Source organism: Mixophyes fleayi, chromosome 1 (assembly GCF_038048845.1).
Source record: "Mixophyes fleayi isolate aMixFle1 chromosome 1, aMixFle1.hap1, whole genome shotgun sequence".
NCBI classification, from domain to species: domain Eukaryota; kingdom Metazoa; phylum Chordata; class Amphibia; order Anura; family Limnodynastidae; genus Mixophyes; species Mixophyes fleayi.
In genome coordinates this window covers 363,885,423-364,126,302 of record NC_134402.1, presented here as the reverse complement: position 1 = coordinate 364,126,302, position 240,880 = coordinate 363,885,423, and the positions used below count along the sequence as shown (strand labels likewise).

The following is a 240,880-nucleotide window of genomic DNA, read 5'->3' as shown; positions in this document are numbered from 1 at the left end:
CTGATGAGGTGATGACCGGGATGTAGGAAATAAATAATGACACAGGCGCATCAGCACGTCCACTTACTGTGTATTGTTAGGCTTTTAAATATGATTACTGTTACTTGAAGAGTCACTGTTATTTTGTTATTTTATAGATTTATTGCACTTGTGTTGCGAAATAGTATATGTGTTATTTACTTTAGCTGTGTTTTATGTGTTTCCCGTTTGTGCAGTACAATGTTGACACCCCCTCCCCCATCTCAGCTACATAGTAATAGCTTTTGCTTTGTAGCATTTGGTTACTATAGGATATATGTACTTAAAATGCTCCTATGCAATAAATATTAACATCTAAAACCCCAAGAACAGAATGTGAACACATGTATTCATTATATAGAATAAAGTAATTGTACTACAAAAATTTCCAGGGACAATACTTTTAAACCTGATACTGTCTATGGAAAAAGTGCTGTTGGTGTCATTGCAAACTGCTTCTCTTTTTTTTTTCTCCGGTCCCCATTTTTGCTGAGAGCAGCAATCCTGTTGCAGCCTCAGAGCTCTGCTACTCAGCGCCAATACCCCCACGCAGGCCACAGTGTTTTACAGAGGAAGTTTTGCAGGTTTTCTGGCACTTGTGACTGGTCATCTACAGCTATTTTTGGAACTATGAAACTATGTTTCACAACAACCGGAGAACCACTGTTGCAGTTCCAGATCAGCTGGAGAACCAAAGGTTGCCCAAGAAGTGTTGTATACAAAACAGGCATTGCCGTATGATGTAGTTGCACAATAGCAGGAGACACAGATTGCCTCTATTCTATAAAATGCTTCTTGGGGGTAGATTTACTAAATGGCATGTTTGAAAAAGTGGAGATGTTGCCTATAACAACCAATAACATTCTACCTGTTATTTTGTAAAAGTACTAAATAAATGCTAACTAGAATCCAGAAGATTTTTCAACTTTTTTTAATATATATTTTTTACACAAGGTGGTGGGGAAAGTGTTTAATTTATTAAAAAATAAATATATTTAACTGTCCAGTTTTGGTTAGCCTGTGCCCATTAGAGCCACAGTTGACCGTTCTTAGCTGACAGGAGTGGAACCCAGTGTGGTTTTCTACTGTAGCCCATCCACATCAAGGTTGAATGTGCTGTGCTTTCAAAGATTGTCTCCTGCACACCACTGTTGTAGCGCATGGTTATTTGAGTTACTGTCGCTTTCTTGTCTTGCTTGAACCAGTTTAGGCATTCTTCCCTGACCTCTCAACAAGTTTTTTTGGCCACATAATTGCCACTAATTGAATGTTTTTGGTTTTACGCACCATTCTATGTCTGTGAAATTCCCAGGAGATCAGCCGTTTCTGAAATACTCAGCATCCCACCTGTCACCAACAATTATTCCGCAGTCAAAGCCACTTGGATCACATTTCTTCCCCATTCTGTGGGTAAATGTATCAAGCTGAGAGTTTTTCGGCAGGTTTGAAAAACCAATCAGATTCTAGCTATCATTTATTTAGAACATTCTACAAAATGACAGCTAGAATCTGATGGGTTGCTATAGTCAACATCTCCACTTTTCAAACCCGCTGGAAAATTCTCAGCTGGATACATTTACCCCCTGGTGTTCAAACTGAACACTATGACCCTGTCTGCATGTTTTTATGCACTAAGCTGGTGTCACGATTGGCTGACTAGATATTTGCATTAACAAGCAGCTATACCTAATAAAATGACCACTAACTATATATATATATATATATATATATATATATATATATATACACAGTGTATATAAAAGTCTACACACCCTTATTGGAATTGCAGGTGTTTGTAGTGTAAAGTCCTACCCCCTCCTGGCCAGCTTATCCATCACCTCCTCTTCCTTCGCCTGTCATCTCCATTTTCCTCCAGCTAGTCTACTTTCTCTCACCATCCCTCCCTATTGAATGTAAGTGCTCTCAGGCAGGGTCCTATCTACCTTTTGTCATTCTGTCATGTATTTTGCTGCACTCCGTGTGAGTCCCCATAGCATTACTCACACTCATCTGTGCAACTTATGTGTATTACCTCATATGTTTGTTACTTGCTTCTGTATACGGTCCTACGGAGCCTTATAAATAAATAATAATAATTGAGTCTGAAATAAAGATAAAGCATGTCAGACCATTTTCTACCTTTAATGTGACCTTTCAAGCAATAAAATTTAAGTGAAAAACAAAATAGACATTTTTAGGAAATGGAATTGAAAACAAGAACAACTACAAAACCCTTTGCATGAGTGTGCACACCATTTCATAGCGGGACGGTAAGCTGTGTTTAGAGTTTAACCAATCACATTCAAATCATGTTCATAGGTAATTGACATATAACAATGAAACTGATTGTGATTAACTCCAAATAATGGTGCTTAGTTCCTGTGGGATTTACTCAATGTTTTCCTTGGTTGCATCCTACTGGGATAGCCATGGTCTGCAAGGAGCTTTCAAAACATCTATGGTAACTCATTGTTATGAGATCCCAGTCAGGGGACAGGTATAAAATAATTTCAAAGGCATTACATGTACTATTGAACACTGTGAGGACTATCATCAATAAGTGGATAAAATGTGGCAGAACAGGGACATTGCCAAGATCAGGGAGTAAATGGAAAAAAAAAGTAAGTGAACTTGAGCTTTTTCGGCGACTTTGCAGGGGAAATTTAAAGCGGCAATAGCTTTAAAGGCAACTTCCCTTTAAAGCTATTGCCGCTTTAAATTTCCCCTACAAAGTAGCTGAATATCGGCGACTTGCAAAAAGCGAAAGTTAATCCATTTACCCTCCAAAGTTAATGACAGGACAAGGAGAAAACTCATCATGGAGGCTGCCAAGAGGCCTATGGCAACATTAACAGAGCTGCAGGAATTTCTGTCAGGAGCAACAATCTGTAGTATTCTGCACATATCTGGGCTATATGGTAGGGGGGCAAGATGGAAGTCATTTCTCACAAAAAAATGACACCACACATCTAAATTTTTCAAAAATAATATAATCCCCCCAAACCATGTGTAAAGTTTCTTATTGTCTGACGAGACCAAATTTGAACCTTTTGGCCTTCATTTTAAAAGATATGTTTGGTGCAAAAACAACACAGTTCATCAACCAAAGAACATTCTTACAACTGTGAAGTATGGTGGGGGCAGCTATTCAGTCACCAGTGTGCATTCATACAGCACTAGTAGTGTTCTGTCACCAGAGTGCGCACTGGCACAGAAGGTGGTTTGTCACCAGAAAAATATCACTATAGAGTAGTAAAGAAACGACAGATATGTTAACAACAGCTGATGTGTGTATAATTAAATGCGTTCAATGAGTACCCTGAGATTGATCAATTTTGATAGCAGCCAATTAACCTACTAGTATATTTTTGGATTAAGGGAGGAAACCGATGCAAACACAGGGAGAACATACAAACTGCAGACAGATAAGGTCATGGTCGGGAATTGAACTCATGACCCCAGTGCTGTGAGACAGAAGTATTAACCACTAAGCCACCGTGCTGTCCCATGTCATTGTCTTGGGGAGTACCGTCTAAAATATCCATAAATAATAATAAGATATTTTTCTCTATTATCATTACATATGGATAAAACATGTAGTCCACATTAGATATTTCTTACTTTGTGTTTCTGTGCGAATATTCACAAACCCTTTTCTAGTCACTATAGAATACACAGCAATGGAGGCATTTTGCCACCAGGGTGCACACCAGAACAGTGCAGTCACAAGGGAGCACACTTGCAGTGTATACAGCACTGGGGGTGTTCAGTCGCCGATGTGTCCAGTGTCAATGCACTCAACACTGGAGGTGGTCTGCCACTAATGCAAACCAGCATAATGTACACAACACTAGAAGTATTTGACTACTAGTATACACAACTGACAACTTTATGGTATACTCAGTTCTGTTGGTGTTGTGCCATGAACACTTGCCTAAATTTTGATGGTAGGTTGTAAATCTAGGCAATACTGTATCAATAGAGCACTACATTTTAAGTACTCCTCTAAAATAAATATTAGCTTCTAAAGCATTCAGAATAAGAATAGACTGCAAGAAATACATCTAACATGCAGAGAAATAAGAATTATATTGTGGAATTTGTACTGAAAAACAAGGACATTTCCAGGTACAAACCTTTAAAACTCTGCACTGTACCTGGAAAGTAGGGACAGTTGGTGTACACAGCAATGAGGATAGAATGCCATCATTATAGAGAAACAATTTTAGCGAGTCTAGTAATTACCAAGTATCTCCTTCCCTGGCTGCACTTTAATGTGCAGGTGAATAATCTCACAGGCAGGGGGCAGCAGAGCAGGAAAGATAACACATGGCAGGAGTAGAAATCAGGATGATTCTGCCTTTATTACATGACCCAATTTCTCATTATCCGCCCCCACAGCTTAGATGTCTGTAGAATTACATGAACCACGTCTAAAGTGCATGTAACAAGTCCCTATGTTTCATTAATAACTAACACACCACAGCATCCAGTAATTGTGTGTGAGGTCGTTTAACCATTTATGTACACGAGCATAAATAATATGTATAACACTTGTATGACACACACCATGTACCTAGGAGGTAACAGATGAGTGACAGTGCGTTTATTTACGGCGTACACCCTAGGGCTGGCAGTGAGTTGGTTAACAAATAACCCAATGGGCTAAAAATAGCGTAGCTGTTAACACAGACTTCAGAATGTCACTAAACGGGGAGGAGCTTCTGGCCTCACGTGGTGTCCAAAAATGTAATAACACAAGAAGCACGCACTTCCCTATTCCAAACGACCAGAGCAATCAAACCCGCAACCATGGATTATTAGTGACTAAGCAGCCAACGCGTTATCTGAGCTCGGCTTTTTCTGTCTCTGGAGACTGCTCTCGCGCTGGAGGTTCCATTTTTTTTTCTCTTTTTCTTTATCAGAAAACTCTCCCTGAGGAAGGACGGGGGCCGCGAGGGGTCAGAAAAGTGTAAGTTGAGTTGTGCGCGGAGCAGTGACAGAAGTGAGAAGCACCGCACGCGACCAAGAGCCGGAGAGAGCACCGGGCAATCCCCAGCCCTGCCCCGTCCCCACACACACACCCACCCACACAGGTGTCCCCCGCCCCGCACACACTCTGACAGCTCCTCTCCTGCCCCGCACTCATACTGACAGGAGTTCTCCCTCGCCCGGACTGTGAGCAGCCGGCGTCCCCGCCCTCCCACCTCAGCCCACACTGACAGGAGTTTGTCACCCTCTGCTCCTCTCACGCCCGGACTATCGGACTCCTCCTACCATAGGACACTTCACCGCCAGGACATCCCAGCAGGTAAGAGCTGCCTCTCTCTCTCTGCCCGGTCCCGTGTAAGTGCCCCACACGGGGGCTGCCAGGTGACTGATGTGATACAGTCACCCGTGGGCTGTGTACAGGCGGACTGCTCTCTACAGACACTTTCAGCCACGCAGTCCCCAGCATGTGTGTCTTATAGGGTGATGCTGCTCGCTCCAGACTTCTGCTCTTGGATTCCAGCTCCATTCGCCCTACTCATCTCACTGCATCATATTGTGAGGGTGGTTCATAGTCATGGGATTGGAAGTGAGACATTTACCAATTATAGACTGCATGAGTCACTCAGGTGCCATCTATTCCATGCTGCAAGCCTCGCATTTCATGTGCTGGCTGTCACATCGGGGATCTCGCCGAGTGCTGGCTGTGTGTGGCTGCTGTATGGTATGTAAGACGTACAGACTTGTGCCTTGTTGGCATAGGGTATTTGCAGATTTTAGAAATCCTCTCTTTTTTTGTCTCTGACAGCAATCTCATAGTTAACTCTGAAGCCATACTTAAATCATGCTTATAAGGTGGAATTATTTCCATTAGTCAGGTCACTTTTTTAGTACGGGTACATTTTATAAGAGAGGTGTTCTTGCTGGTGGAGCATGGTCACTTTGTGTAAAGAAAACGAGTCCAAGGGTTGCTTACATATTTATCAAAGGAAGGTCGCTTACATAGTTCTTAAATGAGTTCTTTAGGAGATTATGAATCCCTGTTGAGTAGGCTGCAAGGAAGAAAAGCATAATTCGGTTCCAAAAAGCAGACAAGAAATGTGAATATATTGTGTGAACGTAGCTAAGATTTTCAGAGTTATTGTATGTATAATCCATTTATTTTACTCTTTCACTGCTCATTTAAAAAGGGCACACCTCTTTCAACACCCCATGCAAATCCATGTGCCATGTAACCCTCAATGTGAGTTTCATATTTTAAATATAAATGTAATCCAGCTTCTCTTTTGAAACTGTTTGGCGCTTCAAAGTGTATGAACTATCAGATTATCAACAACATTTATTTATATAGCATTAGCATATTCTGTAGCACTTTACAATTGAATTTATGATCTGTCAGAATGTGTTAATCGCCTGTACTCTTGGATGTTTTTGGCTATCAACATACCGTTGAGGTACATTCTGAAGTCCTTGTTAAACTTTTGTGTTGGCTCCTTTTAATCTCCTCCAACCCCAAAAGCATAATTGCTGAGAAAATGGGTCAATGTTTTTATAAATGTACCATATATAGAAATTTTACCAAGGAAATCACCTTTCAGCCAATGTCTTACTATTAGTTGAGTCTTTGATATTAACCATAACTTATATACTGCACTTAAGCTTTCTGGAATCCCCTTTCACATCTAAACACACACTTGGCCTCTCACATACAATTCCATAAGAAATCAAGTTTGTTGCATCTTCTATAATTTTAGATGGCTGACACAGTAGGGGAATCAGTGTTTCCAGTGGTTAGCTATGCGGGCAGGTCCACCAGATGGGAAGGAGCGTACCCCTCTCACTACGGTTCCACCAGCAGCTCGGAGTAGACATAGAAAACATTTTGGAGAGTTTATCTGATGTATAGCATCATCTGTAATTTGTAGACTTCCCTTAATTTGAGTGAAAATAGAGCTAGTGCCAATCCCCTCCTTTACTTCCTCCTAATGTGACTCATCTGAAGGGGGGCCCAGGTCCCTCTCCCAGTCCCGTACATGACTGCTCTGGTAATCAAAGGTAATCTCAATCAACCAATTGTAGATGGAAGAGATCATACCCTTGGAGAGCTGGGATTGCAGGCATAGCCATTCAAAAAAGGTGCAGACCTGTAGGGTATGCACTGAGGGATGGGCCACGCTGTTATTATTTTTAATGTCTCATTACCTGTTTAGATTCTTGTTTCCATGCAATTATCGTTTCAAAATGGACGTTTGAGACAGGTGTTTTTGGTGGTTTGGTGTTTTTTTTTAAAGCATTTGTAAATGCCTATTGTTAAAGATGCAGCTTTAAATATTGAGCCATTTGGCAGTGTCTGAAATAGAAAGCCAGTGGAGATGTTCGTGAAAATGCAAATTGTCAATGTGTGAATGTAAGTTGAATAGTTATTTCACTTAGTAACAGAAATCACACTTGTAGATGTGTTAATTTGAATTGGTGACTGGAAATAAGAGATTATTTAACTATATTTATGTTACACAAGCTGACATTTGACATCCTCTTGTTAATGTTACATTTATTGTCCGTTCCTACTTTTTGAAAGCAACCAAACTATACCCCTATTAAGTGACAACTGCAAACATGTTCATTCATTTTTAACTCCTAGCTAAAATGTGTTCATGAAATACATACAAAATAATATATAAACTCGACAGCCCACTCCACCTACACATTTCCTGCTAATTTACACCACTTTTAGGGGTTACTTCCAATAGAGCTAAATATCTTTCCTAGCGCCAGATTTCTATGATTAGCTTCTAATGTCTACCAGTTGATTATAATAATTAATTAATATAAAATGGTGGTAATATTCATAAAAAGATTGTATGTATCCATATAAATGGCAAACTTTTTCACTCCTGTGAATTACAAGGTCTTCAGTGGTGTACTTTATGACAGGAGTAAATCCAAACAGAATGGTCAAGATCTGATCCTTGGCATCACCATGTTGTGCTGCAGGGGGGACTGATTTGAAGTATGAGGACATAGGCAGTGGCGGATCAGGGGGGCACTCTTCAAACCTCTGAATTCGCCTTAGAGTTACCATTAAAGAGAAGGAGGGGGTGACGCCTACCAGGGCTAACCAATCAGAAGGAGGGAGGGCTCGTGACTATGCTAAATCACCCCCCCCCCCAAAAAAAAACCAAAAAAAAAAAAACAAACAAACAAACCTTGGTCTGCCCTTGGACAGAGTTAAAGTTGGTTATGTGGTGGTATGTCATAAATGAGCACTAAATCACAATGCACCAATAAAGCTGTCCTTTATTTGTGTGCTACATATAAAAGCAGGCAATCCTTTGACTACTACTTGCAACACAACATGGTTTGTCCAGGTGCAGATGTGCACTATGCATCTGGGTTTGTTTTAAACTCTTAATGAGTCTTTATGTGTGTGAGTGTGTGTAGTGTGTACATATGTGTGTAATATATAATATTTAATTTAATGTTTATTATTTCACATTCATGTTTGTTGAAATCAAACTCATTTTAAAATGATTGATTATGAAAGTTGTCTTTATTTAGTGCATACATTGTTTTGACGTTGTTTCTGCTTCCTGTGCTGCAAGTTTGTTGCAAGTATCAGCCCCGTTTGTACATAACTTGCATTTTAAATGTCTTTTTACCAGGAAAAGCAGAAGTACATAGTCCTACATTACTCATTTCTTTATTTTTCTTTATTTCCTGCATCATTAATAAAGCATTTAGTAATGAAATGCTTTAAAATCCAACATTACACTATTTTCTTTACTGACTGTGCTTCCGGTTCACTGGCAGCGAGATGGCAAGGTTCACTGTATGCTCACTGCAAGAGGAAATGTGTGTACACCCTATAATATCAGTAATATCCGCATCATTTCAGAGATTACACCATTTCTCTCCCCTCATTTGAACAATGGATGGATACTTAAATTACACTAGGCTATAGACTTTTTGTATTTTTTATAATTTATTTATATATATATATATATATATATATATATATATTTAGTAAAATACTGTTGCATGAATTGACTTATAAAAGGTGGGGAGGGGGCATTTATTCTGTTGCTGTTGTGTGAAGTGAAATTGTTTGTATTTGTTGCCCATTTTTATGGAGCGTTATTGCTGTGTGGTATTTACTACATTTAGTTTTATCTATTGATCAGTGTTAATCCACTCCTTCCATTTACTGTGTGTAATATATTTTTATTGCTAACTCTTAACCTGCACACTGTGACTTGTTTTTTTTTCGGTTACGTGTGCTGATATCCTTTCATTATTAATTATACTGATGGCTTTTAAATGATTTTACCTAATTTCTCTGTCACTGAGAAGTCTTTGAGTCTAATGAAGTAGGCAATTTACAACCAGGAACTTTACTGACGTGGTGAAAACAGAACATTATTTCAGTGAAATGCCGTAAATCTTAGAACTTAGGCTGACCTCTCTCTGCCATACTGAATGTGTAGGTAAGACCCTGCAGCTGCTATAGGAAAGGCTCAGGCCAGAAATAAGAGAACATGAACTGAGGTGTGGCTGTACTGAATTCATAACTTATTTCCTGGTATGTGTGTGTTAAGAAATTGCCTAGAAGTTAAAAGCAGAGCAAGCCTGCAGACAGATATGTGGATATTTGTATGTGTTTTGTACTGTAAAAATGCATGCAATGTACTACATTTAGCCAGCTCCTCTTTAATTTTGTATTTAGGTTGAAATGCCTCTCAATATTATAATTTCTATAAGTTTTGGTCCATGATTGCCTATGGCAGCCACATTGTACTTACAGAGTAGAGTTACTCTGATTATGTAGAAGTCTCAATACAGCATGGGACAAAACAATGTAGAATTCAGGAGCCAACAGGATATTTTAATGAACCAGTGAAGCTTCATTAAATGTATTGATCACTTAACATGTGGGGTTTCAAGTAGCCACTTGATCAGAAATAAATCTGTTACGTCAACTCTGTGGCAGTATATGCATAATAACAAAAAAAGCTTCTTCTTTTTTTCCCAATAGACCACCTTTTTCAGATATAATCGCAGTTGTCCCATGTAAAATAAAGCTAAACTTGTAGGCTATTATAAAATAGCTTTTAGCTGTCAAAAAGGGGGCGGGGGACTAAATCCTCCCCCCCCCCCTCCCCCACCCCTAAATTGCCCCCGGTAAAATTATATTCTAGATCCGCCCCTGATCATACATATGGTTTAGCTTGTTTTTACAAATCTATTTTGCACGGTGGCTTAGTGGTTAGCACTGCTGCCTTATAGCTTGCGTTCCATTCCTGACCATGGCCATATCTGTGTGGCATTTGTATGTTCTCCCCTTCTTTGCGTGGGCTTCGTCCCACACTCCAAAAAGTGGGGGATATAGACTGTAAGCTCCAACGAGGCAGGAACTGAAGTGAGTGACAAATATTATCTGTACAGTGCTGCGAAGTTAGTGATGATTTGTTTACCCCAGCTTTAGAGTGCTTAGTCTTCTGCAGTATTTGTATTTTCATCTGTTCCTCCGTGTTTCATTAAAATGTGATGTCCGTTCACTCCTTAGTGTGTACATTTTTTCCCCCATATGTTCAAAAGATTTCCCACGAGGTTACAGTGTTGGATTATCCTGTTTGCATCTTTGACACCATTTAGCATCATGATTGGGTTACATATAAGTGCCCTTTGTCTAATAAGACCCAGATAGGGGAGTGTGCAATTTGGGAGAACCTTTCTTTTATTAAGGTCCTGATAATGTATTTCCACCTGCAACCTTGCAACTATCCTTTATGCAATGCCTCCCATCCTGTATTAGTCAGGCAGTGTTCCCAGGTTGAAAGACTGGATGGTGTTAAAGGGATAAGTGCATGATTGTTGCAGCATATATCCTCTTGGGTGCCTGCTTCACTGTAATTCTCAAGTCCTATCAACCCATTTCTCCAGTCCTCCAGAGCTGGAAGAACCAATACAGTGATTCCAGATTCCAATGGCAACATTAAAAGAGAATTATTTGTGGGTGCTTCTTCTTAGTTACCAATATACTATTCCCCAATGTCCCCATGCTTCTCTTTTGGGGAATTTAAAAATTGACCATGACAGTGTCAGGACATTAAACCTTGAGATCAGAGATATTGGGGCAGCCGTTCTGCTGACTTCCTTTGATAACTCAGCTTTACTCTTTAAATTTTTTCCTGGCTCTGGTGCCTGGGGAATACAGAAAGAATTGTAAATTGAATAACTAGATGACATTCTCATTTTAATCTCATTTTAATCTTACAATGGCGACTGCAGCTCCCTTCTTCAGTAACCCTGTAAATGTACTAATTTGTACAATATATTTAGAGCTACACTTCTAAGAATGCACCTTATGCATGAAAATTACAAAAACATGCTATAACGTTTTTATTTCAGTTAGCTAGTTACATGGAATACATTTTGCTAAAGTGTAAAATCTGCAGGCCATTAAAGGGTTAAATTGATTCAACTAGCCTCAATGATGTACTTTATTCATATTTAACAAAAATGTTTCCTTTTAATAAGTTTTAGAACTGGTAATTGAAGTGTGGGGTTTTTTTTCTGAATTTTTTTTAAGACTTGTATCTACATGATAAATATTAATAAATATGTACAAATGTTTTTGGTTTATAGAGATGTATTTATGATTCCCTTATGAGGTGATCTTAAGGCTTGACTTCTTTTTGATCTAAAACTTGTTTTACTAAAGCTACTCTTCCTATGATGACATGTGGTATACAACATAGTGGATGATTTTGCTTAATTATTGAGTAAAATAGTAGTCTTTAGTCCCCTGGGTCAATTTCCTCCCATACATATTGAGAATGCATGCCTAGCTGTCACTGCAAATCAAGTTATTTCTCTTTGGTATGCTCCTAAACAGGTTTGACTGCTCACTGAAGTTTAATGAACCTCTTTGTTTCCCATAAAAAATTGGCACAGTATCAACAGTAACATATGATTGGTATGTGTTTGGGCCCATATAACACTCCCACAATCTCAATCAAAATATTTTCTGCATTAGCTTAAAGCCTTAAATTTTCTTGGTTTTTCCAGCATTTGCTTTTTAATAAGGATTCCTCGCTATGATTATTTGCTGCTACTAAACACAATGTTAAAAACAAACTATGCAAATAGGTCTGATTGTCATTGCTGTGTATGCATGTATATTACTGCTGCCATTAGTATCTTTTTTTTTTTTTTTTTTTTTTTGTCCATTCTGTAAATATTTTACTGTTCAAATGTGGTAATAACCTCTCATTAAGAAAAAGCATCTATACCTTTGTATTTGGGCCATATAAGTATATAACATCTTGTTTCAAAGTACAGGCATGAGAACTGGTTTCTGGATAAGATATCAAGAAAGGAAAATATGTTTAATTATTGCTGCATTTTGGTCATTTTGTTACATACACAAGATGCCTTGTTTTTCTGCCTATATTTATTATGAAGAGCTCTGAAGAATGGAATGCCAGGGACACTTCAATGAAAGATAGGAAGGGATTTTTTAGGTCTCTTATACATGGTTACTGATGATGTGTGAAGTACATAGCCACCTTAGTGTGTTTTTGAGGTCCATTGTCCAAACACTCCATGTAATAGAACCTATGCTTGTACATATATTTGGTAACTCTTTAATCAAGAAATCATATATTTTGTGCAGTTTTTTTTTTTCTCCTCTAACCTCTCCATATAATGCGCTTAAATGATTTATTACAATATGTTGCCAAAAATTCCTCTTTTAACCTGGAAAATTGAAAGAAATACACTAGGTTTACAATAAGTATAGGGTAATTCGTCCAGAACTAAAAACAAGTTTTGGGGGGAATTGCGGGAGATGTTGAGTGTTACTTCCAGCACTGCCACAATCCTCCTTTAAGCTCATATTCGGAACAAGGTATCTAAAAAAAATAAATAATAAAAAACAAACAAACCAGTCTGAGGCATCACAGAACCAGTTTGTTTAGAGGATCCAAGGCACAAGTGCGTGACTGTTATTTGAGAGCACCCGTAACTACACCAAAAACTTGTTTTTTATTTTTGTTTAATGAAACTATGAAACCATTACTAATGAAACCTACTTATTAAAATAAATGGGGGGGGGAGGGAGTTAATTGTTTTTGCAGGTGAAGACCACCCATGGATGTGAAATTAACTTTCAATGCTCCCCCTCCCCAGTTTACTTGATTATCCTAAAGATATTCCTAGTAAATTGATTAGTCATTTGTCAAAAGCCGCACAGAATCTCTACTCTCTATCCACAGCCATGTGCGTCACATTCACAGCATTTAACCCTTCCCCAACTGATTCTGCAACCCTTGTAATAAAATAGTTGCACTATCTGAAGCTGCTGGCCATCATCATCATCATCTATTTATATGGCGCCAACATATTCCGTAGCGCTTTTCAATTGGGGACAAACACAGTAAACTAATAAACAAACTGGGTAAAACAGACAGAGGTGAGAAGGCCCTAGTCGCAAGCTTGCAATCTATGAGACAATGGGAGTTTGATACATGAGGCAGTCTACACTTTGCATTTCGGTCCAGCCAGACTGCAAAGGTACTAGTGATTCATAAGCTAAATGATCCTGTCCCATAACAATGTTGGTCAGGGGTAGTTGTGTGAAATTGTGTAACGGGTGGTAATAGGGTAATCTAGTTGGGTTAAGAGGGTGTTTGAGGAATATTATAAGCTTGTCTGAAGAGGTGGGTTTTCAAAGAACGATTGAAAGTTTGTAGACCAGAGGCAGTATGGTGGCGAAGTGGTTAGCACTTCTGTCTCACAGCGCTGGGGTCATGAGTTAAATACCCGACCATGGCCTTATCTGTGTGGAGCTTGTATGTTCTCCCTGTGTTTGCATGGGTTTCCTCCCACACTCCAAAAATATACTAGTAGGTTAATTGGCTGCTATCAAAAATTGACCCTAGTCTCTGTCTGTGTGTGTGTGTATGTTAGGGGATTTAGACTGTAAGCTCCAATAGGGCAGGGACTGATGTGAATGAGTTCTCTGTACAGCGCTGCGGAATCAGTGGCGCTATATAAATAACTGATGATGAAAGTCTTATTGTGCGAGGGAGTGAATTTCATAGAGTTGGTGCAGCCCGAAACAGTCCTGTAACCGGAAATGGGAGGATGTAATGCGGGTGGATGAGAGACACAGAATGGAGTTGCCGAGTTGGGAGATATTTTGAGACAAGAGGGGAGATTTATGTTGGCGCAGCTTTGTTGATTGCCTTGTAGATTAGTAAAAGTATTTTATATTGGATTCTGTAGAAAATGGGCAGCCAGTGTAGAGACCTACAGAGTGATTCAGCAGAGGAATAACTATTTTCAAGGAAAATCAATCTTGCTGCTGCGTGCAAAATGGATTGTAGGGGTTTGAGCCTGTTTAGGGGAAGACCAGTAAGGAGGGAATTGCAATAGTCAATGCGGGAGATGATGAATGCATGAATTAATGTTTTTGCAGTGTAAGAGATGTGCTTACTCTGGAAATGTTTTTTTAGATGTACGTAACATGATTTAGATAGTCAATGTGGGAAACAAAGGATAGTTCTGAGTCAAAGATCACACCTAGGCAGCGAGCTTGAGAGGTTGGGTTTAAGGTCATGTTATCAACAGAGATCAAAATGTCAGGTATGCTCTTGTGGGTGGGAATATTAACTCTGTTTTAGAAAGATTGAGTTTGAGTTGGCGAGAGGACATCCAAGATGAAATTGCAGAAAGACAATCAGTTACACTGGACAACGCAGATGTCGAGAAATCAGAAGAGGATAGATAAATTTGGGTATCATCCACATAGAGATGATACTGAAATCCAAAGGAGCTTTATTAGATTTTCAAGAGAAGCAGTATAGATGGAGAACAGCAGAAGACCTAGCACTGAGCCTTGCGGTACTCCAACTGATAAAGGAAGCGGACAGGGGTGGCCCCAGAGAAATTAAGAGCGATTAGAAAGGTAGGATGAGAACCAGGATAGAACCGTGTCTTGAAGACCTAGGGATTGCAGCGTTTGTATGAGAAGAGAGTGGTCAACAGTGTCAAATGCAGCCGAGAGATCCAGGAGAATTAGGAGAGAGTAATGGCGTTTAGTTTTAGCAGTGATCAGATAATTGACAACCTTAGTCAACGGAGTCTCTGTGGAGTGTTGAGAGTGAAAGCCAGACTGAAGAGGATCCAACAGGTTGTTTGCGGAAAGAAAGCTTGAGGCGAGTTTAGGCAATTCTCTAGAAGCTTGGAGGGGCACGGGAGCTGAGGGATGGGACGGTAATTTGAGAGAGAGTTTGGGTCGGAATTTTTTTTTTCCAGAATAGGAGTAATCCGTGCGTTCTTGTATAGTGATGGAAAGATGCCAGTAGAGAGCGAGAGATTACATATTTTAGTTAGAGGTGAAATGAGCACAGGAGACAGGGATCTATCAATGAGGGAATGGGATCAAGAGGACAGGAGGTAGAGTAGGAAGATGAGAAGAGTAGAAATTTCCTCTTCATTTGTGGGGTCAAATGAAGAGAGGGTGGTGGGAAGGAATTGAGCTGGTTGCTTGTCGAGGAAGAGGATACCATTTCTAGTCTGATCTTATCAATCTTGTCCTTGAAGTAGGAAGCAAGATCCTGAGCACTGGTAGTAGATGGAGGGTTCGGGGTGGGAGGATTGAGAATAGATTTAAATGTGTTAAAAAGGTGTTTGGGGTTAGAAGCCTAGAAGGGCGTTATGGTTAAGGACTTGGAATGCGGATTCAGAGTCTAAAAGATCATTAGAATCCATCCCGTATACGGGTGGGATGCTATTCGGTCCAGAATTAGACTCTTGGATTTTACAGGCTTCAGGGGGCAAGAAGACGTCCTTGCCTGTAAATACTCCAAGACCTAGGGCTAGGCCTAGGTTTAGTTCTTTCAGACAGCCTTTTTACGGGGGCGGGTCTGGCAGACGCCAGACTACCAATCCAGGGGCCGTGGAATCCAGGAGACAGTCCCGTAGAGGAAGGTCATCCTTTGCCCCTGCGGTGCGGAGAGCTTCTTCCGCCAAGCTGCCGGATAGACCAGCAGCATGACTACCACCCGCCTCTGGTTACAGAGGGTGGGGTGGGAGGACGGCTGATTGGGTTTGCCCAGCAGTAGACAAAGTCCTCGGTAGACGAGTAGGTCCAGGATATCGTGATAAAATTCATGGGGCCAGCTCATCTCAAGTTTTGGTTACCTCGCTGGCTTCTGTCAAATCAGAAAGAGCTCAGGGCTGTTGATTTTGCTTCGTTTAAACGAAGCTATACAGGCTTAGAATTTCCAGTGAGGGAAAAGGTTTTAGTCACACCCATTCGGGGTGCTAAGGCCAGACGGGTCGTTCAGTCTATGACCGAATTTCTGGAGTATGAAAGGGTCACAGAGAATCCCTTGTCTAAGAATGAGTTTCTTGAGACTAGTGAGGGACTTAGTACGCAGCAGAATGTTGTCTCCACAGGACAAGTTGAGGTCCTAGATGGAGTGGAGAGGCAGGATCCTGTCAGACAAGAGGCTGTCAGTAGCCAGGTCTTTGAAGCTGCTGGGAAAGATGGTGACATCTTTCGCGACCTTACCCTGTGCAGGGTTCCACCCCATAAGAGCATTCCCGTGTTCGAGGTACCAGTGGAGGAGGGAAGTCCTCAGCTGGTGGTTGCTGGACAAAAACCGAACAAAACACAGGAAGGTCCCAGAGTTCTGCGCAAGTACAAGGGATCCACTGGTAGTGGACGTCCTAGTAAGACCTTGGGGCTGCAGGTAAAACCTGCCCCACAGGGTCCCGTGGAGAGTCAGTCCGGGGGATTGTCCAGTCTTTCTGGTACTGCCAGTATGGCTGTGAAGAGATCTGCTGACCCTGGGACAGTTCTTGCGTCAGAGGCTGAACCAGCTGAATTTAATGGCAGAGCCTTAGAATCCAGACTGTGTAGAGCTAGAGGTTTGTCGGGGGGTGTAATAGGCACTCTCCTGAATGCCAGGAAGCCAGTTTCAGCTAGAATTTACCACCCTATCTGGCATATATATATATATATATATATATAAAGTGGTGTAAGAAGAAGTCTTACAATTCTAAGACCTTTGGTCTGGCTAGATTTCTCGCCTTCTTACAGTGTGGTTTAGAGGCGGGGCTTAAACTTGGAACCTTAAAGGTTCAAGTATCTGCTTTGTCAGTGTATTTCCACAGACTGGCGGAGCTTCCAGATGTTAAGACTTTTCTACAGGGAGTGCTTCACATCCAGCCGCCCTACGTGTATCCTGCGGAGCCTTGGGATCTTAATCTGGTCCTTAGCATGTTGCAGGAGCCTCCCTTTGAACCTCTACTCTCAGCAGAGTGGCGGTTCTTGACATGGAAGACAGTCTTCCTGCTTGCTATTGACTCGACCAGAAGGGTCTCAGAGCTGGGAGCTTTATCCTGCAAAGAACCTTATCTGGTTTTTCATGAGGATAGAGCAGTTTTAAGGACTGTTCCGTCTTTTCTCCCTAAGGTGGTCTCAGGTTTCCATATTAATCAGGATATAGTTGTTCCAGTGTTCAAAGAGGAGCCTCAGACTCCTGGAACAAAGACAAATAAATATTTGCACGTAGTGAGGGCATTACGTCTATATGTTAAGAGATCTGCAAAGATACGTAAGACAGATTCTCTATTTGTAGTATTTGACTTTTCCCAACGGGGATGGCCAGCATCTAAGCAAACTATTGCCAGATGGCTTACCCTGACTATCAGGGAGGCTTATGTCCGTATTAATCTCCCTGTGCCGAAGCGTATTGTTGCCCATTCTCCCCGGTCGGTTGGGGCATCTTGGGCGGCTCGTAATGGAGCCACGGCGGACCAGCTGTGCAGGGCAGCCACCTGGTCCTCAGTCCATACCTTTACAAAATTCTACCAATTTAATATATTTGCGTCTGGGGACGCCTCCTTTGGCCGTAGTGTTCTACGTGCAAGGAGATCAGAGCGGTCCCACCCTTCAGAGGGATTGCTTTAGTAAGTCCCCATGGTTAAGCAGGGTCCCCCAGATGGATGTGTGAGAAAACGGGATTTATACTTGCGATAAATCTTTTTCTCTGAGTCCATCTGGGGGACACTGCGGTCCCCCCCCCCCATCTTTTCGTTGTTTTGTCTCCACTCCCCCCTCTGTTGAGTGGTGTGTCTTGGTTGATTGGCCTACCGTCCTAGGGCTTTGGTAATCAAACTGAGGTATGTGGGGAATTGGCGGGGGTGATATGCTGTCAGCTCAAAAAAGTTAACTCTTTGGGTGCCAGACTCCTCCTCCTGACTCAACCCCCATAGTTAAGGAGTGTCCCCCAGATGGACTCGGAGAAAGAAATTTATCGTAAGTAAAAATCCCGTTTTCTGGTATGAGGAGGCTTGGCAGAGTTAGACAGTAGAGGTTAGAGCAGTGGGTGTGAGCGTGTAGCTGATAAAGTGATAATCTGAGAGGGGAAGGGTGTGTTAAGGAAAAATATACATATCTGTTCAATGGTGAGGTGGTATTGCTCACTTTTTCTGCATATTTTTTTTTTTAATTTTTTTTTAATGCTTTATACATTTTATAATTCTCTTTAACGATTGATTTGTCTGAAATGTTTTCCTCAATAAACAAATAAATGTACCATCTGCACACAATAGAAGCGGCTGTTTTATGGGCTGAACCACTGTCTTGTACCTCAGTAACTTGAGAGTATGCATGCTCATGAATGTTGGTCCAGTGTCCAATGCCTACCTCCACTGTGAATATGCAAGAGGTACACTGTAACCAGTTACCAAACATTAGCCTCTTGATCTACATTATGCTATGTAGCACTTTGCTCTGGCAGGGTATAAACAAACTGAATTGGCAAACATGTAGTAATGTAATCGCGTGTTCACTGGCAACATCTGGTTCTAGTGCTGTATCCAGGAACCATTTGATTGGGGTTTCAGGCCTTCAATTGCTAGCCAGTGTTCCATGTGACATTTACAGTATTGAAGAGTCAATCAGGTTGCCATGGAGACTCTGCTTGAGGGACCTGCCCTATTAGCCATGGATTGTGTCTCTAGCAATACATTATTATTAGAAATTAACAATGATGTCAAGGGGTAAGGGAGACATGAGTCAAGTCCCTCCTGCACCACTGCTGCCCATTAAAACTACCTCATCCCACCCTTTATGACATTACCTCAGTTGGTATGGGTGTCGCATAGGATACATATTATCTCATTATCCAGAAAATATTTTCTTCCCTGATGTTTGTCTGCCCCCAGCCCTATCTCCACTTACCTCCACCCTGAAGATATTTGGCATACCATCGGTGGGCACTGTAACTATGCGTTTTACATGCATTTTACAAACATTAAAAAATGCTTGCAAACATGTATGACACTAGAAATCACTACATTACCCACTAGCATTTGCACTTGAGTTTGGGAGAATTTGCATTCGGGCACCATTGCCTGCTCTATTTACCTGCTTTTACCGGTCAATGGACTGTCTGTAGGCGTGAAGGGGCGCATGAAAATTATAAGTGCTAACTATCACATACCTCACAACAGTCCTGATTTTGGCGGGACATCATAATTTGTGGGCTGCAAAAGGGGTGGGGCTCAACAGGAAAGTGGGTGGAGTTTTAAATAAATCTTTTCATGTTTGGGTGATTTAGGGGCTTCTAAATGTTGGGAGGTGGGCTGACAAATTTTAGCCAAGGAATCAAGACTCAACTCAACAGCCTATTGGGAACATTTTAAAGGAAAAAAATGCAGATGACCCAGCCCAAGGTAGGCCTACTATGGCAACCCCCACTTTTTGCTAGTTTGTGCTGCTATTACGGTCTGATTGGACTATTGAGAGGAATAGGTTAAAACAGTACATAGTGAGCTGTACATGTATTTTGTAGCCAAGAGGTAATAATGCAGGGTGAATGTTTCTTATAAGCTATAAAGCTGTGGCTTATCGCATAAACTGTTTTCTCTAGTAACAATGTTTTATGTACATTCTATCACCTGCATACAGTGAGGCAGACATGTTGTGAGGTTAACCACTATTTAAAAGTTTGGAAGGCCATCAATTCAAAAGGAACCAATTTTTATTTGTTTCATATCCTTATTAATTTACCTTTGTGTCTATGGGTGATTACATGTTACTTGTTTTAGAGTATTAAATTCCTATCTAATGTACCCCATTATTTTTTGTTAGTACATTATTAACTTCTATTTGAATGCACAGTGTGTACATATACACTGGGGTTAAAATTCTGCAACAAAATGTGAAAATGAAAACCTTTCCCTTTTTTTTTTTTTTTTTTTTTTTTTTTTTTTCTTTCGTGCCATATGCGTTTCTGCCTGTGTATGGCTAGAATGAGCTCTTCCTGTTTTGTCAAATGAATGTTTAAAAAAAAAAAATGCAGATTTTTATCTTGTGATAGAAGCACTTTTTTTTTTTCTTTTTGCCATTTTTAGCAATTTACAGTTAAACTCAGATTTTGATACTGTTTTGTTTTCAATTATGATGATGTTGGCAACATGCGCATTTAATAACTCTGGAAACTCCATTATGTAGATCACGGTTGAAATTTCCTTCTTATAAGCATGTTCAAACTAACAGGGTTTCCTTATTCTTAATGGGGAATTGCTCATTTTAAATTGTTCCCACTTGATGAGATTGGCCATAATTTGCTGGCCCTTCCCCCACAGGTTCATGATCACCCGGCACCCCACTAACTTTTAGCACTAAGTTTGACCCTAAAGTACCTCTTACTGCTTAAATATGCCTCACGCCTTCTATAGACGCTCACAGCTCAGTTACACTTTACGGTCAAGGAAGTGTAAACATAGTTCATGTTTTGCATAATCTGCTTGGTGGTTTCATTTTGTGAGTGTTTCTAAGTACCGTTCCAGTATCATAGGGGAAATACAATGTGCAGGAAGATTATATATAGAACTTTATATGACATTTTCACTCAGCTACTCCTCTGTCTTGTAGTATGCACTGAAAAAAAGTTTATTGTCCAAAATTCTAAACTAGTTTCAGTAGGTGAGTGGGAGCAGCACTCTGCCTGCGTCAACTTATTGGTCTGTATGCTCACTTAGAAAAGGAGGCACTGTACAACCAACGGAAGACCACCTGACAAATCTGTTTCATTGTGCAGTTCCCGGGGCTCCACTAAACAGAAGGAGCAGGTCAGTAAAAATGTAACTAGGAACCGGAAATGAATCATAAACAAACCAAACAAAAAAAAAAAAAAAAATCTATATGATTCTGAAGTGTATTCAGATTCTACATGGGGTTAACAAACTGGTGGTAAATGTCTAATAAACAAGTACTCCTATTTTGAAGACTCGCATCTTAACAGACTAGTTGATATAAACCACAAAAACAGCCTTAAACATTACCACAGAGCTGTCTCTATAACTCTCAGTCTCAAATAAAAATGTTCATTGTGGGATTCGTAGAGCTGATATGCATGTTACAAGCATTTGATAAAACAACCATTTGAACACCATATTATAACCTGGTGGAACTGGCAAACAATCTGGGTCATAATTTTGATTTTTTTTTTTTTTTCCAATCAGAGGTCCAAACTATCTTTCAAATCACTGTCCCATCTCTCGGCTCCCATGCCCCTCCAAAACTCTTGAGAGAATTGCCTACACTCTCCTCACACACTTCATTTCTGCAAACCACCTATTGGATCCTTTTTAGACATGTTTTCGCACTCAACACTCCACAGACACTGCTTTGACTAAGGTTGTCAATTAGTTGATCACAGCTAAAAACAAAGGGCATTACATTTATTCTCCTGGATCTCTGCTGCATTCAACACTGTTGACCACTCTTTCTTCTCATAGAAACCCTACAAACCCTAGGTCTTCAAGACACTGTCCTATCCTGGTTCTCATTTTACCTTTCTAGTCGCTCTTTCAGTGTTAATTTCTCTGGATCCACCTCTGCTCCGCTTCCTTTATCAGTAGGAGTCCCACAATGCTCAGTACTAGGTCATCCTCTCTGGTTCTTTAACTATACCACTTCTCTTCGAAAACTAATAAGCTCCTTTGGATTTCCGTATGCTCTTTGCGGATGGTAACCAAATTTATGTGTTCCTTCCTGATTTCTTGCCATCTGTGTTGTCCTGCGTTACTGACTGTTTTCTGGTACTTCATTTTGGTTGTTCTCTCGCCAACTCAAACTCAATCTCTCAAAAACAGAGCTTATAATATTCCCACCCACCAACAGAAGTTGGCTACCTAACATTTCTATTTCTGCTGACGTGACCATAAATCCCACTCTGCAAGCTCGCTGCCAAACTCTTCTTTGTTCCCTACATTGACGCTATCTAAATCATGTTGCATAGATCTAAAACACATTTCGAGAATACGTACATATCTTGCACAAGACGCTGCAAAAACTTTCATTCAAGCACTCATCTCCCGCATTGGCTATTGCAATTCCTTCCTTACTGGTATTCCCTTTTAACAGACTCGAACCCTTACAATCTATTTTACATGCAGTGACCAGACTGATCTTTCCTTGCAAATTGTTCTTCCTCTGCTGAACCACTCTGTTTCTACATTGTCTTGTCTGTTTTTTACAGAATCCAATATAAAATTCTTCTACTAACCTTCAAGGCCATCATCAAAACTGCACCAACATACATCTCCTCACTTGTCTCAAAATATTTTCAAACACTACACCTCCGTTCTGCGCAAGATCTGCCTCTCTCATCCACTCTCATTACATCCTACCATTCTGTTTACAGGACTTTTTTTGCACTGCACTCACTCAGTGGAACTCCCTCCCTTGCACAATAAGACTTTCCTCTGGTCTACAAACCTTCAAGTGTTCTCTGAAAGCCACCTCTTCAGGCAAGCTTACAATTCCTCAACCACTCTCTTAACCTCACTAGGTTACAGTATTACCACCCTTTACACAGTTCACACAAGACAACAACCCTCTGACCCCAGACCAACATTGCTGTGTGACTGTATCACAGAGCATATAAATCACTTTTTACATTTGCATTGTTGCTGGACCAATTTGTAATATGTAGATTTAACCTCCGGTATCAGAGTTCCACTGACCTATAGATTGTGAGCAGAGCCCTCTTACCTCTTTGTAAAGAGCTACAGAATTTGCTGCACTATAAAAAATTGATGATAACTAGTGGAGGAATCTTATGGGCTGTTGAATTGCCTTAATTTTGTTTTCAGCAAAGAAATTCGTCCACAAGTAAAGTCTGCAATACCTACATTGCCTGTTCCCAACTGTTAAACATGGTATTGGATCAGCCATATTGCTGAAATCACTGGGTCCAATTACTTTAATGCACAGTAGAATTACCAGTGCCTAGGTATATTGTATGGTGAGCAATTTCTATTTGTTCTCAAAATAACTTCTGCTTTTATATAGTGCAAAAAATGTTAATATATAATATTTTAAACTTTCATTCAAGTATTAAATGTTAATGATCAGCTGTAGTTAAATAGAAAATCATCCACATCATTGTAAGCAGGAGATGTTATGAGAATGTGTGATCTATCCATTCAATTCACTTGTACTTAATGAATATTTGTCACAAAGTGCCTCAGTAATGACACTTGCTTTTAGCAAATTGATGGGCTGCATACTAGTTCTGCCTTCAAAATGGATACTTCCTGTTAGGAACCCCTCCAGCCGGCACAACACAACCCGGAATCTACTCTGCCAGTCAGGTGTTCACTGGAGCCCCTGATGGTGGGGACAGACTGGGCCGCAGACTGACAGAGGGTCGTGAAGTGTGTACCGGCTGGGGAGAACCCAAGCAAGTGGAGTAAGGTCCACGCAGAGGTCAAGGGCCGGCAGCAGACAGCGGTATCAGTAAACAAGCTGAAGTCAGGGGGTCACAGGCAGATAGCAGAAACGGTAAACAGGCCAAGGATCAGGGTCACAGGATACACAAGCGGAGTCAGTTCAAAGCCAAAGGTCATACACGGTAAATCAGAAGTGGTCTCAGGAACAAGCAGGTCAGCAGACTGGAGCACAGAAGCTATAACCGGCAATGAGGTAGCAGATCTAATTGCCTTAAATACTAACCCCAACCAATCAGAGCCTAGCTCTGCCAGAATACTGCAAATATTTAATTAGCCCACAGGCTATCTATGTGCGCATGCGCCCAGCAGTTCCCCTTGCTGGGACGTGGCGCTCTAACACACAGCTTCCCGACGCCTAGGCAACGGCCGGGCCGAGCCCCCGGAAGTGACGTCCCGGTCGCCATAGCACGGCCGGGATGGAGGTAGGGGAGTCGCGGCGGCTGGGCACCGCCGCGGCTTGTAACACTTCCATAGTTTGAAGGGGACAAGTCCATGTTAAACAGGCTACTTGGAGATGTTGGGTCAACATCTCAGAGGACATTTACCAGAGTGTTATTTTCACTTATAGCAGAATTGAGAAAGTAAGGGTCCAAGATATGACTTTATATGGATGGCATTTTTGTGGTGGGGCCTTCAGAACACATTGTCAGTTGTGAGCCTACTTAAGTAATACAGTTCTGGATCCGCATGGCTGGATTGTGAACAAGGTGACATCCTCTTATCCCATCACAACTGATTGAGTTCTTGGGAGACCAGATAGACACCATACAGAACACAATATTGTTATCACAGGAAATTGTTTCAAGATCCAATCCCTAACATGCCAGCTACATACTCATAGGCAAGTCTCAATAAAGAAAGGTCTGCTATTAGAGGACGTGTTCTCATTTACCACAGTCCTGTGGACAAGAAAACTACAGTTAGAGCACAGAAGAAAAGGGGCTTACAGAAATGGTTCAGGGAAGTCTGTCTTTAGCCTGCTAAAACCCACCAGACATTTGCTCAGGTTATGGCTATAGCTGTGTCCACATTTAAAAAACTTTCGATCAATTTGTTATCGCTAACTATTTTATAAACGACTGAAGTTCCAGTCAGTCTGCCAATTCATGTGTAGATACTATACACGATTTACCTTCAGATCTGTGCTCTTCATCTGGTCCAAGAACAGTGCAGTCGGTCATTCCTGTCACACTGATTTAAGACTTGGTACACACACACAAAAATTTGACTTTGAATTTGCCTTGGAATGAACAGACATATTTGTCTACCTACCGCACTCTATCTAGACTTAACACAGTGACATGTTCTACTCTCTCTCTCTGGGCAGACAGTCATTTAAGTGCATACACACTGCAGGATCGGAAGGTGGTTGGAACGAAACTTTAAGTTCTGCTCAACAATCAAATTAAATGACGATTGGTACTTTGGAATGACTCTTGTTCGTAAAATTATACACACTAATGCGATCTCCAGCCAAACGGCCGTTTATCGGGTGTTTGGGCTTAGGCTGGGTACACATTACAATGTTACAGCCATAGTTAAGAACAAAAGTAATGTCGCTTTGTGAGCCAAAGTGGATGATTCTAACAGATGCCAGTCTCACAGGTTGGGGAGCTTAACTTGGCTTGCAATACTTGACCTTGAAGGTATCGCAAAGTTAGACAAGTCTTCATGTAAACACTTTGGAAATGAGCGCAGGATGGAAAGCAGTTCAGCACTTTCATTCTCATCTGAAAGGGAAGTATTGCATAATTTTTGTCTGACAAACAGAACAGTGGTAGCCTTTAAATCAGCATGGAGGCAAGATTGTGTCTTTAGCAGTAAAAATCTGAATGTGGTTTCAGCATTCTATGTAGCAAGAGAACAGAGCGTAGTAGCAGACTAACTCTGGCGGAAGCAGATTTACCCAGGAGAGTGCTCCTCCCATCAGAGGTTTTATTCTACTGGTGAGAAGGTACAGATTTCCTCAAGAAGAAATTCAAAGGTTGCCAAGTGTTTCAGTCAATCAGGGATCCAAAAGCAGAAGGGATAGATTCTCTGATTATTCCATGGACATTCCAGCTGGGGAATTTCTTCCCTATGTTTCTACTGATCACTCGCACATTAAGAAATGTCCAAAAGGAAAAAGCCGTAATTATAGCAAATGCTCAGAGAAAAGCCATGGCCTCTGCCTCTTAGGTCAGATTTTACAAGGCCCAATTTTACATCCAAATCTAGGGAGGCTAGCTTTGGTGGCATGGAGATTGAACAGAGTCTGCTTAGAACAAAGGGAGTGTCCGAACAGGTCAGCAATACCTTTTTTATTACAGGCAATGAAGAAAAATTCTTAAACTTCTTTCAAATCCTATAATGGGTATTTGATCGCCTGGTGCAGTGTTAGGTTGAATCCAGTAGGTGTTACTATTCCACAGTTCCTTGACTTCCTCCAGGATGACTTCAGCAAAGGCCTTGCAGCATCTACTCTTAAGGTACCAGATTCCGCATTAGGAATATTCTTAGAGTCTGGTTCACTAAAGTAAAGCAAAAAAAGGCGTAACTTTGCACCTTGGGAAAACCATGTTGCATTGGAGGGGGAGGTAAACTGGGGACTGATTTATAGTTGGGGTAGGGCATGTCCTATATCAACTTTAAATTTCAGTGTAAAAGTAAAGCTATCAAGTATTTGTTTACTACATGAAAAAACAGCCAGTACTTTCCTTACGTGCAAAATAATGAAGTACTTTGCACCCCTTGCATTGTAACATGGTTTATCCAGGAGCAAAGTTACTATTATATTTTTTTTATTTTTTTTTTACTTTCCTTTCATTAATGAATCGGGCTGTTAGACACCAAGTTGGCCCTGCAAGATCCGGCTATTCGATTCTTCAAGGCAGTGAAGAGGATTTGCCCAGCCTTCTGGCCTTTTGTGGCTGCATGGTATCTTAATTTAGTGCTAAATGCACTGATGTCTGACCCACTTGATGTTCTGCAAAATGACTACTTGAAATGAATGACCCAAAGCTGTTTTTTTGAGCCTTTTCTCAAAATGTACTTGGAGGAAGTAGTTTTGAAGAGCTGATCCAGAATTCCTAATAAAGTATTGTCTAGTTTCACATTAATTAGGAAGTAGTTCTGCTGCCTTCTTTTTATCTACAGCCAAAAGAAGAGCGTGCAAATAAACTACAAAATTACGGGATCTGGTAGGAGCAATCTCCATAGATCAGTCTAGGACAGAAGCATCCATGACAGAATAATCTCTTTTGCTTACAGCTGGGCCCAGAAGAGGGTATGTTTCATCTAAACAAACCATCTTCAATTGTATCAGATAACTTATTAAACAGGCCTACAAGAGTAATGGTTTCAAGGTACCAGAGATCCTCAGTACCCACTCAAGTTGTGCTGTGGCAATATCTCGGGCAAGCTAGGCTCAGGTTTCGGCAGCACAGCTTTGTAAGGCAGCTAGATGGTGTGAATGAATCTATTCGTACTGCCACTAGTCATCTGGGTATCCACCTCTGATACTTAGTTTGGAAGAGATGTTCAGATTCCAAATATATGTTTAATTTGCAGCAGATCTTCCTGAAGTTATGTGGCCCTCCCTATTGTATAACTTTGGCACATCCCATAGTTATAGCTGCCAAGGAGAAAAGAATGGATTATTACCAATAATTCCTTTTTCTTGGAGAAACTACATGGCAGCCTAATTTCCCACCGATACTTCTAATGTGTTTGTTTTGCAGAAGCATTCTTTGGAAGTAACTTGGACTCATGGAAAGAGGAGGAGATACATTATATACCATGCAAGGTGTGTGTTTTGCTAACTGTATCTACCTAGTCTGGAAAAAGAAGCTAACCATAGTCATGGCTGCCATGGAGTCTCTGGAAGAAAAATAATTATCTGTAGTTATAATCTATTCTGATTTATTCCTAGTTACCATTTTTCAGTGCTGTGAACTATCTTAATTGCATGTAGTAGAAACTTGAAATTGCATGAAAATATTGGTGTTTAGTTTTCCCATGTATGTTTCACAATGAAATGTCTGTTGTCAAATTGATAATATTTAAATATTCTTCGTTGAGTATCATGCAGTCAAGTTGTTCTTATGCCACAGTATCCTTCTTTTTTTTTTTTTCTTAAGCGTCTCGGTTGTTTGAATATTGTGACTTGTAATCTAGAATGTTGTACCTGTTCAGTTTAATGTTCCTTTGGAATCTGTCACTCCCCATTTTTTTTTTTTTTATGATACTGCAGATACTACTTATAGTTGTGAAACATTCCATTTGCTATTAAAATTGTGCATGACCTTGTCACTGTTGAACCTATGCAATAATGAAGTGAGAATGCATAAATCGTTTAACAATATGTGTAGCTGAATTCAAATCAATTTAAAATTTAAGTGGCCAAATTTATACTTAAACTTGTGTTATTATTTATGAGCCTTTTATGAAGTGTGTTCTATTGAGCATTATTTACTAATATATGAACATAGTGAAAGCCTTTACATAGTAAAGCCTGACTTGACTTAGAGATTCTAAGTTGGTGTTTTAGCACTTGACAAACCACTAATTCCAGCAAAGGACATAAATAGTATTCGCTGTCACTGTACAGTAAAGATGCAGATACCCATGGCATGACATATGCCAGACTCTTTAAAATGCAATTTAACTTGACACTGACTCAATAAAAGTAGAATTACCAGAAGTATAGTATTACAATCCTGCAATGCCTTAGAAAGAAACTGTCCACCTACACTTCCCTAATGAGGCTCTACAGTTAGCCAGTCCTCTCTGTTCTTCACATGAGTCCGTACATTAGATAAACAAGTAAGTGCTATGGTCCAGGTAGTGATTCATCGTTATAAAATTTTATTTACAAAAGCTATCGGAAGTGACTTGGTTGTTGCCTTTGGCTTAACAAGTCTGTTGTTTGATGGTTTTAGATATTTTCATGAAAGTGGAAGTGGCGTGACATAACTAAGTGCTATGACTGGTACATGGCATAATGTCGATGGTATGAGAGGAAATGTGTATTGTGTGTCTTAAATAATTATGTGTAGCCATATTGGTGCAGGGTGGTTATCCGTACAATGTTTGGGTGTTAGTGGTGTGTGAGGAGTTTTGGTCTGGACTATATACAGAGTTTAGGTTAATGCATAAGGGGTGGTATTGTAGATTGCAGGAGATCATTGTGTGTGTTCTAATGTAGATCATATTGTACATACTGTAATGTCTGATGTTCAATCATAAAAGTGAACCTGTCATCGAGTTAATTAATTTTGTAGGCTGAAATATGAAGCTTAATATTCTTTTAAGTACCAATACTTCATTAATATTAGTCAGATGGTGGCTCACTAATGTCACTAAATCCTGGCAAATTCATTGGCTGCCTGATGGTTCATCCCACAAAATGGCTACCTCCGCTTTGTGTGGGTGAAGAGATTACTTTTTAATGTACAGAGCCACTGACCGTGTACAGCATGGTGTGAAGTGTTTTGTGCAAGCGTGTTGCGGTTTACCAACGGTGTGCAAAATGCTATATCTAGTGTTTCCCTAACTATTATTGCTGAATAAGCTACTATTCCATAATGTACTTTTTTGGCCGAATCTGCAAGCTTGTAAATTACATATTTTATGTGGCTTAAATTGTTTTCAGTATTTAAGGTCTCACTCGGCAATCATCAAAAATCAACGAAGATATTACGGTAGTAACGGTATTAATGCGCAGCCACGTTGTTCTAAAGAACAGCTAATTGAATCTACCCCTAAGTGTAGAAATATTCAAAGTAGAAAGTACAACATCGTTCTCAATAAGAGTACTTTAAACACATGTAATAGAACACCATCTCCTACGAGGCCTTATTTAAAAAAAGAAAAACCTGTGCCTATAATGGGCATTCCAAAGACAACACCTCACAAAAACTGGCATTCTACTATCGCCAACATGGCCTGCTTCCTCAGGAAGGCATATCAAAATTATTACTATGTATAAGATGTGTTCATTTAAAATGCCCATATATAAAACTAAAGCAAAATTTTAGATCACACAATGACATTACGTATATGTCTGTGGGAATTATTTCCTTCAATTCTTTATATTTGTATTAATTCATCTTTACATACCCCCTTCAATCTAAGTTTGAATGTGTGGATTCATGTGTTTTTCATTTAAAGGAAGAAAACAATTCTTCTAATTTTTTTTTTTTCATTATGTACCTCTAGGACCTCTGAAAATGTTGCAGACTACCAAATTTTCCAGCCTTTATTAAATTGCTATTGACATTGGTCACATGAGATGCAAAGGTCATGGATTCTTTTTTGATGTTTTTTTTCCAACATTGTTTTATGGCACTCTAGCAACTAAAAAGATAAATATCATTTGCTGTATTGCAGTTTGTTTTGTTTTTTTTTGTGTTGTGCCATCTGAATCCCTAAAATGCCTACTTTACCATAATGGTCACAATCTCCCTTAGATAAGTTCCAATTTTTTACACCTTTTCGTGAACATAGAAAGCTTAGTTATTTATAAGGGGTTAACCCATTACATAATTGTGGGGAATAAAGCCTAAATCATAACTGCAGTGTAAATCAGGTATGTCAATTGAATCCATTGATAAGTTGAGCTACTAAAGTGTAAATGTGTATTTGGTGGCTCTGCACATCCCAGTGTTAGAAGATGGCAGTGTCACCTGTAGCAGATTCAAAGGGCCCCTGCTGTGAGCTATATCCTGACACAAGTTTGTTTTTTGGACACCTGAATAGACTCTCTGGGGCTGGTCACAACTTGACATCCTTGCAGATACAGGCAGCATTTGAAGGCCTATACAGGTATATAGAAATATGAGCTTCAAAGGAAAATGTCTTTATCGTTCATATTTTGGGAAATCTGGGTGGCACTCCATACTGAGGAGCAGAAATCAGACCAGGGTTGTGAATGACAGATATTGGTGGTATCCGGGAACAGCTATAATCGCATATCTTTGGGAAAGGTATGTCACATTGTCATAATTCCATCATTTGGTATTTAAATGTGTGGGAGATTATGACCGGTTTATTGAAGGGGGAGTTATGTCTCTGGAATATATCTGTGAACAATTACCCAAAGGTCAAAACTTTGGGAATATTTGTGAGCAAACTATAGTGACACCCAGGGGACATCACTGTCCCCCTGTTAGCATTAACACTGCCCCTGTGAAGACCGTCCCATGTTGGGAAGAGGGCAAATTGTCAGTTTTTTGGGGATCAATCTAATTGAAGGACTGTCCATCTTTTCTGCCTTCCCCGAGGCATACAGATTATTATATGTAAGTGATACTCTGTACTTTCATCCCATTTTTTTTTTTCTTTAACTGTTTGCAATTTTTTATTTGGATGCCAAGTCTTTATCTACTTGTTTATTATTCTCTGTAAGCATTGTACCTTTTTGTATATTAAATCCAACCATTTAATAGTTCGGTCCTTATTGCTCTAAATGATTTCATTGCCTGCTTAGAAGAGACAGATTGCTTGGCTGGATTAACTCTTTAAACAGTAATTCTTTCACACACTGGTTTCTAGATACCAGAGCACAGAGTGGGCTCAATTGGGTGATTAAGTCATAGGTTTGCTACGGGCCTTATACGTAGCTGGTGGCATTTGCTGAGAGGTGTGGAGTGTGTGTCTGTGTTGGGTAAAGGAACCAGCAAAATTTGTAGCCTGACCGAGAGGTCAGTGTGAGGTTTAGGCTGGAATCCCGTGTGTTCCCTTACAGTAAGCTTCCAGGTCACAAATGCGCAGAGGGCTGTTTGTGACAGATAAAAGGGGTTCAGGAGTGGATTCCTGACAAAATAGAGGCAATATATTTTATGACTTTTGTAATATATGATAAGATATTAAATCAGGGAGAGGCTAGAGGGGCTTATCCCTGACGCCCCTAAATATTATCCAGCACTTTACAGAGCACGTTTTAATTATCGCATTATCATCATTAGTACCTGCTCCTATGAAGCTTACAATCTATATTGCCTTCCAATATAGATCCATGCACTACAGTCAGTTTTAGTCAGAAACCCGTTTACCTACCAGTATGTCTTTGGAGTATGGAAGGAAACTGTAGGAAAACCAGGCAAACCTAAAAAGAAAATACACCATACATATAGTACTCTGGTTGGAATTGAACCCATGCTCCCAACACTGTAATACAAGAATACTAACCACCGTGCTGCACTTCAAGACAGATGGCAGTTTGTGAATTTTGTGCACAGACCATAAGCCGTACTTGCTTATTCTTCTGGAATGAATTTCGGGCAATCCCGAATCCCCCCTGACTCCCAGAAGAGTAGATGACCCTACTGGATCCCACCTCTCCCCTTGTAAAAAGGATGGGGCCTTGATTGTGCTCTTCACATCATCAGGTATTGCTGGGTGGTTGAGTCCACTCTTTGGGGTTTAAATGGAAAGTTAGTAGTGACAGACGAGCTGTACTTTATTTCATTTATGCTGAGCTATAATTTGATTTAACAAAAATCATTTAGGAAAAAATAACTTTAAATTTGTTTTCCCTTTCAACTCCTGTACTAAATTCCCTCCATACCATGATATATATTATACTTTTTGGCACTACTGAGTTTTTTCTTTGTAGCGGAGGAGATTCAAACAGCAGCTCTAAATGCTTTTATATAAGCACTGTTATTTGGAATGGAGGGGGTTTAGTACAGTAGTTATGTACACGGGAAACCTTATTTGTATCATTAAGACCATATAATAGAAAGGAGCACACTGCAAGTTCTAGTACAAATGAGCTACCATCCGTGTAAAACAAAAATCTGACTGTATATATTCTGTCATATGCTGGTCCATTCACCTACAAAGCATGTTCATATTTACCTGTTTTGCAAGCACTTTGACTGGACTCTCTTTAGGTTTATGAATGAATGTGCATGGAAGCCATATGCACATCTAAAGCCCCACCCCCCTTCACCTCTAACATGAACTTGTGCACTGCTCCATTAATCATTGTTGCATGTATAAAAGTGGTCTTAAACAGAACACAGATGTATTGTCTCAGTGATACGTTTAGATAGGAAAATGTAGGACAAGTCCATTAAATAAGGTGCAGTCATAAAGAAATGTTGCAGACCCAGGGACATTACCTTTGAGGGACTTGCGGCTCATACCTAATACACTAGATTCCAACTGCTCTGAGCAGAAACTTGCTTTTTTTTTTTTTTAATCTTGGTGCTGCAACATTTCTGTGTATCTGATGTAAATGTTACAACTATGTTCTTGCACGCCTAAGACGTCAGCATTTCAACACTTTGTCCCAGGGGGGACGTTTTTTTTAACAAATACCATTGACCTGTCTAATGGTAAAACTGCAACAGCGAACAAAACAAAATCATTTTCCCCATATGTAATCATAAATTACCAAATTCACAGATGTGGTCTTTTGCTGGACTTTGCATGTTAATTCATCTTTAATACCCACCCAAAAAAATAAAAACCAATGTTTAAAGCCCTGCAACCACAAACTGGTATCATTGTAGTGCTCTCGCCACATGAATCCTCCAGTACTTGAATGTCATGACTTTTCCCTGTTTCCATTATTCTCAAGACCTTTGCGGTCAGGAGCAGTGGTGGCTTTTGAGGGGGGCGGGGGGAGGCACTGCCTGTTCTATTTACTTACAATAGCGGTTTTGTCATACTGTGTATGCTACTTTACTGTCGTAATTATATACGGATTTCCTCATACCATGTACGCTAAGTATTTTTTTTTCCATTCTACCATGCTATCCAATCCTATACCATAGTGGTTCAAAGTGAGGGCGGCCATTTCTAAGAAGATGGGACAGCACTGTTTTAGCAGCTCTGCTGTTTGATATATTAAGAAAACCAGAAGAGCATTCTTCCCAAATTTCCACCTCCTATTATTGATATTAATCATCTTAACCAGGTGACTGTTTGTAAAGTAATTTGTAATTTGAGTGACTGGTGTCAATTGATGCATGTGTCATTGTGGTGCTGTCCACATTCTTGAGGCTTTTAGCCTGGAAAGGCAGAATTTTATCAGCTTCTCAGAAATAGTCCTGCAGTGATCAAAGTGCTAGTAGCTGTGCCTCTTTACAACATTTACATTCTAGAAATCCACTTTAGCATTTCTCCTGCATTGAAAGACTGACATAGTAGTCAAATGGTACAGTTAACAATCCCATATCTTCAATTGTTTGACCAACTCTGAAAATGGATTAAATTTAAGGATCCAAAGTTACCAATTCTAAATAATCTTAAGCTTAGTAATTACTGAAATTAAAATAAATACAGAAAATTTGTTTTTTTTTAGTCTAATTCCTCTGTAATTTTAAAATTTAAACCAGTTAAGTGGTACATACGGTACTACTGCTAGTCCAAAAGTTTTCCAAGTATCTCTTGAAATGGCGCCATAGGAAATTCATAGCTGTGTGCCCTTCTGAGGTCTACAGAACATTAATCGTGGCCTCTTAGAACAGCTTGTACACCCACATTGCTTTTGTGTGGGAACATCCTGACCATCTGTGTAGAGTTTGTATGTACTCCCTGTGTTTGCGTGGGTTTCCTCCCACACTTCAATAACATACTAGTAGGTTAATTGGCTGCTATTAAAATTGTCCTTAGTCTCTCTCTGTCTGTGTAACTCTTCGGTCCCTCAAGTAGTACCTGTCCCGTTACCCGCATTTCATTTATCTGGAAACTGCCATGTTCCAGCATCAGACTAGCTTCATTCATTCATTCATTCAGCTATATTCAGATCTGTGCAGGTGCAACCCTATTGCACTTCAGGACCTCCTCCCCTCTTTTTCATTGGCTAAGCACTTCTGGAGCACTATTTAAACCTCCTGGATTCACCTGTTCTTCAAGCTCACTTCCTGTAGCCTGTGGTTCTGGTTCCTGTCCTCCTTGTGGATCTCTGCTACTCCAGCCTGTCTCAGTCTCCTGCTATATTGAAGTATTGCTGCTCCAGTACCACTATACAATCTTTGATTTACTTTATTGTGACAGCTCCAGTTCTCTGACTGCTACCACTGTGAACCGCAACTGCCTTGGTGACTCATTGCCTGTTCTCCCCAGTTACCTCTGCTTCCCGTGTGCTCAGCATAACTCTAGTGCTGTACTTAAGCTGTTCCAGTATCTCCACCTATCACCATTGGATACACCATTGTGACAGCCTCCGCTTTTCCTTGTTGTACCACAGGACATCTATTCTCCTTGTGCCTTATTAATCTCTACCCATGTTACTTGGCTCCTCCACACCTTTCTGCTGTTCACCCTCTCACAGGACAGTGACCTGCAGGTTTGGTTCTGCTAAGTCCATACGTCCTTGCGGGGGTTCCTGGTGAAAACCACCTGCCTGTTAGACTCCGAGCCTGTGGGTGGGGTAAGCCATGTCCAGCAGAGCCTAAGGATCAATTTCCTATAAGCCAACCGTGACAGTCTGTGTGTTAGAGAATTTAGACTGGAAGCTCCAATGGGGGGCAGGGACTGATGTGGGTGAGTTCTCTGTAAAGCATTGCAGAATTAGTGGCGCTATATAAATAGATGATGATTGTAAACAGCTTTCTGGCATCAGAAGAAAGCTATTTGACTCCATTCAGTAGTTTTATTTGGGGCAGATTCTTGGCTGTAACATACACTATATGGACAAAAGTATTTGGCCACACCTGTTAATTATTGTGTTGAGGTGTTTCAGTCAGACTCGTTGCCAGAGGTGTATAATTTCAAGCACCTAGCTATGCAGTCTCCATTTGCAAACATTTGTGATACAGAATGAGTCGGTGACTTCAAGCTCGGTACTGGGATAGGATGCCACCTTTGCAATAAGATTGTTCGTCAAATTTCATCCCTGCTGGATGTTCCACGGTCAACTGCAAGTGATATTAGAAAGTGGAAGCGTTTAGGAACAACAGAAACTCTGCCACGAAGTGAAAGACAGCGTAAAATCACAGAGCGGGGTCAACGACTGCTATGATGCCTTTTGCGAAAAAGTCTTCAATGCTCTGCTGATTCCATAGTTGAAGAGTTCCAAACTTCCACTGGCATTAATGTAACCACAAAAACTTATTAGCGAGAGCTTAACGGAATGGGTTTCCATGGCCAAGCAGCTACATGCAAGCCTCACATCACCAAGACCAATGCCAAGCATCAGATGGAGTGGTGTAAGGCACACCGACATTGGACTGTGGAGCAGTGGAAATGTGTTCTGTGGAGTGACGAATCGTGCTTCTCTGTTTGGCAGTCAGATAGGCGAGACTGGGTTTGGCGGATGCCGGGAGAACGTTGCCTGCCATGCCACATGTGAAGTTTGGTGGTGGAGGGATAATGGTATAGGGCTGTTTTTCAGGGTTTGGGAACTTGGAAGGGAAGGGCGAACTTGATGCTTCAGCATACCAAGTTATTTTGGACAATGCTATGCTTACAACTTTGTGGCAACAGTTTGGGGAAGGCCCTTTTCTATTCCAACATATACTAGTTTGTCATGTAATCCTAAATATTCCTGCTACCTCTTCTGTTCAGTGCAGCACCATGGTATTTTGTCTCCTAGGATATATGTAGTTATTGTATTGAAATATAAAAATTAAAATTTATTTTATTGTGCTGTGCTTTCTTATTTGCCCCAAACACATAGGTGTCTACAATGATCGATTAACAGTCTAAGAAATGTGCCATAATAAAGTTTAGGATACAGCACAACTGTATCTACATCTGCAGTTTTAGGACAACCATAAACTTGAGAGAATGTTTCCACCAGCCAGGATGTCTCAGAGCTTGCTATTCTTATTCATACATTCAAATTTGTTTGGATTGGGCAAACAAATATTTACTCCTCTTCAGTAGGAAAGAGTGCTCACTGGTCCTGCAGGAGTCCCAACAATCTATGCCTATGATCAGAGGTTTATTTCTTCTACTACCTTACAACTTGGTATTGAGTTAGGTAAGCTATATTCCTTTATGTTCAGGGTATGTACTCCACACCCCAAGTAGCCTTTTACGCTCTCCATATCACAGTGCTGTGCAGTGAACCTTCATCCTCTGGATGTATAAGTACTCAGTTCTTGGTCATTAATCCAGAAAGTGCTGTCAATGGACAACAAACATCTGTTACAATGGTAAAATTACCTGTTATAATATTGCTATTTCACATATTTATTCTATCTCATCAAGCAACTGTTAAAACAGACATCTTAAAAGGAGAAGGATATGCAGGTTAATAATTAATACTTTGAGAATTAGATACATTTGCTTATAATAGGCCAAACTTCCCATCGGGATCCAATTTGAGTTGTTAAAGGTGAAGAAAAGAGAAATGTGAATCAGAATTTGCTCTCCCTGTACGTAATTAGAATATTGTCACTGACATTTCTTCTGCCGATCAGGCTGTCTCTATCTACAATCGCACCATTACCACTGCCCTTGACTCTGTTATCCAACTGTTGCTATCAGCCTTCATCGGTCCCCACCTTAGTCATGGCACTCCAAACTTGCCCCCTATCTTCAAAAGTGCTTGGCTACCGTGGAACCTCTCCTCACTTTCTGTTCCCGACTTTGCTATCCACTTCAGCTCAAAATTCGAGTCTATACATCTCAAACTTTCCCTGTCCTTAATAACTCTCCCTTCCTCCTTCAAACATGCTCTTGTCTCCCCCATGCTCCAGAAAGCCCTCCATTGACCCTGACGATCTCTAAGTACAACCCCATCTCCCTCCTTCCTTTTGCCTCCAAACTTCTTGAGCCGATTGTTTATAACCGCTTCACCTATTCTCTCCTGTCACTCTATCCCTCCTTGACCTGCTTCCCCAACATCACAGAAAACAGCCCTCAAAGTCACCAAGGACCTTCTCTCTGCTAAATCTAAGGGACACTTCTCTCTTCTTGACCTTTCTGCAGCCTTGGATACCATTGACACTCCATCCTTTTACCAAGGCCTAAAGATTGGAGAGTTTGCAAAACTGTCGTTCCCTGGTTTTCCTCTTGCCTCACCAACCACTTTTTTTTTTTTTTCCCGGTCTCCACAGACTCCACCTTTCCCTCTCTTAACTAACCAGTCAGCATTTCCCAAGCATCTGTCCTTGGACCCCTGCTTTTCACCCTCTATACCTCCTCCCTTGGTGACCTCATCAGCTTGTTTGGCCTCCAGTACACTGATGACACCCAAATCTATCTGTCATCTTCCCTTCCCTCATGTGTCTCATCTCTTGGCCATCCCATCTTGGATGTCTCAACCCTTTCTGAAACTCCCAGTATTTCTGACCGAATATCATCATCTAACCCATCAACCCCCCCTGACCCTTACTGGGCTCCATTTTATCCCCACATTCATCCTTCACTCCTCACATTCAGTCCCTCTCCATCACCTGCTGAGTCTACCTCTAGAACATATCCAAAGCCTTTTATCTCCATAACAGCTACCAAAACGTATTAACTTCCTTGTACTCTTGCCTTGATAAATGTAACAATCTCCTTGCTGGCCTAGCTAAATCCCGTCTTGCCCCTCTTCAGACTATCCTCAATACTTCTGCCTGCCTTAGTTTTCTGTTCCGCTGCTCTCTCTGCCAGTCACTACAGTGGCTCTTCGTGTCCTACAGATCTAAATTTTAAACTCCTCGCCCTCGCCTAAAATGCCCTTAATCAATCCTTCACCACCATAACACCCCCCCCCCCCCAAAAACACACATCACCAACCTCCTCTCACAATCCTACTCACTCCACTCTACCAATGACCCACCTCATTTACCACATGGATGACCTCATCCAAATCCCACCTCCTAGGGCTTTGTCAGGGCTCCTATGTGGAACAATCTCCCTTACCAGATTAGCCTGTACTCTCCAAGGCTTTATGCATGCCCTTTTTTAAAACTCATTTATTAATTCAAGACTTTCAGCACTACTCAACTCTTTCACCTCTGCTACCATCTCCCACTTGTTGCCATCCTATTTGTGTCTTCTTCCCTTTTAAGATGTAAGCTCCATCGCGAGCAAGGCTCTTGTTTTCTCATGGTCTCCCTCTACTATTGCATCACCGTCTGTTCCTCTATGCCTGCTTCCCTAGCCCTGTTTTCTTTTGCCCAGGCCTACCTCACATTAGACATTACCATTATTTTTCACTCACTGTCTCATAAATAACTTGATCTGTTAGTAGATATATGGTCTTTGTATAATGTTTTGTTTAATAACGTTTTATGGATCGTTACTGCCTGTAGTATACTACTGAAAATTTCATGTACATCGCTGTAGAATTTCTGTGGTGCCTTTTTATAAATAAAAGATAAGAACAATGGGCCTGATTCATTAAGGGAAGTTAAGCAAACGTAAGTGTAACCCCCTGTCAGTGTGTGAAGTGTGGGGTGCAAAGGTTACATAGTTTCTTTGTAAGTAGTGGGGCACAGGTGATGTCACTTTGTGGTGCAGTGCAATAAAGTCACAATTTAGGCGTCGGACCATCTTTCACTAACTGATCTCTTTATTTACACTCCTCTTCCTCCAGCACGATAATCATAATGGTTGCAGCAATAAAGAAACATATATAGCTCCTTACTCTCTCCAGCACAGTTATTAATGAGCAATATGAATGTGGTTACAAGTATCTCTCCTTACTCCTCCTGCACACATCTTACACTGCTTACTGTATCACAGTACATACCAGGTTCTCCTGGTCATAGTAGTTCCACAACTACTCACAGTTCAGCCTCTCTGTTTCCAGTATACACAGGCAGGAATCACAGTGTAGCTTTCAGCTTTGCAAGCAGGAGTAGAATCCCTTGGGCTATAACACTCTTCTCTAGTGTTCTCTCTGCCCCTCTCTGGGTTTTCCACAACTGCCTCTCTTTGCTACAACCCTCTCTCCAGGGGTCTCTGCTATGGGGACTCTCTCCCTATTCAGGGCACACATTCCTTGCCCTTGCATTCACCGTGCTCGCACTCCCAGGCAATGCCGGGGGACCTGGGAGGTCCCCAGCTTCTCACATCACCGCTCCCCTCTCTCTGTCTCCTCCTTATCTTCCCCCCCCCCCTTTTTTACAGCCACTCCTCCTTCTCACTCAGTTTCTAGCAGACTGGACTGGGTTGTCCCCATACCAAGCAGTCTTAATCACTGCTCCTTCCACAAACACCTAACTCGCAACTAGGGGGCGTTGCATAAGTAAGGCAAAACCATGTTGCATTGGAGGGGGAGGTAAATTTAAAATGTGATGGCAGATTTATAGTTGAGGTAGTGCATGTCCTAGATCAACTTTAAATTTCAGTGTACAAATAAGCTATAAAGTATTTTGTGTGCTACGTGGAAAAACAGCCACTAAACTAATTTGCACCCCTTGCAGTGGAACATGGTTTGTCCAGAAAACTTGAGTAAGAAAACTTACTCAATTTTTTTGCTTAAGTTTCCTTAATGAATCCGGCCCAATATGTGGAATGGAAATGTTGCCCCATCCACAGTCCCTTAAAACCCCAACATTTGCTACCATGTGGGTCTCCTGATATCTGTGTTTTTTAATATGGTTACTAGTGAATGGTTTATCATTCACATATCATTATTTACTCTTAACATTCACACCCTTATGTTCCATGAACAAATTATAAAATTGACCTGGAATTAGATGTTATGGATTGACTTATATATATTTTTGCAATAGCAAGAAGCAAGCAGTTACATTACATTCTCATAGTAAACTCTCTTATAAAAAAAAAAAAAAAAACAACAAGGCTGTTGTATAACAAACAAATTAACTGTAATGTGAAGTGGGGAAGGAATAGGGAAGGAATTTCTGGTGGAGAAAAGGGGACTAACTTATTATAAAAGCCTGTTGGTCCATATATCCTTACAAAGTGCATCTGATTGCAAACTTAAAAAAGTTTTCAGTAATGCGTGTTTCAGTGTTCTTGGACATGACATGGCTGCTTTATGTACTAAATATCCACACATTTAATACTATTGTTTCTAGGAACCATGAGTCCCTTATTTAATAAAGTATCTCTATATCCTTAGCCTTATGAAAGCATTTTTGCTTCCCCTCTCCCCCCCCCCCTCCTTAAGCATGGACTGTTCGAGTTGAAACAGGTTAGGCGGCGTGAGTTCTGATTCTGTTAAGTATTAGCAAAATGACCTGTCTATATGTATTCATAAGACTTTGAGGTGCAAGAATATTTGTGCTTGTTATGTGAATGATTATCATTCTATTTAATTACTTTTGACTTCCTACAACATTGTCTTAAGCACAAACACTTGTAATAGCTATTGAGGAGTATTATCAGGAAACAATATACAGTAGACAACTTCAACACCTAAAAGGAAAATAAAAAATATATGGCTGCCTCCAGTCAACCAAGAGGGCTATTAGGATGTTTCTTTTTGTGAAGAAGCTTGGTCTCTAAATATGATCGTTCGAGCCATGCTTATGCATAGTCTCTTGACTAAATTTAGGAATCCTACACGAAGGCCAGCATTTCATCCCACAAATCCACCATCACCATCACCAATTTCTCATTAATACCGTCCTCAAGGTGGTTTATTTTGTGTTTTTTGTTTTGTTTTTTTTTAAAGCATAGGGACTAGTGCAACTTGAGCTACTGTCTGGAGATTTCCCATCCTTTCCCATACATTATTAGGAATAGAAGCATTCCCAAAAAAGTACACCACATTTAGATAACAATTTTCACTTCTTTTCATCTGCTGTCTTCTATGTTAACACGTCGTTCAGATGGTTTATCCATGTAAAAAAAGTAAAGTAGATAGCACCTGAATGGTGAAGTATGTATAAAAGTGCTCAGCACACTTGAGTGATTGTCTATGTACCAATTATGATACAAATAATTGAGCTTATTGGATTCCTAGTGGTGTTTAAATCCTAGACATCTGGATTTCTCCATAGGGTATATCTCGGCAACTAATACAGAGGAAAAAAAAACCAGCACACTGCTATAGCCTGCAAAGGAGCTGCCAATTTTACTTGTAAATAAAAATGCAGAGGTCTCAGTTGCACACATTTACAAATGTATGTTTAAGCCACCTGCCACTCCACAGCGCTTTTGCTAATAGGGTCGTCCTAACTCTAAACAGTGAGTACCTGAGAGCTAACTTACCAAGAGGTACCCCAGAAGCCTCCATATGGCAATATAGCACCAGCATTCCCCCTCAGCTGCTGAGACCAACATGCCACTCAGACAAACAATACAGCAACTACACAGATGACTGCACTTAAATGTAGATAAAAAAACATCATACTGTAACACTGCAAATCATTTTTACTGAACAGCTATATAGATGAGTGACTTTTTTTAAACTCTTAAGAATGGGGTCAGGTAAGTTGGGGCTTGGCAATAGGCAGCAGATTTTAATGTTTTGCCACATATATTTATATTAAGGGCAGAACTCTGGGCCATTCAAGGACATCTCCTTTCCTTTTTTTTTTTTTTTTTTTGCAACAATAAATGCCATAAGCAAACAAAAGAAATACACATCAAATGTAACTAAACCGAGAATTAAATGATTTGCAAATTAACATTGTTGGATAACAAGTCCCCACATTTTTTGGGGGAGTTAAACGGTAGATGAGAGGGGAGGGGGAAAGTTCCCAGAGTAGGGGTTACTGATGGTCCAGAAGATGATTCTAGTAATTGTCCAACTTAATGTAAGAGATAGAAGTTGCAGGAGTGTTGATGAGAGCTCTTGGATATAATGGTCCGTACAAAAGATCGGACCATTCCTGAGTAGAGGATTTTTGAGACCGCAAATTTATGGCATTTATTATTGAGGTAGCCAGACTCTTTTCCATGGAGGCTAGTTGCCAGATTTTACTAATGACCAATTGTAATGGGGAAACATCACGGCTTTTCCAAATGGGAAGCTATTAAGCATCTGTCTGCATTAATAATATGAACTTCCAGTTTGTTGTTCTGTCAGCCAAGATACGCTTGGAGGTCCTGGAAGAGGAGCCATGGGTTCTTGGCTAATAGCATGATGAAGATGGTGCTTAGGAGATTTGCAATCCCTTCCCAATAAACTCCTATGAAAGACAGAAACTCCAAATGTGGAGAAAAGTTCCTACACTCCCACCGACCCTTCAACACTGAGGGGAGGTGGAGCCATTTATTTTATGTAACCTTGTGGGGACCAGGTACCTGTAATGTACAATGTATGTATTGTCCTTGATAAGTATAGAGAGAGGATTTAGAGACTTTGTTTTATGGTGACCCATGTTCCAGTCACAGCAGAACAATATCCATTATTATTTCTTCTCTCAGTACATACATTCATATTAATCTGCTTGAAAGCAGAGGAAACTGTAAAGTTCTCTGTTGGCAAAGGTTGCGATTAAAAATCTGAGTAAGTTTGTAGAACAAATCTCAAATGTGTTTAAAATTTGCTTCATATACATTGTTTAAGTTCCATTTCGAGAGTGATGGCTATATGAGCAGATGGTCACACTTGCTGTATATTTATTACAATTTAAATAAAATGCATGTGTAGCTCGTTGAAGCTATTTTTGTGATTTCCAGTAGATGGTGTTGTCTATTGACGAGTGGCTGGCTTTTGTAAGGCGTCATTACATTATTGCAATCGCTGCTTTCAGTCGGTGGAGATGGGGATTGGTAATGGGAAATTGTTGCAATTTACCAAACACACAGGTTTTTTTTGGATGAACAAAGAGAGACCAGGGGCCTGATTCATTAAGGATCTTAACTTGAGAAACTTCTTCTTTCAGTCTCCTGGACAAAACCATGTTACAATGCAAGGGGTGCAAATTAGTATTATGTTTTGCACATAAGTTAAATACTGACTGTTTTTTCATGTAGCACACAAATATCAACTTTAAAATTTCAGTGTACAAATAAGCTAACAAGTAAGAAGTTTCTCAAGTTAAGATCCTTAATGAAACGGGCCCCAGGTTAGGTAGTCTAACCTAACCTTTTCCTTCTTTGTCTCCACTTACCAATGCTTTCAAAGATCTGAAAATTGAATTGATTTACTATATGGCAATGTTCAATACAATGTTTATCTATTGATACCAACATTAACATTGGATCTTAAGGATATCCAAAATATGGAGATTATAGGTAGACACAAATAGTATACATTCCAATGTAATGTTTTAATCTCTGAGAAAATAAATACTATCCCTTTAATTTGGACAAAATCCCATTGGCAAGTTTTGCTAACTATTGCTTGTGGTAACATCTGCTACTAAAGTACTTTGCATACATAGATTGTATTCTCTCACAGGCACTATTATTAGAGAACTCCTTCCCCTCCTAGCAAACTATGATGTTAAGATTTATTTATGTGAGGAGGGGATAAACATTACTTTTGCAATAGTATGCATGTTACTGTAGTATCCAGAAAGTAGTCGTATAGTTTCACTGTATGTAATTGTAGGTTTAATTTCTGGTACATATTGAGTCAATAAGGGATTTTAAGTCTCCCGTCCCTCATGCAGGCATTACGATAAGAGGGGGTGACATCAGAGCCCATAGCGGTTCCCTATGGATGCATGTAAAATTTTGTTTTTGAAATAAACTATTGTAGTGCAGAACAATACTCGCGTCAAAAAAGGCCACATTTCTCAAAAGAAACTTATTTTTTGTGGCTTTTAATACTATTCTTTTGAGGTATAGACTAATAAACATCAAATGATACCAAGTAGCTTGTGTTCTGTGGTAGTGACACAATTGCCAATTTATACAGAAAGATGAGATATGTCCCTAACATAAGATTAGCAATGGACACTAGGAGCAAGGACCCTTGCCAAAAAGTTTGCCAGCTGGGAAAAACATAGAATCTGTGCCAGACATGATCAGATGACCAGTAGGATGGCATAGTCCTTGTGTATTTTAGGCAAAATACCAAATAATTGGGTGGTGAGGTTTAACACCTGTATGTAATGATAGTAAAGGTTCTACAGCAGCTTCAATAATGCAGAAGACGTCATGTGATCTAATTAGATAATTGCTCATTAGAAACTGATAGATATATATTTATATCTATATAGAGAGAGACATATAGATATCTCGATCTCTCGTTAATATCAGACAATCGTGAGCAGCATCGAACCACTATGGTTCCATCTTTTGTTGGCTAGTTTTCACAGGGTCTCAATAATATGTGTGCTTGTAGCAAGTCTCTGGTATCCAAATAAAGGTCTCTTAAGCATGTAAATCTTGACTATTCGCCAATACCCTTACCTACCTAATGGAACCAATGGGGATCCTTCACTGGGAGCATGGTTTTCATTAGGATCAATAACTTGTGTCTGCTTGCATTCTCTTAATTTTATAGAGCAAATCATTGGCTGCCATCAATATTACAAAATCAGCCTTGCTCACATTCCAAATTCTTCCTCCTGTTACATGTGGAGAATACAGCCAGCAGCCTCTTGAGCAGCTTAGTGGATGGATGCCCATGGTTCTACCTAGGAATAATAAAGTTTCATGTCCAAAAAATAAATAAATAAAAAAAATAAAAATACCTAGCTGGTAAGATCATTAGACTAAATGATTGGTTGATTAAGTACTAGCCACAGTTTACAATCCCACCATTAATATTTTATGTATGTTTTGCCAATAGTACTCCCAAGCTGCTGCCTGGAAATGGTGCTCAACTGTTAACCCTTGGCCCATGATTTTTAAGATGAGCTGATTTTAAGCCATTTACAAAAGCAGTCTACTTTTCAAAGTGATGGGTAATTACACCAAAGAGAATATATGTATTAACCCCCTGTTAGATAAGTTTCCAGATCCCATAAATATTAAAAATAGTGCCTTATTATACCCTTGATCAAATGCATCCCAAAATGCTAAATTAGCAGTATAAAGTACAATATATAATGTATGTTAGTCCTCTTATCTATGCTCCTACCTCATAAGTTACAATTGTTGTTTATCACACAAGCCACAATTTTTTTGTGTTGCATGCGATACGTTCTTTTATATATTGTTACTTTATATCACGTACGATTTGTTGTGCTCCATAACTCACTAATAAATATTTCACAGCATCCCAGAAGATCAGGATTTTAAAGCATACTGTTCCACGCAGGCCAAACCATGAAAAATGTTGCAAAACCAAAATTATTTTCAGGATAGCAAGTGCAATTAATGTTGTTGAAAGGGTAGCTGAGGCTTAGAAGCGGTTAGTGTAACGGAAGTAAAGGTGTACTGCCCGCACTGGTAACTGTTTTGGAGATATCATTGGAACTTATTAAAGTATAATGTAATACATTGAAACATGAAGTAAAACAAGTAACTTGGGATCTAATCTTTGTTTCATGCTGCAAAATCTTCTTCTAATAAATGATACCTGTATGTTTTTTGTTTTTTTACATAGTTATTTTGCTGTCTGTTAAATTGGTGAATCCTGTGTGGAGTGATCATAATCTATTTGTAATCAGATTTTATCATGTGACATTATATTTCTACCTTGATAAGTAAGCAATAGAGTATCCTCCCTGCATATCAATAAATACAGATATGCTGAGGCATAAAGCTCTTGCAGAATATCCTTTGCTCATTTTTGTTTTACTGAACCTTTATAGAAAAAGTACAGTATTTCATCATTAATTATACAGTACTCTATTCAAATACCTTTAAAACACAACATTATACAAACTAGTCCTCAGAGTAACAAACTAGTTTTCTTAAAGCATTCAGATAACTACCTCCTTGGATGTAGAAGTCACTGCAAAAACCAGCCCTTGTCGCCTCCCCTTGTCTTGTTCATAAGGGAGCCAAAATAGTCCTCCCCTTTTATGCTAATGATAGACGGCAAACTCCCTTCCTGGTGACTCTGAATTCTTGCCCTGAGGAACTGCTGGTAAGAAATTGCTTATCTGTATTTCTCATTTAAAGTGCTAATGGAGAATAACTTTTAGTTAATTTATAACAAATGAATTACTGTAACAAATTCCTGTAACCATCTATACCGTTTTGGTTTCTGTAAGATGTTTCACTTCTTCCTTCTGTGACTGTTCACATTTCCTGTCTACATTTACTTATGATTCTTTATCTCCGTCACTGAGGGTGGGTGTGGAGGATCTATACACATGAAAGTGGTGGAATACTATCTGATCTGTCATCATGGAGGTAACATTGTATTTAGTATCTTACCTTCTAGAAGTAGAGCTGTACAGTACAAGCAATTTATGTATCATTGATAGATTTTTACCTAGAACACTATTTCTTCTTTCTAGTATACAGTATGTTGATTTCACTACAATAATCTAAGAATGATTATAAACTGCCAAAGTTTTTTCCAAAATTCATTGCTCAGACACACGATCAATAGCCCATTGCAGTGGGTTAGTTGGAAATGAGTGATCGCCCGTTTCATATGGGTTTCCAAAATTATCTGTTCCTGTGGATTAGTAGAAACTGGAGTCATGGCCAAAAGTTTTGAGAATGACACAAGTAGTATTTTTCACAAAGTCTGCTGTCTCAGTTTTTATGATGGCAATTTGCATATACTCCAGAATGTCATGAAGAATGATCAGATGAATTGCAATTAATTTCTTTGCCATGACCATGAACTTTATCCCAAAGACAGCATTTCCACTGCATTTCAACCCTACCACAAAAGGACCATGTGATATCAGGTCAGTGATTCTCTTGTTAACACAGGTGAGAGTGTTGATGAGGACAAGGATGGTGATCACTCTGTCATGCAGATTCTGTTGGAACAGACTGGAAGCTTTAATAGGAGGAAATCATTGTTCTTCCTCTGTTAACCATGGTTATCTGCAAGGAAACACATGCAGTCATCATTGCTTTGCACAGAAAGGGCTTTAAAGGCAAAGATATTGCTGCTAGGAAGATTGCATCTAAATCAACCATTTATCAGATCATCAAGAACTTTAAGAAGAGAGGATCAATGGTTGTGAAGAAGGCTTCAGGGTGCCCAAGAACGTCCAACAAGGGTCAGGACTGTCTCCTAAGTTTGATTCAGCTGCTGAATCCAGACACCACCAATGCAGAGCTTGCTCAGGAATGGCAACAGGCAGGTGTGCGTGCATGTGAACGCACAGTGAGGCAAATATTTTTGGAGGATGGCCTGGTGTCAAGAAGGCCAGCAAAGAAGCCACTTCTTTTTAGGAAAATATCAGGCACAGACTGACCTTCTGCAAAAGGTACAAGAATTGGACTGCTAAGGACTGGGGTAAAGTCATTTTCTTTGATGAATCCCCTTTCAGATTATTTGGGGCATCTGGAAAAAACGCTTGTCTGGAGTGAGCGCTACCATCAGTCCCGTGTCAGGCCAACAGTAAAGCATCCTGAGACCATTCATGTGTGGGGTTGCTTCTCAGCCAACTGAGTGGACTCCCTCACAATTTTGCCTAAGAACACAGCCATGAATAAATAATGTTACCAAACATCCTCTAAAAGCAATTTATTCCAACCATCCAAGAACAGTTTGGTGAAGAACAATGCCTTTTCCAGCATGATGGAGCACCTTGACATAAGACAAAGTGATAACTAAATGGCTCGGGGATCAAAACATCGAAATTTTGGGCAAGAAACTCCCCAGACCTTAATCCTATTGAGACCTTATGGTCAATCCTCAAGAGGCAGGTGGACAAACAAAAACCCACGTATTCTGACAAACTTCAAGCATTAGTTAGGCAACAATGGGCGGCCAACAGTCAGTATATGGCCCAGAAGTTGATTGACAACATGCCAGGGCAAATTGCAGAGGTCTTCAAAAAGAAGGGTCAACATTGCAAATATTGACTCATTGCATAAATTGAATGTAATTGTCAATAAAAGCCTTTGACACTTATGAAATGCTTGTAATTTTACTTCAGTATACCATAGCAACATCTGACAAAAAGGTCTAAAAACACTGGAGCAACAAACTTTGTGAAAACCAATACTTGTCATTCTCAGAACTTTTAGCCGTGACTGTAGTTGGTCAGTAATGTCATTGCTCTATTTCTTTTTTTTTTTTTTTTTTTTTTTTTACCCCTGGAATATATTTCTCTTACTGCCATTTAATTTATGTAGATTCAGACCTTGTGCACAGAGGCAGTCATGTTAAGCAATTAATGCACATTCTTTAAGCCTATTAAACACACATAACAGTCCAAAAAATTGTGTAAGCAAGTGGACTTTGCTCTGCATTAATAGCTATGTTGGTAAAATACAGTGAAGTTCTGTGGTAGTGCTCACTAATTACACAATACACTATGCTGCAGGAAAGCCTTGAGACGTGTTAATGAACATGCTTCTACTTCGAACGCTCTAGTTAAAAAGTATACGAAAACTCTTATGTTGTTGCTTTATCAGAGTTTATTTTCAAGACCCGTGTGTACAAGCCCTTTCGTGTGGAGACCAAGTTAATTTAACAAGCCAGTCTAGATTATTGTTATATATGTTTGACTGACTGGTCAAGCTAGGTGAGGTTTTTCTGCAGTCAGCATAAACTAGGCAAATGTAATAAAAATTTCTGTGCAAAGCAGGTGTGACAATGACACAAGGTGCTGTCATCTAAAGGGCTTTATCCTTTTGGAGATGGTCATTTGCTATTTTTAACATTTTAAATGTAACATTTAATTACATCTAATTATTGTTTTTAGTGACTGTTAAATGACTAAAACCAATAATATTAGAGTAGTGTCACATGGGCAGGTGAGAATGTTGCACTCGTCCAGTGTTCTCACAGCTCAAGCATCCTATATGGCCGGGAAGTTGCGTTTTCCTTTTACTTTAGTGTGTCGCTAATGGACCTTAAATATACATGCTGCTTTAGCTGGAATTCCTGTATCTGTTCAGTTTCTGTGCTCACATTCGTATGCCAGGGTGTTAAAATTTTAACCCTACGTTTCTCTCCATCTCAAACATAAGTCTTCCCTGTGTTGGGTAATAGGTGGAAAATACCCTCGGAATGTTTTATTTTACATTATTGAACCATAGTATAATTTTATGTTGGACAGTGTTTTCATTGTCCATGCCTATAGTCTGGTGCGCATAATCCATGAACTGCAGTATTGTTTGACGGCCAACTATTGTACGTTCTCCCTGTGTTTGCATGGGTGTCCACCCACACTCCAGAAACAAATACTGGTGGCAGGTGAATCTCTTCCTGACTAAAATAACCCTAGTGTGTCTGTGTGGTAGTGAATATAGCAGTGGTTCTCAGACTGGGTGCCACGACGAGGACCGATGGTAAACAAGTTGTTGGACTACTAAGTAAATATTTTGGCTAAGGGGTACCTTGAATAAAAAGTTTGGAGACCCTAAGGGTGCCTCGTAAGAAAAAGTTTTTGGGATCCATTGGTTATATAGAATATAAGGTATAGTGAACGATCAAATATTCTCTCTAAAGCGCTGCATAATATGTTGGCAGTTGTTGTTTATATATGTTAATAAATAAACTATCCATTTTTATAATACTTTATATAACTTGTATAACAAGCATGCATGTCATTTCATCTAAGCCTAATGCTGTGGAATTATCAAGTGGGACACTTAAGCCCAAAACAGTCTATTGCGCCATAACCAGAATAACTGTCAGTTGCCTCATGATTAGCAATCCTCCTCAGAACATGCTTCTAGAGTTAGCTGCATCATAACCAATCTTCTAAAACCTGAAATATCATGAAATGCATACCTCGCAACTGTCCCCATTTTAGCTGGACATCCTGATTTGTGGACTAAAAAGGGGTGGGGCTTAACCAAAAGTAGGCAGAGGGGTTTTTTTTTTTTTTGGTTTTTTTTTTTTTAAAGGAAAAATTGCACATTCATGGGTGGAGTTTAGGCAGAACGGGGTCCGGGCTTATCTTATCCCAGTTTCGTCCTTTTAAGGGGCAATTCAATTGGGGCATGCAGTATTGCCATTATTACAGTAATCTTAAGGCGGATTTTTGCTCACAGAGCTGCGAGCAAGAGTCAGTGTTGAAATTATCATAGTAGCGGTCGCGGCCCTAAATGTTGGGAGGTATGAAATTGCTATAATCCATGTTATATTAAGACCAGTATGCTATAGCTTAATCAGCAGCAGCTATTTATATAACGCTACTAATTCGGCAGCACTGTACAGAGAACTCATTTAAATCAGTCCTTGCCACAGAGGAGCTTACAGTCTAAATTCCCTAACATAAACACACACATATTGCATGAGACTAGGGTCGATTTAATAGTAGCCAATTAACCTATTATGGGTTTGTTTGTTTGTTTTTTGGGGGGGGGGGGGGGGGGTGGGAGGAAACCGAAGTACCTGGAGGAAAACCTACTATACACGGGGAGAACATACAAACTCCTCACAGATAAGGCCCTGGTTGGGAATTGAGTTCATGACCCCAGTGCTGTGAGGTAGAAGTGCTAACCACTAAGTCACTGTGCTGCACTACCACATACAGAAAAGTTTTTGCTAACATGCATCTGCCCTTAGTTAAAATCCAGAAGGGTATAGAGTGTGGAGAGGGGGAAGTAGGAAGTCCAATCACAAACTGAAATGGAGGGAGGGGAGGAGGACATCATTGTAAAATAGTAAAAGTATATGTATAATTTTTTGGGTACCCTCCCAGTCATGTCACGCAGGTATATTTTGGCCTATTATGCAACTACAACTTTTTGGTCTCCAAAATATAACTCCCTTCTGGTCTGTATTACCATTAAGGAAATAACCTCTATTTTTTACAATGGCCATGTTACTGTTTTTTGTATCTACGCACTTCAGTCCGCCACACAATGTGCTGAAGCTCTCTTGTGTAGGATGCATTTATGTCTTATGAAAGAGAACCATAACAATCACCAAAGCAATTTTAATAAAGTTCTAAAGTTTTACAGCCATTGGCAAATTTCCTAACTTCACTCTTAGGGACCTATTTAATTATGCACAAAGCACTTTGCGTTACCGCAACATCGCGGATAGGGTTGCGAAGGGAAATCCACCATGTAGCGGTTGGGTAAGAACAAAATATACAGCCACACGTAGCTGTAATGTTGTGGCTTAATTTAATATGCCCCTATTAAAATATTTTCCTCGGTGGTAGTACAGCTTTACTAACGTTCCCCTCTCCCCCTATATAAAGCTTGGGGGCTGCTACATACGGCTGTATTTCCTGTGGCCCTTATGGTTCTGTAATACAGAACAGGCAAATCAATAAAGCTATCTATATTTTAACTGGTAGAAGGGGTGTGGTTTGTAAGCGGAAGGACCAATCACAAGCCATGACCGCTCAGGTGCTCGTCTGGAGCACAAACTGAAAATGAGAAAACTGCTGCATGTAGCAGCCTCAAGGGGCTCGAACTAGTGGTGCTTTAAGGGCTATTTTACTTATGCTCTGAAAGTTGCTTACACTTTTAGAATTTGGGGAACATAATTTGTGCTAGTGGAAACATCTGTTGAAAACTTTTTCGGTGAGGGTGATTCTTGGCTTTTGACATAGTTGCAAGCTATCTGTTGTGTTTGGCAACTCTAAAACGCTAAAAAAAACCTTAGGGGTAGATTTACTAAACTGGGTTTGAAAAAGTGGAGATGTTGCCTATAGCAACCAATCAGGTTCTAGCAATCACTTTGTAGTAATCATTTATTAAGTATATTCTACAATCTGGTTACTATAGGCAACATCTTTTTCAAACCATAGTTTAGTATATATACCCCCTAGTGTTGCTTGATAAAAATGACATTTACAGTAGCCCTAGTTTCGACTGGTATCATCATCATCATCATTTATTTATATAGCGCCACTGATTCCGCAGAGCTGTACAGAGAACTCACATCAGTCCCTGCCCCATTGGGGCTTAGTCTAAATTCCCTAACACTAACACACACACACACACACAAGGGTCAATTTTTTTTTTTTGGTAGCAGCCAATTTAACCTACTAGTATGTTTTTGGAGTGTGGGAGGAAACCTGAGCACCTGGAGGAAACCCACGCAAACACGGGGAGAACATACAAACTCCACACAGATAAGGCCATGATCGGGAATTGAACTCATGACCCCAGCGCTGTGAGGCAGACGTGCTAACCACTTAGCCACATGATTAGTGTTTTGCATATTCCATATAGTGCACTATTATTTTCCTTTGTATATTTTATTAAATGGTTACTTCAACTCACTGCTTTTTAACTCTGTTTATGCTTTATTTCCCTTTCTTACAGATCATGTCTATCTGATCACCAAGTGAAGACTGGAAGGATGTCCTTTGTTTTACTTTGAAAACCTGAGCATGATTTGTGCCACAAACATTACAGGTGTGTGACCACTTTACCTATGTGCTCTTTAAGCAAGACTGGACAAATGCCAGAAGCCAGGTAGCCATTCCCTTTAAAAAAAAAAAAAAAAAAAAAGAAAAGAAAAATTGCTTCTGATGCATGCAATGTTTATACTTTTTTTTTTAATCTGCCTGATTTATTGATTTTGCTGTAACTGACTTTACTATATGTTCTAGCTTTATTACAGCTGATATTTGAGCCAGACTCTAAAGACTATGCACTAATGATACGTAGCCATTTTATGTGTTTAACAGGATTCTACATATAGATCATTCTACCAGTTGAGACCATATTCACCTCTTTTATTTGTAGTGCATTATTTTGAATATTGCTTATTTTGTTCTCATTGAGTGAGAGGGTAACTAACACTTGCCCCCATAGTGTTTCTTCCATTTCAGGCTGACTGTCCTATTACTATGCAGCAATAGAGTGGGGCACCAATGTATTAAGGCAAAAACATCAATGTCTATCTACTAAAGAGTGGTGAAAGTTAAGAGTGCTTATCACTCCGCCTTACTAAGTAAGCTGTTAATCGTCAGATGAAAGAATATTTTTTTTATTTTTTTTTATTGAAATTTTAATGATTTTTTTTTTTAAATGAGGCAGTGGGTTGTGCCTCTGTTTTATGTACTTTGTTACATTGCTGTGCAGTAAACTACCTCAGCACTGTTGAATAGCAATAGTGGTTATTACCACTTGTTGTAAGAGGACACCCAAAACTGGTAGTGGATCCCTGACATTGTATGGGGAAAAATGTCAGTTCCCACAAGGTCATGGCCAGGTGCAGTTGGGCGTTTTTATTTCCAACTCTCACTCCACAGGAGAAATAGGAATTAGAGATCACTGATCTGTATGGAGCAATAGAGTGGCCGTGTATACTAGTGTGTTACAGGAATAGATGTTAAAACAGGGACCTGGTGAAGTATAACCGTGTAACGTTACTCTGGTATTCCATAGAGCTCAGTGATCACTATGCAAGCATCTAACTCTTCTCCTGTTCTCCTGTAATAGAGAGGAGCCAGAGCAACAGCCATGTGTACATGGCCTCCTTTCTTTTCTCAGTAAGAATACACCATGGAGGTCCTAATTATAGTAATCTGATTACGTGTTTAATGAAACTGCCTTTTAATTGTTTGTAGGCGCTATGAAATTCCGGTTATGAGGAAAGCCTATTGGTCAATCCTGTTGTAGAGATTCTGTCTAGCTTTCATCCTCTTATTTCATAGAAGACTTGGACCATAGATAAAATGTCTTTATTTTATTTTTGGATTTAGGTAACCAATTGAATTTTATAGGGGACATTATCTGACACTTGGCAACATACATCTGGTGCTTAACTTTTATGACATATCTCAAAACATTAAAGCGCTAACACACATATTTGAACACTTGCAGGCCACATATTTTCTATCTGATTGTATTAGATCATTGTAACACTACCAGATGTGCGACAAACTTGACCACACACAACAGGGCCAAATGGCATAATGTAGATCACAGCACTTATCCTCTCTGGAATGCAGTGGCTGCAGATAATGTTTCTATTCAAGGGTGAAACTTAAAGGTCATCGAGCAACCTGATTTTTCAATCATAAACTTTGTATGGGAAATTTAAATCCAGATAGCCTAAAGATGATTTGAGAAAGTCAGAAGGCAGAGGTACTTGGATTTTTATTTTTTTTCAGCATGTTGTGCATTTTAATGCACCGAAATGGTAAAAAAGAACTGCTTGTGCCAATATCCTCCAACCCCCAACCCACCACCCCTCAACCCGCCCCCAGAAGTAATCCGTCCAAATTTTTGTGTTTTCGAAGCGGGTATTACATTTTGAATATGAGGGGAAAATGCTAAGCTAAAAACAGCCATAATTGTATGTCTTTTTTTTTCTGTCTTTTGAGGAAATTTCAAAAAATGTGAATATATCCAGTGTTCTGTTATTAGATGTTGCAGAAGGGAGTATTATCTATTCAACTTAAGAGTATTTACATTTACCAAAGTCTTCCATTATGTGGTCTAGCGTTAGCAAAGCAAAACTGAGGCTCTCAAAAATAGAAAGAGGAGTTAAAGCATGAGACTTAAAATACATTATGTCGTTACTGGATAGAAGGTTTTAACAATTGCATATATCCTTTGGTTCCACACTTTGTCAGAATGGGAAGTCATTGCCCCTTTTCCAAAAACAAGTGTGGTAACAAAATACTATGTGCTAATATAGTCCAACATGATTTCTGTTTTCAGGTGCAGGTCTGCAAGCCAGACATACATTCCATGTAGCATGATCCAAATCAGGGGCTGAAAGGATTAGTGAGGTTACAATCCCATCCAAGATGCGGAAGGGGCTACTCAAGGATCCAGACATAGAAGATCTCTTCTGCAAGGAGGATCCAGAGACTGTATTTGTAGATCTGCATGAAATCGGACATGGCAGCTTCGGAGCAGTTTACTTTGTAAGAAATATTGCTGGACCGTAACTATTTTTATTGTGAAATTTAGCTAAACTTGACTTGTCATCTCTACATAAGCTTACCAGAGATATATTTTGTATTGTCCTTCTTAGGTGTGTGTGTGTGTGTGTGTGTGTGTGTGTGTGTGTGTGTGTTTTGGGTTTTTGTAATTTTTTTTTTGTTATGTTATGCAAATGGCACTGGCATTACAGTGAATGAAAGTAAAGTAATGCATTACACAGCTTAAGAAAGGTCCACTTTGTTATACCCTGATAATCACCTTTTAGTGGATACACCCCAGCATAAACATTCACTCAATTTCATTGTAGTAATCTAAACCACTATAAAATATAGATATTTACTACATTTGTCTGCTTATTTGGGGAAAAAGCATAGAAAGATACGAAAAGATAAACCCATTGGCTATGAATCTCACATGAAATGTTGTACATTAACATTGTCTCAATCTGTTTAGGCCACAAACTCTACTACTAATGAAGTGGTGGCTGTTAAGAAAATGTCTTACAGTGGGAAACAAACGAACGAGGTAAGATCATGTCATCGCTGTTATTCACATCAAGTGGCCGTGGTGATAACAATGACTGGGGAAACTTTGTGTTTAAACAGAAATGGCAGGACATAATCAAGGAAGTGAAGTTTCTACAGCAGCTGAAACACCCGAACACAATAGAGTACAAGGGTTGCTACTTAAAAGAACATACAGCATGGGTAAGTAGAACAATATCGCTCCATCTTCTGCTGCCAGTTTGCATAAATAACCCCCCCCCCCCCTCCCCTCCCTTAAAAGAATTGTAATTTTTTCCAATCACTGGGGACCTGGGTAGGGCTGTTAGATGTTCAATGGGATATAATTTTAGTTTAGCAAGAGGTAGAAGCGTGATGGAAATTAAAGTGATAATTTGTTTTGTTGGTCTGTCTATTTTTCCTATATTTTTACAGTGCTGATATTGCACATAGCATTGCACACACAAAAAAATTCCATTTGTGTTCCAATTTAGTTTATACTCCATGTCAGTAATAATAATTTTTTATGATATTATTACTTGACCATGCTTTCCTCAAATATTTTAAGTCCAACTGTATAGTAAAGCGAATCATTTATGCAATGTGAATCTCTACCTGATCTTTTCCAGCAACATGCCCCTCATGCTGCCTCGCTGTCATAAGTGAGTCACCCGATCAGTACTATACAAGCTATGGGGATGATTTAGAGTTTGTGCTCTTCTTTGCCCAGGTGCAGAATTTGCAGATACAGAAGAGGTGCAAATACAAACATTTATTTGCATGCAGGACAAATTCTGGGAAACTCTTTCATTACTCCTGCAATTTAGACTTTGCTATTCTGCACCCCTCTCACAACTATATAAATCAGGCTGTGCATATGTCATCCCTCAAACAGCACAAAATGTTTTGGGGAGTTTCCCCCAAGTGCAAAGTTTACACCCAGTTGCTGGATTTGCTCACAACTGTAAGTTAACTCCTACATCTTTTTGGCAGAGGAGATGCTGAATTCGGCTCGCATGATTAATTTTACGAGAAGGCATATTAAAAGACAGGTTAACATCATATCCCTTCTACAAACCTACAGCGTTGGCCCACAGTCCTACCTAGTAGCATTCATGCAGAAATAGACTCATGTCACAAAGCGTTATCTGTGTCAGTCCACAATTGTACTCTTTTGTAGATGGCCCTTATAGATAGATATAGACTATATCTTTCTCTGTGATCAACAGTCCTTGTTTCTAACCATTCAAAAATCTTAAGAAGCGTTGGTGTTGGTTATTTAAATGTAATGTAACACAAGTAGCATCTGTCTTTTAGTCGTCATTGGGTTATGTCCCATTTATTACTGAGCACTTTCATGCAATACTCTCTGCTTTCTCACAGCTGGTCATGGAATATTGCCTGGGATCTGCATCAGATCTGCTAGAGGGTAAGCGGAAGATTATATGGTCACTCACTACAAAAAAGGAACACTGTAGATGTACCTAGAGGATGATGACACCATTTAAGTCTATTTAAATGAACATATTTCTAGATCAGTGTTTCACAACTCCAGTCCTCATGCACCCCCGGCAGCTCATGTTTTGAGGATTTCTGTTGGTGGAAACAGGTGGGATAATTACAGACCCAGCCAAGTAGACTAAGTCACTTGTGCATGACTAACGAAATCCGGAAAACATGAGCTGTTGGGGGTGAGGACTAGAGTTGGGAAACACTGTTCTAGATTATTGTGCAAAATATGGATGGTTACCAAGTTATACATATATCTAGTATCAGATCCCATTATGTATATTGCCAACATTTTGTTAATGACTTGATTTACTTTTTCCATAGGTAACCCTCTATATGCTATACAGTGGATATTATAGCAGTAATGACATGATGCTCATAGAAATGTACAGAGCATGTTTTTCTTCCTAGGTTAAGGCACTCTGTTATTATGATTAAGCAGCCACATGTATTATAGAAATAGTGATGTGTCCTCTATAGACTTTATCAAGTCAGTGATACTTTGTGGCCATTGTGTAAAAGTTAAAGCTTGACATATGCTTGTGTTGGATAATAGCCCATTTGGACATATGGGTACTATTGTGTTCAGAGTCCTCTGTAAGTGTAATATTTTGCACCAATCACACCTTTCTCACATAATTTAATGATCCTACAGCTAAAGAGGCAGCATGCATAGGTCACACTGGTGTTAAAAAGTACCTAAAAAGAATGTGTTATAGTTTATTAGCAACATTTATTGTACAATATAGATAGAAAATCCACTGTATGACTAGACTGGTCTTTTCAAGCATCTTATTCTGCTCTTACAAACTTATAATTTGTGAGCCAAATATTAGTTAACACAGCTATTTATTGAACACTTTATTCCACAAAACAGATATATGAATATAGATTTTCATCTCTTATTTCCTTTGCACTATATAAGCTGCATCCTTCAGAGGGGTGAAGGATGTACTGATATGGTGGTGGAGTATTTTGAACATTTAAATAGTACTAGGGATAGTTTTTATTTTCGTTCCAAATTGTCTTCAGTAGGTTTAATGTGTTGCCATGTTTCGATATGAAGCTAGATTGTCTCCACTCTCTGTAGTTTACATAGTTATGGATTCTGTATGTAGATATACAAACACACACCTAACTGGAAATATACAAATATGTACTGAATGATCTAAATATTTCATGTATGTGATAGAAATGAGATTCTAGCAAAGTAAAAAATAAAATACTTTTTTAACCTGGCATGAAAAAGGATGTTTATGGACTAATTGGTTTTGCTTTGTCTTTTCTTGTACAGTTCACAAAAAGCCACTTCAGGAAGTGGAAATAGCTGCCATTACTCACGGTGCCTTGCAGGGGCTGGCCTATCTGCATTCTCACAATATGATTCACAGGTAAGCATCTAGCAGATGTTGTACAGGCACAGATGTATTTGTGTAAAGCATTCTACCCCATAGATGGATCTTTCTGTACATGGAATGGGGAACAGTGATAAAACCATACTTTTACACCATGTTGTAATATAGCATTTATAAAAGAGCAGTATCTTGACTGCAGAAAACACCTTCCAAAACTTGTGAGCGATTAATTAACTTACATAGAGCTGGCAGTGTTTTTAAGATTACATATCCATATAGCTTATTTACATTCTTGGCCTAATGTAAAAGAGACTTGGTCATTTCTATTAGCCATTCTAGCTGTCACATGATTGAAATCCTGCCTTTGTATTGGGCTCTTCCACTACATAGGGATTAGAATGCAGGAGCCCCGCTACCTTCCAAGCTCTGAGTAGACAATGTATGGAAGAGCGTGGGCCAGATTCTGTTCATCCATATAGAATTAAGACTTGCAAAGGACTCCATTAACAGTAAAGGAAACCACAGTACATCTATGAATGTGGACAATTGGTGACTGCAAGAGTTCATAGTGTTTGTGTGTGTGTGTGTGTGTGTGTGTGTGTGTGTGTGTTTATTTGTATAAAAAAAAATTGTGTGATAGTAAATGCCTCCTCAGTTTTTTGTTTTGTGTTTTACCATCTTTGTCACAAAAAAGTATTTTAGAATTAATATTCAACCTGACCTGCTGTATTTCTTCAGATATCCTTGCACATAAAGAAACAGAGGGTTGTATGGTGGTGCTAGTCTTAATATATATCTACTCCGGTTGCTGTGCTGCATAGACCTTTATCCTTGGTGCTCATACACGTTTGCTTTCTTTTCACCCTTCGTGCATCTGCTCTGAAGTGCTTTCACTATTTGGTCAATACAGCTCAATCGGCACTGCAAATAGAGTTCATTGAACCCTATGATAAAAGTGCTGACCATACATACACCCATCATGCATTCACAGTGAATTCTGAATGGACATGGACACACAACTATAGGACATACTGCATAAATGTCCGTTCAGTGTGAGCACACATATCGTGCAGCCAATTGTGCTTTCTGCTCTTTCCACCTTTAATAGCTGGCCTGCTACTTGTGGCCACTGCCAATTACTACAGAAATGGCCTACTTGAGAACATAAGAGAACATCCGTTTCATTTGCTCATATGAGAATCTCTACTAATTTTAGATGTGAAATATCTGGAATTGGTAGTAAACCCAATCATTTGCACTTTTTAATAGAAAAGGTAGCTAAAATGCAATTATTTTTGTATTATTACTTGTAACTTATTGTTGCCTTCTAAAGAAGATGTGTAACAGACAAAGTTGCTTATTCATGCATCCTTAACCGTTCTACAATGCATTGTGTGTCTGTTGAGGTATGAAATCCGACCTGTCCATGCATTTGATGTTGTGACAGTAATTGAATAATCTATGGTGTTCAGCTTTCACGCTGCTCTCATTTCCACTAGCTCTGAACTTTTCACAGTGATGGCTGTAGGTGTCACACATAGAGACAATTGGCACAATGTTTTATTAAGACTGCAAAATATAGCCAGTTAGATATGTATTGGAGTGAGACATGACTACATCTCCCTCTAGTGGAAGCATTATTGCAATATTAAGGGCACATTCCATATCATAATTGTTCTCCCTATTCTATTAATTGTGTTATATGTATGTGTAATATATTATATAATTCTACATACACTTATAAATTGTACAAATCTATATTAATATACTAGTGTGTGTATGTTTATTGGGCCCCTGATAAATGTAAAAGGAACTGAAAATGATTACAAAGATGTTATGTAATGTATTTTTTTTTTCTTTTGGACTTTTTGGGCATTTTTTGTATTTTGATATTTCTTAAAATTCTTTTGTACTCTAATTTTGTGTGTGTCTGATTAGTTCTCAGATTTTTAGCATTTGACTTTAGTTTAATTAGTGTGTATAATGGGCTCTCTAAGCGTTTACAGGTGTTGTATGGTAAGGTGTTGACTTATTAGAAAAAAAACTACACCAGTGTACTTGTTGAAAAGATGAAGTGTGTGAATGTGGCAAGAATTTGGATAATGCGTTAAAAATGTAAAAAAAAAAAAAAAAAAAAAAAAAAAAAAACGTCAACTGATATCTGGTGCCTTGTTACTCTGAGTTTGTACTTGACTTTCTGATTCAAATCTACAGAACTCCATAGTTCTGGTTTCAGAATGCCATGCCTAGAATCCACCAAAAGCACCTGTCTCTCCCACTTTGCACTGCCTCCCTATTCCCTTCTGTACGAGAATGCTTCTGCTTAGTGGCAACCTTTTACTTTTTGTTTCTTTCCAGTCGTATTTGGATCTCTTGCCTATTTTATGTTTTCTTTTTTCTTTTTGTTTTTCTTTTTTACGTTTTAATCGGTGAATTGCTTAATTTTCAATAATCACAAATTCATTGTTGACTAAATATATTCATAACAAAACTATAGGAAGTATTCACACATTAAAACAACCTGTATTATGTTTTGGTCAAGCTTTTGTTAATCTTTTTGTCCTCTTTTTATATAAGTTTCTCTTGATGGGTTTTTTTTTGTTGTTTTATTTTAGGGATATAAAAGCTGGAAATATTCTGCTTACTGAGCCTGGTCAGGTAAAATTAGCGGACTTTGGTTCTGCATCTATAACGTCGCCTGCCAACTCCTTCGTGGGAACCCCATACTGGTAAATATAATGTATTTGCCTGCTGAAAGATGATGAAAATATTAATATAATTAGCGTTGATCAATTTACTTTTTCTTTGTACTTGTAAAACTTTGGTGCAGATAACTTTGTAGCACTCCAATACATTTAGGGATTACACACATGGGCGTTATACATGTGGCTGTATGCATGAGAATATTGGCTCATTTATCTATATGCCAGCTTATATGTAGTCGTTGGCCTTAGGATCAAAAATGTGTTAAAATACTCAACTTCTGAAGCAAATCATTTTTCACATTGGGCTCCTGCACATGTGGTAGAAAATGCTGTTGTAGCAGATATTTTGGGCTTTCAAATAGGTGAATTCCTTACACAGAAAGCTTATTTTACTTTAAAAAAATAGACTAAAACCCATAAGCACATTGTGCGAACTTTTACAGTTTTTGGGCCTGATAAACCAAGAGATACAAAGTGAATGCGATTTTTGCATTTATTTTTTTCATTTGGATGGAAACTGCACGCAGGTATTTTTCTATTCAAGTTCAAGCGGATCTGAAGTGAAGAAACATTTCTAGTTGAATATGGGTGTAAGTACACTCTGCCTTTGCAGCACTTGTATGCAGACAGACACACCACACTGCAGGATACGCACAATGCACATGTCTAAAGTTCCATCAAAAGAAACGATTATTTTAAAAAAGAAAAAAAAAAAAAAAAATGAAAGACATTAACAACTGTTAATAATAGCCATTAATAAAAATACTTAAACACATGCCAGAATGCATGTCCTGGCATGCATCATTATCATCATCACCATTTATTTATATAGCGCCACTGATTCCGCAGCGCTGTACAGAGAACTCACATCAGTCCCTGCCCCATTGGAGCTTAGTCTAAATTCCCTAACATACAGACAGAGAGAGACTAGGGTCCATTTTAATAGCAGCCAATTAACCTACCAGTATGTTTTTGGAGTGTCCCGGAATAGACCCACGCAAACACGGGGAGAACATACAAACTCCACACAGATAAGGCCATGGTCGGCAATTGAACTGGCAAACACAGTGCTGTAAGGCAGAAGTGCTAACCACTGAGCACTGTGATGACGCAACTGTCATCACTACAAGTCAGCACTTACACCTGACATGTAGCTGTTGCGAGTGATATTGCTAAAAATCACGGACCTCAGAGATGGCCAAAGCTTGAATTGGACAGATGTGCATGCGCTCAACTGTAGCACGCCCTTACTGTACGTTGACTGCGTCCATTCGCCTTCTCCCTTATCCGTTTCGCTTTTGAAATCTTAGGCCTTAGGTCTGAAGTGTTCTTTGCGTTCGAAGATGAATTGCATTCACTGCCATATAGTCAGTTTCTGAGCATGCACAGAGCAATCTTCTGCAACGCACGCCATATATAGGCGTTTACATTCCTTAATAAATCCCACCACCCTTTGTGTCTATTTTCAGCTGAAAGAAAAACAATATTTGCCTTTTATTTGTGGACCATCAATTTTGTAGTAAACTGACATTTTATGCTAATCAAAAACATCCATTCGCTACACAATGCCGTAATAGTATTTCTGAAGCCATCTTCATTGTGGACACATTGCAGGCTCGTATTTCAAGCTGCTTGTACACTGCTAGATTTTCTGCTGGATCTCCAAATTTTCCATATATGTGGTGGATTTGACCTATCAACTGGAGCTACCAAAGTTGCAAGGATCTTCCTTTATCTGGTCGTCCAGGGGCGCAATATGTTTATTGATCTCGGTCATAAGCTGACGATCTTTCATCTTGTCCATTCATTTGCAATCCAGTTGGATCAAAATATGATCGGATGAGATGGTAGTTCCCCTGGCCATACACTTTAACATAAGAGCCTAATTTAATTTAGACTTTGTTTGTTTGTTTTCTGCAGTCACACCTTTCTTCCATTCCTATGCATTTATGTAATATGATTATGCAATTCTAATATGGTATTACTGGCTACATTACATGTTAATTCTGTTCATTTTAATAGTTTTGTATTTTTTTTTTATTTTTTAAATGTTATCGTTCTGCATACACTTAAAGACTGGATTTTTTAAAAATTATTTTAAATATTGTAGTGGTTGTGTTTCAGGCTCCGAATTATACTCTCCTTTCAAGCTCATCCAGCCTTCCTGTCTTTTGCATGTACCTAATTAACAGACCCTGCCCACTTGTCACATCAATCCTTTGGAAGTTGTTCTATAATGACCATTGAAGGGAAAACAAACATAGACACATAAATCACCTTGTACAATGGATAAATGTCCCAACATGATGGAGCTGCAGTTGTTATCTGTGTAGCTTTCCTCAGTATAAATTGCTAGTCACTTATCTGCAATACAGTATTTAGCTATATTTTCTTAAACTGTTCAATGCCACATGAATGTGTTTATGCTTTCAGGATGGCTCCAGAAGTTATTTTAGCAATGGACGAGGGGCAATATGAAGGGATGGTTGATATTTGGTCCCTTGGTATCACTTGCATTGAATTAGGTGAGTAACATAAATATGCAGCCGGCGCTGCGGAATCTGTGGCGCTTTATAAATAAATAAACAATGATGAATATTTGATGATATATGTAGTTGTAGCTTTTTGTACATGCATACTTCTTCCAAAATCTGTTGGTGTCACAGTGTGCCATTTATTGGAGGCTTTATGCTTTTTTATTTATATCTAGTAACTTTTTTTGGGGGGTTTTCTTTTTTTTTTTTTTTTTTTTCTTCTAATTTTTTTTCTCTTTTATTAAATAAAGCTGCTAGAGTCTCCTATGCTATGAGCTTTGTATGTCAAGTATATGCACTATAGTTTATGTTCCCTTCTCCTCCTTCTTATATTTGAGTATTGCGTAAAGAAGGTAAAAGTCCTTCACTATGTTACCTGTAAACGCACTCATGGTTTTACATTATTATGGGCATAGGGAAAGCTTTCAGGAATTACTTCCCTAGAATGACCTAGGAGATTAAAATAATTGGATTAGGCTGTATGACGACACTACAGATCTCTTTTTTTTTTTTTATTTACACGCAACACCTTACAGGTTCTACATGTTTCTGACGTTCCTTTTATTTCCTTTCTCTCCCATGACCCTTTTTATTGTCTTGGGTTTTGTTTTTTGTTTGTTTTTTCTTGTTTCTTCCCTTGCAGCTGAAAGGAAGCCTCCACTATTCAATATGAACGCAATGAGTGCCTTATATCACATAGCCCAGAATGAGTCTCCTACACTACAGTCTAATGAATGGTAAGTGTAGCCTTCAATATTCTATAGAAAAAAAAATAAAAATATATATATATATATATATATATGTGCGCAGCGCCTTTCCTGGATGATTTAATTGTGTTCTCATCTTCAGGACGGACTCATTCAGGGGATTTGTGGACTACTGTTTGCAGAAAATACCTCAGGAACGTCCTACGTCAGAAGAGCTGCTGCAGGTAATGCGCCTACTCTTCAGACTTAATCTGAGTGCAAACCTCTTTCATGCTGCATTACCACCAATAACTAACCTGTTGGTTCCCCGCCACCAGGGCTGCTACATGCAGATTTGTTTTCCTGGGCTTTGTAGTTGCAGGGCCTAATATGAGTTTGTTTTAATTTACCTAACTTGTGTAATATATCTGTAGTGGCGGTAGAAAAGCATTGAGGATATGTTATACAAAATGGTCATATGGATATACTGTGCAATTGGCTTGATATGAACATGCACCATTGTCCTACGCTTTATAAAAAGTGCACAGACTGTTTTTATAAAGGTCCTCTAAATAGCGTAATGAACTTGTTCTATGCCAGATCTCGCCGCCTTTAAAAGTGCACATTATTTAATGTTATGCTGAGGGTCCTAGATAAGCTCCTCCCACTTCCCCATAAGCCCCACCCCTTGTACATTAAGTCTCAAGGGGCACGCCATAAGGAAATGGCCTGCTATATAGCCGTGATGCTCTGGTAATCACCATTATTTTTAAACATTTCTTTTGAAAATCCAATTTTTTTTACTCCTAATCAAATCCATTTTTTTAAAAATTTGTTTAATAAATCTCATAGCAAAATTACCACGATTACTTAGACTTTTTAATTCTATGTAAGATAAGAGCATATGGCATATTATATGGGTTTGTGTGCGTGTTGCACTACACCACTTCATCGCAGCTCATTCTATGTTCATTGGTTAACATATAGCACTCACAGATAATCTCTTAACAGGCTCATAGGTTTATAATGGTTCTTTCTGGAAGTTGATCCATGTGTCTGCCGATCCTTTTGCTCTCTAGTAAACATATATAAAGGTTCATTGGCATTTCATCTTGAAGTGCATATCCCTATTCTGTCTATATAATACTGTCATTTTTATTTTGTTAACTCGCTGCTGCACAGATATTCACTCTTCAACATTAGTTATCTTTACACACTACACTGGATGATGAGATTTAAAGTACATAACATACATGATAAAAAGAAGAACATGCTAAAATTTAAATTACAGTTTAATTCTAATGCTAAAGATACTTGCAATGTTTACTTATATGAAAGGCTATGATCACCTAGATGGACTCCAAAGCATTGACAAATTCTAATCTTCGGTAACAGCCCTGATGTGTTTTGGTAAATTCTATTTGTTAGCATGTTAACATCCATGTACAATGCATTCACCAGATAGATGACGTGTCCATGTAGAGAAGAAGCTTTGTTGCAGGCAAGTTGACCTTTGGATTGGTCCATCAAACATTGGCAGTCCAGATGCTGTGCAGATTGATATGCGATGAAAAACTAGAAGTAACATACCAGATGTAACAAAAAAATGCTGGAACGCGAAAAAGATAGCTAGCCTGCACATGTGCTGTATGTAAACACACACCACACATGTAAATGCCATAGGTGTAAAGAGCGAGACCCGAACCAAAGAAAAGAATAAGGAAAAATAAGAGCGAATAGGTGTATATAGATTAGAAAAGGTACTATTACACAGTAATGACAAAAATTCAGTAGTTAAGGAAAATAGAACCCCGAAGCAATGTCCGAAGGAGAATGGAGTTGTAGCATGTTTTCTTGTTGGAGTTTAACATTGTATCAGGACTTTAAAGTTAATTGTATGCATTGATTAGGAGAATCATTCTTGGTAAAATGTCCTAAGAGAATAACTGATATTTTCCAGGGGTCGCATGTTGGGCCCTCCCTTAATTTCAGCAATGAAAACAGCCCTAAAATGACCTCTGCACCCTGTATAACTTATCCCCTCATCCCCCTCACTGGCTTCAGAAATTCCCCAAATTTATTCAGATCTCTACTTACAGTAAAATACAACCACATGTTCTCAGACCCCCACATGTCCTCAGATCCCACGTGCCGCTCGGCCCCTTCGCCGCATGCTTGCCACATGCTTTGCCGCATGCCGGTTAATATTGTTAGTGGATGTTAAACGAATGTAAAAGTTTTCATGTTGATTTGTGCAAGGGCTGAGAAGTTTAGTTGCTGCATGAAGCAATGTTTAGACATGCACATGACACCAGCTTGAGCAGAATACAGCTCCATAAGAAAGGAAGGAAATGTACCCAGTTACAATCCATTATCCAGCTACCAACGGAACTGCTTAGTCTCACACAAACTGTGCACAGGACCCAACTATATCCTATCCTACTTTTTCTGCCATTCTTCTTATTTCTTTGTTTTGCTAATGAAAAATGACTAACAATATTGGACATATAATTTATATCCGTGCAAAACATAGATAAATAAAAGGTCTAAGTGCAGAAAATAACCATATATTTCCCTGAACAGAAAAACAGAATCTATTTAAGTTCTAAATAAGTTGTTATATTATGTAAGTACACATCTCATACACCATTTGGATTTATATTTCCACTTTCCACTTTTTTTGTTTTTGAATTGTCAACAGAGGAAGCTCTAGTCTGCAGAGGGAGGAGGCAGAGCAAGTAATGCAGAATACACTGCACTCCCTCCTTCTCTGATTGGTTGTGCTGTGACCTCCCTGCGTTGTGTAGAGGAGGTGTTCTAATGCAGAATACACTGCACTCCCTCCTTCTCTGATTGGTTGTGCTGTGTGACCTACCTGTGTTGTGTAGAGGAGGAACCATAATGCAGAATCTAGTTGCTCCCGTTCTGTGTTTATACCAAAGCAGGGAGTCAGATTTGTAGCATTTGGCTGGGGACCGCAGTTAGACTTGCTGGACTGTTGGTGGCCCACAGAATAACATATATGGAAAACCAATGGCCCTCCATGTGTGTGGCACAGAACATACACTAGGAGTGTTAAGTGGAAGTGGTACTTCATACCCAAGACACAGATTGTAAACCAACACACGAGGTAACCTGTTCAGTCTGCTCATAGGAAACCTATATATTTGTTTAAAACATGTGGGGAAACTGTGTTTATTCTATAGATTCAACTTGACTCCAGTTGTAAAAATGTCTTTCACCGCTCATTACAATGAGGAACTGGTGGGATATTAACAATTATCTCCCTTATATTTAGTAGGAGATGCTCGAAATACAAACATGTCCAGACACAAGTTTCTCCTGGACTCCTTGTTGAATGTTGCTGCAATTAATATTGTCTGTTTATATAGCACCAAACATATTACGCAGTGCTGTACAGAAAGTATGTTGTTATTCACGTCCTGCCCCAAATAGAGCTTACAGTCTACATTCCTACCACACACACTGGTGTATTTTGTCAAAAGTCCAATAACTTACCAGCATATTTTTAGACTGTGCAAGTTCTTCCATATTTTGCAGTTGCAACTCCACACAGATAGGGCACTGGTTTTAGCAATGTGAGTCAACAATGCTAACCATGCTGCCCATATGCAATGTCCCAATAGACTGATCCATACAGCAGGCTTTCCCCATGTAATAAAATTTACAAGGGCATATCACCATCTAGATAAGGTGGTCTACAGTGCAAGATTGTGTTTAGTGCCATAGTTCTGGAATATGAACGCAATACTCTAAAGCAGGCCTGTCCAACCTGTGGCCCTCCAGGTGTTGTGAAACTACAAGTCCCAGCATGCCCTTCCAGCTATCAACTGGTTGTCTACTGGCATACTGGGACTTGTAGTTTCACAACACCTGGAGGGCCGCAGGTTGGACAGACCTGCTCTAAAGCTAGTACTCAACAATTGCAGGCCACATAGTCCTGGCAAATAAAATGGCTCTTTCTGGTAAGTGAAAGGCACAGGTTGGGTGAAGAATGAGTCCATCTTCATTAGACGATACATCATTTTTTTTTCCTGTCTCTCATAAGGGTAGGAAGTGTTTTTAGAAAAAGTTTTTCATCCATGCTTAGAAAATCCCACAATTTGCACAAACTGGCTGCTTGAGAACTACATAATTTGTATGTCATAGTCAGGCACAAAACATTGTCTGCTGTTCACTTTTCTGCCGTGTGGTCATCTGATTCATCTGTAAAAACGGTTTCATTTGATTAATGCCTTCATCAAGATGTGTTTAGAGAAAACGTTCTCTTGGAATCTGTAATACTTACACCATTACTGTTGCTGACATATTTGTAAATTGGAGTTGTAGAGAATAACAGATAGATAGAAATTGTGATTTGGAAATAGATTTGATATTTTTTGGTGCATGACAACTGGAAGCATGTAGGAAAGTTATAATCACTATGGTTGCTGTATAAATAGGTATCTAATCCTGTGCTAGTCTTGTATCCAGGAAGTCTGGTCATAATGTCTCTGCATTTTACTTGGCGGATTTCACAGCTCAACTTACTTTACAGCCCAATAAATCGAAATGCCCAAACCAAAAACAGGTTCTCAATAGATAAAAAAAAATTCACCTGATGTGTATCGGTGATATGTACCCATATTTATGCCGACACTGAGAAGTTGCCCAGGGAGGGGACTATCCAGTAGCCCATTGCTGAGACAATTTGTAAGTAAAATTATTTTAAACTTGAAATAATGTTGTGTGAGAATTCAGGTGAGGAGGGAATTGTTGGCCCACTATAGCCATTAAATTGTATATGGTTCGACCTCAGTTGGAAGGATCCTGGTGACGTCTATAGAATTATTAGAAACTTTCACATTCATGATTGGTGTAAATCAGGTACGGTTTTAAGGCAGTTAAGAAATTTGGAGGTCTCATGCAGGTATGTGGTCTCTGGCCAAGTATACTGTAAAATTGTAAATAGAGGTAGAAAGAGGATCAAACAATGAACCAACGGCAGAGGAATTGAATGTACAAGAGGTGCCGAGAAGGATTTATTGGTTTATAGTAGAATATTGGATATACTGGAAATTTGGCTGTGACAAATTTTAAAGCCTTTTTTGTTAGTGAACACACTTTGAAGTTCTGGTGAGATAGTGTCTAATTCTTCCTTTAAAGGATGTTGTTAAGATTCCATTTGAGTGCTTGTCTTACTTTTACAAGAATCTCCTTCCGATAGTATGTGTAGTTCAAAAATTACTACAGCATCATCAGGACACCGAATTACTTGAAACTGTCCCTCTTTTGTAGGAACCTACACCAATTTCCACTCAGTCCCCCTGACCCTATTTCCTTCTAAACTGATGTGTTAAATGTTTTGCATAGACTTCTAAAATGTCTCTCTCTCTAGTTGAGAAACTTTACTATACTTTTATGTTTTGTCCTCTTGGTGTTTTTTTTCTATTTAATGGGGGATCCTGATTTAAATGCATACTCAATAATAATTAATATACTTATTATGTATTATTTATTATATTTGTACTGTAGTGTACATATGGAATGTGTGTTTTCTTCCAAGTGATTAGAAGTAATGATGGTAGTACATGTATTTACTACTTCTGTATACGCCCCATCTTATCTATGCTATATGCAAAATCATGCCCCTTTATAACCAACTAGTACTCTTTTGCAATGTGCCAATTCAAATGGACACCATTTTTATTCTTATTAGTGTTTTTTGCTTCTTTTTTTTTATTACTTTTTACATATTTTATTAGGACTTAGTATTTGTTACAATGGTACAGGATACATAATGGTCAACAGGTACATTACATAGAGAATATTGTACTATAAAGCTTGATTTATTCTGATTTTATGCAAAGGCGTTTTGAAAAACCTGAACTTTTTAAATAGCAAACAAAATACTCGTTACAATAATTTGCACTCAGTGCTAAAATGCTTAATAGGGTGGAATTAGAAATAAAGGCCTAGGGAAGTTTAACATGAGGGATGCCGTGGGGGGGCACAATGTAAGTAGGGATGGAGAAGATAATTCTGTCATTCTCTATTCAGAAAGGAGTTCGGTGTGCAAGAAGCAGACATTTTATTTGTTTCAGGGAAGACAGAGGTTTTTTTGGTAGCACATTATAGTAAATATCTTTTTATATTCCCATGATTCTTCATATAGTTGGTTTCACATAATCACAAAATCCCCAGATATTACCTCTTCAATTTAATTAAATAGGGATACTAAATATGTTTGCTTTATACAAGACCCAACATCTGAGATGTATATTTTATGTTCTACTTCTACCACCATTGCGCAGGTTTTCGAGTAGATACTAAGTTTGAAGCAAGGGTTGGCATTGGGGGTGACAGCATAATTTGGGTGGAGTTGGGACAACCATCACACATTTTGGTGTTATGATTAGAAAATTAGGGAAGGGACTCCTCATTTTATTATTTTTTTGTTTTGTTGTGTTTTTTTGGGACAATAGTGCGCGGGAGGTCCAGATCAGTCAGATCTCTGCACTCTAACACTTTTAGAATCTTCTAGTGTAGGTGTGCAGTAGGTTTATGATCTGGTGCTCCTCTACACTCCTGTTTGGGCTTACACACACACACACACACACACACACACAATTCCTGGTGATGACCTCATGATGTTATCTCCTTCTGCTGAATGTAGAAGTGCTTTGAAAGCAACTTGCAAAGTGCTGGCAACCTAACTATCAAGAAACACTTCATACATTTATTGTCCATTCAGGGGACCCTAATAATAAATATATTTAAGTTTAGAAACTTAGAAACTCCAGCCAACCGTAAATGTTATGTGACCAGTGGGAATCTGTTTAAAACTCATATAGATCTGTTCACTCGCGCTAGTATATAGTGCCCATAGCACTTGTTTATTGTTATAAAGACAAACCTAAAATAACACCGTATTCCTTTTCAGATACTGCAAGGAAAAGGCTGATATTATATTTAACTTAGTAGTTACTATAGTATAACATTAAAAGCCCATCACTGGCTCCAACTGACGAGCAGTTAGGTCCTCGCACTGGAATCCTCACAAACTGTAGGTTCCCTCTTTTTACTCTATGTTGAGCAACTGAAAATTTGGAACAGGAAAGATGGATCTGTGAGGGGCAGGAGGTGTATGAACAAAATAGCTCTTTAGAAAGGTGTTCTGTCCATGCAGTCACTCAGGTACCACATCCACCCACTCCCCACCTGTTCCTAGTTGTTACCTGGTATCCTACAAGCTGAACATTTTGAATTGCATCTCGTCAACAGGGAAATAACATAAGGTGCACTCTGGTTAATCTATAATAACCTTAACCTGTCTTTACTGATTAGACAGGGATAAATGTAGCACTCCTTTTGGACTCTAAATTGTTATTGAAGTTATGGTAAAAGAATTGCAGAGTTTTAGTAAAATAATACAATAGTTAATTTTGTTGGTTATATATGTGTGTGTATGTATAGAACTTGTCACCAAAATATCACTCACTGGAATACAGGCGGGTTATAACTAGAAATGAAGCAAAAACAGTAGTTCTTTAAACATAAAAACAGAAATTTCCGCCTGAGGAACTTCGTTTTGTATTTTTGTTAAGAAAGAAAAACAACAAAAAAAACAATACAATTTACATCCTGGTAAATTTATCAAGCTGCGGGTTTGAAAAAGTGAAGATGTTGCCTATAGCAACCTATCAGATTATGACTCCTTTTTATTTAGTACATTCTACAAAATGACAGCTAGAATCTGATTGGTGGCTATAGGCAACATCTCCACTTTTTCAAACCAGCAGATTGATAAAATTATCACCTAGACTACTAAATGAGATATTAAATTCCTCTATATTCTTTCTTCTTGGGTTCCAGCATGACTTTGTGCGGAGAGAGAGGCCAACACGAGTCCTTATAGATCTGATCCAGAGGACTAAGGATGCTGTAAGGGAGTTGGACAATTTGCAGTATAGAAAAATGAAGAAAATACTCTTCCAGGAATCCCGCAATGGTCCATTGAATGAGTCTCAAGAAGATGATGAGGTAAGACATGGCTGTAGGCCACATGCTGAATGCAGGGCCACTGGGTGGGTGATAGTGTTACTGAAACCTATGGGAAAAAGGTGGCTTCTTGTGGTATTTAGATCCTGGTTCTGGGCTTACTTATAATGCACAGCATGGTGCAGTTGCAGATTTGTGGTGGAGATGGTTTACCCTTCTAGATTGTTGTGTAAAGCTCTGTATGATCTCTAATTGAAGATATTATCAGTGTCTCAAAAAAAGCTAGTTAACTTAAATTTACAGCACAGGATGTAGTATTTTTATAGCCCTTTTCCCTTAGATTAGTTTTAAACAATTATATTGATGATTGAGATCTCAGAAAGAAGGTGCAAGTGAACCAGTCATGTGTACTCTGAAATGCAGCAGGAAAAGTAAAATGACTGCAAAATAAATATACAAATTTGTTACCTGATTTCCCAAAAGCTTACTACTGGCTTCCATTGAGCTCCGAATGAGACCGGTATAAATTCCAAATTTGGTTTTGAAATAAACTTAAGGACATGACTATATTGATGCTATAAAACTACAGAGTTATAGATGTACACGCAGACTGTTCCATTGTTCAGCCACCATAATCAAGGCACTTGCAAACACATCTCATGACCAATCAATAAAAACTGTGAGAGATTACTTATGGGCCTGGCACTCCGCCAGTATGTAGTATAAGCTGTTGACCATTTAATTAGATATTTTAGCACAGACTGTACAAGATGGGATCTCTGGGGGTTGGGGGGGAGCAGCAGTCCTCCTCCTTTGACTTATGGTAACCCCATAGGCAGCTGTAAAGACCCTTCTAAACTTCCAGCATACAGAACCAGTGCACAAATAATCCTTGGAAGATTTGTGTTTGCACTAATATCAGAATATTTAGTACTCCCATTTAGACACTTGATAATATACCTCCACCTAAGTTAGTTTGGAATATACTATACATTGTAGAGGTAAACTTTATACAGTAATTTGTATAGCCTAAACGGCAAAGACTGTAAATTGCAGCGATCTACTGTAGTTTCCATTGTCTACTATACCTACTAACCTGCACCTAAATATATTTTATTTGTATGGGAACTCTGATTTTCCATTTAATAGTAATGTAGCTGTCACACCTTTTTTAATTGTTCTCTGGTATAGAGTGATTCTGTTGTTTATATTGTAATGCATACAGAAATTTACATTTATCTTTAATAGATACTTTGATAGCTTACCATTAATTTATTATTTTTTTAGTATACAGTTTTATTATAAAACATGATTCACTAAATCTAATTTAGAAATGTTTATTTTTATACCTAGTTGACCATTTTAAAATCTTTTTATATCTGCTAAAACTGATCATATAGCTGAAACATTTTTGACAAGTGAAAAATGAATCCATGAATATGTTCATTGTATATTGAGTGAGAAGGTTGTTTTTTGTTTTCTTTTGTGATCCTGGTCTAACCTCTTTACTGAGACTTTGTGGTGCGCAAATTAATTTATATATTAATGCAATGTTACTAACTGTAATATTTATTTTATACAATTAGCAGTGTTTCTACAGTACATTTGCAGTTTACAGTCAGTTATGCATGACCATTTCAGCACCACAGGGATACTTGGTCAATATATTTTTTCCTTATGTTCATAATAAGCCCACTCCTATATTTTGTGATTTTGACTTCTATTAATTATCTTTAAAAAAAATATATATATATATATTTTCAGCAAGGGCTGTAATTGTTGCCTACATACTTTTTTATTGGAGTGAATTAGTTGTTATGCAGGGATTACCCAGTGTGTGAATTAGCAGACTTTAGTGTCCTTGTGATTGTTGTCAATGTGACTGTATTTTATTGTTTGAATAGGACTAAAATAAATTGGCTACTACTAGAAATACCTTTATCACATATAGTGGAAAAAGAATAATTTTGTTGACAAATTTGTATTTCATTTTTTTTTTTTTTTTTTAAAGTATAAAATGCAAATAGGGACACATTTAAGGTGAAAATAAAAAAAGGTTTGTGTATTTGATTTTAATATTGGGTTGTTTAAATTGTGTTACACTATATTAAATTTTTTGAAGGCCTTTTGATTTGAAGTCCCTGTGTGTATAGGTCCATTGTATCTGTACTAGTTTCAGCTTGTGATCTCAGTCTAGAGCTCCAGCTAAAAAGAAAGCCATAAACATTACGTAGCATGACCGGCCAATTGGTGATGGCACAGTTATAGTTCTGCTGTTTTGCAATAGACTGACATGTTGAAGTAATGCAGAATAGCTACATATATTATTTTGAAATCTAAATTCTCACAATTAGTATAATGCCATTGGAGAGTCAATGTTTTTCTTCTACCCAGTTTTGAAATCTTTTCCACAAATCAACATATAATTGCTTGTTAAATTAGATAAAGCATATGCAAGTGGTAATGTGTGAAAACCATTCTACGACGTATGTAGGACAGCGAGCATGGGACCAACTTGCCCAGAAAGATGGACAGCCTTGGCAGCAACCATTCCATACCGAGTATGTCCGTCAGCACGGGTAGCCAGAGCAGCAGTGTGAACAGCATGCAAGAGGTAATGGACATGAGCCCAGACCTCATCCTGATGCCGAGTTATAGCTGCAGTTTTGATTCCACCTCTTCTTTGGTTCCCAAAAAGGTAAGCAAGACTATTCAGTGGGGAACATAGACTTTATTTTATTTTTTTCAATTGCCCTGATACACATTCCTAGCTTCCAACACACATCTGTACTAGGTAATTCTATATAAAAAAAAAAAATAGATAATGCAACTGCTTGTGAGTCTGACACCCAATTTGAATGTGTGTGAATGGTTTAATAAGTAGCTATGTTATAGTAACATAAGCTATATTTAATATGAAGTATGCTAGAGGGGATATGTTAAAATAAATATAAATCTGTTTGCATTCCACACTTGTGTCTTCTGCATCTTATCTGGTCCATGGTACTACTATGCAGGAATTTCTAAGTAGTAGACCAGCAAGGACCCCTGCAGCATGTCACAGCATTCTATATGTAGGTGGCTGCCCCTGATAGAATGCCAGGATATTGAGCAGGGTAATTTGATTTGTGTTATGATACATAAACATACCAGCTCTCAGCCATTGTAAGCTGTGTAGAAGAGACAAGTACTTAGTAGTTATCAGAGACTCCACCAGAGAAGGTGGTTTATCACCTAATTTGTAAATACTGATCCTCATATAGCGTTAGGATCCAAGCAGAAAAAAAGCGTAAATAGTGTCCTGGACAAACCCCTTTTTTTTTTTAATGGAGGGAAAATACTGTCTGTGCATGAGCACACAAATACTGGACAGCTTTATTTTTACACTTCATTCAGAGTTGAGCTAGGACACACCACTCAACTCTAAGGGGCATATTCAGTTAAGCGCAGAATGCCTCCGGAACAGGCGTGAAGGGAAATCTGCAATGTTGCAGTACCGTATTGCCTTAGACAATGCGCGGCTAATTGAATATGTCCATAAATCTGTCCGCACAGGTTAAATCCCCCCCCCCCCCCCCCCTGCAGTACAACATGGTCCTTTTTTTTCTCTCCTGTTATTTATAGCTGTAAATGAGGCCCACTATGTGCAATGGATGTTAGGCGGTCTACCCAAGAATAGCACAAGATGGCAGGGTTTTATATATATATATATATATATAATCTCTTTGCAAAACGCTTAGAATAGTCTTTAGAAATGCACAAGGTTTTTTTTGAGGCCTTCTCAGTTTCAACGTGCACAATATTATCTAAGTCCATATTCTAAAATAAAACTAATAATCCTGAATTTTTTTTATTAATCTTACTGTACCTGCAACAATTCTATAGACAAGAGCAACATGGGCCAGACCGGATTGTAATGTACAGAACTGTTAATGTTAAATGTAAATATCCCTTTTATCATTATCTGTTGTCATGTGTAATTGACAGGGAGGTTGACATGACAAAAACCTTTTAGGAAGGAAAACCTTTGTGACAACAATGTTCTGTGACAAATCATGGTTAATTGGTTGTATAGTGTGCTTCACATGGGAGATCATATTGATGACAATTGCCTTTTATGCTGCCTGTCCCATTTGTAGACACAGTTCTTTGTTGTTGGGACACAAGTACATAACAAATTTAATTGTAGGCATTTTGTGTGCATAATGCCATTGTAGCTCTGTACTAGTCTCTTGCAGAGTTAAACTTCTTGTCTGCCTACAATGGGCAGTTTTACAATTATTAAATAAAACTAGAAACAAGCAGTAGGCCTCTGGTTTCCTTTTGGATATATTTTGATGTGCACCATCAAACACTTTATTTCACACCCTTCACTTGTTGCTCCTCAATATCTTAAATTTGCAACATCCGGTAAAGATGACATAAGATGGGCGCAATGTTGGTCCTAGCAGTAAAATTGATATTTGCCCAATATTACAGTTTCAAAATTAGATTTGTCAAACTAGTAATCTAAAAGAAGAAAATGATTACATTGATACCTCTTTGTAATCGTATAAGCTCTGTGTATAAAGTAATAATAATTTATTTAAAATATTTAGAAGTTGATAGTCATGCATTCTATTCTAGATATATCCATAAACTTCAGTTCCTAAATTAATCAGTCCCAAAAAAAAAGCGGAAGGGGGAAAAAAGCTCTATTGTGAGACCTGTTTCTATACGGAACCACTAAATAGTTTGAGCATGGAAGTATTTTTATCCAGAATTTGTAGGTCCTTAATCCAGCTACAATAGAACATAGGAAGTATATTTAAAGAAGGCCTGTTGGTACTCCTTCCCATCATCACTTAGTTCTCCCTAGCTTCCACCATCGTTAGCTGCAGTGTGTAAATGTTGGAATTGAGTGTAATTTTTGCAGTCAGAATAGCAAATGCCACCATTTTGGGGGTGTTCCCTGCCCTTGACAGCTGTGAAAATGTAATATATTTTTGTGATCACACGGTCTCTTTAAAAAAAAAAAAAAAAAAACAGAAGAAGAAGCCCATTGAGCCCTCCTCAGCGAGGCTGGAAAGTGCTAGAACTGAGCAGGGTCTGGAGGAGCGATCGCTCAACAGCGGCTGGAGCCGAGGCGCGGTGGTGGCGGCGGCCACAGCACCCGCTACTATCTGCAGCCAGACCCGCACGGACAGGGGGGCCGGCCCCGTGCAAGCCGGGCACCGCCACCCCAAAAATAGATCTATTACAAGCTGAAGGGGTGGAGACTGCACAACCAAACCCCAAAAATAGAGCCTCTAAAAGACAAAAGGAGCCACCCGGCTCTGCACAGGGAGCTAGGAGCGTTCAAGTGAATGAGCCAAAGGAGGGGGGGGGGGGGGGTTGTGCCTGATCGGTGGGAGGAAGAGGGAGCATGCCAAGCACGGAGGCACGGCTCTCCCAGCAGCTGCCCTGCCATTGCCGTGTGTAGGGAGAGCTGCAGCCGGCCTGATTTCTCTGTAGCAATTGGGTTATTTAGTGTGTGTGTGTGTGTGTATGTGTGTACGTGTGGGATATAAATAAATATATCTACATAGATTCCCTCCCTGTCCCCTCCTCCTCTGCCTCCTCCTCCGGCTGGATGGGATTGTGGAGCTAGGGAAGCTGCCGTGGAGCCACACAAGCATCTCTTTAAAAGGATCAGCTGACCCCGCCGAGCTCCAGCTGCAATGGGCTGCTGCCGCCTCTCCTCCTGCCCCTCGCCCGGTGGGAACTGCAGGGACTGAACCCCGGGTGGACACAGACATCCATAATTAACGAGAAAAACAAGAGGGGGGGAGTGAAACGGGGAGCAGGGGGGGGGGAGTGAGACAGCGGGAGAGGAGAGAGAGAGACAACTGGGGGGGAGGGAGGGTGGGGGAATCACGTTAAACTATGCATCTCATACAGCCGTGCTGGCGCGGACGGAGGGCTGAGAGAGAAGCAGCAGCCGGGGCCACACGACACTTCTTTCTCCTGCTTTTCACCCCTTCCTGCAGGATCATGCATTCATAAGTGATGAGGCGGACCACAGGGATCCCAGGCCTGAGCTGCGGCCTACCCAGTCAGTGCAAAGTCAGGCACTTCATTACCGGACCCGCGAGCGATTCGCTACAATCAAATCAGCATCTTTGGTGAGCTGCAACATATTTCTATTTTTTTTTTCCCGTTTATTTTTTTTTTTTCATTTGCCATCACCCATCCCCCCCCCTTTCCTCCTCCCAGTACCCCCCCATCGTCTTCTGCTGCACCTTCCCCTCACCTCATCCTGGCACCCTCAACCCCATCACCCCTCCCTCCATAAAAAGAGATTTGCATCTCTTGGTTACCCTCCCCCGTCCCCTATCTGTCGTTCATGTTTTAATGTTTGTTGGCATAGCAACCAGGGCTTGCAAAGGAGGAATTCTAGCCCTGTGCATGGAATACAAAATCCCCTGATATTGAAATTATATATATATATATATATATATATATATATATATATATATATATATATATATATATATATTTATATTATTTACATTATTATTTACACACACAGATTTCTTGTAGTACTGCAATATTAAATGCAAGCTGGACAGGGAGATGTCTCTGAAAAGATGGATTTCTTTGTGTGTGGTTCTTTTTTATGTCACCTGTGTGTATCAATGCCCTCCGTTAAACCTTTCTCTCTATGTATAGCTTTCCTCTTTAGTGATGAGTGGTGAGGTTTTTTTTGTGTGTGTTTTTTTTTTTGTTGTTGCTTGACCCTCCCTGGCTGGTGACGGGTGGTTTGTCTAGTATATTGAGAAGCTATAGGAAGGCATACATGTTTTTGTTGTGATAACACAGAATAATGATGGCTTTCTCCGTATTGCTGTTTGACTATTCATTTAGGGAGCCATTGGTTCAGGGATCAGCTGTGTAGCAATTTATAAAATGTGAATATTTGTGTTGCTATAATTTGCATAGCCCTCCAGATGTTCCTTCTTAAATAGATGGGTGTCCTTGCAAAAAAAAAAAAAAAAAGGGGGGGGGGCTGTCACACCCCTTTTACTATAATATTATATAGAATACACACTCAATCTAATTTTAGAATCTTCTGCCACCGAAATTGTTTTATTGGCTTTCTGGTTGTGCTTATCAATGCTACACTTATGGACAAGAGGCAGACCCGTATTTTGTCGACATCCAGTGATGCTGGCTGGCACAAGTGTACAAATCCAATTCTAGAATTGTTGCTGGTTAAACCAGGGGCTGGTATATGCCATATTGTATAGTATATCGCAGTGTCTGATAAGGCTTGAAAGCTGTTCACATGTACATGCTGCATTTGTAGTGTTCATTTCTAGCATGATGGCAAGATGATATTTTGCAATAACATGGTGATCATAAGTGGAACCATTTTAAATGTTCATATTCTATAATCCCCCAAAGTTCCTATTAAGCAGTACACCTCTGTATTTTCAGACATGTTTTCTGTCATGAAAGGCAATTATAGGATTCTGCTTAAAAAAAAAATGCTTACTCATGTGCAAAAAAAACACCACAATTTTAGCCCAAATTAATTTTATGTCAGACTGCACATGTTGGCAAGCAATAATTAAGCCTTTCTTAGTGCTCTCTGTATCTCCATCACACATTTGCATAATAACTGTATGTAAACACCCTTATCTATGTGCAAAATTTGATGTTGTGTGGATAAACACTCATGAATACATTTAATCATGGTCTATCACTGTACCACCATTTTGTGATTGGCCTTAAATTTTAGAATATTAGTTGGATACGTCCAATTTACCAGCCAAATGAGAATTATTTTAATTTTTTTATAGGGTTTTTTTTTTTTTTTTACTTGTACATAACATTTTATAGTGGGTGTTTCCAAACTTTTTCACCTGTGGGGGAAAAAATGTCACAGTATATTTCTTTACTTTGGTCTGCCTTTGTTTCTAATATGATTTTGGACTTCTCTTCTTGTAACACAATAAAGTAGGCCTCTTCTCCTGGAAATAGCCTTTCCAAGAATATGTATCAGTAGAGCATCAAATTTGTGGCTTTCAAAAATAAATATAGCACACAAATTAAACTGTTAGGCTTTTTATTTTCTACTGTGGCCTTTATAGTTTGAAGCATGTGAGACTTTGATTTGCCAGGTGTGTTGTTACTGGTGCCCCATATGTATACAGAAGTTACTTATACCAACCCGTGGTAACCTTCAGTACAGCATAACAAGCAAGGCCTTTTTTCTGCCAATACTTTGTTTCAAGGCTGCCTGTGGTAGTTATGTATTTAGTTGTAGTTATGGATAAATTTATGGCTAGCAAAACATCATTTGTGTGGTACCTTGAGAGTTTTCATTTTCCCTTGGTCATTGATCACCCCAAGGGTGTATGCTTTAGAAGTTTGCTGTCTATTCCAAATGGCCAAGTGTCATACTCTGTCTCGTGATCTGGCAGTTTGTTTTGTAGGTGTAAAAATGTAACTTTGTTTTTTAATTGTTATTGGTTACTAAACTTTCTAAATGTTTTTTTTTTTAATGTAAATTAAACAATCCTGCATTAAAATTTGATCGTTCAAATTGATAGGGTCTTTTTGTTTTTTGTTTTTTTAAATTGTTAAAATATTCGACAAGTATTTGGGTGTCTGATGCAATCAACTGTAGATGGCCAAATTGATCCGTAATCCAAACATATTACAGGCAAGTTTGTTAGACTTTGATTAAAGCAACTGTATTGTAAATCAAACAATTAGATTCAATCAGATCCTTTTGAATGTCAATCTTATAACTCTCCTATATTGTGCTTGTAGTGCAAATGTGTTTCTGCTATTAAATCATAATTGTAATATTTGTGAAGCAGTCACTTGTTTTTCTTTGTTTATTTTTATTATGATTAGATTCAAAATGTATCTGATTGTACGCTATTGGATTGTAATGCTTGTGTGCCTGAATTGTAAATTCATGCAAATGCAAAGAAAGAAAATCATGAGATTGCAATCCCAAAAAATGATGATGCACTGTGTAGCCAGTTTAAGGCTACTCCTACAACATAACATGCGTTACTCAACTCGCTGCAAATGCTAACGCAAGTTAAAAAAGAAAGAAATATATATTAACTGCATTACATCCATGTACACATTTAATATGCGTTTTACTTAAACAATGGCATGTGACCAAACAGGAAGTTACTTTGTTCAAGCCAAACGCATATGAGAACGCTTCTTAATCACATCTTACTACGGTCACAATTGAGATACATATACGTTTTTCAACTGCGTTGAGGGGCACCAGCACCTTGAAATGGAGCAAGAAACCGTAAAAAGAAAGGAAAAAAAAAAAACACATACTGCAACGTAAGTTAAAATAATGATTTTTAAAATAAAAAATGATTGTTATTTTCACATCCATTTACAGGCGGTTAACTTGTGGTAACGCTTCTATAGTCTGAGATATAGAACAAAATAGTTTGTAGTGATGTGAGAATGGCTTTGTACAGGATGCATAGTTATAAAGTAATCTTTGTTGAATCGCTGTCACATTGTGTGCAGAGTCGCAGCTTCTAAATAAGCAAAATGTCAATAAGTAAAGTAATGCGTCATTAGTGAGCATTGAGGTAAGAAGTTCTATAACTTGTGCATTGGCTTCAGTTGACTCAACAGATTGATATTATTGTCCATAGTTTTATAAATTTTTTATTTTTTTCTTCTTTTATATTTTCATTGAAATAGTTTACCAGGTGGACGAAGAAGTGCTAACCCAATGGTTTATTAGAGTGTTTCTGTAGGTTAATGTCTAGGAGACTGATCGGAGTGATTTTACTATACTGAGAGGGTGATCCAGAAAGTACTGTATTTTGAGATGGCAACGCAGGAGCAGTATGGTAAAAGGCTTTGTTGGGTGATAGAATTTTAAGCAGCCAGCTTAGGAATTGCTGTAGTAGGAGAAAAAAAATGTTGTTGAGTTTGAAGGAATAGCAGCTGCATTTAAGAGGAGCCTGTATGGAGATGCAAGTTAAAGCAATGTGGCTTAGCAATTGTAAGTGGTTTCATATTTCATTTTAATACTTTTGAAGGCATTTGCAGGTAAAGTGTAACGTTTAACAATAGTGCATTTGTAATTCAGTTACATAAGTGTAAATTTAAAATATGATTTACAACCACAGAAGAACGTTTTGCAATGATGGTCATTCTGCCATTGCTATAGAGGTGCTGGAAAATGCACTTTGGCACTAAAAGAAATATTTTGGAAATCAAGCATGTTGTGTATTTGCATTAAGGGCCTGTTCTTGGCGGTAGAGCCACCATTGACAAATTCATCTTGTATGGAGTCCTCAAAATGGTTCTCTCTGAATGCAGCAGTCTGCACTTTTAGTACATGTAGCGTATTGAAGTCAGTAATGTAAGTTTTGCTAGGGTGGTTCTCTTAGTGGCCAATAGGTTTATGAGCATCCGTGGTGTGTTCAGCAGGGCAACTTGCCATAGGCAGGTCTGCAATCACTAGCGAGTATCTTGCCATACTTTTTTTTTTTTTTTTCCTGGATTGGGTATTTTTTACAGTGGAACTCTGATTAAGTAAAAAAAAAAAACTTTTTTTTTTTTTTTTTTTTTACGTTTTATAAAGGGATTTCTTGTAAGGTATACTTCCTTCACACCCCTCCACACAAACAACCCTCGCAAACTAGGGGTGTTAGTGACCCCAATGATTCTGGAGAAACTTATTTATTCAGCTCCTGCAGTGCTATATAATGCTCATGAGCTAGCGTTTGAAAGCAAAGTCCGGCAGATGAAGGTTGTACATGCAGATTTTCAAATCTGCTGCTTTGACAACATGCATTTTTAGTCTTTACCGTTCAATCTGTGATCCTTGGCACATCTTGGAGATGCGGACAGCAGGAATTTTTCCTGATTGGAGTCTGTTTACCTTTAATTCTGCAATAAAGTCCTCCCCCACATATATAGCTGAAGTTAAAATCCTAGCACAGTATTACTTCTGTAATGGTCATGTCTGCTGGTGCCATACCGCTGTGTTCTTTAAAATGCATGATCCTCTTTCCACCACTTCAAATCTAAACGGAGGCCGTCAATGACTGCGTTGAGTGCAGTTACTGGCAAAGAATGGTGTGGTAACCTGTCTCCATATTCTTAATAATGTCACTGGACCGCTTTGTGATGTCACATGGGTTCTTGCTTTGGATAGCTGAATTGGCTATCAAATGCATTACTTACTATTTGGTCCATGTTTACAATCATCGTCATCAATTTATATAGAGCCACTAATTTCGCAGCGCTGTACAGAGAACTCGCTCACATCAGTCCCTGTCCAATTGGCGCTTAGTCTAAATTCCCAAACATACACATACATAGAGACTAGGGTCCATTTAATGGCAGCCAATTAACCTACTAGTATGTTTTTGGAGTGTGGGAGGAAACCCACGCAAACACAGGGAGAGCATACAAACTCCACACAGATAATTCCATGGTCAGTATTTGAACCAGTGACCCTAGTACTGTTTTTTGGTTTTTTTTTAAATCAAACCCATCCCGGTTTCTGTCCCTAACACGCTATAACATCTGATTTAAAAGTACACATTTGGTATCTTTGTGCTCTTGGGATCTAGAATGAATTAATTTCCATTTCCTCAGATATCTGTGAATACATAAAAGTATGGAAAGTATATTTTTTTTGTGTGTTTTTGTTTGGTGTTTAGCTGATGGATGTACAAGTTAAAAAGCCATTAATGCCAAAATAAGTCTTTCAAAATATAAACTTTGCTAGGGTAGAATGAGAAAAATAAAATGTAATTCCTGGAGAAACTGATGCCAAACACATTAAAATGAGCCTGGTCATAGAGGTTTAAAACCATCTCTGGAATTGGAAGGTGTAAAAGGGTCGTCCACCCAAATACATTTTTGTGGATATTAAAGCTTTCCTTACACAGGCGTCTGTAAGGGGTCGATGTTGAGGACACCTGTTATTTAGAAGGTGCTCAAATCCCCCCACCTCCCTCATCTCTGGAACAGTGGACAGCAGAGGACTGGAGCACTGACTGGTTAGGAATATAGGCAAACTCTATCCCAAATGTCAGGGGTCCGCTAGAACGGTCATTTGGTATATAGTGACTTTAACCTATATATTTTTTTTTCTTTGTATTTCTCTAATGTAAACATTAAGATATGAATGTATAACAATATTGTTATTGAACTCTACTTGGTTTTCACAGTGGTGCTTTAGCTATATATGCTGCTAACTGTAAATCATGCCCAGTATGTATATACTGTCCCCTGTGCTAGGCACAATTATGCACCCAAGACTAATGTCCCTTTAATATAACTCTGGCTAGACATGAATGTGAACAATCATTGTACCTATACTTCATAGGTGACAATAAGCATTAGTATAGTCACCATTGCAGATTTTCTAGAGTAAAACAGGAAGTAGCGCAGCAAAAAATGTATGCTTATTTGTCCTTTTAGCACTTTGTATGTTACTATATTTAAACCAGTGACCTTTGGTCCATGGGTATTTAATATTACATGATGCAGCATGGTTTTGATACAGCCATCCCACCTAGAGACTATATTTCACTCCACTAACTAATCCAGCTTTATGCATTCATTCCTCTATAGTAAGATAGAGTGGTCCTCAAACTGGATATAAGGCTGCATTGTGTTCAGTTTTATCCTCAGAAAAGTTTGCCAGCCGGGTGGCATTCAGACGTAGCTGGGTGGGGACAGTGTAATACTTTGCAATAATAATGGAAAATTTTGGAGGATATTGTCCACACCTGCCAGGACTGGTGGTCAGTGGTGTAACACACACACTGCTGGCTATAGTGCCTGTTATAATAGGACAAACAATGGTTTATTCTATTATAGTAGGAAGGATCCAAGTGCCAGGTTGCAAGTAAAAACAGCCCGGGGAAGCACCCGGGAAATTGGTGCTGGGAAGAACACTGGTGTTAAGATAACTAGCAGGAATCTTATGAACACTGGAAGAAGGTATTCTGTCTCCCCATTCCCATTGTGTAAGAGAATGATCACCCAATACAGAGGACCTTGAAGGACATCAACAGATGTTCTTGTAGGCTGTTCTTCTTTGCTAAACCAACCTACTTTGATCCCTACATGACAAATCTGGGAAAGGACGCTTCAGAAATCATTAATATAAGATTCTCTGTACATATTGCACATAATGTATGGATTATATATCATGCGCCATTTGATGTAATGCATGTGCATTCACACACCATGCAGCAAACCTATGTATACCTCCTTAGGAAAGCTAAATACAGTCTGCAGAGAGCCTCACTCAGCAGCTATAGGATGAAGGCAGGAACACTCCTAAGTTTCTAAAACACTACTTTTGAAATGTTTGCACATAGAGAGAGAATGTGTTGCTGTATGGTAAATATTCATAAATAACCGCTACGTATGCTAGTGTTTTACTATATCTGATTAGCAGAATAACCATCCTTGTTTTTATGGAAAAGCGGACTAAAATGGATATCTGTGTTGGAGTTGTTGTGAGTTTGCACAGTATTTCTTTTGCTTAATATGGTTTTGTTTCTAGCTTCTTTGGTTTGTTGTCTTAGAGTGGAGGCATCAATTGTAGCATTTGGTTTTGCAGATATGTTGCAAAATTTTGTAGGTCTTATAATGTAGAAAATGGAAATTGAATGAACAGATCTCGTAATTTTTTTAAGCCTTTTTTTTTTATGGCATTTCCTTTTTCATTATATTGTTTTACAAACTATTGCAACAACAAATATATCAGCAAATAGATAAAAAGATAGAGACAGTAGCACATATTTTCACACCACAGACATGCCACCCTTAGCATCCAAGTACTCTCTGCAAGGGGTACATATTTGTTAGAGGACAGTTACTGCTCTAAATGTGAGAGATTGTATACAACACTCCTTTTGTATCTTGGGGTAGTCAAGAAATAAGTGGCTTCTTCTCTGTATTGCAAGATGCCATGTATTATTTCCTGTGCTGCATGTCACATTTGTTGTTTACAGGTGCTAAAGACATCTTTCCATGGCCTTTCTTTCTTCATTTGGATTTAACAGACTCATTATTTAATAAATAATACATGTTGTTAAGCCATCGTATAAATGAGTAATGTTCGCAACTCTTGACGACCTTGGGTAACCTCTTGAGTAGAGAATCTCCGCTTATTGTCTGTTGGAGTTTAATGGGGACGTGTAATGAGTAAATGGCTAATTAGATGGCCCTGGCTTGGTATAATTTTCTATTGTAACACTGGATGCCCAAAATCTCACTGGTGTAGAATTTGCGTATGAAGGTGGCAGTTGTGCAAGCCTTTACATTTTAAAAAATAAAATCTAAATTCTGTTTAAAGTAGTATAGTTGCCTTAACCAAAACATACAGTGGTAATTAAAATGTAAAACAACAAGATTGAACAACACAATCTGAATAGATTACAAGCGTACCGACTACAGATCCACTTTTATGTAATCACAATGGTTCTTGAACCTGTTTTCTGTTTATCTTTTGTGCATGGGCTGACGGTGTATGTAACTTTAGTAATGTGAGCATGCACAATATTGTCATTTTGTGGGTGTGATTGCAATTAGATGATTATTAGTACTTTCATGTAATAGGTTTTATTGGAATATAGTACTGTTTGGCCCTTTTCTATATTCTGCTCAGCTTATTTTCTGAGTTGGCTTTCTATGTTATGCTGTTTGTAGCTTTACAATTTGTGTTTTGTATTTTTGTCATCACAAATGACTGACACTTTGCAAGTTTGTTCTATTGAAATATATTGACATGACTGACAAATGTATTACTTTCAATATGACCCATTTCACCTGGTAAACAATGGAATACTCCTGTTCCTACATATTTCCAATGAATTGATGTGGAAAATAATCCTTTAAAGTCAATTTATTAATTCAGACCATAAAACTGCAATTAAAGGAGGAAGAATAAAGCATGGAGTTATGTTCCAGGTGAAGAGGGTCATGCTGGAAGGTGAGTAAGTGTGAACATTAATGGAGCATCAGTGATGTAATGTTATAATTTTTGTTTTAAATATACGATTGTATGCAAAAGTTTGGGTGCCCATGGTCAAATTGCATGTTTTATTGAACTGCTAAATGAAAAGAAATAACACCAACCTCTGCAAAGTACACATTTAAAAATGACACACTTCTGCACATTTTAATGTGCAATTACTGTTTTTTCTGTAATGTAAAAGATTGATAACAAAACTTGACACTGGCATGTGCAAGAGTTTGGATACCCGGTCAGTAATAAATTAGCAACAACTCCTTTGGCAGAAATTGGGTCTTCCAAGCTTTTCTTGTAACCAGCTAAGAGTCTCTCTGTTCTTGTTTTTTCACACTCTTTCCTGCAGAAATCTTCTGGCTCAGAAATAGTCTTGGGTGTTTTTGCATGCACTGCATGTTTGTGATCTCCCCACAGATTTTCTGTAATAATCAACTCTGGAAACTTTGAAGGCCATTCCAAAACCTTAACATTTTGTTATTGCAAGTATTTGGTTTGAGTTTGTGGTATGTTGTTTAGTACTGACTTGCTGAATATCCAACCTTGTGTTTCTTTATCCACTCTAATATGTTCGCTCCTAGGTGTTTGATACTCGTTTTGTTGAATCAAAAACCCCCAAAACATAACCGGTCCTCCTTATGCTTAACAGCTTGCCAACGCAAAGTGTTGTTTTACTAAAATACTTCACATGTTTTTATCCAACTGTTTGTTTTTTTTTGGGGGGGGGGTTTGTGGTTGTGGCCAAAAAGTTTTTCATATTTTTACTTCATCAGTCCATGGCACTTTGTTCCAAAACCTTTCTGGCTTATTGAATGATAGTCTTGTGCACTTCAGGGTTTGACTTTTGCCTTTCATGGGAAAGGCTTCTTTCTAACTGCCAGCTACCAATATCTTCAAAACATGCTTCTAATTATTGTGTAAGCATTGCCATGGACCTATGGACATCTACTGTGATGTCAGAAAAGCCTTTCTGAAGGTCTTTTGCATTTATTTGGGTTCTATTTTGGAACTGACCAGTTTACAAGCAGTTCCTCTGGATGTATTACTGGGTCCTCTATCTTTACGGTTTCCTTTCACTTTTATCTTTTAATGTTTCTGATGGTGGAAATTTCAAGCTGGTAGTGTCCTTTTATAATCATTGCATGCTAACTGTCAATCTTTTATTTTTAAGTTGTCAGTCAGATACTTAAAGGAGCCCATGGTTGTTAAGAGTTTATATAATCTAATAAATCTGAAGAAGGTGGACTTTGTTGTTCTTAGATGTTGGCAAAGACCAGAGATGCAGATTCTTGAGCTCGGGCTCTACAACAGATTTTTACGTAATAGACGGCAGTTACGCCATAGAAAGTCTAGAGGTAGAGCAAATGTAGTGGATGGATGGTTTAAGGCAGCTTCACCAGTATTTTAGATGTTGAGGTATGCTAGCCTAATGGCCTTGAATTTGTAAAGAATGATCAAATTACAAAGGAGAGGCTTTTGAGACAGTGTTGGGTAATCCGTTAATAGCTAGTTAGCTTTAATAATTTTACGTGCTACCTATAAAAAAGTTCCTATGACATAGAAACCAGTGCAGAATCATTAAAAGCATGCAAAAATCACTTGTTAGGTACATGTAAAAGTGTTTGCCATGTTTTGAATAGCACAGTGTTTTTCAAGCAGTATCTACTGTACCATCAATAGAAAAGATGGAGGACCAGAAGGAGAACAGCCTCTAGAGCAAACCAATTGTACAGAGGGACGCATTTGTTCCTGACCATGGTGCCATATCCTATTACCACTTATCACACTTAGAATATACACTTTGTTATGCATGAAAGAAAACTACTTGACTTTTTTCTGAGTAAACCATGCGATTTATTAATTATTAGCCATTATTGTTTTATTTAGCGCTTGCTATATTGTGCAATGCTTTGCAGAGAATATTTAAACATTCACAGAAGTCCCTGCTCCAGTGGAGCTTACAATCTATATTCTCCCTACCACCCTTGCACACACACTTGCACTTATGTTTTGGCAGAAGTCAATTAAACTACCAATATTTTTTGGGAATGTAGGAGAAAACCCAATGCAAACACAGGGAGAAAACATGAACTCCACAGATAGAGCCCTGTCTGACCCAACCACTGTGAGGCAGCAATGAGTTTGATGCCCAACCAGGGGGTAAATGTATGAAAGTCCGTTTTTTTTCAAGCCAGCACCGCTTTAAATCTTAGCTGTAAACTCGCCGATTTCCGGCGAGTTGAAAAAAACGGACTTTCATACATTTACCCCCAGGGCTTTAACTGTGTGGAATTTTTGCATGGGTTTCTTTCCACGTTCCAAAAACCTATTGGTAAGTTAATTGGCTGCTGACAGACATTAGCCCTATGTGTGTGTGTGTGTGTGTGTGCGCGTGCGCGCGCAACTTTTAAACTTCAAGCTCCAATGGGGCAGGGACTGATGTGAATGACAAATATTCTCTGTACAGCGCTGTCTAATTGGTGGCACAATCGAAATAAATAATGATAATATCAGCGCTTCTGCACCTCAAGCAATCAACACACTTTTACCAACCCACTAGTCGCAGGAGAATTTATGTAGGGAACCGTGACACATTTCCAGAATACGCACATATCTCACACAAGACACCGCAAAAACCTTAATTCATGCACTACTCCTGCATCAACTATTGCAATTCCCTCCTTACTTGTCTTCCGAAAGTCAGACTTGAACCCCTACAATCTATTATGCACGCAGCGGCTAGATTGATTTTCCTTGCAAACCGTTCTTCCTCTGCTGAGCCACTCTTTCAGTTTCTACATAGGCTGCCTGTATTTCAACGAATCCAATATAAAATTCTTCTACTAACATACAAGGCCGTCAACAAAATTGCACCGACATACATTTCCTCACTTGTTTCAAAATATCTCCCAACTCGACACCTCCGTTCTGCACAAGATCTGCTTCTCTCTTCCAATCTCCTCACATCCTCCCATTCCTGGTTACAGGACTTTTTTCGGGCTGCACCCACTTTGTGGAATTCCCTCCCTCGCACAGTAAGACTTTCCTCTATATAGTCTCCAAGAGTTCTCTGAAAACCCACTTCTTCAGACAAGCTTATGATATTCCTCAACCACCATCTTAATCTCCCCTATTACCACCTTCTACACAGCTAACACAAGACAACAACCCTCTGAACAACATTGGTAGACACACAGCCCACTCAGTACTTTTGACTTTGCATTCTAGCTGGTCCATTGTGCAATATGATGTAGCACATGCCCTTGTGTTTCAAACTCCCATTGTCCTATAGATTGTAAGCTTGTGAGCAGGGTTATCTTACCTCTCTGTCTGTTTTATATTACCCAGTATTGTTTTATTAATGTTTGTTCCCAATAGTAAAGCGCTACAGAATTTGCTGGCGCTATATAAATAAATGATGATGACGAGACATGGTGATTAATGTGTCATTTGAGGACACTGCTTGCTGTGGAACACATTTATGGGTGGAACTTAACTTTTCACTGCAAGAGTGGCAGGGCTTATCTGCTAAATGTGGAGCTTACCATCTTGAGGTGATAGGAAATGGTTGGGTTTGAGAAGTGAAAGTCTTCTAAACAATAACAGGCACCATTATTTACTGACCGATTCTACCAAACACTGTCTGAAACTGAAAGTATTGATGGCATGTACAAGGATGTTATTCCTACTCTGTTTCAAATTCGTTAATTACGTATGCGGTTTTGGTAATGTCCACAAGTGCCAGTTGCTGACCTTTCTTACTGATGGCTGAAAATGCATCTACACTCTTCCTGAGATTAAATTTGCTGATGGTTAGCAACTGTGTGAGTTTTTGAGGTGTCATAGTGTGAAGTGTACCAAGAAGTGGATTGCTTGCTGTACAGTAAGCCTCAGAATTCTATGGTATTGTAATGTGTGTAGCATACAGAACTTTTCCACTTTCCCCTCTGACAGAGCAAAAACCAAGTAGTCAGGGAACTGTTCATGGGAATTAGGAACACTTGGCAACACCACAGGAAAACACATACCTAGAACTGGAGGAACTCTGTCATTTATCCCCTTAATGGTTTCACTGCAAAAAATAGTAAACTAATTCAGTAAACTACAGATTCTAGTAACCCCAGATTTACATCCACTTCTTAAAGTTTAATTCATATAAAGTTTAATTTAAAAAAATATGGGCATAAATATATATATATTACGTTGTAGGCATCTAGCTCTGCACCTGTAACATATACACTATATGAACAAAAGTATTTGTACCTTTGACCAATATACCAACAGGGACTGTAATGACATTGTATTAAAATACTTATACTTTAATATGAAGTTGGTCCCCCCTTTTGCAGCGATAACAGCTTCCATTCGTCTTGGAAGGCTTTCCACAAGATATTGGAGTGTTTCTGTGGGAATTTGTGCCCATTTATTCTGTAGACCATTTATGAGGTCAGGCACTGATGTTGGATGAGAAGCCCTGGCTCGCAATCTCTGATCCCGGGTCATCCCAAAGGTGTTCGATGGGAGTGAGGTCAGGGCTCTGTATGGGCCAGTCACGTTCTTCCACACTGAACTCATCAAACCATGTCTTTGAAGTCCTTGCTTTGTGCACTGGGGCACAGTCATGTTTGAATAGAAAAGGGCCTTCCGCAAACTGTTGCCACAAAGCTGGAAACATAGGATTGTCCAGAATAACTTGGTATGCTGAAGCATTAAGATTGCCCTAGACTGGAGATAAGGGGTCTATCCCAAACCCTGAAAAACAGCCCCATACCATTATTCCTCATCCACCAAACTTCACAGTTGGCATAACGCAGTCAGGCAGGTAACATTCTCCTGTCATCCACCAAACCCAGACTCTCCAATCTGACTGCCAAACGGAGAAGCGTGATTTGTCACTCCACATAACACTTTTCCACTGCTTCACAGTCCACTGTCTGTGTGCTTTACACCACTCCATCTGATGCTTGGCATTGGTCTTGATGTGAGGCTTGCCTGCAGCTGCTCATTCGAGGAAACCCATTCCGTTAAGATCCCGCTGCACAGTTTTTGTGCTTACATTAATGCCAGTGAAAGTTCGGAACTTTTCATCTATGGAATCGGCAAAATGTTGACGACTTTTACGCACCAATTGCCTTAGCAGTCGTTGACCCTGCTGTGTGGTGTTCTGCTTTGTGGCTCAGTTGCTGCTGTTCCTAAATGCTTCCATTTTCTAATATCACTTACAGTTGACCGTGGTATATCCAGCAGGGATGAAATTTCACAAACCATCTTATTGCAAAGGTGGTTGATTTTATACACCTTTGGCAACGGGTCTGATTGAAACACCTCAATTCAATAATTAACAGGTGTGGCTAAATACTTTTGTCCATATAGTGTATATATTAGACCTAAATACACCAACATACACACAACCACTTCATAAGCACATGAAAAGTTTAACGTGTTTTGAAAGCAAAAACACATTTGCTCTTAAACTTGATTGCTTGGGCTTTTTTAAAAAAAACAAACACAAAAAAACCCCTTAAATATAGATTTTATTGTAAATCTTCTTAAGTACAAATGAAAGTAATAAAACATTTTCAAAATACGTGCACAAAATCCTATAATACATGCACAATCAATGAAGAAAGCTATCTTCTAGTAGTGGCGACCATCATCTGCATGTATTGCAAATGCCTTTCCATACTGGCCAGCCTCTGCCACATTTGCGAGAACATGCCCTTATTGCACTAGGCCTATGTTAGACGACCTTGTCCCACCTCTCCAGTCATCAGGGGCGCAATTGGATATTTGTGCATTTAATTGCAGCTTATTTTATGGGCATGTGTAGTACAAATTTTGTCGATTTTTACACTATGCAAATGGGTGTGTGTCTAATTAGGCATCAGGCCTTTGGCCATTGAAATAGTTTAATGTCCATAGTGAAATTAGAGGTGTGAACCTGGGAGTGTTAAATTCGGGGGAGACTCTTGTGGTTTATAAATAATATTTTAAAAAAAAAAAAAGGTGTGGTCAAAGGTTGTGGGCATTTTATACAGCAATTGAAAGGTAAAAATAATAAATGAAAACACTATAATCGAGAGAGAATCCTTCACCAGGGCCAACGCGAGAGATGACCCAAAGCTACATTACATTTGCAATGCTCTGTACTAGGCTGAATTAGGTAATGGAACGGCTTGCTGTTAGAGTGCATTTAGTGTAATGTAAAGTGCCTATTTGTTCCTGTGTAGAGGGTTAAGAAATCGAAATGCCATGCGCTGAAATAATTGGCGGTCACGTGTTGCTTGCTGGCATAGCAGTTAATTTATCACGGTGAGGCAAGTAACAAGTAATCCTCTCAATTTGTGGTACTCTGTGGACATTAGGTGGGGTGGTTAATCATACCAAATTTTTGTAAATCTATCTGGTAAACATGCAGTAAAAAAGAGCTATTTTTATGTGAATGTGGTTAAATAGTAGTGTAGATCATACAAACCACCACATGTCCGCTTTATTTATTATCTTTTTTCTACTGTTGTATTGTGTGTCAGTATTCCTACTAATTGGAATTTTTTTTATTTTATTTTTACACCACTTTAGTTTGATTTACAGGCATAACAATACAAACCGCAACAGGCATTGGGACTGAACACACAGGCAACAGATAAGCATAAGAAAGTCAACAAAATCAGTAGACTATAGATATTGCGGTGGCGACAAACAGGTTCCCAAGTGTGTGTAAGGTTTGGGAAAGTGCAGTGAGAAGTAAGGAATAATAAGGAAGGGGAGGAAAGAAACTGAGGCCAACCCCAGAGCCTGACACGTGCAGGAAGTGTAGGCGAAGCACTAAGAAGAACCATGGAATTTCGTTAAGACGTTTAGTAACTACCAAAGGTGTCAAGGTGCACTACAGGAAAGGTTTTGGTTATTTGGAGTATTATAGTGATAGAATAGATTCCAGATCTCTGTGAAATTGTTAGTTTTGTTAATTAAAGAAGTAGAATTTTTCTCTCTGGCCACTAGGTGTCATATTTTGTTGTTCACCTGCTGCAGGGTAAGGAGTCTGGCAATTTTAGGCCAAGTCCGCCAGATGTGGAGCCAGGAGTCCAGTTCACCCCACACTGTACCAAAAGTGGATATTGGCACAATTTCCCCTCAAAGTACTACATATAGTAAATTTTATAGGCATTTTCTTTCACAGTTGTCTGATCATTGACCAGTCTTCGTCTGCCTTCCCAAAACCATTTAATTTCATGTTTGGGGGTAGGCGATGTTTACATTATCATAGTGAATTCTAATGGGATGAGCTCATACATTTAGAGAGCGGGCCACAACAGCAATAGGACTAAATTGCGTCAGGGGTCTGGCATTGTGTGTCTTGGGAGGGAAGAGAAATAGTGCCCTACTTGTAGGTGTTTTCATTTATGAGGTGCCACAAGACTTCTGTACATAGGGGGTGGAGTATAAAGAAATAGGCGTACAGAATAATAAATGCATGGATGCAATTAACAGAACTAATTACATGACCTACCAAAACATTTCAGCACTAGACAAAACAAGGACAGAGAATGGGCAAACATGAGACAGATATAAGGTAGACAGCTCTGCCCATAAGAGCTTATATTCTAAAAGGAGGGAATAATGAGAGACAAAATGAGCAAACAGGAACAATAGGCATAGTAGGGTTTGCAAGATACTGAGACCATGATGCTGCAAGGGCCTAGGTGACATAGTCCTGGAGGGTCTAGATTAGTGTTTCCTAAACCTGGACCCCAGGGACCCTTAACAGTGCTTGTTTTCCATATTTCTTTGCTGGAGCACAGGTGTTTTCATTACTGACTGGCACATTTTGATAGATCCACATGTGGTATAATTGTTTCTCTTGTGACCTGGAAAACATGAACTTTTAGAGGTCACTTAGGACTGGGTTTGGGAAATACTGGTCTAGATGGTGCAGCAGTCTATTTGGGCAATGTCCAGGATGGTGCCTGGGCCTTGGTAGTGTAGAAGTCTGGATGGTGACCAGGGAGGTATTACTGTGGCAATGTAATAGTCAATGCGATAAATAGTAAAACAGCGGCAAGACAACAGTATAGCAATGTTATGGTAAAGCAGTGCAAATTTAATGCAGCACAATAATAGAATTAACAGTGAGAGTGAAGCAGGGAAATAAGAGAAAACAAAGATATATTTGCCAAGTAACAATGTACAAGACAGGAAAAGTTAGTTACTGGCAGCTATCGGAGGTTGTTCCCTCTTAAGTTCAACTGTGTTGTTTAACTATGCATTTCCTTAAACTTTGGGGGGCAGTTGAGGTTTCCTACACCAAAAAGTCCACACCCAAACATGTCCCTCCTTACAAACCGCGTCATCCCCTGCCAAAAATATTTGTTGCATCTTCTCCAATGGAGCACAATTACACCTTGCCAAGCGCATCAACTATCACTCTGACACTTTTGGATGACCAATGACAGAGATGGGAGGAAGATTGGCATCAAACAAACTGGAAATTGTTCTTTTCTCCTCTCAACCCACTATGTGACAAAGTGTTAAAGTGGTTTTTGCATTGGTCCCATTTTTGGCAGGTGAAGCAAATTGTTGGGTGAGATGGTGTTAATAAGAGTCTCTTTCTGGTTGCAACAACCACTATCACTGCTAAGGAGATGACCTCGCAGGAGGCACTGCAACTCTATCCATCTGGAAGCAAAATGGGCAGTTGGAAGTGGATGTCAAGGAAGCCTCTTTCACGACTGGAGATGGCGCCTCTAAAGTTGATGAAGCAGCTTCTCTGGTGCTTGTTTTTCCAGGCAAATTGGATGAACCATTTATCTAGTTTGGGTCAATGTGGATCTGGGCAAGATCCACTTGGTCGGGCTAGGCCAGGAAGAGGTAAAGTAACCTAGGCAGGATGTTCATGTTCAGGGCCACAATTCTAGTAATCCAGGGGATAATAAGCTTCTGGCATGTGAACAGGTCCAATTTAATAGATTTTATAAATTGGAGAGGAATTCTCTTTGTAGCGACTATTGAAAGTACAGGTTATATAAACCCCAATATATTTTATTACGTTTTAAAGATCTCCAGGGTAGGAGGGGACATTGTACAGGGGAAAGCCTGCAATTTTTAGCTTTTTTTTTTTCTCCATGCCCGAATACTTTTCACCTTGCTGCAGAAAGATAGCTGCCTGCTTTATCATTAATTTGCTGTTAGTGATGCCTATACTTCAGGTAGAAGCATGCTGTGTAAGGGGCTTGGTACAGTGGACCTGCACATACTGTAACTCCCAAACAGTAAGACAGGTAAAAATATTTAAAATATGGGGTAGTATTTGACATTAAAAATTCTGGTATTTAAACATTATTTCTTCATCTATTTGGAGTTTTTCTCAGTACTATTTAAAAGTAGACATGTTGCATGCAATATTGAGGAAAACTAATTTATTGCAAAATATTGTATTGCTTTGATGCAACCGATTTTGACTTTTCGGCATATTTTATGAATCCTCAAGGAAAGCGGTGTCTTCCTGAGCACCCCGGAGCCTCACTTTCCACCCTCTGCATTCCTGTGCTACATGCTGCTTCAATGCTTAGCACAGTACACTACCCCACCATGCGTGGGCCATATTGCCAAGTAAGAAGGTATGGCGTCTAATGCAGAGCCAGTGATTTGCAATAACAATTCATTGTGAACTCTGCAATAGTAGATAAACCAGTGACATAATTGTGCAGTAATAGCACAGTGTTTTGTGTACACGTTTAGTGTTGAAATGAGTTCAGTTGAGCACATAGAACATGACTTGTGGCCGTCTGTATGGCGTGTAGCCACAAATCCTTTTATTGATCGTTTTGTAATATTTCAATGTGCGCTGCTGCACAACACATACATCTTGATTTAGTTAATATGGGCTATTGTTCATTTGTTGCTTTTGGGGTTCACACAGATTATCCAACTATTAACTTAACAAGAAAATTTATTTTTAACTGCAGTGGTCATAAATTGGTATTTTATACTCGTTTCTTTTCATGCTGCAAACCTGAACGGTGCAAGGAAAACCTTGTAAGGTCTAAAATGTAGACTATAACAGTGCATGAAGTAAGGTGCTGTAAAGTTGTAATATATCAAATGGAAAAGGGATAGTCTGTAAATAGAAAAATTGAATGTGTGGTAATGATGTTGTAAATGTGTTCTGCTTTGTTGAGGAGAGGTGCTGTGTATTGACACGTGATTCTGGCTTAGTAAGTGAAGAACATACATTACATTAGGTCTAGGGGGTATATTTGCTAAACTGCCGGTTTGAGAAAGTGGAGAAGTGGAGATTCTAGCTGTCATTTTGTAGAATGTACTAAATGGTAACAAGAATCTGGTTGCTATAGGCAACAGCTCCACTTTTTCAAACCCGCAGTTTAGGAAATATACCCCTAGGTGTGCAATGGAGAGAGGGTGTAAATGCTGGTGTTCATGGAATGCCAAAGAGGCCTTAATCAGTAAAACATTTATTTAATATGCAGTTACCAAAAAAGACTGTGACCATTTTATTTTTTGTGCTTTTGGTTTTCTTTACAGCACATGCATGTCTTGCTGTTATGTGATGTAAGAGTTGGACAAAAGGCAGGTAGTTAATGGGCCTGAAAAAAGACTGCGGGCAACTAATTTTTGGGAGTGTTTTCTATTGAAGTAAGTGAATGCACATCTTCCCTGGCTCCTTTTTAAAGGATTGTGATGATGCCTAAGTGTGACTGACTGACAGGCTCCTTAATTCTATATTATTTTGTTCCCCCCTGTGTTAGTCATTTTATAGATTTAATGATACTCGGGTGATATCCTCATTTATTTGGGGAATAAGTAAATGCTCAATTTTAATAAATTAACAAGCAAGCTCAAAACATACTCCAGTAACTATATCCTTAAATACTATATGTGTAGTAATGAGGCTAAGTTTACTAAATTGGAGAAAATTAATCTTTTTTTGATTTTTAGCGACTGTTGTTTAAAGTCTGTAACTTTCAGAATTGATTGAATGTTGTATGTCTTGTATCTCGTAGCTGTATGTTAATTCATGAAAACCTGCAATTTAGCTAATTAGTTTGCTGATTATAGACTGTCCTAAAAGTCAAAACCTCAGGACAGACATGTTTAAGTTTTGATGCAATGGATTTCCCAGTGTTTTAAGTGTGGCTATTGGCACATCAACATTAAACTTTGATGCTAACCACTTGGGCTGCAGTATCGGGCACTTGGCCCAATATCGCATCATGTGGCCTTGTGAAACTAGGTTGCATTTTAGTTTTTTCCCCATAGAGTAGCTGTATATAGCCTAGAATATTTTAAAAACGTAATGGAAATTGAGAGGTTGGTGAATGCTGGGCACATTTAGTGAAGCATGTAATTCAACAGTTTTGTATGTTGTATGCCAAATGTTTTCAAAACAAATGTCCTTTATTAAAGTGAACACTCTACCTCAGTGGTTCCCAAACTTTTGCAGTTCGCGGCACCCTTAGAGTCTCCAAATTTTTTCAAGGCACCCCTCCAAAATAATTACTGAACATCTGTCGTCCTCCTCCTCTGCCATCTGTCCTCCTGGTCTGCCCTCTGTCCCCCTCCTCTGCCCTCCTCCTTTGCCATCTGTCCTCCTCCTCCTTTGCCATCTGTCCTCCTCCTCCTCTGCCATTTGTCCTCTGCCATCTGTCCTCCTCCTCCTCTGCCATTTGTCCTCTTCCTCCTCTGCCATTTGTCCTCCTCCTCCTCTGCCATTTGTCCTCCTCCTCCTCTGCCATTTGTCCTCCTCCTCCTCTGCCATTTGTCCTCCTCCTCCTCTGCCATTTGTCCTCCTCCTCCTCTGCCATTTGTCCTCCTCCTCCTCTGCCATTTGTCCTCCTCCTCCTCTGCCATTTGTCCTCCTCCTCCTCTGCCATTTGTCCTCCTCCTCCTCTGCCATTTGTCCTCCTCCTCCTCTGCCATTTGTCCTCCTCCTCCTCTGCCATTTGTCCTCCTCCTCCTCTGCCATTTGTCCTCCTCCTCCTCTGCCATTTGTCCTCCTCCTCCTCTGCCATTTGTCCTCCTCCTCCTCTGCCATTTGTCCTCCTCCTCTGCCATCTGTCCTCCTCCTCCTTTGCCATCTGTCCTCCTGGTCTGCCCTCTGTCCCCCTCCTCCTATGCCCTCTGTCCTCCTCCTCCTATGCCCTCTGTCCTCCTCCTATGCCCTCTGTCCCCCTCCTCCTTTGCCATCTGTCCCCCTCCTCCTCTGCCCTCTGTCCCCCTCCTCTTCTGCCCTCTGTCCCCCTCCCTCTGCCCCGCGCCAGGCAAAAAAAAAAGAAAAAAAACAGAAACTTACCAATTCGCGCGGCGCAGGGACCCAGCAGCCTCCTCTCCCGCAGCTGTCACTGAATGACGTCAGTGACAGCTGCGGGAGAGAGGAGGCTGCTGTGTCCCGGCGCCGCGCGAATTGGTAAGTTTCTGTTTTCTTTCTTTTTTTTGGGCTGGCCCACGGCACCCCAGTGACAGCGCCGCGGCACCCCTGGGAGCCGCGGCGCACACTTTGGGAACCGCCGCTCTACCTGATTTCTCTAGACATTGAAATGTAGACTATGGTTGCATACACACATTATATTCCGATCTTAATAATATGTGATTTCTCATCTCATTAAATGGCATTTGAAATGTGTGAATTGATAATATATTAAATACAATCAAATGTCTATGTCTCATTTAATTGATATACTGGAATTGGGAGTAGGGGGAAATTTTATTCCACAGTCATTGAACTGTTTTTTTTTTTGTTTGTTTTTTTTTTTAAATCGTATGTATTCTGAACATTTGGCAAAAGTAAGTCTAACATGTTAGACTAGTAATGTTATTCTCTGAAGTGATTGTTGTGCAAAATATGCAATTGCCACAATTGAGAATGTAGCTTGTCGTATTTTACTTAAATGGTGCTATCTCTAGTATACCATTATAAACAATAGGACATTTCTTGAAAGTATTCACTGAAATTGGTAATCAAATTTGCAACACATTTTACATTTCCTGGGAAAAAAATTTTTTTTTTTTTTTTTTTAAATGAGGATCATATTTTTCTGAGCTGTTAATGTATCATTCTTTGGTTAATATATACCCCTCAAGGAAAGTCTGTGCTCTCCACTAAAAAAACAAAATGTCAAAGCCTCCTAAAACAAGATATTCACACACCTCTTACTCTAAAATTGCATTACTTTAATAATTAAAAAAGAAAAATAGAGGTTTTGTCCTCAGAATTGTAGGTGGAATTATATGAAACACTATGTTAATTCTCCTATTCCAGATCTGGTCTAGTAGCATACACACAGACTATATTTAGAATAAAATATGTAACTTGAAGACTACAGATTTGATCTATCTGAGTCTCATTACATGATATGTAAATAATAATAATTTTTTTTGTTTTAGAATTATTTTTTTTCTCATATTTAGTAAGAACTTGATTGTATTTGCTTCTGCAGAATGACATTGAGTACTGACAATTATTTGCACAAGCAGTATTAAATTGGTCATCAATATGAGACCCATGCACTTATATGGTGATGGATTTATTGTAAGTCTCAATGTAGATACATTTTAAAGTTATGCAATTTTAAGACATAGTCTGAACACATACGGGTGTAGGATTAAGTGATAGGATTATTGTACAACTTGGCCACACATATTGGTGGCCAAACGGGACATCATCTGGATCATTTATTGCTCCATTGCAGTCTGTTATTGCAGTTGGAAGATCATTATACACAGGATACCAGATGGAAGAGGACCACGGTCAGACACTACATTGTTCCTCCTAGAAAATGTTGCCCTACAGGTGGCATTAAGCAGCAGATGGGTGGGGCAGTGTAATATTTGCAATAATAATTGAAACAATCGTTGAGGCTATTGTCCACTTCCTGGCTAGACTGGACACCCTTTTTTTTTTTTTTTTTTTAGGGGGAAGGGAGGGGTTATAATTCATTAATTTTTTTTCATGCCTGGCAGCTGAACCTCTGCCTGCATAGACTGGTCTGACACACACTGCTGGCTGCAGTGCGGATTCTAAAAGGATAAACAATGTTTTGTCCAATTATAATAGGACTCCTGACTCCAAGCATCGGGTGGCAAATAAAAATAGCCGAGTGCAGCACCCAGCAAGTAGGTTCTGGAGAGAACAATCCACTAAGAGCAATCTGACTCCAGATGTGGAGCTGTGACCGCATCACAGTGAGCCCACAGATTTTACTAAAGTCCACTATCAAGTATACCACTGTGTTCATTTAATCAGTTCTAAATTGGAAACACATGCTCGTGGTAATGCCATGGGTGCATGTAGGTTTCTTTTAAAGCATTTACGGAGTACATTGATTGTTCTCAATCTTGAAATGCATATATTTGTTTCTCAAATACAACACATGATCTCCAGTGATCGTTTGTTATAAACAATAGATACAAGAGGACAAAAGGAAACCAACAATCTGCTTTCTGTAGATACACAAATTTATAAAGATTTATAATGAATTATCATAGATAAAAGCAACATCACATTTCAGGTCCAACGTGTGCCCCTCACAAAAAAAGTGTATAGGAATCATTTAATAAACAGAAAGGACTTAATGACGTGGATTAGGTCCAATCATCTACATAGAAATTCAACAACATAAAACAATTAAAACCCAATGTGATAAGTGGAACCTAAAAAAATAAGCAGGTACTTTTGTTACAGAATACATACAATAATATAATAGATTTAATATATTTTAATGTCCTTTTTAAGGAATTCCAGCAACCTAATGTCAGAATTGTATGCTTGTTCTCCAATTATTTCCCAAAGGAGATGCATGGTCCTTTATCTTGCTTTGTTGGTTACTGACATTGGTCTTAATGGAGTGCTTCTCATTGCTTGGTTGAGTATAAATTCTTACATAACTTACACTAAGTTCTTTAAGTTATAACTGTAATATATGAGATGTTTGTTCAATATGTCCCAGTCAACAGGGGCATATTTGATAAAATTACACTTTGAACTGTAATACATTTGGGTGAAAAAAAGTTTGTTTTTAATTCTGCTATTGCAGTTTTGGAAGAATAAACAAAGACTTGTACCATGGTTGGATTCATATGGAAAAAACTTTTGCCTGGGATTATTAGATTTTTTTTTTATTTTTTTTTAATGTATATTTATATCTATTGAGGCTTATTTGCCATTTATAGGCCCAAGTCGCAATCTGTTCAGATGTCTCTGAAGACAACACGTCCCCATCTGACTGTTTCTTAATAAATCTTATACTGCATAAACACTGCTGAATATACCCACTCCAGGGACCCTATATGAAATGGAGCCATAAAAGATTTTCAAACCCTTCTTTTTTTTTTTTTTTTTTTTTAAATAAATGTTTTCCTGGCCAGAGCTATATGACACAATGACGTACTGAATAATAAACCTATGTAGATTGTTAGCTGCCTGAAGAAATCCAGGGGGTAAATGTATGAACCTCCGGATTCTTCAACTCCGGCGAGTTCAGCGTCTTCAGCGCTTAAATTTAAAGCGGCGCTGCCTTGTAAAGGGAAGTCTCCCTTTACAAGGCAGCGCCGCTTTAAATTTAAGCGCTGAACTCGCCGGAGTTGAAGAATTCGGAGGTTCATACATTTACCCCCAAGAGCGCTGTCCTTTCTATTGAGGTTAATGGATGCACATATTCCATGGCTCTTGAAAAGATCTTACTGATTTAACATGATCTAAATTATTTTGTTCACCCATTTATAAAAGTTATGCTTTAGGTTGAAGTTCCTAATTGCAGTATGCTTTAAAAATGAAATGGGTTAATTTGGCAAAACGTGTTCCTTGTCAACAGTGTTGTATTTTATTTATAAATTTAATTCTGTAGACCACGTGGTGCAAGAGTGATGATTGGATGGACAGCAGGGAGAGAGCGGTGGGAGAGGAAAATAGGCGGGCAGTGGCATTGAGGAAAGCCTGAAGATGGGCAAGATGGGACTTGGATAGGCCAGAGAAGAGGTGGTTATGGTAATCAAGCCAAGAGATTGTAGAGAGTGAATAAGAATTTTTGTGGCTTCCATGGGGAGAAAGGGACAGATCTTGGATACATTTCTGAGGTGGAAGTTGGAGGTTTTAAAGACAGACTGAATGTGAGGCTTGAGGGAGAAGTCAAGGTTTACTCCTAGGCAGCAGACATGAAGGATAGAGAGGAGAAAGTAGTGTTATCAACCAAAAAAGGGGGGTGAGGGGAGCCTTGGAATGGGGGGGGGGGGGGGGGCATGATTTCATTCTTCAAAATATTAAGTTTAAGAAAACGCTGGTCGAAAGATAAGGAACGGGAGAGGTGGGGGTGGTAAAATAGATTTTGTTGTCATCAGCATACAGCTGGTATTGTAGTTTTGGGCCCTTTTTGTGTTTTGATTTGTTTTTGTTTTTTCACGTGTACACCTTTTATAAGGATGTAGTTCGCTGTAAGTGAAACTTACCTGTAATTGACAGGTTGTAATCTACATATCTATTGAAATAAAGGCTTTACTTATGCCTCATGTTGGTTCTTAAGCACGATTGCAAATTTGTTATTTTATGGTAAGGAATTGCTGCCACACACCTATGATTAACTTACATAGGTTATCCAGCCAATTTTGCCTCTGTTGTACTTCTAGGCCACATTTTATATAAACTAAAGCTGACATGCAAACAATGAAATTTGGCTCAAACCAGAAACTCAGAAATGTTGTTTTTTTAGCATGAAAGGTGTTGCCAGTGTATTGTTCACTAGCTCTTGTCAGAATAACAGTGGTGCATTCAGGATTGAGTAACTCTGCAGAGGTATTCTGTATCTTGTGATAGTTTGCTATGCAGCCATGAGTTAATAATAATTAATTCTATTGTTTCTTTATTACTGATCAGTGGAGAGAAAAGACAAGACATGGCAATGCGACAATCTGTACCCAGATGCATGTTTTTATTGTACATTTTTGGACTTCTCTGTTTTGGTAATATATTGAAATTCAGCAGGATTGCTGTATGCCCTTGAGCTTAAATGCTACAAAATTTCATAAGAAATAAGGTCACAGGTCCTCTTCGACCGAACAGCTGCCTCGTTTAGTCATTTTTACATCCTCACAATGCGTCCCTTATATGTTAGTATTCAGTAACTGAAATCCAACCAGAAAGTGTAGTGAAACAAAAGCTTTCGTTCTGTTTGAAAGGACACTTAACAGAGTTTTAACTACTAGTGATGTGATGACAAGTAAACAGTGTTACACCTTCGGCATCAAGGTTGTGACCGATCTACCTTTTAAAATGATACAATATCTGCTTTATGTTGGGTGGGCACTATGTCACAGCATATGGTCATTGAAAAGAGTTGCACAACTTGTTTGTAGCAATGGTACATGAACCATATTTATTACGTTTTGGTGCGCTAACATGTTTTAATACATCAGATACACCTATACCTGTAGAGCACTGTTACTACTTACAGTGCACTGAAACTTGTTTTTAAGATTGCATAGGAATTCTTAGAGAAGTGTTCTGATATTTTCCAGGGTGTGCCGATTTTTAAATCAATATAATCTGCCTCTTTTTTTTTTTTTATTTATTTTTTTAATCGTGATTATTTTTTCACACTCTAATGTTTCCACTATTCAGGGACTGGTTCAATAGTAAGGGATTAAATATAAGGTAATGGTATCTACCTAGCTTGTTCCCTCCCATCCGACTTTGTGTGCAACATTATTAACCACATCATTGTCTTCTACATATGACAGGAAGACAGGTTGTAAAAAACCCAAAAACAGTCTGTTGTATGCAAGGTGGAGCTATAGACATCCTTTGAAATACCAGACCTAATCGGACAAATATAGAAAGTACATAGCCACTCTTTGCCAATCAAATCCCATTTTGAGAATTAAAAAAAATGTATGTGTAATTTTAAACATTAGAATCCTAATGCTAAAAAGACTGCCTAGCTCAGGGGCCAGACTCAGAATAGGCTTTTCCAGGTAAGCCGACAGGTGAGAGGCTTAAGGACTCGTTCAAAGGGTCATTTTTCTTCCTATGCATGTTTTATTCTCTTGCCCATGTGAACAGCAGTCTTGTGCTGTCACTGGGAACAGTATTCATTTTATGAGCACTTTTCTTGCAAGTCTTCCAATCAGAAGGTAACGGGAAGGACTTGTAGTGTTCTGGATAAAGCAACACTAAACATGTGGCTCCTAATAAATTCCTTTTTAGTGCTAGATGGAGTTGGTTATGTGGTCAGATTCTATTTATTATTAAACTACTTTTATTTTTATAATATAACTTTCCTCTCCTTCATGCTTATATATTTTCTGTTAGAGCTAGTGGGTGTGGTTTAATTGCATTAGTTGATACAGCTGGGTTAGTGCAAGCTCTATTTAACAGGTGGTGGTAAGCGATTTCATTGATCTTGTGATTTCCACTGCTGTTTGTTTAAAGTGTGGAGTTAGATCCAGTAAGGAGTTGAATCCAGGAAGGGATTTAATATGGTAAGTGGATAGCAAAGGTTAGTACTCTCGAGTTCACTGTAGGCTATAAGAATTTAGGTTAGCCATAATAAGATTAGTGGTAGCAGGCTTGATGATCTCACTTAATGCATATCTTGTCATATGTATGTACACTTGGAGCAATTGTTCCAAGGTTTATACCTCTGTGAGAAATGTGAGCAATTGGTCTCTTTGGAAGCCCAGTTAACTGATCTAAAGCAGACCATTGCAACATTGAGAGAGATTGCCAACCTGGAGCAGAGTTTACAGCTCACTGTTTGTTTATGCGTTAGCTGAGCAGGGTGGAGCAGAGACAGAGGAGGATGCACAAGTAGGCAGCTGGGTAACAGTTACTAGGGGTAGCAGAAGGAGGAAGAGGCAGGCCAGTTCTGAGCTAAGCAATCCCAGCAGATTTGCCAGATTGGATGAAGATACTGTGGAAGGCAGTTCAGAATTGGTAGAGTTGGGCGAGACTGCTTCCTCTAGCAACCAGGGGAACGGTCTCTCCAGCATAGATGGGACCAAAGTTACTCAGGGACCCAGACAGATTGTGGTGGTAGGGGGATCAATTATTAGGAAGGTAGATAGGGCAATCTGTTACTGGGACCATGTGGACAGATTGTTGGGAGGGGCTTGGAATGACCCGGTGGTTTTGGTGCATGTTGGCACCAATGACCGAGTCAGAGGAAAAAGTGGTGTCCTAAAGAATGATTTTGGGGACATAGGTCGCAAACTTAAGGCAAGGACATCCAAGGTAGTATTTTTGGAAATACTACCTGTGCCACACGCTAGTCCAGGGAGGCAACGGGACATTTAGGGAGGTTAATGCGTGGCTAAAAGTTTAGTGTAGGAAGGAGGGTTTTGGATTCTTAGAGCACTGGGCTGATTTCTCGGTCAGTTATCTCTATTGTCAAGATTGATTGCACCTGAATGAGGAGAGAGCTGCTGTGTTAGTGGTGAGGATGGTTAGAAGTTTGGAGGGGATTTTAAACTAGGCTTTGGGGGGGGGGGGGGTAAGCAGGTATTGATGGAATAGGCATTGAGAGTAGTAAGGAGGAATTTAACAAGAGTCAAGGGGGTGGAGAGGGGGAAAGGGAAGCATAGCTGATGAGGAGAGACTCTTTTTAAAGCAAAATTAAATACTTAAGGGAGGCAATAGACTTGAGTGTATGCTTGCAAATGCAAGAAGCCTGACAGATAAAATGGGGGAGTTAGAACTAGTAGCAATGAATGGGCAGTATGATATTATAGGTATTACGGAGACCTGGTGGGATGATACACATGACTGGGCAGTCAACTTGGAAGGCTATACTCTCTTCAGGAGGGATGGGGTAAATAAAAGGGGAGCAGGAGTATGTCTTTATATTAAGCCAGACTTAAAACCAAGTATTCAGGAAGTTATATATGAGAATATTGGTGATAATATAGAGGTATTGTGGGTGCAAATATCCAGCGGAGGAAAAAGTTCAGGGAAGTTGCTGATAGGGATATGCTATAAACCACCAGATATTAGTATGAGTGAGGAAGCCCAACTTCTACAGCAAATTGAAAAGGCTACACAACTAGGTCAAGTTTTAATTATGGGGGATTTTAATTATCCGAACATTGATTGGATTACTGAGACCTGCGGTACAGCTAGGGGAAATTAGGTTTCTGAGCACGATAAAAGACCATTACATGTCCCAATTAGTAGAGGAACCAACTTAGGAACCAGACTATACTGGACCTAGTAATAATAAATAATGTAGACGTAATATCAAATATTCAAGTAAGGAACACGCTTGGGAAATGGTGATCATAATAGGGTCTCATTTGAAATGGGTTTCCAGAAGCAACCCAGATCAACTAGGACTTTTAGTAAGGCAAATTTTAATATGCTAAATAGTCTATAAAGTGCATAGACTGGGACTAAGTTTTTGTAGGAAGAAAAGTGGGCTGTCTTTAAAATGTTTTTGAAAACCTACACGTATAAGTTAATTCCTAAGGGAAATAAATGTAAAAGAATTAAGTGTAAACCAATGTGGCTAAATAAAAAGGTAAGGGAAGAAATGCAAAGCAAGAAGTGTGCATTTAAATTGTTTAAGTCTGAAGGGTCTGAGGAGTCCTTCTGTAGGTACAAGGACTGTAATAAAACATGCAAAAAGGAAATTCTAAAATGAAAAACAAGTTGCAAAAGAAAGTAAGGCAAAGCCCAAAAAGCTTTTTAAGTATATAAATGGCAAAAGGATTAACAAAAGATAATATAGGACCCCTAAGATGGGTGAATTGATAAATAATACTAATGAAAAAGCAGAGATATTAAACACTTTCTTTTCTTCAGTATTTACTAGAGAGGAACAAATGTAGGAATAATATATAAAAATGGAATTGAAACTGTACCATTAATTAATACTTGGTTGAAAGAGTAAGAAGTCCAAAGGTGATTGAATATAATGAAGATAAATAAAGCTCCAGGTCCAGATGGCATACAACCAAGAGTTCTTATGGAGCTAAACTCAGAAATAGCTATACCGCTATGCTTAATTTCCATAGATTCAATCTCGTCAGGCTCCGTACCAAGGGATTGGCGAATAGCAGATGTTGTTGAAAAGGGGACGAGATCACAACCAGGGAATTTTTAGACCTGTAAGCCTGACATCAATAGAGGGGAAACTATTGGAAGATATATTAAGGGATAGTATTTATAATTACTTGGTGCGCAGTTAGATTATTAGTGGGAATAGGCGTGGATTTGTGAGGGATAGGTCATGTCAAACTAATCTAATTAGTTTCTACGAGGAAGTTATTTGGAACTTAAGCTAGGTACACACTACAGGGTTTTTGTCCAATAATCGGCTCAACCAGCCGACATACGACCGCTCGTTCAAAAGTCGGGTCAGTGTGTGTAGTGATACGATGGTTGAAAGTCTACCCAAATGGCAGCACAGTGGCGTAGTGGTTAGCACATCTGCCTCACAGCACTGGGGTCATGAGTTTGATTCCCAACCATAGCCTTATCTGTGTGGAGTTTGTATGTTCTCCCTGTGTTTGCGTGGGTTTCCTCCGGGTGCTCCGGTTTCCTCCCACACTCCAAAAAACATACTGGTAGGTTAATTGGCTGCAATAATAATAAAAAAATAAATAAAAAAATTGACCCTAGTCTCTCTCTGTCTGTCTGTGTGTGTGAGTGTGTGTCTATAGTAGGGAATTTAGACTGTAAGCTTCAATGGGGCAGGGACTGATGTGAATGAGTTCTCTGTACAGCGCTGCGGAATTAGTGGCGCTATATAAATAAATGATGATGATGATGATGATGAAATGGACGATTGTCACCTCATTTCGTTGGTCGTACCGTTAAATATTTTTGTTCCAATCTCGTTTCCGTTGTGTAGTGTGTATTAACTTCCGACCGATCCACGACAATCCTCCGATACTTCCTCATATACTTCCGAAATTGCAATCATTGCTCACGACAACATGGCTGTAAAAAGTCGCTAAAGGGACATCCGCTCTGCCCTTTATTGTCTAAAACAAGGCTAGTGTGTATGAAGTCTATGGAACGAGCGATTGGACCATCGATCGCATGTAAAATCGATCGGCATAAAAAGTTGGTGGAAAATTCTGTAGTGTGTACCCAGCACAGTAGATGTGGTGTACTTAGATTTTGCACAGGCCTTTGATACAGTGCCACACAGGTCAGTTTACAAAATAAGGGAACTGGGTCTAGGAAACAACATTTGTACTTGGTTCAAAAACTGGTTAGAGAATAGGAAACAGAAAATGTTCCATTTATCACAACTCTGTAATTGGTCAAAAGTCTTAAGTGGAGTACCTCAAGGTTCCGTGCTGGGGCCACTCCTTTTTAATATACTTTATTAATGACCTTGGTGATGGTTTAGAGAGTAAAGTTTATATTTTTGCAGATGACACTAAACTCTGTAAGGTAATAAAATCAGAGCAAGATGTAGCTTCTCTACAGAGGGACTTAAATAAACTGGAGGATTAGGTGGCCAAATGGAATATGAGGTTTAACATAGATAAATGTAAGGTTATGCATTTAGGGATCAAAAACAAGAACGCAATCTATAAATTTAAATGGAATTAATTTAGGAGAATCTATAATGGAAAGGATTTGGGAGTGCTCGTAGACAGTAGACTTGGCAATAATGCTCAATGTCAAGCAGCAGCTGCAAGGGCAAATAAAGTATTGGCATGCATAAAAAGGGGCATAGATGCAAGGGAATACAGTGTAATTTTGCCACTGTATAAATCGTTGCTAAGCCCTCATCTTGAATATGCAGTACAGTTCTGGGCACCACTCTATAAAAAAGAAAATTTGAAACTAGAAAGGGTTCAGAGAAAGGCAACAAAATTGATAAAGGGTATGGAGTCATTAAGTTATGAGGAAAGTTTAGCCAGTTTATTCATGTTTACTTTAGAAAAGAGGCACCTAAGAGGAGATATGATTACTATGTACAAATTCATTAAGGGTCAATACAGAGAACTCTCATGGGAACTTTTTACCCCAAGGACTATACACAGGACACGCGGTCACCCCCTAAGGTTAGAGGAGAGGAAATTTCTCAACCAGCAAAGGAAGGGGTTCTTTACAGTAAGGGCAGTCAAGATATGGAATTCACTGCCATGGAAGGTTGTGATGGCAGATTCAATAGATATGTTTAAGAAAGGGTTAGACAAATTTTTTGCGCAGAAGTGTATCCAGGGATACGATCGTTAATTGAAATGAAGGATAGTAGTGGATGTAGGGTAAGAATAGGACTGCAATATTGGGTCTCGGGGGATTTTAACAATTGAAACAGATTGGCTGTTGCTTACTCTGGATCAATTTCAAATATAAGTGAGAGATCGCAGGAGATCCAAAATAGGTTGAACTTGATGGGCTGGTGGTGGTTTTGTTTTTGCTTTTTTTTGTTTTTTTCAATCTTAGCAGTATGATAGTAACATAGTTAATATCATAATTATCTATTTATGGAGCATATCTCGTATACATCTCTGTACATTGGTGGAATCATAATTCAACAAATTGCATACAGCAGACATAAAACAGAATGACCCTGCCCAAATGAACTTGCAACCTAAGAGATGCGAGAAACCATCTGTAAATAAGGTAGTGTAGTGTATCTGCTGATGGGGACATTGTGTGACTACTGTAAGGCCAGTAGTAGTATTGGCCACCAATATAAAAGCAGTTATTGGCATTTTCTGTGTGGCTACTGGTATTGTTGAGGAGAGACAGTGGAAGGTTGGAGATATGAAATATGATCATTGATTGTCTTAAGCTTTCTATAATGACTATCAGCTGCCTGCACTAACCGAACCTCATTCCAGTTTGGATTCCTGAGAAGGCTTTTGCTTTTGTGCTGCATGGACAATTTTGTGGTTATCTGCCAGCACGGAGTAGCTGTGTGCCCTGTATTTTTGTTTGGCATTATGCTCACTGCAGAAGACAAAGCCAGGACAATTGTTTTACATGTTAGAAGAAATAATGCAGTATAGTATATTCTTCAAAGTTTCATATGGAGGGCTTCCCTGTGTCGGTTTTCCCATTGAAAATTTCTTGAACTTCTCATGATTAGTGAGGATAGATTTATATTACGATTTTATTTAAAAGAAATGGCTGTTGTATACTGCTTTATGCAACTTGAGTGTTGAGGCTGCCTGATTAAACACAGTCTGCTTTGTAGCAAACTCAAAATGCGGCATCCGTTTTCTGTATGAAAGACCGCTAACTAGTAGCCCATGTACCATAAAATAAAAGCAATTGATTAATTCTGATGATCAGTTTGCAGTGTTCAGTTCAGAAACAGTACTCTAGCAATTTAGAAAAGTATCTGGTAGATATAACATAAATTTTGGTTGGTCCCCACATTTATTGAAGTCAGTGGTCCCCACCCCTCCCTCCTTGTGGAGTGGAATTACTCCCTAACACTTTTAAAGGTTATTTCTTTTGCAAATGGGCGTATGACATTCTATCAGTAATTACACTTTAATTCTATGATGTGCAAAACGGAACATAACAGCAGGGCAGCATCTTAATAACATGTTTAAAAGGTATAAAAATAAAATAAAAGCCTTCCTAAATGGGGAGAAGAAATCGGCCAGGTCCCTGGGCAGTAATTGTGTGTGCTTATTTAGATACACACTGGACCAAACCTCATTTATTGTACAGACACACATACAGGTATACACTGTACTGACCATACCTCATGACTGTATAAATACAGATATATTCCCTCAAACTATACTTTGAAACTATCTAGCCTGAGCTGTGGTCCTATGTATACCTAAATATTATAAAGGATAGTGTGCAGAAGTGGATCTGTAGCTCTACAGCAATGGGAGATTATATATATATATATATATATATATATATATATATATATATATATATATATATATATATATATATATATATATATATATATATATATATAGCACACAACAGATATAAAAAGCGCTAATGACCACAACGTAACAACCAATGTAAATCACTGGTAAAATGATGTACCAAATAAACAGAATCAGTCAGTCCCGGAGAGAGCACATAGCTCATTTAAGAGCGGCAGCCTTGAATAACTTGCATCCAGATGGTTAGTCCGGAAGGATGTAGAAACTGCGGATAGATAAACAAGTATGGTGCCCCAATGTGTAGTATTATGAGTAAATTGGGAAGATGTAATAAACTGCGTACCATAAAGATGAAGTCAGAGGTATATATAGTAGAATAGGAGTTCCTCCTTCCTTCTGAGGTGATATCTCCCACTCTCCAGCAGTGGTGACAATGCAGATCAAAAAAATAGAAAAAGCACATATAGTGTGATATGGTTATGTAATATATCACCAATATGTGATAAAACCTCCACCAGGATCAATTGTTATAGCCCGGCACCAGATGGTTTAACATTTAGGAATACACCTCCAAAACACGAGAAAAATAAACTGCGTACCAGATACTCAGATACTGTGAAGTGTACTCTGAAACAGCAATCCTCAGTCAGAAATCATCCAGGGCGGTATTGTATGAGATAGACAAGAGGATGCAGTGTAAAAGTATGAAATAACAATTTATTTGAAAGAAGTAGTAGTAACTCACATATAGTATGGATAATGATGCCAATAACAACCAAAGCTCAACGCGTTTCGTCCCAACACAGTGGGACTTCCTCAGGAGCAAATAACGTGTTGAACATTTACCGGCCTTATAACCGGACAGTCGCGCCATATTGGCGCATGCGCAGAACCGCCATACACTGCGCATGCACAAGAAAAAACTTTATCGATAGGTACACTTCTGTTCTAAAAAAGTTTTAGCCACTCCGTGAAATATCAAAAAATATATATATAATATAGTTGTGCACATATGCTAATCAAAGATACTATCCTTATAGTCAAAGAATCACCAAATCACACCATGATGGCGATTGCGTTGGTCCGATATCGACCAGGATATACAGCGCATGCGCTAGAATAACTTTATCAATAAACACATTTTATAGTAGAAACAATAGAAGCCACTCCGTGAATATCGGAGAGAATGTCTGATATTATGGACAACATTGTGTTTAGATACTAGATAGTGAACTTAAAGAAAACACCCTCACATTTATGAATAAATGTTTACATTAGACAATTACATAAATAAATAGGATATTGACTATATATAAATAAAAATTAATAACACTTAATATATTAAAAAGACCCTACCATAAAGACAGGGTAATTTTAACAATATATAATCTAAATAAAGTGCTTGGAATTTACAACCTTATTGCACACTGTAATGTGAATCTAATATACATGGGTGACATCCTGCTGTACCTGCAAAATCAAATTAATTGTAGCATCACAGCATATTTATACTAATATCATAGAACAATAAATACAATATCATATAATACAACATATACACGATAAAGTTTAAATGTATATAAAAATATGTGTTAAAAGGTATTATAAAAGAGGTATTATAAAAAAGGGGCTATTTCATAAATCTCATTTAAACCAGTGGGTATTAAAGTGCCCAACTGGAAGATCCAAAACATTTCCCTTTGGGAAAGTTTACGTTGTAAATCACCTCCCCTTGAGTTTAGTGATACTTTTTCCAGGGCCATAAATTTAAGGTGTTTTGGATCACCACTATGTTTAAAAGCAAAATGTCTTGACACGGAGTGACTTTGTACTCTGTTTTTAACATTACGTATATGTTCCTGGATCCTCAATTTAAGTGGGCGTTTTGTTTTGCCCACATATTTTAGGTTGCATGAACACTCTAACAACTTCAGTTATTTATATGTTAAACAGTCCATTCGTTGTTTCACATTAAATTGTCTACTATTGTCAAAATTATAAAAGGAGGTTTTAGCTGTATTCATATATTTGCAAACGTTACAATGGGTGCACCTCACTGAGCCTGTGTTGTTCAAAAACAGGCCTAAAGGTTTTTTTGGTGGAATGTCCCTCCTAAGTAAACTAGGGGGAACTTAAAGGATTTAATTAAGATTTTTTTTGGAATATTAGAGAAGGTTTATCTGGGAGGATTTTAGACAGAACCGGGTCTATTAATAAAATACCCCAATGTCTATTCAATGTTGTTTTAATCAAATTCTCACCAATATTAAATTCCATGATAAAGGGTACCATATCCCTCCTATCACATTTCTCTGTATACTGTAATGTTTCCATCCGATCCCTGTTTCTAATTTTGTTTTTTGCCTCCTTAAGTAGCTTATTTGGATATTCCCTTTCTTTAAAGCGACCCAAGTAAATATCAAGTTGTTCTTCAAAATCTGAATTTAAACTACAGTTTCTTTTCAACCGATTAAATTGAGAAAAGGGAATATTATCTTTCCATCTCTTTTGGTGGCAACTGCCATAGTGCAGATAGCTGTTAGTATCCACATGTTTTATGAAGTTTTTAGTAATAACTTCAGTGCCATTTGATGTTAAAATGAGATCAAGATATTCCACCTGTGTCTTATTGATATTGGCGGTAAATTTGAGAGTATATTCATTATTACTAATATATTGCAGAAATTCCTCACAGGTACCATTCCAAACTACCAAAATATCATCAATGTAGCGTTTATACAGCTTGATCTTATCTGTAAAAGAATTTGGTTGGTAAATGTATTTAGCCTCCCAGCTTCCCATGTGCAAATTGACAAAACTGGGCGCAAACGTTGTTCCCATGGCCGTACCCCAAATCTGGAGATAGAAGGTATCCAGAAAACTAAAATAGTTATGGGACAGAACAAAGCGCATAAGATCACAGATGAAAATCTTATGATCTAATGTAAGTGACTCATCTTTATCTAAAAATTCCCTACATGACTCAATACCCTTCTCATGCTGTATAGACGTGTAAAGGGATTGTACGTCGATCGTAACCCAATAGAATGAAGAATTATCCCAAACAAAATTCTTAAGTATTTGTAAAATACTATTAGTGTCTCTCAAATAGGATTCAAGAGAAATTACATACTTCTTTAGAAACAAATCTACATATTTTGATGAATTGGACGTTAGGGAATCTATACCCGATATTATCGGTCGTCCTTGGGGGTACTTGCAGATCCTTATGGATTTTATGGAGGTAGTAAAAAGTAGGAATGGTCTATCATTAATCGAGTATGGCACATACATCGTATGGCATTTATGACCAGCATTCTCAACAATTCCTCCAAATCCTTTAATAAAACCTGGTCTCCATGGTTATCCTTTTTCAACTTTTGCTCTCCCTTCTAGTAGGTACCAATCTACTCGTTTCCTCTGTCTAATCTTTCAATAATTGCGGTCTTTCCGGTCACTTTCCTTCCTCCCCTTTTTTCTTTTCCCGCCTTCTTACGGCTCTAGCCACGCCGCGTCTCCCCTCCCTACCCTTTTCCTTTCTTATTCAAAATTTGGAGTCACATGATACTAACATATCGTTATTACCTTTTTTTTCTTTTTTTTTTTTTTTTTTTGCTTCTGATGGAAGCACGATTTATCTGTCGTTGCTAATAAGTTTTATAACTGTTATTTTTGACCCCTGTTGGCTATCTGTTTGTATTACTTTGCCTGTCCAAAATAAAGTTTTTTTTTAAAAAAAAAGTAGGAATGGTGTGACAAGAGGTATATAAAAACTGAAATTCATCCTTATTTAAAATGTTGGCATGGAGACTTTTGGATAGTAACTCACGTAATAGAATGACATAATCCTGAGTAGGGTCTTTATCTAATTTTAAATACGCTGTAGATTCTCCCAAAAGTCTGTTGGCTTCTGCCACATAATCAGACCGATTAAGAATTACTGTACCTCCCCCCTTATCAGCTTGTTTGATGACTATGTTGCTATTCGATTGTAGCTCCTTTAGTGCTTGTTTCTCATGTATAGTTAAATTGCCTTTCATTTTATTTCTGGAATCAGAATAACAAAGATCTTGAACAACCAGATCCTGAAAAATATGGATGTGGTTACTTTTTGACTCTAATGGATAAAATTTGGATGTTAATTTCAAGCCAGATTTCGAAGACTGCTCAAAATTTTGAAGACAAGCTGAATCCATCCTAGCAAAATGCCTTTTTAATGTCAGTTTACGCAGAAATTTCTGTACATCTACATACATCTGTAACTTATACCGCTTTCATACTGCCGCCCCGGCAATATCCCGGGTTTTTCAAGCCGGGTTTTTGACGGGGCTCGGAGCGTCCCAGCTCAGAAACACCATTCATACTGCACCTCAGCCCTGGGAATTTCCCGGGTTGACCCCATTCATACTGCACAAGTCTGTGACCTGGCAATTTGCGGGAGTTATCACCAGAGCAGTTTTCATTGGCTGAAAAATGGTGATACACAATATAATAATACAATAATGAATAAAGGATACCTCCAATTGGCTTATATATTTAGTTGTACTAGTCTAGGAGGGCTTTCTGAAAGGCATAAAGAGACTGGGAAACATATATTTAAGGGAAGGTTGTAGGAGCTTTTAAAGCTAGGCATTGCATATTTCAATGATTACCCCAAAAGACTAGACTTCTAGATGGAAAATTAATGGCCTCTTTTTGGCAAGCATAAAATAAATGAGAAATGCCTAATTCCAAATCCTCCAGAGACAGGCAGACAGCCAATCGGCTTGTTTTCTGTGCAACCCGGGTTGAAAAACCCGGGTTGCACCATTCATAGAGCAGGCGACCCGGGAATTACCCCTCGATAAATCCCGGGTCGTTTGAGCTCGCCCCGGCAAAAACCCAGGATTTTGGTGCAGTATGAATGGGGTATTATTGGGATATTTGGTAGGGGCAAAAGTAAGCCCTTTGTTAAGTACCGAAACTTCTAATCTAGACAGTTTTTGTTTGAATATCCCTTTAGTTCTTAAAGTGTCATCAATCTTTCCAGAGTCTAGAGGAACCTTCTTTTGTGAGTTTTGAACTCCCCCTCGTTTTCCTCCTCGTCGGTATACCTCCTTTTTAGGGGCGAGGCTACCTTTGTACTCTCTTTGAGCTGGAGTTTGTGACGTAATGATTTTTCCTGTCTTGACGGGCCTGGAGATAAAAAATCATCTGTGTCACTGTCTGAGACTGACAAGGTAGAGAATCTATTTCTAAGTCTCGGTTCAAAGTGGACTTGTTTGTTCATCTTCGGGCTAGAGTGAGTGGAATCTTTCCTTGTGGGAACCCCTTTTTCCATTTGTTATTGACTGTAGAGTCCCTATGTGGGAAATCCCTATTCACAAATTTAGTATTAGTTTTTGGTTTTGACCATTTTTTAACATTATCATGTACATAGTCTTTTTTTTCCCTCTGGGAACTTCCGTTCCTTGATTTTTATCACTTCCGTTTCAATCCTATCTAGTTTTTTATTCAACACTAGCTCATTAGGTTTAAAATTTATATCCTCCTTAAATGGTTGTAAAAGAGTTTCTTTGGCTTCTAGTTCTTTCTCAACTTCCTTAAAGATATTAGTTTTCTCAAGGATAATCAATTTAATCAATTTCAATGAACAATCATGTAATATGTTGTCCCATTCTTTGATAAAGGCATTATTGTTTTGTCCAAAGGTGGGTATTTTATTAAGTCTAAGACCCCGGGGAATTCTATTCACCTCCAGGTATGATTGTAGACATTTTATATCCCGCCATGCCTTTGTTTCTTTAATTAATAACTTCTCAATATCCCAGAAAAGTTGATCTAAATCACTATTCTTGTCAGTTGTCTCCACATTATCGTCAAAATTTTTTGGACAGAAGTCATTTCTAAGATTAATTCTATTTGCTGATTTCCACATGGTCAAATAAAATATGAAGGAAATGTGGGTGTAAGCAGCTTATATCAACAAACCAGATAACAATTAAAGCACACAACAGATATAAAAAGTGCTAATGACCACAACATAACCACCAATATAAATCACTGGTAAAATAATGTACCAAATAAACAGAATCAGTCCCGGAGAGAGCACATAGCTCATTTAAGAGCGGCAGCCTTGAATAACTTGCATCCAGATGGTTAGATCCAGATAGATAAACAAGTATGGCGCCCCAATGTGTAGAGATATATATATATATATATATATATATATATATATATATATATATATATATATATATATATATATATATATATATATATATATATATATATATATATTACACATGTGTATGTGTGTGTGTGTATATATATATATATATATATATATATATATATATATATATATATATATATATATATATATATATATATATATATATATATATATATATATAATACACACACACACACTTTCCCTTTCCACAGTAAGAAGCAGCCTGGGATCCTAGGGCGCCTTATGTTTTTGTCATCTGTTTTTTTGAAGTGTTCTATGATGGGTTCATTCACATCCCTTTTTATAAGCATTTTTGTTATTATTTTTTCTTCCTGTAATACAAGTCCTAGCTAAAGTAAGGGACTGAATCAGTGTGAGCTTACATGGGAATTTGTGACTACTCTGTGCTGTGTTTTGATAGTGTTTGGCTTCTGGTGCAAAAGTACAGTTAGGGTTCCAAGAATGGCAAATGTTCTTTGGCAACTTTATAAAGCCAGTGTTTTTTACATGGGAGATCTAGTCCTTGTATAAAGTATTGTGGTATGAAAAGATCTCTTATCTATCGCGCTTGTGATAGATGCTTTTTGGTTGCGTATAGAGATGTTTCTTGTGTTTTTAGTTCTTTTCTATTGTTTTCCAATTTCAACATTTCCTTTCCTTCTAATTGTACTCCCTACATTAAAATTTGAGAAATCCATGTAAATTTTCTGGCAAATGTAATAACTGAATTGAGCTGTTATAATCCATACGTTGATCCTTTTGTCCATGTTGTATAACTGTGATCTAAAAATGTTGTAATCGCTGGCTTTGATAGGTTACAAGGCAGATCCATGAGCATGAGCAGGAGAACGAGTTGCGGGAACAGATGTCAGGATATAAGCGGATGCGGCGCCAGCACCAGAAGCAGCTGATCGCCCTGGAGAATAAGCTGAAGGCTGAGATGGACGAGCACCGCCTTAAGCTGCAGAAGGAGGTGGAGACTCATGCCAACAACTCGTCCATCGAGCTGGAAAAGCTTTCCAAGAGGCAAATCGTAGGCATGGATAAAGAGGTAGGCAACTTATTGCAACTTGTTAAACGCAAAGAAAAGTGTTGATTTGTTTGTCACAGCATATTTTTAAACTGTGAGTGGTCCTACTCATGGCCCAGTCTCTGTCCACTGTACCCCAAGTTGCTGTTTGTACCTATTGGGCAACCGATCAAATTAAGGAAAAGCATACTTGCAGATTTCTTTTAGCATACAAAGAGGTGGCCGCAAGTAATCAGACAGACCAGTATATGACCGTTTGTCTTGGTGTTTAAGAGAAAACAGCAAACAGTGAGTCTATTCCTAGGACTTTAATGTCTATTACTAAAAGACTGACCAGGGCTCAGTATAGATGGTGCAGGGACAGATGTACTACTTGAGCAGTCACAGGCAATTGGCAGCCTTTTAGAAGAGTCTATGGATTCCACAGTGGCTAGCAGCAGACTGATTGACACATAATCATGATTCTCACCTTCTGTTCAGAGAGAGCGCATCAGGGGCTACAGACTTGGAGAAGCAGGATGTGTTTGGTTATGTAGAGAGGGGCATATGTGTTGTATGTTGTGATTGAGTGTAGGTGGCCTTCAGGCCAAAACAGACCTCTTGTCCCTGGTTATTTGTTTTATTAATTTAATAAAGAAAAATAGAACTAAATGACTAGTGCCAATGCCAGGAAACATAACTTAAGAAGTTGCTACGTACCCAATACTTTAAAATATAGTTTACTACTATGTTGAAATCGGGAGTCAGTTAGTGCTTCCTTGGAATCAAACCATTCTCGGCACTACTGACAGGCAGATAGGTTGTAGGTGGTGACACATTGGTAGTAAATGGTAAAATCATGCTGTATCTCTATTAACCCACTGCTATTACACTCTTCCAGTTGGCTTTGTTATGGAGGAATAAACTTGTACTGTTGATCCATTCTCTCTTACCATTTGTAGGAATCCTTATCATGTTACAAAGGGTTGTAGTATACATTTTCACCCCTTACACTAGGACTGTGATCTGCTATCCAGAATGTTTTTGTGCGTAATATTTATTCATATTCTTCTTACAGCAAGTAAGAGAAAGACCATTGTAGATATTATGGTGTTTAGGATTTATCTCCCGTTGGAAGCTTCATTCATATAGTTAGAGAGGGGAACAAACCTCACATTTCTGTGTTTAATTGTGCCTAGCACAGGGAATGTTTGTTAAACATAATGTTCTGTTATTCCTTTTGTGTAGTCTATGTCCAAATTTAGAGTGGGTGTCTGCCACCGGTTGGCTTGCGCTCAGTCATTGTATTGGACCTTTTTTTGGTCCCAGCTGCACGCCCAGTGGTGTCTCCGTTACCCCTTGCTGTGAGGCCACACCTCAAAGATGTTTTGTTCAGAGAGGATATTCACACCTCCATTAGTTTGACAGGAGATCTGACCGCAGATAAAGCACTGCCCTAGAAACTATTATACAGTCGCACTTAATATTTATATTACACCCCTACAGTTGGACAATGGTAAAGTGATTGCAAGGATTATATGTTTTAAATAGTCACTCGCATTAGAAATCTGAATTTGTCCAAATTCTATGCATGATGAAATATCTTGTAATCTGAAAAAGCGATATATATATAAAAAAAAATGCAAAAAGACAAGCACAAGTTTTTAATGTAAAAACAATCTGATGATGCTTTGTCACTTACATTACAATAGTATCCCACCTGTTACTTCTACTATGCCAAAAGCTGAAGAGTATATTATACACACTGGGTATGTACTTGTGTCACCCATTCACTCCCAGTCTGACTGCTCTGTAAATGTAGCTTGGACAAGTGTAAACATCACATAATTTCACCTCTGGTAAACCCACAACATATTTTAGACCTTCATTACAGCAGGTTATATTATGATTGTCCACCATAGAAAACGTATTAAATAATTTTAAAAATGATTTGTTTTTTATGTTTTTGAAAACAGTACAGTGTTATGGGGGGGGAGGGGGGGTGATGAGTGTTTTTTTGATTGTTTAATTTTAGAACAGATTTGCAATATCAAGGATAACTGTACTTTATCACTTTGGATGTGTGCAGGATGATGTAGGAAGAGGCACAGCTGATTTAGACAATATTTCTTTCCAAAACCTATTCTGTAGCGCTATAAATGGAGTGCGGGTTGGATAGGTTTGAGATGTCTCGGGTTACAGCTTCTTAAGATGCCGACATACATGCAATGATTTTATGTTTTAATCTAGCTAATTTTAACCTTTTCAATTAACAATTTGCAAATATATATTTTAAAAGAAATCAAAACCTGGTGTACTTTAATTTGGATATACTAAGTATACATATTGCTTAAATATGATTGTAAAATCTACACACGCAGCAAACATTGTAAAATCACATCTAGTATGTTGGCTCCACCGATGAAAACTGTTACACGTGTGTGGATATTTAGTCATGGCAACTTATAAAATTCAAATATCCATTTAAAATACATATTTTATCTACACATTATTATAAAGCCTATTGCAAGCAATGTGACATTACAAAAAGGCAAGACTCATATTTCTTCAGAACAAGCTGTATTTACATATCACTTAAAAAGAATCCATGGCATACATACTACCTACCACCAGCTTGAGAAGACCTAACTTTCCTGACCAAGGGAGGAGATTTCTCTCATATGGTAGCCAACAGCTATACTGGAGATTTGCTTGTTGATTAGGTATAATGTGCAAAACTAAATGTAAACTGGAATGGGTGCTTATTTGTTTTTCATTAAACCCTGTGACATAACCTAGTGGGACTGTAATGTGCAACGCATCAGGTATAAGCTTTATAATTTTATAACTGGACAATACAAGCTATAATCTTGTAGCTTGTATGGTAGGGGGAGGTAGCGTTAGGGTAGTGAGTGTTAAGATTCTTTATGCATAACTGCTACACAGTAGGGGGAATGTTCTAACTGGATAGTGTCTTTAATATGTGCAGTTACATCTTTTAAGTGATATTTTTGGGTAAGTGACGGATAAGAAGCATTCTGGTAGCTTTATAGTAAGGTTATTCTCTTGCCTAACCAAGACAGGTTAACATACTGTGGAATATCCCACTGTCAGTAGTATTTTGTGGCTTGGCTTGATCTGCTGAAATTATCTATTATGAGATACTTTCATATTTTTTCATTGAGCGAGATGTGGTTAGAGATAGATAGAGAGAGATTATATACATACATACTATCTCTATCTCTGTGTGTGTAAGGTTGATTTAGATAGAAAAGCCAAGTATACCTTTTTGGCAACTTTCTTTCTGCTTGTGAGATTGAATGTGTATTACATGTGCATGCTGTTGTAAATGAAGAAGAGAAACACTGCACTAGAGAGAATGAAATCCAGACACCTGTCTTGCCTGCTGCATTGGTGTTATGTGATGCATGTCTCTGCAGCTTTCACTCCCAGAAATTTAAGCAAGAAGAGCACCCTTCTCCTATATGATAAATTATGGTTGTGAAACGAATGCTCCACTCAGCAAAACTTGCCCACCCTATTATCCTGCTATCATAGGTGTCTTATGCACACGATGTTCAGAAATGGAGCAATCGGGCTCAGGCTGTTGTCATGGATACACTGAACCTGTCTCCCCACTCAGCTGTCAAACAGCTCTTAGGCTTTACCATTCATCTGCAGTTTTAAGGGGGTGATTTTTGCTGTTGAGTTTATGTTTTTATCTTTATCATTGTAATATTTAAGTGTTTTGAATTAACATTTTATGATTAAGCACTTCAATTTTGCATTTAATTACTAACAAATACAAAGTCCCTATATTAATCACATATACCCTTGGTTGCATATATAATCAATATTCCAGCAGCCTTGTTAGCCTTTATGGTGACAAATGTTACGGAAACCGTGACTTTATTTATGACCGTAGACTGTCTTGGTGATATAGCAATGGAATCACAACTACAGCAATCAGTGGTCTGTGCCACATCCCCATTGTTGACACTGGAAGATAGAGTATGTGTACATCCATTGCTGATATCTCTTACCAGCAATTGATGCTGCTATAGCTTGCTATATATGTAGCAAATCTCACAGGAGAAAGTAACAATCCATATTGTGTGTACTTTGAATTATTAGGGGGGTATTCAATTGTTAGCGAGTTCCGCTAAATACTCGCGCTCTAAAAATATTACCGTTAATACGGTAATATCTCGCTGAAATCCAGCGAGTAAATTACCGCATTAACGGTATTTACGCGCATATCACCGTATTACTGGTAATATTTTTAGAGCGTGAGTATTTAGCGGAACTCGCTAACAATTGAATACCCCCCTTAGTGTTAATTATTAGAGGTAAACCTCTGTTTTGTATGTGAAATCTTCACTCCGTTTTACGTAAACGCTGTAAACTGTGGTAAATGGCTGGATACATAGTTTTTATAGTTTTTTTTAAGGAACTTTGTTTTTAAGCAATTAAAAACTTTTTTTTAAAAAAATCGGGATTGCTTTGCTCAAATAAGCAAGCCTTGGTCAATTCAAACAGGCATTCTGCCATGTTTTATGATTTCCCCCACTAGAACCAGTAATCTATTTGCCCCAGGATACAATGCCAGTGCACTCATGGTAATTAATGTATGCAGACACATTATGTTCTAAGTCCATAATAATGTATGCATTTGTGGTTTACTAAATCATTTTGTGCACAGAATGGGTTTTTTTCTCTCCCAGGAATGATCTCTGTGAGCTTTCAGTTTCGTTTTATCCCAATACAGAGGACACAGAACATGAATGGGTCATAGTCGCCCATGTGCGCTTGCCTTTTACTTTTGTTTTGGGTTTTGTTTTTTTCCCCCACACGTTTGACCTATGCAGTTGCATGATACTGGTAACTGAGGTTACTTTAAGTAATGCGGTGCAAATAATAGATGCTTGCTCTCTCTAACAAAACTTATTTCTGAGGCTTTTGTAAGTAAATGACAAAAATACAAACTATAGGCAACGTAACCTAGGAATACATAAAGCCAGATTGGCAATTAGTAAATGTCATTAGTGCTGGTTAGAACAATTAGTAAAATAACACAATAACTAAACTCTTGTTTGTTACTGCTCAGTTGTTCATAGTTTAAAGTACACTTGTCCACATAGTGGCAGCTATTTAGTGGGCTTTATCCATGTTCATGACAATCCACTGGGACCAGTGACATGACTGAAGCACTCCATGGTCAAATATTCAGGTGTTACTAGTGAACAGATCTGTATGTATTCTTCTGCATATTATTTCATACAGCTACTAATTTCACTGTGTGCATGTGGGAGGTGTACTTTAATAATCTTTCAGCTATCCTTTCCCTATCTTAAACACAAACAACCAAAAGCTCTGTGCCATAGCCAAATCGGAGAAAAGTTCTACATGCAAAGTTTACATGCAAATCAAGCTGCAAGTTTCCAGCGGGTTTGCAAAGTGGAGATGTTGCCTATAGAAACCATACAGATTCTAGTTATAATTTTGTAGAATGTACTAAATAAATGATAACTAGAATCTGCTTGGTTGCTATAGGCAACATCTCCACTTTGCAAACCCGCCAGAAACTTGCAGCTTGGTGCTTTAACTCCATGAACTCTATGATCTGATGTTAAATTCATGTGTGAATTTTGTTATGTAACAATGTGCCCACTTTGGGGGTGATATTTATTATGTTGAGCCTTCAGGTTGCATTTCATGAATGTTTTTTGGGGATTTTTTTTGTCTGTGATCGTGTATAAAACATTCAATATCTAACATAGTCCATCACAATGTGCTTATATAGTGAACATGAGACATTTAAGCAGTGGGAATCTAGTCATTTGTATTTTTTTTTTTTTCCTCTTCATAGGCAAAGGTGGCTGCAGCGGATGAAAGGAGATTTCAGCAACAGATCATAGCCCAACAAAAGAAAGACTTAACATCCTTCTTAGAAAGTCAGAAAAAGCAGTACAAGATTTGCAAGGAAAAGATTAAAGAGGCATGTGCAGCACTAAATTTGGCTCTGGGAAGCTTCACCAGGATGTATAAAAAAAGAATTCTTGGTTTAAATCTTCAGAAGACGGATGGTGCCATATTTAAGGCACCTTATTTTTGAGCAGTTCTAACTCCTTAGGCCGCTGCTGTTTGAGCTTACTGTGCCCTCGCTGGGATGAAGGTCTCCTCTTACGGGCTTATTCTTCCTGTGTAAAGTGCTGCAACTCCAAAATCTCATTTGACATTAACATTTCACAAGATAAGAATGTTGAGGCCCATCAGAGATTAGATATAACCACTGAATACAGTGTCTCCAACTTTCTTGGAGATACTGTATGAATCCTCCAATTGGTTTAGGCAGTTGGTGCGCCCCCTACTTGAGTCAGTCACCTTGCATAGCGAATCAGAAAACCAGAACATGCTGCAGTAATGATGCAAGAACATGTTGATTCTGCTGACCAAAGTTTTAAAAACTGTACACTAATATTAGACCATGCATGGTATTTCTGTTATGTTATTTTGCTTATCAGAAATCTTTGCATCTAAATCCTTCAAATATGAGCTTTTGTTCTTAAAAACATTCAGAATATTTTACTTGAAAGGAAGCTGTATTGATGTGCATGACACCACAGGTAAATACTGGACCGGAATCTTATTCTAAGAATATATGTATAATAATCATAGATTCATTCAGTCATTTCTACATTGCTAGAAACAAACATTACTGCACCCATTACCCACCCACAGTGGAGGCCTCCTTTTTGTGGACTGAACCAAGGCATTTGAGGCATTTAATGGACAGGCTGTATTCTCATCACAAGATGGCTATCTATACCATGTGGACCTTTATGAGTACATTCCCCCACACCACTCTGTAACCAAAAAATTGCACCATATTTAACGTTTTTCTTTCCTCCGTATATTTCTTTTTTTATTTTATCTTGTATTAGGCCGGCCTATGTTACTGACTGATTGATTGTTTTCTGCATCCAGGAGATGAATGAGGACCACAGTACGCCCAAGAAAGAAAAACAGGAACGCATATCAAAGCATAAAGAGAACCTCCAGCACACTCAGGCTGAGGAGGAAGCTCAACTCCTTAGCCAACAGAGACTGTACTATGAGAAAAACTGCCGACTCTTCAAGAGGAAGATAATGATTAAAAGGCATGAAGTTGAGCAGCAGCACATACGTGAGGTACAATTCTGCATACATCGTTTTACTATATTGCTGCGCCTTTCTTTGTAGTATCAGTGATACCGATTGATGTGTTATGTGCTTCTTTGTTAGCTCATGTAAGTTACTTTGTATGCCATTTATATGAATGAGATAAAGTTTGAACTCCCTATAGTACGTAAATCATTTGGCTTGATTAAATTGTCTTATAGACCTATAGTTTAGTGTTTTTTGTTTTTGTTTTTTTTGTTCTCACCTATAAAAGCAGAACAAATGATAGGTATTTTCAATGTATTTTTTTTTTCTTTCACCCCTGGCTAATTGACAGCAGACCTATAAAGATGCATGAAAACAAAGCAGATAAACCAGTGTGCTATGGGATGTTAGATTAAGTGGCCAAGAACAGGCTTAGTCATTAATGGCCTAGAAAAGGAACACGCAGTTAGGTCGAAAGTTTTTATAGTGTGTACCTAGCCTGTTTGATTGGAACTTCAGTTGTTTGTAAAATAGTAATAACAGTCTGCCAATTCATGTGTACACACTATATACAATTTACCTTCAGATCTGTGCACTTTATCTGGTCCAAGAGCAGTGTAGTCAGTCATTCCTATTGCACTGATTTACACACAAAATAAATTTTGACTTTTCCACAATGTCATTACAAATTTCATTCGCTTCTGTGACCCTGAAACAAAATATTTAGATTTCGAACAAACAGGTGAATTAATCAACCTACAGCATTCTCTACATTTAACACGACAGACAGGTTCCTACTCTTTCTCTCTTGGCCGACAGTTGTGTGAGGGCATGCACACTGCAGGATCGGAAGGCGGTTGGTATGAGATTTTTTAGTTCTACTGATCAGTCACATCATGTAAGTATACACATTAATGCGATATCTGGCTGAATGGTTGTTTATCGGGTGATTGGCCCGATAATTGGCTGAAAACACTGTAGTGTGTACCCAGCCTTAATATTCTAGAAAGATGTGATGGAACAATATAAATGACACACCTTAAAGATCTGGTTAGCTTTCAAGGTTAAAAGCCTATTAACTTATACATAAAGGATTAGTGTACCTATTTGGGTCACAGCTGCTTTCCAATAATGGTGGTTCCTTCTATTTCGAGAATGTGGTGAACAACGTTTTCAATTTATAGAATGTATTGCCTTGTTCGTTTTGCGTATGACAATAGTTTCTGTCCGCAGGAGCTCAATAAAAAGCGAACCCAGAAAGAAATGGAGCATGCCATGTTAATTCGGCACGACGAGTCCACTCGGGAGCTGGAGTACCGGCAGCTGCACATGTTGCAGAAGCTTCGGATGGACCTTATACGTCTGCAGCATCAGACTGAACTGGAAAACCAGTTAGAATACAACAAGCGCAGGGAAAGGGAGTTGCACCGGAAACATGTGATGGAACTCCGGCAGCAACCCAAGAATCTCAAGGTATGTTCCTTGCCTAAACAGAATGAAGGATTTCTATAATGTTAATTTAAGTTTAATTTTTTTTTTTTGTTTTTGTTTTTAATTTGGTAAACATTTTAATATAATTATGCTATGTTACTTCCTAAAAGTTTAATAATACAATACATTGTTATTTGAGTTCCTTGGATCTCAGAAACCCTGGTACAAAATGTAGCTCCCTTTCACCACTCTCCATTGCTTACTTCTGACTTTATTATGTCTCTACCATCATCTCCCCTTACCCAGCTGCTAGAATGATGAAATGTCATCAATAAAACCCAATGAATCCATGACAAGATTGGGAAGAAGAGACTGTATTACCATTCAATAATGGTTGAACAATGTAAATGAGAACATATTTGAGAAGCTGTGTGAAGTTATATATAGAATCAAAATGAGATATTAATGTATGGTTAAGTGGCACGTGTGCCTATAAATAGTATGTTGTAAACGTCACTTCTACAGGATTTTGGTTTCTTTCCTTTATTTATTTTTTTTCTCTTAAATTGTGTACATTTTATGCAGTTCTGTACACATAGAATTTGCCAGGGTTTCTCTGACCAGTTGAGCTTACAATCTTTGGCACTATGCGACGCAAGAAGAAACTGATTTGATCAGGAGATCAAACCAGCATGTCTGTCACTCTGCACCCGTAAAATTATTTTTATTGTATTTTCTTTTTATAAACTCTATTTGTTACAAGAGGAAACAGCATAGAAAAGAGCAAACAACAAGTAAAAACCAACTGTGTTAAGACAACAAGATGTCTCCTCTTATTTTAAAGTTTTATAGTAGAAGAAAGGGGTAGGAAAGAGACAGGAAACAAAACGGGTTATGGGGGGGAGGGTTGGGAAGGACAGGCACGTATATCACCATACCTATTACAAAGGAGGTTATAAGCAACATATCTACAGAATAACGACCTATAAAATAAAAAGTAGACAGCAAGATATATGGATCTCTTACCCATGGCGCACGACGACCAACCTGGAGGATCCGGAGACGGCCCAGAGTTTATGTACCATTAGAGGACAAGAGGACCAAAGGGGGTAAACAGCTACGGCTTTGCTGGAGATACCACGGGGCCCAAACCTTGTCAAAGTTGTAGGATTTATCGGGAAGGTAGCATGTAATACTCTCCATGCTTGCGATATGCCAGATGTAGTTCCGTAAGGACTGCAAAGAGGGAGGGTTAGGATCTTTCCAGTGTTTAGCTATTAGGGATTTGGCATCAGCTAGTATGTGGGATATCCGCTTGTTGGAAGGGGCGGTCTCATTGTATTTTCTTTTTAACCCGCTTCCTTGCGCATTTTGCTGAATCACAGGGTTTCAGTATTTACAGTTAGCTGTGATCTGTGCTGGTCAGCCTTCTTGGGGAACTCTGAGTGCCAGTGGCGGAAGGAACCTGACGTCTGGGAATGATAGCCGGCTTCTGATTGGAAAAGCAAAGCAGGCACCCAATCAGGAGCTGTTAATACATATCTAGCCATATCTACCATATGTCAGATTTTCCCACACTGAGGATATTTAAGCTAACCAGTTCCTAACTGTAAATATTGGGACTCCCACCAAAGTACTAATGTGGAGAAAAATAAGAAAACCTGTTTAAAAATACAGCAGAAATGTGGAAAATGCTTTTTCATTTTTGAACTGGAATCCTCCTTTGTGTCGTGACATGGGTAGTATCAGTTATTCAGTGAATGCTAGTCAAGAAATATAAATGAGAACTCCATTATTTGGGACATTTCACTTTTAATACTATGTAGCTCTTTAGGGTGTTGATTGGAGTTTGAATCATTTAATCTAAATCCATAGGTAATGGAAATGCAGATAAAGAAACAGTTTCAGGACACATGCAAAGTGCAGACCAAGCAGTACAAGGCCCTGAAGAATCACCAGCTGGAGGTATCCCCAAAGTGTGAGCACAAGACAATACTCAAGTCCCTGAAGGATGAGCAGACACGCAAATTGGCTATCCTTGCTGAGCAGTATGAGCAAAGCATCAACGAGATGATGGCCAACCAGGCGGTAAGAAGTATAAAATTGTCCCCATCTAATATGATGCCATGAGATAGTGTCTTGGAACACACAAAAACTCCACTTGTGTAAAGAGATGAGCATTTGACATGTCTGATCAGTATAACACAAAGGCAGTGTTTTTAGTGATTAATTGTGTCCATCCCCTTTGTGGCTAGTCATTTTCTATCCATAGCTTTTTCAGGAAAATATCTACTTCACAAGTGCTACTGATTTTTTTTTTTTATAATTTATTGCTCTACCATCTATCTTTTTGAAAAAATTTACATTGTGATCAAAATTTGGCAAACTCCTTTCTGACAAATCAGAAAGAAAGGAATTTATAACTACACCCACTCTTAACATATTTAACAAGTCTCCCTTTGAATGGTATTGTTTGTAGTCTGCATATTTCACACAAGATATTCTTTCTCAAGGTCTTTCTGTAATGTCCTTAAGTTGGAAAAGACACTAAATGAATTACCTGTATATGAGTAGGATGTGACTATACAAGCCAAGGTTGTAAGTTTTCCAGTTGTAGCCAGATCTGCAAGAGATGTGTAAGAGCATTCTTACATCTGATGTCATTGTTCTTCCCTGACATCAAAATCAAAATTGGCCTATATCTACCCCAAGTAAAGTGTTTCATGCAATCTAACTATCGTCCTGTATCAGGACTGCGTCATGCTTCAACATTAGAGAAACTTCCAATTTGGATATATATATAGATATAGATATATAGATATATAAATTTTGGCATACATCCTTTCTCTAGTTGTTATGAGAAGGCCTTGTTACACTGGCAGACTGGCTGCACAGTTTGTGTAGGACTAAAATTAACTTGCAGTATTCCAGCAATGGTCCATTCAGCACCTACATTTTCCTGTGCGTTATTGGTCATGGCCCATTTCCTGGACAAAACAGGAGCCACAGCAGCAAGTTTGGCAGCTTTTTTTCTGTGACAAATGTATTATTTTAGTGATTGCGTTATTGCACCCCTTAGGATGGACGGGACAACTGGGCTTCTTATTCTTCACCATGGATGTCTCTGAAGCCGTGTCCTTCTCTGTTTAGTTTAGCGTCTAGTTTGAGGAGCACAGTAGTGTCTGCTCCCTTCCTACAGAAATGTATTTTATTTGTTATTGTTGATGGCGTGTACCAATTACTTGCCTTGAAGTCTTTGGCTGAAAAACCATGAACATGCCTGGATAGCTTCATCTGCAGTGGATGCTCTCTATTGCAGAACAAGATGCAAGATGATAACCCCTCTATTAGAATGTACCTTCATTTCTGCTTTTGTTAGCGTTTGCTAACCAAAATCCTACACAGTGGTGGTCTCCTATGATACATATTAAACACTACCCTTTCTGATGTAGGAAAGCAGCATTACACTGAGGGGCCATACAGTACTGTGTTGTTGAGTGTAGAGAAGTACAAGTATATAAAGTGTGTGCTGATGAAACAAGGGTAGGTTATACTGTAGGAATTAATACTGTTGAGCTATTTGAAACGTGGCCCCAATCTCTTAACATTTCTTCATTTTCTCTTTACCTACTACACATCAACTTTTGGACCTTCCCTGTGCCGTTTTTCTTTCCAATTTTCACCTGGCTGGGGTAACAGCTGCGGTTGGATGAGGCTCAAGAAGCAGAGTGCCAGGCTCTTAGGCAACAGCTTCAACAGGAGATGGAGCTGCTCAACGCCTACCAGAGCAAGATCAAGATGCAGACAGAGGCACAGCATGAGCGTGAGCTGCAGAAGTTGGAGCAGAGGGTGTCCCTTCGCAGAGCACACCTGGAACAGAAGGTACAAATACTTGGTCTAGGTGAATGTGTTTTTACAAGATGTCCCTCACAGGTGATAGGTCATTCAGTTCTGCCCAAACAAAGGGCTTAGAGTTCCTCAATGTTTTAAGCATTCGTGTTAAAAACGAAGTTTTAGGGGGGTATCCAATTGTCCGCGGGTTCGAGCGCGGTAAAACTATCACCGTTAATACGGTAATCTCGCTGGATTTCAGCTCAGGGAGCTGCGAGCTGAAATCCAGCAAGTAAATTACCGTATTAACGGTTTTTCCGTGCGGACCGCGGACAATTGAATATGCCCCTTAGAGTGAAATCAGCCTATTGCATTGTGCGAGTGTTAAATTACAAAAGAGCTATTAGGTTATTTGGTGCAATGTGCTACCATTTTTATTTCATTCATCTCTCCCCAAAATTGTTGCTGGAGGTCTTTGCACTATATATTACTTTAAATCTCTTCTTTGAATATCTGATGTTTATTGAGCTATTGTGCACTTTGTAGTACTTTTTTTTTTTTTTTTTACATGCTCAGTTTGGTGCTGTCATGTGAAAAGCAGACACTTGTAACTGCTACGTTTTAGAGAACAGTAAATGTATTATCCTCTAGCATTCCCACTATGTTGAAAAGACAACGTAATATGCAATAGTATGCTCATATTTTATATACACTAGGTAATACTAAAGCCGGTTGTCCTTGTTCTTATAAGAATCTTTGATCACTGTTGTAAATATGCCCTCCTTGTACTCAATATAATATAATATATAGCACATCTGGCGTCCTGAACTTTAATAAGTATATAGGACACGCTTCCCTAAGAAACTAATTATCTCCATCATAACAGGAATTATAACTTTGTCTGCTATCTGGTGGACACTGGCAGTTGCATCATGGGTAAAGAGCTTGTTTTACTTAGTGCATATGTTACCTTAATTTTTTTGTGATGTCCACAGCGTTTCTATGGTGCCAGTGTAAAAACTTATTGTAATATTACAATTAATACAAATGCACTTATGCTCCTGATTTACCAAGATTTATTTAATAGCAAGTGCTGGAAAGTCAAAAGTTCAGTACCCAGAAATAACGGTTAGTTTATGCAATAGAACAACATGTAGTGTAAATAAACCAACCTTAATAAGGGAAGAATAAATATTGAGTATAAAGACGCGTAAATCTCCTCTTCACCAATGACCTAGTGCTGGAAACTCCTAGCAACAGGTGATGTCACCACAAGTCTGCTCTGACTGGCTGAAGTCATTTTGCTGTTGCTGGAGGCCACAATTCCCAGCTATGCCTAACAATGTGCTCCTGTTCATTCTAGCCCTTGACTTTGCCTGGTATAATGATTGCCATCCTTGTCTATGAACCCCTAAAATATGTGGGTGAAAAAAATACAGCACTATAGTTACATAAGCATTAAATAACACAAAGGTGCAACTTTTGGAAATGTTGCATGGTATTCAGCAACCTAGATAAACAGACATGCAAGTATTTGGCATTCTATAGACTCCACAGCATGTTGTGTGTTTCAGCTATTTTAGAGAAAATGCGTCATTGCTTCAATTCAGTAAGGTGATTTGCTTATCTTTTTTAGATTGAAGAAGAGTTGGCTGCCCTTCAGAAGGAGCGCAGCGAGAGGATCAAGCATCTATTTGAACGCCAGGAAAGAGAAATTGAAACCTTTGATATGGAAAGTTTACGGATGGGCTTTGGAAATCTGGTGACGTTAGAATATCCCAAGGAGGACTATAGATGAGAGAGGCCAGTTTTTGCCATTTAAATAAAAGAACAATAATAATATTAACAATGACAGCAAGGAGAACCTGCAAAACGTACATTCCCCATTTTAACGGGCGTGCTCTCTCTCTCTCGTCTCTCCCTCTTTCTCTCTTTCTCTCTCTCTCTATCTCTTATCTATCTCTGACGTCCGTTGGACACTAGTGCCTGTAATTCTTTTTACTCACCAGGGTGCCTCTGGGCAAATCTGAGCACGGAGCAAGCTCCCTGGCATACCTCTCAAGTGTCCCTGATTGTCAGTCAAATTTTCAATCCATCAGAACATTGGTGCTTGTTATACAAACCGAAGATTCAAACAGCGGGAAGAAGTCTTGAAGTAACAGTTGTGTTTTGTGTCGAAACTCTTCCTTTATTCATAACCCCTTTTGTGGAAAGAGATAACTTGATTATTCAAAGTTTTGTCCATGATGTTCCTTGGGGAAGATGGTGAGAGGTATGTGCTTTTATCTCTATGTGAGAAATGAGAGGTATGTATCTTCTATGCCTCTGTGGGAGGGCTTGTGAGAGTTGTGTCTATTGGCCTGTCTTTGGAAGAAGGTGAGAAGTGTGTATCCCTGGTGTCTCTGAGTACTTTGCGGGGTGAAAGCTATGTGTTCACAATTCCTCTGCCGGGACTAAACGATGTGCGTCCTGCAGCATGGTGAAAAATCAGTCCTTTATTACTTTGTGGAAGATGGCTGCCCACAATTTTAGTCGGTTTCATAACCCATGATGCACAACAGTCGTCAAAGTCTGTGATTAACCCCTTCAGCCCTGAGCCAGTTTAGTGACTGTGTTTTTAAATAAGATCTGGTGATGACTTTTCCCTTGTATAAGAGTGGGGTCATTCTTGGCACTTTCAGAAGTTTGGTTACCTGTGAACTTACCACCTCTGTTGTACTGGGTCAGTCTCCAGTGATGGCGAACCGTCCAATCTTCTAAAGTGCCTTACACTTACAACTAAAACTCAGGGATGAAGAGCTTAATTTATTGATGTTCAATAACACATCTTGAGAGACTAGAGAGAAAAGAGGAGATAAACTACAAACCAACACAAATGTGAATATCTGTTGGTTACTACAAACATTTTATTCTGTTTAAAAGTACAAGCAAAAAATATATATATACAATTTAATACATAAGAGAGAGAGAAGCATAAAACTGCAGCCTTAAGGTTACTGCTGCTGCGTTAAACGTTGTTTTTTTGGTATTTGTTCGTCAGGAATAAAAAAAGAAGAGATTTTATTAAACTATTGAGGTTTGATACATTTTACAGAAACCAATCATGTTGTATATATATATAGACATATTGTTGGGGAGGGGGGAGAAGCAGAACTTTGGGAGGGGGGGTTGTTTGGGCAGATGGGGAGGGTAGAATGTCTTGTGAAATTTTATTTTTTGTTTGGGTTTTTTTCTGTTTTTTGTTTCTTTTTTACTTTTTTTTTGTTTTTTTTTTCTTTTTCTTTTTTTGTTTTTGAAGACTTAAGCTGGCAGGAGCAGAAATTGTCTTTGAATTTTCATTGCACTTTTGGCTCTAAATCAGTGGTACTTTCTACACCAGTCCTGGTTTTCTTATATGTATATACCACATGTATTCTTTACTGACATAAGGCAGCTGGAAAATTTAAGACCAAAAGACACTATTTACTCAATGATTTTGGCACTGTACAGTGCCAAAGGATAACTAAACTTTTGCAATATATTGCTGATGTATACCAGGATATAAAAAGAAAAAATATGTTTATTTACACTGTGTACATGGTAATACAGCAGTTTTGAGATTTGTAAGATCTGCGATTGTATTTTTCAGCTCTCTTGTCCAATACCTGTAACAGGTTGTGCATTTGGACTGTTCTTGCCTGAGCACATGGGAGTGATTCCCTGTACACAGGCATGGACATGCCATCTATAAACTGCACTTGAAAGGTGTATTTGAAGAGAAGGTAAAGAATGATTTCTTCCTTAGTGTTGATTTAAAATCGTGAATCTTAATTTTCAAATATTACAAATTGTGACTTAAGTATGCCTCTGCGGTTAAACTTTGTATATCCCCCATTCCGACCTCCATTTCTGCTGGATTCTGAGCTTGGAAGAAAGTACTGTATCTACTTGAGAGCAAATTGCTTGTTCAATACTAGTTGTTGTCCACCAACATATTCATTAACTAGCAATCATCTTTGAAGCCTATGAGGGCAAGAGATGGAGAGGTTCAGGGTTATTTTTTGTTTTTGTGTTTTGTTTTGTTTTGTTTTTATTTTTTATTTTTGTTGTTTTATTCCCAAACTTGGAAGGGTAACATTAAAACTTAATAGGCGATGGCTGTGATGTACTGAGTCAGTGTTTCCTCAAAGATAAAAATTCAAGACATTTATTAAAAGTCCTATAAAGAAATATGAAAAAAAAAAATGAAAACATCTTTTAGAGAGAGAATATTTTTGAAGCTGAAAAGTCTGTATAAAATTGATGTTAGACAAGTAATGTATTGTATATGTTCAAGAATATTGTAAAAAAAAAAAACACACAAAAAAAACAAAAACAAACGTTGCGGAGTATTTTTTGGCAAAAAAATGATTTAGAGACTTTTTATTTTTAAGATTTGAAGCTGAAAAATATCTATACAAAAGCTCAATGAATAAACGTTGTTACGTTTAAACAGGGTTTTTTTCTGTAGATAACTTTAAGAATGCTGTCCAAAGTAGCATTTTCTGGGCGGAGCAACCCGACTTTAGCTTTGCTCTATTTGGATTTTAAGGTCTTTCATAGCCCACATTTTTAATTATTCTTTATGTCTGCTCTGGCTTAGTACATCCTGGTCCTCATTTATTAGAAGGGGAATGGTCCTCTGAAAAATAAGACATTTTGGTACATTTGATTCATTTAATTATACACAGAATTGTCTGTGTTCTTCCTGGATACATGTAGCCGTATGTTCACGTGCAGACACATTGTTCCTTTCACACAAAAAACGGAAAAAGTGTACAAATGTAAAACTCCTTCGATTTTGATTTTTATTTTGTGACTAATGACTTCATGGTAAATGCATTGAGTTCATAAAATGAATCTATTATCAGAATATTTTATATGGAAATATGTCCATTATATTGATGATGATTATTGGACACCAAAGCCAGTATCTGAAAAAACAAAAACAAATGATCAGATTGTTTTCATCATTTAAGTGCATCATTGTAATGATGAGGAACCTGAATTTAAGGTAAAGCATATACAATATTTTGCAGTATTTAGTTTCTGGGAATTGGCACAATAATACTAAATAAACCTGAAAATTGATACAGATTGATTTATTATTTGTGCTATGTGAAATATTTGCCGAAACACCGGGACGTTCTGGACCACCATAAAAAAGAAACCTCGTGGTGGTTTGTGTATGATAAGGTTTTGTCATCACCTGGGAAATGTTAGTGCAATATTTATACAGATCTTCTAAAAGCTGGAAAAGAAATGTAAAAACCAGGACTGGGTACATTAATCTGTGTAATGGAGTGAATGACCCTTTTTTTTCAGTGCGTGCTTTCATGCACCTATAATATAATATCCCTCTGCAACTTTACCTACGCTGTGCCTATTAGGGTCCCACTCTCTTTAGAACAAAACAAATCCCTTTTGTGGCTGCAGGCTTTTCACCTTATCCCATGCAGCTCTTAATTGTTAATTACGTTCTATGAATAATGGTACTATAATTTTTGTTGCTGCTATTGGGACAGTTGACATGTTTTCTCTATAGCAAACACAAAGTAAAATATTGTTGTATAAATCTGTTCTGAAGTAAAGGTGCTAACATTGTATGGAGTTGGCTGGAAGGATGATTGTTTCTGCTTTTCTGAGACCCTTTGAAGATAAAACTAAGCAGCATACTGATGGCACTGGTTAAACCACTGATCTCTAATTCTGTTACATTACTACTGAATTTCTGGCACCCGCAGTTACATGCAATGTTCAGCACTGAAGCATACCCTTCAATGCCCATGGTCTTTCTATCCAATAGTAAAATGTTTTCTTAAGCTCTTTGAGACTCATTGGCAGTTCATTCATTCACCATAAAAAATTATAGATGTAAAGAATAGATTGCCATCTACTGATAACTATCCATTGGTCCAGAATGTACATCCCTTATTTCTCCCAGGACTTTCTTCATATCTGTTTGCTGCTTAACATGTCGCAGGAAATGCATTTGTTTTCTTGCAACCGCTACAAATCCAGTCGTGGAGGTCTATGGTTTTCCAGTAGTTAAATAGCCAAAAAATTAAGTGTGAGTGTGTTATTCATTGTTTAAAGATTCTCATTACTATGCATTGTGTTTTATGTTTAATGCTGCTCTAAGGAGTGGATGTTATGTCTCTGCCGAAAGACCCAGCTCCATGTACTACTGCTCATCTGCATAAATGAAGGAGCTTTTATTTGTGCTTGTGTTAAACAGATTCTTGCACTTACTGGAATTTGTACTGATATTCTTTGCTGTGAAGTTGTTTTGTACATAAGGAACCTTCCAAAGGTGTCTTTGTGGGGATAAAATGGGACGATCCCACATTGTTTTTGTATTTGCTGTACATGTTCTCTCATTACATGCCTCTGGAGCAGTGCAGACAGTGTAGTGTTCAGGGGTGTGATGGTGCTTATTGCCTGTATGGTCTGCAGCCTCAAAAATCTAGAAGCAAAAAAAAAAAAAACTTTCCCTTTTTATGCTTGTGGCAGAGCCCCTTTGTGTAGGCTTCTACAGCACAGCATAAGATGTTTTTTTATGAAAGTACTCTGCTTTTGAATTGGACAGAGAGTGGACTCTGAATAAGCACAGCCCATTCAAAGCAATGCTCTGCTCCACTGGTTTTGCTGCTGTAACAGTTGTTAAGCAGAGGGTGTGTGCACACAGCATCCCAGCGCCCACTGTCCCACTAGCACAAAAACCACACAGGGACTGTGGCCAAAATCATGTATTTTCTGTATAGAATGAATTTAAGGAGAGATTTTACATATTTTCTTATTGTAATTTAACAGCTGTTTCTCAAATCAGAAAACTAACCTTTATATCTCTCTCCCTATTTTTGTTTGTTTTCTTTGTAGATTTTCTTTTTATGTTTTTGGGGGTTTTTTTGGCAAAGGGAAGGAGGGTTTCTTTCCAGTTCAGTATTTAAAGATGAGGAATCTTACCACAATCAGCCCAGTCTTTTTTTAATATCATTTTTTTTTTTTTTTATCTTTTTCTTTTCTCTGCCCTGTCCCCTCCTGTCTTTTTGGTCTTTTAAATATTACATTATCCACGTTTTCAAGCTGTGTATTTTCTTACAATAAAAAGAAAACGTTTAAAAAAAAAAAAAAATCAATGAAAGAAAACAAAGGCTTTTAATTCTTTTTTGCATGCACTTTAAAAAAGAAAATGCGTTTCAGGTCCTTGGTGAGGGGGGAGCAGGTGTGACTCACTGTCGGAGATATTTTAGTATATTTGTAAATAAAAAATGTTCATCACCTGCCTGTCTCATCATTTGTGAAGAAGATTTTGTTTGCAAACCTTTACCACTTTTCTGTGCCATTCAGGGAAGTAATACATAAGGAAACAAATGAACACTCCTCTGGGTTTTCTCTTTTTTTGTGTGATAAATATTTGGACTTTGTTGTCAGTACTGTTTTTCATGTATTTCCTATAATCATTTCTATCAAGGTAAGTGTTGCACACTTTGAAAGTTTTACATTGTCGACAACATCACATAGAAGAAGAGCAATCAAACACTAAAAGTGCTACTTATGCCGAACAGAAGATTTCTTTTTTATTAGTATGTATTATGCTATTTAGTAAGAAACAAATCAATGTTGATGGGGAAATTACACATATGGAATAATTCATGTCCAAGACCTATTCTACATGAAATGACATCGGGGCTCTGAGAAGATTCTTCTGAAAACCATTGCCATTGTGGTCTGTCCTGGAAATGTATGTTAGCCGGCCATCCTGACATGCCCCCTGTTCCTTTAGATTTGTTAATTGGATAGTTTCAAAAATATGTTCAGACTTTGATATTAACACAAAGCCAAGGTAGGTATTATATTTATTTTTTCTTTTATATGATACACGTAACTGTTAACAAATATTGTGTGGTCAGTGCTTGTACCATGTGCCTATATACAGTATTTGAAATAATGCCGTTTTATATGGGTATTGCAAGGTATGTATTACAGCTTAGAAGTTATCGTTAAGATACTAGAGTTAGCCACTCATAGCGATCATTAGCAGAAATATCTGATATCAGAATAATATGCCCTTAGCTGCACAAGAAATGGTAAATGGAATGTATCTCAAACTGTCATAACATGAGAACTTTGTTTGTATGGAACACCATGGCCAAAATAACCAATTGGTATCTCTGCTTCTGACAATCAGGGTGATGGTACTCAATACTGTGTTTCTCCAGCTGCAAATGGCCAATCCAAGGCAGTGGGGGTACAAGGTGGTGACATTACATACGAATAGAGGGTGCTGCTGTGCAGAGGTGTTATGCAAGAGGCACTGGAACAGACTTCAATGTTTGGGAGAGAGAGAGAGATGGGACGGACAATGACCAATAGGAGGTGGGGTTAGTGGTATTTGAAATATCACTTCTAAATTCCCATTTCGACCACTGGATGTAGATATATAGATGTATGAATATTCTGATCACACAAATATTTGTCATTGAAAGTGCAAAATTATCCCGTGACTTAAGCCTTTAGATGAAATTGACAATAATACGTATTGTTTTGTATTTCAGTCTGATAAAAAAATAACGCAGTGTAATAAAATCAACTGTTTGTTTACAAACAAGTTCTGTGTGGTCACAGTATATGCCAGTGTGATAATGGTGCAGTTTAAACTTTCCCATATGGTTTGTTAAAAAAGAATTGATATTAAAAAAAAATATATAAAAAAAAAATCACAATCTCTGACAGTGCATGCTGCAAGCAGCAGTTACATAGCAGTTAATAACTTCTACATGTGTGATAAAGAAGCCACTACCTGTCTGCTGCAGACATAATAAGTGCAGTATTTTCTTATCAGGCATTTATATAAGAGAGAAGTGGAGGGACTAGAGAGGGCCAAATTATGTCTGTCTGTATTATGTAGACAAATGCACAATTTTCCCTCATAAAGGTCTTTATACAAAGACTGAATATAAAGACCAAAACAAAACCAATTTCAAGATCTACAATCTATTCCAGAGGTGCCCAAACTCTGTCCTCAAGGGCTACCAACAGTTCATGTTCTCAGGATTTCTTTAATCAGGCACAGGTAAGTTAATCTATTTGGCTGTTAGTAATTATCCCACCTGTTTCTACAGATGGCAATCCTTAAAACATGACCTGTTGGTAACCCTTGTGGACTGAGTTTAGAACTGAAGTTGAGAAGTGGGTTAGTAATTTACTACAAATTTAGTTAGCATTAGTTAGAAATTAGTTAACATTACAAATGGAGGTATCTGATTTGGTGCAAATGTGGGGTGCATTGGGAAGTTAAACTGTTCAGTGACCGGCTCTCATAGGAAAAAAACTACATTTAGTGGATTTTTTTAAATATTTATCTGTAACCAGTGACAATTTATGTGTTGTCCTAGACATCCTTATTCAAGTTCACCTGAATAAGCATATACTGCAATATTTTGTTTCCTGTGACAGACAAGCCATGGCCTCACTGATTTGCTAAAGCTTAGGATTCCAACAATAAATAATCATCAGTGTGGTTGTTTAAACGTAATGTATAAAGGGTTCTTTAAAAAGAAAAAAAAAAGCTTTACTTGCGGCCTTCAGGTCCTGTTCAGTTGTCAGACACATGCCTGGCAATCCAGCACTGGCAGGAAGCAGAGTTGCCAAATGCTTCCACTCTGTGCAAGGAAGTCACGACTTCCGTTTAAAGATATCACCACTGGATGCCGGGATGTCCCTGAGCACAGTCTGCAGTCCGTGTAGGTCTGACAACCTTAGAAAGGCAGAAGAGCAAAAGCTCCACATAAGGCAACTGAAGAGGCCCTTTGCAGAATGCAAATAAAACTTTCTTACAGCCTCCTTCACATATACATTATATTACAAGAGCAATATAATTGTGTGAAGATACTGAGGTATGGTATTTTGCAATGTTTGCTTTTTTTTTTTTGTCTGCTTTTAAGCTAACAATGTTCTTTTTTACTTATGTTTATTCTTTGTTCCTGGCTTGCTTGGTGTGTGAGGTTGCCAGTAGTCTCTTACAGTACAGAGGAATTTAACAAGTGAAACCATATGTACAGCAGAAGAAGTGTGCACTCCTCTGTCATTTACGAACACATTACATGAAGCAGAGTGATAGGAATTATGCTCATAGCACTAATCGTTTAGACAATGATAAAACAACCCTTTGACCAATGTTGCTGTGCGACTGGATTATATGGCTGACTAACTACTTTTTACCTTTGCAGTCTGCATGGACCAATATTCAATATGTAGCACTTAACCTCATGCCTCCAACTCCCATCGTCCTATAGAGTGTAAGCTTACGAGCAGAGCCTTCTTCTGTCTGACTGGTGCCATATAAAAAAATGATGATGAATTGCAAAATTATTAATTTGGATAACATTCGATACTGTATTTGAGTATAACAGCAGTGTAATCATAATTCCCATTTGTTTGCTTCTTGCAATGATTTAACTGAGATCTGAAGAGTTTCAAGATGGTGGTCACCTTATATATGCTGTTCATTGAATTCTAATTTCAGATTATACCTCAACACTGTTATACTTGTGTTTTGCTGAGTAACCCAAAAAAATATTGGAAGAAAGCCATATTGAACTGCTACTTATGTCCAGTGGTGTATAATGTAAAGTGGATAAGGATCATATAATAGTGATCATTAACAATAATTTACTTTTTTAAAAGAATTCACATGTAGGTAAAACAAACACAAACTGAAGGATTGTGAATCTTTAATTCATTGAAATGTCTGAAACCTAATCCAAAGTCTAGTATTAAATCTAGGAACGCTGTTGTTGGTTATTAATGTGCGATGCACTCATTGGATAATGTTATACAATGACTGCTCTATGTCTGTCTTCTGAGACTGTATCATAGAGCCTGGTCACGAGGGAGGTGAGGTGAGGTGTATACCCTCCCTTCCCAACCACAGGAAGACCCTAATAATAGCACCCTTTAAAAGTGTTTATTTGGAATTCATGTAATTGACAGTACTCCAAATATAAAAGATTCACCAAATCATAAACTATACATAGAGTAGTTTATACATATACTTCAATAACATGAAAAATCCTAACTCATTTAATACAGACATACATTTTACAGTCTCTGTAAAGTATTCAATTTTAGATCTTCCACTTAGCACTAAAATTATATCACTTAATTCTAATTCTATTATTATATGACTATTAAGGCCCCCAAGCATCACTTGAGCCTAGATGTACTATTTTGGAAAACAGTCTCTTGGTATGTTTGCATTTTAACAAATCACTTGCTTACTGTTTTAGTGTCTGTACAAATGGGTACTCACTATATATTGCTTTTTTGTTGCTTAATATTTAGGCCAGGACTTGTATTGCTCTCTGTCTCATTTGCAGGTGTAATGTTCGTTGAACTGCTACCATAGTCCAATTCTTCTGCTCATACATCACTATGAATACCAGTCAACCTAGATGGTGTTACTTATATGATACATTAAGAGCAATTTTGTCTCATCTGATCACCACGTATCTATAATTCAATAGGTCTACTTCTAACCCTTGGTCACTACATCTATACAGCTAGATCTATTTATTACTGAGATATATAATATTGTTAAAGTTTGTTAATAATATGCACGTTACTGTTACCTAGTATATAGCTGGACCTTTACTCTGACTTATAATCACCATGTTACCTTATTAATGTATGAGAAGTTGTCAAGTGGTGACAGATCTGCCTCTATCATGTGAACACCGCCGGTGAGGAAAAATTAGTTACTACTTTTACATCAGTTTTGTTTTTGTGTTTTTTTGGTGTTTTTTTTTTATTTTATTTTTTTGTTTTATTTTTTTAATTTAAAGCACTTGCTTAGGTGGAGATTTTGTTATTCTGGAGCAACACAGAAACTAGTGATGATTGAACAGGTTTGCTGTTTTTGGTGTAAGTTCAGATGCTTGGTACTAATGCATGAATTCACATGGACCAAGCCATTGATGTCACAGGAAGAATAACCTGTGTGAATAATGATACTTTGACTTTTAGAAGAAACCACTCCATTACACTTTTTAAGGACTCTGTGGTGCAAAGTCAGGGCAGGAATGGAATTTGTATTTTACCCTTCATGCTTATATGTAAATTTGTAACTTGGTGGTTGGCCTTTAAAGAAGTGCAGCTAAATTGTGAATAAATAAGCTGTCCTATACACTGGTAATATAAGATGATTTAATTCCACATAAGATACATTTTGTATTTAGATAAGGAATTGTATGATACACAAGAGAGATGATCCAACACAAACATCCAATGTAATGAAATTAATTTGGGGAGATCGTTAGGGTTGGCAAGTACCAAAGATGATTTTCCTCCTTCAATATCTTTCTCTAGCAAGGTCATATTAAATTTAACCATAGGTTGGCAATGAGTTAATACGTTTAGAGGATGCCAGCTTTTAAGACATACCTACCCAATGGATGGCAAACGATAAACTTACAGGAAAAAGTGCAGTCAAACTACCTAAAGAAAACCTGTTTACAGCTGCTGCATTGGCAACTGGCTCTATAGGGTCTTGTCCTGGAAAGTGATAACATTGTTTGGTGCAGGTTTGGCTACAATGCCAAGAAGAGAAGTGTGGTATAAACTCTGAACAACCTTTATGAAATCATGCATAGATGATGCTTATTGTCCATTGAGAGCCAGATCTTCTCATGGAGCAAGGAGAATAAGATGTGTCCTCTTCAAGCCAAAGAGAATAAAACGTTGTTGCAAATTGCGTACAAGTAGGTACATGAGCCATATAATTTGTTTTGGAATAGAATCAAGTAAATTGGACCTTCCAAATGGAGCCTCTTCCTCAACATTTCAGATGCCAAAGTATGTCCTCTATTGGAGGAAGAAGAACTTGTTTCCCCATTAGAAAACTTATAACAATGTAATTATATTTGGAGTAAAACCACCCATCTGCAAAGTAAATGTTGCAAAGTGGTTAGAGAGAGAAAAAAAAATGCAAAAATCTAGCAAATAATAACTTAACTTTTTTTTTTTAACTTTTATATTTTTTTTTTTTTGAGCATGTTCCATAAGGTCATGGAACTCCTTGGCTTCTAATATCCTTATTTTACAGTAGGTAGTATGTTATATAAAAATTCAGAATGATCCAAATTGAAATATTTGGGAATTTACTTGACAAGTCAATAAAGTCAGCCATATACTGCTAATTTTCCTCAGCTCTTGAGTGTTCTTAAGACCTTGAGAAATGGGATAAGCTATATATCTCTTGGTTAGGTCACATGACAGTGGTAAAGATGAATCTAGTCCCACGAATTCTCTATCTATTTCAGACGCTCCCTAATCGAGTCCCCTCATTGGCACTTAAAACCCTTCAGAAACAAATTGCGTGTTTTGTTTGGGCAGGCAAACGACCACGGGTCCAAGCTTGCACGCTTCATCGTCGGAGGGAGGACTGGGTCTTCCAAATATTTCTAAGTACTACATTGCTGTGCACCTGACTCTTTGCTAGGCACTAGGCTATGGGTTGACATAGAGGCAAATATACAGTTGCTTTCGCCATACGCCCTTTTGTGGATTCCAATTAAACATCGTCCACCACTCCTTTCGCTTCCATCTTCTACTTGTTTCTCACTCCAGATTTGGGACTACAGTACTCGTGCCTTTCAATTATTAGCTAATCCTGAAATTATGTTTCCATTATGGAACAACCTGGCTTTTCCCCCGGGACAGCAAAAATTATTTTCTCAACACTGGTTTAATCACAGGCTTTGGTTTATGACAGATATAGCACCCATGCAAATTTTTCCTGAATTTGCAGCAGATACACAACATCCCCCATAAACGTTTCTATCAATATCTTCAACTAAAACATCTATTTCAATCTCTCTTTTAGCGTTTAAAACACTACCAATTAACGCCTTTGGAAACTTTCTGTCAAAATAGGTCTCCACCGACCGGTTTAATTTCAACATTTTTATAGTCTTTTGGTGGCATTTCATCAACCTGTTAAGGATCGATATGAGCAGAAGTGGGAAAAAGACTTGGGAATTGAACTAGAAATTGATGATTGGGCTGAAATTAGGACCCGGATTGCTAAGAGTTCTATTTATGTGAGGACTAAAGAGAATGCGTATAAGCTACTTTATAGATGGTACTTGGTCCCCACTAATCTCAAAGTCAATTCCCCGATGCTTCCAGTTCCTGTTGGAGATCCTGTGGACAAGAAGGCTCTTTTTTACACATTTGGTGGTCTTGTCCTAAAATGGTCAGATTCTGGCAAAAGATACATAATTAAATCCTCAGAATAACCTCAATACAAATTCCTCCATGTCCCTCCTATTCACTCCTACACAGACCAATACCTGACACTGACAAACATGAAACAGCACTAGTGAGCCATATCCTTAATGCTGGTCAATGCGCGATAGCGGCAAGCTGGAAACGCTTAAAACCCCCAACGATACCTGACATAATTAATAGGATCCGGCAGACTTATCGCTGCGAACACATTACAAGTATACTTAATGACCAACCTAACAAATTCCGGAACATTTGGCAACCTTTGATTGCTCTACTCCGCAAGACGCAAGCCAACACCTCTTGAGGTAGATACGAATACCATAAACCTAGTATCAAACCTCAAAACAAATAGGTAATACTCTGTAAGATGCCAGGTTGAGCTCCTTTCTCTTGGCTTTTTCTTTTCTCTCCCTCTCCATACCTCTTCCCCATTGCCTCTTTGCTTCCCTCTCTCTTTTTCCCAACCTGTTTTTCCTCCTCCTACACTGTTCTTTTCTTTGGTTCATTTCCTCCCCCCCCTCCCCCACTTCTAATTTTGATGTATTATCTTGTTGATAACAAAGTTCTTAATACCTTTATATATTGATTGAATAATATATGCCATAACCTACATGCTGTTAAAACTTGAAAAATCTTTTCAATAGAATGTTGTTTTTTTTTTAAAAAAAAAAAAAAGAATTATCAGCAGTAGTTTCTGAATATAATCAGGCCCTATATTTTGCAAAATTATGATCATTACAATTTTGCATGCAAAGGATTTTTTTAAAATAACATAATATTGCCAATCTTCCAATCATACATTATAAAAACCGTAAAACCTCTTTCAGATGATCACCATAGCCAGGATTTATGCAGCTACTTACTATACTATAAAGGATCAGTATCAGATCAAAATTTTAGTATTTTAAAGTGCAGATAGTGGTGACATGAGAGAAGACACAGGACCATATAAAGCCCTCATCCACAGTCCTGATCAATAGAAGTTTGACTAAGGGAGCTAGGCAAGGTCAAAGCTATAGGATTTATTAAACATATGTTAAATTCTCTCGCTTGCTTGGATCCACAATAGGTTTCCTACAGAATACAGCAAATAAGGGTTTCTTGGTGCTGTTGTCTTGTGTGTTCCTAGCTTATTTGATTGTGGACGTTACCAAATTGACCGAATAAAAATGTAAATTGTTGAGGAGGAATTATGACATTTCAGATGTCCAGGACAACTGGACACGACTATCGGGTGTGATATGAAGAGCCTTCGGTTCAAAATTTTCTTAAAGACTGTAAAGTGAAATGAGGAAATAAAATGCCTGTTGCAATGGGGTGCAGTGTGATATGTACGAATGCATAGAAACACCCGTGGTAACTAACCTGATTTAATGCAGTAGAAGTGCTTGGCTATCCAAACCAGGAGAAAAGGTAGCGATGGCAAAAATACCAGAAATGAACATGCCCTGGAAAGGTACCGATTAAACTTCAGAGACGTTCAACAAAGTGGAAAAAAATAGTGTAGAAGTACATAGAACTGGGGGAAGAGGGGCAATATATGTTATATATGTTAAATGCATTATTGTGTTAATTTGGGTCCTTATTCAAACGGCTAGGGCTGAAGCCTCTTGCTGGCGAAATTGAATGGTTGAAATAGACTGGCAGGGATCCGATTCAACCATAAACAGCAGCAGGCACAGGTCTCTGCTTTGACCAACAGTATAGTGAAAAGCCACCACCATAATATTCTAGATCTGCTCCCAACAAAGTATCAGATGTGGAAAACTTACAACCCACCCTGAGTTTGAGCTAATGGATGTTTTTAGTTTTAGAGCATTTTTATTTTTTTGTAGAGATTGTGCTACCGTTTTGGGGAAATAGGTGGGGAGAGTGAGATTAAGGTTGGTGCTACCACGTAGAAGCTTTTTAACAGCCTGAAAATGGACAAAACAGGGAGGCTTAAATGATCCATTTGTCTGCCACTGAAATCAAAGTTGGGTGAATCTAATTTTTGGTTGGTTTAGGATTCAGTAATTTGGTTTTGCTAATTTTGTAGTCTGAGATCATTTATAATTGTACAGTGCCTTTACCACTCTCTTAAACTCTTTTAACTAAACTGATTTACATTTTTATTATGATCAAGCTATATTGCAAGTATTAGTACAAAAACTTTCTAAGACATATTCCAAGCAGCCCCTGAAGGTCACAGGAGGGACATGGCAGGCCCAGGAAATAATATAGAACCACATTTGAAACCCTACCATACAGAGCAAGTGTCCATTAGCTGATTTTTTTATTGTAATCTCGGGTGGTTAAACCAGAGTGCAATTGTGGGTTACAATTAACTCTAAGGGGAAACCCAAGTAAGAACAGCTTTTAGTTTTCTCTACCAGTATTGTAGGACATCTAATCAACCACATTCCTAGGTGGAGGCTTAGGTTTCAGGTAGAGGACCTTCGTCATAATAAAGTCAGTGCCTTGGCCATCAGTGAGCATTGTTTGAACATGTTACTTAAGATCTCCAGATGCATCTGTTCAGGTATATCCCTGATTTTGAGGTGATTTCTCTGGTGTAATTCTGTAAATCTTTGTAAGCTGCTTGTAGGTCTTTTAATTGGAGTTGAATATCACATACTTTGTCCTCTACCAGAGATGTTGTCTCCTGGAAAGCAGTTTGCCCTTATTCCCTTTATAGCTATCTAGTTATCAACGGTGGAGACATCAGCAGATAGGTCCACTAATTTGTTTTTCAGTTTGTATGGAAAGTCTTTTTGTAAATCATTTTTTTTATTAATTGAAAAGAATAAGAATTCCATCCATGTCACACAGCAAAAATTATACTTTGCATAAATTTCTTTACATAGAAAAAGAAAATAATTTTATTTCCTTACATGTTCATACATCATAATCACTTATTTTTAAGTAATATATATTAAAAATTAAACTTTAAATGCAGCTTCCAGGTGCGGAATATTTGTCTATAATTTTACTTAGGATCTACTTCCTTTAATAATTGAATAGGAGGATTATTAAAGCCTATCCTTTCCTCATACCAGCTTGTAAATTTGAAACCTGAGAATATTTGTAACTTAAGTGCATTAGGTAAAACATCAATAAAACTTTCCCATGTTTCAAAAAAGGAATTTACTTTATTTTCCTTATGCATGGCAGTGTTTAACCATTCCATTCTAAATACAACGAACAGTTTTGATTGAAATAAGTCTAAAGATGGCGGATGTTCCTGTGTCCACATGTGTAGAACACTCTCTCTTCTGGGCTACTGCTGAAATGATCAAAAGTAATTTTCTACTTCCCCTCGTTAATCGAGTAGAGACCAACACAATTCCCAATACGACCCATTCCGGGGATAAGGGAACATAGTTTTAAAGATATGTTACTGCATAATGATAGACCTGTGTCCAAAACAGTCTAATATGAGGTATGTCTATTAAATAATTAGACTGATTAAATAACTTGCCTTTATTTATTGGTATTACAAGTATAATGTTTGTCCCCTTCAATGTACTCCCGATTTGCACTAATACATCGCTGTAGTCTTGTTTTCCACTGGTCGAAGGCATGGAGCAAATCAATTTCTGCCACTTGTTTCAACATATTTGCCGTTTTCTTCTTTACAGCATCAACTGACTCAAAATGTGTCTCTTTAAGCACTGATTTAACTTTTGGGAAAAGATAAAACTCGCAAGTTGCTAAATCAGGCGAATATGGAGGATGTTCAAGTGTAGTAATGTGTTTGTCGGTCAAAAACTGCTTCACAGAAAGTGCTGTGTGTGCAGGTGCATTTTCTTGGTGAAGAAAGAAACCATTTTTCCACAGTTGCAGTCGTTTCTTTCTGACTCAGTTTATGCAAAACTTCCTTATATTAATGCTGATTAACTGTTGTGCCTTCTGGAACTCATTCTTCCAAAATTATACCCTTGATATTGAAAATAACAATGCGCATTGCTTTGAATTTTGACTTTCTTTGAAAAGCTTTTTTATTCTTGGTGAAGACTGTGTTTTCCAGTGCATTGACTGTCTTTTGGTTTCAGGATAGTACTGGAAGATCCAGGTCTCATCACAAGTGATTTACTTTATGAAACCGGTTTGGATCTGTGTCAAGTTGCTGCAGAATGTCAACACAACATTCCTTAAAACGTTCTTTTTGCTCTGGTGTGAGAACCCTTGGGACCATCTTTGCACAAACTTTCGTCATGTTAAGATCCTCACGCAAAATTTTCCATACGGTGTCTTTGTCAATGTTCACAGATTCTGCTATCATTCGGACACAGAGTCGGTCTTTTTGAACAATCTGACTGATTTATTTATTTTTTCTACATTTCCTTTGGTTCTTGAAGTGCAAGGTCGTCCAGGGTGTTCATCAGCTTCGACAGTCTCGCGACCCTTGCTAAATCTTTTGTGCCACTTAAACACACGCGCATAAGACAGGCAGTCATTCCCATAGGCTGTAGTAAGCATTTGAAAACATTCTGTTAGTGTTTTGTGCAATTTTGCAAAAGATTTCAAATTCACACGTTCAACTTTTAAACTTTTTCGACACTCTACAGAAAACCAAACTAAATGGCGACTCACAATCAACTGAACGACCTAGAGTGTTGCAGCTTGTCATGCAGGTTCAGACAGGTTTAGGGTTACTATGTATGCAGTTATAACCAGTTCTGACTGCTTTGTTTACTAGGTGGAATCACAGTCTTGTTATTTAATAGACATACCTCGTATATGGACATTCCCACATACAGTGAAAAAAAAGTAGCTGTTAAACTATGGCATTTCGGAGAGCGGTCCGATTCAAATAACCCCATCATATAACCTTGGTATGGGGACAAATGGCCCCTATGAAATATCTTCTAAAACATTTTCCCTATATGTACTTGCCAGTAAGGCCTTAATAGAAAATAAAATTGCTCTAAAGACCATATCCAAGAACACTTGGGGAAAAAGATCCACCCAATAGAACAGCCCCGAACAAATTTTCCTATAATCAAACATCGTAAAATTTTGTAATGAGTAGAAGTAGCTCCCTGACCTAGTATTGGCTTATCAATTATTCTAATTCGTTGTTCCAGTCTTGGGGTAAGAATTGTTTAATAGCCAAGGAGACATAATGTTGAGCCTAATGTATTGCAAATACATGAGTATAGGAAAAATCTAATTTCACCATAATCTGAGTAACGTAAATATTTTCATGGATTGCTGATCTACTAATGAACTTATATTAGTAATTCCCATACTCTGCTATTTATTAAACGGATATATATCTTTTCATTCTTGAAAATCAGGATTTTTATAAACTGGTATGTAAAGCAACAGAGTACAATTAAGTTCATATTTTATTCTAGTTACACGCCACACTTTTTCCATGTAATAAATAATAAGGGATTATGTAGGAAAGACCTCAAACTACATGTAGGAAAAAAAAAGGAACTTTCAACTTCCAAATTAACATAAACATCTCGGGAATTAAGCCATTCACGAACATACCCAAGAACGCAGTTTGATGGCAAATCTTTAAATTTGGGAAGTTAATTCCCCCTCTCGATATAGGCTGTTGCAACTTAATTAGGCCAATTCTAGATCTCTTAGATAAATCGGCAAATTTCCCCATCTATCAACTTTTCATCCACAGCATTTAACAGAACCTGTAAAAGTTGCAGTGCATACAATGTATTCGAGTAAATTTGATAAAAATGACTAATTTTCCCAACTTAAATACAACAAAGGGAGATCATTCCATCTCCAAAGCTGAGCAACCACTTCTTTAATAATAGGGCAAACATTCAGAAAATAAAGATTATTAATATTCTTAGGTAGTTTAATCCCCAAATAGGTAATCGAGTGAGACGCCCACGTAAATGCAAAGGCTCTCCACCATATCGATTTAATAGCTGGCCCCAAGACCATTGCCATAGATTTTTCTTTATTAACCATAGATCCAGATGCTCTCCCAAATTCTACAAGTTTGTCCAATACCTGTGTTATTGACAAGTGCCGGTCAGAGACAAATGGCAATAAATCAGCAAATGCTACTACCTTTACCCCCCTAAACAAATACCTTGGAACTCTGACATCTCTGTCAATATTTGTAATAGGGGATCCAAAGCCAAGTGAAAAAGCAGGGGTGATGGTGGGCATCCCTGTCGCGTACCCCGAGTCATAGTTTTTGGTTCTCTATTAATGTTATTTACGGATAAATATTTAATTGGACTATTATATATGTATTTAACAAACCAAACAAATTCTTCTCCAAAATGGCGATACTCAAATATAAGTTGAAGATATTTCCATGATATTTTATCAAATGCCTTTTCTGCATCTATACTTAACAAAACATCGGCATTTGCCTTGAGTGTGTTGAATTAACAATAGCTGCAATAGCCATAAGTACGCGACCTTGAGTAAAGTCCAATTGATGAGATGTAATCATATCAGGAAGTATACTTTGTAGCCTATTCACCATTATTTTAACCAAAATTTTAAAATCTTGATTTAACAACGTAATTGGACGATAAGATATCTTTCCTAAATCTTTCTTTGGCTTAGGAATGAATATTGTATGTGCTTCATTAAAACGCTGAAAAGGAACTTGCTCAGCATGCAATCTATGATACATATTTGAAAGAAACTGTAATATATTAGGACGCAAAATTTTATAATATTCCCCTCCTAGACCATCAGGTCCTGGTGATTTATTGCAAGGTAAAGTTTTAATAATTAAGTCAACTTCTCGTTCAGTCATCTCTGAATTTAAGACATTGCGTTGCAGTTCAGTTAATTTAGGCATTTTAGAGGACTTTAAAGGGGAGTGATGGAAAGTTAAATCTTGTATTTCAGCTGTATATAATTTGCAGAACAATTTCAGAAGATGCTATAAATCTATAACCAGAAATTGGATCTTTAATTGCCTCCACATGATGTTTTTTTGGGGGTACTTAAATCAAGTTTGCCAACACCCTACCTGCTTTATTTCCCCACCTATTATATCTGTTCCTTGAATAATCCAATCTGGACTTTACATTAACTGACAGTAAGTCTTCCAAAAGTTGCCGTTCCTTCATATAGAACTCAAAAGAGCAAGATGACGGAGATCTCCTATAAGCATCAAATGCAGTTTTTACAGCTCCATTCAAAATATTATATTTACTTAAATATTCTCTGTTTTGCTTTGCCATATATGCAATGATATGTCCCTTTAATACAACCTTGGAGGTCTCCCAGAATAAAATTGTTTCTTCCCAGTGACTCAAATTGTCATCCACAGATTCCAACCATTGAATAAATACTATATCCGGTGACTCCAACATAAACTATACTCCGCTTTAGTCATACAGTGTTTCATTTATCTTATTCCCTTTCTCTGACAGTATCAAGCACACAAATTTATTTATCATTTCTCCCACCCTGTCCCAGTGAGCAGGATGAGAATTATTTTCAATTTCATTATATCTATGAACGCACCTGGATAGCCTACAACCAATGACCATCAATATCCTAAATAAAAGCTGTGGAATATAAATATAAAATTTCTCCCTTTTCCAATTGACCTAATATCATGTATCCAGCTATATAAGCCAGGGACATGAGAAAAAAAATACCCATCACAAATAGTAAAGAAACATTATAACAAAATATCTTTAAACACTATGACAAGATCATTTAAATGAATAGGATGTTTAAGAAATTCATCCGATTCACAAAGTCCTTAGCCTTTATCTGATCTTCAAAAAAGTAATTTTGCCCCTTATCAGTGATTCGAAGTCTTGCAGGATATAACAGCAAATTGCACTCGATTATCCAAAATTGTTTTACTTATTGGAGCAAATTCCCTAAGTTTTTGTGAAATAATAGTAGAAAAATCTTGAAATATCAAAATCTTTGATCCACTTACTATTAGAGAATTGATCCTACGAAAAGAACACAGGATCAACTCTCTCTAAAGTTAAGAAACTTGGCAATAACTGGTCTAGGGTGACTGTCTATGGGCCTTTTCTATTGTAACACTCCTAACATGAGATGAAATACCTAAAGCTTCAATTAACTCAATTTCCAAAAATTTTAACAAGTTAGTGCCTTTCACCTTTTCAGGGATGCCAATAAAGCGTAAATTACTTAGTCTAGAACGATTTTCAAGATCATCTATTTTTTCCATAATTATTTTACTTTGAGGCCCTACAGGTAGAAACTTCTTCTCAGAGTCCTCGTTATCACTAACTCTAGTCTCCACGGAATCCAACCTCTTAGCATTAGCTTCAATTTGTGCCATAGCATCCGTAGCATGTATACCATCTGATTTCTGATCAATGAGTGGCATCAATATCATTGATAATTCTTTAGCCAATTCTGCAGATGCAGGAGAAATCAGAGATTCCGAGTTAGCTATAGCTGTAGATATATTAATCTCTGTTGAGGGTTGTAGGGTATTAGAAAGTCTTTTTGAATATTGCATAAAATATTTTTAAGACCACAAGATATTTTTTTGGGGTACAGTGGACTTTATCAGGGTTAGATTTAGGGGCCTCAATCATGGATGGGGTGGATCTGGTAGCTGGCACCTCATGTGTGGGTCTTCATAAAGTCATCGGCAGAGGAAACCGGTGTCAATGTCAACTGCTTTGTGTAAATTACTTGCCTTTCAATGCTAATGATATGTTAAATAATGATATTGAAATAGGACTGGGAACATATAGTTTACCCTCAAAATATAATTGTACAATAATGGCAATCCAGTATCGTACAATATTGGGACTCCTCAGCCTGTGCTTAACTTTGCAGACTCCAAAGTAAGGATATTCAGCTCTCCCAAAACTGGGATAAATGTGATTCAAATGTAATAAATCATAATGAAGTTATACACACTACTAACAGAGTCCTTTAATACAGATTATATATGTAGTGTTGGTCTTTATGATTAAAGGACTCTCACCCATCTTTCGATGTGTAATTTAAATTGTAAAAAAAAATGTTAAAACAATTTGATGCCTCAATCATTAATATCAGACATAATGTTTACTTGTTCATTGAGGTCACCTGTAGGGGAGCCGGGCAGAGCAAGTTTGGCATAAAGTGTGCTTACCAATCGTTTAGTAGGGGCCTGTCTCATAGTGTTTCCAATGTAAAGAAGGGTCTTGATGTTAAACAGGGCCCTTGAGATGCATGAAAGTTCCTGATTTGTAAAAATTGTCAAAAGTTTTTATGTGATAAATACAGGGAGGTTTGATTGAGGAAATGTAGGCGAGTTAAATCGCTAAGGAATCTGCTGCCAACCAGGGAACAGGAAACAAGGGGGCCATATGCAGGGTAAAGGCAGGGTTGCCAAAGGGGATAAGTGGAGAGGGATCTGAAGCAAGCACTTACACTTTATTAGCGCGGTCCCTAATAGACAGGAAAAACACGACCGCCGGGTGGGTCTTTGCCTGGGTGGGTTGGCGTTAGTGGGATAGACATGAGAGGGAGGACAGTGTAGGGAGATTAGTGCAATAGGTCTATCCTAAACCATGCTTGTGACAGAGGAGCGCTCTGTTCCACTGAGCAACCTGCTTGGTAAGACCCTTTAAGGTTTGGTACCCCCAACTTGCCACACTGGGTGGGGTTCTGGAGGGGTTTTTAGTCAAATTCTGGGCGTGTCTTTGTGTATATGAAGATGGAAGTAATATGTTGGAGAAATTTAAGTTTGAGGAGGGATTTGTATACGAAGGTCCTAAAAGATATAGAATCTGAGATAGAATGTTCATCTTAATGGTGCTAATACGCCAAGCCCAGGAGATGTGTAGTGGATTCCATCTCAATCTTTAATATCTGATCAAATTTGCACAAATAGAGCAGTTTTTAATTTGATAAATGAGTTGTTTTAGGCTTTAGATGTGCCATCTGAGAGAGAATTGGGCTTCCAGGATGGATTTGGATGGGAAAATGAGACGAAAGTCCCAAACTCCTGTCTTTTAAGGGTTAATCTTGTAGCCAGAAACGGTTCCATAGGTCTCCATCTCTGTCAGAAGGGTTGGGAGATATTTGTGCGGTTGGGTGAACATGATAAGAATATCACCTGCCTATAATGCAATCTTCTGCTTCAGTTTACATGACTTAATAATAGAGATGTTATTTAGAGCGTATGGCTTGTGCGAGGGGTTCAATGGCCAGGGATAAGAGGAGGGGGATGAAGGAGCAGTCGAATGAGGTGATGCCTCTTGCCAATACCATAGCTGAAGGGGAGATGTAAAATGCCAAGACACGTGAAAGGAATTTGTCTGAGAAACCAATACTGAGATAGTGTACAGAACATAAATGGCCAAGAAATCCAGTTGAATGCCTTCCCGGTGTCCAGAGCCAGTACAGGAGAAGGAGTCTTGTATGTGTTGTGTGAATAATCTCAATTGTTTCTCTGATTTTGTCCAAAGCTTAACAGCCAGGGACAAAGCCAACTTGGTTGGGATGAATTAAGGAGAGAAGGATGTTCAACCTGTTTGCCAATACTTTGGCAAAGAAATGTTGAATACATATTTAGTTATTAGATTGGTCTGTAATTTGGGCAGTATTAAAGGGTCTCTGCTTGGTTTAGGTATGACAACAATGGTAGTGCAAGTGGTGGTGAAGTCAAAGTCTGCCCCCTTAAAATCTGGTTAGACAGATCAGTGAGTTTGGGTGTAAGAACAATCCAGAGTCTTTTCCCCTGTAGTAATGAGGATTGACACCATCTGGAACGGGAGCAGAAAATGTTTTCAATGATTTTATTGCTTGCTGTGTTTCTTCCAGAGAGAGATTGTCATTTAAAAACAGTCTGTCATGTATTATTCAAGGGAACTTTTTCAATCCATATTTGATTCTGCTGAGAGTACAGACTATGAACAAAAGGGTACAATTTTAATTTTTCAACTTGTCCATTACTTTTCTGATTGTAGGAAGTTGTTTTGCTTATGGCAATGCTTTCCTAATGGTGAAACCAATTGGTTCTTAAGTTCTCTCTCAATGGCATTGAATGGTCTGTCTTCTGTCGTTCTTGATGAATTCATAGTGGCATAAGGCTGGGCAAACCTTGTGAAATGGTTTACTGCCACGAAGATATACTCATCTACATTTTTAAAATAGTAGGGTATAGGTGACCACGAAAATTGCTTTTCAGTTGCAAAACCTGGTGATATGATTGCAAAATGTACTAAAGTCTCACATTTTTGTTCGCACATCCGGAGATGATATATGATCAATTTGTATTTGTTAAACAATATAGTAGATATCAAATAGGCACCTGCATTGTAAAATAAATGCTTCAAGTTGTTATTCAGACCAAACTGAATTCCATATAGAAAAATGTTTTTCCCATTTGAATCCCCCTTGAATTTTTAGGACATACCTTTTGTAAGGTTAGTCTTAGATGTATGCTGGTAAATGGCCTATAATATAAATATTACAAAACATAATACGTACCTTGTTACAGCTTTATGCTTTCTGTACAGCAAGTTCATGTTATACTTCAACTTTTTTCCTATTTCCATGTCTACTACTTCATAGTTTTCATGTAATTGTCATGATCCTCCCTTGCCACATATTTATCTATATTATTTAAATGCATCATAACAATATATTTCCTGTACCTTAAACTGTTCTCCAGTTTTATATACATTTATATAAACAGTCTAAAACACAGTCAAGGTTCCTGAAGCACTCTGAAATGGAGCATGGAATAATCCATATATGAACTAGGATCTAATTAACAAAGTTCAAAGCTGTCCTTGGTTCTACAGTAATTGTTCGATATAGTATTCTCATGCAAGATCTTATATAAAAGGCATATCGGTATCCCTTGAATGTTTGGTGCTCATGCCTCAGTAATACAACACCTAGCGTCCACACTGGAATGCAGGATTAACTGGCTGATTCAATACGAAAGTCTTGTAGGAACACTCCCCAATGTGTTTTGTTTCATTGCACTTCGTTTTAGTAATGAGGTTAGATGGAACCTTCGTGCTATAATAACACTAGTATTTGATATCTTTAAGTGATGATGCCAACTTCTTAAAGGTATATTGATGTATTAATAGAGGTAAATAATGAATCGCACAAAGGCACAATGACAGTATTTAAAGGCACAAAAATAGTACACTTTTTAAAAGATACAAATATAAATAAAAATATTTAAATTAAAAAAAAAAAATGCTAATACTTTACAGTGAAATGTTTTTGAATTTTAACATCTCATCGACGCTCACGCAGTTGACATAATGTCATCGCAGACTAGTCAAAACTTTAAAACTATGATCAAAGACTAGATGAAAGCAAAGTTTATTTTTTGGTTTTTTACTTTCTACTATGCATAATAGGATTCCTGGACTCAAAATGAGCAACGACCCCGGAAGTAACACATGATCTTTTATTCCTGTTTCTTATTTCACAAAAAAATACATCAGCAAAATTACAATTGGTTTAGAAATTAATCACACCACTGATTAAAACATCTGTCTCTCTCCACCTCTTAGGACGTCAATAGGTTTCCCTGGAACCTTCTGTGGTCACTCAAACAATTCATGGAACGGACTGTACTTGCAGACCCAGTTTTATGCAAACCAGCAGAAACATTTAATTAAAACATTATTTATTATTGAGACAGTTTTTTGGTTTTTTTTTTCCCAAACAACTTGTCTGTCCTTTAGCCACTTTTACCCTCATCATCCAGTCATTTTTACTATCACAATTAGTTACAGTTGCAAATACAACTGTTAAGCTGGGTACACACTACAGAATTTTCCACCAACTTTTTATGCCGAGCGATTTTACATGCTATTGATGGTCCGATCGCTCGGTCCATGGACTGCATACACACTAGCCTTGTTTTAGATGATAAAGGGAAGAGCGGACGTCCCTTTAGCGACTTTTTACAGCCATGTTGGCGTGAGCAATGATTGTAATTTCATACTCGCTGTTGTGGATCGGTCGGAAGTTTATACACACTACACAGCGGAAACGAGATTGTAACAAAAATATTTAATGGTACAACCAACCAAATGAGGCGACAATCGTCCATTTGGGCAGACTTTCGACTATCGTGTCACTACACACACTAACCGACTTTTGAAAGAGTGGTCATATGTTGGCTGGTTGAGCCGTTTATTGGACAAAAACAATGTAGAGTGTACCTAGCTTTATTAAGGATACCATGGAGTTTATAACTAAATGAATAGATTAACTCCCTAGTTAGCCTAGAGACAGGAAAAACAAAAGCACCTTAAATGTAAATATTCCTCATTCCCTTTTGTCTTTGTCCTGTTTCTCAGCTAAATAAGCGACATGTATGACAAGATTCCCTTTTTTTTAGGATTATCTGCATAAAGGCAGTGTTTCAAGAGCACAGGTGGCTCTGTTATGAAACGAATATAAAAGATGAATTTCTGTAATTTGCTCTAGGCAAGTAACAAAGGGGTTAATTTCGCTAGTTTGGAAAGTCTCACTTGTCCATCTGCCCACTATGTTATATAGGAAATATAATGCATCAAAGGAATGGTGTTCACAATTCATACTGGCATAAATTTCTGTGTATTTTTCATCATTAGCATTAGGAATAATACATAAGTCAAACTTAAATACTCCTTAGGGAAGTTACAGTAACACAATATTGTACCCAATAATATACTTTTAATATTTTCATATTTCATATGTATCTGATAGTGGATTTGAAACTGGATGCAAAATCGTATTTCTATGATGTACATGTCAGGAAATATTTAATTTTTTAGAATTCTCCACTGAATTGTATGTGCAGGGAACGTCCTAAAAGGCTGCTCTAAAAGTGCATTATACACACAGTCCTCTTGTAGTTACCACACAGGGCTGGGGATGCAGTAGGTTGTTTAAAAAGTCACTGAATGTGATTAGAAATTGACCAATTCCTGGAGTTCCATATTTGGAGGAGTTGTGCCCTGATTCCATTGCAGAGTATATATAAATGTAATACAATATGTAAAATTAATGTACTAGTTAAGCCAGAGCTGGATCTTGATTAATTTTGTTTAGGGGTTTGTGACATAGCAGAGCCCCACCCCCTTCTTCAGTTTGATGGGTCCTGCTCCCTCCTTCACTTTGGTGAATAGGCTGCACATGGCAGCTAAAAGCAGGTAGGAAATGCTGCCCATATTGGTCCTGAGCCATTAAGGAAAGTAAAGCAAAAAAAGGAGTGACTTTTGCACCCTGGCAAAACCATGTTGCATTGAAGGGGGAGGGGGGAGGTGTAATGGCAGATTTATAGTTTGGGTAGGGCATGTCCTAGATCAATTTTAAATGTCAGTGTCAAAATAAAGCTATCAAGTATTTATGTGCTACATGAAAAAACAGGCAGTATTTAACTTATGTGCAAGAAAATAATAATAATTTGCACCCCTTGCAATGTAACATGGTTTGTCCAGGATGAAACATACTACTTTTTTGCCTTTCCTTAATGCCTTAGGCCCATTATGTTTAAACTGCAATCAGAATGGCTGGATATTATCCTCTACCTACCACTTAACCCTTTTTCACACACACATTACACAAGCTCAGGTGAATGCAGTTTGTTGCAACAGGGTTTAACTATATCATTATTAAGCAACTCACACAGCCATACAGATGTCAGTCTAGTTAAGAGATGTGATCACATGTATTCTTTCAACATAGTGGATTCAAAGTGCTGTTAGGTGCCTAAAATTTATGCTTTGGCGAGTATCACTATTTCATTAGAGCAGAGGTGTTCAAACTCCATCCTCAAGGACGACAAACAGTTCATGGTTTCAGGATTTCTTTCTGTAGAAACAGGTGGGGTAATTACTGACCCAGCTAAATAGATTAACTAACCTAAGCATGATTAAAGAAATCCTGAAAACATGAACTGTTGGTAGCTCTTGAGGACTGAATTTGGACACCTCTGCATTAGTGGATGGAGGCCCATTGAAAGAGTGTATGGATAGGAAAATGGAAAGCCGTTTCAAGAAACTTTATATTTCCTTAGGTACTGTTGTGCTCAAGTCCAGCATGGCTATTGCCTCAGTATCCAGGGTACTCCATGTGGACTGATACTTTGCATAAGACCATACATGGGAAAATTAACAGACCGTATCTACTCAAAAGTATTTGTCATGAGAAAAGGGATTGACTTCCTATGTTAAACTTCACTAGACACGCTTACGTTTCTGCCAGAAGTATGCTTTCATCTGTGGTTTCTCAGAGAGCTTTCTGGCTGCATCATTGAGTGGCAGATCCACAATCAAAGAATCGTTTGGCACACTTGCTTTTGAAAGCACTTTGCATTGATAATATTGAATTGATTATTAAAAAGATTACAGGGAGCAAATCTGATCAAGTATCCCAAAGAAAAAGAGGTTCCCATTTTTCTTCCTCTCAACAGCACTTCAAGAAGCACATAACTATTGGCCTGGAAAGCTAATATAGGCAGCATGGTGTCATTACAAATTTTCTGTTCTTTCAGCAAGGCCTGGGTTAAAGACCCCGTCAATGATTTTTTTTGTACTGGCTTGACCTCCAATGAGTACAGTGGGTGGTAGAATTTCAAATTATGCAGACAATTGGCACTTAATCGGTTTCATATGATCTTAAGTCCACTCTCCAGGCAATGAAGGATTAATACTTCCATAAATCTACAGGATACTTATCTTCATTTAAGCCTGTCTGCATCTCAAAGGACCTACATCATTGTGCTAGTAGTTTGATGGCTGCTCTCAAGGAAAGAGCAGACTCTCTTTGGCTCCCATAGGCAAGATTGCATTTGAGTAACCTTCAGCTGGCTCCAAACACAGGACTACAGAGCAAAAAGCAGCTGCACACAAACATTCCAGAGATGGCTGCAGAAGACCACATGGCTAGGCAAAGACAACATCATGGCAGATTATCTCAGCAGGTCCTAGATCTATCCATCCAGAGGAATGGTCATTGCATATAAAAATGTTCAAATTCCCATCCTGTTGGATTTACCTGAATAAGTTTAATGACTACAACTCCGAAAACCAAAGCTGGTCATCCATGATTTGCATTAGCTTGGGAAGTGCTTCAAGAATATCTTTGGATCTGGACACTGAAATCAAATCTACAACACCAGGGATCAGTTATGCATTTACATTTAGAGTCCTCCTTTTAATAGATTAGAGATTGACTGTTGTAGTTGAGCTGCAAGGGTGTCTCTGACAAGGTGACTAAAGTACTTCAAGCTAGAAAACAAATCTCTTATACTTTTATTATAGGATTTGGAAGAGTTTCACTGTGTGTGTGTGTGTGTGTGTGTGTGTGTGTGTGTGTTTATTATATAAAATTACACTCTGTGCTTAATTTCCCTCTGCAGACAACATATTACAAAAGCACCACTCGCTTTTTCAGCTCACCCCCATTTAATTTTTTTCATTGTTATTGAAAAAATGTGAATACTTTTACAATAACATGAGGAACAGGAAATTGAATGTCTAAAAAGGGGGATGTTACAGTATAGTCAATGGTTTAATACATAAATATTCATAACAGCAGTATTAGAGTGTAGTGCTTATTTAATGGACAATACATTATAAACAATACTTGGGGAGGGGCTATAAAAGGGGAAATGGTTGAAGTAAGTAACCCAGGGGCCCAAATCTTGTAAATTGGAGTAAGCCATGGGGAAGTATACCAGTAGTGAATTGGTACATGGAGGGCTGCTAATAGTCTGAAAAGTTTACAATAGCAGGATCTAACCAATAATAGTCCCTTTCAGTTCTAGCTATCTGGACCAAATTGCATAGTTGGAGTAAGCCATGGGGAAGTATACCAGTAGTGAATTGGTACATGGAGGGCTGCTAATAGTCTGAAAAGTTTACAATAGCAGGATCTAACCAATAATAGTCCCTTTCAGTTCTAGCTATCTGGACCAAATTGCATAGTACTCATCAAATTTGCCAGCTGAAGATGAAATTAGATCATCCATACTCTACATAAAAATTCAGGCTTGTAAACCACTCTCTCAAAATGGGAGTTTAAGGAGATCTTCAGTGGACTGGTATCACAACCTTTGCTGCGCTGTTTCAGTAGGAACTTCTTATACAAGCTATTTGCATGTTGGTGAAATTTAAAAAAATTACAGTTTGATGCCTCACTTGTCATGATCTCTTTGGAGGAGGCAATCCCTTCTTCCCAGAATGGGACAATTATGGGTCATTCCCCCCCCAGATGTGGAGAGACATCCCAACTGAACCAGTGCATCTCCAACATGTTTTTGGAACTCCAGGGTACATTTTGGCTAGAAGGCTCTTGCACCAGTACCACCTGGATAGAATCTTGTACTGGGTCTTCATTAAAGTTATGCTTATCGAGCAGGCCTGAGTTGTGCAGAATATAGTAGTCTCATAGTCTCTAGTGAATTTTGAAAATATGCAGAAAAGTTCTCTTGCTTATAAATACTGAACAGTATGTGTGAAGGGCAGGTGGAATCTGCACATTATTTTGAATGGTGGAGCGCTCTCACTGCTGCCTTAGATTTTTTTCTTAAGTAAAAAATGTTTCAGCTGCAGGTACCGCCAGAGCTCCGCATTGGGTAGGTCCCATTTGGTTTGGATGTGTCCAAAAGGGAGAATACCCGAGGCCTCCACCAGCTGGCCAATGCAAGAAACTCCCAAAACTTAAACATGCTTTTATGCATTCCTGGAAGAACGGTTGGGTTCACAATCAGTGTTGTAACTGATGCTCTCAAAGGGGAGATGTTTTTGGTCTCATAACTTGCTTCAGCGTGTCAAAATAGCGTTAATTGTTGGGTGCTGTAATGTTGGCAATTTGGTAACCAATTGCAAAATATTCACAGAAGCAGAGAGGATGATTTCTCGAATACAACCCACAGATTGTCTTCCCTTTCTTTTACATAGTTGATGAGGTTTAAAAAAGACACCAGTCCATCAAGTTCAACCTATTTTGGATCTCCTGCGATCCTGCACTTATATTTGAAATTAATCCAGAGTAGGCAACCGCCAATCTGTTTCAATTTTGAAAATCCCCCCAGACTCAATATTGCAATCCAATTTTTACCCTATATCCACTACTATCCTTTATTTTAAATTAACGGTCGTATCCCTGGATACACCTTTCCGCTAAAAATTTGTCTAACCCTTTCTTAAACATATCTATTGAATCTGCCATCACAACCTTCCCTGGCAATGAATTCCATATCTTGACTGCCCTTACTGTAAAGAACCCCTTCCTTTGCTGGTTGTGAAATTTCCTCTCCTCTAACCTTAGGGGATGACCACGTGTCCTGTGTATGGTCCTTGGGGTAAAAAGTTCCCATGAAAGCTCTCTGTATTGACCCCTAATGTATTTGTACATAGTAATCATATCTCCCCTTAGACGCCTCTTTTCTAAAGTAAACATGCCTAAACTGGCTAACCTTTCCTCATAACTTAATGACTCCATACCCTTTATCAATTTTGTCGCCCTTCTCTGAACCCTTTCTAGTTCCAGATTATCTTTTTTATAGAGTGGTGCCCAGAACTGTACTGCATATTCAAGATGATGTCTTACCAACGATTTATACAGTGGCAAAATTACACTGTCTTCCCTTGCATCTATGCCCCTTTTTATGCATGCCAATACTTTGTTTGCCCTTGCAGCTACTGCTTGACATTGAGCACTATTGCTAAGTCTACTGTCTACAAGCACTCCCAAATCCTTTTCCATTATAGATTCTCCCAAATTAATTCCATTTAATTTATAGATTGCGTTCTTGTTTTTGATCCCTGAATGCATAACCTTACATTTATCTGTGTTAAACCTCATATTCCATTTAGCCGCCCAATCCTCCAGTTTATTTAAGTCCCTCTGTAGAGAAGCTACATCTTGCTCTGATTTTATTACCTTACAGAGTTTAGTGTCATCTGCAAAAATAGAAACTTTACTCTCTAAAGCATCACCAAGGTCATTAATAAATATATTAAAAAGGAGTGGTCCCAGCACGGAACCTTGAGGTACTCCACTTAAGACTTTTGACCAATTAGAAAATGTTCCATTTATCACAACTCTCTGTTCCCTATTCTCTAACCAGTTTTCGATCCAAGTACAAATTTTGATTTCTAGACCCAGTTCCCTTATTTTGTAAACCAACCTCTTGTGTGGCACTGTATCAAAGGCCTTTGCAAATTCTAAGTAGACCACATATACTGTCCTGCCCTGGTCTAAGTTCCCACTAACTTCCTCGTAGAAACTAATTAGATTAGTTTGACATGACCTATCCCTCACAAATCCATGTTGATTCCCACTAATAATTTTATTGTGTACCAAGTAATCCTGTATACTGTCCCTTAAAATACCTTCCAGTAGTTTCCCCACTATTGATGTCAGGCTTACAGGTCTATAATTCTCTGGTTGTGATCTCGTCCCCTTTTTAAACAACGGCACCACATCTGCTATTCGCCAATCCCTTGGTACTGAGCCTGATGAGATTGAATCTCTGAAAATTAAGAATAGCGGTCTAGCTATTTCGGAGTTTAACTCCATAAGGACCCTTGGGTGTATGCCATCTGGACCTGGAGCTTTATTTATCTTAATATTCTTCAGTCACCTTTGGACTTCTTCCTCTGACAACCAAGTATTAATTAATGGCATGGTTTCATTTCCATTTTTATGTATTACTCCTGCCATTTGTTCCTCTCTGGTAAATACTGAAGAAAAGAACGTGTTTAATATCTCTGCTTTTTCCTTAGTATCATTTATCAATTAACCCATCTTAGGGGTCCTATATTATCTTTTTTAATCCTTTTGCCATTTATATACTTAAAAAAACTTTTTGGGGTTTGTCTTACTTTCTTTTGCAACGTGCCTTTCATTTTCTAATTTAGCCAATCTAATTTCCTTTTTGCATGTTTTATTACATTCCTTGTACCTATGGAAGGACTCCTCTGACCCTCCAGACTTAAACAATTTAAATGCACGCTTCTTCCTTTGCATTTCTTCCCTTACCTTTTTATTTAGCCACATTGGTTTAGACTTGATTCTTTTACATTTATTCCCATAGGAATGAACTTATACATGTATGTTTCCAACAACATTTTAAAGACAGCCCACATTTCTTCCGTATTTTTTCCTTCAAAGGCTTTGTCCCAGTCTATGCTCTTTATAGACTCCTTTAGCATATTAAAATTTGCCTTTTTAAAGTTTAAAGTCCTAGTTGATCCCTTATACTGTTGTTTCTGTTAACTAATTTCAAATGAGACCATATTATGATCACTGTTTCCCAAGTGCTCCTTTACTTGAATATTTGATATTACTAGGTCCAGTATAGTCCGGTTCCTAGTTGGTTCCTCAACTAATTGGGACATGTAATGGTCTTTTAGCGTGCTCAGAAACCTATTTCCCCTAGCTGTACCGCAGATCTCAGTAATCCAATCAATGTCCGGATAATTAAAATCCCCTATAATTAAAATTTGACCTAGTTGTGTAGCCTTTTCAATTTGCTGTAGAAGTTGGGCTTCCTCAATCGTACTAATATCTGGCGGTTTATAGCATATCCCTATCAGAAACTTCTCTGAACTTTTTCCTCCGCTGGATATTTCCACCCACAATGCCTCTATATTATCACAAATATTCTCGTATATAACTTCCTGAATACTTGGTTTTAATTCTGTCCACTCCATAATCCTACCATCTGCATCATAGTAAGTGGTAAAATTGGGGAGTTGGAGACCTGCTAGCTGCTTCTACCTATATAGTATGTCACAGTGTAATTTTATAAACCATTTGTGGGGGATGTATTTCTAAGATATATAGGATTCTCCGGATATTAATTTTTCTAGTGTTAATCTTCCCTGTGCAGGAAAACCCCTTCTGTTTACTTATTTTAGCTCATTGTGTATTTTATTTCTAATGGGGTGAAAGCAGTGAGTCTGAGACACATCTCTATGGTCACCACCAAATATTTAATTTGGGTTGGGCACCATGAAAAAGCAAGAGTGTTGGAGGCCCTCAACAACACAGGGGGTAAATCTGCGAGTTTCCAGAGGTTTTGAAAAGTGAAGATGTTGCCTATAGCAACCAATCAGATTATAGTTATTTATTTAGTGCATTCTACAAAATGACAGGAGCATAGAGGGAATAGCAGAGTTGGAAGCAAAATGGATCTAGAACCTTGGTTGTGTTCTTTAAATCCCATCTGGTCTGAGTTCACTATTTTTGGCAGAAAATGCTTTAGTCTATTGGCTATTTGTTTTGCATATAATTTCACATCCACACTGGCTAATTAGGTGTATAACTAGGACACTGAATCTGATCTTTACCTTCTTTATGGATAACTGTGATATGCGTCTATCGCTGGTAAAGTGTGACAATCCCTTCGTGCATTGCCCTTTATTCTCTGAATATAAGTTGTGGAACTCTGGGTGCGTAAGGCTCTCACTAGCAGCCTACCTGGCTTGTTTCCCTACTGGAAGAAGCGTTTGCGGCACCAAAGTGGTTCTAGTTTAACTCTGTTTGACATGTTTGTTTACAGCCAACTTCATCTCTGCAAAAGACTTCCCCGGAGAAGGGATGATTTATGCATTGTCTCCAAAGTCTTCAGTTTTTGGAGGATGACACTTTCAGGGCCTATTTTTTCATACAAGCACCTAGTTGAAACTGTATACCTCAGGCAACACATTTATGAGCCTCCCATACAGACCTTTTTAGAGGTCTCCGGTAAGCTTTCAGCTGCATTTTGCCATAGGTGTTCTGAAAGCTCATTGAGCCTCTAGGTATATGATTTAGTATGTGAATGGGTAAGGCATATGTAGTCTGGCCTATTTGGTATTGTGTACCAAGTTGAAGTGTCTGTGGGACAAGAGTATATCAATTTTACAACAAACCATGTGTGGATGTGAGAAAAAAGTAGGATGTTTGCGGTACAGATGCTTGGAAACGCAAAGTAAGACACACCCTACATGAACACCAGTTGGTAGTTTCTCAATACCTGCCAGCCTTATTGGATGAGTCTGACTCATCAGTTGAAGTCCCATCAAACACCAAATGTCTTCCTTCAGCGCCTTCACTTTCTCCAGCAAACTCTCAAAGAATGCAGGCTGGCCCTGACTCGATACATCATTTTTACAATAGTCATGGGCAAAAGTTTTGAGATTGACACAAATATTATTTTTCACAAAGTCTGCTGCCTCAGTTTTTATGATGGCAATTTGCATATACTCTGAAATTAATTGCAATTCATATGATCATTCTTTATGACATTCCAAAGTCCCTCTATGTCATAACGATGAGCTTTATCCCAAAAACATTTCCACTGCATTTCAGCCCTGCCACAGAAGGACCAGCTGACATCAGGTCAGTGATTCTTTCGTTAACACAGGTGAGAGTGTTGATGAGAGCAAGGCTGGAGATCACTATGTCATACTGATTGAGTTAGAATAACAGACTGGAAGTTTTAAAAGGAGGATGGTGCTTGAAATCATTGTTCTTCCTCTGTTAACCACGGTTAGCTGCAAGGAAATACGTGCAGTCTTCATTGCTTTGCACAAAAAGGGCTTCACAGGCGAGGATATTTCTGCTAGTAAGATTGCACCTAAATCAACCATTTATCGGATAATCAAGAACTTTAAGGAGAGTGGTTCAATAGTTGTGAAGAAGGCATCAGGAAGAACGTCCAACAAGCACCAGAACAGTCTCCTAAAATTCAGCTGTAGGATTGGAGCACCACCAGTGCAGAGCTTGCTCAGGAATGGCAGCAGGCAGGTGTGAGTGCATCTGCACGCACAGTGAGGCAAAAAATTTTGGAGGATGGCCTGGTGTCAACAAGGCCAGCAAAAAAGCCACTTGTCTCCAGGAAAAACATCAGGGACAGACTGATATTCTGCAAAAGGTACAGGGAATGGACTCCCGAGGATTGGGGTAAAGTCATTTTCTCTGATGAATCCCCTTTCAGAGTGTTAGGGGCATCTGGAAAAACGCTTGTCCGGAGAAGCAAAGGTGAGCGCTACCATCAGTCCTGTGTCAGGCTAACAGTAAAGCATCCTGAGACCATTCATGTGTGGGGTGCTTCTCAGCCAGGAAGTAGGCTCACTCACAATTTTTTCTAAGAACACAGCCATGAATAAAGAATGGTACCAAAACATCCTCCAAGAGCAATTTCTCCCAACCATCCAAGAACAGTTTGGTGACGAACAATGCCTTTCCCAACATGATGGAGCACCTTGCCATAAGACAAGAGTGATAACGAAGTGGTTCGGCGATCAAAACATCGAAATTTTGGGTCCATGTCCAGGAAAATCCCCAGACCTTAATCCCACAGAGAACTTGTAGTTAATCCTCATGAGGCGGGTGGACAAACAAAACCCCACAAATTCTGACAAACTCCAAGCATTGATTAGGCAACAATGGGCGGCCATCAGTCAGTATGTGGCCCAAAAGTTGATTGACAGCATGCCAGGGCAAATTGCAGCGGTCTTCAAAAAGAAGGGTTAACACTGCAAATATTGACACTTTGCATAAACTTAATGTAATTGTCATTAAAAGCCTTTGACACTTACAAAATGTAATCTTACTTCAGTATACCATAGCAACATCTGACCAAAAAGGTCTAAAAACACTGATGCAGCAAACTTTGTGAAAACAAATATTTGTGACCTTCTCAAAACTTTTGGCCATTACTGTAGTCCTCTTAGTATGGTTACCCCTAGTCTTTTCCCTTAAAGTATGCATGTGGGAAGTCACTGTTACGTAGAAGAGGTGCTGCATCTTGTTTGAAATGCATTTCTTGCAGGAAGGAAATATCTGCTTTATCTGCTCAAAACTCTTTGTGCTCTTGATTTTCATTTTTTTCTACACAAGGATATTTTGCTCCTTTGTATTGATTTAAGCCAATTTTAAGTATAGTGCTCATTAGTAAGTCAGATTACCCAAATCATATAGCTTAGCTGAATCTCTAAATCTGGGTCGAGCATGTCTGCATTTATAGGTTGAGTTCTGGGAGGGGTGCTGGAGTGGAGGAGGAACGGTAGGTAAGAAGGGGTGGTGGAGAGAGAGTGAGGGAGGAAACAAAAACAATATAGTAGTGTAGAAATATCAACACTAGAACGAATCAGAAGGAAAAGCAGGAAACCGCTCTTAAATATGCTCTCATCATCTCCCGCCTCGACTACTGCAACCTCCTTCTTACTGGCCTCCCCTGCTCCCACCTCTCCCCCCCTCCGCTCTATACTCAATGCGGCTGCGAGACTCATCTTCCTCTCACGCCGCTCCTCTTCTGCCTCCTCTCTCTGTCTTGCCTTACACTGGCTCCCCTTCCCCTACAGAATCCTTTTCAAACTCCTTACCACCACCTACAAGGCTCTCTCCCAGTCTACTGCCCCTTACATCTCTAACCTCCTCTCCATTCACACTACCGCACGCTCCCTGCGCTCGGCCGATAATCGCCGCCTCTCCTCCACTCTGATCACCTCTTCCCACTCCAGAATCCAAGACTTCTCCAGCGCTGCCCCCCTTCACTGGAACGACCTCCCTCGCTCCATCTGTCTCTCACCCAATCTGTGCTCCTTCTTCAAGCGGGCACTTAAAACTCACCTGTTCCTCAAGGCCTACCAACTATCCACTTAACCTCTCATCTCTTGTGTTTCTCCCCTGGCCCCTTTTTTCTCTCCCCTTTGCTTCACTGGCTCCCTTCTGTGCCTGATTTGTTTACCCTCCCTTAGGATGTAAGCTCGTATGAGCAGAACCCCCCTTCCTTCCTGTCTCCATACCTGTTCTTCCGCTCCATCTCTACTGTATTTATCTGCCTGGAGTACTGGTACTTTGTGTTTATTGTTCTGTACTGTTTTACCCTGTATAGTCTACTGTTCGTACCGTGTACGGCGCTGCGGAAACCTTGTGGCGCCTTATAAATAAACGCTAATAATAAATATTACAGTGACTTAAACTGCCACTATGGTGAGGGATTAACTTGTGTGGTTCACGGGGGGTTGGTAACAGTGACGACTGGTTCAGTCTAAATAAATGTACGGAATGCAAAAAAGAAAACAAAGTACGCTTTAATGCAAACATAGAATCCAAATAGCTTACACGAGTATCTCAAGGATGATTAAACATCAAGGCCCTTAGTGTATAGGTGGCCACAGCATACAAGTTAAATAAGCTGAATTAGCTGACCAGTGGGTTCAACTGTCAATTAATTAGCGCCTAAAACTATATGTAACTTTAGGTAAGGTGCTTGCATATCTAGAGCAAGAAGACACCATAAAATTGTGTAATCTTACTATTCACCATATGGTGAATGTCAGGATCTAGGTGAGTGCTCATATCTATGAGAGAGGAGGGAATCATGGAAGCAGGCATACTGAACACAAATGGTAAAGTACTCACGCAGACAAAAATAAAACACTTGTCTGACACTCTAAATGCTCTTCAAATCTTCTTTTAAATACTTATAAGTTCTGTCTTTCTAGTGTCCTCACTGACCGAGGCTGCTTTCTTTTTGGTTTCTTGAACTTTCTAAAACTTTGCATCATCTCTTCGACCAGCTAAGCCGTTGGTGGGACTAAATAAGCATGATATTCTTGCCACTCCGACAGATGAACGGTCTACATATCGAGTTTGGAGCAGAAGAGTTCTACCTCTAAAGGATTGCAAGGGGATGCTGATTTCCCATTAAGTGTAGCTAGCAGATTAAACAGGTAGCCTGAACCTACCGTGGCAAGAAATAGTATGTGGATCCTTTGGAATTGCCTGGATTTCTGCAGAAATTAGACATAAAATGTGACCTCAACCAAATGTTTCCCTGACCACACCTGCACAACGGTCAGGAATAATTTTGGACCATTCCTCCTTAAAAAGCTGTTTCTGTTCAACAATATCTTTAGGATGTCAGGTATGAACTGCTTTCATCAAGTCGTGCCACAGCACCTCAATCGAGTTGAGGTCAGGACCCTTGACTGGGACACTCCAGATGTCTAATTTTCTACAGTTGAAACCACTCGGGTGTTGATTTAGTTCTTGTGTATTGTTGTCCTCTTACATCACCCAACTTTTATTCAGCTTTAGTTAGTGGACAGCTAGCTTTACATTTTCCTGCAAAATATCTTCATAAACTTTGCAATTCAGTTTACGTCAATGAGGGCAAGCGTTCCAGGCCCTGAGACAGCACTGCAGCCCATCCACCATACTTTAAAAGGCACAGCACACCAGCATCAAAACCTCATCCCAACTTTATTCTCCACACAGTGTTGTGTTCTTTTCAAACTCAACTTTCTTTTCATCTGTCCACAGAACATTTTCCCAATATTGCTGCAGAATAGCGAGATGCTCTTTAGTGAATGTGCAGCAATATTTTTTATTTTTTTTGAACAGTAGTAGCTTCTTCCATGCTGTCCTCCTATGAACACAATTATTGTTGTGTTCTACGGACTGTGAAGATACCGGGTACATCTGGCCCAGTGCTACCCAGTACCTTCTAGGATTCGTATGGTCACGCAGGCAAAATGCAGTTATAAAAATACAACAGTATATTTATTGTCATACAAACAACACTAGAATATTATATACACACAGTAAATAAATGCCAGGCAGATTTACCACATCATCTGTCCCTTACCCCACTAACTTAAGGAGATATAGTCACCTGCTGTCCAGACTTCATGACCCATGGATCCCTCTCAGCTGCATATATAGACTCGAGTTAGAAAACGACAATTTTGCACCTTCCTGAATTAAATCCAAGCATGACCCCACCCTCCCCCCTGGAGTTGTTCCTTATATATCACAGGTCTAATTTCCACAGTCTTTCCCCTCCCTGGGCAAACCCCTGCGTCTATTCTACTTAACCATTGGTCAGTGCTGGACTAAGGGGGGTGAAGATGAGCTGTCCTTTCAGAGAACCTCCCCTGTTAGATGGCCTGTCTGGACTAGCCTGGTGAGAACAATGGACACTAATTAGTTTTCCTACTCAGGCACATGGCAACCTGATCCCTACCCATAATCCCCCTGGCTTTACTTTAAAGACAATGAATAGCAACCTTCAAGTTATCAATATACAATAAACAATATACATATGTACACTGAACTACAATGTCCCCTTAGCCACATGTTATTGGACAATGCAGTTATAGTCTGGTGAGCTGGGGAAACAAAAGAAGGCTATAAAAAGTATTTGCTATAATTCACATATCACACTCGTTTTGTCACACGTACAAATATATTTGCAAGCTGCAGAGATTTTTGTAAGTCCTTAGCTGACACTCTTAAGATTATTCTTAACCTCTTTGAGCTTTCAGTGGTGAGCTCTTTGTCATTTTTGCAGGCCAACCACTGCTACAGAGAGTGTCTATAAATGGAGAAAGTTCAGCACTGTTGCCAATTTGTCTTACTGTGGACTGATGAACATGAAGGCTTATGGAGATAAGTTTGTAACCTATTTCCTTTATGCAAATCAACAATTATTATTAACTCTCCTAAGATCTCATTTGTTCAATGCATGATTCACATTATGCAATGCTTCCTTCCAAATTTATGAGTGGATTTTATAGGGCAGGGTAACTCCAATATCTCCAATGTCGTCTTATTAATTGGACTCCAGGTTAGCAAACGCCTGATGCCAATTTGCTTTTTTAGAAGTCACTAGCCTAATGGTTCTCATACTTTTTCCAACCTATACATTGAATGTTAAAAATATTTATTTAATATGGCCAAAAAAAAATTGTCTTACCTTGTGACTTAGATGAAGATCAGATCACATTTTATGACCATTTTATGCAGAAATCCAGGTAATTACAAAGGGTTCACCAATTTTTTTCTTGCCACTGTATCGTTAATATTGCTTTTGTAGAGGATGTCAGTGAAGGGCTTTAGCACTCTATGGGGCTGAAGGGTGTGCAAAGAAAGAATTGGAAATTCAATATCCAACAAACTCAATGCTCTTGAGACATCTCACCTTTTTGAGGATCTCCCCTGTCTGAGTAAAATAATTGAGTCTGCGTGCTACATCTCTTGGTCTCTTTGTTGGTCAGCCTCTTGGTTGGAGAGCTCTATTTGCTTTGTCAAAAATGATTAATTAGTAGGAATTCTGACCCAGAACTTAATTAAAAATGTCAATACATCTATCAGACCTTGTGTTGAGATATATTCTGGAATGTCACTAATGCATAAATATTTCTGCGATCTCTGTTGTCCAGATTGCCAAGTCTGTCTTTTAGCAGTTTCAGTTCTTTAGTCTGAGTATACATTACAGAATTTTTATCTACGACTGTACCTACGGTTGAAGCTTAGGTCGATCGATTCACTTGTATATATTATACATGTGTTATATGATTTTTGCAGGACTAACCATCCAGCCAGCAATATATATATATTTTTTTCTTTGGTAAGGCATAACGTCGTCTCAAAAGACTGTGATTCTGTACACACTGAACTATATATGGCCTCCCTGCAGCGATATATAGTCAAGTCCATAAATATTGGGACATTGACACAATTCTCATATTTTGGGCTCTATACACAACCACAATGGATTTGGAATGAAACAAACAAGATGTGCTTTAACTGCAGACTTTCAGCTTTAATTTGAGGGTATTTACATCAAAATCAGCTGAACAGTGTAGGAATTACAACGGTTTCTATATGTGCCTCCCACTTTTTAAGGGACCAAAAGTAATGGGACAAACGAAACAATCCTACATCAAACTCTCACTTTTTAATACTTTGTCGCAAATCCTTTGCAATCAATTACAGCCGTAAGTCTGGAACGCATAGACATCACCAGACCCTGGGTTTCATCCCTGGTGATGCTCTGCCAGGCCTCTACTGCAAATGTCTTCAGTTCCTGCTTGTTCTTTGGGCATTTCCCTTCAGTTTTGTCTTCATCAAGTGAAATGCATGCTCAATCGGATTCAGGTCAGGTGATTGACTTGGCCATTGCATAACATTCCACTTGTTAGCCTTAAAAAAACTCTTTGGTTGCTTTTGCAGTATGCTTCGGGTCATTGTCCATCTGCAGTGTGAAGCGCCGTCCAATGAGTTCTGAAGCATTTGACTGAATATGAGCAGATAATATTGCCTGAAACACTTCAGAATTCATCCTGCTGCTTTTGTCAGCAGTCACATCATCAATAAATACAAGGGAACCAGTTCCATTGGCAGCCATACATGCCCACGCCATGACACTACCACCACCATGCTTCACTGATAAGGTGGTATGTTTTGGATCATGAGCGGTTCCTTTCCTTCTCCATACTCTTCTCTTCCCATCACTCTGGTACAAGTTGATCTTTGTCTCATCTGGCCATAGAATGTTGTTCCAGAACTGTAATGGCTTTTTTAGATGTTGTTTGCCAAACTCTTATCTGGTCTTCCTGTTTTGTGGCTCACAAATGGTTTACATCTTGTGGTGAACCCTCTATATTCACTCTTGTGAAGTCTTCTCTTGATTGTTGACTTTGACACATATACACCTACCCCCTGGAGAGTGTTCTTGATTTGGCCAACTGTTGTGAAGGGGTTTTTCTTCAGCAGGGAAAAAATTATTCTGTCATCCACCACAGTTGTTTTCCGTGGTCTTCCGGGTCTTTTGGTGTTGCTGAGCTCTCCGGTGCATTCTTTCTTTTTAAGAATGTTCCAAACAGTTGATTTGGCCACACCTTATGTTTTTGCTATCTCTCTGATGGGTTTGTTTTGATTTTTTCAGCCTAATGATGGCTTGCTTCACGGATAGTGACAGCTCTTTGGATCTCATATTGAGAGTCGACAGCAACAGATTCCAAATGCAAATGTCACAACTAGAATCAACTCCAGACCTTTTACCTGCTTGCTTAATTGATGATGAAATAACAAGGGAATAGCCCACACATGTCCATGAAATAGCTTTTGAGTCGATTGTCCCATTACTTTGGGTCCCTTAAATAGTGGGAGGCACATATAGAAACCTTTGTAATTTCTACAACGTTCACCTGATTTGGATGTAAATACCCTCACATTAAAGCTGAACATCTGCAGTTAAAGCACATCTTGTTAGTTTCATTTCAAATCTATTGTGGTGGTGTATAGAGCCCAAAATATGAGAATTGTGTCGATGTCCCAATATTTATGGACTTGACTGTATGCCAAATAAATTTAAATAAAGGGCTGAACATCACTGGCAAAGACGCCCACAAACTCAAATTCAGGAAAAGGGAAATACATCATCACCATTTATTCTATTCTATTCTAACATATCCTTGTGTATAGTGTACGTTCGTTCGCAACTGCACATGTATGATTTATTTTAATGGCCACAGTTGAACAACAGCAAACTTGGGGTCTTTTGCTACTCACTATGACAAGAACACTGCAAGGACAGATCTAGAGAGAAAGCAGGAGAAAGAATCGGACCTATTTGACCAAAGAGTGGTTCAGAGGAGAGACTCATTTTCTCAAATGCCCCTGCTACAGGAGATACGGGACAACAACCCTGAAGACTTAAAGAATTTCCTGAGGATGAATGAACCCACATTCCTGGAGCTGCTCAAACTGGTCACCCCCCTCATCCAGAAGGACATCCTTTTAAGGAGACCCATATCTGCAGAGCCTGGCTCCTACCCTGAGACTTTTGGCCACAGGAAGGACACTGACTGATCTCAAATACAGCACAACAATTTCACCTCAAGCTCTGGGTTTGATCATACCTGAGACCTGTGATGCTATGGTTCAGGGTCTGCGTGGACATTATATGAAGGTTGTAAAGCAGGTTTACTACTGCTTCTCCATTTAAAAGCACAATAATTCCCATTTGACTGACGTTCTGACACCGCACTACGTGGGAGAGGTAGAGACAACATCATGAGGCATATTCAATTAGGATTTCCGCGCGCTCCGCAATGTTGCGTTATAGGGGCAGCCGCGAATTGTAATTCAATACCTCCCTATAAATTTAAATATACATGCTCAGAAAGGAGGCACTCTTTGAGGAACTATCGGCAGTTGGTCAAGATTTCCTACACACTGCAGGATCGAAAGGCGTATGGAATGGGATTCATGTGATTGTTCAGTATTACTATAAAACAACGATTGTTACTTTGGAACGTCTGTCATTCATCGTTCAACTATATGCACTGATTATTGGCCCGCAGGATCATTTATTGCTAAATTGGCGCAAGAGTCGGCTGAAAAACCTGTAGTCCATGCCCAGCTTTAGTCTAGTATGCTACAGTTTCACATAAATTATGTTGGTCTTCATCTGCAGTTTCTTATCTTCCCTCAAGTGCTGATAGCCTAGCCACAAGTTTATTTTAAATTGGCTAAATCAACTTTAGCATCTCTCATTTTATCCAAGGCCCACTCCAGGTACATGTAGAAATTCACAGCTCTATTAATTTATATAGTCTCCATGATACATAGAGATTAAAAAACTGTTTGGCTTTTGATAATAAATTGGACAAAGCCAGCAAACTAAGACGAGATTTATTGCAAAGTCTAGAGAAATCCATCCAATCTCAATGTGACTATAGCTTTTATGACCCCTAAATTACATACTCTCATCCAATAAACTAGAGCAATTGATTTCTGTTTTTATACAAGCTACCAAGATTAACACAATAACATATTTCTGCACAACACCTCGCTCACCAGTGAAGATGCTCTGCAGAGCATCAAGTCATTAAAATCCTCCACAGCATCTGATTCTGATGGCTTTATGGCAAAATACTATAATAAACTCTCAAACATCCTTTCTCCAAAATCGACATGCCTATTTAATTACACACTAGAGTGAGCAACCATTGACTACCACCACCAAAGCCAGTTAAGTTTTACTGCCGAAACCTGAGTGAGACCCCATATTTTGCAGCAGCTATAAGTCCTGATCTAACCTGGCCAGGATGGTTTTGTCGCAGGTAATAAGGCCCCAGATGACACCTGATGCACAGTAGATTTGACCCACATAATTCATCAGCAGAAATCTTCCTCTATAATCATAACCCTCGATACTGAAAAAGCATTTGGTCAGATATCCTGGTCATTTATGATGCAAACTCTAATATGAGGCTTCACATGGAAAAATTTGAAATGGGGTGTCTGCTCTATACCACAGTATGTCCGTAACAGTCGTCTTTGTTCACTATAGGTAATGGTGCATGACAAGGCTGCCCATTCTCACACTAAACTTTTGCCCTCCTTACCATTCCTCTAGCAGTTAAAATTTATATCTGGGTATAGACAAAACCTGAGGTTCTGTATCTTTACCTTCCCTCTGCCGCAAAATAAATATTTAGAATTCAATTTTAAAGGACAGCCCTGCAATCTTAAATATAAATTGCTAAGCACTGACACCGTCACTTCCAGGCAGACTACCCTCTCAATACCAGCATTCAAATCTGAACTTGCTTCTTGAACAAGCATTTAACTAATTGGATAAACTATTTTAACTTTGTCAAGAAAAACATCTTGCCATATTGCTCTTCCTTTTTTTTTTTTTTTTTGCTAAAGCAGTACCATAGGCTCCAGATCTGAGTATATTTATGGTTCTTTTTGTTCAGGTAAGCAGATATTTTCTCCATGGTCACAAAAAACATATTTTTGTAATGCATCTGTTGTAATGAGGGGGTCCAATTTTTTCCAGTGGCTAACAATTAGACAACTGGCTGTATTATGAATCTGAACATACATATAATTTGTCATAGGATTTATCAAGACTCTACTGATAGGCCCAAAAGAAAAGACAAGGAGTTTTTAAAGTTGGGCTTTAGAGTGACTTTGGAGATTAATGGATTTGTTGTCACAGAATTTGGACAGCTCAACCAGATATGGTACAAGAAACCTAGTTCTCAACATTTCCAACAATGAAGAGAAGCTATGACAATGATCCTCTAAAGTCTAGTTGGTATTGGGTACTACCTAAGGTAGATTTTCTGAATTTTCTCTAATATGGAGTTAACATAGAGGACTTTGACACGCTGTCACTAATTGTTGACCATGTATCCTCGTCCAGAGGCATGCCCATATTTGTTTCCTAACTAGTTTCATGTTTAGGAGTGGAGGGCTGTTTTGTATTAGAATTAAGCGCTACGGAATTTGCTGGCGCTATATAAATAAATGTTGATGATGATTGATGATGAATTAGTAAGCTATAGAGAGCTGATCTCATACTTTTTGAGAAGGGGCTGTAGTAACAAAGGGCCTCGAGTTGTCAGGATCTACCAATGTGTGTCTTGGGAAGAGAAGAAACTGGCATTTGTGTTCCTTAATGAATCAGGAACAATGTATGTCGTATTTTGCGTTAAATCGCTCTACGCACGACTGGAAACTGACTATAAATCAGAGAATGCAAGTGTATTCATATTTGAGCACAAATGATAGTACAACAGGCTAAGATTTAATTTGCAAATTGGGGAGATAAAAGGGGCGTGCGCACAATGTACAGTAAGGGCATGCCAAGCTAGAGTATACACAGCAGCGCTCAATTCAAGGTTTGGATCTCTAAGGTAGGTGTTTTTCAGTCGTATCACTTGCACCAGCTACAGGTCAGGTGTAAGTGTCGAGTAATGGTGATGACTGTTGCATATGTATGCTAGAATATGTGCAATCGAGCAACTGCACAAATGCATTTTATGTACAGTTGACATTAGTAACTTTATAAATGTATTTCATGGGGGAAAAACTTTTTTTAATGTTATTTTTCATTAATGACTATTATTAATAGGTAACAGTAAATGAATACTTTTTTTTTTTTTGTGCGCCCTTCTGGGACTTTACACTGCAGGATATGTTCAATACATACGTGGAATATATTGTCGGTTAGTGCAGAGCATACCTAGACCTGTACTCAAGTACCCTGTACTGTAAGAGACGCTTCTTCAGATCTGCTTGTAGTTGAATATGGACGTTCATATTTTAAAAAAAAACCACACATTACGTTTGCTTTGCATTCATGAATGAATCAGGCCCATAATATCTTAATTGTTTATAGAGATAGATGTCATATTTGTGAGTAACATATATCCCTGGATCATTTATTTTGTTAAACCTCCAAGAAAAATTGTAGTTACTTTTGAGAAGTTTCAGGGTAGCGAAGTGTATGTGTAAAGAAAGGGCTTTGGTTTTAGAATAGTTGATCATATACCTGGACAGGGGACAATCAAGAGATAGAGGTTTGGAGGTTTGGAAGTGATGTATGAGGGGAAATCAGAGTATGAAAGATGTCATTGGCAAACAGGGAGATTTTACAGTTTTCCGAGACTACCTTTGTATCTGTGGATAGAAACCCTTGATATCACTAATGGCATAAGAATCTGGCTGAGAGAACACCTTTGACTGGGACTGTGGCTGAGGGAGTAGAGTATAGAGATTGCATCCCCTTAAAAAAGTCCCTCCAAACTAAAAGTGGTGCTTCCCTTCCAGGGATAGATCTCACTAGGTCACAGTGTAACAATTGGGCAAGTACTAAGTTCAAATGTTCCAGCAGGACCTTCACAGAAATTGAGATCTATGTTCAGCAGCAAAATAGGCCGATTGTGATCACAGTTGGAGGGATCTTTGCCCTCTTTTAGAATAACTATAATGTGTATCTCAAGGGATTCTTTTGAGAATGGGTTATCATTTCAGATACTGTGGTACAGGGTGACAAAGTGAGGGATAAGGTTAGCGTTAAAAGGTATTCTAATATTAGGCTGGACATCCGGACCTGGGGCTTTGTTTTGATTTTAACCTTATGATAACATCTGACAATTCTTTCTCTGTGAACGCATCACCCAGCACCTCCAGCACATGTGCAGTTCGTTTAAGCAGATGGAATTGAACCAGAAAGTTCTGTAGTGACAGCTGGGTGGGCATGTTAGAAGTGTTACATTTTATAGAGCTTGTTATAGAATTTTAGAAACTTTCCAGTAATTAGTTTAGGATCTTGTTTTGTTTTGCCCGAGACTTGTCTTAATCTCCAAAGCATATAACTGCGATAATTTGGTCCTCATTTTGAATGCCAATAGTCTATCTGGTCTCATTTTTTTACTGTAAGATGCAGCTCTTCGTAAATTGCTTTGGATGACTGCTTTTTGGGCATCCCATAATAGCATGCGTGAGAGTTGTGAATGCAAAAATATTCATGAATCTCAAAAATTATTTTCACTATCGCCAATATTGCCATGCCATTGCCATGCCATGTTCTGCCTATTTCCTCAGCCACTCAGCCTATATCGTCATTCATTCATCACATTATTTGTGATGCTCCTCTCAGCTGGTCTCTGCTTGGATGTTATGCCATAATCTGTTTACTACACTTTGGGAAGACAGATGTACAGCATTGTCTCACTTCAAACCTCACTGCCCTTCTTTCTGTCCCACTTTCAATTCTCTATCCCAAGCGTTATCATGCTTTGCTCCTCTTCCCCTATCTATGCCTCTACTTCCCTTGTCCAACCTGCCTATGTTCTTTTGTCCTGTCAATACCTCTCTTCTGCCATTGCTGCTTTTCTGCTTCCTTCTGTTCCTACCTGTCCTGTCTCCCTCCCGCCCAAATATTTATTCCCCGTCATCACTAACCCCCCTCACTGATCAGCCCCATTTTCACTTTTCTCCCCCATGATGGTCCCCTCCCCAGTGAGGTGTCCCGTTCCTCATCCCATTCCAGTCCTCTCTCCCTGCAAACCCTCTCATTCAAAATCCTGCCCACTCTTACAATTCAGCAGCCCAGCCACATCTCTCCTCTTCCCTCTCTATCCTGTGGTCTCTGGAATGGTAGGTCAGTATGTAACAATTGGCTTCCGCTTCCATCCATGTTCTCTTTATCTCTAGCTCCTTTAATCAGTTTGCCATCATTGAGACCTGGCTATACCCTGATGACACCACCTCTCCTGCTGCTCTATCTGTCAGTGGCTTGTCCTTCTCCCACACACAAAGGGCTGGCATGGTGGTGGCATCGGAATACCCCCCTACCTCTTTCTGGGTTATTCCACCCTGAACCTTCTTTGTTTCTCCTCCTTTGAAACATGCGTCTGTTAATTCCTGGATCACTTTGCCATCTGGCTTCCTCACTTTCTTTCCGCTGACCTTCCCACCCTCAATGGACCTACCCTAGCCCTCACTGCAGTGGCCACTCCCTTAATCTAAATTTATTCTTTATAATTCACCTTCAAAATTGAGTACATATGTCATAGCATCTCCTACCTTAAGTCTCTTCTCACCCCTTCTCCTCATCTGTATACTCATATTGACAACCATCTCGCCCTTCTCTGTGGACTGTATATCCACCCTTTACTCCCCACTGTCACATACACCTACTAGCCCACCTATCTTCTCCTCCTTCACTCCAGCATCTACAGATGAAATCTGCACCCTTCTATCCTCTTCACCTGCACACTTGACCCCATTCCCCCTCTCTTGCACACCTTCTCAACCATCCTCTCCTCCTTTAAACATGCAGTCATTTCCCCATAATCAAAAAAACATTCCTTGACCCTTCCTCTATTTCTAATTACCATCCTTTTTTTTTTTTGCCTCCAGACTTCTCAAACTTGTTGTCTACAACAGTCTCACCTTATTTCTCTTACCTTACTCTCTCCTTGATCCCCCAATTTCACTTTTCACTCCTTCCAACTCCATCAGAACTGCCTTCACTATGGTCACTAATGACTTTCTCTTCGCTAAATCTAAGAGACACGTCTCTATTGTTATAATTAATAATTGCCTTTAGTACCACCTGTAGGCTGACACCCAAATCTATCTCCCCCCCCCTTCCCACATGTCTCTCTGCCATTTCTTAAACTCAATATTTCCATGACTGAAATAAGTCTTCCTCCTCTCCCAATAATGCTATCCCTCTTTTCTGCCTCTCAAATCCCTGCCTAGGGTCATCTTTGACACCTCCCTCTCCAACTCCTGCCAACTCCACCTCCAGAATATATCCAAGCTGCAAGAGACTTCAACTTAAGATCACCTTTTTAGACATAGTGTCAGTTATTTTACAACCGTGTCCTATTGGGTAGGGAATCCTATGGATTTTTCATACTTCATTCCTTCCTTCACCTTAGCAAGACACCTACCTTTTGTTTCACACTACTCCCCCTAACCACCATCACCTGCCTTCTAAACTCCTCACTTCTCATACCCCAGATACCTATAAAACTGGCGTACAGCAACTAAATTGTTTTGGCTGATACCTTGCATTTTTCTGTAAAAATCTATCATTTTGTATGATTGTCAACCCTGTATGCCATATATGTACTTAATACAGCATAAGTGCAAAAAAAACAAAACCAGAGGACACTCTTGAACTCTGAGGGGAACCAGTGTAAAGGACTAGCAGTCCCCACAATAAACCAGAAGATTATTTCCCTCTGTTATGATAGTGTGTTGTAGACATTCCTTTCGTGTCTCAGTATAACGTTAAGCTGTTTTCCCCATTGTCTGGTGCGGTGGGGCATTGTGGCACCTAACAAATCAACAAGAATTATGTTGCCAGTAATCACCAAAGTCATTCAGGGTGTCATTTCTAGCGGCACTAACACTGTTATTTTGTTGTTGGATTGTAAATAGTCATATGTACTTTAAATACAGCCATGGTAAGTTTTCAAGTTAAAAAGAAAAAAAAAACTGAGCCGCTGACAGTAACTTACAGATATAAAGGAATTTGCCAATCTTAACGGTCAAATCAAAGGATGGACTCCCCAAAAAATGATCTTCCCATCACCCAATAAGGAGATTGGCTATAGCTGGGGACAATTCCAGCCCTATAGATGCTCTGCATTGCTGTAGACAATACATCCCACCTAAAATAAAAGGGAGTCTAACAGTATATTTTTAAAATTTCAAAGAAAAGTCATTACATGGATCTAAATTAATTTGTATAATTTTACAAGCCTAATAATTATACATAAAGGAGTAAGGAGAACAAACATCAGAAGTGGCTCAATTCTAACCTCCCAGCTGACATAGTCCATCTGGGCGTGACCTTAATGTAGCCTGATAATCAATTTACACAGGCTCTCATGCAGAGAGCTAGTAACCATCAGTCCACTACAACCTAATGGAGATGTTAAGTAATGGAAAGTGGTTGTAATGATGGAATCAACCTGTAAAAACTCAGCAAGTTTATTGGATAGGAATCCCAATTAAATAACCAAGCCTGTAAATCTGACATATTCCTGTGTTTCATTGGAGGGAAATAGTTCCTGATACAGTAGATACAAGTATTCCTCCTTTGACATTTTTCACATTTTATTGTATAACATTATGTAATGGAAATGGTCATTCTTACCCCTGGAGCTACCACTTCTGCTGTATATCCATGAAGAATGGGTATCCCCCATTAGTTACACACTACAGCCTTACTCCCACCTAGGCAAATATCTGAATGTATTTTATTTTAAATGAACACCAGCACGTCTACAGCTCATTTATGAGTAAATATTCAGTCACACTATACTACTGTAATACAACATATCAGAACACAACATCATAAATACATAATCCTCCAGCCAATCCCTTGGCTATCCTTTCTAGGCACATTGTGGGAAATGGAGGTGTTTTTGCACTCTTACAGTGGGCATAGACCAGCTATCATCCTGGTTTCGTCAGGCAATCACCGGTGTAAATACAGAGTGCTGGGATTGAAGAATACTTTGTTTCTTGAGATGTTTCCTCTGATACTCCAAATCTCAAGTACCAAGCCAGTCCTCCCTTCAAGTCTCTCAGGTCCCGAGCTTCTTATACTGGTTGTAGTTTCCATTTTAGAGAGTTCTGGGTATGCTCTATCCATATTGCCCTCTCCTTGGACAATGTAAGGCTTGAGCATAACATAGTGCCTACTGTGGAGCCCAAAAGGTAAATATTGGTCTCATCAAAATGTACTCTGTTCACTTTTTATGCGATTCCCCTCTGACAAAACTATAAATTGAGATTATCATGGAAGACTGAGCTTGTCAAGCCTTTTGGTGGTCTCCTAAAATATACCATTCTTGCAAGCCAAGTTTTCGAGGGAGCGATGTTCTAGACAAATTCACAGATGTGCTACTCAATTTCTTTATGATGGACTTGACAGTACTCCTCGAGACATATTTGCCAAAAATCTCCCCTTTGTGGTGCCGCAAATAGTGTTATTTTGGCCCTGGCCTTACAGCGACATGACATGATTACATCACCACATCATAGGGGCTGGGTTAAAATTAATTGTTTTGCGGCAAATTGTGTCATTGAGGCCCATTTGCCGCTCACTTTATTGTGAAGTGTCGAAAGAAAGGCCTGCTCTACCGAAATTCGGGCGTCTCACTCACATTCCATGAGAGTAGGAAAATACACCAGGGGATATTACATTTACTTCCCCAAATTATTTAGCTGACGGTTGGTCTGGCAATATACTCTCTTTGCTTCCGATAGCAGATGGCGCTGACCCAGACACCAAGATCCTCAAAAAATCTGGACACTTTGAAAAGGTTGTTGTTTATTATTGGGAATAAGGGAAGACATTGGTGATTGATACTTTGAACAATAATTACAGCAATTAATTATGTAATTCTCTACTACTTTAGAAACAGAATTTGATGGCAGATCAGAACCACTTAGCCCATTAGGTCCGACAATTTTTTTAATCTATGATAACCTTCAACCCTATTTAATCCTTATTTCCTTGATATATTTGAAAAAAAAAAAAAACTCTAGCTATATTTGAAATTTTCTATCATGTCCCCTCTCTCTTCTCTGCTCCAAATTATACATAGTAAGATCTTATAGTCTTTCTAGGTACATTTTGTGATGTAGACCATGCACCACTTTAGTTGCCCTTCTTTATACAGTCTCTAATGTATTTATATCCTTCTGGAGATATGGCCTCAATAACTGAACACAGTAGATTAGATGAGACCGTACCAATGACCTATACAGTGACATTATTACATCTTTCTTTCTGCTACTGATTCCTCTCCCTATGCATCATCATCATCATCATCATCATTTATTTATATAGCGCCACTAATTCCGCAGCGCTGTACAGAGAACTCATTCACACCAGTCCCTGCCCCATTGGAGCTCACAGTCTAAATTCCCTAACATACAAACAAACACAGACAGACAGGGAGAGACTAAGGTCAATTTTTTTTATTTTTTTTTATAGCAGCCAATTAACCTACCAGTATGTTTTTGGAGTGTGGGAGGAAACCGGAGCACCCGGAGGAAACCCACGCAAACACAGGGAGAACATACAAACTCCACACAGATAATGCCATGGTCGGGAATCGAACTCATGACCCCAGTGCTGTGAGGCAGAAGTGCTAACCATTAGGCCACTGTGATGCAACCAAGCAGCTGACTTGCCTTCCTCAATACTTTGTTACATTGTTTACCTACCTTTAAATCATCTGAAATAGTGACTCCCAGATTAATTTCCTCCTAAGTAGTTTCCATTATAGAACCGTTAATCATATATTTAGCCTTTGGGTTTTGAGACTCGTACATGATTTTGCATTTTTTGTCATTAAACTGTAGTTGCCACATTTATGATCATCCCCCCCATCCCTGGTGTGTCTACCCTGTTGCATATATTTGTGTCATCTGCAAAAAGGCATACTTTGCATTTAATACCATTTGCAATGTCACCAATAAAGATATTACAAAGCACTGGTCTAAGTACAGATGCTTGGGGTACTCCACTGGTAACCTTTCCCTCCAGTGAATGTACTCCAGTTACTACAACTCTGCTTTCTATCCTGCAGCCAAGATCTTATCCATCCAACCATCTTAGAATCCCGTCCCAAGCTTTTGAGTTTAACATTCTGCAATGTGGATCTATTACCTTAATCACCCAGCCAAAAAGTCAAGATTTGTCTCAAATCCAGCATTGATTTACTGGATAGGGTCATTCTACAGCTTTTGAGAGTGTTTCCCTCAAACTCCCTACTACTGATGTAAGGCACACTGGTCAGTTTCTTGCCTCTTCCTTGCTTCCACTTTTGTGCAGTGGGACTACATTCACTGTGTTCCCATCCTCTGAAATGACTCCTGTAGCTAGTTAACTATTCTGTTAATGGTGTTACCAGCACCCCATTAAGCTCTTTTAGTAGCCTTGGATGCAGGCGCGGGGGGGCACACGCCGCACAGGCGGCCACATCACATGACACGTGATGCGGCCACATCACGTGTCGTGTGCAGGTGGCCACATCACATTTATATTACTTACGGGGGGCGGGCGGTCCTAACAGCCGTGATTCTGAGCGGCCCAGCCCGCCCCTGCTTGGATGTATCCCATCTGGTCCCATTGATTTATCCACTTTCAGTTTTGAGTTCTATTAGGACCTTCTCCTCTCTAATTATACTTATATTTACCTAATTTTTATGAATATACTTTAAACTTAACTGTGGCCCCTTAGGATGATCTGCTATTACATTATCTCCCTCAACAAGACTCTCACTCTGTCTTTACTCTTATTATTCCTCCTTTTATTTTTCTCCTTTCACTTATATACCTAACAAGGAGGGGGGGGGGGGGGAGAATACACCTCTTTGTCTTCATTTTCTGAGTCAGCTTATACTGTATTTACTAAAGGCCTTAACTTTTGCTTTCATAATACTTGCTACTTCATTTGCAAACCACACTGGCTTCCTTGTACTTTTTGCAACCCTTTTGATACAAAGGTCTGTTAGTATCAATTTTTTTTATTACTTCCACCCCTCCTGCACTCTGCGCCAAAGGGACACTTGCACAAAAACAAAGATGTTAGATTTTATGAAGGCTGACTTTGTAGAGATGGGAAAATGGGTAAGTCAGTCTCTGTCTTTATACTAAACGATAGTGCTTGATGGTCACTGGCTCCTAGGTTCTCATCCACATTAAGTCATATATTCTAAGTATTAAGTCTAATATTACGTCTTTGGGAATAGGCGCCTTCAGCAATTGCTTGAGGGACGCTCCCTTGCATTACGTAAAAAAAGTTCTGCAATAATAAATTATCTAACAAAGTAATTAAGGTTGATTATTCTTATTATGAATCTATAATAGCTAGACAAATTGAATAAAGAATTTCAATAAATCACCATATGGCAATGTTTGGCTCATCTAGTATAAAAATTATTTTTACCGTTGAGTTTTATAATTTCTCTATGAGAACAATGATAATTGTTTACAAACTATTGCTTACTCCTCCAGGTAGACTCACAATCGATTTTCTTATGGTTATTTTGCTACAATTCTTTGCTACTGTTGACTGTGGTCATTGAAGGAACCTTCAACCATAACCTGTAGTCCAGTGTTTTTCTACTTTAATGTTTCGTTCGTCCTTTGTTAATATATGTAGAATTTTCACCATATTCTACCAGTACGGTCTTTTGTAGGTGGTGTAGTATTTTAACTGAATGTCTATTGGTGGTACCACTTATTTCTTGTAAGGAACTTTAGAACTCCTAAGATCCCTGCCGATTCCTGGTAGGGCTCTGGATATGTTGTCTGCTGTTCTGGTCTATAGTGGTTCTAAATACTTTGGGAGTTGTGGATCAGCACTGAACAAGACTGCTTGGATTGCCGTGGCTTGGGCATCAGTAAGTAGGTCATACTTTCTCCTCCCTAGCCATCTCTACTGTCCCTCCTCATAATGTATCTCCTGCTTTATTCCCTTCTACTGAGACATTGCCTATGGTTGGCAGCTTACAATATGTTTGTTTTCTGACACTAACTGCTTACTTTTCTACTCACTCTATGTACCTTGGGCTTGATTAGTACTATCAATTTACTGATTAAAATTTAATTTACTGAGAGACTAAAGTTTAACCACTAATTTACTAACTAAATGGCTAATAATCTTCAATCATGATCTGTAATATCAATGATGAAGAATTACCCAGGTAATCTACAGTTAAACAAGAACTATGCAATAACATGCCTAATATTTAAAGGACACTTGTCAGCAATAGAAACAAATTATTCACTCATCTCCACAATATGGCAATACAGTAACATGGTATATTATGACTCCTCGGCTAGCGTTGGACTCTGCAACCACAAATGTTGAAACATCAGGAAAAAAAAAAACAGTGCTCCAAACTGATCACTGGGATAAATGTTATTACAAATGTATTAAATACAACTGAAGATACAGCTATTACTGACAATTTATTATTTTGAACCACAGAATCTTTTATCTCATGGCGCCAATACAAACAATACACCTCATCAATAAGTTCACATAATTAAAACAATCAGAATAGAACATTTTTAAAGTGTCTTGCACATTGAAATCAGGGATGTATAGCCATAAATATTTAAATACCCTTAGATGTAAGCTTACGACATACCGAACAAGGGAAGTATTATACTTTGCATACCACTAGACATTTAAATTGTACAGAACCCTTATCTATTCACCTCTTTAAAGGTATTGTAATTTTATCAATGCCCTGAAAACACAAATTAATTTATAATTATTATTGTTTTGAGGCTGTTAATACAAATTTTACAACCAATAAGCTGACAGTTGACATGTTCTCATTACCACCTTCAAAACCACTTGTTGCTCCACTTACCCAGATTCTTTAAGTGGCACCCCTGCTCACTAGACTCTCCCACAACCTTCAGCCCTTCAAACGATCACTCACAACTCACCTTTTCAAGCTCGCCTATCCTACAACCTCCTAACCATTCTATCCATCACCTCCTCTTCCATCTAAATTTTTCTCACAATTGCTCCTACTGTGTCTCACCTCTCCTCCCTTTAGAATGTAAGTCCTCGTGGGCAGGGTCCTCTACCTATTGTCCCACATCTGTCTCCTGTCCCTCGTCATGTCCTGTCATGTCTTTTGCTGAAATGTGTCCCCATAGCACTACTCACACTCATCTGAGCTTCTGACATGTATTACCTCATCTATTTGTACTTGCTTCTGTATCCGGCACTACGAAATCTGTGGTGCCTTATAAATAAATAATAAAAATTGTTTTATTTGGTTAGTTCTTGTGGCTATTTCTGAAGTTACTAGAGAGAAGAGGGTGGCAGCCTAGACTATTAAGTGATTTCTGCAGCTTACCCATTTTTCTGGTACTGAGGTCGGCAGTAGATCCAAGGGGGAGATTCTCCAGCTCGGTGCTGCTCCATCCACATAACAGGTTACATTGTAAGCAAGTATTGGCTCTATTGTTAGGGCTGAAGACAGGGTGGTTTTGGGACAAACACCTCCCGTACTCCTGCAGGCTGTCTGTCTTACCAGTCATGTGCTCTAAAATCCCTGTTACTATTGTAAAACCATCTAGAATTTACATTCCTGGCAAAGAAACAGATTTTTAGTGACCAGAGAGCCAGGTCATGTGAGCGGCTGTGGGATGGAGAGATTGGATTCCCTGCATGCATTGTAACAGTGTGTGTGAAAAGAGATCACATCATGGAGAAGACACGAGACAGGTTGTCAGAAACAAGAGGAAATAAAAGGAGAAATTTACAGTCCTGTGCAAAAGTTTTGATGACATTTTTCACAACGTCTGCTGCCTCAGTTTTTATGATGGTAGTTTGCATATACTCCAGAATATCCTGAGGAGTGACCACATGAATTGCAATTACTTTCAAGGTCCCTCTTTGCCATGACAATGAACTTTATCCCACAAACAGCATTTCCACTGCATTTCAGCCCTGCCACAAAAGAACCAGCTAACATCAGGTCAGTTATTCTCTCGTTAACACAGGTGAGTGTTTATGAGGACAAGGCTGGAGATCACTCTGTCATGCTGATTGAGTTAGAATAACAGACTGGAAGCTTTAAAAGGAGGGTGGTGCTTGAAATCATTGTTCTTCCTCTGTTAACAATGGTTACCTTTATTGGACAAAAAAAGACAGAAGTTTCTTTTAATTAGGTGCACTCAATCCAATAAAATTAACCATTTAATTGAACAAGTATTAGTACCCTCTTTAAAATATAACTTTTATATGTTTAAAAGCGAAATATAGGGTAAAATTATACTCATAGATAAAAAATGTGATTAAAATGATCTGGATGCACATTAATATTATACCTATATGGTCTTAATGCATAGACCATATGATGTGGTTTAAATTCGGCAAACCTGCAGAATAATCAAGGAGTAATTGTATAGATGCCCTACAGTACCGTAGATCTATTACAGCAAGTCTATGATATCTGTTAAATTAAACTTAAGGTGGTCTAATTGCCACTTGACTCCTTGATAATTATACCATACAGCATAAAATTCACACCACTTCCATACTCCTATATAGTTTGGAGTTCTATTGTCACCCACGCTATTCGTATACTATATATCCAGCCTAAAATAACCGCACCCTACTATCCTGGAAACAATAGTTTATGGGGTGTGAATTGCTATCTGCCTAATAGTCCCCTTCTAACTCTGGGTATATAGGGGTATAAGCTGCATTTGCCAATTCCTCCAAGTATTCGTTATATCATGTGCATCCAGCTGTAACGCCGACGCGCGTTTTGCTGTCTTACTTAATCGATTAAACATGTCTATTTACTAATCATATTATTATTATAATATATATGTATTAACGCTGGGATCGAATCCTACAGTTGGTGCGGTAGAATAACCCCTTCTTTTGAACAATGGTTACCTGCAAGGAAACGTGCAGACATCATTGCTTTGCACAGAAAGGGCTTCACAGACAAGGATATTGCTACTAGTAAGATTGCACCTAAATCAACCATTTATTTGATCATCAAGAACTTCAAGGAGAGAGGTTCAATAGTTGTGAAGGAGGCTTCAGGGCGCCCAAGAACGTCCAGCAAGCTCCAGGACAGGCTCCTAAAGTTGATTGAGTTACAGGATCGAGGCACCACCAGTGCAGAACTTGCTCAGGAATGGCACAAGGCAGGTGAAAGTGCATCTGCGCACACACAATGAGGAAAAGACTTTTGGAGGATGGCCTGGTGTCAAGAAGGCCAGCAAAGAAACCACTTCTCTTCTGGAAAAACAGACTGATATTCTGCAAAAAGTACAGGGATTGGACTGCTGAGGACTGGGGTAAAGTCATTTTCTCTGATTAATCCCATTTCAGATTGTGTGGGGCATGTGGAAAAACGCTTGTCCAAAGAAGGAAAGGTGAGTGCTACCATCAGTCCTGTCATGCCAACAGTAAAGCACCCCGAGACCATTCATGTGTGAGGTTGCTTGTCAGCCAAGGGTGTGGGTTCACTCACACTTCTGCCTAAGAACACAGCCATGAATAAAGAATGGAACAAAAACATCCAAGAACAGTTTGGTGACAAACAATGCCTTTTTCACATGATGGAGCACCTTGCCATTAGGCAAAACTGATAACTAAGTGGACCAAAACACCAAAATGAAACTTCCCAGACCTTAATCCCCCATTGAGAATTTGTGTGGTCAAGCCTCAAGAGGCAGGTAGACAAACAAAAACCCACAAATTCTGACAAACTCCAAGCAGTGAATGGGCTGCCATCAGTCAGTATATGGCCCAGAAGTTGATTGACAGCATGCCAGGGTGAATTGCAGGTGTTCAAGAAGGGTCAACACGTCAAATATTAACTTTTTGCATAAACTCAATGTAAATGGTCAATAAAATCCTTTGACACTTATGAAATGCTTGTAATTTTACTTCAGTATACTATAGTAACATCTGGCAAAAATGTCTAAAAACACTGAAGCAGCAAACTTTGTGAAAACCAACACTTGTGTCATTCTTTAAACATTTGGCCATAACTACACAGTGGAAAAAGAGGATTTATATACTTACGTTAAATCTGTTTCTCCGATTCCGTCTGGGGGACACTGCTTACCATGGGGTGTGAAGGGGAGCATGGGAGTTGGCACCTAGCTAGTTAATTTCTAGCATTGCTGACAGACCCCTCCCCTCTATAACTCCCCCCCTGCCTCTTCCTCCTCAGGTAATTTAAAAAGCCCCAAGGAGAAGGGTCAAACAAACAAGAGCAAACAGAGGAAAAGCAGAAGGGAGGGATCGCAGTGTCCCCCAGACGGAATCAGAGAAACGGATTTAACGTAAGTATATAAATCCTCTTTTCTCTTTCATCCAGTCTGGGGGACACTGCTTACCATGGGGACGATCTCAAGCAGCCCCCTAAAAGTGGGACCGCTCTGAAAACCCCGCTCGCAGTGCACTACGAGCGAAATCTGCATCTGCGGATGCGAATACATTAAATTGATAGAATTTGGTAAATGTGTGGACAGAAGACCAGGTGGCTGGTCAGCAGAAGCCCCATTTCTCGCTGCCCACAACGCCCCTACCGATCTGGTGGAATGGGCCATAAGTCTCTCTGGCACAGGCCGGTTAGCTGTTGTGTAAGCCTGCCTAATAGTTGCCGTAATCCATCTTGCAATGGACTGTTTAGAGGCTGGCCAGCCTCTTTTGTTAGAATCATATAGGAGAAACAGAGAATCGGTTCGCCTAATCTGAGATGTTCTTTTGACATAAATACGGAGAGCCCTGACCACATCCAACTTTTTCATAGACAGCCGATCAGAGTGAGACGATGAAAAAACCGGAACTACACTTTCCTGGTTCAAATGGAAAGAGGACACCACTTTTGGAACAAAAGAGGGGAGTGTTCTCAGAACCACTCTGTCCTCATGAAAAAACAGATATGGCTCCCGGCAAGACAGAGCTCCCAATTCTGATACCCTACGTGCCGAAGCAATTGCTAAAAGAAAAACAACCTTCCAGGTCAAACACCTAAAATCTGCCTCAGGTAGAGGTTCAAAGGGAGGCCCTTTAAGCATGTCCAGTACCAGGTTAAGATCCCATGGTGCTGTAGGTGGAACATAGGGAGGTTGAATATGTAAGACTCCCTGAAGAAAAGTCTTGATATCTGGTAACTCCGCTAATTTCCGATGGAAAAAAAACTGACAGAGCCGATACCTGAACCTTTAGGGAACCTAAACGAAGACCTGCTTCCAGCCCATGCTGAAGAAAAGCCAATAAGCGAGGGAGACGGAAGGAAGTAGTGTTATTACCTATTTTCACACCATCTGATATAGGCTCTCCAAATCCGCTGACAGATGCGAGCCGAAACTGGTTTTCGAGCTTGCATCATAGTGGTAACTACACTAGAGGAAAAACCCCTAGCCCTCCAGAGACTGGCTTCAACATCCATGCCATTAAACTTAGCTGAGGAAAATTCTGGTGACGGAAGGGACCTTGAAGAAGGTCGTCTCGTGGCGGAAGATGAAATCCTTATCCTATCGCCATAGAGATTATGTCTGCGTACCACACTCGGCGTGACCATGAGGGAGCTATTAGTATTATCGGAAGACCCCTTTGCCTTACTCGTCTGAGCATGCGAGGAAGCATGGGAATCGGAGGAACCAGGTATCTCAACCTGAGCTTCCATCACATTGTCATTTCGTCCACTGCCACCGCTAAGGGATCTCTTGCCCTTGCTAAAAACCTGTGAACCTTCTTGTTGTGGCTGGAGGCCATGAGATCTATATCCGGAAGACCCCACCTCTGAACTAGAGACTGAAATACATCCGGATGGAGTGACCACTCCCCCGGCATCATTTGATTTCGACTTAGTCGGCCTCCTAATCCCTTATTCTTGGAATGAATACTGCCGAAATTGCCGGAACTTATTGTTCTGTCCAACAAAAAATCTGAGCTGCATTTTTCATTGCGGCTGCACTCCTGGTTCTTCCCTGCCTGTTGACATATGCCACAGCCTTGGCATTGTCGGACTGAATTCTGACAGGGTGGCCCTAAAGGAGGGACTGGGCCCCCCCGAAGGGCTAAAAGAATTGCCTACAACTGTAACACATTTATTGGTAAGGCCGATTCCTGGACTGACCAAGGTCCCTGGAGCCGGAGGAGCAAGATTACCGCCTCCCAACCTCTCTGGTAATGGGAGGACCCCACTGTGAATCTTAGGCTGCAGATGACTCCTTGTAAAAGAGAGGCGACACAAACTTGTATTGCCCAACTTCCTGATCACTCTCGGGGTAGCAGTGTTACAAAAAAAACAATGTGGTATCGGACCCAGCCGGTCTAACATGTACCCCCTTGCTATAATACCCCGAATCCAAGAGCCTTGGGATGACGCTGCCCACTGTTCCCGAACAGAGACAGTCGTCTTCCCCCGCGTCGCCACCTCTGGCAGAGTAGTGTAGTCGTCAGGACGCAGGCTTCTCCCGTGTCCTAGAGGCCTGGCGCCTAGCCGCACATGAGGATCTACCCCTGACGGAGGAGCCTCGAGCATTTGGTTGTCTACCTCTAAATGACTGTCCTCTAGGCCAGGAGTTCCCTCTTAAGGGCTGACGAAAGGAGCTGACCCGAGAAGTCCTGCCCCTACCTGAAAATACCGGCAAAGAAGTCCTTTTGCCCCATTGCCTGGGAAATCATAAACCATTTTAAATGTGCAGTGCTGAGTAGGGTGAAAATATCACCCACTGTTACCCTCATCGGAGCCTGCTCCATGAGCCATTTTTCCCGCCACCCTATCTTTAAATCTCTGTAGATTTCTATTAGTCCTCCTGATGCTACCTATATCGGTGACCATTTCAAACTGGTCAATAAAAAAAATGATTCATGGGTGCAGAAAGAGGAAAAAAAAGTTTTTGGCATTTAATTCCTCGAACCCCACTAAGGGGCAGATGCAGGCAAGTTAAATTGTAGCTGGTAATGGGACTACTGCTTTAACCATGATTCTGCAACAGGTTTCTTAACTCTTACTAACTTCATTTCCAAGTAAGTTTAATATGTTAACTATGTTTTCTATGGTTTTTTCGATGATCAGCTATCGTTAGTGTATTTTATGTGCGGCCCAAACCAACTCATCGTCTTCCAATGTGGCCCAGGGAAGCTAAAAGGTTGGACACCCCTGCTTTATGTCATCTAAATAACATTAATCCATTCCTATTCTTTGATATCTCATTTTTACACTTCAGTGTCCTACATTACATAAAAAGCACTGTTGCATTTGGTAGTGGATATTTTTATAGCCTATATGAAACTGGGTTTAAGGATATTGAAAGGTAACAAAGTATTGTATTGCAGATAGCGACGTATCCATCAATTAGTTTCACGCATTCTCTGATAGTGTATTTTATGGTCATCCACTATACACAGTAAATAAACAATGATAAGTTGACCAATTGGTTCTCTTCTGCTAGCAATACTATAAGTAGCCAAGCATTCTAAGATCCAGACAAACTGCATTAATTTGGCCACACAACATGAATATTTGTAGAAAAACCACAAAGAAACAATCCATGACAACCTATGTTTTACTTTAATTTCATGCAAAATGAAATTAATAAGCATGTGACAAACCAATTATTGACACCTGCTACTGAAAGTAAAATACTACAGTATTATTACAAAGATGGTGTTGTAGTAAATATCCATGATCAATGGCGACAAGTGTAGTAAATTGCTGGTTATGAAGACAGGCAGGTTCCTCCTGCATGGCAAGCTTAAATAAAACAATTGAAATTCTACACATTGCCACAGCAAACAACTGGCGATCTAAATAGTTAAGTGCATGATTTTCTTATAGAATGCAAATAAGGGGCATTTTCTATTTAATTTATTACCCCAGCTGCTCATTCAGCTTGGGGACATAATCATCCCACTCTGCCTGGTAGCAATTCCCAGCAACAGGGCTTCCCAGATTATATTTCTTGCGGAATGAGAGCACTTTAAACAACCCTCTATGATCCCCAGAACGGTTGCACAGAATTCGTTCTTCACACTTCAACTGTTCTTTCTGTTCATAGACCAACCAGACGTAACGATGGAGACCTGTCAAAGAAAACATACGATATTATGGATATCTATATTTCCACGGGATATAAAATATGACAAAAAGTAACTAGAAGACATACACAGACTACACTACAGCGGAAAGCTTCAAAGACAATCTTCACGCAATGTTTTTGGTGCAAGTGACAAAACTGAAGTTGTACCAAGCTCTTCTCACTGGCTGAACAGAACAAGCGAGTGGTAGGTCTATGTCCAAGAGGTGTTTACTTTAGCTTTACAATGCAGCAAATTTGGAATCGAATATTCTACCACCTTCGTGATAAATTAGCCACTTGGAGCCCTGTTCTTTAATGATTTTATGGGCAACCAGTATGGCTTTAACATACAATAATAAAAGAATCTCAGCCTCCCATAACCTAACCTCAACTTCTCCAGCCGAACCCAAGCTCAATCTGGTTATCCTCATAGATATTTATTCATGCACTGAATTTAGTGAAAGTCTTAATATTTGGTGTACAATATTGAAATTTAGACTCAGAGATCTGGCAAGAGACTCTTAATTTACTATTCATCTTTTTTATATTACTAGCTTTAATGCTGCAGGTGCCACTAGACCTTTCTAGATTAATACCCTCTATGGAACACCACAATGTTTAACCCGCGCACCAGACAGACAACATACAGACTGGGCCTGTAATAAATGCAGCACCATTACAATATTCACTACTTCATAAAATTGCCTTCAGTACTGGGACAAATAGTACTTGTGCTTATTGCTGTGGTTAAACACAACAATAAGCACAAGTCCCGACACATAATGCCACTCACCAGTTCCTTTGGGTGGGCCTGAACCAATGTAATCAGACAGGACACAACCACTACTGATGTCATTTCCCTTCATATTTACAACAAGGAAGTGATGCCATTCCCTAAAATAAAATTAGTAGAATTCATTATCTGACAAATCTCAGGGGTTTCAACTACTAAAATTACAAAACATTCTGGCAAATACATACTAGGTTTCAAATATACTGATTGAAGTGGTTTTGCTGATGCTAGTTTTGACAGTGGCAGCAAATATGAATAAGACAGGTGTTAGCGCCCGTTAAGAGGCATGACTGGTTTTGAGCGGCTCATAACCAGCCAATTGTAGGTTAACTTCTACTGTAGAAAACATCCTTAACACCTCCTGTCCAACCTGCTGCCGATAGCGGTCAATATCAGCATCAGCAAGGGGGGGTGTATACAGCTTTAGTTTTATCCATCTAACCTGAATTTTGGATTCTTTCTACTCGGTGCATCTGGGTCTGTGAGCACAAGAGTATACAACTTGTTGCTATCCATTCCATCCCATGAAATGCTCGTTGGACGATTCTGAACCTATATTAAAATAAAAATATACATAGTGAAAATAAAGATTCTTTTTTCTTCAAATGTCCTGTTTCCAGTGCTAGCCTGTAAGATTTTTATTTTCTCCTGAATAACATCAGCCTGCCAATATGAAATAATTTCCATATGAAATAGTAGTACACTACTTTAAATATCCTGCTGTTTATGATTTACTCTAATCATTAACCTTTTAAAAACAGAGCTCTTCACTCTTACTGGCAGACCCTCCTTAACAGGAGCAGCAATAAAAAGAAAGGAGTGGAGGGGAAAAAGAAAAAAACCCAACATGTTATCACCATCAACATTTATTTATATAGCACCAGCAAATTCAGTAGCGCTTTAAAATTGAGAGCAAACAGTAATAAAACAATACTGTAATACAGAAAGAGTAATAAGGTCCTGCTAACAAGCTTACATCCTATGGGACAATAGGAGTTTGAAATTTGGCTGGACAAATATGCAATATGTAGCCCTTAACTTCAAGTATCAAAGGTGAAAAGTGCTTATTGGGCCATATGATCCAGTCAAAGGAATGTTGGTCAAAGAATTGTTGCCTTGTGTGATCTGTGTGAAGGGTGGTAACAAGGTAACCTAGGGAGGTTAAGAGGATGGTTGAGGAATTTTATAAGCTTGCACAAAGAGATGGGTTTTCAGAGGTTTGAAGACAAGAGGAAAGTCTTATTGTGCGAGGGGGGAATTCCACAAAGTGGGTGCAGCCCGAAAAAAATCCTGCAACTGGGATTGGAAGCAGGTAACGAGTGTGGATGAGAAACGCAGATCTCGTACAGAATGGAGGTGTCAAGTTTGGAGTTATATTTAACAAAATATAGCTGAATAGTATTTTTTCCAGAAGTAGTCAGGTTGGTAGGACAGAATTACCTTTGAATTGAGCCACAAATATGTGTGGTCAATCTGGACAAATCCAGAAGATTTTCAGGTATCACCAGATCACAATAAGGGCTTGGTCATGTGATCGGAAGATAGCGGTCACCTGCCAATTGGATTTAAGTGCATGCCTGTGATTAATTTTGGTCCAGACATTGAGATATCAGCTAATGTGCTTAGATTACCAGCGATTCTAACACCAATGTGGCCAGTATATGCATTCAATTTCCATTTCATTTTTACTGGATCAGTGATCTCTAATGAATTGTGCAATATTGGCCTCCATCTTCTGATCATATTGCAATTATCCAACCTGATCAGATTGTGTGGGGTCAGCTTAAGGTTGAATGGGGCTACAAATGAAAGACTTGAGATATCCTCAAAATGTCTATGACTTGATCATGTACAATGCACAGTTGATAAATCACAAAAGGGCAGTTTCAAACCAATTGTTTTAGATTCATATTTCATGATATGATTATCAATTTATTTGTCCATCAACATTTAATCATATTACATCCAATGCCACCCACAGTTGTCCATTTGATATTTTTTAAGCTCAATTATAAATAAAACAACAAGATTATATTGTAACAGTATGACCACTGCAGGGTATTTGTCAACCCTTATCTTGGATGGTTTTTTAAAGGGAGACGACAAGCTAAACATAATTTTGGGCAATTCTAAGTGCACTTTAAGCTTACAGAAAAAAAATAAAGTGGTGTTCAAACTGTGGTATAAACCATTGTGTACAGCTCTAAATGGCAAGAAGTTATAAAAAATTAAAGACGTTGAAATCTCGATCAAACTTTTGCAACTCAATCATATTGAGATGGTTTGTGCTTTGGTCAATTAGGATTTATACCAAATTATTGTACAAATTACTCTTTAAAAAATATTGAACAAGATCTGAACCCCGAGTACATAAAATCTAAATAATGCCTCTTACGTGGTTTTAAAATTTACCCAGACCATAACAGTCCTCCAATTGGGGATCCCTTCCTCTGCACCAGAGGAGCCCGGATGTGCAGACCATGCAGCAAGGTGCATCATCATCCTCATCACTTCAGTTTACAGGCATTACTACATGTGAAAGTGCTAGCACAGTAACTATTCTCTCTAGGGCTTTAAGTGTTATTATGCTACTGGGCTGAAATGGCAGGATGCATAGTTTACATTGCATCAACCTCTCCAATTTCATTTTCAACAAACAGCCCAAAAAGAAGGTTGCAAGAGGGGACACCCCATTATTCACATAAGATTCATTTTTAAAATCAATATTGAAAAAGTGGAATGATCATTTAACCCCTCCACTGCCAAGGGCAAACAGGACTAGCCCAGCAGATATAGCCCATGTATGCAAATGGCGAGTCCCAATTATCCTCAAAACAAAGAGAAAAGAGCCTCTATTGTCCTAGCTCCTATATTGATGGGGGGTGCCCTATTTGAAATAAAGTTTCCTTTTTGTAAATACTGTATGATGATATATCCATTACATTACAGGAAACTAAAAACAGAAAAAAAAAATGTGGAAACTTTTTTTCCAGACCTGGAGCTATTAATTAAGGTATAGAAATCCATGTAATGTAAACATTTTTCCAAACATTCCAAAATCCACTCAAAGCTGTTCAGCACAATGGCTCCAAATGGTAAACCTAGCTCTACATTAAGGACCATTTACCACACCTGGTGCTTTTTGTATTAATGTGTATAGTCTAATAGAAATGACAAAAGCACAAATGTTAAAAGTATGCTGCTCCTATCTGTACCATTTATCCCTGTCCCCAATATGAAAACAAATCTGAGAACTGGTGCAAGAATGGTATAATCAGGAGAGAATAGTATACAGCACTTCTGTGCTACATTGTACAACTTTCCCCACTTTAATAATGGACTATACTTCAAACACTAATACAAGTTATGTACATAGATAGACTGCAACTGTTAAAAGATTCTAGAATATAATAAAAGGGTCAGAATTTTTTTTATATACACGTTATAAAAGTCCTCATGTGTCCTTAAATGTACATGACACACAAGTGTTTTTATGAAATACTGCGGTCATGATCAGATCTATTTGTACAAACTTCAGGATATTTATACATATATAACCATATCACCAATTATACATATCCCACCACCACATAGCAAATATGAGTGCAGCTATATGCCTGGTCAGTCTACCATACGACATAATATATTTATCTGCACTCAGTGTGTTTTATTACTGTTTAGAGGCAGTACATTGCCAGTACTTGCAGATCAGAGGTGCACTGACTCACTACAGGTATACAGATCGTTCCAGGCATGAACCCTAATATCTGAGTTGCTGAGGCAGTCATCCTCCGCCATCACAGCACACCACGCTGCTGTCATAGGGGAAGGCGGGCTCGGCTCACACAGCTATGTGCTATAACGGTGGGAGTGGCAGGTGAGGTCCATGCTACACATTACTGACCATCCTACATGAGGACTACCTGGGTGGGGGTCAGCACACAGCCCAGCTCCTCTATCAGCAAGGGGCCGTAGCTCACACTGAGCGGGAGAACGGGCTGTTCGTCCACCTCGTCCAGGGCCAGAGCCCCGCACCACTGAGACACGTCAACTGGCATCCTGCTCTCACACAACCGCTGCGCTACTGAGCTGGGCTACAAGCTAACGGGATAGCTGTTCAGGGACCGCCCAAACGTCCAGTCCAGCCAATAGGAAAAGTGGGCGGAGATAGGCGCTTGGCTTCTATTGGTGGATGGAGATCACCCGTGTGAATGAGCCAGTCCGCACGCAGCCTGCATGCTGAGAGTGACAGCTGGACGGGTATTTTTCTTGTGTTCAGCAACCATACACTGCAGACAGACACTACGGTAGTTTTTGGTAACTGTGTTAAATAAGAAACCGTAACAGTGCCAGAAGGTAGTGGTCACAGCGCCGCCTGGTGGTAGCCGATATAGGCCTCCAAGAGAAGGCTTGTCTGCTCGCTGCGGGGCTGGGGAGGGCTAGTGGCGAGGTGCAGGCTTGGTACCTGCAAATAATGGAAGTGTATTATTATTATAAGACGTATTCTAACGTTACATTATTTATAGTTCTGTAATACGACTGTCATTTGTTTCTTCACATTGTTTCATAGTTTTCAGTATTGACCAGCTTTTGCCCTTCTGCTCCACGGGAGGTTTCTGTCCTCCCTGAGCTCGCCTTAGTACAGTACCATTTGTCATAAAACCTTCTTCTCCTGATTTATAGAGTATGTATTGAGTAGTACTTAAAATACAACTAAATTACATTAACCACAAGTTTATTAAACATATAGGGAGTGTGTTACATGAAGGTCCTAGCCCAATAATGAGTAACCTAACATACTGCAAGGCCTGCATTGCTCCAACCTTCCACATTACCCTTAATTTCAAGAATTAAAAAAACAACCCCTGTCCTTCTCTTACCCCCATCCCTTTTTACTTTCTGTACCCCATAATTTTTGGAAAATTAATAATAAAATACTATCAAAGTAAAAAAACAACAACCCCTAAACAACATCAGTACCCCTGCATCACTCATCTCAAAATTCTCCCACATGCCCCTCACTTGCTCTAAACTACAGACACATGCCCCTCAGACACTTAAGATGCCACAAAATGCCCCTCACAAAGCTCTTAAACCTCTGGGTGCCACAAAATGCCCCTCACAAAGCTCTTAAACCTCTGGGTGCCACAAAATGCCTCCCATGTCCTCTGTTCCTACATGTACTCCAAAACTTCCCTACGTACTACTTAAACCTCTCAACATGCTACTCAGACATCCGCACATAACCCCAGTGTGCCACTACGACCTCCCCACATGTCCCTTAGACCATACTACATGCCCTTCAGACCTACCCACATGTCCCTCAAACCTTCCCATAAAGGACTCGAACATGTCTCCACTCACTAACTAATCTAGTAGCCTTTAGTCCCTTTAGAGAGGAAGGAGGGAGAACACGTTGTTCAGAATCCACTGCACTCCCTCCTCCGATTGGATATGCTTCATGACCTCTCTTCTGTCTGCTCATGTTCGGTTTTATTCTCTGTTTTATAAGAAAACAAAGAATAAGTCAGAGCAAAGTCTTGTCAGGCCGCTGTTACCCACCACTATCCTAGACAGTTCTGCATGTTGGTTGCTTGTCTTAGATGCACTTGCTCAACAGACATTTTCCTAAAAAATAATGAAAATTTTCCTGTTCTTTAATATAATTTTCTTTTTATACATAATATTTCTGTCTATTTTTTAAAACCCTTTTGTCTTCATATAATTTCCAGAGTTTTTATACGATAATTCATTATCTATTATGCCATACAATTTAATTTTTAACTTAACACTGTGTAGTTTTATACCTCTCTTCTTTGTGTATAATAATTTTAGAGAATTCTTTTTTCACCATCATCCATTCTGGGGGACACTGCTACCTTGGGGTTGTCTGAGGGCGTTGGAGTTGGCACTTAAACAGTTAAGAACTAAACTTGCTGCTGACTCCTCCCCTCTGCAACCCCATCCACCTCAGATATGTCTAAGTGCCCAAGGAGTTGGGCTGCGTTTGGTACCTGCTGTTTAGTGTTAGATTTTATTATTTTTTGTTCGTTTTCAAATGAGTGTAGGTGAGGTTTTAATGTTATTAACATTTTTTTCCTCCTAGATATTTATAATGGTAAAAGTTCCGTTCCTTTAAGAAGAAAGGTTTTTTTAAAAATAAATAAATAAACTACCCGATTTGTGTGGTATTTAGTGAGCGCTGACAGCGCTAAGCGCCTGTCATCACTCTGTCCCGGCAGGTCCGACACTGCCATAAGGCAGAGAGTGTTGCACTCCGTCTGAGGACCGGACAGTTGGGAGATACCAAGTCCTCCACCTCGGGCTTGGATCTCTATAGCCGCAGAAGGTGTTGTGGATGCGGAAGGAGTCCTGAGTGAGCAATAGGAGAGGCACAATATATGCTCACAGGACTGAACTGTCCGAGGTTTTATTTATGATAAAGAAGACAGCCGGAGGTAGTTTAAGACTGCCGGCTGCTCAGTGGAAGATCCCGAGGAGGGAGATTTTCCCGCCCTTTTCTACCTGACAGGACTGAGCAGCGACTCGATCAGACACAGACTGCTGAACATGGCCCTGTTGACTTCTCCCCTCAGGATCCTCTTCAGAGTCCTCTGTTGTTAAAAACGCTAAGTACCCCATAGGGGATATATATATATATATATATATATATATACATACATATTTTTATATATATATGTAGGTATAGTCTCTATATATATATATATATATATATATATATATATGTATATTTTCTGAGTTCACAACCTGTTCCCCTATTCCCACCCTTACCCTATTGAAATAAGGGCTGGTAACCTATTTTTTTTAGCATGCACAAGTCAAATATATTTGCTAAAAGCTATTTTTTTTCTAAAAAAAAAAAGGTGAAATAAAAAAGAGCACAGGAAATGTATATTTAATTTGTGAGAGGAATTATATATATAAAATGTCTGACAAAGGAAAGAGTGTCACATTTTTGCTTGTTCTAAATGTTCTGCTAAACTACCAGTAGGAAAAGTGGACAAAGGGGCTGTGTGTGCAAAGTGTGATTCGGGAGCACAGGGCGGGCAAACCCGGGGTGGCCCTTCCGCCGTGGTGGAAGAACCGGTATGGGTTTCCTCTTTGGCGCAGTCTGTTTCTGTTTCTAAAAGTATAAGTGGGAAGGACTTCTGTTTGTCAAAGAACTGATTCTCTTTTCATGCTTTACAACTTCTCAAGGAGAGGATGGCCAGCTTCCAAACAGACAATTGCTCGCTGGATTAAGTCTGTCTTTAGGCATGCCTATATGAGTGTGAACCGGCCTGTGCCTAGAGTTGTCACGGCACACTCTACCCGTGCGGTGGGGTCATCTTGGGCTGCTCGTCATGGGGCTTCTGCGGATCAACTGTGTAGGGCAGCTACCTAGTCTTCTGTCCATACTTTTACTCGGTTTTACAAATTCAACATTTTTGCATCTTCGGACGCCAATTTTGGCAAAAATGTATTACAAGCAGGTAGACCAATTAACTCCCACCCTTAGAGGGGCTACTTTAGAAGGTCCCCAAGGTAGCAGTGTCCCCCAGAATGGATGATGGAGAAAAGAGGATTTTTGTACTTACGTTAAATCTCTTTCTCCGAGTCCATCTGGGGGACACTGCGTTCCCTCCCTTTTGCTGTTATTTTAGTTAGTTAGACATGCCCAATTTTTTCTTGGGACTTTAGTATTAACTGAGGTGGATGGGGTTGCAGATGGGAGGAGTCAGCAGCAAGTTTAGTTCTTAACTGTTTGAGTGCCAACTCCAACGCCCTCAGACAACCCCAAGGTAGCAGTGTTCCCCAGATGGAGAAAGAGCTTTAACGTGAGTACAAAAATCCTCTTATCTCAGAAAGCAAGTATTGTAAATAAAGAGTTTATTCAAATAGATTCTAAGATCAGCAAGACAACACTACTACAGTGAATTGTCTGGCATGCTTATTAAGTACCATCTTATGTAAACAAATATAGTGCATGGCCAAATTACCATTTTTGAACAAAAACCATACTGCTAAGCAAAACAGGAGAAAAACAAGAACTTCTGCAGTGGAATGCTGGTCAGCCTTGACTAACAGATACAACATAAATAGTAGTATACTGTGTATCTGAAAACATCTGAATAATGCTTGGTGCATAAGTATATTGTGCAATTATGCCTGCACCCATGGAAAAACAATCTAAAAATTACTTCATTGCAAGCTTACTATTAACTCCTAGCTTGCATCGTCAATAGTTATTGCATTTTTAAGTAAATTACCTTGTTATATGTATGATTTTTTTTATTTAATACAATTACTGTATTCTTATACTTGACCCTTACTCTTGCCAGGTTCCTTTATTAAAAGAAAAGTATAGATAACTTAATCATATATCATTCTGGTATACAGACCCCATGTTCTTTCCAAGTATAATAAATGCAGGGTTCTGTATACCTTTAGAAGAGAGATTTGAGTTTAAATTTAATTTCACATCAACAGGAGGCAGACAGTAGATTTTTAAGCTTTACTTGATTGATCACAGGCATACTGGGGACGGTGCAGGTAAAAGGTATTTCCTTAGGATCTGCATGACTGCTATCTAAAGATTTTATGTTACACCCCTGTTCTGAAGTGTAAAACTGTGATGGCTCTGCCACATACCACGCTAGTATGTATACTCATACGATGAACAACACTCCTTCCAAAGTGCTGATTGTTGTTTCATTTGGTTGGTCGTACTGTTTAATAATCTCCTTCCAATCATGTAGTGTGTATGCACTCACGATCACGATCTCCATAGAGTTTACAGAGTCATGATCTTTTCAGCCGATGCCGGAAATGAATATGTCCTGGTGACTAAATATAGAGAATGCTGTAGATGGAATAGTTTGATTGTTCTAAAACTGAAAATTTTGTTTCAGAGTAACAGAAGCTAACGAAATTCGTAAGGACATGTGGATAGCTATAATAAGGTAGTTTTAATCAGTGTGACAGCAATGAATGAGTGACTATTGTGCTGTCATTCTCTAAACGACTAGAGGACTAGATGACAAGCACAGATCTGAAGGTAAATCGTGTCAGTGTGTACGCATGAATAACTCGAGCGGTCAGACCTTCAGTCGTTAGTAAAATCGTTGTAGACAACACGTCTTATTCAGTGTGTACCTAGCCTTAAGCTAGGTACACACTACACGGTTTTCGTCCTATGATCGGCTCAATCAGCCGACATACGACCGCTCGTTCAAAAGTCGGGTCAGTGTGTGTTGTGACACGATGGTCGAAAGTCTGCCCAAATGGACGATTGTCGCCTCATTTGGTTGGTCGTACCGTTTAATATTTTCGTTCTAATCTTGTTTCCGTTGTGTAGTGTGTATAAACTTCCGACCGATCCACAACAGTGAGTACGAAATTACAGTCATTGCTCATGACAACATGACTAAAAAGTCGCTAAAGGGACGTCCGCTCTTCCCTTTATCGTCCTAAACAAGGCTAGTGTATATGCAGTCCATTGACCGAGCGATCGGAACATCGTTCGCATGTAAAAACGATTGGCATAAAAAGTTGGTGGAAAATTCTGTAGTGTGTACCTAGCTTTAGTCTATTTAGCCTGTTCTGGCACACAGCATGTTGCCAGAATATTAGGCTCCATACTTGCACTCCAGCATTACTTGTGAAGATACTTTGTGGCTGATTTATGTGGTACAGACTTGGACAGTTTGTCACCTCTATTGCTTGCTGTTTTATTCAGTTACTGTTGCTGACCTAACATGTCCTGATGATCCTTTCTGATCTACATTGATGCTGGGTTCGCAACCTGCGTAACCCATCAGCAGCAAAGCCCAAAACTCCCTGTGGGTGTACCTGGTAGACTCCGAGCTTCCCTGCAGCTACTGGAGTCCCCCTGGCTCCAGTACGGGGTTTGTCTGGCGAGGGCTCTCAGAAGGCAGTGCATCTCCTGGATTCATTTGAATTGAGGTATGACCATTGCAAGTCCCCTTCAGAAGCCACTGGGTTACTGTGTTTGGCTCAGGCTCCTGCAGTCAACCTCTCCGGCACCACAGCGCTCCAGTTCCCGCCGGAGGAACCCCAATTCCCACTGGACCACTAGGGTATGTTTTAAACATATTTTATAAAATATATTTATACTGCACAACATTTAAATATTATCAATAATATACATTTATATACCCAGCACATATTGCCAGGATTTAGCCCATTCGGTGCTGGAGCACCGGGCATTAACTCTCCTGGTGCTACATTTGTCACACTTGGTTCATAGCAAATCAACCTGATCGGTGCTGGGACATTAGCCCTCCCATTCCCAGTCATTTACAACATGCAGGGGACCCAGCCACAAGTATTAAAAAAGTTATATAGTGAAATTTCTGATATAAGAGAAAGACTGATGAATAGGTATAAGTTTGAACAATTTATATACTCAGTAACACAAATCTTATATTACCTTACCTCTTATGAAAATAAATTTTAGGCATACATAGTAAGAAATTTATAAGCAATTGAAATGATTATACATTAAGTAATAAACATTAACGTGCCCTGTTCGTCCTAATAAGAATTTTAATAATTGTAAATTTAGAATGATTAAACAAATAAGTATTCTTATGTCTAAAACTGTAAAATATACAGACAAGATGGATTGGCCAAAGACCTTACCTGGAACTGTTCCTGATAGTTTTGTGGCCCCCATGACACTGTAGAGCTACCTGGGGCTGTCTGAGGCATTTTCTATATTTTTTTTTTCTCCTTTTTTATTTATTTCTATAACTGGGAGCAGGGGCAGGCTGGCAGACTTTAGCCCGGGGGGCAAGCACATAGCACTGGCCCATAAGCAGCGGTCCATCGGTAAAGAGTGGTTTTCGGTACAATATATATTTATCAATATAAAAGAGGATATTTTAGTGTTGCTTAACCTAGCGATACTTTATTATTATAAATGATAAATCTTAAATAATGAAATCAAATAATGCAACAAAAAAACAAACCTCACTATACATTGCATTTTATTTTATATATTACTTCTCCCTACAGCACTTTTGTTTTTTTTACATACCATGCTGACTATAATGGGGTATAAATCATATTATAGCAATAGATTACATAATGTTCTATTACAGTACTGAACACAAGGGCTGATTTATCAAAATACAAAAAGCCCTTTTACTTGAAAAACATGGGGTAAATGTATCAAGGTTCGATTTTTTCAGTGTGTTAGAATCGCGGCAAGTCGCGAGTGATAACCCGCGATTTTAGTCCAAAATTTCTCAAATGTATCACGCTGCGATTTTTACCCTGATCTTCAAAATCGCTGGTCATCTCTGGCGCTTTGCTGCGATGTAAAACACTCCCGTGTTAGTTAACTCTCCTGTGTTGTAGCAGCGTGTTAGGTAAACACATCAATGTTACACTGTTTTGCAATACAGCCGGAGGTCCCGGCAGCTTTAAAAAGTGTTAAAAATAGATCAAAGTGTAAAAAAATAAAAACGTGGGGTCCCCCCTGTATTCAGTCTTAACCCTAGTGCTGCCTGACTACTGCTGGTTCTGTGAAAATCGAGGAAAAATTTTGCGTGGGGTCCTCCCTATTTTCACGGAACCAGCACTAGGCAAACCAGCCGGGGTTGGAGGCACTATAGCATGGGGACACGCAGCGGGGGTCCCCCATCCATAATGACAAACCAACCACAGGCTGGCAGGGAGTGGGGTCTGCCGAAAAAAACGAGCGGGCCTCCCCTCTAGGGAGACCCAGCCCAGTGCTGATAGCACTAGGGCTCTTCCTACACCCCTGGGAGGTGGGTGTAGGGTAATAACGGCCATTATAGATAAAAAAAAATCAAATAGACGCTATTTTGTTTTGTGGAACTACAAGTCCCAGCCAACCCAGGTGCCATAAATAGTGTGGGCATGCTGATACTTGTATAACTACAAACACCAGCATACCCATGGCAGCTAGGGCATGTTGGCACTTGGAGAACCACAAGTGCCAACATGCCCTGACACCCATGGCTTGCTGGGACCTCTAGTTCCATAAAACAGAATGGTTCTGCAAGTGCCAACATGCCCTGGCTGCCATGAGTATGCTGGTGCTTGTAGTTATACAAGTATCAGCATGCCCACACTATTTATGGCACCTGGGCTGGCTGGGACTTGTAGTTCCACAAAACAAAATGGCGTCTGTTTGTTTTTTTCATCTAAAATTGCTGTTATTACCCTACACCCACCGCCCAGGGGTGCAGGAAGAGCCCTAGTGCTATCAGCACTGGGCTGGGTGTCCCTAGAGGGGGGGCCCGCTCATTTTTTTCGGTGGACCCCACTCCCTAGGGAATCCAGCCCAGTGCTGAACAGCCTGGGGTTGGTTAGTCATTATTGAAGGGGGACCCCTTCCGCGTATCCCCCTGCTATAGTGCCACCAACCCCGGCTGGTTTGCCTAGTGCTGGTTCCGTGAAAATTTTTCCTCGATTTTCACAGAACCAGCAGTAGTCTGGCAGCATTAGGGTTAAGACTTAATAGAGGGGGGACTTCACGCTTTTTTTTAAAAAAAAAACTTTGATATATTCTTTACAGTTTTCACAGCTGCCGGAGCTCCGGGAGTATGACAGGGCAGTGTAACAGTGATGTGTTTATACAACACGCTGCTAGAATGCAGCGTGTTGTATCTGGCATATTTTAAAGCAAACTCTCCTGAATTTGCTTAATCGCAGCTTCATACATTTGAGACTTGTATAGCTGGAGTGGCAAACAGTCGTGAGTTTGATCTCTTATCGATTTTGCAAATAGCGATTTTGACAGAAGCACAACTCTGGCGATTTTACATAAAATCTCAGCTTCATACATCTGCGTTTCAACTCTCCCGAGAAAATCGCTGGATTTGCAAAATCGAAGCTTGATACATTTACCACCTGATGTTTTTACCAGCAAAAGGGCTTGTTTTTTGCTTTATATACTAATAGGGTTATTATTTGTTTTAGGTTTAACATAAAACAGATAATATGACGGGTGGTACTGGGAGGAAAAGCAGAGCACTAGGTGTCAATCTGACACCCTGGCCCAGAGCTGTATTAATGGTCTAGGGGCCTGGGGTACTTTAGACAGGCGGTACCACTATGATGTAACATGGTTATCAGTTTAGACAAATACACAGGCAATACTGTGTGCACTACTGTTAGTTGCACACAGCTCTGCCTTCACGAGCAATACAGTGTGAAGCGGGACTTACCTCCCAACTGTCCTTGTAATCAGACCTAATCCTGACTAAGTGAGACAGTCACCCAAATTCGGGACTGCTCCAACAGATTCAGGATAGTTGGCAGGCTGTCCTGCTCTCTCCTACCTGTTCTTGTCACTTTCACCAGCTGTGGCTGCTGGTGTTTTTAGATCAGTTGCTGCTTGTCTGGATCCTGGAATGTTGGAGGCCCTATTTGGAAAAAAACAAATAGGTACGTGAAATTTAGACAACTCCAACCAACCTCGGTGTTAAATCAATAACACCCATGTTTTATAATAAAGACTCCCTTCAGCCCGAAATTAAAATAATAGTATTCACATTTGATAAATAGCTCTACTTCCCTTCAACTAGTCCTGACATTAAATTAATAGCATACACATTTAATAAATAGACCTATTTCCCTCAACATTAAATAGTTTTCCCATTTAATAAATAAACCTATTTCCCTCCCTCCAAACAGCCCCAGCAATAAATTAAATAGCATTTACATTTAATAAATATAACCATTTCCCACAGCCATCCCAGGCATTAAATAATTCATAATCACATTTAATAACTAGACCTAATTTTCCCCAAACAACCCACATTCAATTAATTGCTCTCAAACCACCCTATCTTAACTACATCGGTCCCACTATTAAATTAAATTGCCCAACCACCAATAAATAAGATAATACCCATAATTAGCCCCCCAACCTACCTAATTAATAGCCTACCTCCCACATTATATTAAGATCCCCCTTCCCTCACACATTATATTAATATACTGCCTGCCCCACACACACATTATATTAATATACTGGCCCCCTCATACACACACACAATAGATACTAGCCACACACAATTGATACTGGGCCCCACACACACACAATTGATACTGGGCCCCACACACACACAAAAGATACTGGCCACACACACACACACACACAATAGATACTAGCCACACACACACAATAGATATTGCCCCCCCCCCCCCCCACACACACACAATAGATACTGGCCCCATATACACACAAAATAGATACTGGCCCCACACACATAATAGATACTGGCCCCACATACACACACACACACAATAGATACTGGCCCCACACACACACAATAGACTCTGGCCCCACACACAATAGATACTGGCCCCACACGCACACAATAGATACTGGCCCCACACACACACACGCAATAGATACTGGCCCCACACACACGCAATAGATACTGGGCCCCACACACACACAACAGATACTGGGCCCCACACACACACACAACAGATACTGGGCCCCACACACACACAATAGATACTGGGCCCCACACACACAATAGATACTGGGCCCCACACACACACAATAGATACTGGGCCCCACACACACACACACAATAGATACTGCCCCACCCCCACACACAATTGATACTGGGCCCCACACACACAAAATTGATACTGGGCCCCACACACACACAATAGATACTGGCCCCACACACACACAATAGATACTGGCCCCTCTCACACACAATAGATACTGGCCCCTCTCACACACAATAGATACTGCCCCCTCTCACACACAATAGATACTGGGCCCCCCACACACACAATTGATACTGGGCCCCACACACACACAATTGATACTGGGCCCCACACACACACAATTGATACTGGGCCCCACACACACACAATAGATACTGGCCCCAAACACACACAATAGATACTGGCCCCTCTCACACACAATAGATACTGGCCCCTCTCACACACAATAGATACTGGCCAGCCACACACACACAATATACTTACACACACAATACACTGACATACCACCTCGCAGCCCACACATACACACACACACTATACTGACATACACACACAATACACTGACATACCACCTTGAAGCCCTCACCGGTACTTAGCTTGTTTCAGACGCACCGTGTTCTGGGCAATCCTCTTCACACATGGGACGGCACCTGTCACGTGGTCCGCATCCCATGTGACACCAAAGCCACATGTATTGGAAGTGAGGAAGAGGGGTCGGATCCTAGGGATCTGCGGCCAATAAGAGAAGGTGGCTAATCCCGGAGGAGAGGCCAGCCACCAAGTAACACTAAAAGACTAGGGACGGGCCCAAAATAGATTTTTTTTGGTTGGCCCGCCTGCCCGATACTGGCCCCTCTCACACACAATAGATATTGGCCCCTCTCACACACAATAGATACTGGCCAGCCACACACACACAATATACTGACATACATACAGAATACACTGACATACTACCTCACAGCCCGCCCACGCACACACACACGCAATATACTGACATACGTCCACAATACACTGACACACACAAAATAGATACAAGCCACACACACACAATAGATACTGGCTCCACACACAGCCTCGCAGCCCTCACCAGCACTTACCTTGTTTCAGACGCACCGCGCTCTGGGCGATCCTCTTTACACATGGGATGACACCTGTCATGTGGTGCGCGTCCCATGTGACACCAAGGCTACACGTATTGGAAGGGAGGGAGGGGGGTCGAATCCTAGGGATCCGCGGCCAATAGTAGAAGGTGGCTGGTCCCGGAGGAGAGGCCAGACACCAAGTAATACTAAAAGACTAGGGACCGGCCAAAAATAGATTTATTTGCTCTGGCCCAGCCCGCTCCTGACTGGGAGGATGGCAGACTGGGCATCCTTGACTCATCGAGGCCAGACCTGCCTTAAGCAGAGATGTCCCAGCAGTGAGATCAAATGACAGACAGCCTGGCAACAAATCAGAATGGCAGCTGTATTTTGGTTTTTTTTGCCACAGTTTTTTAGTGCATAGCGAGGGATTTGGAAAGTTTCATATAAAAAACTGACAGCGAGATCAGACCGAAAGTGAAAGTTTGTGACAAAGCACAGCAGCACAGGTACAGGGAAGAATTTGTTTTTTAATACATGGTAATAATACATAGCTTGTTTGTTCCAGTATCAGAACTGAATTTAGAAAGTGCATTTTTTTTCTTAATACATGGTATGCTCTTCTTTCACAGTGTCACTAGTTTTTAGGGTTGATTGAAGTCGCTGATCACTTATGTTTGTTACACATATATAATCATTCTATAGTGGGTGCAAGCCAATGTTGGCTGCTTAGTTTCACACTTCAATGCTAGAAGCTGGAAATGACAGCTATGGAGCCCGGGATATGATGAAAACAAGGGATTGCAGCAAATGATACGAACCGAGTATTGCAGACAATAAACAAGGATTTCTGGGTGATGCTGAGAAATAATAACAAAAAATATGACTGGTCCAGGTGGACTGGCTGAATGGAGAGAAAATGGATACAGAGATGACAGCAGCAGCTTGTAGGAGTCCCAGAGAACATTAGAAACAAGTGAGCACAACAATGAGGAACAGCAACATAAACTACAATGACCAGCACAAGTAACTGGGAGAGACAGATATAAATAGGAGACAATGTGGTGCAAATGATTAGCTTAGTGCAGCTAGTTAACCCCTGGTACTGAGAAGAGAAAGGCACTATAGCAGCACCTCCGGTGGTTCTCAGGTACTGCAGATTAAACAGGATAATAAAGTACAATATAGTCCCAGAGGCATGTGATGGCTGGAACTGTACACCCTCAGCAAGAGATGTCTTGGACTGGACACCTCCAGCAAGAGATAACTCGGACTGGACGCTCTCGGCAGGAGACGACTCGGACTGAACGCTCTCGGCAGAAGGCGAATCAGACTGGGCAAATTTGGAGGAAGGCCTGGATTGGACACACTCGGAGGAAGGCCCGGACTGGCCATACTTTGACAGCACTGGGAGAAGCCTCGGACCGGACAGCACCGAGTGGTAACTCGGGCTGAACCATATCAAGTGGCGACTCTGGCTGCTTCACCTTAAGTGGGGACTCGGGCTCAATTGATTCTAGTAGCATCTCGGGGTGAATCATATTAAGTGGCAACTCAGGCTGAACCGCATGAAATGGCAACTCGCGCTGAACCGCAACAAGTGGCAATGTCTCTGGAGCAGATTGGAGGGGCAGAGCCCTCAGTGAAGCAGGCTGTACCGACTGAAGCAGGCTGTAGGGGCAGCGATCTCTCTGAAGTAAGCTGTATCTCGGGAACAGAGACAGCGGCTGGCAACTCGGAACTGGTGACAGCGGCTGGTGTCTCGGAACTGGAGCCAGAGACTAGCGTCTTGGAACTGGAGGCAGAGGCTGGCGACTCAAAACAGGAGGCAGAGGCTGAGACCTCGGGACAGGAGACAGAGGCTGGGACCTCCGGTCAGGAGGCAGAGGCTGGGACCTCCGGTCAGGAGGCAGAGGCTGGGACCTCCGGTCAGGAGGCAGATGCTGGGACCTCCGGTCAGGAAGCAGAGGCTGGGACCTCAGGACTGGCGTCTGGAACTGGCACCTCAGGACTGGTGGCAGAAACTGGCAACTGGAGCTGGCAGATTAGGCCTCATCACAGGGAACGGAACAGGTTGTAATGTAAAAATGGGAAGTGAAGGAAAAACAAATCCAGAATGTGGAGGGAAGTAAACAGAAGTAGGTTCTGTAGGTTGTCGTTATCTGCGGAGTGGACAGTCTTGTAAAAAGTGTACATCACTGGCATAGTAGAGACATAATTTATTAGTCCTTCTGTGCTGCTGCTCCTCTTCGGTCAGATGGGAGCGTGGATCACCTGCTAACCTGGAGTTTGTTACACAGTAGTTCTTGGTTAAATGCAAATTTGTAATAGCACTATTAAGAGGTGCTGTTTGCACAGATTCAGCTGCAGAGAAAGTTGGTTGAAGCAAATCACCAGTATTAATGTGAGAAACGAAATCTGACAGTCTCCTCAGTGGGTCCGTAAGTAAAGCAGAAAACTGAGCCAGCTAGGAACATAACAAAATTATATCTGCTTGTAGGCTCTGTAGCAGAGGCGGTCCAGTAATTTGTAGGGCAGACATGTTGCAGGAGAAAAAAACAGTTGCAGTAAGAGTTCCAGGAATAAAATCTGAAGCAGAATCCTTCACACGGCTCCAAAGCTGTTCTTTTGCCTGGTCATACTGTTACACTGCAATGCTGAAAGCTGGAATTGACAGCTATGGAGCCCAGGATATTATGAAAACATATAATATTTATATTTATTTGCACAGGTATGAACCATAGAATGCAGGAAATCATATGAACCAAGTATTGCAGACAATAAAAAAGGATTTCTGGGTGATGCTGAGAACTGGTAACAAGGAATATAACTGGTACAGGTGAACTGGTTGAATGAAGAGACAAATCAGATACAGGATGACATCAGCAGCTTGTAGGGATCCCAGAGAACAGGAGAAACAAGTGAGCACAGCAATGAGGAACAACAACATAAACAACAATGACCAGCACAGGTAACTGGGAGAGGCAGGTATAGATAGGGTGCAAATGATTAGCTTAGTGAGGCTAGTAAACCCTTGGTTGTAGAAAGGCACAATAGCAGCACCTCCGGTGGCTCACAGGTACTGCAGGTTAAATACAATAATAAAGTCGAATATACTCCAGAGACAGAAGCTGCCGAGATGAAGGAGCATCCAGAGGTGATGCTGCAGAGGAAACTAGGCAGATCCTTTTAGCTAGTGTGTTTTGTTATAAGTGTATTACGATTACATATTTTGGAGTTCTACTAGAGGTAAACAGGAAGGAAAAAATTGAAGAACACGCTACCTGATATCACTACTACAGAAGGACAAAATCCATCTGTTATAAACTTGCCCTTAGAACATTCATTATCCAAGATGGCAGGGAAGTTTCATGAAGATTCCATCTTGGATATTATTTCCCATTTGGGCCTATAAAAGACACTTCCTATTTGAAGCCTGTGCTTGTGTATTATGTCGGAATCTGAATTAGATGATTTCACAAAACTTTGCTCCCTTTGAGATTTGGATAGCAATCGTTTGATACTTGCACCAGACATTTCTCTGCCTTGAGATTATTGACTTTGTTTGTTGGATACTTTAAATTTGTATATTTAAATAAATAATGTTATCTCAGAACTACATGGCTATTGGACTTCTATCTGTGAGACCAGACGTGTGACAGGATACACAAGCCAAAATTACCGCCCATACAGAACCAACTGCTTTACAGCAAGTTTTAGATCTGAGTTTCCACATGCATTCTACCTCAAGACAGCTACTGGAATTTCTTGCAGAATTTCAAAAGCTTGAGACAGTTTACAAATAATTTTCTATTACAATACCAAAAGGTAACCAAGCTGCACATGAATGTTCGAGAACTTAACCATCATATAAGTTTCCAAATAGAGTTATTACAGAACTACAGACTCGACTTAAACAAGTTCCTGCTGTAGTACCTTCAGCTACAGTACATCAATCCACACGCCCATTACCACCAGCTCGATTTTCAGGTGATTGTAAAAGATACAGAGGTTTTATTAATCAATGCAATATGCATTTTGATTTAAATCCTACTTATTTTCTGACAGATGAACAAAAAGGTACGCTGTATTCTTTTATTGTTGAAAGATGATGCTCTGGTGTGAACTTCTCCCTTGATAGAAGCAAAATGTCTAATATTACAAGATTTTTCTGATTTCATGGATGCAATGAATCAAATATTTTATGATCCAAATCGAAGTGTTACTGCTGAGTTGATTTCATTAAAGATGCGTCAGGGAAGATGTTCAGTAGCTGAATACACCTTTGATTTTCACAGATGGATCTTAGACATAGATTGGAATCCTACTGCCCAGCTATCTGTTTATCGAAAGGGTTTATCTAAGTTTATTAAATATGAATTAGCTAGATCTGATGCACCCACTGATTTTGGGGATTTTGTTAAACATTGTATTCATATAAATGCTCGTCAAATGCAGAGGAAATAATATAGATGGGGTTAATGTGGACCCAGCCCAATTATCCAGAACCAGCAATATTAAATTAGTCTGGAACTCCTACAATACAACAAAGTGATGAGCTGAGCCAATGCAAATAGATACCATTCACAAACAGATTTCTATTGAAAGAAGAGATCAACAACAAAAGAAAATCTGTTTGTATTATTGGCAAATCTGTACATTATGAAATTAGATAATTGTTCTCAGCAACCTCACAAGACAGTTGCTGCATTGATGGAACCTAACAATTCTGATCAGGAATCCATTATTTCATGCTCTTCACATAAATTGAATGCCATTATTCCTCAAATATCTTCTCTGATTACAATTGAGAGAGAGAACAGAATAACAAATCATTTTTCAGTTCCAATAAAACCTCAGGTAAACTCTCAACTTATTTCAAGCACGGCAATGCTGCATTCTGGAGCCAATGGTAACTTTATGGATAGAGATTTTGCTAAACAAAACCATGTAGCATTTCAAGAAAGAGAAAAATTCCTGATGGGTGCCCTCAACATTCTGGTCCCATCACACATGGGATAGAACTTATGTGCCTGATTAAAAAAACGCAATTATAAGGAGCCTCTTCTTTCCTCATCTCATCTCCAAAATTTCAAACAATTTTGGGTCACCCTTGGTTCACTGACAATAATCCAGTTCATAATTGGGAGTCTCAAACCATACATTTTCAAAATAATATCAGTGTGGCCCCTCTTGTTGTACAAAGTGAATCAGATCTCAGTGTTCCCCTCTGTTGATGAACAATTCCCTGTTCAATATCAGGATTTTGTGGACATCTGTGATAAACAAAATTCTGAGAAATTGCCCCCCCCCATCGATCATATGATTGTCCCACTGTTCTATTCCCTGGGACTGCTATTCCTTTTGGTCATATTTATTCATTAGCTGAACCTGAATTGAAGACATACCTGGAGGAAAATGATGCTAAAGGTTTTATTTGTCCTTCAAAATCCCCAGTGGGGGCTCTTATTTTTTTTTTAAAAAAAAAATAAATAAGGATGGTTCTTTGGGTCCATGTATTGACTATCGAAAACCAAATAAGGTTACTGTAAAAAACAGACATCCACTTCCACTCATCACAGAGTTATTGGAAAAACTCTACAGTGCTACTATTTTCACAAAGCTCGATTTAAGAGGAGCTTACAATTTAATACGCATCCAACCCAGTGATGAATGGAATATGCCTATCAAACAAAGTATAGACACTATGAGTATCTTGTGATGCCTTTCGGGTTATGTAATGCCCCTTCTACCTTCCAATGATGTCTACCAAGATTTGCTAGATCTATTCAGTATTGTACATCTTGATGATATCCTTATCTTTTCAAATTCTTTATGAGAACAGCAAAGACATGTTCGATATATTTTACAATGTCATCGTATAAACCAATTGTACATCAAATTGAAGAAATGTGAATTTCATTGCACTTAGATTACATTTTTGGGTTACATTATATCCCCTCCAGGACTGTGTATTGATCCCTGTAAAGTCTGTGCTGTAGTAGATTGGCCCATACTTATTAATGTTAAAGATGCACAACGATTTATGGGGTTTGCAAATTTTTATTGACATTTTATAATGAACTTTTCTGGAATTACTGCCCCCATTACTAAAGTCACACCAAATGGTTCTTCTTTTCAATGATCACCAGCAGCTTATAATTTCATTTTGAAAACATAGCTTACGTTAACTCCTACATTGATTCATCCTGATCCTACACTTCCATTTGTTTTAGAAACTGACACAACAGATCCAGATCTAGGAGCAGTAATATCACAAAGAGTAAGACGTTACTTCACCTCTGTGCTTTTTATTTAAAGAGCGGGCCCCCCCTCTAGGGACACCCAGCCCAGTGCTGAAAGCACTAGGGCTCTTCCTACACCCCTGGGCGGTGGGTGTAGGGCAGGAGTAGGCAACCTGCGGCTCTCCAGGTGTTGTGAAACTACAAATCCCAGCATGCCTTGCCACCTATCTGCTGGTTATCTACTGGCAAAGCATGCTGGGACTTGTAGTTTCACAACACCTGGAGATCCGCAGGTTGCCTACCCCTGGTGTAGGGTAATAACGGCGAAAATTAAGTTAAAAAAACAGACGCTATTTTGGTTTGTGTAACTACAAGCCCCAGCCAGCCCGGGTTGCCATAAACAGAATGGACATGCTGATGCTTGTATAACTACAATCACCAGCAAACCCATGGCAGCCAGGGCATGCTGGCACTTGGAGAACCACAAGTGCCAACATGCCCTGACAACCATGGCTGCTGTGACCTATAGTACCACAAAACAAAATGTTAAATAAACCACAACTCCCTGTTTAAAACCATATACTTTCAATAAAAATAATAAAACCCCAATATCTTCTGCAGTCAAATAGAAAAACAGAAGCTAAATTGTCATATAAGAATTCCCAATATTCATCTACTAGATTTAGCACTTTCTATTGCTAATCTAGGATATCATCCAAATATATGCTCCAATCTACCTTGTGACTCTCTGATTACTGCTGTTGATGTTCGACTTACTCTAATTAAAAAATAATCTCAAATTATTAAAGGAGACATTAAAAACTGCTCAAAAAGATATAAACATGATGCTGACAGATCATGAACAGCTGCTCTCACTTTGAATATTAGTGATGAAGTATAGTTGTCAATTTAACATTTAAGGATGAAGGTATCTACTAAGTTGGGTAGCAAGTTTATTGGTCCATCCTTGCACAGATTAGTTTAGTGGCTTCCTGATTCCATGAAGATACATCCTGTTTTCCATGTTTCATTACTAAAACCTTCAGCTGATATTTCATTTCCTGGTGTTTCTAATTTGTATCTGGCCTGCAGTACCTCTATGCTACCAGAGGTGCCGCTATTTTGCCATTGGATATTTCCACCTCGCCTGCAGGAGTTAATCTCCTTCCTTGATCATAACCTGCACCTGTTCCACTGCCTTATATACCAGCCCCAAACATTGGTCCTTGCAGTACATCAATTGTTTGCTGCTTTTGGTCTCTATCAGAACACCTGTGAATTGTGCCTGTTGTTCTCCTTATTATCTGACTTCTGCCTATTCCACTGTTTTGCACCTTTATTCATGACCCAGACCCTGGCTTCGTTTGACTTTGCTCCTGTCTACTCCCTTGTATTGTTTTATGGATTTTCTGACTTCTGACCCTGGCTTGCCTTAATCTCCATGGATCGTATGGTGCATCCACACATCTGCAGTCCACTGTCTATCTTGGAAAACCAGAGTCTCATGCTTCTCAGCTTTATCTGGCAATCCAGACATCTAGTATGTGCAGTCCACTGTCTAAATTGGAAAACCAGATCCTCTAGCTTCTCAGCTTTATCTGGCAATCCAGACATCTAGTATGTGCAGTCCACTGTCTAACTTGGAAAACCAGAGTGTCCAGCTTATCAGCCTTATCTGGCAATCCAGACATCCAATACCTGCAGTCACCTGTCAAACTTGGAAAACCAAAGTCTTCAGCTTCCCATCTAAACCTGGCAATCCAGATCTCCTTGTACCTGCACTCTATCTGTCATACCTGGATACCAGTATTGCCAAGTATTTAATTCCTGCTTGATCCAGTGTGCTTTTGTATCGTGACCTAATTCTGCCAAATATATTCTAGTAGCTCATTACCTGCTACTGTGAGCTGTTAACTCAATCAGACAAGTGCCAGACTGTTCTGTGTTAATCCTTGCCTGTCTGACTCTGAGTTCTGCAATACATCTTACCAGAATTACCTGTTGTGCCTATGGGCTTGTGATACCTGTATTAACATTGACTGCATTTTGATATTACCTGTGTTCAAAATTAAGACACTCCGTTTGCAGTAACTCCCAACACTTTCTGTTGTATTCATATTGTGAGCCTTAACACTTGGTCACTCTTTGCCCCCTTCTGAGCCAATTGAAGTTGATGATCATGAGGAATACATAGTTGAAAAAATCCTGGACTTTCATATGTTTCGAAATCGACTACAGTATCTGCTTCATTGGCAGGGGTATGGTGTAGAAGATGACTCTTGGCAATCTGTTGAGGCTGTTCATGCCCCTCTTTTGGTAAAATCATTTCATTGACAATATCCTGGGATGCCTGGTCCTAAGCCATCCTGAAGACGGCATTGAGAAGGGGGCATCCTGTTATGAAATTGCCCTTAGAATATTCCTTCTCCAAGATGGCAAGGATTGTTTTATGAAGATTCCATCTTGGATATAATTTCCTGTTTGGGCCTATAAAAGACACTTCCTGTTTGAAGCCTGTGCTTGTGTATTGTGTTTGAAACTGAACTAGTTGCTTTCACAGAACCTTGCTCCCTTTGTGATTTGGATTGCAATTATTTGATACTTGTATTTGCATTTCTCTGCCTTGAGATTATTGACTTTGCTTGTTGAATACTTTAGATTTGTATATTTAAATAAATCCTGTTTACCTCAGAACTACCTGGCTATTGGACTTCCATCTGTGATACCAGAAGTGTGATACCATCACTCTGCAGTGAGTCCTGTTAACCTTAATGTTAAGTTCCTGCTGGTACACTTCCTGGAAGCTCTCTACTGACCTATTAAGATAAGATCACTGGTGAATTAATGAACCACTTGCAAACCTTGTTTCTTAATATTTCCACTCTGTTATTCCATATTACCATGTTATTCACCTGTACTACCAAGTGCCTCTACCCGTACTACACTGACTGCTTTCCATGTTTCTCCACACTGCCCCATCTTCTGATCCTCCCTCCTTTCCTACCTCTGCCCCAGTGTTCCCCTTCTTCCCCATCAATAATGCCAATATCATTACCTACTTTAACCTAGCCTATCACTTCAACACACCCTTCTACCAGTTCAACTATACAGCCTCCACCTCCTCTGCTAATCTTAATGTCCTCTTAGCTCCTATTGCCTCTCACTACCACCTCCCTCTAGAATGTAAGCTCTCACGAGCAGAGTCCTCATCCCTTTGTCTCATGTCTGTCCAGTCTCTGTTTTCCTTGTTTGTCCCTGTCTTATCTGATTCTGAACTGTTTCTGTATGCCATGCAATTTGTGCAGTTAATTGCATCCATGCATTTATTATTCTGCTCTGTACCCATGTACATGTAGTTATGTCTACTGTTTTCATGTATGTCATATTTATAATACTATGCCAGCAGCTACGCAATCTGAGGCACCATACAAATAAACAATAATAATAATACCCACATTCTCTGGTATGACCATTCTGTTTTAAGCTGTAAACTTCTATTTCTGGTGAGAGGGCATCTTGTGGCCACACCTGATATTGCAAGGCTTTGACACACATTTGAACATATATAAACAATATACAGAAGAAAATATAAATACATTACTTCAAGTCCATAGAACCTAGACATACTGTCCCATAGAGGGGAAAGAGCTAATAAAATAAAAAGATTGCAAGGTGTGTGGGGGCCTAACTCATTTTATCACAAGTGTGGCACATAAACACATACATAAAGGCTGATGCAGAGTGTAAAGCATTTGCAACATAAATATGCAGATGTAAAATGCATTCACAAGAAAAATATACACATGTATGCATACATCTTAAGATATGTGCGGATCAGCATAGCATGTTAAATGCATGTGAATGCGTAAAGCATGATGAAATATCAATCATCACCCTCATCTTGATGATGATGACTGGTGTTTTAATGTAGGGGGAGAAATAATTTTACAAAAAGCCTCCACCCGCCACAAAAAAATTAATACCAGCATCAGTGTTTCTAGTCTGGGCTGTTTGTGACAATTTCAGGGGGACTAATTGCGTGGGATCCCAGTCAAGCTTCATAAATGGAACAAAATGAAACTGTAAGATGCGTACAAATCTGCATATTGAAGACCCTACATTGCATTATTATCCCCTATAATATATTAATAGCCCCCCTCAACCCCACATAACATTAATAGCCCCCACATTTAATAAAGAAATGCCATAAAATTTTAGTGGGCCCACTATTTGCTACCTTTCATTAATAGCTCCTACCCGTCCCACATTACATTAATAAGCCCACTACATTACATTAATGTACCACCACACTTGCCAGAGCAGGACTTGAATGGTGTAGGAGATTTCTGTTTTCTGGGTGTGCTGAAGCATAGAAAAGGGGCTGGCCCACACAGAGGAAAGGGAGGATGAGAAGCAGGAACAGAGGAATCTGGAGAGACAAAACTGAGAAACAGGATCGGAGAAGAGGAAAGGGGAGGAGCATAAGGGAAGGTTCAGGAATATAATGGGAGTGGTAAGCCAGCCGGACCATAAGAATGGATCAGCCCTATGCCTTGACTGGCTGTGCACCATGTCTGTTAGCCTAGGCATCCTATTCTGATTCCCGCTGTAAGCAGGAATATATTCAATAAGGTGGCTGGCCCTTGGGGAGGAGCTGACCACCAGGAATGACCCAAATGCCAGGGCCGGTCCTGGATTTTACTGACACATGCTGCCCTCCTTGCCCTCCTCTGTCCAATCAGACCGTGAATAAGAATATTATTATTATTTTTTTAGTAATAGCTTCTTTTTTGCTCATAATATGTGGGTTTGAATCATTTTATATTTTTTGGTCAGGATCTCAGTAATAGACTTACCCTCATGCCACCTTGCTATAGTTACAGGTGAAAAATACAATACCCTCATATTTGATTGATTCCATGGCTTCTTTGAGCATGTAATATTGAAAGGGAAGTATGACATTCGGGGCAGGGTCATCCATCCTAGGCCTGACATTATACTATCTAGATCGATTGTCCTTGTCTTCCAGACCATCCTGCAAGATAGTAATTTTATGTTTCGTAGTATTTATATCTGTTGCTAACTGCCTTCACAAGGTTCTGATGCTTTGTATACTGCCCTCCAGTTACTAACCCCTTGTTCACTGAGGCCACCTTGGAGTTCACCTCATGGGCTAATTTAAGGTCCTCCACCTTATTTTTCTATAGACAGTTGATGTATTTTTTGCAGACAAAGGTCTATCCCTGGATCTGCACATCATTGTTTTTTTAAGATTCTGCCATATTGACTTTTGCCTTTTGATGGAGTGCTTTGGACCCATCCGTTGAACCTTGAAGCCAAACCCAGCTATTTTATAACTACAAGAGATTAAGTGGTCTTTCTTAATCACTCTGGCTGGAGGTCGCCACCATGCATACATTTTTGTCTGCACTGGACTTCCCAACACTTATGAACATAGAGAGCTTTTCCAGGTTGAGTTTGATATGCTCTTTATAGCGATAAAAGAGGGTGCTAAATGAGAAAAAATATAGGCATGGAGACCAAGTGGTCCCTTATATATTTTACATTCATCTAATAAAAGATCCACTTCATCTCTGTGCCTATATTTTTTTATCATCTAGCGCTCTCCTTTCTGACAAGCTATCCTCACGGATGTGGCAGTGCATTCAGGAAACTGAACTGATTCTGTAAAGAGGGGACCAGCCACTGATGTACTTTAGATATGTAAATGCATAATATAAAAGGGTGCTAATATTACTTGTGATGACTTTGATACAAATAATTTTACTTGTTATTGACAAACAAAATAGTAAATAGGTTGCATATTATTTACAGTTGCTTTTCAGATAGCTTTTAAGTCTAGCGGGGTTGACTCTCTTTTTTATGGGTAAATAATAAAAAATATTTTTTAAACTCTGTAGTTTTTGTAGTCTCTGGTCAATTAAAGGTTTGCTTTGTTCACTGATGGTGTAAATTAAGATTTTGGTGATGTTTTTATTTGATATAAATTATTAACTGTCACTAAATTGGTGTGTTCTAATACTTCACATTACCATATTTTAGGTGATTATTTTTATGTATTTTTTAATTTATTTGCTGAAACCTCACATACCTTCACAAGTAAAGAAATTCAGAATAATGAAACTTTGGGTTAAATTTTGCTTGAAAGACAAATATTGTGATTGGAGGTAGAGAGTCTAACCAATGAGTAATATAAAAATTATGAGAACAAAAAGTAAAGGGTATGTTCAGCAAAAGAGAACAATAAATTGTTCCTAAAACTACTCTCCCAAAATATGTTCCACGTGAGTAGATTTATTTGTATGTAGAGTGAAACAAACTTAATGTATTGTTTAATTTTATTCCTCAGGGTACCTGGCAATGTGGATCAGCTCATATCCTAGGTAAATAGCATTATTTTTGTTTATTTTTTTACAGATGTGGACAAAAAGGAATGCGCAATAATTACATATTTTACAACAGCCTGCAAATAAGGCAAAAGTACATAATTTCACATTTTTTTTATTAAGTCGAGTTTAATGATACAATTGAATGGCTATAAAGTATATGTAATATAACTACTTGTGCCTGAAAAGATTAATTGACAATACAAAGTCATCGCTAAAGCTAAAACTAAGTAACCTGTTTATATAGTTTGAATATCAAATCAAACTGTAAGATGTATGTGGTCTTAGATTTTGATCTCTACTGCTATGGACTCCTTACTTCAGCAGTTCATAGGTATTACATTGATCTGACTTTACTCCACCCCCAACTGTTTGCAGAGTTCTGGGACCGATTCATCCCACTCAGCCAGGAAACAGATACCGGCAACAGGGGCAGATAGTTTGTACTTCTTGCGGAAATTTGCTACATTAAAATGTGCTCGTTTTTCAGCAGATCTGTTACCTAAAATTGGTTCATCGCACTTCAGTGGGGTAGTCTGTTCATATACTAGCCAGGTATACCTGTGAAGACCTGTGAAGACAAGACAAATGAGATGCACAGAAATCATTAGCTATACCTCTCACCCAACCCAGTATCCTCACAATTTAGAAATATCCACTAGAATTCAGATAAATGACTAACCCTAACCCTTTGCATACACTCAACATGAAGTGACATTATGAAGCAAAAAAATCAGGGTCACTTCATCACTTAATACCATTCAATCATCATCATCACATCATCACTATTTATTTATATAGCGCCACTAATTCCGCAGCGCTGTACAGAGAACTCACTCACATCAGTCCCTGCCCCATTGGGGCTTACAGTCTAAATTGCCTAACACACACACACACAGACTAGGGTCAATTTTATAGCAGCCAATTAACCTACCAGTATGTTTTTGGAGTGTGGGAGGAAACCAGAGCACCTGGAGGAAACCCACGCAAACACGGGGAGAACATACAAACTCCTCACAGATAAGGCCATGGTCAGGAATTGAACTCATGACCCCAGTGCTGTAAGGCAGAAGGGCTAACCACTAGGCCACCGTGCTTTATAAGGACCCATTTAATTAGCTGCAAGTTTCCGTAGTAGCATCATATGTTATGCTTCTTGCATGTTTGCTCGTTTCTCATTACAGAAATTGCATTTTGTAATGCAGTTAATTGAATTGGCCCTAAATGTTTTAAAAGACATGTTTTATTTGAAAATCAACATTGCATTCATCTACAAACCATTTGCAGTTAGTTAAAATTCTAGGAAATAGGAGATAACATTTATTTTTGTAGTTGTAAAATATCTGCTAAAATTGCTAGTAGATATTGTGAAGCGTGGCTTCTCTACCCAGAATGTTTAAAAATATCCAGCCTAAGCCAATCTTTCTTATAGAAAGGCTCCATCAAGAAATCAACTGATACTATAACACTCCCTCACACAGTAGTAGAACCATTGTGTCCAGGATCCTCGGTAATTATAAAATATCCCCCACCTCCCAGCTCAATGGATAATACCCCACAGTGCCAACTCCATTTCAGTGGCCAAAGGAGGACGGAAAGTTTAAAATTCATGCACTCTTGTCACTTCTTGAGCTAATGTGTCATCTGCTCAGCAATCCACATAGAGTTCCTAACAGAGGAATGCACTAAGGTGGTGAAACGCTTGAAATTGACACTTCTATTCCCTCCTCCAAAGCGGTTCTGTGGAAGGGCTGTTACGCTACGGTTTTATTTCTGCATGGAGTACATAAATCACAGTTGAGCCTCATGATTGCTAAAAAAAACCTTTTTTTTTTCAGATTAAATGAATACAAATGTTGAACAGGACATAAAGTGCTGTGTATAACTATAATTAGTTTCTACTTTGCTTTTTAACAAGGTTCAGTAAACCATACAGTCAGGGCTGGCACTACCATTAGGCAAACCCATGAGGTCGATGACTCCTTTTTCTTCTTGTCAGTGATAGGCTGGGAGTATGATGCTGGCCTATGATGTCACTGCCCAGAGCCACATTCCAAGACTGATGGAGGACTCTTCCTTCCTCCTGCTAAGATAAGAACCGAGAGGGTGCAGGGGCACGGTGGATGAGGAGGCGGGTCCTGCGTATAAACATCCTAACTTGTATATATGTGTATTCCTTTATCAATGTAATTACAACCTGTCATATATTTCTTCTGCTATGGATAAATAACATTTGGGTTCCTAAAGAATAAAGTATTGAAGTTTCCTCCTTTGATTCTATTCACCGTTTACAAAATGCTTCTATGTGTGAACGTTTTTTTTGTAGTGGCACTCATATTATTTATCCATATAACAATCTTTCCCATAGCGCGATATTGCAGAGAGTTACAGGTTATTTCTATCTGCTTCATGTTAAAGAGGTACAAATCTTATTGTTGAAAAAAGTGTGTACATTAAATTATGTTGAATATTTGCAATGGACATCATCTGGAATCTATGTCTTCTGATGTGTTACACCACCACAATGGTCGGGACCACTAACATAGTATGTCTAGAACTTTACAGTTGAACAGTTTATAAGCTCTACAAAGTATGGTATTTGCACAAGTTTCACTCATTGCCACAGATACAACCCCAATGAAATGTTGCATACCTGTATCTTTTCCTGCTCCCAAGCCAACATATTCAGTGAGAGTGCAGCCAGTGCTGAGGTCATTTCCTTTTACATTTACTGCTATATAGTGATGCCATTGCCTAGTGAGAAAAAGTGATGTCAAACGAAATGGTAAGTTACTGTATGTACACCCACAACAGTTGCACACAATTGTGGGATCTCCAAGCATCAAGGATAACATGTACACAACACAACAAGAGAACAAAGAAAGAGATGGTGCAATATGTTCAGAATGAACTAGCAAGTGGTAAATAATATACAGATGGTAATAAGCACTAGAATGTTTAAGGGCGTTACTCTTGTCTGACATTTAACCCCCACCCATGAATGTAAAAGGTAGAATGGCTCCAATGAAAATATTGACTTTAACCCTGCGAGACTTTGTATTCTACTATACATTTGGAGTAGCTTTAGGACTGTTAACCCTGGTGCAAATTCTGTACATGCACCTACATGCAACACCACTCTTAACACTGAATATTAGATTATAAAGGCAAAATAATTAGTTTATAATCCATCAACAATATGGATATAACAAACTGAAATAGACCAAATTGTTCACACTGTGATGCAGTCCCTCATAATACCCTTTACATAATACTGCCCCCAACTGTCAGCTATACAGTACAACTCTTCAGTATATACATTCTCCACTATCAAATATATAGGACTCTTTCCCATTGTCTAGTATGTAATTACTCCCCTCTATTTCTCAGTATATATTTCACCCACCGCCATTGGAGTGTATTAACAGAAGGGAAAGGTTACCAGTGGAGTACCTCAAGGATCTGTACTTGGATCAGTGCTTTTTAATATCTTTATTGATGGTATTGCAATGGTATTGAATGGAAAGTATGCCTTTTTGCAGATGACACAAAGATATGCAACACAGTAGACACACTAGGAGGGTAAAACAAAAGATTGGTGATCTAGGTAGACTAGAGGAATGGTCAAGAGAGTGGCGACTGCAGTTTAATGCCAAAAAATGCAAAATCATGCACTTGTGTCTCAAAAACCAAAGGCTAAATATAGTATTAATGACACTATAATGGAAACTACTGAAGAGGAAAAGGATCTAGGAGTCACTATTTCAGGTGACTTAAAGTAAGGTAAGCAATGTAATAAAGCAATGAGGAAGGCAAGTCAGGTGCTTGGTTGTATAGGGAGAGGAATCAGAAGCAAAAAGAAAGAAGTAATGAAAGTAAGAACACTTTCATTTCTATACATCTGCTTCCTAAACCTATTCCTAATGCTGAATGTTGTTTGTTGATTGCTCTTCCTAAATTGTAGATGGGTCCTATCATTCTGGCTGTTTTATCGCCTCTGGCTATTCTGTTTTTATTCTATCCCTTGACCTTCTCATTTTTCTGCACAAATGTATGAACTTGTATCTGTGATTTTTGTGCAGGGGTAAAGCACTAATATTTACACTGACTCTAGATGTGCTTGGTGTATTCTCCATGATTCTAGCATTTTAGGAATGAGGTTTCCTCACATCCACTGACACTCCCATTAAACATACAGATTTAATTGTTGAGGGGCACTATGAAAACAAAGACAATGAAAGGGGGCCGCCGAGAGGGGGGGGGGAGCGGGAACTAATTACCCGGGCCCAGGACCTCACTCTGAATTCTTATTTTTTTTTTTACTTTTCAAATGTGGTTTTTTTTTTCTCGGGGAGGAGGGGGGGGGGGGGGGGCTGCAGCGGTGTGTATAGAAATACTCACATGATCGCGGCGCCGGCATCCCTCTTCCCCTCTCTGCTTGCAATGAATGTCGGGCGTGACTTCATCATGTCACGCCCGACATCCAGTGAAGAGCAGAGCACAGGAGAAGAGAGAAGAAATGAAAATAAAGATGAAAGAAAGCAGTACAGAGGTAAGTGAAAGAGAAGAAACGCAGAGAGGCACAGGGGGTTAAAGAAAGGAAGGAGAAACGCAGAGAGGCACAGGGGTTAAGGAAAAGAGGGACAAGCAGCATGGCACAGGAGGTTAATGAAAAAAGGGACAAGCAGCATTTAACAGGGGTTAAAGAAAGGAGGGACAAAAGCAGCATGGCATAGGGGGATAAAGAAAAGAGGGACAAAAGCAGCATGGCACAGGGGGATAAAGAAAAGAGGGACAAAAGCAGCATGGCACAGGGGGATAAAGAAAAGAGGGACAAAGACTGCATGGCACAGGGGGATGAAGAAAGGGGCAAAGGCAGCATGGAGGGTGCAGTGTGATCTTAAGGGGGCATAGCGTGGTGATGATAAAGGGGCACAGTAATGTGTGTGTGATGGCACGGAGCTTTTGGCAATGTAGTGTGTGTGAGGTAGATGGTGGCTAATTAATGGTTGCTATTTTGTTTACGGGGTAATGGGAATACTATTTTAATGTTGGGGCTGGAGGAAGGCCTAATTATTAATCATGGATGCTATTGATTTAACGGTGGGGCTGGCTGTCATTTTCTAAATGTAGGCATTTTTTTTTCCAAATAGGTCCTCCAAAATTCCAGGATCCAGACAAGCCGCAACTAAAAAACAAGCAGCCACATGTGGTAAAAGTGAGAAGAACAGGTAGGACAGAGCAGCATAGTGTGTGAAATGTTGTGATTCTAGTAGGGACAATGCCAATGTTTGGTGAGCCCAGTGGGTGCAGGCCAAGACTGAATTCTTTCTGTACACACTGCATTCTTCCTATACTACACAAGGGTGCTAGATGTCCTGAAAGTCAGGAGTTCTTGGACAAATGTTACGCTCCGGGGAATTCAGGACCTAGTGATTTTGTTGTGCTAGCCACGCCCCAATGTCGCATTGCCACGCCCCTAATCGTGTGACCACACCCCTGAAAAATTTTGCTAAAGGCGCCACATTTTTTTGCTTACTCAACTATAAGGGGGGGCCCCATGAATTTTTTGTACCGGGACCCTGAATTCCTCTTGGCAGCCCTGAGTATATTAACTGTGGACAAAGTCACTCAGATAAACTACCAAAAGGGAAAGAAAGCTATGGGGTTAGCTGATATGAGGTTTTGGATCCATTAACTCCATGGCATTTTCTGATGAGAATGCGAGGAGGCAGGACCAAGTAAGGGAGGGAGGTGATGCGTTTAATGGGTGAGAATTACCCAGGTTATGAGGGTTGACCCATGTTTTGAGACGTAGCTTGATTTGGTAATCTGCAAATTGATCAGGACTCTACTATTTCTAATGAACATCTTTATGCTATGAATATTTCTACTACTAACTCAGACAGAAAGACAGCCTTGGTATTTGTAAAAAGGGCCTCTTACACCTCGTTATAAGGGGACAATTCATCTTGAAATACAATATATTTTAAGGCTGATAAATAATTCTATGTCTTTTTTATTATTGTTATTGTAACTTCAGAAATACATTGTGTAGGAGCTTATGTGAAGCCCAATATCTGTTTTCTGCTTTTGTATCTTTTTCAAAATGTCCGAGAGAGTGTAAAGCATCCTTCAGTGACATCACCAGTCTGTATGCAATTACTATATCAACTACATCTACTTTCACACATGGCATGCAATTACAGTAGCATTAAACACTTTCTGGCAAGTCCCTGTGGCATCATCACCAAGCTGCTTGCAGCCTGGTAGGACCAGGTAAGATATGAATACTGCCTGTACATTGGCAGAACAGGAAGTGGGAGGGGGTGAGCTAGACCAACCTAGCACCCAAGAGTAAATTAAACTGTACAGGATTGTTCTACATTCCTATAGGCAGTTGTATGTCTATATAAATCTTCGAGGTACCATGTTGTATTGGAAACTATGTATGTGTGTCTCATATATTTAATTGATGCAACTTATAAGGTATAGGTTTTGAAAAATTGTAAACAAAATATTAAATATTAAAATACATCTATTTATTTTATCCAGATAGGAATATGTCATGTAGAAATTTGTCATTATTATTCTTACCCACTGTGGCAGTCGACCCTGCTGGGAACATCCGGGTCAGTAAATACTATAGTATACAGCTTTTTAGGATCCACGTACCCCCATTCAACAATTGGTTTTTCCTTAAGCTAAAAGAAAGCAAAAAGAAAAAAACAATTATCTTCAAGAAAATTTAACTTGTATATTTTCCTGGCAAATCATCACGGCTATAATAAATAAACAAGACAAAATAGGCCTAAAAATAAAATAAAAACATGCATGAAAACTGCTAGCAAAGACAGACTGTTTACACTGCCTATATATAATTAGAAAAGTACTCTATAGAGATTACTTTTAAATGTACAATATTGGAATAAAGATAACTTCCTAATCACATATTGTTCTCTCTCTAAGGATCATTTACCAACTGCATAATAAGCAGACACTAAGCAATTTATTATGCCCAAATGTGCTACTTTCTGCCTCATGCATACCTTGGTGTACTCACTACTTCTGGTTTGGAAAATACTTTCATCCAAATAGTGTATGAGACCATTTTTCTGATTGCAAGCTCAGATGGAAATGTGCATGTGGGAAAAAGTATAAAAGTCACTTTAAAGTTGTGCATTCTGCCGCTTTAGGATCACCCTCTTCATTAATTTACATGTTCCAGTTTTTCTCCTAAAATACTGCCCACCCAAGGATCATTTATGTCTTAAATAAATGATGACAGTAAGTGGACATCAAGGCTGTCTTCATGTCATGTCACTTTTGTACCTTTTTGATTTCCCATATAAAGTGTGCCTTGCTGGTGCGAAAGGTGTCCTATTGAAAGTATAGGATGACTTCTGGGGTATACTTACTAAAAAGGAAAGTGGAGGGGTTGCCCAGAGCAACAAATCAAATTCTAGGTATGATTTTCTAGAATGTACTAGATCAGTGATGGGCAACATAGACTGCACAGAGGAAGGAAGGAGCGCACTGTGCACTCCCTCCCACAGGTTGCCATGTGGTTTCCCTGCATGGTGCAAATGATGTAACTTACATAGAAGACGGCTGTCCTCATTCTGATTGGTGGCAGCCAGCTGGAGGGCCGCAGGGGATTGCTCGGCAGGAAGCGAGCCGCCTGTTTCCCACCACTCTACTAGGTAAATGATAGCTAGAATCTGATTGGTCGCTATAGGCAACACCTCTATTGTACCTTTCCAGAAGCTTTAGGTAATCAACCTCCTGAACTCACCTGTAAAAAGCAAGGTATTTTGCAGTGGTAAAAAGGCTTTGCCCACTTCCCCCCCACCGTTCCCCAGCTGAACTGAGAAGACCATGTAAATGTTCATTTTTCCCAATTTGAAGCTCATTTTAATATCTCCTTCAACAACACACATTTTTGTTTTTGAATGAGGGCACAATAAGAAACACAATGGACCTCATTTAGAGTCTGACGCAAAGTCCATTTTAGGCGCATCCAACAAAAACACACTATCATGCATGTGCAGAAAGCACCAAATCCGCCTGCATCTTGGACATTTGCGCCTAAAACAGACTTTGTGTTCGGCTCTAAATGAGGTCCAATGTATTTAGCTACATTTAATGCCCACAAATGCTGCTTTGCTGATGCAAAAATCAACACATGGCATCACAAAATAGCATTTGGGCTGCAGTGCCTGCATTTGACACTATAATAAATTTACTTTGTGTGATAACTAATCTACAAATTAAAGTTGTTTCAGCTCATTCAAATAGAATAAGAAACTTCTGTTTTGTATGTCATATGCTCCACACAAATTAATATAAACAGAGCTATGGAAATATGCCCATACTTCCGCATCCACCCTAGAAAGAAAGAAGTCATGGTTAATTGTCTGTGTAAATTGAGTTCTCTGACTTTCAGTAGTGAACAACCAAATTCAGTAAATAAATTGCTTTATGTATACTTCACTCAGCCATATACCTACTACTGGTAGTTAAATAGAAAAATCTAGAATTGTTTTTATTGGTACCCCTAATTGATATTACAACATGCTCCCTCCACTCAGGAGAGAACATAATATTATTGTGCAAACTATCTGCAAATAGACCTATAGATAAATGCAAATTGAAAGACATGAATTTAAAAATAAGAATAAAGAATAAACTATGAACATGAAAAAAATGTGCATTTTAGCAGTTTGACAACTAAAACATTCAAAAGTTTTCTTATCCGTGGCAAAATTATTTAACTGGTTGACCAAAAGTGTTACATCTGCTTCGCTCACACACATCATGATTTATTTTAGCAAAACTATTAAACAGAACTGGTCAACAAACAAGTATGGAGAGGAGTTGGATAAGTATTATAACTTTACTGACTCTAGTCACACTAGAAATTACAGAATATGTAATACAAGTCTCTCTCTGTTTTGCCAAAAATTCTTTGCAACGAGCAAATGTCAAATAGCACAAATACAAATCATGTTCGTTTGGTCTTGGGTAAATTTTTACATTCACATAATTTCCCAATAACTAAAGAACGACTCGCCCATCTGTACTAAAAAGGACAATTTCACATGCGGTATATATTTTACATTTGGCAGCGTTCTAATGTAACCTAATATGAAATTAAGATTAATGGTCAAACTAATTACACATGCACTGTTAAATCGACCCGTGCTAAGTGGGACATGTATAACTGTAAACCTATATTCCTGATCGGTCTTGGTTGGCTTAGTTACCTGACAAGGCTTTACAATTTGCCCCATCTTATCTATGCGCAGGTTTCCGTATATTAGTGTCAGTAGAGATGCTGGCTTTTCTTCAACTTCACTAAGACACAGCGGGCCGTCCCAATCGCAAGAATCAACCGACATCCTTAACGTGAATCGCTGTGCGTAATAACGCAAATGTGTCTCAGAAATAACCTACAGATAATGCTGTGTGCGGTGGATAAAAACAGGCTCCGTCCGTCCACCCCTTTTCTGCATCCAATGGTATTGTGTCCATTTCTATTTCAATGAAGTCTCATTGGTGACTGTTGTCTGATACTACACATCCTACTTTGGCTAGGGTTTGGACCTAAGGTCTTGGCAAACCATCCTTTCATAGTTTTCCTTGGCACTGTAATACAAGGCAGCATTTACTGTTCCGAGCTAGTAAACACTGATGCCTGTCAGCTGAAAAGCTTAACAGGATTCGTTTACAGAGCCTTTATGGAGAAACGTATAATTGAAGTAGTTAATACATTGCATAACAAGCACATCGAGTAAGACAACGGGAATTTTAAGAAAATGTATAATGTCTATATTCATTTTTCAAACTACTTTAGCTCATGAAAATTAGCATGAAAATATTCTCAGAATGATGGAGACAAATGATATGAGGACAATATTGGAAAACATTCTGACACTGTCCAATATGGCATACATCATTTAGGGGGGTATTCAATTGTTGCTCCGGGCGCCGCCGGAACGAGCGCGTTAAAACTATTACCATTTATACGGTAATTACTCGCTCAATTTCAGCTCGCAGCTCCCTGAGCAGCGAGCTGAAATTGAGCGAGTAAATTACCGTATGAACGGTAATTCAGGGGCGGATCTAGACTTTATGTTTAGGGGGGGCGATTTTGCATAATCACGCCCCTCCTTTGCTCTGATTGGCTGGCCTGTGTTAACCCCGCCTTCCGCCTGCGATTGGCCCCGCCCCCTCCCGGTGTGGCTGGGACCACTCTGATTGGCTGCCCCACATTTAGCCCCCCCCCCCCGCTCGCGCTTAGCCCCGCCCCTCCCGTTTTAATCGGCGGCTGGGACCTAGCTTTTTGTTGCTAGTGGGGGTGAATGCCCCGATCGCCCCCCCTGGATCAGCCACTGCGGTAATTACGCACAATATTACCGTATAAACCAGGCCTGTCCAACCTGCGGCCCTCCAGGTGTTGTGCAACTACAAGCCCCAGCATGCTTTGCCAGTAGACAACCTGTTGATAGCTGGAAGGGCATGCTGGGACTTGTAGTTTCACAACATCTGGAGGGCCGCAGGTTGGACAGGCCTGGTATAAACGGTAATAGTTTTAATGCGCTCGTTCCGGCGGCGCCCGGAGCAACAATTGAATACCCCCTTGAGGGGGGTATTCAATTGTCAGCGTTAACGCTGAAAAATGAGCGCTCAAAAAATATTACCATTTATACGGTAATATTGCACGCGAAAAGCGTTAATACGGTAGTTTACTCACGGAATTTTAGCTCGCCGCTCAGGGGGCTGCGAGCTGAAATTCCGCGAGTAATTACCGTATTAACGGTAAGATTTTTTGAGCACTCGTTTGTTAGCGTTAACGCTAACAATTGAATACCCCCCTTAAAGTCTTAACAAGTAAAATAAATACTATTTAGGGTAAAATGCCACATAAAATACAAAATAGCAATATTGCTAAGTTCACTGCATAGTAACTTTTTTGAAAAATATAACATTATTATTTTGCAAATAGATACAAAAAACAGACATAAGACATTACATTAAGTGTACTGCACAGCTGTAAACACAATACACAGTGAAACATAAGGTGATTCCTGGCAAGCCATAAAAGCATCCTTAAAACAGTTAATGAGATTCCAGGCTTCCTGGATTAGCCCATAAGTGTGGGTCAGAGGAAATAAGGTATAAAATGTAGAATGTTATGAAAGGCAAATCCTTGGCACACTGTCTCTAAGTTTATGTTTCAGGTCATCCAAAAGTGCCTGTGCATAGGGGCAGTCCCATGAGATATGCTGCGGTTTTCCTGCTGACTATACACAGAGGGGCAGTGAACATATCTGCACAGGTTCCGGGAGATCATGAATGTCTTGAGAGGCAAACACACCTGGATAGCCATTCATGCAAAGTCTTTGGGTCTGAGTCATTAAGGAGAGCAAAGCATAAAAAAGGATAAACTTTGCACCTAGGCAAAACCATGTTGCAATGGAAGGGGAGGTAAATTTAAAATGTGGGTAGAGATTTATACTTGGGATACGGTATGTCCTAGATCAATTTTAAATTTCAGTGTAAAAATAAAGCTATCAAATATTTGTGTGCTAGATGAAAAAACATCCAGAATTTAACTTATGTGCAAAATAATAAACTAATTTGCACCCCTTGCATTGTAACATAGTTTGAATATTTACCCTTTTTTTGCCTTATTTTCCTTAATGACTCAGGCCCTTTATTTTTGTTAGTTCCCCTCTTAGGGCCACAATTTCCCAAACATGCTTTGCAACTGCTGCAGGGAGCCATGGGACACACTCCATCACATTCTTAGCTCTGATGAATTTGTGAATAGTTTTGGACTTCCACAAGTCTAGTTTAACTCCATCCAGGGGGTAAATGTATCAAGCTGAATGTTTTCTGGCGGGTTTGAAAAGTGGAGATGTTGCCTATACCAAACAATCAGATTCTAGCTATAATTTTGTAGAATGTACTAAACAAATGATAGCTTGAATCTGAATCATGTTTTTCAAACCCGCTAGAAAACTCTCAGCTTGATACATTTAACCCCCAGATGGTGCTCACTCACATCCAGGTAGAACCAGGCAGTGGTCCAGTTGTAAGGGAAAGAGCTGTCCCATTTGTCCCAGCCAAGACCCCTCATGCAGAGCAGTTGTTCTTTTCAATCAGAGATACAGTTGCACACAAAGAGGGTCCGTAGCATGGTGGGGACATCTGGGATCCCTTTCCCACCTTTGAGGGGCTTCTTGCACATAACTGAATGCTATACTCTGTCCATTTGGAGCCCCAGATGAAGAGGAAGACTGTCCTTTTGATAGTCTTGTAGACCACAGCAAAGGGTGGCCAAGCTTGGGCCATGTACTGCAGAACTGGAGGGAATTCATAACACAGGCCTGTGGATATCTCTGAGGCTCCACAAAACAATTTTCTGTCATACTGTCTGTCGTTTCTGTCGTACTGTCTCTCCACACAACACTTCAGGGTCACCCCCACCAAACTAGAGTACTAGAATCTTGATGAGGTCTGACTTGATTGTGAAGGGGAGTGCATCAGCGGATGACAGATGTCACTGCTCTAAGAGCCTCTGACTTCTGGCATTTGACCTTTTCCCTGGAGCTCGGCCAAAGTTCTGGCAGGTCTGGACGAGTGCTGTCATTTAACAGTGGTCAGCACAGAAGACAATAGTGTCACCCATGTAGAGCGAGCATGGGTGACCTCCTGTCGGTCGGGACCCGGTGAGGTGATCACTCTGGATTCTGTTTGATGCACTGTCACGATCTGCCTGCAGCATTCTGCTTTGCCTGGCAGCTCCTGCCTCCTGGACTATCAGACTTTATTATTTGTGTTCATTTTATGTGTTAGCAGCAGTACCTCTGATCACCAGAGGTGCTGCTATTGTGCCTGTTCCTAGTTCCTTAGGAGTTTACACTGCTTCACTCATTATCCCATGCACCTGGGTGTGTTTCATTTATACCTGTCTCTCCCAGCATTCAGGGCTGGTTATTGTTGTCACATCCTGATGTTATACTCTGTGGTCACTTCCTCCTGTTGTGCTCCGGGATTTATGCTGCTTGAGATCTATCTCAACATACATTCTGCCGACCTGTTTCATATGTGAACCTGGAACTTACCTGTGCATTTCCCTGTACATGCTGCTTAGAATCTTTCCTCACCTATTTACCTGCAACTGCTGTATATCTGGTAATTTCTGCAAGCTCATCATTTCATCATCTGTTCATACTCTCCAGCAATAAACATTTTTTTTTCACCTTATCCATGGCTCCTTAGCTGTATTTCTACATTGATTCGTGACATGCACACAGTGAAGAGTTCTATACAACAACCAAAAAGAAGAGGTGAAAGAGGGCAATCTTGTCTGACCCCAGATATCCCAGGCCCCTGTGACCTGGGATTCCACACGTCTGGTCGGGGTGAAATATCTGTCCGGCGACAGCCTTTGGCCAGTTGGCTAGTCCCTTGGTGAGAATCTTGTAGTTCACATTACAGGATTGTAATAATTCCCTCCTTCAGGGATGAAGACATTCTGCCCTCCACCACCATCTCCTTGTACAGCAGGTCCGGGCCAATGAGATCACACAGCGCCACTGTCACCAAATTGGAGTACTGGAGGTTACCTGCTGGTATTGGCGCTGCCCGAGAGAGAGGTGTCGAGTCTAATGCACCTCCGGTCTTCACCAGTGACCCTCGCAAGGGGATTTGGAATTTGCTGCGGGAGACGCGCAGGTCGTGGCACTCAAACTGAGCCACCAGCGAGGTAACGGAGCATAGAGGGTAGTCAGACAGGCCGGTTTCGTAACGCTTGGACAGCAGAGATACACCAGGGAAATCGAAAAGAATGGTCTAGAGGCAAGCCAGGTCAATAAGGGTTGGTCAGCACGGTACACAAGGAGATCCAAAAGGGTAGTCACAACAGCCAGGTCAAAATACAGGAAGGTAATCAGAACCAGGGATAATCAGAAGCAGAACAGGAACATGCCGAAGTCATACACTAGAGATCAATACACAGGCAATGGAAATAATGCTAGAGCTGGGGTCCCAATACTCTGGCACCAGTATGGTGCCTGAGACCTCTTTAAATAGACTGTGGAGCCTGCTGAACCTGCTGTCAATGGCGCAGCACTAGGGGACGGCGCCAGAGCTTCCTGTACTCTCCCGTTGTCTAGCACATGGGTACAGCTGCTGGCAGTGAAGCCGGAAGAGCCACGTCTGGATACTAAGCAACCAGGCGCGGCCGAGCGGGCAGAAGGCGGACGTCCTTGGATGGAAGAGAGACGGCGCCTGACAGCTACACAGAGCTCTGGTGGGAGACCATCACTACCCGGGATCCTACCCAGTCTAAAGGATCTTGCGACAGAGTGTAGTTCCTCCAGTGCCAGGAGAGCGTCCATGGCTGCTTTGCATGCAGAATCAAGGTTTCTGTGTTAGTGATACCTGACAGGAAGTTATCAACCGCTTCTTTGTAAGTTATCTTAGCAGAATAGAGGTGGCTCTAGTTGTCTCTGAAGCTTGAAGAGTTACATTTCTCTCCCTTCTCTAGATTCTCCACCTTGGATTGGAAGATGATGCGTCTGGATTCTTCCCCGAAGTGTCTTTTCAGGCCCCCTTGGTC

At 39.3% G+C, this 240,880-nt stretch overlaps 3 protein-coding genes and 1 long non-coding RNA gene across 7 annotated transcripts; 2 read left to right on the top strand and 2 right to left on the bottom strand.

Moving 5' to 3' along the window:
- Positions 1–4,805: 4,805 nt before the first annotated feature.
- TAOK3 (TAO kinase 3) lies at positions 4,806–139,415 on the top strand. Of its 4 annotated transcripts, none has more exons than XM_075178537.1 (21): positions 4,811–4,990; positions 52,903–52,995; positions 55,255–55,463; positions 55,936–56,007; positions 56,088–56,189; positions 57,369–57,414; positions 58,789–58,885; positions 61,465–61,578; positions 63,988–64,079; positions 64,732–64,825; positions 64,938–65,019; positions 72,650–72,817; positions 75,270–75,473; positions 78,784–78,918; positions 119,660–119,896; positions 125,724–125,852; positions 126,842–127,045; positions 128,234–128,473; positions 130,307–130,519; positions 132,131–132,313; positions 133,899–139,415. In XM_075178537.1, exons 3-21 carry the CDS (start codon positions 55,344–55,346, stop codon positions 134,058–134,060), a joined length of 2,694 nt encoding a protein of 897 aa, XP_075034638.1. In that variant the 5' UTR covers positions 4,811–4,990; positions 52,903–52,995; positions 55,255–55,343; the 3' UTR covers positions 134,061–139,415. The 4 variants fall into 4 exon arrangements, with proteins under 4 accessions (XP_075034640.1, XP_075034638.1, XP_075034637.1 ...); XM_075178536.1 differs by having other exon boundaries at positions 4,811–5,329; XM_075178538.1 differs by lacking the exon at positions 4,811–4,990 and adding an exon at positions 5,715–5,731.
- A 57,247-nt stretch (positions 139,416–196,662) lies between these two features.
- On the bottom strand, positions 196,663–202,086 carry LOC142096520 (phosphatidylethanolamine-binding protein 1-like). Its single transcript, XM_075178534.1, has 4 exons — positions 201,906–202,086; positions 198,425–198,534; positions 197,983–198,083; positions 196,663–197,193 (listed from the first exon to the last, which is right to left on the bottom strand). The coding sequence occupies exons 1-4, from the start codon at positions 202,038–202,040 to the stop codon at positions 196,982–196,984; spliced, it is 558 nt and encodes a 185-aa protein (XP_075034635.1). The 5' UTR covers positions 202,041–202,086; the 3' UTR covers positions 196,663–196,981.
- Positions 202,087–222,769: 20,683 nt separating this feature from the next.
- Positions 222,770–228,528, top strand: LOC142096536 (uncharacterized). The gene is made up of 2 exons (XR_012678055.1): positions 222,770–226,245; positions 228,248–228,528. It is a non-coding gene; the product is annotated as an uncharacterized LOC142096536 (long non-coding RNA).
- Positions 226,348–235,864, bottom strand: LOC142096504 (phosphatidylethanolamine-binding protein 1-like). The gene is made up of 4 exons (XM_075178533.1): positions 235,515–235,864; positions 232,846–232,952; positions 228,902–229,002; positions 226,348–226,819 (listed from the first exon to the last, which is right to left on the bottom strand). Exons 1-4 carry the CDS (start codon positions 235,647–235,649, stop codon positions 226,602–226,604), a joined length of 561 nt encoding a protein of 186 aa, XP_075034634.1. The 5' UTR covers positions 235,650–235,864; the 3' UTR covers positions 226,348–226,601.
- Between the last annotated feature and the right edge of the window lie 5,016 nt (positions 235,865–240,880).

Coding starts and splice junctions, on each gene's coding strand:
- TAOK3 (XM_075178537.1), top strand. CDS start 55,344: ATGCGGAAGGGGCTACTCAAGGATCCAGACATAGAAGATCTCTTCTGC. Junction 64,080..64,731: donor TATCACTTGCATTGAATTAG/GTGAGTAACATA, acceptor CTTCCCTTGCAG/CTGAAAGGAAGCCTCCACTA. Junction 75,474..78,783: donor CTTCTTTGGTTCCCAAAAAG/GTAAGCAAGACT, acceptor CCCTTCCTGCAG/GATCATGCATTCATAAGTGA.
- LOC142096504 (XM_075178533.1), bottom strand. CDS start 235,649: ATGTCGGTTGATTCTTGCGATTGGGACGGCCCGCTGTGTCTTAGTGAA. Junction 232,953..235,514: donor AAATTGTAAAGCCTTGTCAG/GTAACTAAGCCA, acceptor GCTTTCTTTTAG/CTTAAGGAAAAACCAATTGT. Junction 229,003..232,845: donor AGGGTCGACTGCCACAGTGG/GTAAGAATAATA, acceptor TTTTCTCACTAG/GCAATGGCATCACTATATAG.
- LOC142096520 (XM_075178534.1), bottom strand. CDS start 202,040: ATGCCAGTTGACGTGTCTCAGTGGTGCGGGGCTCTGGCCCTGGACGAG. Junction 198,535..201,905: donor GTGTGCTGACCCCCACCCAG/GTAGTCCTCATG, acceptor ATTTTAATATAG/GTTCAGAATCGTCCAACGAG. Junction 198,084..198,424: donor AGAAAGAATCCAAAATTCAG/GTTAGATGGATA, acceptor ATTTTATTTTAG/GGAATGGCATCACTTCCTTG.